The sequence below is a fragment of the Artibeus jamaicensis genome, unplaced genomic scaffold, assembly GCF_021234435.1.
Source record: "Artibeus jamaicensis isolate MK-2021 breed Jamaican fruit bat unplaced genomic scaffold, CSHL_Jam_final contig_519, whole genome shotgun sequence".
NCBI lineage: Eukaryota > Metazoa > Chordata > Mammalia > Chiroptera > Phyllostomidae > Artibeus > Artibeus jamaicensis.
Window position 1 is genome coordinate 56820840 of NW_026521871.1, and position 280654 is coordinate 57101493.

A 280654-nucleotide genomic window follows, 5' to 3' on the forward strand; every position below is an offset into this window, starting at 1 on the left:
GTGTTTTCCACCAAGAAATAATCATGAGCTCATAGTCAGTGGACGGCCAGGAGTTTGTAGAGTTTTGTCAGGCTGTTAACGTCGACAGAGCCAGGGACGAGAGGAGCCAAAATGAAGTCCCCGGAGAGAGGCAGAGAGAGGGTGAGAAAGTCACGTCCAAGGCGTGTCCGTGCGGGGTTCGGCCCCTTTAAGGAGGGCGGGCCACGTGACCCATAAGGTCACGTGACTCTTGGGACAAGATGGCTGCGCCCGCGTTGGGGTCGCTGCGTGGGCGCCGTGCTGCGCTCGTGCTGCTAGTCTTGCTGCCGCTGCTCGTGCTGCGGGGCCGGGGGGCGGTGGGCGAAGAAGCCGGCACAGGCTCATGCGGCTGCGGCGCCCCCCAGCGGCCCAGGCCCCCCAGCAGCTCGGCGGTCGCGCACCGGTACTCGCGGGAGGCGAACGCCCCGAGCCCGAATTCCAGCCCGGGCCCCGGACAACGGCCGCAAGCGCCCGCCAAGGTGCGCTCTCTGTCCCGGGAGGCGGTGTGGGGGGTGGGGTGCCCCGCGGTGCTGCAGGGCCGGCCTGGTCTGGGCCAGGAGTTGGTAGGAAGGCAGGTCACGGTGACAGCCACACCCCAGGGCGCGCACCAGCTGATCCGGTCCGAGGATGAGTCCTGCCTCCCCGGGCCCCCTGGGTCTGGGGCGCGGCGTCCTTCCGAGCACTGGGAAGTTTGCCTGCAGGACAGTTGTGGCCCATTCTTGCCGCTTACCTTCCACTCCTCCCCCTTCACCCTATCCTGTTAATGCATTCTCAGACTTTCAAGTCAAGTGGGTGGGGATTTAAACCAACGCTCCGGGTCTCTCACTTCCGCAGGCTTATCGGGAGCCTCTTCCGGAAGACTGCGCTTCTGGACGGCAAGCACGTGTCAGCGTCGTCCTGTGGGCCCTGGCGCTGTAGCACAGGGGCAGGGTTCTGTGGGTGGCAGGTGCTTTCTCACTGCTCCTGATGGGTGACTTGCGCAGGGCCCGCACGTGTTAAGTGCTAGGAGACAGAAGTAACATTAACAACGATTACTTCCTTCCTCCCATCTGCCAGGTACTTGCGCAAGGGCAGGGTTGTGGAGGCAGGTTCAGGGACTGGGAACAGACCCTCTGACTCCCGAGGAAGGGCGCCTTCCTGTGTTTACCCAGGGTCACACCCTTTCTCCGTTTTCCATCCCACTGTTCTTTCCTCTGGGCTCATTTGGACCGATTTGCAGGCCTTACGTAACCGTCTCCCCATCCTGCTACAGCGGCACGGGCTTAGCCTGAGCTAACAGTAACTCAAGGCGCTTGTCTGTCAGTGTCTCTTCCCAGCCAGGCAGTTGAAGGCACTGGGGTCAGGACCATATTTGTGTCTCAGGTATAGAGTGTTAGAAGGCTGGTAGCTTTCTCCTTGTTCTCCATCGTGTATATTTATTGGCCTTTTAAGTTTTTCTTCCCCTTTCTCAGAGGATGACGTGCTTTGTTAGTGTTTAGCTTTTGAGTGGTGGGGAGCCCTGGCTTCTGCCAAGTGTGTGGCTATATATAATTGACTTCAGTTCCTCTCTCACTTGCATGCTACGTCATAACCAATTTCTCCCACGTGAGGAAGAAGCCCTGCGTCTGTTTATCTGCCTTGCAACTAACAGCACGGCTGTCTTATTTGCAGGTGCACATTGGTTTGTCTTGAAATTTCACTTACAGCCTCTGGCCAATACTGAACATTGCTCTCATTGAAGTGCTCCATCTTCCTGTCCGTTCTGCACTTACATGATACACAGCTTTCATCTCTCTAGGGTGGTCTCCTGTCCCGGCAGGGTGTTGCGTGGGTCTACTTTGGCTACTTCTTGCATTCACTTTCTATGCTCTGCAGGTATCCCAAGCTGTTAACGTACTAGAAGTTGCCCATAACACAGTGCGCAAACCTTGAAGGACGTGTGACCTAAGGACTGTACCTGAAGCAGCCTCATCATCAGGACAGGGTTCCACAGGTGGCGGTGCTTTATCTCTGTTTCCCTCGGGTGCAGATATTTTAGTTCATGCGCAGATGACGTGGGTCTCATTCCGACTCTTAGCCCTTTTTTTCTAAATTCAGAAAGTGCAGCGTTATGGGCTAGGTGCTTGGTTGTCTTGATGGCCCTTTTTTCTTTTCCTTTTTTTAAAAGACTTTTTTTTAGCAGTTTTAGGTTCACAGCAAAATCGAAAGGAAGGCACAGCAATTTCCCACATACACCCTGTCCACACACACATGCTCCCCCTCGGTGAGCATCCCCCACCAGAATGGTACGTGTCACCGCTGATGAACCTACACAGACACATCGTTATCACCCGAGGCCCACAGTTGTCCGTAGGGTTCGCTCTTGGCATTTCACATTCGGTGGAGTTGGACGGTGTATCTCAGTCATTGTAGTGTCCTACAGAGTCTCTTCATTGCCCTAAAAATCTCCCGTGACCCACCTGGTTACCCCTTTCTCTTCTCCCCATTGGCGACTACGTAGATCCTTCTGTCTTTGTTGTTCTGCCTTTTCCAGGGTGTTGTGTAATGGGAATCACACAGTGTGCAGCCTTTCGCCTTGGTTTCTTTCAGTCAGTAATATGAGTTTAAAGTTCCATGTCTTGTCATACTTCGTGCGTTTCTTTGCTGAATAATATTCCATTGTATCATGTCCCGCAGCTTATTCATTTGCTCCCTGAAGGCATCTTGCTTCTAAGTTCTGCCAACTATGAGTAAAGCTGCTGCGAACACTCATGCACAGGTTTTTTGTGTGGACTTAAGTTTTCAGCTCTGCAGGTTAAATGCCAAGGAGCCTGGTTGCTGGAGCAAATGGCATGAGTGCACTTCGCTGGCGAGGAGGCTGCTAACCTGACTTGGGAAGGGGCTGAGCAGGTTGTGTTCCTAGAGCTGCCTGCGAGAGCTTCTGGCGCTCACACCTCGCTGCTCGCGCCTCGCTGCGTTTGGCGGTGTCGGCTCTCCGTGTTTGGCACCGCTAGTAGCCAGGTGTGAAGTGATGTGTCATTGTTTGAAGTTGCTCTTTTTTTTTTTTGGTTGACATATGATGGTCCTTTGCCATCTGTAAGGTGAGGTGTTTATATATTAAGGTCCTTGGCCCTTTTTAAAATCAGATCGCTTGCTTTCTTACGCTTGCATTTTAAGAGCTCTCTGTGTGTTTTGGGTAAGAGTCCTTTATCGGGTGTGTCTTCTGCAAATGTTTTTTCCCCAGTCTGTGACTTGTCTTCTCACTCTTTTGTCATTGTGTTTTGAAGAGAAGTTTTAACTTTTAATGAGGTCCAGCTGAGCAATTTCTCTCGTGGATGGTGCTTTTGATGCGTTATCTAAAAAAAATATCGCCCTACCCAACGTCTTCTAGGTTTTCTCCTGTGGTATCTTCTGGGAGTTTTGCAGTCCTGCGCTGTGTATTTAGGTCTACAAGTTAACTTTTGTGGAGGGCGGAAGGGCTGGGTCCGGGTTCACGTTTTCACGTGTGGTGTTCCACCCCAGCGGTAGTGGAGACCATCTTTGCACCATCGCATTGCCTGTTTGCCGTGGTTGTCGTCGTCGTTTTGTCAAAGACCAACTGACTCTGCTTCTGCAGGTCCATTTCCGGGCTCTCCGCTCCGTTCCCTCGACCTCTGGGCTTTCTCCGACACCACACTGTTGTGATTGCCACGGTCTTACAGCAGGTCTAGAAGCTGGGCAGCGTCCGTCCTCCGACCTTCTTACTCTTCTTCAGTGCTGTGTGGGCTCTTCTGGGTCTTCGCCTCCGTATAAACTTTATTTTTATTTTATTTTTTTAATTTATTTTTTAATTGATTATGCCATTACAGTTGTTCTATTCCCCCCTTCATTCCCCTCCACCCTACCCTCCGTCCCCACCATTACCCCCCCTTTAGTTTATGACCATGTGTCTCAAGTCCTTTAGGTTCTATATTTCCCATACTATTCTTGCCCCTCCCTTCTATTTTCTATCTACTGTCTATGCTACTTATTTTCTGTACCTTCTCCCCCCTTCTCCTCCTCCCACTCCCCTGTTGCTAACCCTCCTTGAGATCTTCATTTCTATGTTTCCACTCCTGATCTAGCTGTCCTTTTAGTTTGCTTTTGTTTTAGGTGTGGTTGTTAATAACTGTGAGTTTGCTGTCCTTTCACTGTTCATGTTTTTTATCTTCTTTTTCCTAGATAAGTCCCTTTAACATTTCATGTAATAAGGGCTTGGTGATGATGAACTCCTTGAATTTGACCTTATCTGAGAAGCACTTTATCTGTCCTTCCATTTTAAATGAAAGTTTTGCTGGATAGAGCAATCTTGGTTGTAGGTCTTTGGATTTCATGGCTTGGAATACTTCTTTCCAGCCCCTTCTTGCCTGTAAGGTCTCTTTTGAGAAATCAGCTGACAGTCTGATGGGGACTCCTTTGTAGGTGACTGTCCCCTTATCTCTTGCTGCTTCTAGGATTCTCTCCTTCATTTTAATCTTGGCTAATGTAATTATGATGTGCCGTGTAAACTTTAGAATCGGTTCATCGATGACCATACAGTAACTTTGTGGAATTTTGATTGGGGTCGTATTGAATTTATTTTTTCTTTGTTTTCTGTTTTATGACTAATTCAGCAGATGTGTATTTGGCATACGTGAAAGTGTCCTGTGTCCTGGGCATAAAGGCAATGAAAAGACCCTTGCCCTGCCCTCCAGGGCCTCTGGTGGACCTGTCCCCCCCCACCCCTCACCCCCGACCCAGCTGCCATGGAACCCGCTTTCCTGTGGTGGGGGTGCTTCAGGAGGAGGGTGTACAGGGCACCTGGAGAGGGAGGAAGCCTTCATTTCTTCCTGGACCAGCAGGAAGCACCTCAAGGAAAAGGTCACTTTGGAGCTAGGCCTTGGAGGAGCTGTGTCCTGGGGCTGGGGATGGCGGAGCAGGTCGAAGGATGCTCCGAGAAGAAGACGGGATGGGCCCAAAGCATGTGTCTGGTGTGCTCTGGCCAGCGGAGGCAAGTGTGGTATTGGGGTGTGTGTGTGTGTGTGTGAGAGAGAGAGAGAGAGAGAGAGATTTGTCACACTTTCAATGTAACACTTTTCAGGTGTGTCTTTTTTTGGTAGGTTAATTTATTTAATGAGCTTTTGGCGAGTTGAGGGACACAAGGAAACTAATAGACTGGGCTTTACTCAGGGGATTTACAGATTGCCCTCAGAGTTAGGGCCTTACCAGTTGTCTGGGAAACAGTGTAGGTATTTTCAAATGTTAATTAAGTTCCCTGTGGTTAAAAAGTATACAGTTCCCTTTGAGAAAATGATCCTAACAGTTTTCTACACAGCTTGTTTTGTGACAAGGTATCAGGATGTTTCAATCTCCATGTATTTTTCTAAACAGTTGTTCAAAGGGCATTAGGCGTGTGTGGAGTCTGTATATTTGGCCGAGCTCCATCCGACTGCCTGTTGGAGGCGTCAGTGCGGGACTGAACACCCTTTCTTGGTGAAACTGCTCCGCCAGGAGGAAGAACTGGCTTTGCCACCCGGCACATCCCGCGGCATCTGGTTGGCGTGCGACGGTACCTCAAGTCTGTGATGTGTCATTTGTGTAGCTATGTGACATCTTGTTCTGCGGGGGGCAGGGGGAGGGGGTACTTTTAGACCCATTTCCATCTCTGTGCCCTCCCTTACACTTTTAGGCATTCCGTAACAATCCTCGAATGATCTGTTACCTTTTTTAATGGAAACAGTATCAGGCACTTTTAAAAGAAACCTTTGCAAAATATTCTTTTGCTGTAGCTCACCCTCCCAAGGTTCCAGTGAGAGATTATTCCCCCTTCACGGTAGAGGCATGTGCTGTGTCCTGGGATTAGAAATCCCAGGATTTGAGGAGAGAGTAAAAGCCTTCCAGTCCACGAGGGTCTGTGCAGGCGGGGAGGAGGGAAGCCTGCGTGGGCAGGTGGGCCGCGTTCCCCACGTGGGGCCTGCTGCTCCTGTTATTCACTGGCTGTCTCCTGAGCCTCCAGTGTTTAGGTTCGGGTTTGAGGAGGGGACAGATGGACAGATGGATGGAACAGGGAGAGGAGCTACATAAGGGAGTCACAGATAAACTCTCTCTATTTCTGTGCCTAAGGCAAAAATCTCAGGAGCAAGTGCAAGGAAAGACAGAAGGACTTTCTCAGAAACCAAGGTGTCGGAGGAGGGCACCCCAGGGGCTCTGGTTGTTGGCAGTTTGGGGGTGGATCTGGCTGAAGGCAAACGCAGCTGGGGGCGGGGCTGGGGGCGGGGCCTCTCCAGCCTCCCTGGGCTCTCATCCTGCTGGCTTTGTTTTCAGGTCGTGTGGCCCCCCCCCCCCCCCCCCCCCACTGCTTAAACGTCTGGAAGGGAGAGAGGTCCCCTCCCCTGGCAGCTCCAGCAGAGGTGCTGAGACTCCCCTTGGCTGGGTTTGGGCCTGGCCCCGGCACAGCTCTGGTGAGAAGGACTCGGTGATGGGCCGGGCCTCTGTCCCGTGAGGTGGCGTGGAGCCGCCCGCCTGAGCTGAGAGCCGTAGTCGGAGACGTGGTTCCCAGGGGGCGTCAGGGGCTGTGCAAAGGAACCAGGGGAACGGGTGCCAGGTGGGGAGGAATGATAGGTGCCCACCGCACTTGGCCGGCGTGGGCGGCCCAAATATGGTTGCCGTTATTCGTGACGCCCTCTGAGCCTCTGGCCTCAGTGGCAACGGCAGACACCCAGACACCGGGGCAGCGGTGGGTGGGGTTAACTTGCTCTTAGGGAGGAAAGGACCGTCTGAATGTGGCCCTTCAGGACAGACCTGGTGCAGTCAGTTTGGCTTTGGGGCGGGTGAGAGAGTGGCCGCCTGGTGCTCTGGGCTCACCAGAAGGACGCTCTGCCCTGCGGCATAGAACCCTTTGTCCGTGTGCCCTGGGGACTGCGGCCGCTCAGAGCACCAGGCTCTCTTTTTCTGTAGCCTCCAGAATGGAAATGTGGCCTCTTCAGGGCCGGTGGCCTCTGACGGCGGATGGAGGAAGGGAGAGCGAGGCCCAGGGTCCACAGTGGGAATCGTGGCTGGCTGTGCACAAGGGAACTCGCCTCGAGGGTGGAGAGGGTGGAAACGAGGTCTCACGCAGTCTGGCTTCATCAGGGACAGTGCACAGGGCCACTTTGGGCTCGTCTGTGGGCTAGGGGACAGCCGTCTGTCCCCGGGCAGGACCTGCCTGTGTGCAGTGGGAAGCTTTCTTCCTGCTGAGCTTTCTATGAAACCTTTTGTCAGATCGTTTAAATAATAACTGTAGCCGCTGCACTGGAAGCTTCGGTGCAAAGCCTTCTGTCTGTCTGTCAGTCACTCTGCAGGGCTGTGTACAGCTCTGGCCTCCGTTCTGAGGACGCAGTGGTCCTGGGTCCCGGGTGCCTGCGGAGGTGGCGAGCGGGCGGGGTGAGCCTGGTGCAGGCTCCATGTGGGGTCTGGTGGACAGACCCCTCTGTGCAGACGGGCTCTCATGTTGGGGACGGTGCTGCAGAAGAACGGGATTTTCAGATCGTCATTTTGAATCGTTCAGATGATAAGGCCTTTGTTATGTTCACCATCTCTCTCGGTCAGTCAACAAAGAGGGTTTTTTGTTTTGTTCTGTTATGTTTTTGGTGTCTGCCGTGAACTTGTACCGCCACAGGTCTTGAGAGAGAGAGATGTGAAAACTGCATTTCTGGTTCTCGGGGCTGGGTGCCAGGGAAGGTGAAAACACATTGTTAAAGTGCCGTGTGCATGTCACTTGTTAGGACAGATGAAGGGGTTTCTCAGAGGAGCCCACATGGGGGCTTCCGTCCCAGCTGGGAGGGAGGTGCCTGTGTTCACAGACGCTGGTTGTGGAGATGCTGGGGCGCAGTGGCTTTTCTTTGGGTGTAAGGGCAAGAGGTCAGGGGCGACGACTGTGTTTGACTGCCCCAAGAGGCGGTGGGGGTGCTCAGGGCATTTAGGTGGGAAGGTATTGATAGTTTGACCACAGTGACCCTTAATCCATTGTTCCATTTGAATGGTCAGGGCACATACCTGGCTTAGAAATAAAGGCCAGTGATACAGAAGGGGGTGTGGTGTGGCGGTTTCTGCTTATCTGACACCCTTCCCCTCAAACGACAGAGCGAGAGTTGCTCTTGTGTCTTCCCAGGCCTGCGTCTGCAGACCGAGGTGGATACAAAAGTGGGTGGTCATGGCTGTGCGTCCCCCTCGCGCCCTTCACGTGCAGGGGGAGCGAGCTGTGGTCGCTGAGCACTTAGCCGTGGCGGGCTCGCTCCAGGTCAGCTTGTCAAATGCATCACTTCCTTCTCCTGTTTTCTTACGGCTGCTTGCTCTTCTGTGCTATGGATTGTGGACGGCCCGCAGTTTCCTTAACCATTCCACAATTGACGAACGTCCAGGTTACTTCTAATCTTTTCTGTTACAAACAGAGCTGCCGTAAATGCACTGGGTGCCACAGACTGGCGTTTCAGAAAGTTCAGGAGGGCTTCTGGGGGCGGGTAGATGAGTGGATGAGGGTCGATGGCTCAGGAGCAGGGAGTGGGCCGGATGGGGGGACCAGGCGACCGCAGTGTCTGGGAGCAGAGAAGGGCCGGCTGGAGGGCGGACGTCCGGGAGGTCCCGTAGGACTTGGTGCCCTCCGTCATGTTGGGACTAGGGACGGACCAGGGGACGGAGCAGCCAGGCACTGCTTCTCAGGACAAGTGATGGGACATTTGCACCCACATGTCGATGAACGTGGCTCTGTGTCCGTTGGGAAACGCAGGCGTGGCCTTGGAGGCAGCCATTGGCAAAGACGGTGGAAGCACAGAAGGGCTTTTGAAGGGGCCCAAGGAATGGCAGTCAGAGTCTTAGAGAGGAATTAATTAGGGGCAAGGACGTAACAAGGACAAGACGTGGTCCCTTAGTATTTGCTTTACATCATCTGTAGCATTGATTTAAGACTTTTCCACTCTCATCGGAGGCCCACGTTCATTCAGTGAGTTTTAAAAGAGGCTGCACGGGCGTTTCTTACTTTTGCTTTTAACCATAATCCAGAGAAGCGCGGTAACCGGCACACGCACGTGTGAGGTGGTGCCTCCCTGCCCCTGCACACGGCCGACGGCAGGACCCGGCCGTCGGGGAGTTGGCACATGTCCCCAGGCCAGTGTCCACGGCACGTTCTTGTGGGTCGTGTAGAGTTTTGACCAAAGACACCCCTTTTCTAAAGAATCTGCACTTCCTTTTGTGACTGGTCCCTCACACCCTGCGGGAGGACGTGACCCCCGGACAGGGAGTCCCGCCTGGGGCTTGCTGCCTGCTGGGTGCCGGCCGTGTGCTGGGCTGCCCGTTGGCAGGCACACTGATGGCTGCACGCCCGCGTGTCCCCTCTCACCGCAGATGGTCCTCGTTCCCGCTGGCGTGTTCACGATGGGCACAGACGACCCTCAGATCAAGCAGGACGGTGAAGGGCCCGCGCGGAGAGTCACCCTCGACGCCTTTTACATGGACGCCTATGAAGTCAGTAACACGGACTTTGAGAAGTTTGTGAACGCCACCGGCTACCTGACCGAGGTAACGGGTCAGGTCGGGGCGGGACCGGGGGGAGCCCCTGTGCACCACTTCCTGCCACGCACCTGCACGTGCTGAGTCAGCGCTTTGCCTGCAGAGCATCTGATTTAGGTCTCCCAGCACCTTGGTGCGCAGGCCGCTGTTCAGGTGGCAGACTGAGGCTCGGAGAGGTGACGTGCCCTGAGGTGCGGGGCCCCTGCCTGGCAGTGTGACCGGCCCATGTTGCTCACCATTGTTCTGCTCCGCTGTGCTGGTGCTTTGATGGGCCCAACGCCGCCGCCGTCAGAGGCAGAGATGCAGCTTCTCATTTTTTCTGCTCTGGTGACTGGTGGGCTGCCAGGGGTGGGCAGTGTTGGCCTCCTGTGACGGTCAGGGACCCACGAGCCCAGCTCTGGGAGGGGTGTCCGTTCTCCCCGGGCACAGGACGAGGGAGGCTGCGAGGTTGGGAGAGTCCCAGTGAGGGTCTGAACCACGCCTGTGCTGTCGGCTGCCACTCTCCTCTTGCCAAAGGACTTTGCCCGGCCCTCATCTGGGGAGTCCCTGGCCCTTCCCTCCCCCAAACCCAAAACATCTTTTTTTTTTTTAATGGAAAAAGTAGCTGAGAGTGAGTGCTGGGGGCAGACAGTCTTCAGATGGGGTCTTGTCGTGCTGCCTCACTCCTCGGCGCTCCCCAGTGCGTACGAAGTGGTGTCTTCCTGTGCCTGTTTGTCCGACAGCAAGCAGAGCGGTCCCTCTTCTTTCTGTTTCCTGAGGACGCCCTCAGGTCAGGTGTATCCAAAGTCTGATTAAGTCAGCAGACGGCTTCTGAGGACAGAAGCTCAGACCAGGGACCCCAGGAAGATTGGCTGCGCGGAATGCAGGACGCCCAAGGGAGCGGGTGGGAAGATCGCGTCCGGCTCTTCTGCCCGCCCTCTAACTGGGGTTTCGCGCTTCGGCTGCGAGGCAGACAGCCAGCGCCAGGACCCGGGTCTCGTCACCGGCAGAGCCAGGCACTCTGTCTCGTTGCCGCTGCCTTCGGAAGTGCGGGAAGCGGAGGCCTGCCGCCAGCCGTCAGCGCGGCGTTGATCAGGAGCATGTGCGTGCCGCTCCGGCGCACGTGGGTTTAACGTTTCGGCGCTGCAGTCCACCAGTTTCATCTTGTTCTGAGAAGGGGGCCGTCTCCGTGTTGCCATCTGCCAGAGGGCCCGGGGCACACCGAGGGCAGCAGCCCTGGTCTGGGTGGCCTGCCTCCTCTGCGGGCCACCTCACAGCATCTTTGTCCCTCTGCCTCCCTGTTCGCCAGGCTGCTCTTGCTCCCCGAGTCCCGGCCCTGCTGCTCGGGCCTCTTTCCCCGGGACACTCGAAGCTCTCTCCTCTGTGGGGCCCACATTTCCCCTCTTCTTGGGACGTCACGCTCCCTGCTGGTTCCTCGTTGTGCACAGTTGGTCCCCTCCATGTGTCATCTCAGCCCAAGTGTCCCCACTGCTCAGAGGCGTCATCTGCTGGCGCTGCCCGAGGGGCCTTTTCTCTACACTCTTTGCCTCACAAGGTCAAGTGAAGGCGTGGTTATTTTCTGTCTTTGTTTGTGTTGGTCTTTCCCCCCCATGTGAGTGCTGTAGGGACGGGGACCATGTCTGCCTAGTGCTGACCTTGTGTCCCCGTCATTGAGCCAGCACACAGTAGGACTTGAAGGGTGGCAGTGAGTGAAGGTTCAGGCAGGCGTGGGGCACCCGGGGACCCAGGAGGGGGAGCAAGGGGACAGGGAAACGGTGACCTCACCCAGGAGGAGGTGTTTGGGGTGCTTGTGAGGCCTGAAACGCAGGGGCCCAGGAGGCAGGCAGTGCCCCTCGGGGACGGGGCTGGCCCAGAGGTGGTGACCTGGAGTCGGCGCACAGGCCTTCGTTTTAGGGCCGTGAGATGGAGAGGTTGTCCCACGGGGTGGCCTCCTGGAGACAGTCGGTAGAATCACCGGTGCGGGGACCATTTTTACGTGTGGGTTCCTGGGATGGTCCCAGGCTCTAGGACTGGGGGATGGGGGCAGTGATCTGTAACAAGCGGGCCGGGGGCTGTAGGGCACAGCAGGCAGAGCAGGGCGGGGGGCATGTTTGGGGGCTGGGGTGGGGGAAGCCTGCGCATTTCAGGAGGTGAGCAGCAGAGTCAGATGTGGGGGGAGCCAGGTGGGGGCGCCCGGAGATCCAGTCTGTTTCCCATGGAGAGCCGGGGCTGAGGGCTTGAGGCAGCGATGCTGAATGAAGGTAATGGGAATGCAGGTGCCTGCCTGGGGCTTGGTGTCGGTGGGCACAGCTGACACCTTCGTGGGGCTGGGAGGGGTCAGTGGCAGCGGGCAGTGTGGTTTAACTCTTTCAGCAGGCCGTGGGCCAGGACGAGGGCAGTGGCCGGTCACAGAGTCGCGTGTGCACAGATGCTGCTACTCGGCAAAGTCCCCGTGGTGCTGGGGGGGTGTCTTTCCTTCCTTCTCAAAAGCGACTGTCGTCCTGTCGGCAGGTGCGTCGGCCAGACGCGTGGACGTGGTCCCTGTCGAGTGACCCTCCCTCCCTCCGAGGGAAGCCGGACGCCTCCCAGTTGTTTCCGCGCCCTCTGGGTGGCCAGCGGAGGGACGTGGGCGTCTCCGAGCAGGAGGAGTCCCTGCGGCCTCTGCTGGACGCTGCCCCTTTTCCTTGCAGGCCGAGAAGTTCGGCGACTCCTTCGTCTTCGAGGGCATGCTGAGCGAGCGGGTGAAGACCGGCGTCCAGCAGGCAGTAAGTGGGCGCAAGGGGTTGGGTGAAGCGCCTCAGGCGAGTGCCCCTCTCTCCCCACCCTCACTGTGGTTGTGCCCAGAAGGACACGGGGCCCGGGGTGGTGGCGGGCGTGCCAGGTCTGACTGGAGCGACCACCCCGCACACCTGAGTGGCACCCTGTGGTGCAGAGGGGGGGCCCAGCCGGGCTTTAGACAGGCCTGGGTGTGTTTTGCTCATGGCTGTGTCTAGAGTGGAGGGTTCACGTGGCCCTTTTGTAACCTCTGTCTGTAAAGTCGTGAGGTCATCAGGTGTGGGGTGGAGAGAGCCCCCTGTGTGGTCGCGAACTCCCATGAGCACAGCGTTGTCCTTCCCGTGGAGCCGAGCCCTGGACCTGGCCCTTCCCGGGCTTGCCTGCATCGCAGGGGTGAGGGGCGGTCCTGGACCCGGGGTTCAGTGCGTGTCCTCAAGGTCACCGTGGCAGCAGTGAGCCGCACCTCCACCACCTCCTGCATGGGAGCAGGCCCTGGGGTTTCTGTGGAGGCAGCTGGCAGGGCCGCGCGTGTGTGGGTTTTCCCACGTCTCCTGGGGAGGCAGAGAGATGAGGCCGGGAGGGAGAGCGGTCAGCTGGACGGCAGGTGCTCACAAGATGGGCCCAGAGTGCCGGCAAGGGCAGGGCTGGTGACAGGGGGTGACAGGGGGCAGCGGGTCAGCCACTCGAGGGCGAGGATGGCGACTCGGGCACCAAAGACGGGGACCCAGCCCCGTCCCCCTGGGCAGGGGTCTGCCCCTGGCCGGCAGCAGTGTCCCGACACTGTGTCCTGACGCACAGGCCCTTTCTCTCTGGAGAACGCTGCAGAGCGTGGGGGGGGGCAGCCAGGTGAACCCAGACCCGTTCTCCAGTCGCGTAGGGGGGAGCCTGGCCACCCCTTGTGTGCACTGCAGAGAGATGTCTGAAAGCGTGCGGGGCTCTGTTTGAACGTCACAGTTTTCGTGACCCGCTACAATCTCCTGTTACGGGTCTCTTCTGTGATCTGACACAAAGGGGTTTTTTGAAGGGCTTTGAGGTCAGATTGGCCTCGTGCCATTGGGTCAGCGGCTCAGGATGTGGTCCCTTGTTGTCAGTGGGATGGGGGGTCCAGGCTGGGGCTGTGCCCTCAGCTCTGTGTGTGAGCTTTTGGACACAGGCCTCTCACGCTCACAGGTCACTGAGAACCTCGGAGTGTGTCCCGTGCAGGGGTGGAGGCAGAGCTCGGCTGGGACGCGTGTGCCCTGGGAGCCTCGGGGGCTGGTGCGCCACCACCAGGGCGAGGATGAGCAGCTGCCGCTGACCACTGACCGCGTTGGCCCCTTGCCTCACTGCTCACAATGGAAATGCAGACCCTTGAAGTGCACTCAGAAAGGGCGGGAGCCAGTACAGTGGCGCCGCTGACGGGGGCGGGGGTGGAGCCCAGGGTCCGTTTTCTCAGCGCCCCCCAAGGTCTGATGTGCCCCGACCCTGCGTTCCAGGGTGGGGGACGCCAGAGGGCCCCGTGATGACTCACAGGGAAAGGGGGTGGGGGGGGTAGTGTGACAGCCCGCGTTGCCTAGTGAGAACGTTGCTCCCACCTCGGTGTCCCTCAGACCCCGATGAAGGCGGGGCGGAGTCTCCTTTGGGTGCTGCACGTCGGGGACACCTGGAAACACACGTCGGTCTCCTTGTCAACACGGAACACGGGCCTCCGGACGCCCCGCAGAGGCGGGCTAGCGTTCAGTAGTGCTGTTCACTTTCATGTAATTATTTTAAATGCAGTCATCTTATTGCTTTCATGTAATCAATTTAAATGTAGTTATCTTATGGTATTGCTTTCATGTAAATATTTTAAATGTTTTTTATAACTACATTATAATCATGTTATAATTATGTTAAATATGGTAATTATGGTGATGTTCTATTTATGACAGTTTACACTAGTGATGTAAATTATCCCTTGAAAAAGCCCTTTTTCTTATAAAATAAAACACAGGACGCAGCAGTCACAAAAGCGAACGCGCAGCTCGCTGAGCTGTCCCAGCTCGAACCTGCCATTTCCGTCTCCGAGGTCGGGTTAGGGCCGCGCCCCCTGCCTGGGATGCTCCGTCTTGTGTTTCCGCCCTGTCCCCAAAGTAGCTTTTTCTTTTTTAATTTTTATATGTATATATTTTTAAAGATTTTATTTATTTATCTTTAGAGGGGAAGGGAAGGAGAGAGGGAGAGAAACATCAATGTGTGGTTGCATCTCATGGGTCCCCTGCTGGGACCTGGCCTGCAACCCAGGCATGTGCCCTGACTGGGAATCGAACCGTGATCTTCTGGTTCACAGGCCCGTGCTCAATCCACTGAGCCACACCAGCCAGGGCCCCAAAGTAGCTTTTGAAGGTGATGCCTCCCCACATTTCTTCACGTATGCTATTGTCACCAGCTGCGTATCTCAAGACTTCTGTGGTTTTGTCTTGCCCGGTTAAAGGGAATCGGTGTCTTTTAGTCTCTTAACCTACAGGTTTCCCCTCCCATTGCTCCCCTCCCCCCTGTTTTCCTGCTAATGGTTTGTCCCTGGAAGGGTCCGGGGCCTTGGCCAGGGGATTCTCCAGGCTGCGCACTCTGCTGCCTGCCTGTCACCTCGAGGCTCGCCTGCTCCCTCCGCGTTCCTGCACACGGGCAGCTGGACCGGCAGGCCCGGCTAGACTTGAGCCGGAGCCCCCGGCAAACCCTGACATCGGGGCAGCTCTTGCCCCAGCAGGCTCCCAGACTCTGCCCCCCTCTTTCCGGGGTGTTACCTGTCCCTCGAACTCAGTGCCTGGATCCGTTCCCTCACTGGGGCCTTGAGAGGCTGGTCGTTAATGGCCTTTCCCGTTACTAATCGAGGAACCTCTGTACAGATGTGGTTCCCTCCACCCGCTGTTTTCTCGCCCGTGGGCGCTGTGCCTGCAGGAAGGACGGGGTCTGGCGGAAGGAAGGCCTGCCTGGGTGTGGCTGGGGGGGTGACGACACCGGTGTGACGACTTACATACAGATCTAATGTGCACAGTTCACCGAAAATGCCCTGTGCTGTGTGCGAGTGTCCTGTTGTTACAGAGTGTCATGCTTATGACTTTGTAATGAAAGGGGGCATCGTTTGTGCCGGACCCTGCAGTTTCCAGCTTTTGTGATAGTGAGTTAGTTACCTACTACTCTCCAGAAGTGACCCGTCAGATAAACATAAATAAAATCTTAAAAAATAAAGATGATTGTAGGTTTATGTGTACTCATGAGAAGTAACACAGCAACCCCGTGAACCTCCCCGCCCCCTCCAACGCTGACATCTTGTGAACTGCAGTGGTCTCCCAGCCGGAGGGTGACCGCTGAGGGCCTGCTCATCTTTGTCTGATTTCACAAGTTTTATGTGCGATTTGTATAGTCACCATATTATTCAAAAATATTGTTACAAATTTATGGGTTTAGAAATATTTCATGGACCTTTCGACGGTCAGATTTTGCTGTTTCTGGGGGAGTGCCTCTTCAGGTTCTCCTGAGTCTTTTTTCACTCTAGTTATTTATTAATGATATTCGTACACTTTTTTCCCCACAGTCTCCTGTGGCGACCGTTAGCTTGTTTTCTGTGACTGTGTGTCTGTTTCTGCTTTGTTTATTCATTTATTTTGTTCTTTCAGATTCCACATATAAATGGAATCATGGCATTTGCCTTACGCTGTCTGGCTCCCTTCACCGAGCACACTGCCCCGCAGGCAGTACCACGCTATGTTGTCCGTGGTGTTGCAAAGGGCCGGGCTGCGTATCCTTCTTGCGGCTGAGTAGTGTTGTGCCGGGCCTGTGTGTGACCCCGGCGTCTCCCTCTGGTCGTCTGTGGGCGGGAGCCTGGGCCGAGCCCCAGCCTCGGTGGCTGTAGATCACGCTGCTGTGAGCGTGAGGGTGCGCACGTGTTTGCAAATGAGTGTTTGGGTTTCTTTGGACACGTGCCCAGAAGGGGCGTCGCTGGCTCATGAGGCAGCTCTGTTTACAGCGTTCTCGGGGACCTGCACACTTTTCCGCGGGGGCTGCAGCGGTTCGCACCCCCCACGTGCTCTCCCAGCCCGTACCCTCAGCAGCACTCGCCCTTGGTGGGCTTCTGAGTGACGGACGCTCTGGGACCCGGGAGGTGGGCCTGCACTCTCGCCGCGTGTGTGCAGCTCACCGCAGAGGCAACATTTAGCACCTGGAGGAAACAGACGCCTGGGAGCCACCTGTGGGCTCCGCCCCCGCCCGCGGGGTGACACTCGTCCCGATGGTGCGTCTACCGACAGCGCAGAGGCCCGGACAGTGTTACCTGTTTTGCCTGTCTCATCCATACTTTGTTTATATGTAATTTAAACAGTTTCCTCACACGGGCGCCATTGCTCTTGCTCTGTTCGTCCCCGAGGTCCCGTGTCGCCCTCAGGTATCCTTCCTCTTTGGCCCCAGACACCTGCCTCCCCGAGTGGCCTTCACAGGGACAGTTTGGGGTAACAGCTTTTCTGTCACCACTTGGACGTGTCCTCGGCCCTTTTCTGCTCCGGTGGTCCCCCCGGATCGCTGTCCTCTCCTGCACGTTGCCTCATTTCTGCCTGGCTTCTCTCCAGGTTCGAGAACAGTCTTTCATCTTTTGACTTTGTTTCAGAAGTTTAGTTTGATGCGTTAGGCACTGTTTACTTAGAGGTGGTCCTTTCGGGGCTCGCGGAGGCTCTCGTGTCTGTAACTTTGTGCCCATGGCCGCATTTGGGGGTTTTCGGCCCTTTTTCAGGTGTCTCCTTCCACACCTGTCTCTCCTCCCTTTGGGGGCCCCCGTGCGTGGATGCCACGTTCCCCGGGAGGGCCCTAAGCCTGTGCTCACTGTGTTGAAGCCCTTTCTCCGTCCGCCCTGCCGACCGTCTCCTCTCTGTCGACGTGTCTTCAAGTTCCCCACTTTTCTCCGTCCTTTTCATTCTGCTCTTGAGCCTGGCTGGTGAATCTCACTTCAGATGGGGTGTTGCAGCTCTCATGGTTTCTTTTCGAAACCCGCTTGTGTTTCTCTGCTAGGGACTCCTGCCTTTCTGCCCACCTTCCCCTGCCACCGCGTGGTCGGTCAGGGCTCAGCCAGGCTCCCTCGCAGCCCTTCTGGTGTCCCAGGGTCCGGGTTTGGGTCCCACGTGTCCGTTCCTAGGCTCTCCCGCCTTCCTCCATGAATGTAGTGTGTTCACAGTTACTCGTCGCCTTTACCAGATCTGCTCCACAGAGGGGGTGGGCTTGCGTGTGTCATTCCTCAGTGTCCCCGGCAGAGGACCTGTCACCTCATGATCACTTCATGAGTATTTGTCCGAAAATGAAAGGATGCCGGTGGGTGTCACCTGCTACAGTGCTTGGTTTCTGAAGCTGCAGGGCTCAGACCTGACGTGACCTGCCCGTGTTGGAAAGCCAGCTCTTCCCTGGCACGAACGCACCGGCCGTCTTCGGGGTCGGGCCGGGGCAGGGTGGTGGGCGGCAGTGAGCGAGCACCTGGGGAAGGGTGGCCCAGGGCTGGCTGATGGGATCGGATAAGAGGGAGGCACGGGGACAGTGCCGTATCTCGAGTCTGCGTTTGAAAGGAGCCCTTGTCTGCCTGACTCAGGAGCTGGCGTGCGGCGAGGGCCCAGGAAGCCAGAGCACGATAACCCGGGGCAGCGAGGAGCCAGGAGGCCCGCTGGTGCCCGCCTGCTCCCAGGGAGCAAGTGGAGTCCGCACGCCGGCCCCGAGGCTCAGATCCGTGCGATCTGCCTGGGTGGCCTCGAGTTCCTTTTCACGGGCCGGGTCTTCTGAGGTCTGGCTTGGATTGAGAAATAACAGTGATTCCCACGTCCCTCCCTCCAGATGCCGGTGTGGGCATCGTGAGCCTCTGCGGGGAGTCAGAGGTAGACCGTGGAGTTGGAGTCATGCCAGGGGGTGGCCAGCTTTAGGAGAGACTCATGCAAAGACGACAGTTTGGAAGGGTGGGCCTTTCACCTAGCACGGGGCCTGCCTCTCACGGAAGAGGCAGCCGAGGCCCTGCAGGGGGCGCACCTCAGCGCCAGGGTGGAGGGCACACCTTTGCTCCCTGGGTACCTGCCCCACCACAGAGCTGTGGGAAACCTGCCAGCCAGGCGGACTCTCTCTCTACAATGGGGATCCTCCTCCGAGACCCTGTTAAAGTGCAGTTTGTCCCGAAGAGGGTCCCCAGGGTGGGAAGGGGCTGGGACAGGTGGAGACCCCAGGGACAGGGGCACCGCTCCTTTCACAAACGCTTCTCCAGGTGTGCTTCGGGCAGCAGCGGCCTGGGTGCTGCGGGGAGCTGGACACGAGTCCCGCCTCTCCCAGGGGATTGTTCTACGGTGCTCGGAGAGCCCGGGTGGGCAGGGTTGCCATCCATCTGCCACTGGCCTGAGAGTGAAGCAGAGCAGAGGAACAGGGTGCAAAGTCCTCGGGCTGCGCTGGGCTGGGGGTCTCTTGGCTCATTTATTAGTGGGGGCTGGGTGACTTCTCTGAGGAAGTGACCCTGGGCTGGAGCCTAAATGAGGGGCAGGAGCCATTGTGACCCGTGACGAGGGAGTGGGGACCCGAGGGTTTGTGGGGTCGGGGGCAGGCTGGAGGAGCAGGTGGTGGGCCAGTTCTGCAGGCCCCAGGGGTTCGAGTCTCAGTCGCGTTGTAAAGAGCCCACTCCGGCTTCTGCGCAGTTCATCATTTTGAGACAGGAGGGGCCTCGGCACAGGATGGTGGGTGGAGAGACGCTTCCCGTGGTCTGACATTTGGAAGTTCATGTGGGAGCCCAGGGGAGGAGGGGGGAGGCGAGGACGGGGGAGAGGAGTCCATTGTGCCTGCGGGCTGGGCAGGGGGTGCAGGACATGGGAGGCCCCGTACCTCTGGGAGACTCAGCAGTGGGCACATTGCCGTGTTCTGCAGACGTCGGGAAGGCGACCCAGGAGGGCTTGGATTTGTTCCCTGTCCCCTGGGAGCAGATCGGTGCCGGCCGGGCGACTGGGTGCCGTGCAGTGTGGGGACTCGGAGCTTCCTCTGTGCAGGCGGCTGTCCCTGCAAACGGGCAGGAAGCAGGTCACCCCGACCGAGGGCCGAGCCTGGGTCCGAGGCAGGAGGGCCTGTCCTCTCCAGGGCGAGGCCACGCCCCTTCCTCTGCCTCAGAGATGAGAGACAGGTGGGCTTGTTCCTGTGTGGGCCCCTCCCCGGATAGCAGGTGGGAGAGGACTGCCCCTTCTCGGGGCCTCTCTTCTGTGCTCTGTCTTCCGTTTGACCCTGTCTTGTCCGAAGCTTGGGAGCTTGTGAGGGATGGAGAAAGCACAGAGTCGATCCGACAGCACTCAGACCCTCTGTGACCTCCCCCCACTCCCCATCCTACCTGTAGACACACAGCAACTGGGAGAGTCGCAGCCGATAAGCTCGGTGACGGGCCAAGGTGTGTGCACAGGCTCGCCTCCTGTCCGGGGGGCGGGGTGGGGGCTCACACACCATCGATCGACACTGTAGGTTTTTAAAAGGACGACTTTCAGCAAGCGCTGTGGACACCGCCTCTCGGGGACACGGGGCCGTTCTGGGGGGTTCGCAGAAGCCAAGGGGTGGAAACAAAGGTGTTTGAAGATGCTCACTGAGGCGTTACCTGGACAGCCAGAGAGACCCTGAGTTGAACCCACCCTGAGAGGCTCGCTGCTGGGACAGTGCTTGGTAAATGACGGCGCAACCATATGGCCAGGTGTGTGCATGACGCCTCGAAAAGTGTCCGTTGTGAAGTCCAGATGGAACTCTGGGAAGCAGCTAATGCGATCGGTGAAAACAATGTGTAATCCGATAAAACTGGGTAAAAACGTGGGTGTTTATGGCTGAACCTGGAAGGTGAATGTGAAAATAAAAGTTGCAGGAGAATGGTGCATATAAGTCATTTACAGTTAAATTAATAAGCATTTAATGTAGTCACTGTGGCTCACTTTTATTTTTCCACTGTGAAGTCTCTTAGCTCTGTTCAGAGAAAAGACGTCGGACACCTGTGTAAAAACGTGCTCCCTGTAGGTAACTGAGAAATTAAAAACGGCCCTAGGAAGACTGCCGCATGTCCCCCGTGGTCCCACGCCCCACAGCAGACCCACGGGCGCACACGCCTGCTCACCTCTCCTGGGGGCGGTGCGCCTGTGCGCCTCTGCGAAGACGGCCTCGTAACTGGCGCTTCCCACTTCGGTGGAGGGCGACCATCTGTCTAAGTCATCACACTTTTTCTTGCACGTGATTTTCGGTGGCTGTTGTGTTCCCTCGCAGGGGCTCAGCGGGCCCCCACTGGGCACGTGCCGCCATGGCCGGTTGCTGAGAGCTGTCCAGGCGCTTTCGAGGTAGCTACACCCAGGTGCACAGCCGCCTCTTTGCCTGAAGAAGGGAAAGATGATTTTTAAACAGTGAGGTGTCCTTTTCTCGTTTCTGTTGACAATTTAAAAGCCAAAAGCCCGCATCAGCTCTGCACCTGTGGATGCGCTGTCTTCTGAGAACGTGAGAACGAGGTCACCTGGAGGGGTCCTGTGCGTGAAGCGGTCCCTCAGGCCGGCCTCGCACACCGTCCGGCACGGGCGTCGCCACAGCCGCCAGGCCCCTCGCAGCCTCTCCCAGCGCCTGTCTGACCGTCCCGCCTGCTGCCTTGGGGCTGCGCCGCATTCCAGCGAGAGCTCTTTCACTGGGAGCGGGAGCCAAGAGTATTGGGAAATTTCATATTTGCCTCGAGTTCTGTAAATATTTATACTGTATGTGAAAAGACTTGTGTTTTTCTCTCTCACCCATTCCACTGAGTAGTGCACCTGATTCGGGTGGGTTTGAAGTGAGCCGTCGGACCACCTGCCTGCCTGTTCTAACGTTGGGTGTGTTTTCACTCCGTGTTCGAGCCTCGCCGTCTGCTCTCCAGGCTCGTGCTGGGTGCCGGACAGAGGGCTTCCCTGCTCTCTGTTCTGTTTGGTTCTGTCAGTTGCTCCATCCTCCTGTTTCTTTTCAATGTCATGGGTTTGAACAGATCTGCTGTTTCTTTCTCCTTGTTCACTGGTGCCCGCTGAAAAATTCACCCGGGCTCTTTTCACAGGCGTAACTGGTGTGTGTGCGTGGCATTTCAGGAAACGTCCATCTTCTTCATCGACTTCCCTAAGCGCATTTGACGCCTCAGGGAAGGCGGTCAGGCTGTGAACCTGCCGTCTGTACCCGCGCAAGTGCGTAGTCCCGGGCACTCTGTCCTCGGCCGGCGCTGGCCTGCCTCTAGACCCGGGTAGCAGCGCACCCACCACCAACGGCGGAATAACGGCACCTTGCCCTCTTCCCCTTTTCTTGAAGCTGTCACTGCAGGGCCGACTGTGTCCCCAGGCAGGGGGGAGCTCCCCAGTCCAGCCCCTTTCTCACGGGGACAGTGCTGCTCCCCGGGATCCTATTTACATTATAATTGGCCGCTGGCTGTCTGGTGCAGCTGTTTCAACTTAAACCCAAGACAGTTGCTATGGAGATGGGCGACTAAAAATAAGTCACTACAGTCCTTCCCCCCTGATGAGCCACATTCTGGAAGTGGTTCAGTTGAACAGAGAGTGTGGGGGCGAGCAACCACACGGCCCCCAAATTTCCCTCCAGGGCGAGGCTTATCACAGAGGCCCGGCACTGGGTTGCTGCCGGGGCCCAGCACACATGCACCCGAAGACTGTTCCCGCACAGAGAAGGGGGGGGGCCCTCAGAGCCAGCAGCGTGACCTCGCTGACCCGGATCCTGTGCGACTCTCAGAGGTTGTCTCTCAGTTCCTAAACGCAGTCGGGTAGCACTTATCTTAAAGGCACAGCCAGAAGTTCAAGAACATGTTCGTAAACACGCAGTTGGCAGCGGCACGTGGAGCGGAAGGCACCTCCCGACAGATGCGCCATTGGTTTGGCCAGAAAACGTGTCTGTCCCAGGGCGTCGGGCTGGGACGAGTGACGGCCCCCCGTGGTTTCATCTGTTCTCCGTGATGGGGCGACTCCGGGTTCCTGTGTCACCTGGGGAAATGGCTCCTGACCTGCGTCTGTCCGTCGCCATGGGGACGTGTGGTGGCTCCCAGACGGGCGCTGTGTGGCGTCCTCCTGGCTGTGGGCTCAGCAAACGGGTGCCTCCTGCCTGTGTTCACCCCGCCCCCACTTCTCCCTCTCAGGGTGCTGCCCGCTTTGGGGGGCTTTACTTCACGTGCAGGAGCTTCTCACACCAGGACAGTGATGCGGGGTGACAAGCAGGCGCCGGTCTTGAGGACCCCTCGGGAGCGCCCCGTGTTCTGACCCCCTCGCCGTCAGTCTCCAGAGAAGGCTGTGCTGGCGGCTGGCCCGGGCTCCTGCTGAGGGGCATGCGGCGGATTTTCACTAATTAGAGGTCGTGTCCTCCAACGTGTCTGGGAGGATGCTGCAGTCACAGAGCCAGCGATGGCGGCTCACTCTAATGTCGCTCTGACCGCGCGCCAGGGACTGGTCCGAGTGCTAATTTGTTTACCGGGTTGGCCAAAAAGTTCATTTTTTTCTGGAAGATGGCTCTCATAGTGCTTAGCATTTTTAACTTCATTTGAAACAACTTTGTTAGTGTGTATTGTGACAGCTGTCATATCAGCATGCATTTTTAAAAAACGTTATCAAAATTGGTGACTTTTGTGCATTTTAATATGGAAGATGGAAGACAGTACGCAACATGTTCAGCGTGTTATGTGTATTTTGTTAACACTAGCGTTAGCGGCCCTGCTGGAACCGATTTTCCGTGGCTCTCCTGCTGCGGGCGAGCCCTGTGTGGTCTTTACCGAGGGCTCGCTCTGAGCTGGGTGTCAGCCCGTCGCCGCCCTGCCGTGTAAGTGCCCGGGAGGTGGGCGCGCTCCGTCCCTGTCTCCGAAATTGAGGAAACAGGTTTGGGCAGGGTGTTGGGTGGCCAAGGGTCACGCTGTGGGTGGCAGAGCCATGACTCAAATCTTTGCTTCCAAGGCCAGTTTCTGGCTGGGGACTGCTTGCTGCTGCAGGCTCACAGGGTCACGAAGCAAGGCTTCAGGCGTGGGAGCCTCTGGCTGGCACTTCAGGGCTGTTCGCTGTGGCCTCCTCCAAGGTCCGAGGTGGGAGCTGCCGTCGTCTTCGTCACCGACAGGGCTCCACGGGGCTGGACAGCGGGTCCTGGGCTGGGTGCTGACCTGGGCTCTTTTGAAAACACAACCCAGCCTTCTGCCCTGTGCTTCACCTTGGGCTCTGCCCACCTTGGTTGACCTTCAGCCCAGCACCAGTTGTCAGGCCGACTGTCCCCACATTCGCCGAGCAGTGGTGCTGCCTGGCTGCCACCTGTCGGATGTGGAGATGTGGAGGGCGGCCTCGGAGCGCTTCTCCTACCGAGTCTCGGAGACGCACCCCATTTAAACGCACGTGTACTTGGTCGCGGCAGCGCTTTGTGATGGGAGCAATACCTTCCTGTGAAGGGTTATTGATGTGTGAGCCTTTATTTCTGGTCTCCCAGCCAGGACGTCTGTCTGGTGGCAGAATTGGGGCCCCGGGTGGCACGTCAGGTGTCAGCACAACCAGCCGCTAACGTCAGCATGTTCTGCTTGCTCCGAGGTGGCAGCCGCTCCCTGGTGGTTACCCGTGAAAGGCGCCAACTGGAGACACCCCGAAGGGCCCGACTCCGCTGTCGCGCACAGGTGAGCCGCCGGTTCCTCCCCCGGGTTCCTCCCCCGGGTTTCCTTTCATCCCAGGACAGACGCTGTGCCGCCGGCTCGCCTGTAACGGGCTGAGAATGGGTGACTCTGCCCGGCGTCCGACCTTTGGTGTCTCTGCGCCGCACTGGAAGGAGGAGAAGAGGCATCTTGGGCCACGTGTTAAATACACTGCACCACGTAATCACACACACAGAATCTCATAACGTTCCAAGTAAGTTTAGGACCCTGTGTCAGGCCCCATTCACAGCCGTGCTGGGGTGCAGGTGGGACACCACGTGACTGGTGGGCAGGAAAATAGACTGGCGGGAAGTGACATGTTTGCAGAAGGGCCCGCACACCTCGTTGGCGTGGAGAGGGCTCGCCTTGGTGGGCTCCTCCCTCCCGGTCGTCCCGTTGAAGAGCCGCCTCTTATGGGTGCTCCTCCCCTGTGATGGGCCAGCAACAGGTCTCGTGACACGCTCAGTCACTGCCGCCTGTCCCAGGCTCCTCGTGTGACTGGTCAGTGAGAGACTGCCTGAGGACGAGCCGTGTGTCTGGCTGGGTGGCCTCTGGGGAAGCCTGGGCCGGGGCCTGGGGCCCAGTCCCCACCAGCCCTGCGCCGACACACTTAGAGCCGCTGCCTGCCTGCACTCCCGCGGGAGTCGTCGGCGGGGCTCAGGTGGCGGGGCTCGGGCGGCGGGGAGGTAATTAGCTGTCGCAGAGGTGGAGCGGCACTCTCGCGGGGGGGGGGGGCAGGCAGGCAGGAGGGGGACAGGAGCGGCGTGTCCCCAGCCCAGGAAGCTGCTCCGCTGACCCACTTCTTCAGGCTCCGAGCCCCTGCTTTTGCCGACGTCCCCGGCTCTGGCCTCCTTGCCGGGGAGCCGGGCGTTCGTGGAGCTCCGCTGCACCCCAGAGCCCCCTGGGCAAGTGGCGGCAGCCCTTCAGGGCCGGTGGTGCCTGCACCGTGGGATCGGACTGGGAGGCAGGACGCCACGGGGGCCCCGGGCACCTCAGGGTGGGGTTGGGCCTCTGGGCTCCGGATGAACATCGTTCTCGAATTTATCGGGAGACAAAGCTGAGAGGGGAAGGGAGACCCAGAGGGGATGCATGTTAGCCACAGAGTCCATGTCTGAGAGAGCACACGTCCTCTCAGTCCCCGAACAGGCACTCAGGAGCCTGGCCATGGTCTGGCACTGCTGGGCACTCAGAGATGCACAAGGGACCCATGGAGGGGCAGAGCCCCCTGGAGCAGAGCGGATTGGGGTCGAGGTTATCTGGTGCTGGGTAAAGGCCTGTGTCCTCTTAATCTCAAACTCTCCTAGCTTTCCCCGCCCCCCACACCCATAGAAAACAGAAAGACTTGCTTGGACTCGACTGGAGGGAGCAGAGTAGCTGCTAAAGTGTAGCACAAACACCCACAGTCAAGGCCAAGTGCCACAGGCTGGCTCTGTGGACACAGGTGCTGGGACAGCTCAGTGTGCGGAACGCTCGTTGGGGGGAGGTGCCTATGAGGGGACCAGGTGGGGGTGTGGGGTTGGGCAGAGGGGGAAGCCAAGGCTGTGTGGTGGGCCCAGGGGGTCCCAGCCATTCTCACAGGGACTCTGGGGACCCCCGGCCCATGGGATTGGCCCACAGGTGGCTGGAATGTGGTCGGTTAGCCCCTGGTGGCTCCCAGCTGGCCCACGGCTGCTGTGGGTGCCTGGAGGGGCCGACACCCCAGCAGCGGGAGCCCTGCTTCCTTCACGGGGGGCTGGGCACCTCCACGCCCACCGCCCTGTGTGGCTCTGTGGGGTGCGGGCCTGCCACCAGCTGAGGAAGTGTGTGGAGTGTGCGTCTGAAAGGGCTTGTCACCCCTTGGGGGCCTGGGGTGTCGGAATCCCGTGCTGGAGGGTGACAGGTGTGGCTCGCCTGGGGCTGGAGGTGGGGACCAGGCCCAGGCCAGCGTCGCTGAGGGAGCTGGGGTGATGGGGCGCCTGCCCAAGCTGGTCCCCGCGCCCTGACCCTGTCCCCTCACTCCGCTGTCCCCAGGCCAGACCACCCGGTGCTGCACGTCTCCTGGAACGACGCCGTGGCCTACTGCGCGTGGGCTGGGAAGCGCCTGCCCACGGAGGCCGAGTGGGAGTACAGCTGCCGGGGGGGCCTGCGCAACAGGTACTGGGGGCCCACCCCGCCCTGTGCTGACTTTTCCCTGTGGGCTTGTGCTGGAACATCGACCCGAGACGTCCGCATTACTTCCCAGCCACTGAGTCACTCAGCAAAGGACCAGTGGTCACCACGTGTCAGACGGGGTGGCCTCCTGGTGGTCCTGAGGCGCCCGCAGCAGGTCGGGCCTGGGTGTAGCGTGGCCTCCGTGGAGCTCTTTGGCCGGGCCTCGCTCTCCAGTCAGGGGTACTTCACCTCTGGGGCCATGAGGGGAAGACTGGCGTTTGGGCCACGCCGGGGAAAGGCTCCTTAAAATGGCAAAGCCTTTGTCACTGTGCTTCTGTGGCGTGACAGTGGCATGTCCCGCTGCCACGTGAGTCTGGATGAGGCCGAGTCCCCAACCTCCCGAAGCCCTGTGAACGCTGCGGCTTCCTCCCCGAGCTCTCCACACTGCGACCCTGGGGACGAGATGTGAGCTTGCTGCGCAGACGGCACAACATCCGGGTGAAAGCTTTGATTTTTACGCGTCTGTAGTTTAAAGCCACATGGCTCACTCAGGGCGAGCGAGTAGCGGGCCCGCCTCCACTCGGTCACACCCTCTTCCGTCTGGAGGCCTGGGCCTGGGGGATGGGCTGACCCCGTGTCTCCTCCCTCAGGCTGTTCCCCTGGGGCAACAAGCTGCAGCCCAAAGGCCAGCATTATGCCAACATCTGGCAGGGCGAGTTTCCTGTGACTGACACCGGCGAGGACGGCTTCCGCGGCACTGCACCCGTGAGTAGTGCGGCTTCGGGCGGTGGTGGCAGCTCCGGGGACCTGGGCGAGGAGGATGGACGGCCGCCCGGCGCCCCCCTCCCTGTGCTGCCTCCCCCTCCGCACAAGGAGAGGATGAGGGAGAAACTCCAAAGGCCCTGAATTCGCCCCTCACCCTGTTAGCGTCTGGGGTGTCTCCTCCCGTTTCTTGTTAAAGATGCCGACAGCGGCTAGTGGTCAGGGAGTGCCGGCCGGGTGCTGGGCGTGGTGCTGAGCCGTCCGCACGGATGGTCTTGTTTAGTGTGGACGCAGCTCTGGGAGGCGGGCGTTGTTGCCCCCGAGTTCCCAGTGGGCCGCTGGCAGGTGTACAGGGCGGTTCGAGTCCGAAGCCCGTGCCCTCCCCCGCCGTAGGGCCTGGCGGAGGCGCCGCACACTCCCCCTGCTGCCCCCATGTCAGACCGAGTACAGTCCTCAGAGCCCCGTCCCTCCTGGTCGTCGGCAGGGACGATGCATCCGGCTTGAGTGGTTCCTCACCTGCACACGGGCCTTCAGCGCCCACGAGAGAGCTCGCCACCTGGACGGCCTCGGTTATTCGCTGCTCGCTGTCGCGAACCAGGCCATGCCTGCTCTTTCTGCTGAACGTGGGAACCATGAATATCCGGTTTGCAGACGTTCAGTTGTGTCTCTGGTGATACTTTTAAGCTGGGTCCCCAGCAGGGAAACTAGTAAGTCAAAGACTGGAGCACTTTCTTGATGAGGCTCTTGGCTCTGCGGCCAGAGCACTTCCCAGAGTGTGTGGGCTCCCCGAGTGGGCGGGCGGGCTCCGGGCCCTTTCTCACTGCTGCTCCTTTGCCAGCAGCGCCATGCGCTCCAGAGGCAGGGTTAGGACCGTCCCTCTTGCCCCCGCGCAGTGAGCGCAGCAGGCTTGCGGTGGGGACAGCTGCTCCCGGGCTGGTACCAAGGACAATGTTCTTTCACTGATCTTCCCAGTACTTGTCACTTCTTAATATTTGTATTTTTGTTTCACACAAAAATAACTCTTCCAACATTTATTTATGAACGTGACCCAGAAACATTATTTGGAACATGACCAAATGATTCCAAAATTTCAACCGAAGCAATAAACAAGTAATAATATATGTCTTGTGTGTTTTATTATACACAAATGTATAATAAATGGAAAATGTGAAGAATGACAAGACCCTTGACCTACCGGAAATTTAAAAATATTTTGTGCTGTAGTACTTAAAGCATTGCAGCTTTATTTGGGGCAGAATTAACATAAAAAAATAAATCGCACGAGAATGCGCAGCCCTAACGAGGTGTTGAGTGCACATGCGTGTTTACTTGAAGTTCCGCGTGGAGCCGGCACAGGCCGCAGGGGCCCCTTTGTCAGGGAAGGTTGGGCCCTCAGGCCGTGCAGCAGCGGGCGGGGGTGGGGCGGTGGTGGCCCTGCTGTGCCCTTGCAGCCGCGTTCGCTCTGACACACATGGGCGCAGGTCCTCGGGACAGGACCCCCCTCTCAGACTCCGCCCGGGCAGAAGCTGGACAGCGCCCCCTGTCGCTGAGGGCAGGACTTGGCGGACCCCAGCAAGGGCGCCCCCCAGCTGCAGTTTCATCAGCTTCCTTGGTTCCCATCCGATTTTCAAACTGTCCTGGCCACGGTGGCCCCGAGACGTGGGCTCGCATTCCGAGAGGCCGCTGCTGCACAGCCATCACCACGTGGGGTCTGTGCTGCCCACTCGCCCCCGGACAGGCCTGTGTGAAGCGTTTCTCATGTTCGCTTGTTTTCTTCTGAGGCCCCTGGAAGGAAGCTTGGTTAATGCGATTAATTTGACGAGCAGCTAAAATTTGTATGCTTCTTGGTGGCACATCCCATATGGTAATTTTCGGGGACAGGGGGACACGACCAGATTTTATCTCGTTCAAGCATCCAGTTATTTGGAGGGGGACCCAGCGCACACCTTTGCGCAGATGCCACCATCTCCTCATTGTGCGATTGGCTTACTGGATGGACTGAATTGTGGGCCAGCGGCTAAGCGTGGGCCCACGGCAAGGCACTGGCCGGCTGCTGGGAGCCCCTGTGCCCAGGCTCCCCCGCCCCAGAACCAAGTCCTTCCTCCGAGACTTCTCATCCCTCATCGCCCAGGGCCTGGCTCCCTCCCTGCTCTCCCTGAACAAATTAATTTCTCTCTTCCTTCCCACGCCTTCCAGCTATTATCTTCTACTCTCTCTGATCTTCTCCAAGTCCCTGAAAGAACAGTCTGTGCCAGCGGCTTCCCCTCCTTTACTTCCGTCACCTTGGAACGCTGACCCCAATTTCAGGTCTGCTTAGATACCTGCCCAGGTAGAGGAGGGCGCACCTGCAGCCAGGAACCGCTCCTCCTGGGCCTTCTGTGACCTTCACTTTCGTTCTCGTCCCATTTGCTTTCCCTGCTTGTCCCCCTGTGCCTTTTCGAATCAATTTTTAAAAAACACTTAGGTATAGTCTCTTCTCCCTCATTAAGCTGTCTGAGGTCTGCGTCACGGCTCCTTCCTGCCTCCAGTGGATGTGTGCGGGGTTAGCGAACGCACCGCTGAGCAGGCCTGACCGTGTCCCCGGTGAGGGCTGGGAACCTGGCCAGGCAGGTGCCCCTGCAGCCCCCCCACCTCACGGGATGAGTTCCCGGAGCAGCCCCCCGGCCTCGAATCGCCCACGTTTCCCACGCTACCACCACCACGTGTGGGCCTAGAACCTGAGGCCACACAGAAAGGAATTTCAACTTACTCCTTCCTTTAGTCTTACTTCATTAGTATAGTAAAAAGATTTAGGAAAAAAAAAAAGACAACTTGATTTTTTTAAGTTAAAAAATGAAACTCTTTGAGCTTTTCATTCTAAAACGTTGAAACATTTAAGTCACTGAAAGAGAGAGACTGTCCTGCACTTACTGTTGTTCAGTCAAGGGGTTTTCGCTCCCTTCGCTTCCTCTTCTTACAGAAGCGTCGCGGCTCAGCCTGGGATGGGCGTGGCCGGCCTCCGGCCCGCCTGTCTCGGTGACGGCACCGCTTCCTGCAGAACCTGGACGCTTCGCCCGTAATTCCAGAGACGGTTTCCTTGTCAGAAGGAGTCCCCTCAGTGTGTGGATGATAATGGCCTAGGCTAAGAATTAGCATCAGGGGAGTCCAACCCTGAGGTGTCTCTGGGCCACATGTCAGATACCCCATGACACGTAATTGCAGAACTTTCATGCCGTTTAAGATTTTGTGTTGGGCCGCATTCACAGCCATCCTGGGCTGAGGGTTGGACACCCCTGGATTAGATGCTGAGTTGTGGGGCGGGCAGTGGAGAGGACAGTGTCGGCGTGGGGGTCTCTCAGTGCCGAGTGGCCTCGTGTGGCCAGGTGGCTCCGCTGCGGTGCCGAACACGCATGGGTCTAACACAGCGCTTCCGTCACGCTTTCCACGGTCTCAGTGCCGTCCACCCCATCGGACGTGGCAGTTTTTCCTGTCCTGCACGAGCAAGCCCAGTACTAAAATTCCGCGGCACACCAACAAATGTATCGTTTGCCAGTCTGACAAAAAACCCAGGTGCAGTTTTGATTCATTCACACCTCGCGGCCAGAGTTGTGTTGGCCGTTGTCCCTTTGTCATCTGACAACGTAAGGGAAGGAGGTCAGTGCCGCTGACTGAACGGTCGGGCGTTGGGCGCGGAGGCCCAGATTTAGTTTATGGTCGGCATTTCTCGGTTCCTAGTGAGTTGGCCCACCCCCCCCGCGGTACGTGGAAACTCTCCGTAGGTTCGTAATGTGCCCCGAGAGCTGAAAACGTCTCGTCTGCATTTTTGTGTTTTCACTGGGGCCAAACGCTGTTGACCTTGGGGTGAGAGTTAGCACTCAGACCTCGGGGCTGCAGCTCTGCCTGCTTCTCTGCACGACGAGGCCCCCACGGTGCTTTCCCGTGTGCTTTCAGGTCGCCTCCTTCCCCCCGAATGGCTTCGGCTTGTACGACATGGTGGGCAACGTGTGGGAGTGGACTTCGGACTGGTGGGCGGTTCACCATTCCGCCGCCGACGCCCGCAACCCGGTGAGTAGCATCCTCAGCGTGACCTGCGCCGCGGCGAGGACTTCTGTGTCCCTCGGGCATGTTTCTGTTCTGTGCTCTCGGAACTAACCTTGGACTCTCCCCAGAGGCACGCTGAGTACGTGTGTCTCAGTTCTGTCCGACAGCAGTGCGTGAAAGCGTCGGGGCGTCTTGTGCTGCCGGACCGTGACGTGGCAACGCCGAGGGGGACTCTGCCTGTGAGAACGTCTGTTCCGTCTAAATAACGGTGCAGAGCTCGTCGGTGTTTTATCAGTGTCTGGTGGGGTCTCCTGGGAGGTGTTCGTCGTGGGGCAGGTCGCCGGGGCTTTGACCGGCAGAGGTACTGCGTCAGGAGCCTGCTTTGCAGAACCGACTGAGAAGGGGCGCTTCCTGGGTGGAGGCCGAGTCACCCCGGGACGGTCTCCTGAGCGCGGCAGGGTGTCAGTTCAGTCCCGCGTGCACCTGGGGAATCTGAGACGCCACGGTGTCCGAGTTGTGCCCACTCGGTGTGGGGAATGCTGGGTGCAGCTGGTGTCCCACCCGGCTTCCAAAGCCGGGTCTCACAGTAGGACCCGCAGAAAGTGAGACACTGCGTGGCTGTGAGTGTGGGAAGCACCTCTTTGGAAAGGAACACGTCTGATGTTCCTTCGCTGTGTGAGCAGTTGGGGGGAAAATACTGTGTAAAAATCTGATCTTTAGCAAACTAGATATTCATAAGTTGGGTCGAAGAACGTGTATTTATACCAAAGCCAGCTCATCTGGGAACTGGATGTGCTCGGTTGAAACCTTCCCCTTTGAAAGAAGGCCCAGGAGAGAACGGCAGAGAAAATCGATTGCTTCGTCCCTTCTCATCGGAGGGAGGGAAACGGCTCAGAGGGACCGAGGCCTCTGTCCCACCCTGTGCCTCAGGCCGTTGTTCAGAAAGTGGGGAGCCTTCGCTCGGGGCGCCTGGCTTCCTCCTTGCTGCATAACCGTGGGCTGCGCGTGAGTAACCGGGGGCTCAGGCCTCCTTTCTGGGGAGCAGCTGAAAAACCTGAGCTCTTCCCAAGCTCGTTTCTCCTCCATTTCTCCCTCCGGCAGGGCCAGTGGAAAGAGTGGTCAAAGACCGCTCCCGTCTTCAAAACGGAAACAAGTTGTGAAAATCTGGCAGGGCGTGCGGCTGGGAGAGGCTGCTCTCGCCTGGCACCCTGTGGTTTGGCCTCGGCTGTTGGGGTCAGAAACGGAGCCCCCTCCGCCCCCCCGCAGATAAAGTGTCTGCCTGTTTGGAGGATGTGCCCGGCCCCGGCGCCGGCAGCCTGTGAATGCTGCTATTCGACCATCTGGCGTGGAGCGCGGGGCTCTCGGCTTCCTAACTGCTCGAGTTTCTTCTAGAGACTTACAGGAAAACTCACGCTGTGTTCACCGGCCCAGGCTCTCTCTTGGGTGTTGCTCTTGCTCTGTAGCTTGTCCCCGAGTGAGGCTGTCTTTGTCACCGAGGCCTCACTTCCTAATCTGACTCGGATGAAACTCGGCCTGTGGAGGACTCAGCCCCAGCTCTCTGGGAAGCCCACGCCCATCACCAGCTCTGCAGCTTCTCGTTTCTGTCTCGGCTGCCAGCAGACGGGCCATGATCACCCTCGTCTCGCCTTCTCGCTCTGCCGTGTAGCAGCCTGAACCGCCTTCCTGGAGGGCAGGCCCGACCGTCCTGCCTCCGTGTAGAAGCTCCACGGGCTTCTGGTCTGAAGCAGCAAGTGCGAACTTGAACGTGACTTCTGAAGGCCACAATTATTCAGCCCCTGCTGATCCCCCCCAACATTTAGTTACTGAATGTTCTAAAAAATCAGAAGAGTACAGAAAATAGTGTAATGGACCTGTGTACCTACTTTTTAGATTTCAGGTATCCTAACAGTTTACTGCATTTCTTTTAACCAAAGAGAAAACTAAAACCCCTTCTAGTCAACCCGGGCGTTGTCAGTTTTCCCTTTAAACTCCCCTGGCCAGCACACCTGGCCGTGGTTCACCCTCGTGCTGCGGTGGGGGCAGGGCGCAGTGAGTCGTGCCTGCAGCTTCCACCGTTGTGAGGTTTAAATTAAAGTTTCCTGCCCTCCTCACCTCCCCAGCCATTTATTTTTACCAGTTTGTTCTTAGAAGTTGCTGGTTTAGCGGGTCCGGTCTTGCCCGGAGCGTTTGCCCCGCTGACGACCTGCCTGGTCGGGCCTCGTCCGATTCTGTGCCTTCTGCTCTCCTGCCCCCGTCTCGGCGGGCCCGTCTGTTCTTCCCCTGAGGGTCTGGGAGTAACGCCGTGCTCCCCAGAGGCGAAAAACAGAGCAGTGAGCTCGTCTCCTTGTACCAGGTTATTCTGGGGGTTCTTTTTTTTTAAACATTTTTTTTATTTTATTGATTATGCCATTACAGTTGTTCTATTCCCCCCTTTCAGTCCCCTCCACCCTGCACACCCCTCCCCCACCATTCCCCTTTAGTTTATGACCACATGTCTCAAGTTCTTTAGATTCTATATTTCCCATACTATTCTTGCCCTCCCCCTGTCTATTTTCTACCTACTGTCTATGCTAATTATTTTCTGTACTTTCTCCCCCCTTCTCCTTCTCCCACTCCCCTGTTGCTAACCCTCCATGTGATCTTTAGTTCTATGGTTCTGCTCCTGATCTAGCTGTCCTTTTAGTTTGCTTTTGCTTTAGGTGTGGTTGTTAATAACTGTGAGTTTGCTGTCCTTTCACTGTTCCTATTTTTTATCTTCTTTTTCTTAGATAACTCCCTTTAACATTTCATATAATAAGGGCTTGGTGATGATGAACTCCTTGAATTTGATCTTATCTGAGAAGCACTTTATCTGCCCTTCCATTCTGAATGAAAGCTTGGCTGGATAGAGCAATCTTCGTTGTAGGTCTTTGGATTTCATGACTTGGAATACTTCTTTCCAGCCCCTTCTTGCCTGTAAGGTCTCTTTTGAGAAATCTGCTGACAGTCTGATGGGAACTCCTTTGCAGGTGACTGTCCCCTTAGCTCTTGCTGCTTCTAGGATTCTCTCTTTCATTTTAATCTTGGCTAATGTAATTATGATGTGCCTTGGTGTGTTTCTTCTTGGGTCCAGCTTCTTTGGGACTCTGAGCTTCCTGGATTTCCTGGAAGTCTATTTCCTTTGCCAGACTGGGGAAATTCTCCTTTATTATTTGTTCAAATAAGTTTTCCACTGGCGGCTGTTCCTTTCCCCCTTCTGGTACCCCTGTAATTCAGATGTTGGAGCGTTTAAAGATGTCCTGGAGGTTCCTAAGCCTCTCCTCATTTTTTTGAATTCTTGTTTCTTCATTCTTTTCTGGTTGGTCATTTTTATCCTCCTTCTGGTCCACTCCTTGGATTTGAGTCCCAGTTTCCTTCCCATTACTATTGGTTTCCTGTGCATTACCATTCATTTCAATTAGTTTAGCCTTCATATGTTCCTCTAATTTGTGACTAAAATCAACCAGTTCTGTGAGCATCCTGATCACCAGTGTTTTGAACTGTGTATCTGAAAGTTTTGCTATTTCTTCGTCACTTAGATTTATGGGCTCTGGGGCTTTGAGATCTTCTTGAGCCATTTTTGGTCTGTTCGGGCCCATTAAGTATGAGGAGTGGAGCCTTAGGGGCGGGGCGGGGCCTCCAGGGCGGGGTTGCTGGGTTGTGACACTGTATGTGGTGGCCGGGTCAGAGCCGGGAAATGGTGGCCCCCTCTCCTGCTTCCCACCAATGGGTGAGGAGCGAAGCCTGAGGTGTTCACCAGGGCAGGGTCACTCAGGTTGCTGGATTGTGATGCTGTATGTGGAGGCGGGGTCAGAGCCGGGAAATGGCGGCCGTCTCAGCTGCCTCCCGTTGCTGGGACCCGCTCAGTCCTGTCTCACTGCGCCAGCACAGTCAACCCGCTGCCCTTCACCCTCGCCCGATCCGCCAGTCGCTCACTGGGTCGTGCTCAGTAGGTCGCTCACTGGGTCCGCCCTTTGCAACCCCACACCTGGGACCTGCGCTCCTGAGTCCATCTGACTGAGTTTTCCTGTGCAACCCCGCTCTGCCAGCTGCTGGCTTCGCCCCTTACTGGTCAGGCTGAAGAATTTGTTGTTATCAGACTTCCGAAAAGTTCAATTTTCTGTGTTCTGGCTATGTTTTCTGTTGCTAATACTTTGTTGTCTCTAAACTTGGTTGTGGGAGAAGGCACGGCGTCTCCACCTGCGCCTCCATCTTGGCGGAAGTCCCCCTGGGGGTTCTTTAACACGGAGAGGTGGGCAGATTTGTACCAGGTGTCCCGTGTCCACACGCGTGATTTCCCTGTGAGCGCGTTCTTTCACTCAGGCAGCAGAACCTCCCGCTGCCTGCTGGGCTCCGGCCCCGGGCCTCCAGGGTTGGCGGCCGCACCAGCCCAGCCGCTGCTCCGCTGCCTCCCCCACCCCGGGCCACCCGGCTCCTCCGTGGGTCTCTGGGCCCCTCCCTGGTACGTGGACACCGACCATCGGATTTGGGGCTCACAGTGGTTCACTGTGACCGCATCTTAACCCAAGAGTACTAACCTGCCACGCCCCCATTTCCAAAGAAGGTCACCTTCTGAGGCTCTGGGTGGATGTGAATGTGGGAGCCCTCTCTGACCTGCTACACCCTCCCACTAATTTCCCCGTCTCTGGCTGCTCCTGCCTCGTGGTGTTTTCTGGCAAATGTAGCTTCCCTGCCAGTCCAGGCGCACAGCCCCATGGGCAGAGGACTGGGGGGGCCCTGTGCTCAGAGTCTCTGCTCCGGTGGCCTTCAGTTCATCGAAACGCACCAGAAATCGGCACTGAGGAAGGTTAAAAAGTATACTGTGTGTAAATTATACCTCAGTGAACCTGACCTAAAAATTCTTCTGAGGACACACAGCAAATCCCTTCCTGCACTCGGCAAAGGGTTTACGGGCGCACGCAGTAGGATGGCGCGCATGTAATCACGTGATTCAGAGTGGCTGCCCGCTGCGGTGGGGTGTGGGCTAGGACGCAGGGTAACTGCGGGACCAGCAGGAGAGGGGGTTGTGGGGCGAGGGTGGGGGGTGGGGTGCAGGTGTGAGGCACGGGAGGAAGCACCATGGGGTTGCTGCTGGACTAGGTGGACTCTGTCCTGCCACGGGGGCAGCTGGCACAATGGACTCATGAGCTCTCTCCCCCCCGCAGAAAGGGCCCCCCTCTGGGAAGGACCGGGTGAAGAAAGGCGGCTCCTACATGTGCCACAAGGTAAGCCAAGTCCCTGGGCTGTGTCGCCGTTCGTTCTGGCAGCAGGCTGTGGGTCCATGGCACCCAGCAGCCCCACAGCGCACTGCCTCCTTCTGGGAATTCACACCCAACCCCGTGGGAGCCGGGGAGGAAGTCTGGGCACCGGCACGGGGAGCAGAGGCACCAGAGGCAGATGCTGGGAACGACCCCTTGTCAGTCTGGCCTCGTGCGTCGAATCTGGACCCTTTGAGAGACCAGCCCCGTGAACCGGCGTGCGCCTGGCAGTGCAGCCTTGACTCCCGTGGCTGTCTGCTTCCTGCAGAGGTGGGGGGACGGCTGTGAGTGGGGTGGCCTGGTTTCTGGGGTGGAAGCCTCGGCAGGTCCTAGGCGCGGAGTGTGGGCTTTGTGAAATGTGCACGTTGGCCCTGGGGTCGTCGCCAGAGCGGGCTGTTCTCGGTTAGGTGGAGCGACTTGGAGTTTTTTCAACAACCACTTCAGGGAGTTTGGAAAGCAAACAGCACTTCTTTCCCTTTTCTTTAAATTACGTATTTTAGCATCTCCAGCACTTGACCTTCTGTCTTTCTGCCCCCATGCAAGACGCCCATGCCCCCACTCTGCAAACTGCTGTTACGGGAAGCTTCCCGGGGTAACTCGGTCAGTCCAGGCCGTGGCGGCCTTAAAGTCTTAAAACCACCCGCAAAGGCGCCAAATTAAGTTACTTACTAATCTGGTGGCGGCAGCATCGACCAACTCCGCCCGAACACAGTGGCCCTCAGACTGCATCACACGCTGGAATCATCTGGAATCTGTGAAACTCCGACACCTGGTTTCCCTCCTGCCTCCTTCCCATTTGGGCTCTCGGGAGCGTGCCCTGGGCACCAGGGTCTTTACGTGGTCAGGGCGACACCAACATGGAGCCGCATCCGGGCCCTGGCGCGTGAGGGACTCGATGGAGAGGGCGCGTATCCTCCGTGTGTCTTAGGGTTTTCTTTTTTTTTTTTTAATTTTTTTATTGATTATGCTGTTACAGTTGTTCTATTCCCTCCCTTCATTCCCCTCCACCCTGCCCCCCCATCCCCACCATTACCCCCCCTTTAGTTTATGTCCATGTGTCTCAAGTTCTTTAGATTCTGTATTTCCCATGCTATTCTTGCCCCCCATCTATTTTCTATCTACTGTCTATGCTACTTATTCTCTGTACCTTCTCCCCCCTTCTCCTCCTCCCACTCCCCTGTTGCTAACCCTCCTTGAGATCTTCATTTCTATGTTTCCACTCCTGATCTAGCTGTCCTTTTAGTTTGCTTTCGTTTTAGGTATGGTTCTTAATAACTGTGAGTTTGTTGTCCTTTCACTGTTCATGTTTCTTTAACCTCTTTTTCTTCGATAAGTCCCTTTAACATTTCATATAATAAGGGCTTGGTGATGATGAACTCCTTGAATTTGGTCTTATCTGAGAAGCACTTTATCTGTCCTTCAATCCACTTACTTAGGTGGAGCTCGGGGAGTTGAGCTCCTCGCCTTCCGCTTTACACCTGCAGTTACGAGATGTGGACCAGTTGATCTTTGAAATTCTCATTTTAATTTTAAGTTAACAACGTTGTCCCAGGCCATCTCAGTACTTTTAATTGGTTGTACGCGCATCAGTCTCTAGTCCCAGATTGCTCCTCTAATTCACACTGTTCTGCAGGAATTGTAGGAATCCGCTTGTTGAGGGCGCAGACTTCCCTGAAAACGGCATGAATCTCTTTGCACCACTGTGTCTCCAAACCTTAATTGCCACCCATGCTGTCTCTGACACATGGTACTTTTCTTAATTGAGAACCAAGTTACTCTGTACAAACTGAGGGCCGGAAGATTTTTTTTCTCAAGAAACAATGGAGAAAATGGGGCTTGTGCAAACAATTTAAGCATGAACACTAGAGTATCCCAATGCCCTGCATAGGAATGTGTCTGCTTTCGCATTTCAGATTCTTTGCTTACTTTAAGTTTGTATTTTATAGGCTTTGTAGTTTATTCCTTTAAAATATATTTTAACTTAATATTTGTTTTTATTTTAATTTTCTTATATTTTTAGAGAGGGGAAGGGAGGGAGAAAGAGAGGAAGAGAAATATCAGTGTGTGGTTGCCTCTCTCACTCCCCCTAATGGGGAACTGGCCTGTAACCCAGGTGTGTACCCTGACTGGGAATTGAACCAATGACCCTTTGGTTCACAGGTTGGCGCTCAACCACTAAGCCACACCAGCCAGGGCAAACAGTATTTGTTTTTAAGAAGTACATTTACATGGTACAGTTGGTTTTTGTATATTTATCTTGTGTCCTGAAACCTTGTTTTTTTTAATTTTAATTTTAATTTTTAAAATATATTTTATTATGCCATTACAGTTGGCATAACTGCCAACTGTATTTATAACTGCCAACAGTTATTAAAAAAATATTTTATGCCATTACAGTTGACCCATTTCCCCCCTTCATTCTCCTCCACCCTGCACACCCTCTCTCACCCACATTCCCCCCTTTAGTTCATGTTCATGCGTCACAAGTTCTTTAGCTTCTACATTTTCCATACTATTCTTGCCCTCCCCCTGTCTATTTTCTACCTACCATCTATGCTACTTATTTTCTGTACCTTCTCCCCCTGTCTTTTCCTCCTACTCCCCTGTTGCTAACCCTCCATGTGATCTTCATTTCTATGGTTCCACTCCTGATCTAGCTGTCCTCTTAGTTTGCTTTTGTTTTAGGTGTGGTTGTTAATAACTGTGAGTTTGCTGTCCTTTCACTATTCATATTTTTATCTTCTTTTTTTTTTTTTTAGATAACTCTCTTTAACATTTCATATAATAAGGGCTTGGTGATGATGAAGTCCTTGAACTTGACCTTATCTGAGAAGCACTTTATCTGTCCTTCCATTCTAAATGAAAGCTTTGCTGGATGGAGCAATCTTGGATGTAGGTCCTTGCCTTTCATGACTTGGAATACTTCTTTCCAGCCCCTTCTTGCCTGTAAGGTCTCTTTTGAAAAATCAGCTGACAGTCTGATGGGAACGCCTTTGTAGGTGACTGTCCCCTTATCTCTTGCTGCTTCTAGGATTCTCTCCTTCATTTTAATCTTGGCTAATGTAATTATGATGTGTCTTGTGTTTCTTCTTGGGTCCAACTCTGTGGGACTCTCTGAGCTTCCTGGATTTCCTGGAAGTCTATTTCCTTTGCCAGATTGGGGAAATTCTCCTTTATTATTTATTCAAATAACTTACTTGTTGCTCTTCCTCTTCCCCTTCGGGTACCCCTATAATTTGGATGTTGGAACGTTTAAAGATGTCCTGGAGGTTCCTAAGCCTCTCCTCATTCAACAAGTATTCTTGTTTCTTCATTCTTTTCTGGTTGGTCATTTTTATCCTCCTTCTGGTCCACTCCATTGATTTGAGTCCCAGTTTTCTTTCCATCACTGTTGGTTCCCTGTACATTTTCCTTCATTTCACTTAGTGTAGCCTTCATTTGTTCATCTAATTTGTGAACAAAATCAACCAGTTCTGTGAGCATCCTAATCACCAGTGCTTTGAACTGTGCATCTGATAGGTTGGCTATCTCTTGGTGGCTTAGAAGTATTGGCTCTGAGACTTTGATCCATTCTTCCATTTGAGCCTATTTTTTTTTTTTTTGGTCTTTTCACGCCTGTTACGTATGAGGGGGGGAGCTTTAGGTGTTCCCTAGGGTGAGGCAACCAGTCACTAAGTTGTGACACTATATGTGGGGGCGGGGTCAGAGAGGGAACAATGGCGCTTGCTCCGCTCTCTCTGGGATATCAGTCCCTTCCACCTCTTCCCACGAGCAAATTGGGCCCTTCTGGTGCTGGTTCCCGGGTGGGTGGGCTTCTGTACATTCTAGGGCCCTGTGGGTCTCTCCAACAAACTCTCCTGTGAGGCTGGGAGTCTCTCCTGGCCCCTCAACCCCCACAAGTGTTTTCAATCTGTGCTTTTAGGCTTTATTTCCCGTCGCTGGAGCCCTGGGTTGTGGTCTGTCTTGCTGCCCATTTTCCCCTGGTTTATCTGCACATGAATGTGTGACCATGGTCAGCAGGCCGCCTTGTGCCCCTCACTGGGTCTGCTCCTTGCCTCCCTGCGCCCGGTGTCTGCCAACCACCGCTCTTTCCTGCCCTGACCCCTCTCCGCCAGCCGCTGACTCTGCCCCTCCTCCTGGGCTGGATGCATGGTTGTCGGACTTCCGTACAGTTCAATTTCCTGTCAGTTCTGGTTGTTTTTTGCTTCTGGATTTTTGTTGTCCTTAATTTTGGTTGTGTGAGGAGGCACAGTGTGTGTCTTACCTATGCCTCCATCTTGGCCAGAAGTCCCCCTGAAACCTTGTTAAAGTCATCTATACTAATGTTTTTGTAGATTCTATTGGGCTTTGTACACAGGTGGTGAATATAGGCAATTTTGCCTCTTCCTTTTTAGTCCGGACACCTTTTATGATTTTTTCTTGCTGTGTTGTGTTGTCTAGAACCTCCTGTCCAGTGATGGATAGAAGTAGTGAGAATGTCTATTCACCTAATTTGGGGGCAGGAATCTTAGGAGGCAAACATTTGGCTTATAAATTAAATTTGATAGTAGCTGTAGTGTTTTCAAAGATGCCCTTCATGAGTGTGAGGAAATTTCTTTCTATTCCCAGTTTTTTGAATAGTTTTTATGAGAAATGGATGTGTTTTATTTGGCTGGTCGCTTTTCCTGTAGCTTTGGAGGTGTTGTTCATGTTCTTTCTCAGCCTGTTACTATGGTGAGTTACACTTGCTGGTTTAAAATTTCCAAATGTTAAACCATCCTTGCCTTCCTGGGATACAGCCACTGAGTTGCGGTGTGTTTTCCTTTGCATATGTTCTGGATTGTTTTCTAAGATGTTAGGCGTTTTTGCTTTTGTGTTCATGATGGGTCCGGGCCTGTTATTTTATTTTCTTGTCTGGTGTGGTATTAGTGTGTGGCCGGGCTCACGGGGTGAATGGGAACATATTTCCTCATCTTAAATTTTCTGGAGGGGTTTACGTAGAATTACCTTTCTTTCTTAAATACAAGGTGGGGCAAAAGTAGGTTCCCAGTTGTCAGAGAGGAAAATAACACAATAATTAATTGGTAATAGTACAGGAACAAGCCCTCTGTTCTGCACCCTCACAGCGGGAAACCTACTCTTCTGTTGGATAGAATTCCCCGAGGGAGATGACCTGGGCCTCCAGTGACAGCTCTCGGTGGCGTTTGGTTGACAGCTGCAGGGTCACGCGGAGCATTCGTTTCTTCCCGATGCACATCCAGGAGTCGGTGTCCTGCGGCAGCTGCGTTCGCTTCCGCCGAGTCGCCGAACTCATCGGCGTCTTTCCCTTTCCACTGCCTGTCCAGACCGCTCACGGTTGGTGCGGTTGTTGGTGTGGCTGGGTCTCATTTCCACGTGTTGACATTTAGTTTTTTTTTTTTTTTTTGTCTCATCTGTTTTTTCCTATCCTCGCCCCCTTTTTGACTGTGTGGGGATTAAGTATTTTTATCACTTGATTTCTCTCCTTTGGCATATAAGCTGTACCTCTTTGTTTTACAGCTTTAGTGATTTATTTCGAGTGTCGATTTAGTCAGGCTGAAGGGATGGAGAGGGGGACATTCCAGGAGGGAGGGCACTGGGAGAAGGTCCCAGCTGGATGTGAGTTACCCCCAGAGCCCCGGCCCCTCCCACTGGATCGAAGATGGGGGCCGCAGCTGCTTGATGGAGCTGCAGACCCTGGAACGAGGTCTGGGCCGGGGTCTTGGTTGCTCCCTGCTCTCTGGGACCCCTGGACCGGACCGAGCCTCTCTGAGCCTCAGTCCTCACGTCTGCCAGGTGCATGTGCAGCCGCACCTGCGGGAGGCTCTGAGCAGGGTGGACGGATGAAGCACCCGGGGAGGCGCTCCTCGGGGGTGGGGGTCAGTGAGAGCCGCCGTCTCTGTCACAGTCAGGCTCTGTCCCCTCCTTCTTGTGAATATGGATGCAACTAATGAATTCCTGGCTAGTGGGGGGGTCGTGGAAATGATTCCCAAGGCATAGGTGAAAATCATTAAAAGAAAAAATAATTTACAAAAAGGAAATAGTGTTGTAGTTCATTTAGAAAAAAATCACCTTGCTTTGAAGGTGGCTGAGGTTTGGCCTGAGGGCAGTGCCACTGTGTGACTGCGGTCAGTCTGCTGGTGACCGATGACTGGTGAGAGGCCCCCTGACATCATGGAGGCGGGGAGGCCCAGGAGGGGAAATGAGGCCACGTGGCCCCCATGCTGGGGCCAGGCTCTGGGGTGAGGCCTGAAGGGCTCTGGTTCGGCATCCAGCACTCGTCGGCCACGGGGCCCGGGCAGCCTGGGCCTCAGTCTCTCCGCCTGTGTACAAGTCAGACGCTGGCCGTGCAGTTCCCGCAGCCTGGTCCCCGGGAGAGCACCGTGAGTGCGTGCCCGGCCGTTCTTAGCACCGCTCGCCCAGTGAGCTCTCAGAAATACTTGTTGTCGTTCTCTCGATGGAATCAAGATCTTGTGTCTTTCTCTGGATCTTCGATCCAGCGGGGTTCAGTTCATCCCGCTGTGGGGGGACCGCCACCCTCCCTCTGCCCTTTACACCGGGCTCTGGAGTCAGTGGCACCGGAGACCTGTTGGCCCTGGTGGTTTTCTGTGATGATGTTTGAATGAGCTGCAGTCACTGTGCACTTTCCTTTGTCCTGGAAAGGGCCCCGTCACAGAAGCCCCGCTGTGTCCCACTTGCCTTCAGAGCCTCCAGGCGAGTAAGTCATTGTCTCAAGTGGATTGTCCCTGAGTCCAGGATGACATTCTTAGCTCAGGTATTGAGATCAGTTTCACACAGTAATTAGCCACTTTGATGAAATGTTCTTAATTAGTAAAATGACCCATATTTCAGCTGCTTGAAGATCTAACTTCGCTAATAATAACTGTTTTCGGGGCTAAATGTGGACTTGGGACAAAGGAGCAGCGAGGACGTCAAATCAGGCCGCTTCCTCCTCGAGAGCGAGTCCCTTCGCGGCCCAGCACTGTGGTTCAGTGCATTGCTGGTTGTGGAGCATTAGCTCAGGGAGCGCGTGCCGGGAAACGTGGCGCGGCACGGGGGTGGGGTGGTCCGGCCCTGGGGCCCTGGCCCTCGGCTGCCTTACCACCGGGGTCAGCGCTTCCTCTCCGTGAGGGTGAGTGCCAGGCCTGAGGGGCTGCTGAGGTCCAGCAATGGACCAGGGCTTCCTGCTGTCGCTGGTTTTAAGGTTTCCTGTTGTGCAAACTGTTTTCATCACAGTAAAAATTATAAAGTAAATAATACACGTAAAACGAAAATAAAAGGATGATTTTCTCTGCTTCATACAGAGCACTGCTGTTGATATTCTACCAGAATATCAACTTTTCTGGTAGAAAAGTTGGGGAACTTTTTTTTTTTCTTCCCAGAATGGAATTACCTGTGTGTGCCTGGGGGCTTCAGCGGACTGGGCGAAAATGCCCCTGCCGGGCGCTATGGGCCTGTCTGCTGCTGACCTTGTCCCAGCCTCGGGCAGCCGGGCCATCAGAGTCGTCACAGCCTGTGTGGTGTGACGCATGAACAGCATCTGACTTAAAACAGTGTGACATCACGGGAAAGAAGGCGTGTGTGGAGACGCGGCAGCCAGCAGGCCCCCAGCCCTCCGCCTTGTCCCCGGGGGGTCCCTAGCTTCCCGTCTGTGTAGCTTCCCGTGCAGGCAGTGGCCTCTGTCCACTCGTGCAGTCGCAGGTAGGTGCTGCCCTCCGAGCCAGGCCACTGAGGCCCGCAGGGCCGGCCAGTGCTCCCGGTCAGTGAGGAGGCAGATGGACCGGAGCGGCCAGGTGAGACTGAGTCCGGTTCTGCAAAGGTGAGCGCTCTGCTCGTGGTAGCCATGGCAGTGGCTTCTGCGGGGCTGGTGCTTTACTCATTTTGTGTGAAGATGAGGCGCAGCATTTTGATGTTAGTCCACCAGTGGCCCCCATTGCCTCTTAGGGAGCAGGTTTGGAGAGGCTGCGCCTGGTGTGGGGCAGCTGCGGGCGCCAGCACAGGGTTCTGCATGTCCTGGTGAGCTGGTCGGCCAGGCCCTGGCTGCAGTCTGGCTTCGCAGTGAGCCACGCCCGCTCTCTGCCTGGGCACTCGTTGTGCCGTGCTGCATGCCATGCTGTGCTGCACCGCGCCGGTGTCCTGTCGTTCCGCATCTGCTGCTCCTCATCTTTCCTCTGCTTTGGGCTGGTCTTTTGGTCATCACGTTAGCCCGGAATGCCCGTTCTCCTCGCCTCTGAGCAGTTCAGTTCCCGCCTCAGCACCTCCGAAGAGACGACTTCTCCACGGCAGTCCTCCGGTCTCACCTGGCCCACCTCCCTGCTGACTGCCTCCCAGGCTGCCCTGCCGGAATCCACCCCCCAGTCCCGATGCAGGGCCTCCTCCGGCTCATCCACGTGTCCTGGCGCCCAGGACAGCAGCACGCAGCGTGCGGCACGCAGCCTCGGAAACGGTGGCGGAGTGGACTGGGCTCCGGCAGCACCCGGCCGCGGCCTCGCCACCCTCTCGCCTTGCCCAGACTTTTCCACTTTCCTGCCCCTGCTGCCGTCCTCCCCCCGACACGCCTCCTCTCGTCCTCGGACGTCCTGTCACTTGATGCTGCCGCAGCGGCACCCAGGCGCTTGTTAGGGAGGCTGAGTTCTGGACCCCGCACCAGACCAGGTCTGGACCTCTGCGCGTGGGGTCCAGGAACAGCTGTTTAAACCAGCTCCCGTGGCCGCTGTCATCAGGTGGGAGTCAGAAGACCCTGCCACCCCCAGTCCTGCAAACCCGCCGTGGCCGAGCTCTGCCTTCCCAAGTCTTTCCTGGGACCCTTGCTGCTCTGCAAGGGCAGTTCCCTCACTTGAGCCAGTGGCCACCGCAGGCCCTCCCAACGCTGCGCCACTTGATGTGTCGGCTCATTGCCCCACCAGCCTGCGCCCTCCCACAGGGCAGGACCCTGCCCGGGCTTGGTGTCCTCCCTGGATGTGGTCGGGACCCCTGATTGCTTGGTGTCATGTGCCCCTCAGTCCCATGTGGCATTCTCTGCACAGGTTTGGGGCCGGGGCCTGGGATCATCCCGTGGCCGGGGTTGATTCTGCAAGTAAAGGGCTGATGCTTCCCTGCAGCCCGGGGAGTGGGCCCTGCAGGTATGCGCCTGCTGCTGCTCCTGGTGGCCCCCGGTCGCTCCCGCGGGCGCAGCAGTGCGCCCACGGTTTCAGGCATGTTCTGCCTGCCCCCTGCCCCCTGCCCGGGTGCCAGCGCTGTGCCATGCCCTCCCCCGCCGCAGGGAGGGTGGGCAAGCTGGGCGCAGTCCCTCTGAGTGCGGAAGGCAGAGCTCCACTCTGTCTGTCTCTGATGGTGGGACGGGGGCTTCAGAGAACTCCCGTGTCAGCTTTGGAGATCAGTGCCATGAACGAGATGAACGATCCACCTCTGGGAGAGAGAATAACAACTCAGGAAAACCAGCCTCTCTAGTGCCGACCTGTTTCCCCACTGACGTTCCCCCGCCTACGTCCCAGAGGTGCGCCCCGAGGCTCAGTGCAGCCGCTTCCACCGGCCGTGGGGACTCCACGGTCACGGGGTGCTCAGCAGTCACTCAGCACCCAGGACACCTGCTTCGTTGTCGTTCTCTGTCACTTTGGACTGAAGAGTCAGCCAAGCACCTTAGAGTTCCGTGAGTGGTTAGTTCTGGAAAGTGGAAGCTTGTGAAGTGTTCCAGTCAAGTCTCGTGTGGTTGGTTATTCACCTAGCCCTGTCGGGGGGCCGGGGACTCATGCGCCAGGCCCTGTTCGTGCAGGCGAGGGTACTGTCAGGCAGCATGCATCGGGGTGGGCGCCTTCCGCCCAGGAGTGGGTCCTGCCAGGGAGGCAAGCGCACCCATTAGACCCGGGTTCGAATTCTACTTCCTCTTGCAAACTGTCCTCTCGGGCAGCATTTAGCCCCCACGGCTGCAATGATCAAATGAAACAGCAGTGACTGTGCCCCGCCCCCACCCCGCCTGTGGGGTGCTCCGAGTCTGCACCCGTGGGCACTTGTCCTCGGCTCCTGTGAAGGAAGCATGCGGAACAAGTGCCCCTGGCAGCCACGCACAGGGTTATGGCCTACTGTGATTTAACCTCCAAAAGTGACGTATTGAGCAGGTTTCCCACCGCCCATCCTGCTCTCAATGGTCCTGGGCTTGATCATCACCTGTCTGCTGGATGTTAAATAACATCTTAATGGTCTGGATGTTTTCTCAGTTGCCGTTCAGCTTTATCACTTGGTTAAATGTCAGATACTATTCTAACTGTACAAGGAACTTCTCAGATCATAATGGTAGCGCATATGCAGGGAGACTGCAGGTAGCAGGTGTGTATGATGGTGTTGTTCCAACCAAGCTGCTAAAACGGGTAACAAGACCCAGGTCGAGGCAAGAGGCAAGACTCCATACTTGCTCCCACTCGAGTCTGGGGAGGCAGATGTCTTTCAGCTTCCCCTTCCTGGGCCAGGGCCTGCATGCACGCCTGCACCGCGGGGTGGCGCTCTGATCGCCCCGCAGGACTCACTCACCCCTCCAGCTGGCCAGGCCTCCGCATCCCCCCCTCCCACGGCCTGACCCTGACCGTCCTGCACCAGTCTGGAGGCTGAGAGTGCAGGACTGTGGATACTTAGGAATGTGCTTTTCAGTATTAGAACTTTTAAAATTTTTTCTGTTTGGAACGCTTCTGGGTTGTGGCCTGACCCTGTTCCCCGTCTGCAAACTCTGAGACCCTTCTCTGATGTCCTTGTAGCGAGGATTCTACGTGAGTGCGCTGCGCGCGCACAGAGAGCTCCTCCACGGTGATCTTAGCGCACATCCGGTTTTGTATTCCGCTTTTTCATTTGCCGTTGCATCACAGGAATTTCCTGCTGTTGAATGTTACGTGAATATGTGGCTTCGAGTGGCTGCTCACTAGTCCGACGGGTGGAGGCGCCGTCGGCCGTGTAACCCGTGCTCGTTCTCAGCTCGTTCTCAGCAGCACTCGGCCACGTCTTGGTCAGGCGGCCATGTCGCGTGCGTGTGGCGTCGGCCTCTGGCTGGTCCTCGCTGAACTCGGGAGTGCTACACGCGTGCTGCGTGTGCAGGGGTGCTGCTCGTGAGGGCCGCCCTGCCCGCGGGGCGGAGCACTCACCTCCCCCTCCCCCCTCCCCTCTCCCCCTGCGCAGTCCTACTGCTACAGGTACCGCTGTGCTGCCCGGAGCCAGAACACGCCGGACAGCTCCGCCTCCAACCTGGGCTTCCGCTGCGCCGCCGACCGCCTGCCCACCGCCAGCTAGGCGCCAGGAGCAGCCTTCCCGGGCCCCAGAAGTCGTGGCTGACCCGCACTCAGCTTCCTGCAGCAGGACGGTCCGCCTGTGCGCAGATTCCCACCCCAGGTGGGGCCGTGCCTGCCCACCCGCCAAAGGAACCGCCTGCGAGACCAAATCGCTCACCCGCATCAGCGCACCGGCCATGCACTGCGCTTCCAGAGCACAGTGTCCTGGTGGACTTTGAGGGGGCGGGTGGAGGGAATCACCGCGAGGCCTCGGAGGCCGCCTGCGACCCAGGCTCTGGACACAGGCGTAGACCCCAGGGTGCCATGCGTGGTGACCCATCTGTCCAGGGAGGGGACGCAAGCAGGGCCTCCGGGGCTGCCAGCTCTGTGAGCGTATCAGAGTCTGTTGTGATTTCCCAGTGAGAATTTACGACAGGCTACTTTTGAGCTATTTTTTCTCATGCGTGAACCTTGGGTTATTGTAATCATGTACAGTGAGAGATCTCTTAAGTATTTTCAGAAAAAGACGGGGTGGGAGTGGCCCTGCCGGTCTTTATAGTCACGTGCACTTTGTCTTCCCAAGGAAACACGTGTCTTTCTCGTTGTTACGGGGCTCCCACCGGTCGGTGGCTGTGGGTTCCAGTTCAGCCTGTGAACTTGCAGGGCCGTCGTGGGGTGTCTCCGCTGTGCTTTATCTTTTCACGTGAAGTGCCTTTGGTTCGGGGGGCCGTTCCCAACCCCGTCTCCCTCTCTCCCCACAGCCTCTGGTGAACGTGAGACCGAGGGAGACCTGCCAGACTCTAGGGGGCAGGGGCGAGGGGGCTGTGGATGAACTGTACCCCCGTGGCTGGCGTCTGTGAAGGGAGAGAGGGACCCGGCAGCTGGGGGCTCGGACGCTTTGAATCATGCACCCCGTGGAATAAACCAGTGTCTGCGGTCAGCCTTCGCTCTTTTGTTCCCCCCGCCCCCTTGTGTTTTCTGGTAGAGAAATGACGGGTGACGCGATGCGTTTGTTTGCTGGAAAACCTCCCTGTCCATTGGCTACGCGATAGCTTTGACAGCAAGCCATTTGTGGGAATTTTAATTCCAAAGAGCAGACTGTCCTGCCAGGGGCCTCCCTGTGCCCCAGCTCCTTTGTGCCTGAGGGCAGGAGGGGACATCAGGGGTGGTCCTGTAAACCCTTCCCTGTGTTAGAGGGGTGGCTTTCCAGCTGGGGTTCCCGTTGTCAGGGTCTCGTCCTGGTCCCCCAGGTCCCTGGAGACATGTCCACCTGTCATAGGAAAGAAACGGCCTGCCTTCGTGTTGGTCGTGGAGAAAGTCAGTCTGTGTCATTGAGCACGTGGTTGCCACCTGGCGCCTCGCCTCCCAGCGTCCCAACTCCGTCTTGGTAAACGGCTGTGCTCCCGGGCCATTTCACATTTATTAATCTGCCAGTTGGTTGATGTAGAATGTTTCCCTACAAAATTTCACCAATTGATGATTCATTCCAAGCAAAACAAACAAAAAAAGCACTTGCTTATTTGCAAAAACTAATGTCAGGAATAAGGTATTTTATCCTTCAAGCCGCCACTTGTTGAGGGGAGCTTCTGTCTCACTTGTTCCTTCCCACCTGCTTACATTTTTACAGTTTTATTTTTGCTGTGCATATTTTGGGTCCTTCTCCTGTTAATGAATGTGATGTAGCATAAATATTTTGGAGTGTGCTTTGGCTTAGTCTTTAGAGTTGCATTTTGGGCAGCAGCAGTGTCGAAGAAAAGCATGTGAGACAAAACCCCAACCAGCACCCCCGCTGGAGAGCCACATTTGCAGGTCCCCAGCCAGAGAGCGCACCCAACTACAGACCCCTGTCACCACTCCCCTGTGGAGTGCCCATATGACAAGGGACAGACCGACAGGGTGACAGTGTGGTCGTTCCAGCCTCAGTGCCATCGATGTGTTCCTGAAAGTCCTCCCCGTCTGCAAAACTGCATGTAAAAAACGGGGCCCCGAGAGAAATAGGGCAGACGCTTAAGCTTAAGGAATTTTGTAAGTGGAGCAGGGACAAAAGCAACAGTGATCCCTGTGAAACCAGTAGCTCCGTTAAGTTCCCTGTGGCACTGGTAGCTGGGGACATATGCTTTGCTGGGTTCCTGTCTTCCCTCTCCAGGGTGTAAGTCCCTGAAGGCATTTGCATCAAAAGTAAAAGTCTGAGGCTCACAGGCTTCTTCATGGACCCTTTTCAAAGAGCTGTGGGTGGAGTCTCTGCTTTGCAGCCTCTTTATCTGTGGCTCAGCTTTTTTGTTTGTTTGTTTTGTGAGGAGCTGTCCCTTCGTCCCTGCCACTGAAGCAGGGAGGGATTGGGGGTCTGTGTCAGACCTGCCTGGGTCCCGAGTCCTGCGCAGTGTGGGTTTAGTGTTGGGGTGTGCAGATGGGCTGAGTGGGAAGCGAGTCCTTTTTTCCTTTTTAAAGCCTCGTACACACGATTAGAGGGGGTGGGCCGGGGCGTGGAGGTGGCCATCAGGGTGACGTTTCCCTGTTGGAAAGCATCTACTCACAGTAGCGCCTCAAACTGTGTGTGGTTCAGCCTACAGCTCCGACTGCAGTGAGGGCCTGCACCGTTCAGCCATTTTTTCCTTTTCTTCCTCCATCCGAACTCCCCCCACCTTTTTTTCGTTTTTTTGGACAAGGCACCTGTGTTACTCCTGGGACCAACCCTTTGGGAAAATGGGACCTGGAAGGTGCTGTTTGTTTCCGTGCGTGTTGCTTGGGCCTGGTGTGCGAGGTCTCGGCTCCCCGCTCCCCTCGGCTCCCCTCGGCACCCCGCGAGGTGCACGGGAAGGCTCGGGTGTCCCTAGCCGTCCTCACAGAGAGTCCTGTGGTCAGTGCACACCAGGCAGCAGCCTTGCTCGGTGGGAGCCTTCAGTGCTGGTCCTTGCTCACCTTCTGAAGACAGACCATGGTTTTTGAGCTACACTGGTGTCGTCTGTGGGAAAACCCACAGTTGCCTCAGTGAAAGGAGTGTTCAAAACAAAACAAAACGTGGAAATACTGGTGTTTTCTGTTCTGAGACTTCAGGAGGTACATGCGAGAGGCCCGTGTGGGATTTAGTTTTTCTTTGTAAAATACTTTGCACGCATTTCTTCCTCTTCCCCTCCTTCCATCACATGCGAACCTTCCCAGTGGCCACTATTTCTCCTGGGGCACCAACCTGCTGGCAGCTCTTGGGAAGAAACGGGGGGTGAGGGGTGTCCTGGCTGCTGGGGGACGGGGACGAGAGTGGGAGGGAGGGGTGGGGGCAGGACACGGGCGTGTGTGTACGTGTGTGTGTGTACGTGTGTGTGTGTGTGATGCTCTGCTGTCCCCCTGGCTGCGGCACAGCAGTGGGCCCAGTGTTGCTGGCTGTCCCACTTCCCAGAGCGCCTGGCGTCTGCATTTCCATGTGAAGCCTTCTGAGTTTTCAGTGCAGGTGAACAGCTCCCACGTGTGAACGTGGGCACTGTGAAGGCCCCTGGAGCTGCCCCTGCAGCCAGGCTCGGCCTGGGGTGCCGCCTTCAGCCTCAGTCTGAAAAGCCGAGTCAGTTGGTGCAGCACAAAATCTCGCGTGTTTCTCTTGGAAAAAGTGACCGGTGGGGTAAGTAATGTTCCAGCGAGGAATGTCCAGTGTGGGGACGGGCAGGGGCTGCCCAGAGGCCTCGTCCTACCTGGAAATGCCCTCCCGGCCCCTTCCCTACCCCACCCCCCAACTCATTCGGCAGACTCGGGCACCTCTGCAGCACCATCATGGTTCAGGTTCATTAACAGCAGCGCTCATGGCTGAGTTGGCAGAGTGATATCAGACAACGGCGGAAGTGTCGGTTTCTGGACGACTGGTTTCATTTCTATGTTAAACTGAACTCTCTGTGATAAAAACTGCCCAGAGCAGGCCTTGGGTTTACAGAACCCGTTGGGCTGTGAGGGAAACGAGGCCGTTACGGTTTCAGATGCTTCCAGCCCCGTGGAAACGATCGGCCCCAAGAGGCCAGGCGGCACCGGCAGCAGCCAGGGCGCCCTCCATCCTCTCACTCGAGAGTGGAGGCCACTAGAGCAGGAGTCTCGTTAATTTTTTGATGAAGCAAAAGCCGTTCCCAGGGAGGGAGCACCCAGGGAGGCTGCACGGGCGCAGAGACCCCGTGACACGGGCCCTGTTCAGGGGTCGGGAAGTTCAGGGGATCAGCACCAGGGTGGGGGGAGCAAGTTCAGCTTCAGGAGGGTTGTCCTCCGCCCACAAATGGTCTCGACCCCAGAGCCACCCTGCTGAGCAGGCGGCAGCCATCAGCCCCGGTCATCTGCCCGGGCCCATCCCCCGAGGTTTTCTCCACAACAGCGCTGTCTTCTTTGCTGAGGAAATGGAAGGCTCTTTCCCACCTTGTCGGCTGGGCCTCTCATCTGAGTAACAGGAGGAGCCTGAAGGGGGGGCAGGGGTGCGGCTGGGGGTGCAGAACCAGCTCCGGACTCTGGGCGGAAGAGAGATAAGCCACCAAGAGAGATAAGTGTCCTTGTCAGGTAGCACTGATAAGAGGGTCACCTGCTTGTTTACTTTGGTCCTTGTGGGAGAAGGGCCCTGGAGGGTTGCTTTTTTGAAGTCCCCAGGTTGTTGCTGCTGCTGCAGACACTTGCCAAAAACCCCTTATTTGCTGTTCAGTGATGTGGAAGGGAGCCCTCTCGTCTGGCCAGTCACCAGGCACTGGAACCACCTGGAGCCGCTTTGATAGAGGAAGACTGCCAAAGGGCTTCACCAGCGGAGGCACAGAGTGGGAGGTCCCCACTATGGCAGCCTCTGCTGGCGTGTGGGGGTGGGGAGGTGACAGGGAGGGGACCCCGCAGGTCCCCAGCCTCTGCCCCCTTGGAAGGTAGTTGAACCATTAAGCCTGTGAGGAAGGTTAAAGTTTCACGCAGCTCTTGTCCTTCTGGTGGATTTTGTCTTCACTTGTGGTTTCGTTCCCCCCTCGTCCCAGGAAGGTCATGTGGAGACTGTTCGCACGGTGCCCAGGTGACATGTCTGTGGGGGCTGAACCAGGGCTGGCCATCTCGGTGACTTCCATTCCCTACCGCACCAGCACATCTGCGGTGTGTCGTGAGTTTGGGGTGGGGAGAGGTGGGGGGCAGAGGGGAGAAGGGGCACGAAGCGCGGTGGTGGTGAGGTGCATTCGAGGTCAAGAACACGCGGGCTCTGGGGCCAGATGGCCTCAGTCTCAGTCTCTGTCCGACCACGTGCCAGCACCGTGGTTTTGGGCCACCCACTGCCCTGCCTGCTGCTGTGGTTTTGGAAATTACATGGAAATACTTCTACGAAAGGCAGAATCGAGGCAGGCGGGTTGAGGTCGTCAGTGCAGAATGGCCTGCGTGTGAGATGCCGGCCTGGTTCATCACCCGCATTCTGAACTCCGAGAGTCGGGGCCGTTGTGAGTCTGGTCGTGCTGGCGAGGCGGCCACGGTTAGTGCTCGTGTCCTAGGCTTTTCAAAAGCTCTGCTCTGCCCCCCTCGGACCTACCCCCAATGTACATCTTCTTTCTGTGAAATGATCGTCCTCATAAAGAGGTGGAATTCTCGGGGGCCAGGTGGGGAAGGGCGGGTAGATGGGAAATACTGAATCTCAGAAGGCGCTTTATGGGCACATTTGCACCAGGCTCAGACCCTGGGGAGGACGACCGGGCGGTATGTGAAGAATGGGAAAAAGTGTCCTGCACGGGGTTCCTCAAATAGCGTCTGAGAAGCACCGGAGGGCCTCCCGGTCTCTGCCCCTGCCGCACTCCGATGCTGCAGACTCGCTGAGCGCCGGGCGCTGCCCTGCAGGCGCCATCTAGGGCAGCTCCCGAGGCAGCCTTCGTCCCCGTTCCAGAACATCCGTGGATATCCGGACCAGTGCGGAGGAGAATACCGCATTCCCTTCGGTGACTTTATCCTTATTACTGAGACCTTTTGCTGCAGGACATAGTCTCAAGCCAGAGGCTGAGTCAGAGCGACGATGGCCATGGGCTGCCACTCTGGGCAGTCTCTGCCGGAGCTGCCCTGCACCTCCAGCCTCTGAACGGTTTTTTTCCGTGAAATGGCACCTGGAATGGTTTCATGTGTGATGTCCCCCTCTAGTGGCCAGGTCGCTTTTTGCGGTTTTCGTACACGTGATACCTGGAGTTGAAGAACCTCTGTCCAGGGGCACCGCGGACTTGGGCAGGCTCCCAGAGGAGACAGCGGTCCTAAGTGCGTCAGCGCCAATCCCTGGGTTTGTCAAGAGCGGGTGGAGCCGGAGGATGTGACCTGCAGAGGGAGGGGAGGCCCGGGCACGATCCGTGTTTGTACTCCGATTATTCTCTGCATCTCCTCTGCCTTTATTAACAATTATTATTAATAACTGTCAAGCATCATCACCAAACCTGTTTTTTTAAATTGTAAGAACAATAAAATACATAAGGTAAAACTAGAAACTCCAAAATACAGGCAGACTGTCCTTAGAAGCCCTTCATTCTGGGACTTGTGTCTGCTCCCAGATCTTTGCCAGCAGGTAACGACTCTCACCAGTTGGTGTATCTTCCCAGCCCTTTTCCTGTGCGTTCGCAAACATATGTTACACACGTGTGTATTGATACACAATGCAGATTACGTATAAATGTACATAGGCACACAGCCACGGAAAAAAACGCTCTTCCCAAATCGCGGAAGGAGCTGCCCGCCAGAGCCAGCAGGTGGCGGCAGTCGCAGCGCCCTCTGGCGGCCCCGCCACAGCCGGCTGTCCCTCGGCCTCACCGCAGCCCGTGGACGCCTCTCGGGACGATGCTCATGCCCACAGCGGGGCCTGGTTTCTGTAACGGTTGCCCGGAGTCCCCTGCAGATTGCTTGGTCTGGAGGCCGGTGGGTTAACGATTGTGGTCCCACAGGAGTGTATATATTGATATATATAATGTATACATTAAAATATGCATATATACATGTGCATACTTTAGAAGCTGCGGCGGGAGCGCCTCGGTCCCAGTCCGGGCACACCTTCACTGCGGGGACCCATCCTGAAGAAACCAGGCTGCTCCCACGGTCACAGGAGACGGAGGAGCCCGGGCCCAGGCGGACAGCAAGGTGTTTCTGCGCACCAGCACCCCTGCGGGACTGGGGGGGTGGCTCCTCCGCCCACCGGAAACACACAGGGGGTCAGGCGAGAGGAGGAAGGAGAGGACTGAGGTCCCAACAGAACAAGGTAACACCTTCGGAGAAAATCCTTAATGAAGTGGACACGTGTAACTTACCCATAGAGTTCAATGTAACGGTCAGTGGTTGTGCAGTGGCTTCACCGAACTCGGGGGACACAGAGGGACACAGTGAGAACTTCCACGGAGAGAGAAAGCGCAAGGGAGTGTCACGCACAGTCTCGGAGCTGAAGGACACAGCAGCAGAACCGAGAGGCGCGTGCGCGGCAGGTTCCACGGTCCAGTGAGGCCGAAGTGGCGCCGGCGACCTGGAAGACCGGGCAGTGGGGCCTCCCACTCTGAGTGAGAACAGAATCGCGGAAGGCTAGGGCAGCTCGCGGGACCCATCGGACATCAAGGGGAATGATGTGGGCTATTTGCATTTTCATTGTTTAAAACTATTCCAGTAAACTTGTGTGTACCTGCTTACATCTTTGCCAGCTGACACAGAAATTTCCGTAGGATGAATTACTGGGCGTCTAACTCCTGTAGCGAAGCATATGGTTATTTTAATTTGTGATGGGTATCGACAGCTTTCCAAAAAGGCTGTGCCAGTTACATCCCTCCGCAGAGTGAATCGGCAGCTTTTCAATTTTTAAAAAAATGCTAAAATGAGTCTGAGAACAGCCACGGCAGCCTGGCACAGGGAGGCGCACTCCCGCCGTCTGTGGCTGGGATACAGCCCTGGGGGGGGGGGTGCCAGTGGGCCCATCCCGATGGCACGTGATAGCGGCCGCAGGAGGGATTCGCTGCTAATGAAATCAGCCTTCCGGAGTTGACTGTTTCCCTCCCCTGCCCTGCCCACAACCCACAGTGACCTGGAAGCCGCCTGTAATTACCACTTATTTTTGTCCTTGTGGGGAGGTCTGGAGCACCCCCCCCCCCCCCCCCCGAGCTAAGAATTCTGACTGTTCCTGTGTGTGGCTTGGTTGGGGATGCTTCTGACCTCACGTGCCTCTGAAGTTTAAAAATTGTAGCCCAAAGGTCAGGAGGCGAGTAAGGCTTCAATGAGGCTGGGGAGTAGGTGCCTCTCAGAGTCCCATGTCCTCCCGAGCACAGGGACCTGTCGCCGGCTGGGGGCTTCAGCCAGCTTATCTGTAAGGGCAGGGTTTGAGTGACCCGAGTTCTCTGTAGAAAGGAGGGGAGCGGGGCTGTCAGGCCCGTTGTGTCTGCAGACGTGGGTTAGCGGGGGCCGCTCCCGAGAATCCCCGTGCGTGTCGGGGCCGTTCCTTGGGGGCCGCTTCCGCTGCTGTGGGCACTATTCCCTGACTCCCTTTTGGAATGGCACCCCAGCAGCTGGGCGGGAGGTGAGACTGGAAGTAGGGGCAGGCCCCCCTGGGCAGAGGCCTGCGGCGGACCCTCACTTCACAGTCCTCAAGGACCCCTTCCCTCCGGACGGCCGTCCCCAGGGCCCCGGGTGAAGTGCCCAAAGGTGACGGCGGCCAAATAAAACTAAGGAGCAGCCCGTGCTCTGCTGCCCCTTTAGCAGCAGCAGCAGCAGCAACAGACGCTGACCGAGTCCCAGAACACCGAAGCCACAGCGGGTCTCTAGTTCTCCGTAACTCGGCCCTGACCTGAGCATCTGGCGTGTGTGGGAACTGGGCACCTGCAGCCCCTGGCTTGCAGCCTCCTGGGGGCGTGTGGCCTTTGGGTTACCCTTGGCTCGTGCTTTCTCCGGTGGGACCGTGGGCTTTGCACTGGGAGCTTGGGACTTGGGAACCTCCACGTCTCACAAAGCCAGCAGGACGCTCAGAATCAGGCTGCCTTTGTAGCCAGGGTCCCATTACCACCTACTGCAGTGTTTGTCCTCCGAGGGGCGCTGTGTACTAACGAGCGTGCTGAAGCCGCTCTGGGGAGTCCCAATGGAGTCTTCTCGGTTAGAGAAATGTGGGCGGAGCATTTGATGTTCCGGGGAGGGGCGGGGGGGAGGGGAGGGGCGGTAAGCAAGGTGTGTGTGGTCAGCCCCCAAAACAGAGGCCGCAGGCAGGGGAGACGCGAATCCGACAACGGAACTGGAAAGCGCAGGGCCTCCTGGTGCTAGGGGCTGAGTGTACTCAAGAAGATATTAATTTAACTTATTAAATAACACTACACTGTGGGGCCCAAACGAGTCTTTTAGCTTTCTAAGGGTCTCCGTAAGTAACTTGTTTTTGCAACTTGTTTCTTGCTTTGAAGAAGGAGCCAACAGACGCCCGCCCTCTAGGAGCTGGACTGGGGCTCGACGAGCCCGTTCCCGTGGGGGCCGTGGCCGGCCTGTGGGGTGTTCACGTCCCTGCCGCGGGAAGACGTGAGCTTGTGCGGAGACCCGACGTGCACCGCGAACATTCCACAGCCACGTCCTCTGGTGACTTTCGGTTGTGTGCCTGGCGGTCCCCGCCTAGAGTTTTCCGGGTGGAAGCGGTCACACCCTTCCCTGATTCCTGTCGCGCTCACTGGGAGGGACCTGCAGGGGCCGCCCCCTCACTCCCTCCTGTCCGGGGAGGGCAGGCGCGCGTCTCCCGCACTTGTCCTCCCTGACCGGCGCCCGGCGGTTCCGGGGCCCAGTACAGAGACCCGTCGAAGGGCAGGAGGGCGGAGCACACTCTGGAGCCGCAGTAACAAGGTTTTCTTAGTTTCCCGTCCTCGGGCCTTCCTCCGTCTTCGCCGTCCGTTCGGTTCAGGAATCTCCCTGAATAGTCGTAAGCGAGCTCTTCTCCGGGCCAAATGTCCCTGGCTGCAAAGAGCGCCAGCCTCGGCACCATCGAGTCCACGCGGACCGGCACCATGAGCAGGTTGGGCTCGCAGGAGTGGTTCAGGAACCGCCCCACGTTACCGATCCGCGCAGGGTCCACAAACGTCTCCATCACCGGCCCGCTGCACGCGTGCTCCCGGACAGCTATGATGTAATTCGCGTCGAGCGGAGTTTGCATCCCAATTCTTCTCCGCGCTTCCGAGGGCCCCAACACCTCGCCGGCGTACTCGCAGACGAAGCGGCCTCGCGGGACGAACTCCAGCGTGCGCAGCCCCCAGCCCTTGCGACGCGTCCTGAACACCTGCAGGCGGAGCTGCACGCCCCGCTGGACCACTCGGTTGGCGCAGCGCTCCGGGCAGGGGCACATCGCGTTGCACTCGAAGACCGGCTGCGCGCACCCGGCTGCCGAGCCCAGGACTCTGAGGCGCGCGTCCTCGTCGTAGTTCTCGGCGTGACGGAGGCAGGAGCAGGAGCCGGGGACGCAGGGGCGGTGCAGGCAGACGCACCCGGGGAAGGTGATCTCGGCGGGGTCCGTGTCCGCGCCGGGCCCAGCCACGAGCTCGGGAGTGTACTGCAAAACCGGAGACAGGTGTCAGCGCGGCGGGCGGTGTCCCTCCCGGACCCAGCAAGCAGTTTGGGGGGCGCGACTTCTTACTCCTACACCGGTAAAAACACCAAAGAACTAACAAGCACAGCAGGTTAAAATACTGTCTGAAAACATGACTCTCCGATTTAAAAATAACATTAATTTTAAGTTTTCAAATTCTGTGGTTTCACTTTAGGGATGGGGAGAACAAGAAAAACAATTTTTTTAACCAGAAACTGAAAGCTTTGTAACCCATTTTGCTTCCCTCGGATGTCGGAAACTCAGTTGTATTAGGGCTTTGGATGCAGTTAGGTGTCCACGGCTTCTGGTCTTTTACGTTTCTCTGTAACACAGGTGCATACATACGTGTAGGGGTGTGTGTGTGTGTGTGTGTGTGTGTGTGTGTGTGTGTGTACTTCTGTTGTGAGCCGCCTCAGATCCTTTTTGTAGATAAGAGAGTCAGGATGAGAAAGAAATCAATGAAAAATGGCTTTGGGAGTGTGTCTTCCATTGATTTTTTAAAAGGAATTTTTAAATTCAAAGAATGTCTAAATTCTTACATATTCTCTGATGTTTTAAAGACACTTTACAGTTGTATTCGAATCTTCACGATGCTAAAAACAGGCACTTGGCCAAGAAATTGCAGACAGAGTTCCAAAGACTGTACTTGTTGGCTAGACATTAATAGACACTTAAATTTACTGTAGAAGTAGTATACATGCAAATAAATCCGCTTAGTCGAGGAGAAAGGGAGGATATGAAAGTTTCTCGGGCTTTTAAATGCACCTGCATTTTCAGAATTTTGTGTTTATAAACTGTGACAGAGAAAGGAAAAGGTCCTGAGTCTCTGCGAAGCCTGGTCCCTGGCGACTTCCTGGAGCCGGTGGCCCTCTGTCCTCAGTGCCAGGCAGCTCACACTTGTCCCGCAGCGGCTGCCTTCCGTCCTCTGGGTGCGCTGCCCTAGGCTTCGTGTTGGAGACGTTGTGTTTCCGGCACGTTCCTTAAGCTCCCCAAACACTTCCCTGTCTGTCTCACAGGTTGTGAAGGAGTGGAGAGAACCCAAGTCCAAAGCTCACTCCAGCGCTGGCCCCCGAGTGCTCACTATGAACTGGGCAGGCTCTCTGAGAGGGGGTGAAAGGCCGGGTCTGGAGTTAAACTTCTCGGGTTCAGACATACTCAAACCAAAATCATGACTAGGAGACCGTATGGTTACACCCCACTTCCCAGCCTCCGTCATTTGCCCAGCTCCGTGGGGGCCACTGAGAGCTGGCCCAGCCCAGATTTACCCCATTCACCCACAGGCACGGCCTGTTGCCCGGTGTATGATGTGCTGGAACTTTGGAAGAAGCACTTGGAAACGTACAAAAGGGGGCATTTAAAAATCATCTTTAGTATCATCATAACATTTTTCCTGGTTTGTGTCAAAGTTTGAAATGGATCGCGTGAGAGTTGCGAACAAAGCAAAATGCTCGGTGCACAGTGATGCACTGGAAACCAGGTCCTTGAAGATCTGGGTAGAGATTTCAAGTTTTCTGTTAGAAGACATAAAGAAAATAAAAAAAACCCCAAACAAACCATGGTCACCCAAGAAACCAAAATGGAGACAGAAGACAGTGGGTCGAAGAGTAAATATGCCCCCTTGGCCCTGCCCACACGCTATTCCTCCCTTCTCTGAACTGACCTGCACTTAAGCATGAACTTCGGGATCCAAGTGGCATAGACTGCAGGGCTCTCTGGTTGTACTAGATGTGGGGGCCTTGACTTTTAAACAGATCTGTGTCTCAGGGAAAGGCATGGTCAGGGGTCTGGTTGCACAGCACTAGGCATGCAGCAGGTGACCAGGAACTACTTTTTCATTGCTTGACTGAAGCTCTCGATAACTTCTGGTCAGAGGCCTGACTTTTCTGAGTTGCATTCTGTGCTGAGACCCAGGAATACGAAGTGCGACTCCACAGCATCCTGAGCTGCAAACCTGGCCTTGGTTTTGAGTTTTAAGGAAGTGCTGTGAAAACCTTCATTCCTTTTTTGGTTGTTTGAAACACCAGCTACAAGAATCTTTGTACTTGGCCTCCAGCCCCATGAGTTTGTTTTTGCTCCAAGCAGCTATTAGGAGACTGTGTGCCAGCCAGACATCTTTTCAAGGCCAAGTTAAGATCTTAAGACGGATGTTTGAAGCTGGTTTCGGGAACCCGAAAAGTGGCTAGATCCAACTCTTAGTTCAAGCAAATCAATTCGTTTTTCTTCTACTTGGGTTTCAGTTCCCATGGCATTATGGTATGCTTGTTTCCAATCCGAACATTGGAATGTTCTTTTGCCTTCTCATGAAGTACTCAGAAGCAAACTAGACACAGTTATTTTTAACCTGAGTTTTTTAATCCATGAGTTTTTTTAACCCACAGTTATTTTAACCCATGAGTTTTTCATGCCTGAATTCTTATGTGTACATGTGCCTGTGAAGGCAGGGTTTGGGGCAAGCAAGTTGTTTTGACCTTTAGAAGACTGGTTTTTGTGCTCCATGAATATACGCAGGCAAACTAGCTGAAGGTGCTTTTAGGCTTGTTGTTTAAATGTTTCAGACATGCTTTATCTTCTTGGTGAAACTGTAAGCCCCTGGAGGAAAGGATCTTGTCTCCTTTCTCTGACTCTCACTCTGCCCAGAGCTATGCAGAACCAGGTGGCTGGAGCACTGTGGGGCTGAGTCTGTCTCCTGATTTCCATTCATGCCCATCAGCTGTAGGTATAAGAATAAATCACAAGGCTTGCGCCCCCCCCCCCCCACCATTTATAGCAGTGAAGTGCCTTCTGCTCTCTATTGCAAACTCAAGGGCAGGAACTGTGTGTCACCGGCTTATATGCTCAGCTTACCAGGTGCCTGGCCCCTTACAAGCACTCAATGAAGAAAACACATTCATCAGTGTTTCTGACCGGGCAGCCTGCAACGTTTGGCTATGAAGAAGCTTTTAGGGATCAGTGTTTAATATGGTGCCAACCAACCTTATCGTAACTGTAAGTGCCTAAGGTAGGTGGAGGAAAAACAACCATTTCTGCTACTGACATTCTGTTCTGCTCTTTGAAAACTGCTACTGAGTCTGCTGTCATTTGATCCTCAAACAACCCCAGGAAGCAGGGAGGACAGACAGGGTTCTGTACTGATAATGGATGTGACAAGGGCTACCTGTTTTTAAGTTGTTTTCCTGTTGCAGACGAAGAAACACAGGATCTGAGGAATAGCTGGGAGGCTAAGCCCTGACCCTAGCCCTCCTACCGCCAGGTCCAGGGCTATGTCCACTCCAACATCCTGGTATTTTTATCATTATTTTCTTTTTTGGCCATTCCTTATTCCTTAGGCAACATGCAGGCCGAGGTCAGAGGGGTGAGAAGGATAGAAAGGGCTCTGAGGCAGTAACAGTCATGAATGCTTACTGAGTTATCTCAGCAAACTGGGAGCAGTATTTTCGCTGCAATGAGAAAGAGGTACCATTATTCTAACTGCACGGGAGGGCTCTAAGGCTTAGCTGAGGCTAGTTAATTTTTACCCAGAACTCATAGCACGGGGTAAAATTTTTACCCAGAACTCATAGCACGGAGTCAGCTAAGTCTGACTCAAGGGGCCAGGGTTTTAACCTCAACACTTGCCTGAGGTCCCTTAATAAGACCTATGCCTCACCTTACATATGACACCTGAGACTCAGTGAGTTCTGGGGACAAAACGCGGACAGAAAGCCAGGTTCTCAGGCTCTTTCTAGGGGACCTCATGACACCCGCTTCTGCCCTTCAGGGCACCACCGCCAGTCTACAGGCAGGAAAGAGGAATACTCTCGTTAAGTTCACTGTGGAATGTTAACAGAAAAAGACCAAGACCTGTGCTTCTATGAGCTATTCCTGCCCGCAAACTGCGGTGCGACGGGGTAAAAAAGTCAAGAAGTTTGGAGAGCACCTTGCGCAAGACAGCCACAGAAGTGCGACCACATGGGGACTGCACGCACAGCACTTGCTGTAGTCTAGTCCCGCCCCCTATTTTCAAGGCCCCACCTCTACCCCAGTGGCTGCGCGCGCAGCGCCGTGGCCGTCATGCCCCTCCCCACGGAGGAGGGTGGGTCCCCGCGCACACTCGGAGGCCAAGCCCCGCCCCCTACCTGGAAAGGCTCTGGCACCGCCCCCGAGGGCCACACGCTAACTGGCACGTTCTCCAGGCCGCAGGCGATGTCCAGGGGCTCCAAGGGGGCTTCAGGCTCCTCCTCAGACGCGGCCATCCCACAAAGCTGCTCCGCCCCGGCACGGAGCGCCTGCGCCTAAAGGTGCCGGAGTCTCGCGGAGCCTGCTGGGAGTCGTGGTCCCGCAGCTCCACTGCCTCATGGGATTTGTAGTTTTCTGTCACAAGTAGCTTGTGAAGTCAAGCTCCCCCTTTGTTTTGAGCCAAATGCACAACAAATAATACCAAACCGTTAAGGTACGGACAAAGCTTTGGGGACACAAAATGAAGTGCTTGAGACTTTCCCGTGAGCCTCAGGGCGGGCTTCAGAGGCGAGGTCCGAGGGTCCCAAGGTTTGAGGTGGGCGGGGGTGGGCCGCACCCCGGGGCCCCCGAACACCCGGAACCGGCGAGGCGGTTGGGCGACGCGCGCCGGGCCTCGCGCTCCGGCGGCGGAACGGCCTGGTCGGGCCCCTCCCGGAAGGAGGCGTGCGCGCCCCGTCGCCCCGCCCGAGGCGTGTCCCGGAGACGCGGGATCGGGGGGACCGTGTGGGGCCTCCCAGAGCGCCGCCCCGGGCCGTAGCCGCTCTCCTTCCTCCTCCCCGCACCGCAGTCTCCCCGCGGTGGGCCCCGGTCGGACCCTTGCTCACCTCCGGCCACCTCAGTTACCGCCCCCGCGGCCTCGGACCCTGTCCTGGAGCATGGGGGGCCCGGCCTGCGACCCCGACAGTTCTCGGGCGCCCCGAGCTCCGTCCGGGGGCCCGGCCGCTCTCACTCCGCGCATCTCCCCTTTCTGCACCGTAAGCCGGGCAGAGACTCCTCCCGGATCCCGGGGTGCCGGAGCCTCCCCTGCAGCGCTCCTGCCCTCGCCCGCGGAGCGCGTCCAGTGGATTCTCCTAACGCTTTTCGTTTTCGGTGCTCCTTACTTAGTCTCTCCTTTACTGCTTGGACTCCTGAAATAATTTTATTTTTTGATGTCACACTGTCCCCATGCCCCCCACGTCCCCTTACTGCTGCTGTCACTAGGAACTTGGGAGGATGTGTGTGCCAAGACCAGGCTCCCGCTGCTTGAAACCCTGCGTGTCCCCGTGTGTCTCTCCTGTGTCCTCGTGAGGCCCGGGAAGATCCAGACCCGACCCATCTCTCTGGGCTTTCGCTCTGTTCACTGTTTTTCTCCACAAGCCATGTCCCTGGGCCTCCGGGCCTTTGCCTGTGCCTCGCTCATGTCTCCCTGGCCGGTGTCAGGTGTCCAGCAGCACAGTCACCCTTTGCTCCGTGATCCTATGTCACTCGGTCAGCCACTCTTCGCCATTTACTCCCAGGCAAAACCCAATGAAGTCATAAAAATGATACAGGGGAGGAGGCAGGGAGAGAGAGGGAGAGACACATTCGTTGGGGCTTAAGTCACTTTGGTACTTTGATTTGCAAGTGGTGTGATGCAGGGCCCGGGCCTTTGGCCGCTGTTTTGTGTGAGTGAGTCTGCTGATTGGAGTCCCAGGACCAGGAACTGAGAGGGCGAGACTCTTGTGGTCACCACCTGGTCCCCACCCCAGCGCTCCAGGGATTTGCACGTTTTCTTGCACGGACTTCAATGACGTAACATTTTTCAGTGCCCTGTGGCATTTTTCTCTGAATCCAGAGTGATTCACTTGGTTTTCCTGGGGGGGGGACTCTCCGCATGTCCTTCTTCATTGAGTCCCCACGTGAATCATAACAAGGCACGCCTGTTGTCCGCAGCGTCTTGGCGCGAGCTGCTGTACGGGACACCACGGGCTGGGTGGCCCCAACAAAGACACTGAGTTCTCACAGTGCTGGGCGTCAGCAGCCTGGGGTTGGGGTGACCGCGGGCCAGGGCTTGGAGGGGCCCCTCCTCCCAGTTGGCAGACAGCTGCCTCTCCTTTATCTGTTCCTGGGGAAGACAGGAGCCAGCGAGCGCTCTTCCTCTCCTGACGAGGACACTGATCCCATCTTGGGCCCCCCCATGACCTAGTGACCTTCCAAAGGCCCCAGCACCAAACGCCATGGCAGCAGGGTGTGGACAGATGAACTGCAGAGGGATGCTGTCAGCTGTAGCCAGTGGGTGTGGAGACACGCTCAGGTCAGGCTTATCCTGAGTCTGTGGGCAGTAAGACAGTGGTTTGAATCACCATGAAATGCATGTGTCTGGTGCAAAACCAGTTCTTTGGAGTAGGTTTGGAGGGAAGACAGGACATGGGGCAACACACCTGAGTTTTCAGCTCTCCTCGGCTGGCCTCTGACCTTGGGCACCGCTAGCTGACCTTCAGCGGATCACCACTGTGGGCCAGACACTGTTTAAGAACATTACATGCAGCCGTTCACTTAAATTCCACCATAAGCTGCTTGAGACCTTCCCACGCTGGCCCACCAGGGGCCGTTTGGTTTCAGCTGCTTGTGCAGACTCACAGGGCCCCTGAGAAGGCCACAGCCGGCCAGCAGGGAGGCTCCAGGTGTTCTGCGGGATGACACGCAACAGGCCCAAGGCTGCCCCCGTGGCCTCCATCCTCCCAAGGACGGCCCACATTGGAGGAGCAGAGGTGCTCACGAGGAGGTGTGGGAGCGTGCTGCCTGGGAAGTCGTTGCACACCCGTGGGAGCCGTGGGCCTGAGGGTCGTCAGCCAGCAATCGTTTTATCAGACGTGCTGAACACGGGCCCTTCTGGAGGAGAGAGCCGCCGGCACAGCACCACGGGCTGCAGCGTCATGCCGGGGCCGTGCGAGGAGGGTCGGAGGCAGTACTGGGAGCTTCGGCAGAGGGCAGCGTCGCCCCTGGGAGGGGCCGTTTGCCACGGCCTGGAGGGATGGATGGGTTTGGGGGACAAGGGGAGGGCGTTCCAGGCAGAAGCAGCAGCAGGAGGACGGGAACCAGGATGAAGTGTGCACACACACAGGAAAGCGTCATTTCAGATCGGCTGCCACTCGGGGTGGCCTCAGTTTTCAGGAATTGTACCGACGAAGGACTCCGCAGACATCGGAGAGCACGCCGTCCTCTCAGGTGAAGAGAGGTGTTTGGGTGCCGGCCGCATGCCCGGTGCCCATTGGGAAGACAGGGTGCCGACGAGCCCCCCGGGCCAGCCAGCCCCAGTACACCCAGTTCACCAGGACTGAGAGTCGTGTTTAGGAGCATCCCGGGGCGGCGAGGAGCGCCGTGCTCCGGACTAGCAGGTCACTGTGCTGCCTGCTTCCTCGGCTCGTGCTTGTCCCATCGCCTGCCCTTTGGGGAAACATTTGGAAGGATCCACTTTATTTTATTTTTCCTGCACAGTGATGCTACTCCCAGCATAAGATCTTCAGTTCATATCAGACCTTCCGTTTAATTTTTTCTATCTTGCTGGCAAAAAAAGTCTGAAAGTATTTTACACAGTGTGAGATTGCAAGTAGGAGCGGGCGTTGCAGGCGACAGAACCAGCGTGCAGAGCGAGGCAGTCGGATGTGCGTGCCCCCCAGGCCGCAGCCCCCCAGCCCCTGTTGTCTCTGGGCGCTGCTCTGCCCTGGCCAGGAGCCTGGCTGCTCGCAGGTTGTCCCGAGAGCCGTCCTGGCCACTCGGTGGAAAACACGTCTCTGTGGACATCAACGCGATGTCCGAACTGACCGCTGTAAGTAAGCATTGGACCTGAGCATTACATGGATCATTTATGTTTCTTTCGGCCTTTTCACTGGTGGAAGAGCAACTAATTTCATCAGTAATTAAGAAAAAAATTAAAGAGAAAAAGCAATACAGTAAAACTCTAACATTCCACAGGTTCAGTTACTTTTGGCTGAATGACGGGTGTGACTACATGAAGTTGCCATTTTTTAAAACAAAAATGGCCTTAAATTGTAATGTTTTTCTGCTTTTTTGCTGGCCAGAGTTTTCAGTGAAGCTCTGCACGAGTCTGTTCAGAAGCTGTTCTTTCACCAAAGTCTCCCTGGCACGAACGAGCTTCGTCTGGGCTCACGTCACAGCCAGCGAGCAGACGTCCTGTGTTTGTTAGAGTCCTGTCATCAAAGAGCCGTACGTGAAGGCGTCTTTTCGCAGAGAACAAAGCGTGGTGGTTGGTACCTTTGGGGCTTCAGGCCACCTGGTTGACCGTTTCTCCTCGGGTAACAGGCCAGCCCCACGAGGCCCATCACACGGGGTGAGCTCAGGGCCAGCCCTGTGGTGTTACGCAGCCCCCCAGTCTCGGTCGGTCGGTGCCCTTGACCCCTGGGTGCCCACCGGGCCAAGGCAGGCCAACCGAGTCTCTAGGTGAGGAGTTGAGGCCAAAGAGCAGCTCGACACCATGCATGTGACGTGGGCGCTGGGAGGCAGCTCTGTTCGGCGTAAGGATGGAGGAGCAGGGCGGGGCCGTCTTCCGGGAGCAAAGTGAGGCAGGTGACAGGGAGCGAGGGCTCCGTAGTCCTGACACCTGCCCGTGTTCGGCTCCGATCCCTCTTTGACTCACTGACGTATTTGTATTCTTGTCAGAAAAACTTCCCTTGGGTTTAGGTTAAGTCAGTGTGATTTCTGTTCTTTAGTCAAAGAATTTTGACAGGTGAAATGATGGAATTATTAGCATTATTATTATTAGAAAATGTGGGCTGGAGAACCAGCTACTGTGCAGAGTTAGTTGATGTCTACGAATTTTTGTTCCTTTTAAAAGTTGGTAAGTTGTATGTCTTTTTAAAAGTTGGTAAGCTTTTTTTACTTTTTATTTTTAGCAGCACTTTTTCTTCTAATGTGTCTCCACTAAAGAATGCTTCCTCAGGATAATAGGAAGACTCTGGCTGGTCTGGCTCGGTGAATTGAGCACTGGTCTGCACACCAAAGGGTCACTGGTTCAATTCCCAGTCAGGACACATATCTGAGTTGTGGGCCAGATCCCCAGTAGAGGGCGCACAAGAGGCACCCACACACAGATGTTTCTCTCCCTCTCTTTCTCCTCCCCTTCCCCTCTCTAAAAGTAAAATAAATAAAATTAAAAAAAACAATAGGAAAAGAAATTTACATCAAAAGTTAGTAAAAATAGGAAATTTCTTTTGGTGGAAAAATAATGCTGCAATAAAAATAAATAGTCATATTGTACATGATATGTGCCTGATATTGTGAGAAGTCCAATAGAAGTTAGCGGGACAGGAAAATGTCTTTTTAGTGGCTGAAATTTTATGTCAGTGTGTGACATGCAATCACTTTGCAACAACAAAAAATGCATGGTGATCAATTACAGTAGCTTGAGAGTCGTATTTTACAAAACTACGATCCTATATTCTTTACACTTTCCAAAAGCAGTAGGTTATGTTTTTTGTGTTTAACTGCTAATAAATATATGTTTTCAGCAGAATAAAAAAACTGGCAACTTGTTTTTACCATTGTGTTGTGGTTTAATGAAATTCACAGTCTTCCTTGTGGACGTGAGAACAGAAAGTATCAAGATACCGCCTTGTTCAGAATACTGTTAGTGGGTGCACTGGAGTGGTGACGTGAGGACCCAGGACTGAGGGTTACGGAGTGACAACTCACATGGCGTGCAGTCACCAGGGGTGTGGCCACAGGGGCAGCGGCGAAAGAAGAGAATGATGGGTTCATGTAACCTGAAATGGCACCAGCTAGGAATTAATTTCACTCACCAAAGACACAGGATCAAGTTCATTGCCAGGTGTATTCAAATACGGTTCCCAAGGCCCTGAGAGCAGACTCGCCCTGCTGGCAGCTGGGCCTTGAAAGGCACAGCCTCTCATTTCACAGATTTGCATCCTAACTTGGGAAAGGAGGTTGGCATATTCCCCGCAAGGGCACCACCGGTAACAGCGCTTGGCGATTTCACAAAGGACTGGACACTCCTTGTCCTCACTGCGAACAAGGCACGTGGGCCAGCCGCCTCCGCGGGAAGCGCTGAAAGCCAAGACGGGCGTCCTGTGAGGTGGGCACCTCAGACACCTTGTTTCAGAGAAGTCCTGTTTGAGAAGACGCCAGCCCAGTGTACAGGGGTCGACAGAACAATTTCACCGGATCCCCCAGCTATTATCTGAGACCGGAATTATTCCTAGGGGTCATGTTAAGTTTCAGCTTCTTAGAATTCCACATCCCCGCAACTTTCTAGACCCCTATCGGCATTTTCACTCTGGGAGCCCCGATTCTGGTGTTTGGGGGGAGAAAGGAAATGGAACCAAACTAGGACAGCAACAAACCCCCCACCCCCGCCCCACTGCCACCCTGCACCCAAACCGCAACAGACTAATGCGGAGAATCCTCCTGAAGGGCCCACAAGTAGCTTGGTCAGGTGTCTGGAAACATGTCGATGGTTTACACCCACGTTCGGGTGTGTCAGCCGGGGCAGACTGGGCATGAGTTGGGGGGAGGCCGTTTCTCTTTCATCGTCTCCGTGGTAACGCGTCACAGTCGGGCTGCCGGGAGGGGGCTCTCTAGGGCTGCACTGGGGGGGGGGCGCGGCTGTGGACACTGCTAGTCTCTGTCCAAGACACCCCGCCCTGGGGCCCGGGGACCCCATCATCAGAAGTTCTCCCCGCTGTGACTTCCAGGATTCCGGGGTGAAAAGGGGCAGACAGCTCTGTGCTGCCGTGTTGCTGTCCTCCCTGGTAGGGACAAACCTGCGGCAGCCAGAACGTAGGAAATAGGTGAGGGGGGCAGGAAAAAAGGCCACGGAGCGTGGACTGAGCACCCTACCTTCCCAGCCACGTCCAGAACCGTCCCTGATGACGGACGCGTTCGCAGGCGGGCTGTTCTCAACGCCATAGCCACCAGCCGCACAAATTGTTCGGAACTCGGCGAGCGCGATTGAAGAGCTCAAGTCTGAATTTTAATTAATTTAAATTAGACTTACACGGCCCTAGGTAGTTGGTGGCTACCGTATTGGACGGCACATTTTCGGACACTACACAGAGCTCTTACTCCTCAATCTTCACCGCAGCTCCTTAGAGTAGGCAACACTGTCTCCGTGACATGAGGTCGGGGAGCTGAAGTGCCCGCAAATTAAGTGCTCTTTCCACGTGTTGCACGTCTGAGTGGTAGCGTGCGGCGGGGCTCGTCTTAGCCCCGCTCGGAGACGGCCTGCCTCCAGCTGCTGCCGAGGAGGCAGAGGGTGAAATTAAAGATACAAACACCATTTCATCTTGTTTGAAAGTATAGCAACCTATGTAGTGAAGGGCACTATGCAAGGAGATTTTGTTTCTTTTTTAAGGTCTGTGTCCTTGGGCTTTGAGTAAACCATCAGTTAATTAATTAGTCGGCCTTGAAATATCTAGACCTCATCACAGGGCCTCCCTGCCCTGGAGCCTCCTGCTGAGAACCGTCCCCTTGGGCTCCCTGCCTTGTGACAGTCACCTGCCATTACTGCGAGACTGGGCTACCTATCCTCTGTCTGTCTGTCTATCTATCTGTCTATTCTGGTTTTACTATATATATATCTGAGAGAGGGGGGTGAATAATAGAAATAATTCTGCCTTCAGTGGCAGTGAAAACGCAGAGAAAGTCTACCATTTATGAGTGCCCATAGAAGCAATTTCTAGTTCTGCTCTCTTCATCCATTAGTTATTTTAATAAGTGAATGGCACCAACAAAGCCCTCTGTCCCCGGGCCCCTGGGAGAGGCACAGTGGGCACTTCCCTGACTCCAGAACCTTCCAGCTTTGGAGCGGGAGGCCAGAGGATACTTTTATGGGAGACCCAACTTCCTGGGCAGGCGCCGGAGGGGGTTTCCGGGGCTGCTCTGACCCTGCACCTTCCCCTCCCAGTTGTGTGTTACGTCGACACTCTGTGACTGAGGGGTGATGGATGGCTGAGCGCCCCACAGCCCTGAGTCCCCCCCTCAGATCCCTGTTGCAACTTTAATCTGCACACTCAAAGCTTTAACTTGCAGTGTTTTTCTTTTTTTTTAAATTAATTTTATTTAGTTATTTTTCAAGTACAGTTTTTTGTCTATTTCTCCCATCCCAGCCTCCCCTGCCCCTTGCTCCCCACCTCCCTCCCATTCCCCCCCCCCCTTAGTTCTTGTCCCTGTGTCCTTCCTATTTGTTCCTCCAAATCCCTCCCCCTTTTCCCCTTAACTTTCCTTCCTTCTCCCCTCTGGTCACTGTCCCCTTGTTCTCTATTTCAGTGTCTTTGTTTTTTTTTTTTTTTATGCTTGCTTGTTTGTTTTGTTGTTTAGCTTCCTGTTAAAGGTGAGATCATATGGTATTTGTATTTCAGCACCTGGCCTATTTCACTCAGCATAATGCTTTCCAGTTCCATCCACGTTGTTGCAAAAGGTAGTAGCTCCTTCTTTCTCTCTGCAGCATAGAATTCCATTGTGTATATGTACCACAATTTTTGGATCCATTCATTTACTGATGGGCACCTAGGTTGCTTCCAACTCTTGGCTATTGTAAATTGTGCTGCTATGAACATTGTGGTGCATAGGTTCTTTGATATTGATGTTTTAGGATTCTTAGGATATAATCCCAGCAGTGGAATTGCTGGGTCAAAAGGCAGGTCGATTTTTATTTTTCTGTAACTTGCAGTGTTTTTCAAGTGAACTATTTTTCAAGCCTGTTTGCTTTAGTAAAGTCTCAGCCCTGAAAGACTCAGTTTCATGTGGTGGGGTTTACCTGTGAGCTTGGCCTAGGGAAGCTTGAAGTCTGAGTTGCTTTTTTCTGGAGCCCAGACACTGCCAGTCGGTGACTCTGGAAACCACTTCTCACCAAAGACCAAATCTGTGTGTTTTCTCATCACCTCTCAGCAAATTGATGAAAGCTTTCCTCGCAAGTGGGCTTTTGTTTTCAAGTTAGTGCCTTACATAGAAAGTTCCGACTGCTCTCTCCGGAGCCCAAGTTTTGCAGGTGTTTTTTGCAGGGACTTTTGTCACAGTCAAGCCTGGCAGAACCTCTCCAGGTGAGACAGCCGTTTTTACTCTGCTCGGGCACTGAGTCCCGCCATCGGCTCTGGGCCCGGCTGTCACACACAGAGGGAAAATCCGAAGCATCACTGTCTTGGTTGTGACAGCTGCTGGGAAAAAGAATCATCGTATTGGACACTGTCCTCTGGAGACAGACCAGGAGGTGCATCAAACACGGCATGTCCCCCGTCTTCCAGGTGCCTACAGGTTCGTTCGCATTTCAGCTTCTGACCCTCCCACCTCGTCCCCGCTTCCTGGCCAAAGTCCCTTCCTGTCCCTCGTGGTGTCATCCACGTGTTGCTGGATCGGGTCCATGTAGACCAGGATCAAAGCAGATTCTCCAGGGTGACTTCAGTCGTGCCTCGTGGGCACACTCTTTGTTCCTGCCTGTGTGTGTCTGTAAATCAGAAATGACCACGGGCCGAATCCGTCACATCTGAGAGCTATTACCACGCCAAGAATTTATGTTTCCTCCATTCAAAAGTCTATGCTGATTAGTAACAGCTAAGGAAGGAAAAACTTACTTTCAATGACTGAATTTACCTCGGAGCCATTGGAATTTCAGACTCACCACCTGGAGCAAGTTGTAATCCGAGTCTGCCTTTGCACCGGCTGGGCTGTCCCACTGGTTCGGTGGTGTTTCCTGGCAAACAAATGAAGCTGCAGCGGATCGTCCAACATAGTTATTGGAAGCAGCCTCGTATCTGAAGGAACTCTATTCGGACGGGGATGGGGCAGGTGAGCGGGTTGAGAGCACCGCTGACCTTAAAAGGCAGGGACATCTCCTGCTTCCTTCTCCGGAAAAGTGTCTGGTATTCATAGTGATTCAGGGTTCAGCTTTGTACTTGGAGACTTAATGTAGTCTTTTCCCAAAGGTCAATATAAAAGCCCATTTTCCGCCCAGGGCCCATCAGGCGGGGGCGTGGGGTCAATGAGGGCGGGAAAGAGCGGCCTCCGCTCCTTCTTCGGTAGAAACAGCAACTGCTTATTCACCAAAAGGAACCCGAGTTATCTATTATTCACCAGGAACCTTTTCTGGAACAAAGCGAGGCATGAATTATTAATTCTGCATTACGAAATAAAGGAGCAAGAGGGAGGGCAGGAAGGCATTTGAGAGTGGGTCAGAGCAGGGGAGCCATTGGGAAGGAGACAAAGACCTGTGTGTGTGTGTGTGTGTGTGTGTGTGTGTGTGTAGAGAGTGATTTAGAGCAGGACAAGGGAATGGAGGAAAAATCTCTGGGTGACTTGCAGGTACAGGCTGACATCTGTCCCATTGTTAACCTGGGACTGTCCGTGTCACCGAATCCGACCCCTCGTTGACATCATTTTATGTGCCCTTGAACAACCGAGTGTGCACTGAGGGTCCCTGCTCGCAGGGCCTGGGATGGGGTGTGGGGGTCGGTGGTGGTGTGTGGGCAGCACACTCTCCACGCAGGCACTCGACGAAGCCTGCGGTGTGGCTTTGTCTCGTCCCCACGACAGACCGTGAGGTGGGAGCTCCCGCCACCTCTCCCCCTACAGATTGCAAGTGGAGAAAGGGGGGAGCTAAAGCTGACAGGTTTTTTTTCAGAAGTGTTCCGATGTGCTGTGTTTTCTGCCATCGCTGGGTGGGCACGCTCCCCACGGCCGATTCCAGCCTGCAAACAGTTTAGCACCCGGATAGTGGAATGGCCGGGTCTTAACTGCTCGTGGAGAGCAGGTGTGGGCCACTGCAGTAGCCATGGAAGGCGATTGTCTGCCTGGCCCCCAGATACAGTCCAGAGGGGCAACAAGACTTCCACCCGCCAACTAGAACCTGGGAGGGGCCTGGGGCATGGACGTTTAGCATGGAGGTCACTTATGGTAGCCGTTTTCCCACGATTTGAATTCACAGCGAGAGGGGGCTCTGCCGTGGGCCCCTCGCACTGCGTTTTGAGAAATGGGTGAGACTCGAGGGTGTGCGGCTGGGGGCAGAGGTGCTGGGAGGGTGGAAAAGCAGAAGCAACAGCTGTTCCTTGCTGGTGCGGTCTGATTTCTCGTCCGAGTTCGCGCTGAAGCTGCAGTACCTCGATGGCCCACCAGGCGGCGGGACAACTCCGTCCCTTCCTGCCTTTGACCGCTGATGTCGAAGTAAACATCCATCCCATTAACACAGCAACCGGGCGAGAAATGAGGAAAGAGTCTGAAAATGCTTACAGGGATTGTGATGAGCAATTATGGAGAAATGCCGGGTTTTTTTGGCTATGATAAGTTCAGACTCACGGTTATATAGCATGGAAGAGAAATTCACGCCCGAGGTATAGTTTGAGGAAGTACGGGAGTCAACGGTGGCCGAATGAATAGATGTGACAGAGACACAAAAAGTGTTCAGAGATGTTACACCTGGGGATGGGTTTTATCTGTCTGGGAGTTAAGCTCCGCGTGTGTCTGAGTTCCCCTGCGGTGAAAAACCCGAGACGGACACAGTGTGATCCATTCGCCAGGTTCAGATGGTTCCGTCTCTCGGCCACCAGGTCACCGGGCCACCGGGCCACCGGGCCACCGGGCCACCGGGCCACCCGGGGTCTGTCCGAGGCCTGTGCCAGGTCTCGCTCTGCCCAGACCTGCGGGCAGTGGCCGAAGTGCAGTCTCACCCGTGGTAGTGCAGGTGATGAGATGTGTTGTATTTCCTGGTAACTCAGTGCCTTGGAGGTAAACGTGATTTCCCATGAGAACTAGAGATGTTTGGCATTTTTCACACGGCCACCCCCGCACACATGCACTGAGCACTGTGCTGGCCGCTGTTCACCGAGGTTCCTGGGGGCCTCCAGCCAGAAGGTGTACAGCCGGGCACTGCACCCGTAGGGATGACCACACCAAAGCAAATCTGCTTTAAATCCTGTGTTCCCCAAAAGCACCGGGTGCCTTGGGGCGGTGATGGGGACTCACGGGGCACTGCGGGCTGTTTTCCGTGTTCGAGGGAAGCTCGGCCACACTTTCCACATGAGGTCACACTTTTTGCTTTGATTAGGTCAGATCTTCTGAAGCTGGGTTTCGGGGGCCACAGGGCTACAAAGCAGGTGTGCAAATGACGTGTAACAACAGCAAACGAGAGTGACAGTGTCAACCTGCTCTACGGTGTGAGACGTGGAGGGACCCGCAGCTCGGCTCACGTGCTCCCTCGGTAAGTAAATGGGGTGAAGAATGACATCAGTTTCAGTTTGTGTGAATCGTCCCCCTAACTGGCGGTGGGTAGCTGGGAGATAAATCGGTAGTGGGTTATTCAGACCCGACAGGTCTCCCACACACGCTTCCGGCCGGGGGACGCCATGGGGACAGCGGTCAGACACTGCGGGTCTGGCTCGGACAAACTGTTGGGCCACCTGCAGTGTAAATCGCTTTTAAAAATTGGTTTCAGTGGTTTTTTTCTTCTTAAAAGCTTTTATGTATCTTCCTCCATCATTTTAACTAAACGTACAAATGTAATCTATCATACACCTATTTTGAAAATCAATCACACACCCGACTTTGCTGTTTCAGCGAAGCCTCCCTCCGCCCCCACCAGACGGCCCATCAGCCACCCAGGGCGTGTCCCCAGTGTCTCTGTTAGGGACATGCCTGTGTCGGACGTGGCTGTGTGTCGGTTCCCCGCAGGCAGGTGAAAGCGAGGGAACGAGAGCCACAGCAGGCAAATTAAACGGAAGTGCTGGCAGGGAAATAGCTTTGACCTGCGAGGGACTCAGGGACCCTGGGGGAGGGGGCCTGGGTCAGACTTTCAGAACATTCGCAATGCGTGTGGGTCGACTCACAATTTCTTGAGTGTACGATGGTGAAAAAACACTGTGTGTTCTGTACCACACTCGGAATTCCAGTCTTTTCTGGGGCTGACGACAGGCAGTGCGGCTCTCCCGTGACGCCGGGTCGCCGCAGTGGGCCGGGCTCCTGGACGGCCACCGGTCACAGCAGCCAGCGTCCTACGGTGCGCTGTCCTCACACTGTGTCCTGAGCACGTTGACGGTCGGCCGGGCGGAGCCGGGTGTCCGGTGGGCGGGGTGGACTGAACACATTCAGACTGAGGATACTTTCAACCCGGTGGGTTGATCGGGAGGTCACCAGATCGATGGCAGGCCAAGGAGCGTCTGTAGACGTGAGTTTGCGGCAGGTGAAAGCCTGCATCGCAATCGTAGTGATGCGCTGTCCTTCCCCTTTTTAAAGTTTTGTGTAAAAATGCTTGATGATTTTTCTTGTATGTGCCCCGACTGGGGATTGAACCCCCAACCCTGGCGCGCTGAGACGACGCTGTAATCAACAGGGCTGCCCGGCCGGGGCCTGTGATGTGTTCTGACAGTGTTGTGATGGGTACTTTAAAATACCTTTCCTTTGTGTTATTGGCACTGATAAATCCCTTGGGAACTGAGCACTGTTCCAAACGCTTCCGTGTGTGAAACACACTCAACACTCTCCTGTGCCTTCCTCACCGACTGCATTTCCCCTTCTCGGGCCTTAGGGTTGTGACCGAACACGATCGAGCCGTTCTGTTAAGAAAGTACAAACAGTAACAGTTTTAACCGTCATTTACACTCAGCATTTTTGTTAAGAAGATAGGCCATCGTATTTTCTGTTCGACGAAGTTATTTTTCACTGCAGAAGTAAAGTTGGTTTCCACTCAGCGTCCGCAGGCCTTCCGGTCGGTCTGCCTATGGTCTCCTCGTACGGTGTGAGGGGGTAACCGCGGCTTCGGTTCTTTATTATGGGGTTTCTGCTTTGTGTCCCTGTACGGTGGGAAAACTCATGCTTATAATATTCAAAAGGAACATTAAGAAACTATCCTAATTTTATGTCGTCTTTTTATTTTGAATGTTTGTTTTGAATTTTTTATTGTAAGGTCTTGCGTTAATAAATTCCAGAAAACTGCACACTTATGATTTGCCCAAGAATTATTACCCGCTGATGACGAAGCCAAAGGCAGAGGGAGCCCTGTGGAGCCTGGCGCGGCCACGGCCTCGGGGACACGGGGCCGGTGGCGCTGTGGGCCGTGAAGAAGGCGCAGCGCCGTCTTGCCGCGCTGTTGGGGGCCACACAGCCGGACACTGCAAATGTTTTTTATCTCTCACTGGTCTGGGAGGCCCACTGGGGCTTATTTTTATGACATGCCCTGACAATTGGCTTGAATGAATGAATTCAAGTTATAATTTATGTTTTTGGTTAATCTTTCTGCCCATTCCGTTACTGTTCCAGTATTTACTCATCACTACAGAAGTACTTCGGCATCCTCACCGTTCTGGGGCGCGTTGCTTGACCGTGACCTTTTGCATTCTCAGACGTAGCCTTCATTCCTCGAACAGCTCCTGCCAAATACGAGGCCTGCAGTGGCGCCGTGGGAGGGCAGCGGTCAGTGGGACTGCGTCTGCCGGGGTTCGTGAGCGCTGGTGCGTGGGGGTAAGGGAATGGAATGCAGGGAATGGATCGCCGCAGAGCAGGAAAGTACCAGTCGCGCACGATTTGCCCTCACGGCGAGATACGGGCTGTATTGGGGAAATTCCATCCTCAGAGACCGAGATGAGCCGTTTCTGTCTCCTTACTGCCGCCCTGCACCCTCGCTGTGAAAAATTCATAACCTCCGACAGCCGCAGAGGAGAGGCAGCGCTCGCAAGTTCACACGCCAGTTCCCATCGTCGATACTTTGGGGTCCAGCTGCAGCCACTTCTTGTTCCAAGGACAACCTTTGGGAAAGCGCTCTGTCCAGCTCCTCGTCCCGGGTGTGGCTCTGGGGGTGGTGCCGGTGTGACCCCCCCCTCCCCGTTGGGGGTGGCTCTGGAAGAGGAGAGGCTCTCAGGTCCGGCTGTGTCGAGTGTACGTGGTGCTTTGGCCATGACAGAGGGTGTGATTTGGGCCACAGCCACACCCAAGAGATGGAAAGCGATGGTGTAGCGCCCTCAACTTGGCGGCCGGGGGATGGGGTGGCCCAGCTGAGGAGCTCCAGGTGCGGTGGTGGCTCCAGGGGCCATTCCGGCTGCCCTACCACGTGGTTCCACTTCTCTGCTCTGAGCAGGCAAGGCTTGGGGAAGAGAGAAAGCGCGGAAGGCGTGCGTGAATCAATTTTGATTCTACCTAATGACTGGAAATCATACAGAAACAGCAGCGTATGAACCCCGCCTTCTTCCGGGGAAGGTTTCCCCACGTAAGAACTCGAGATTCTGAATTATTAACGTTGTCTCTCACGTGTGACCCGGCACTGTTTCCGGCAAGTCTGTGACAAAGCTCCTCCCCCCGGTTCCTGTGGATGCGATTTTTCCTCTAGATAACTGCATGGATTTTACGTTTCCCGGAGTTTAGCAGTGTAACGAAATGTTAATGGGGGTTATTGACTCTGCCCTTTTCCACACTGTGATCAGCTTAGCTGTCTTTTGAAGCCCCACAGAGGCCCCTCACACGTTTTCTCTTCGCTCCAAACAAGGTGAACAAGTCCAGCGATAATGACAAATCAGGCGTGCTAAGGAAACAGAATGAAGATTGTGGGTTTTTACCAAAAGGTCAAAGCCAGATTCTAAGTACCTGCACAGTCCGCGTTCTGGCTTGGCTTTGCATCCCACCAAATTGTTCGTTCTTTGTAAGATGCATTCACGTTGCTTTTTGAAAAGGAGGAATGTTCATGAGGATAAAAAAGATCAAGACCATGTGTAAGGTGTGTGGTAAGGATCGGCCACGCCACTCTCTCCGCCCCTGCCCTGCACCCTCCAGGTAGACGGGGGCCGAGGCGAGGCTCACGCTTTACTCCAGTCGCCCCCTCTCCCCCTCGGCAGCGGTGCCTGGCCCACGGCCCAGAGCAGAGGGGTCGCTCTCCTGAAGGGCCTGTGACTTGCCAGCATTTTCTCTGCATTTTAATGTGACCTATTTTTTTAAAGTTTCCTCAGTTAACTGGATAAGATTAATTAGCTTAAAACACACACACAAATGCACGTCCTAAATGCATAGAACAAGTGAGCGTACAGCAGTCAGTCTTCCTGTTCCAAAGGCCACGGCTCCCCAGGCTTTCAGAACCTTCTGGAACAACCTCTGCAGATGGCTGAGCCCCGCCCCCCCAGGGCTGCTGCGGCTCCTCCGGGCGTCACAGTTGTCTGTCCTCTGGATGGGTCGTAATTCACCTCGTTGTCAAAGGACAGGTACATTGTTTCCATTCCCTTTGCTATTAAAAACAAGTATTTGACCTCTTAAAGGGACTAGACCTTTAAGATCTTGACATTTGGAACCGTGAATTAACAGAATAAAAGGTTAAGGGCATTTAGGCAATACCATCACGCACCTGGTTTTAATGAGCTGTTTTAGGACTTTCACGAAGTACGTCAGTGAGACGCCAATAAACTTCATCTGTCAAACGGCTGACGAATCACTCAGTGTCAAAACAAAGGCTTCACATTGTCGAGCAGGGTGGAATTGCAGCCTATTTGTGGAGAAGGTTCAGACTCTTTAAAAGCTTCCAGTCCTTTGTAGACCAGAACTTTTATCAAATGCAGTAAAAAGCAGATAAAGTGCTTCTCAGATAAGATCAAATTCAAGGAGTTCATCATCACCAAGCCCTTATTATATGAAATATTAAAGGGACTTATCTAAGAAAAAGAAGATAAAAAATAGGAACAGTGAAAGGACAGCAAACTCACAGTTATTAACAACCACACCTAAAACAAAAGCAAACTAAGAGGACAGCTAGATCAGGAGCAGAGCCATAGAAATGAAGATCACATGGAGGGTTAGCAACAGGGGAGTGGGAGGAGGAGAAGGGGGGAGAAGGTACAGAAAATAAGTAGCATAGACGGTAGATAGAAAATAGATAGGGGGGAGGGCAAGAATAGTATGGAAATATAGAATCTAAAGAACTTGTGACACATGGACATGAACTAAAGGCAGGGGAATGGTGGGGGAGGAGTGTGCAGGGTGGAGGGGAATGAAGGGGGGAATGGGACAACTGTAACGGCATAATCAATAAAATATATTTTAAAAAAAAGACATGATCAGTTCTGGCTGGTGTGGCTCACTGGACTGAGAGCTAGCCTGGGAACTGAAGGGTCGCTGGTTTGATTCCCAGTCAGGGCACAAGCCTGGGTTGTGGCCCAGGTGCCCAGTAGGGGGCGCATGGGAGGCAACCACACATTGACATTTCTCTCCCTCTCTTCCTCCCTCCCTTCTCTTCTCTAAAAATAAATAAATAAAATCTTTAAAAAAGACCCGAATTGTCGGGGAAGAGCCGACGTAGGGATTTCTGCTACGTCTGCAGTTCCTGATGTTCCTCCATCGGAGCCGCACAGCAAGGTCGGGAGCGAAGCAGGGTCTTCTCGCTCTAATGGCCTGCGTTTGCCCACATTGAACGGCTCCCGCATGTGCGAGGACATCGTCAAGGTGACCCGCTCTCCACGTGGTGGTACATGTAGCCCGGTGGAGCTGCTGCTCCAGGAGACCGCGCCTCTCCGGCCGGACCCCGAGGTCCCTCCGAGGGTCGCCCTGGCGGAGAAGGACCCGCGGGAGGGCAGGGCGGTCGTGTGGGCCGAGGTTTCCCGAGGGCGCCGAGCTCAGCGCATTCAGTTTTAAAGCTTTACTTCAAATTAAGCAAGCAATCCTGTATTTTCAAAATCCATTTTCGACTTCTCACGAGGAGTTCGTTCTAACAATTTATTGTGTAAAGTTACTGCTAACTCAGTGAAGGCGATAGACCCCAAATACACGAATTTTGAAAGGGAAGATGTGAGTGAGTGAGCTCACCGTCTTCCCTGTGTCACTAGACAGACAGGCTGGGGACTGTCTTTTGAAGGACAGGACGTTCTCCGTGAGGCAGGTGGTGCGGTGACCCGCCCTCACCGGGGGGGCCTTCCCGGAGCCCTTCCTATCGGGGCGGCTGTGCCGCCGGAGCACGGTGTCGACAACTGGGAACCGCACACGGTTCTGAGCTGGATGAGTTCATGGCGTCAGGTTGGAAACACCTGCCTATGCAGCTCACGGTGTCCGCGGGGACAGCGGAAGACACCCGCCGGCCCCTCCTGCTCCGAGGGTGGGCTCTCCGGCCAGTGCCCGGCTCTGCCGGGCGGACGTGCCCTCGGAAAGTGGCATTTAAGCCACTTTCTTTGCCTTCAGATCAATGACATTGCCAAGCAAACATTTTGGTGTGTGTTTCTCAGTCCCAGCAACCTGAAGCGCTACTACGTATGTCTGCCTTTTTAAATGTAGCCGTTCAGGTTGCTAGGACCAAAAAAACACCTGCTGTGTCTCATGTAACCCTCACTACAGTCCAGTGAGATTCTGCCGGTCACCATGCCTGACTCACAGGTGGAAACAGGCGCGGACAAATCCGGGACATTTCCGAGGGCACACAGTCGTCCCGGATGTGAGGGGTCTGAGCCCAGGCCCGTGGACCCCGGAACCTGAACCTCGAGTCTCTAAACCCGATGGCCGTAAACCAGTGTCCAAACTTGGAGGGCGAGCTATCACGGGGAGAGCAAGGGGGTGGCTTGCTCTTGGTGTTGGCATGACCTACTGGTGGCCTTCTGGTCACTATCTGCACATGGTATGGGGAGAACAGAGGCCCCGGCCGTGTCGCCGTTAGCGGTGGTGTGCTGGGGACACCCGGACCGGCTGGCATCCATGGCTCCTTCGTCAGCTGCCTGGTGTCACGCGGGCAGCCCAAGCTCGGCTGTGATTCACTGAGCCCACACACAGGTGAGCAGCGCCCCTGGGTGGTCTGGGCGAAGAGGGGGACCCCAGGGCCACCCCACATGTGCTTCCTTTTCTGTGCCGGTTTTCGGTGTGACCCACAGGCCAGTCTCCTCCCAGCTGCCCAGGGAGGGGCTGTCACACTGTGTACCAGCCCCGGTCCGTGCGGAGTCCTCCCCAGAATGAATTCAGTCACTGATGTCCAGGTTCGCGGCCCTGCTGATCGGCGTGTTCTGACAGACGGACTAGGCTGGGACTTTAACCACACGGTGCCATGTTCAGAGAAAAACGCGCCGATCAGGCCATGCTACCTCGTGCTCACAGTGATTTCTCCTTTCTCTCCCTCCCCCCTCCCGCTTCACTGAGTATAACCCACACGCTACAAAACGGACATCTCAGCGCACAGTTCAAAGGTTTCAGTGTGAGTGCTGGTGTCACTGCCACAGTGTGGCAGGTCCCCATCACTGCGGACGGGCCGGGCTGGGCCCTCTGCAGTCACTCCCTGTCCCACCTGCGGCCGCAGGCCACCCTCGACCTGCTTCCTCTCCCTAGGTCTGCCTTTCTGGACGTCGCACGGGGGACTCACATAATGCGCAGCCCGTTGCGTTGGCGTCTGTCACTGGAGCAGGTGTCAGTCAGGACTTTGTGCCTTCGACCGGGAGCGTCGTGGGTCCACTTCGTGGACGCGACGAGCCCCGTTTGTCCAGCCGCCTGTTGACGGGCAGCGAGTTGTTTCCGTTTTTTTCTGTCGTGAGCAAAGCTTCCAGGACGTTCCTGCTCACGCCTGTGGACATGAGTTTCATTTCTCTCCCCCCAGGGAGTGGGGTCACTGGGTCGCACAGTAAGTCGGTGGTCCCGTGTTGGAGAAAACACCGACTGCTTCCCGAAGGAGCTCTTGCTGGTACTGTCAGAGCAGGTACGACGCAGGCTCGGTGCGGGGCCACCCAGAGCCTCCCCAGGACCCAGCGTGCCGCTAGCCGATGTCCTCAGACGTCAGCCCTATCCAGAAACTGGCTACAGAGTCATCTTTCTCAGGGTCAGTGTCCCTGCTGGGGCAGCCGGTATCCAGGGACTGGCTGGCGAGAGGCTGTGGAGCCCTGGTGTCGGCTCCGAAGGGCGGCCAGTGTCAGCCCACGGTGGGCGGCTCGGGCTCGCACGGGAGCTGGGCTGCCGCCCAGTGTGGCCTCCACGCTCCCTGTCCACAGGGCGTGGCCTCCGCTCTCCCTGTCCACAGGGCGTGGCCTCCGCTCTCCCTGTCCACAGGGCGTGGCCTCCGCGCTCCCTGTCCCTGGGAGGGCTCGTTGGTGGGGTCCTCCCTACTCTGCCTTGTGGAGCCTGGCTCCAGGACAGAGTCAGTCTGGAAGGCTACCAACTGCCCCCTTTTCGATAGTGTAGATTCCCGTTACAAAGGTCTGATTAAGTAGATCCCTCTACCTGGCGAGAAAAAGAGTATTTTCTTGAAGCCTGAGGCCAAATTCCAGTCCCTGCTCGGAAGCCACGCCTGCTACCCCAGCTCCTACCAAGAGAGGGCGTGGGAGACCAGTTAACCCAGGGGCCCTGCGCCCAGGTGCTGGGGAGGATCAGGCAGCCCAGGAATCCGGGCACCCTGTTCTCCAGGAAGCCCTTCTGCAGCTGGCTCTTCCTCTGCTGCAGGGACCGGCGAGCTGTGTGGGCACAAATGCCCCTCGGTGTGCCCTGGAAAGGGCGGAGTCCCCAGAGGACCCTCACAGGACCTCACCCCTGAGCACAGGCCACGGCTCTCACTCTGGTTCCCGTCCTGGTGCGAGGTGCAGGGGCACTGGAACAGAGGGGGCCGCTGAGAAAGATCCAGGGTGACCGGTGACGTTGGGGGACGTTAGATGGCCGCGTTTTTCCAGCTTGGCCCGTGCGTGTGAGTGGGCACGAGGTGCGCAAGCCCGAGAGCTGGGTTCACGGGCAGCGATCTCGGGCGGGGCTGGGGTGGGGTCCAGCACCTGTGTGCTCCCTCCGGCTGTTGGAGGGCCAGGCCGTGTCTGGTCCTCCAGGGAGGCACAACCATTCATCCCCCAAGAACACACTCGGCAGAGGCCCTGGGGCCCGGGCGGCGAGGGCCAGGCCGAGGACACTGCCCGCGGTGACTCTGAGTCCGGCATCTGCGGAGTTGGGAGTCCTTCCCTGTCTCCGCCCTCCGGTCACTTCCTGTCACCCTGTCCTTCCCATTTCGGCAGGTGACTGTTCAGACTCCGCAGGGTCTGCTGTTCGCTCTCCCGACAGCTCACAGCGCCAGCGCGGTCAGAGCCGGCCGCCCAGTTCCCGTTTGTGGGTTCAGCCCGCCCTTTTTCCGTTTGCGGGGTTCAGCCCTGCTGTGCGGTGCCCAGAAGCCTCCCCCGGGGGCTCTTGTTCGAGACTAGAAACCCTGCTGAACAGCAACGGAATCAAAGAGCCCCTCCCTTCACTTTTGTGAATGTGTGAAATTATCCGGCATCATCGCTTGGCCGAACCAGGAAACAGCCTGCTGCCCAAACCCATGACGGTAATATTTATTTAATTAGCTAGTTGTTTTTATTTATTTATTTTGAATTATGGTAATTTAAAATTCCAGTCACACTTAGGGAGCGTCCCACATGCCGAGTCCTCTGTGCAAATCGAGGGCGGAGGCAGGGCCACTTGCTTTCCCGATGACCTTCTTCCTGCCACAAATTAAAATCCCCGCACCCTCCATTCCCTGTGTCCCCGTAAACACCCACCCCCATCGTGGGACAGTAGGAAGTGCGACCACACACTCGATGCTGTGCGGTGGCGCGAGTTTTCCACGGGCTCAGCGGCTGTGAGTCTGAGTGGGGTGGGCGTGCGAGGGGGGGCGGGACGGGAGGAGACCCCTTCTTCGCCGAGGCCCCTGCTGCTTTCCCCAGACCCAGGCCGCCTGGTTCCCCGCACAGTCCGGCACGTTTTGGTGACAAACTCACTGGACATGGAGGCTTCTCTATTTAAAAATTGATGTAAAATTAACATAGCCTTAGATTTGTTCCAAGTGCACCAAGGAATGACTCGACGTTTGCCTGTATTGTGACCATTTGCCTGTAAATGGTCAGCCCAGTGACTCCAGCGAATGTCTGACACCTCACGTAGTCACACAGTTCATCCCCATGACAAGAACTTTGAAAGTCCCTCTGCCAGCTGCCGGCAAACACGCAGCACAGGACTCATGGCCCAGGCCTCTTTGTCAGGGGCCCCAAGCCGTCGACTGGGCATCGCTCTCCCGATGGCCCGGCTTCCCTCCCAGCCGCGTCCGAATGACCTTTCCGAGCCTCAGTGGCTTTACACACGGGCAGGAGCGGTTAGGAATCCTGCACTCGTAGTGTTGACCCGAGGAGGAGGTGAGCAGGCAGCTGAGCGCACGGCAGCCCCTTGGAACGTGGGGTCTCTCCCTGGCCATCGGCCCTTCCTCTCCCCAAAGTTCCCTCGTCACTGCCCATTACTGAGCCCTGTTGATGACGAGGAGAGGCTTGTGTGGGGCACCCGTGTCTCCCACTGCGTCCCCAGGAGGGTGGAAATCGGATAAGGCCGACTCTGCCAACAGAGGGAGGCGTCTCCGAGGATGCAGGTGTGTCTGTGTCAGCGACTCCACGGCTCCCGAAGTTACCCCACTGGGTGACTGGCCTGTTTTGCCTTTGGGCATGAACTTTGATGGTCAAGGCGACTCCTTCACCCACTCACTTCCCTTCCCCTCCTTCTGGCCGGTGTCTGTGCCTTTCTCGGTGAGTGCTGCCCTGTTTTCCGCAGATAACGACTAATTTAAAATACGGCCCTTTTGGTAAAGTTGCTTTGTGTTTGCATGTGTCTGCTGAACACCCTTTAATTATGATTCACGACTACACTGCATTGAAATTATATTTCCGCCTGGAAGGGTTCAAGTGCGCGGCGTTGGATGCCGTGGTGAGAGCATGTGCTTCTTGTGGACGGGTTGTGCTGAGCACTCGGATTCCTGGAATGGGGTCCTGTAATTCTTCCAGGACGTAGAAAACACCTGCAAATGTCCAAATATCTAACATGCGTTGACGAGCAAAGTTGTCGACAAGTTAGGAACAGATGAGAATTTCCTCCGCCTCGTCCGGGGCCGGCGCTGAGTGCGCTTCATCCTAGAAGCCGGGACACTCTCTCTCCGTCAGCTCTGACTGGAGGCCGGGGTGTCCTTTCTCTCCATTTTCACTTAAAATGGCACCTGAGATTCCTGTCGGCGCGGAAGGCAGAGGGGGAAGCGGAAGGTAGCCCGCATAGAAGGTAAGAAGATTATCCTTGTTTACAGACAATGCGATTTGTACGTGGAGAACCTTAAAGAATCTACCGAAAAGCTACTGGAATCAAGGGGAGTTTAGCGGGGTCACAGGTAGAAGAACAACATGCCAGAAGAAGTGTTTCTGTTTATTAATAATTAATAATTCAGAATCAGAATTAGGAAAAGAATGCCATGGCCAAACTGATGGCGAAAGGAGAGAAAAGAGACCAGAACAGGGGCAATTTCTCCCTTGGTTAGTTCTGATGAAGGGCTTCACCGATTTCTTGTTTCTGGAAGCTATTTGGGGTTAAGACATGAGCTGTACTGTGTACGTTTCATAAATTACTGCATGGCTTCTGTGTGATAAAGAACGAGTGAAGGCCTGTGGAAAACAGATGGCCGGTCAGGAGGGTCAGTGGGCCGTTGCCAGCAGGACTCCAGTGGCCGAGAGAGACCGGCTGCTGTCGCCGTGGGGGGTGCGTCCATATTGTGGGTGCACTGGACTTCCCGGGACGCTCCTGACCCGCCTTCCTGGCCACGGAGGTAATTAGGCCTAACTGGGCAACGTGATAAAGGTGGCAGCAGCCTTGAGAAATCATTTCTTATGGAATAAAAAAAGAGTAAAACACTACCACGTGTGGGCATTGGGGGTAAGAACTGCACGCAGCATCCACAAAGCTTTGCTGAGCGGAACTGAGGACCCTATGGGAGTCCTGCACGAACAAAAGGATGTGTGTCATGTGACCGCACTAGCGGGAAATTTCTAGAAAAGACGCACAGAGGCGGAAAGCAAGGTGCCTGGGGCTGGAGGGGGAGCAGGGAGGACAGCGAAGGGCACCAGGGGACTTGGGGGTGACCAGGGTGTTCTGAAGGCCGAGTGTGGCGCAGGTTGCGAAGAAACCGCGCAACTTGCCTGAAGCTCATGGGCTCCTGGACACCCCGAAGGGGCGGGTTTTCTGTCCGGGGCCACGCGGGAGACTTGGGAAGTTGTTAACGCAGCAGCAGGTCTGAAGAGGAAGTTGTGGCCTATGCAGACGGAAGGCTTGGACGTTATCTTTCCTGCGGGAGTGTTTCTTGTTCCTTCCCTTTTTGGCGAGTCGGGTTTTATGTTTCTAATTCCTTGGGGATTGAACGGGCCACTCCCTCCCTGGCGGCTGCCCAGATGCTGTACAGCACCTGCTGTGTCTCTGCCGGGGTGGAGGGTGCGGCTCCGCTGGGGAGGCGCTGAGGCTGGGGTTCCCCCCCCAAGGCTTTCCCCTAATCACCCAGCTGAGTTTGCAGAAGAAAGGCAAAGCCACGGGGAGGCACATTTAATGCAGGGCTCAGCTCCCTGTTGGTCCTCGGCCGCTCTCTTCCCTTTTAGGGGCTCCTCCGTGGGCCCGGCTGCGGGAAGGAAGAGTCTCACTGTTCAGTACGCAGGCGCGGTCACTGGGGTAGAGTAATAAGAGGCCTCTCTAAGTACCAGTTGGAGTCAGGGGACAGGAAGCGTCTACTCTCAAAATGAGACCAGAGGGACCCATCTTGAAGGGCCGCTCTCACTACCCACCCGCCAGGGTGCAGCTGGATGGGACTGGGCAGGAAAGACCTGGCCCCGGAGGGGATGGGGTGGGGGGATGCCTCCCCTGCTGGGGTTACGCCCCCGTTTGTGGAGGCCATTTCCCGGGAGCAGGAGACGTGGCCCCACCCCACCCCCACCCCGGGGGACGCAGAGAAAATGCAGCTGCGTCCTGCCTGCTGCAGCTTTGGAATGCATTCCCCTCTGATCAGAGCCCCACCCCCTTCCCCACAAAGCCTGAAAGAGACACAAAGTCAGGACCCGGGAACTCGAATGGGTTGCTATTCATCGGCCTTTCTCGGTTCTCGGTTCACGGGGAGGTCGGAGGCCCGTGTTCTCGGGGCCGTGGCTCCGGAACCGGCTCCAGCGGGTCCCACGGGAGTGAACACTCGGAGGTGGGTGCAGCGTGTTGCACAAGGACGCTCGTACCTGGATTTTCTGGAGAGTGTTTTCTGCGTGTGTTTGGCACCGCTGTTCACTGCCGTGTCCGATAGGCAGTCACGTGCCTTCATGGGCGTTTCCCGGTTGCTCACATGCCTCCCGAAAGGCGCTTCCCTGTCCCCTTGGGGGGCAGTTGGAGTTTCCCGAATCAAAACACCCTCCTCCCTTCTTCTAGGGAAGAGCACCGTGCCCCCGCCTCCGCCCCAGAATCTCGGGCTCCCCCAGAGCACCCCCAGAGCCGGCCCACTCCGTCCGCCACCCTCTGACTCCAGACCCCGTCTGCCCCAGAGCACAGTCAAGGTGTCGCCTCCTCTGCCACCGCGTCTCCCGGGTCCGACTCCAAAGCCTGTTTTCCCCACAGAATGCATTTCCCCGCTGGGTCAGGCCCTGGCAGAGGGTTGGTCAACCCCGTCCTCTGTGCAGACCCTTTGTGCCCAAGCGTGGCCCCCTGGAGGGGAGAAGTCTGCCGTGGGGTCCCCGGGGAGGTTTGTTTTCCTGGTACAGGTGTCCGTCCGCCTGCTAGATATTGGGGGGGGGGGGTCCGTCGGGACCGTGAGCCACACTGAAAGTCACAGCCTAGTCTGTGTTTGTTGTGACAACACAGGCCAGGGGACAGAGTGGCCCTGTCTCCCTCCTGTTCCACTTTCTGCCTGGACTCAGCGCTGCGCAGGGACGGCCTGCAGACGGGGCGGGGGCAGGGGCAGGGGTTAATGCTGAGGGGCCCGGAGCAGAAGGCTCCCGCCTTCTCAGGGGTCTGGGGGTCTGCGAGAGGGAGAGGGGACAGCTAAGGAGTAGAGAAGTGCCGAGTCAGAGAGGAGGGAAGGCCCAGGCCAAGGCCCCTGGTCACCAGGCCTTAGGGGAGGAGCCTCTGATGAGGAGGCCTCGGGATTCAGGAGTCTGGGCAGGGCTGGCCGGGGGCGGGGCAGCCGAGTCCCTGACCGTAACTGCCTCCAGAACGGGGCGACGTGAGGGTTTTACACTCCTGGGGGTGTCATTGCTCCCCCGGTCACGTGCCCACTACTGCCGGCGGGGCTCACGGTCACAGGGCCACCGTGCGTTCCTCAGGCAGTCCCGGGCTCAAGATCTTCACGGGCCAGAGCTGCTCCCATGAGATGCTCTCCAGAGGCCGCCAGGATGTGATGGTGTCAGTGCTTCTGCTTCTGTGCCGTGTGTCCTGGCGCATGCAGCCTCCTGGGCGACCTGGAGCTGATGCAGACTCACCGCTGTCGCCCCCCCCCCCCACTCCCATCCGTCCTGGTGTTTTCATTAGCCACGCAGCTGCATTTTCTCCTCTGGAACACTGAGCTTCCAGCTGTTCCTGTCTTAATGCTGGAGTTCAGTCTGTTAAAAACACAAACTCCTGGCAAGGCTCCTTAGTTCATTCAAAAACTGCTTAAAGCTCAGAAGTACTTGTTTCTCATTAAAAAGAAAATAAGGGGCCTTGGCTGGTGCAGGTCAGTGGATTGAGTGCCTACCTGAAAAACAAAGGGTCACCGGTTCGATTCCCAGTCAGAGCACATGCCTGGGTTGTGGGCCCGGTCCCCAGTAGGGGGCGCATGAGAGGCAACCACACATTGATGTTTCTCTCCCTCTCTCCCTCCTTTCTCTTCTATCTCAAAATAAAAAGAAAAAGGGGAATAAAAAAACGTTAGTCATTCGGTTCAGGGACTTTTTAGGGTGGGGCTCAGATATCCAGAGTTATTTGGAAAGGTGAAGTCGGGGTGCCGTTCACTGGTGCTGCTGAGCAGAGCGACCACAGGAGCCCTGTTGAAGAACTCAGCCCAAAGCGAGGGGTAGGACAGCGGAGGCTGCAGAGGCTGTGACGGAAGCACACACTCTGTGTGAGACAGTGCGAGGTCGTCTCTGTTTGGGGGAGGGGTGATTTTAGGCCCGCTGGCCCAAGGACAGGAGCAGTGGGGGCGGGCTGGCACTGTCCATGGTGTTCTCCCTGTTCCCGGAGGCTCGAGGGGGCCTGGCTGCCCAGACCAGGCTGGAGAGGCCGTTTCCCATTTCCTCCCCTGCTTGACCCCCCCCACTGTCCTCTTATCTGCCTTTGCCATCACTTGCCTCGTCACATCACAACACAGGCACCCAGTCCCCTGTCCCGCCAGCAGCCTGCGGGCTGAGCGGAGGCCCTGGCAGTGGGTGCCAGGACAGCAAGGCGGGAGCTCATTCAGGTAGCGCATTGGTGTGTGTCGGGACCCTTGGGGGATGTCTTTACTGACCCCCAAGGGGACGGTCGCCCTAGTTTGAATTTTAGGCATTTTAAGATACCTATCTTTTCCAAATTTTCCTGGGATCACTTCCTGTAGACAGTCACGGGCTCTGCCCAAAGGGACCGAGTGAGCCTTGAGCTGGGCCGGTGGGCGGCTGGCTGTGGGTGATGCTCGTGGGGCCAGCCGTTTTCAACCGCTCACGGCAGGCAAGGGCTTTCAAAGCTCCGATGCCTGAGTCTGGTCCGGGGCCCGGCCTCTTTTCCCTTAGATGGCGAATAACAAAAGGACCACAGCCCACACAACAGTGCCGTCTCGTGTGAACATACCTGTTTTCTCTTTGTCAGATCGACAGCAAACACATTTGGCGCAGAATTTGAGTCGTTCGTTAGTGTGCGCGCCACGAGACAGACAAGGCTGGAAATCGCCGGTGCAGACCCACCCTGGTGGGGAGTGTCCAGCTTTCTGCCCCTCACGGTTTTGGTCTCCAGAATGGGCTGTGGTCCCTCCACCTGGAGACTGGGGACGCAAGTACAGTGTGACCCAGCTTGTCCCCATCGGAGACTAGCAGTAACGGAGAGGCGTTTTGGATTTGGATGTGCCAACGGCTAGTTTCCTCCCATTTCCCGAGTTAACAGAACTGACCGGACCGCATCACTTACATGTCTGAGCCCCTAGAAAACCAGGCCCAGGCCCGTGGCCTTGCTTCGCGGGCCACTGTGCCAGAGCGCTGGCAACCGCGCCCAGCCCAGCCTGATGGAGACAGCTAGTAATCGCTAACGTTTATGACGCCTAACGTGTTTATTTGTAGTGTTTATTCAGACCCCCCTACTGCGGCCCCTGACATACAGAACAGGGCTGTGCCCGAGCTTTATTCTAAGTGCCTCCCACGGTTGATCCCACTTAATCCTCACAAGTGCTTTTGGAGGTGAGTGTTTTTGTTAACCTCGTTTACTCGTGAAGAAAACGAGGCTCAGAGAGGCTGCCCAAGGTACCGCTGCCGAGACGCCGCTGTGCGGTGAGTGGAGTCTGACCCTCAGCAGCCTGTCTCCCGGCCACTTGCTCTGCCAGCGCCGGCAGGCGGTCTCGGAGGCCGGCGTGTGCCTGCGGTGTCCTCGTCACACAGAAGTTTTGCGGGAAACCTGCCGCCCAGAATTCTGCCCCACGTGGGGAGAGAAAACAGGGGCCTAAACGGGTTTCGTCTCAGGGCTCAAGCTCACTGCCAGCACCAGGTCAATGTGGGAGGTGCCCCCAGAAAGCACCGGGAAACAGATTGAAGATGGTTTGGGGGTGGGGAGGCCCCGAGAGAGTTCGAGACAACTACCACTGGGCACTACAGTCAGGGATGGAAGAAATGGATGCATCTACAGTTTTCGGTTAGTGCTGTTCACGTCACTTCCGCACACATAGGCTAACGGCAGAGGCTGGCCAGTAAGACACGCGTGGCCCTGGAGGTGACTTTGACTTTCACCGGTTGGGGACTGAGCAAGTTCTGTGGGCTTCAGTCTTCAGGGCACAGCTCTGCTCCTGCGTTCACTGAACACCTGTCATGCTCCAGGCACCGATGTCCTCTACCCGAGAACAGGGCCACTTAACTCCTCTGGTGGCTCAGAAGGTCTGCGGCCCGTCACCCTGCCGTACGGTCAGAACACACCAGGTGACTGCCAGGTGACTTTCAGTAGATGTCTGATTTCAGAGTAGATCTAAACCTTTCCTGGAACCAAGTAAAATTAGATGGATGTAGCACGAGAGGAGAGAGAAGTCGGGCTCCTTTGCTGTTTCAGAAACTGCTGACCTGGTGAATGTCTGACCTCAGGGGGCGGGGGAGGGACGGTCTAACTTCTCTTGTTTCCTGAACTCTCGGATTTCTACCTCCCACACAAGTTACCTTCCAGAGTGAGTGTAAGATGGAGTTTGTGTATAACACACATCACTTCTGAGAACTCAGTAAGATCGGTCTGACTCATAGGGACATGCTTATTTGTTGGCACAGAGGAGCTGGGACTGGTTAAAACACAGTAGACTTATTTATCTCCCGTCGCACCCGCTCTTGGCCATACAGTTATTAGGGAAATGGCAGCAGCGTCGCCCTCACTGCCCTCGTTGTTGAAATTGCTTTTGTGCTGAGGAACGTGCATTTGAGATTTGTGGCTTTAAGGGTGTGTGGTGATAAGTGACCGCATTGGCTATGCCCTCTTCCTCAGTATTTAACTCTTCTGGTTCAATCCCCCCTGATTACTGAAACAACCCACACAGATGCAGCCTTACTGGGAAAAAGTGAGAAGACCGACCCTCCACACTCAGACTTGACCTCCGCTTGGAGGTGTTGGTCCCAGGATCGGATCGTCTTTCCTGTGGGATCTGGGACTGTGGAGACCAGTGCCCACCTGTGTGAGCCTGTGGGGGGCGGCAGACCATCCTGACGTCTTGGAGCCCAGCAGGTAGCTTCCTCCGTGTTCGGTACACACAGGACGTGCAGCGGGTCGAGTGCATTGACGCCACCCCGTCACGAATGATGACTGCAACAGACACACCCTCGTCACTTCAAGGGGCCGTCCCTGGAGAAGTAGAATACAGGCTCTGGGATCAGGTGCATTTGGGACACCCAGGGCAAGACGTTTGCGCCTGGTACGTCCCGCGCCACTGCACCCCAGCAGAGTTGGGGAGTGCCCCCTTTTCAGTTCTCCTCACCATGAACAGCTTTGCGCATGGAGACACAATCCCAAATAAGAAGAAGCAGGTGCCATAAGCCAGCGTCGTCGGTAACCACATATCCGCAGGGACCCACGGATGTACACAAATACATGGTCTTCTCTTTCCTTATCAGTCTTCACTCTGCAGCTGTGCTCCAACTTACTATGGATGGAAACGTTTGTTACACTTTATTAGTTTATAATAGTAGCAACCGTGGCTGCAATTACGAACTAACGGCGGCGGCATTTCTCGTGGTTGCTGTTGCTTCCGTGGCCCCAGTTTTCCTCACTGGTAACGTGGAAGTGGCCCTCAGCGTGGGCCGTCCCCGTCTGGAGAAGGGAGACGTTTCTGTCTGCCGTGCCCAAGGCTCGGAACGTGGCAGACCCTCAGCAGGTTCCGACTGGCACAGGACACAGGGAGGCTTTCCCGGCACAGACGGGACTGGCGGAGGATGATGTGTCTTGCATTAAGTAACTCACCAGCATCTGTCATTGTCATTCACTTCAAAGACACAATGAAATATAAAATAAGCCCCCATCATCTCCTGCAGCTGAAAATCATTGTTCACCCATTATTGGTCATTTTGAGTGTGTATGCTGACATTGGGAACACATGAAAAACCCGTCTGTTCGTGGGAATAAGGTTCTGTGTGATGTTGGACGACCTCTTGGAAGTGGCCGTGGACTTTTCAGCGAACAGGGACCGTGTCTTTTGAAGTCTGCACGCAGCAGGGCTTCTCCAGGGAAACACAGAGGCGTGAAAGAACATGCAGACAGACTCCGGCTCCGTGCCGCCAGGGCTGGCACAGGGCGCGGCCGTCTGCCAACCAGACGCGGCCCACAGGGCTCCCTCGTGCGCGGCGTGAGCTGACCGAGCCTCGTTTTAAGTCAGAGGGAAGTTCACAGGACATTTTAGATGTGTTCTAAAAGCAGGTGGTAAAGTGTCTAGCACATTTTAAACCAGGAGATCTTTTCTGGTAAACGCCTCTCGAGGTGCAATGGGATTTAATTTATTATGATCTGAGATCACAGCACATTAAAGCGGAAGTGACCTTCAAAACCGCTGGAGAGCAAGCGTCTGGGTGCTCTCTCGCCTTTTTCTTTCATGCTTTTTTTGGGTGGGCTTTTCACTCCTTGTACGTTAGCCCACGGCATTGTGGGCCAACGCCCCATTCTTTGCTGTAATCGATGAGAGTCCCATTTCCTTTTGATATTCCCCAGTGGGTTTTGGATATTTTGACCGTATAGGCGGCCCTAGGAGAATCAGAGAGTCACATGGTCCCGACTTTCAGGGTGGACACTAATGTGATCGTGAGTCCATTTTGTCATTAACGACAGGAGTTCTCTCCGTGTGGGTCGCACCGGAGAAGTGCGCCGGTCACCTCGCTCCCTCTCACTGCGGTCGTGAGGCACGAACCACAGTAGGTCTGAACAAGCAATTGATACGTGAAGATGATTATCTGGCGAGCGTATCCTTTCCACTTCCGTCTCCGAATCATTCGCCCTCCATTTGTCTGCATTACGAATTCAGCAGGAGTGGTTAAGTCCTGGGAAAACGATGCCGTCTCTTTAAATCAATGGCTGGGGGCTGAGGCATCAGGGCGATAATTAAAGGCATCACTCACAGTCTCCGTCCAAATGAGAAGGACGTGTTTAGATTTTAATGAACTTGCTTCTGTTTTAGCTGCATTATTCCTTCGTTCTGGTCTGTGTGCGGAGGTTTCAAAACACCACTAGGTGTTAGGAGGTGTCCTCACCGCGTCCGTCAGGATCTAGAAAATGGGAGTCTCCTCGCCTCCGGTGTCTAACCCGCTTCTCGCTCGCAAGCCCCATTCCTTCCAGCGCCCGGAACAAAGCGACACTGCCCGGTGCTTCGGGCAAAGGCCCAGGGGACTGTGGCAGATGGTGTGCGGTCACACGCTGGGACCTCACGCCACGTCCCGTGTGTCCCCGAGCCCCGAGTTCAGGACATGCTCCCAGGCCGCGTCCACTGAGGAAGGGTGGCCGGAGCCCCGACCTGATTCAGTTTATCGACGTTTGAGGTCAGGTGCGTTCCTCCTCTCTAAAATCAGCTTTTCCGTCCACCCCCCTCCTGCTCCCGCTCCCTTCGATCACTCTTCTCCGCGTGCCTGCACGTGGGAACTCGGGGCGTGGTTCTCAGAGGGTGGCCGTTGACCTTCCCAGAAACGCTTTCGCGCTCAGGCCCCGGCACAGAGGTGTGGAGTCCGCCGTACGGGGCACTTGGCATTCTGGGTCTTAACGAGGCCTCCAGGGGTCCCGACGCCCACTGATGTTTGAGAACCACGGGGCCAGCACCTTGCACTCCAGACTGCAGCAAACCCCTCCAGGAAGAAGCCGGGACGGTAAGCATTTTAGGCCCGGCAGACTGTATGGTCTTCATGTCGGTGCCCGTGCTCCTCCCCGGCAGCGTGAGAGCCCCCCCAGCCGGAGGCGGGGCAGCCTCTCCTGGGGTGCAGGTAGTCGGTGAATTGTTTCTGGGCTGCTGCTTAGATAGTAACACCGCCTTTTCGGAGCGCCAGCGGCGGGCTGTGGTTTGCAGCCGTAGGAGACAGTGCGCACTTTTCGGAATTTCTCTCTCTCCCCATTGTGACGTACCGCATTCTGCCCTGAGGCTTCACGGTTATTTACTCCAACATCTAAGCTCTGCACCTGTCCAGGGCAGAGCCTCGGTGTGGCCTCGTGGTAACTGTGAGGGGCTCCTGGCGTCATCCCTGGTATGGGCCACGGCTCCCTGGCTTGAGCTCAGTCGGAATGACTTCCCCGAGTCATCCAGCCAATGTGGGGGGCGGGGGAGCTGAAATAAAATCGGTGTTCACCTGGAATCCAGGCAACTTCCCTGCTCCAGGTACCGGTCAGGGCTCCGGCCTCGAGAGTGCAGGTTCAGGGTAGGGTCCGGGGTCCTGGGCTTAATGTAAAAGGTTGTTCTTGTGCGCTCAGTTCCCTGGGAAGAGAAATCGCTTTTAGCCTGGGGACAGGGTGGGAGTGGTCGGTGCTGGAACGTAGGTCTGTCGTCACAAGAGCAATTACTCGGTGCTGCCCTCTCTAGTGTGAGTGGGACTTCAAGTCCCGGTGGCCTCGTGCTAGACAAGGGAGCAAGTAGAGAAATTTTGGGGGGTGAGCTGTGCACTCAACTGGACTCACGTCACCAGCCCATCTGTGCTGCCGGCTTCTTTGCAAGAGGAACAGTGAATGGACACCTTGTTGTCCTGGTGATACAGTCAGATGGGGGCCACGGGCAAGCGTCTTCTTACCCCAACTTCCAAGTTCCTCAGATGTAGTGCAAGGACCCGGCCAGGCCCCTCTGCCCCTCACCGGGGTTGGGAGGGTGATTTGTGACCGACAGGTCCTGAGCCCTCTCCCGGCGGGTTTAGCAGAGCAGGGTTGGCCCAGCACCCTGTTTCCGCTCACCTCTCGCCACGTGACTGGCTGTTACGGTGTTGGGTGGGGATTGCAAGCTCGTAGCGTTTTCCGTGTCTCTGGGGAAGAGGTGAGCTGGAGAAACTGGGGCAGCTGTCGGGGAGTGAGACAGGGATCCAGAGAGAATTCTAGAAATATTTCCTCTGTCTTCCCATGAATGCATCTGTAACAGGGACATTAAAGTGGGGTGTCTGGGGTTTTATTTCAGGGAGTAGGGACGGGGCAGGGGCAGGGACTGTCGGGGCCCCACCACACCCTGGCCAAGCCCCAGCGAGGGGCAGGTGGCTTCACCGGCACAGGTATGGAAGGTGCTTGTGTCGAACCGTCCCGAGCTGGTCCAGGGTGGACCCACCGCCTGCCATACCCGTTCTGGAAACGGGACGGCTCTTCCAGGCCACCTGGGAAATGGCCACGACCTGCTCCGGTCAAGCCTCTCCTTCCCTTCCTTCTCTCCCGCGTGTGGCCCAGGCCAGCCTGGGGACCGGCCCAGGTTACTTTAAGCACCCAGACTCCTCCTGTTTTTGCTCTTGCACCAGCTCGGGGCCCCTGTAGGCCTTGTGTTCACTTACCTTCACGGTTCGGAGGCTGGTCTCAGGGGCGACCTCAGCTGTGCAGACAGACCACAGACCATGAGTGCCGGCATTTAAATCATTCTTATCCCCGAACCGGGTCGGGGAACCGAGGGCACTGCTTCCCGTTAGCAGGGGTTCCAAAACCGCCTGACGGGCAGAGGAGAGTTTCGCGAGTGGCAGGTGGTAGAAGGACCCTGGGCCCCTGCTGCCCAGGGAAGGGCGGGTGTGCCCGGGTGGTCGGGGTCTGGTCCCGGGGCAGCTTTCCAGGCAGAGAGGCCTGCTGCCCCACTTGCTTTGTTCTCTTCTTAGAAATGAAGTAGAGGTTGTTGTCAGAGCGGTGCCTGCTCCAGGGCCCTTCGTTGGACAACCTCCCTGAAGTGCCCTCATTTGAAATGCGTAACGCGAGGGTTAGACACAGGCCAGCCACTCCCTGAGCCTGGGAGTCCGGGAACAAGCGGCAGGTGTGCGTCAGAGGCCTGGCGTGCGTGAGGGGTGCCGTGAGCGATCCTGGCTTTGCTGTACCTTACAATAGGAGGGGGCCCCAAACCCCGGAGTTTATGTGTTAAAACCGTGTATTTATTCTGACATGTTTAAACTGCAGTCACCTTCAAAGTGTGGCTCATTTGACCCAATACACCTATCGATATGTTTGTTTCACGGCTCAATACAGTTTTTGAACTCATCGATTTCGATGTCTTTTAGTGCTTTTGCCGTTTTATGTTTCACCTCCTCCACACCCGCAAAACATTTCCCTTTGAGGACGTTTTTCATCCGGGGAAACAGAAAAAAGTTGCTGGGGGCGAGACGGGCTGACTAGGGAGGTGGGGTATGGGGGTCACGCTCTTTTTGGTCAAAAACTGCTGAACACTCAGCTCAGTGTGAGCAGGTGCGCTTGAAAATCTCCCATCATCACACGGGCAAACGCGTCGAAAAGTCTCCAGAAAACATTCGCCGAAGCCAAACGCCGCCTCTCCCAGCAGCGCCGGCCGGTGCCCTGGTCCAGATGGGTTCCTGGAACACTCACCCAGTGGGGGAAGCTGGTGCTACGAGGGCCCGCCCTCCAGGAGATAATTCCATTTTCTTTTTGGGACCCCCCTCGTACCTTCTTTATTTATCCAATAAATAATGGAGGAGTAAGTATTCTAGGGAATTTGCCGTTTGGTCTGGGGACACAGAGATGAAAGGCACGATTCCCCTGTGAAGGAAAACCTCAGTGTCCCAAAGCCAGGCGACCGCACGGCCACACGCCGTGAACGTCAGTGTTTCCCGCATCTCCGACTTCCCAGAGGACCCGAGCGCAGGCCGCGTGATAGAGCGGCCAACCGCTCGTGGAATCAGCTTTTGGATGGGGAAGCCTAAGTGACAATGCTGTTTATTCTGCAACAGCAGGAACCCCCGGCCTGTCTCATCCGGAGAGAAAATAAGAACAGAGAAGCGGTTCCCTGAGGGCGCAAGTTCCGGGATGAGTCGCAGCGCCCCCTGCTGGAGGGAGCGGCTGTGCCCACCGAAGGGTTCCCAGACCTACTGTGTGTTAGGGCCCCCCGGGGGGGTCTGGGTTCTCTGTGCGCCTCGGAGGGACTGATGCACACGTGTCACATAGTGGTCACAAACACCGCTTACACATGTTAGTGACAAGGAGTGGGTTGGCCCAAAACTCCATCTGTTTTTCCTGTGAGATGGTTCCACTGGTGTTTACTTGTCTTTAACTTCATTTGAAATAACTCTGTTAGGTTGTATTGTGACAGCTGTCACGTCAGCATGCGTTTAAAATGAAATCAAAAGTGATGAATTTTTGTGCAGCCGTTTTAGTTTTGAAGGTGGGAGAAAAGAAGCAGCGTTCTTGGCATTTTAGGCTTTATTATTTCAAGAAAGGTAAAAACACAACTGAAACACAAAAAAAGATTTGTGCAGCGTGTGGAGAAGGTGCTGTGACGGGTCAAAAGCATCAGAATCGGTCTGGGAAGTTCCGGGTGGGAGATTCCTCCTGGACGGTGCTCCAGGGTCGGGCAGACCAGGTGAGGTTGACAGCGATCAAATCGAGACATTGACTGAGAACAGTCCACTCTCTACCACGTGGGAGGCAGCTGACATACTGGGAATAACCGAATCAATAGTTATTGATGAAAATGAAAAATGCGTCTTTTATTTTATGGAACACACCAAATGGACTTTTGGCTACCCACTAGCCGTGAAGAATATCAATAGCTGTTGAGGGTTGTGAGGATAAGTGGGAGTCCCTGCTCTTGCTGGAGCAGCCTTTAAAAACCCGTGGCTGCCCAGACCCTGGCCCAGGGGCCCGCCCAGATCTCCAGATTGTGTGGGTGCGCAGGGGTGGGGGGACGGTCCCAAGCCCCCCTGCTCACGGGCAGCCCTGTCCCAGAGGGGCCCTGTGCACTGGTCCAGGCTGACTTGGGGCCTTTCTTCCCACCCAAACACTTCCAGCCCTGAGCGCCTCCGGCTGGAATACCGTGCTCGTCCCACAGAGGCATGTGCTCTGAGGAAGCAGAGAGCCCTTGGTCACCTGCAGTGTCAACTTCCTGAGTGAGGCCACGTGTCCACGACCTCTGATGAATAGGTCAGGTTGGTGGGTTTGTCCCCCTCTGGGAAGCTGAGTTTCATCTCTGGTCACGCGCCATCTGGGCGGTGGCATGGTTGTAGGGCACGCTGTGTTTTCGGTAAGGTCTTCTTACAGGTCCTCTGAAAATTCTGGAACCACGGGCGGGTTTCACTGTGCTGTCTCTGCACCATCCTCGCAGACCTTCTGTTGGCTTGCGCCGGACTACGGTCTGCCCCGTGCTCCCCGAGGGCCACCTCCAGACACGGGGGGAGCAGGCGGCGGGCGGGGAGGTCCTCCCGCTGCCTGGAAGGCAGCACGCGCTGGCCCACAAATACCGTGAACTTGTTGAAAACATGTGGCCACTGACTTGACTAACAGTCTCCCAACACCCCCCTGGTTACGGGTTTCCTGTGCTGTACGGGAGGGCGGTGCTGTTGAAGGTCAACGTGTATGCAAACTGTCTCGGAACGGCTTATCTGAGCATAATTCAAGAAACGCAGGCTTGTTCTATTTTCTAGAGGTTTTCTTATTTTTCTCTCCCCCATTTCTAGTACATTTCTTGACCTCTTTACAGGTTACTAACAGTCTCGGAATGTTTTGTGATCATCCACAAAATGGAAACTTTTTGTTTTTGTCCTACAGAAGGAGCTCATCCCTGTTCCGAGGGGATTGCTCTACTTCCAGGGTGACTTGTGCTATTCTCTGCAGATGGGACAGTGACACTATCATGCAGGAGTGGACATGTAGGAACTAGTGTACAAACTGCAGGAGGAAGGAAAGTTTCCTCTTCATCTAAGGAGGAAACGAAGAGAAGAACAGGAGGTCCCGAAGTGCACCGGATTTTCATCCTTGGCAAATGCTCCACTCGGCTCTGAGACCCGAGACAGACCAAGCTTTACTTAGCCCTCCAAGCTGGGGCAGCAGGGAGTTACTGCAGACCGAGGAAGAGGTGGTCTTCTGACTCCTTTTAAAAAGGATGTTCGAAGACATTTCGTTGGGGGAAAAGAGAGGGAGACCCTGGGCCCTGGGAAAGCTTATGGGCGCACCAGCTGCACAGGTAGAACTCGTTCAAGTCGGGGTGCAGATTAGGGAGAAGTGGCCCGGCGTTCCTTCTTGAAGGGGAACCGGAGGACCAAGTTCGTGCCAGGTGTCCTGTGGATGTTACCGAACAAGAGGTCCGAGGGAGGGGCAATACAATATTTGGCCCACCTAGGGATGCCCAAACTGCTATACAACAGGGGCCCCTCCCAAAAACAAAATACTAAAATCTACTGGGTCCTTCTGTCCACCGCCAATTGGAAAGACATCTCTTAATGCCAGAGATTGGTGAAAAGGAAACAAAATGTTTATTTAATGCTATTCAGGCCTAATGCCACCACTAAAATATCAAAGTCCTTTAGGTATACACCTACACCCACACAGCTCTCCCTTCTCCCACTGTCCCAACTCCGGGTACCGTAAATTAGGAAAAGAGCACACGTCTGTGTTGCAGGTCGCTGGCACCATCAGCTGTGTCACTGTGCAGGATCTCGAGTTAATCCAAAGTACTGTGGTACCCTCTCATGGTCCACTGGCAAGAGTCCTTTGTACCCAGTTCCAGTCAAAGTCTCTCCTGCTTTTCAGGCCCCGCGGCCAAAGGGGGCACCCCAAAGCTGCATAGGCCTCCTCTACCAAAGCTGCAGGAGTCCGCACTCCACCAAAAGCATGTGGCTGTCTTCTTCACCTGGCTGCAGGGATCTCCATTCTGGCAAAGCTGCGTGGTTTTTCCCTTTCACCTGGGAAAGAGGGGGTCTGCACCCTGCCAAAACCACGTGGCTCCCTCTTTCACCTCACCAAAGGGGGTCTTAACTCAGACTGCATGGCTCTCTTCTACCATGGCTGCAGAGGTTCTCACTCTGCCCCAAACCGAGTGGCTCTCTCTTCACCTGGCCAAGAGGGGACCCTTACTTTGCTGAAACCGTGTGGCTCTCTCTTTCATCTGACTGCAGGGATCTTCATTCTGCCCCAAACCATGTGGCCCTCTCCTCACCTGGGCAGTTATCCCCTCATGTCCTGGAGCCAGTCTTTTCCAAGCTCTCACACAGGCGCTCTCACTCAGGAGTGCAGACCCTCGTTGCCATTCTGAGTCCAAGCCCTTCTCCCTCAGGAGTGCAGACCTTGATTACATCCTCCTGAGTCCCCCTAGTTCCATCCTCAGTCCAGAGAGCAGCCCTTAGTTACATTCTGAGTCTCTGCTCTTCTCACTCAGGAGAGCAGCCCCTAGTTCCCATCTTGAGTCCCTGCCACAACCTTCTCCCTGGCTCCAAACTTGGCCACTGCTATTTAACATATCTATGAAACCAGTTAAAGGTTATAGATATGTTAAATAATCATTCCAGAGGTTAGCTCCAAAACTGTTGCTATGCAAAACAGCTCTCAATGGCCTGGCTCCATTCGTTCCTTCCCCCTTGGGGGGGGGACGGTGAGGACATCTTATATGTCTCTCCAATATTCCTATACACTTTGAATTCTGGACACTATTCCAAATCTTTTGGGGGGCCCCCTGGCTGCACCCTGTATCATGGAGGATTAAGTCACCTGCTGCAGGTGGAAATCAGGGTGTATTCAGGTCTGGGGTCAGCATGCAGTCAGGTTATAGAGCCCAAGAACTTTTTTTTAAAAAGAGATTTTATTTATTTTTGGAGAGGGGGAAGGGAGGGAGAAAGAGAGGGAGAGAAAGAAACATCGGTGTGAGAGAGTGGTATCAGTCAGCTGCCTCTCGCACGCCTCCAAATGGGGACCAAACCTGCAAGCCAGGCAGGTGCCCAGACCAGGAATTGAACCAGTGACCTTTCAGTTTGTGGGATGACGCCCAACCAGCTGAGCCACACAGGTCAGGGCCGGAGCCGAGGGCTTTAAGTCAGGTGGAAACCGGCCGAGCAGGAGCTGGGAGGAACGAGTTTGGGGATTTTAGAGGTGGCCCAGGGCACTTGGGACTCACTGCGTTGGGTCCCTGCCGCAGACGGGTGGTCCTCTGGGGCACCCGAGTGGCTGGGAGAGAACGGCTCTTGTCCCTGAAGCACGCACACCGGATACACTCCAGGGCTCCCAGTGGCCCGAGCGCACTCGGGTCTGCCTGTGGAGTGGGCTGGGCCCGTCCCACAGTCGGCCCCTGTCACTTTCTCGGAAAAAATGGAGACCTCAGAGGTTGAAAGAGGGGATGTTTTACTTGTAAATCCCTCTTCCGTGCCTACAAATTGTTAAAACCAATTGTGCAGTTAGACTCCCCGTGCAAATATTTGTCAAATAAATGACTAGACCCGTTTCTTTGAGGGAATGGTGCTCACGTCAGTGGTGTGCAGGTAAATGAATTACAACTGGTTCTCAGAAAAGAGGTGTGCGTGCACGCACGTGTGCGCACACACACACACGCAAGCACGCAGGACCTTTTTCCATCTCACTGACCTGGCAGAGTGTGGCCGACAATGGGCGGTGGACACCACGAGGAATGGGACGCAGCTCGTGCCCCCGGAACGCTGTCCCGGCTCGACTGTCTCCGAGTCCCTGTGTCCACGGCTGCCTCGGTTGCCACAAGTGCAGTCCCACGTGAGTGGCGCTGGATGGTTTTGCTCGCTGTGATGAGCGAGGAGAAGGTGACACAATGAGGACACCTGCTTGAAGTAGACTGTCGCTCATGATGTCAGCAGTTTCTTTGCTGAACTGGATCACGACTTTTGAAGAGTCGGCAGAACAGGCCATCAGCTTTTTGTGCCGTTCACTGTGGAAGAACCGCAGACACAATCAACTTTTAAGTTTGATCTGAATCATTAATTGTTTCACTATCAACAAAACAGCGCATCAAGCCCTGATTCATAGCACCTGCCGTACAGATACTCTCGCCGTGGTCAGTTTCAAAGTACCAGAGGGAATGAGGGAAGAGGCGTTCATTAGCACACCGTGACGTTCATTAAAATCCAGCGTCCATAGCAAACACACGGAGACTGCATCCAGGACATCAGACCAGCTGGCTGCAAACCGAGAGTTCCCAGGACCCCCCTCAGGTTGGACAGAGCAACTCACAGCTCAGAAAGGGGCTCTGCTGATGGTAAGAGTCTCATTAGAGCCAAAGTAGACAGATTAGAACCGGCCAAAGGAACAGGGATGTAAGGTTGAGTCTGGCTGGGTCCCAACACGAAGCTCTTGGTTGTCTTTTCCTTGAGGTGTCCTGGACAGCACTGCTTGTCCTGGCTACGCTTTGTGACTATGCTCAAAACCCCTCAAAATTCCCCGCCAGGGAAGCTCCCCGGAGCCTGAGGCGCCCTGAATTTTTACTGAGGCCCGGTCCTCTCCTGCCCACACCTGGCCTCCAGCCTCTGGCCCCTGCTGCGGATTGAGGCTGCTCCTTTCCCGTGCTCCTGCCGAGTCTGGGGCTGCGGTGGTGCGTTGGACGCTGCCGGCCCTGATCACAGGCTCAGACTGTCCTCGGCCACAGTGCTCAGGGCCACTTGGCCAATCCCTGGGACTTCCATTTCGGCCTGTTTTTCTTGCAGGCCCCCTCCTGCTGGCGGTTCCTCATTCCCTGAGTGCCCCAGGGTCTCCCTCTGGCCTTTAGGAGACTTGGGCTTGCTCTCTAGCTTCCCGCAGAAACTCAGAATTCAGCAAATACTATGAAGTTGCAGGTGGGGCCTCTTCATCCCCAGTTTCCCAATCCACCCCTGCGCCACTGCTGAAGAATGCTGTTCATTTCCTTTCTCCGCAGTAGAGACTGGGCCCAGGCTGGATGCTCAGTTGGTGCTCAGAGTCGCAAATGCCTCCGGGGGCAACGTATCTGCCACAGTCTTTCATTCACCTGCAAATAGGTCTCTTCTGGCTGGAGTTTCAGCCCCTGGAATCCTCATTGTCTCTGTGGTTTTGTGTAGCTCCTTGTGGTCAACGTGGATTTTTATTCCTTGTTCTCTGAAGGAGCGCTGGGTTCCCCCGTCCGGCCACCTCAGCCTAGAACCGGAAATCTAGGCTGCAAACCCTGGTGGTCCCGGGACCTGTCTCCCCAACTCCGCGCCCACAGGTTTCGGCTTCTGGGAACCGGCTTGACTTTCTGACAAAGGACGCGTTCTGAATTTTACACGGCACGAGGTTTATAACTCATGCTGTTGCCTTGCATTGGTTAGACATCAAACGTGTATTTATTACAATTTGTGGTAATTAGTACAATTTATTGTAATTAGGGGTTTCATTCCCTGGGAGGGAAAGATACGATTATGTGTCATTTTCTTGTTTCTGTGGACATTGGGGGAGTCGATCGTGCTGACATGTGCACCGTTGTGAGAACTAATTAACTGCAGGCTTTCGCTCCACCTGCTCATTCCGGGGAGGCACGTGGTCTCGTTCTTCTGGTTTCGCCTCAGGTGCCGCTGTCTCTGGGGCTCTCGTGCCCACCCGTGCGGGTCTGCTCTCTCCCTCGGCCACAGACAGAGCCTGGTGCACACCTGTATTCCACAGACGGCCGTGTGCTTCACAGACGAATCAAGTATCCATCTTCATTATTTTTCTCTTGTTTAGATCAATACGAGTTCAACAGTCTATTTTATTCACTGTAGATTCGTATTCTGTACATTAATTTTTCTCCTTGGAGCATCCTGATGGACTCGTGGCCTTTCATCCATTCAACTTGTTTCAGTTAATTATTATCAGTTGCCCAGATAGACACAGCTTGGTCTGCGAGAGGCCGCTACATGCACCCCTTTGTCCCCCAGTTTTTGGAGACAGCCCTTATTGTTTTTGATACAGGGTGCAGCCAGGGGGCCCCCCAAAAAAAGATTTAGAAAGGTGTCCAGAATTCAAAGTGTATAGAAATATTGGAGAGATATATAAGATGTCCTCACCGCCCCCCCCCCCCCCCCCCCCCCCAGGGGGAAGGGATGAATGGAGCCAGGCCATTGAGAGCTGTTTTGCATAGCAACAGTTTTGCAGCTAACCTCTGGAATGGTTATTTAACATATCTATAACCTTTAACTGGTTTCATAGATATGTTAAATAGCAGTGGCCAAGTTTGGAGCAGAAGGGAGAAGGGAGAAGGAACTAGCAGGGACTCAGGATGGAACTGGGAGGACTCAAGATGGAACTAGGAGCTGCGCTCCTGAGTGAGAAGGGACTCGAGATGGTAATGAGGGGCTGCTCTCCGGAGTGAGAAGGGCTTGGACTCAGGATGTAGCTAACGGCTGCGCCCCTGAGTGGAAGGGCTGGTGTGTGGGAGCTTGGAAAAGACTGGCTCCGAGACATGAAGGGTCCCCACTTGGCCAGATGGGGAGAGAGCCACGTGGTTTCAGCAGAGTGAGGACCCCCTCTTGGTGAGGTGGAAGAGGGAGCCACGTGGTTTTGGCAGGGTGCGGACCCCCTCTTTCCCAGGTGAAAGGGAAGAACCACGCAGCTTTGCCAGAATGGAGATCCCTGCAGCCAGGTGAAGAAGAAAGCCACATGCTTTTGGTGGAGTGCGGACTCCTGCAGCTTTGGTAGAAGAGGCCCACGCGGCTTTGGGGTGCCCCCTTTGGCTGCGGGGCCGGAAAAAGCAAGAAAGACTTTGACTGGAACTGGGTACAAAGGACTCTTGCCAGTGGACCATGAGAGGGTACCACAGTACTTTGGATTAACTCAAGATCCTGCACAGTGACACAGCTGACGGTGCCAGCGGCCAGCAACACAGACGTGCGCTCTTTTCCTGATTATGGTACCCGGAGTTGGGACAGTGGGAGAAGGGAGCGCTGTGTGGGTGTAGGTGTATACATAAAGGACTTTGATATTTTAGTGGTGGCATTAGGCCTGAATAGCATTAAATAAACATTTTGTTTCCTTTTCACAAATCTCTGGCATTGAGAGATGTCTTTCCAATTGGCGGCGGACAGAAGGGCCCAGTAGATTTTAGTATTTTGTTTTCGGGAGGAGCCCCTGTTGTATAGCAGTTTTGGGCATCCCTAGGTGGGCCAAATATTGTACTGCCCCTCCCTCGGACCTCCTCTTGTTGGGTAACATTTTGGGAACAGTGGGTTCCTAGCCCTATTGTAAGTTTGTTCTTCCCTGAGACCTGGAATTAAGTATCGGTGACCTCATAGGGACGAATACCAGATATCGGAGTCTGTGTGCCCATGACCTTGAAGGTGGATAAGAGCCATTCTTGAGAGGGACAGAGCTGAAAAGAAGGTCTTTTTGTGATTATGAGTTCACATACAGCGTTTCCATTTACTTTTTGTTACTCTCTACTTGACTCACGTTACGAGCTCTGTCAGCCACGGATACTCTGCTGCCTTTGAACCCTCGCCCCTTCCACCCGCTTCGTTCAGACCTTTCTGAGAAGCGGCTGCACTGGCGCCCTTGTCTGGGTGGGCTCATCCCGTTGTTAGAGTTAGCTCAGGTGAAGCTGTAACCGGAAAAGATACTGGCGTTCAGGCTGCCTGTCCCTGCCAAACCCAACAAGCAGTGACAGCCATTGACTCTTTATGGGCACTTTATTCAAATGGCCCGTGATCTGAGAAGATGGTGGGTTCATTCCCTAACAGACCATCTTGTCTTTTCTTTCCAGGCCAGACCTTTCATAAAATTGGGGGGTGAGGGAGGGATAAACAAGGTGCGGTGTGGGCTTTGAGATTCAGAAGCCGTGACATCCCTGTCCTGGGCAGTTAGGTGTTCCCAGGGGCGGGTGGTCCTCTGCCTCTCCCTGGAACACAAAGGCCCAGATGCCTGCCAACTTGTCCTCAGACAGTGATCTTTGGCAGTGCCCCAGGAGGTGGGCTGTTTTCCCAGGAGCCAGGATGAGCCTTATCGGTAGTTTCTGAAACAAAAGCTTTAACATACACGTTACTTGCTAGACTTATAATTTTTACCTTAAGTTAAAATTTTCCAAGTCTTGAGTTCCCTGTCAAAGTCCCGTTTGTTTATTCTTTCCTTCATGTCCCTTGCCATAGGGGATACAGCGGCCAACATATTGCTCTGTGGGATATCTAAAACTCTATGGCCTCTGTTTTCCACTAGAACATTTATGGCATCATGACTTATGTTTAAGTTTTATCCATTTTGAGTTTGTTCTGGTGCATGGTGTAAGTTGCTGGTCTGGTTCCCTTTTCTGCATGTACCAGTCCAGTGTTCCCAACACCGTGTATTGAAGGGACTGTCTTTACTGTCCATTTTATGCTCCTGTGTCCCCTTCATCAAATATTAATTGACATAGAGACATGGTTTTATTTCTGGACTCCCTATTCTGTTCCATGGTCTATATGTCTGTTCTCACACCAGCACCAGGCTGTTTTGATGACCATGGCCTTGTAGTACAGTTTGATATCAGGTATTGTGATCCCTCCTACTTTGTTCTTCTTTCTCAAGATTGCTGAGGATATTTGGGGTCTTTTTTGTTCCATCTAAATTTTTGAAATGTTTGTTCTAGATCTGTGAAATGTGCCATTGGTATTTTAATAAAAACTGCATTGCATCTATAGGTTGCTTTGGGTAGTATGGACATTTTGATGATGTTAATTATTCCAATCCATGAACACAGTATATGGTTACATTTATTTGTATCTTCCTCAGTTTCTTTCTTCAGTGTTGTGTAGTTTTCTGAGCACAGGTCTCTTACCTCCTTGGTTCAATTTATTTCTAGGTTGATTGACTGTGGGGGGGTGGGGGGGTGGGTGGAGGAGGGCAAAGGGGGGAAAATTTGGACAACTGTAATGGGATAATAATAATAAAAAAGGAATGAAAGTACATTAATTTAAAAAAGAATTAGCTCAAGTGAGCATCTGCTTGTTACAGCCAAAGGTCTTAACAAACACTAGCTCACTGCCTGAGGAGAGAGATAATTGATCTGGCAGATAAGGCTAGAAGCTAAGAGTTGCTGAAGCCTGCAAAAAAAAAGTTCTAAGAATAAAATGAACAAAATTCTACGTACAGTTGTGTTTTAAAACGAGCCCAGCAGGGACTTGTAATGGTGCAACACTCCAGGAAAAAAGGAGGAAAAACGAAGCTAACAGAGGAAGTGAGAAAGCCGTCAGGAAAGGTCTTTGCAAACTTGAGTAAGCAGCACAGTCGCGGAGAAAAAAGCTGACGGCAGCAGGGAGCCTGCCACTCTGATCCGGCTGAAAATGACCCTGGATCGCTCACACAACGTCCACGGGCACGCAGACATGGCCAGACCCCGGTCAGCGACCTTTGGGGGGTCCTGGGACACAGAGGGACTGTAGACGTGGAAGAGGAGCGTCTAAAGTCCTGATTATTTTTAATCGAAAGGAGATCTATCCTCAGGATGCAGGGTGTAGGCAAGTCCGTGGAAGGTGTCATTCGGGGAACGGCTGGTTCACGCTCAGAAAAGATGGCAGGAGGCGTCAGCCTGGGTTCAATAATAATAAGTGAGCGTGACGGAAGATACGGCCTTTCCCCCCTGTTTCCTGGGGTGGGGTTCAGATGTCCGGTGCCACAGACACGGGGCACGTGCATCGCAGGGGGGCCCTTCACATTACAGGCGGTCCTTATGACTAAGACGGAGAAAGTCGGTGGGTTCAAAGCAGGCAGATCTGTAACTGGTTGAAAATTGTACCTGTGGGTGTAGGTGTACAGACTGGTAGCTCTTGGAAGGATCAGTTGAAAGAATGAAAGAAATATTTCTTTTAGAGCAGAATAAAGATAATACAGGCTGTGCAATATAATCTTGGGAATGTGAAGTACAGCACAGGGAACAGTCAACAACACCGTGACGACCGCGCGCTGCCCGGGGGGTGACTCTAGGGTATGTGAGCGTCTCAGCTCTACGCCGTACACCTGCAGCTAACACAACATTGAACGTCACCTGTAACAGAGAAAAAGCGAATACAGCCCGGTGTTTTTCCTGTCACTCCGCCCCGGCGCAGTCCTGGAGAACTCGTGGGGGTGATGGGAAACACACGATGTCTGTGCTGTGTCCACTAGAGTGACCGCCGGCCCACGGCCACACGCGACGTCCTGCACATCGAAAATGTGGTGGCTAGTACCGCCCAGGCACTGGGTTCACTTTGTTTTTAATCATTTTAAATGAAAATGGCCGAATGTCGAGAGTGGCGATTGTATTGTACAGCCCAGATTTACAGTGTCTCCAAATTTTTAATGAAACCCATGTAAAGCATATGTTTTTATTAAGATGTACTTAAAGATTCATCTCACAGGATCGTCAAGGTTTTACTGATGTGAGAGAGATAAGGCCCGAGGGAATCGGGTGACTTAATTCCCTGACTCAGAATCACGCAGTTGTCAGCGGAACCGGGACCCGAATGAAGGCCCTCGGACTGGCGGTCACTGCGGTCTTCACCGCTGCCGTGACACAGAAAACGGCCTTTTAAAGGCAGGCGAGTGTGTAGTTTGTGTGGGCTTGCAGCGGCCAGGCAACACAACACTTTCCTTCTGATTTTTAAAACAAGGTGGCAGGTCAAGATAAACGGGTTCCTCCGGTCGGTATGTGGACCCTTCACAGATAGGGCCCTACCACGGGGTCCCGAAACTCCATTTCTGGGGAGGGCGGAGAAGGCCAGCACCGTGTCTCATCAGCTTCCGGTGGGTAAGCGCACATCCTTTTAGGGAAGATTATTTTTAGGTCCCTGAACTTCAGAGTTGATTTCCGATTTTCTTCTCCACTCAATTAAAAGCCATTCAGGAGGATGGCACTGTGCCAGCCTGTGTCTAGGACCAGGAAGAGGTGACCTGCTGCTGGGTGTGCTTGTGGCAAGAAACCAAGAGGAACGGTGTTAGGACCATCAGAACCTGACAGTCACAGGGCGAGAAGCGAGGGCCGATTAACAAGATTTACAGTCGATACTTGGAGGAAGGAGAACAACACCGTGTTTCAAACACTGTTTGCCTCAAACCGGCCTCACCGTCTTCTCTCCGCAAGATGGAGGAAAATCCCTCCTAGTATCGAATCGAGCGGGTGAACACAGGCTTGCGTACTTGCTGAAGAGTGGAATTGGATCGCCTGGATGCTGTTGTTGAGAAAAGCCTGTTCGTTCTGTCTCCTCATGTGCAGGGAGGGAGGTGCTGTTTAAAGCCAAGTTGCCCTCAAGTGGGATTTGTATGTTTCAGAGAGGAAAAAAACCGGAGAAGAAATCAATGCAGTCTTTGACTCTGGGTGTTGGTGTACGTGGGTCCTGGTTTTGTATCACGGAGGAGTTGCAAACCCTCTGGTAGGCGGAGGGAGGGGAGGGGAGGTGTGGAGAGGGGGAGCCATTCTACCCCTTCTCTCAGTCCCCTTCCTCTGCCCCAAATGCACCAGAGGCCGGAAGAAGCCTCCGAGGCCGTGGATTCTGATTTTCCCTCCGTGAAGGGAGGCAGAGCTGTAAGTCGTTGAAGAGACTTTTCCTGCCAGGACCCAGCTGGGACCGGCTTGGGGTCCTTTCTCTCTACCGTGCTTCTGCCGAAGCCTAGATTCCGGCCTCCAGCCGCTGGGCCAATGCAGCAAGTTCAGTGCCCGCAGAAGAGATGGAGGGGAAGAGATGTTTCAGGGCCAAGGGTTTGCTTCCTACAGGGGGAATGGGACCCCGCACCGGACAAAACTTCCGGTTGACATCTAGCCTGTCCCCCTCATTCTGATGTTCAGCAGTGGCTGTGTGTCCTCTGCTCACCGAGGGCGACCGCGGCTCAGGCGAGTCTGGCTGTGCGCTGAAGCGGCTGTGTTGGGAAAGCCCGTTTCCGCCACACACCCGAACCCGCACCTCCTCGGAGACGCCTCGTGCCCCCCTGAGCTGACCGCGCCTCTCACCTTCTCCACTCACCTCGGCGTCCCTTTGCCACCTTCCCTTCATAGCTGTGACCTGACCTGAGTGTCACCTGTTTTTGTTCTTGTCCTTTGTGTTTCGCCCTCAACATCATCTAAGTTCCATGAAAACAAGGGTGCTCTGCCTGGTGCGGGGAGTGGGGGGCGCTCAGGGCAGCAAGTATGGGAAATCATGACCTTTTAGGCAGAGTGGCATTCAGTAAGCCTGTGATTGATGGACAGCGAGGCCAATCAGATTCTGCGGGCTAGCAGGCGCCCCCAGGGCCTCGGGAGCCGCAGGGTTCGTTGGTGAATACCTGCCGGCCGTACTGCTGGCTCTCACGGTGTTGGGCAGCGGCGTGGTGGAGGCGGCAGGAACTCCGGAGTTTGCCTTGGGCTCTCCCCAGCTGTTCCTACTCTGGCTGGTCAAGGCCCGTCACTGCCTGCTCCCCACTCCCCCTCCTTCCTCACCAGGCCCCAAACTTGGCCTCTTCTCACCCAGAGTGACTCCATACTCACTAGGGGACCTCTGTGTTGGTCACTTACAACGTCCTTAGAAAGCACAGCCAACTTCAAGCAAAATCAAGGAAGAAAATTGTACACGGGAAGGAGGAACTAGGAGGCACCGCAGGCAAACACCCGGCCACCTTCTAGTGCCTCTTCAGCAGTGCTTCTCGCCTCGTTGGCGACCATCAGCGGTTTTATCTGTCCCCAACTCCGTGTGGGCAGTGGCCAGGTGCGCCGACTGACGCTGAGGTGTCAGTGAACTGCAGCCGGCGCGTCCTCTCCGGCCACACAGACGTGGGCATGACGAGACGGTTCCTGGTCCCAGAAACGTTCCTCCCTCCAGACGCATTTCGTGTGCCTGTTGTTCTTGTTTCACTTGGAAGCTCTTTAGTGGATTGGCTCTTTGCTGGCTTGGTGTGCATCTTGATTTGTTTTATTTACTGGAATTATTGACCGAGTCTCGGGCAAGTGTGGGCTGGAGTTAATTGCAGAATAGATCTGTTCGTCTCCGATCAGAAGTGAGGAGTCACGCGTGAGGTGTGCCCACTGTGCGCTCTCCCGGGACGGCTCCTCTCGCCTTTCTCGCTCCCGTCTTGCCCGACTCTTACGTACAGTGGGTCACATTTTCTAAATTTCCACCCCAACATCGGCACCGCTCTGTGGCCTGCTGTTCCCTCAGCACCGTGAGACGCATTATCTGGGATTTCTCGAAAGTAAATTTTAATGAACGAATAACAGCCACAGCCAGTACATTTCACATTTTTTGACCGTGCCCCGCACTAAGAAATGAATTTTGCATTGTACATATGTACACTATGTTCGTGTGTGTACATAGATGTACACACACAAACACACGCACATACGTTCACCCAGAAATAAAGGTCTCACGAGGCGGTTCTTACCCTCACGAGGGGGATGTCCCCTGACATTTTCTATCCCACTGTATTCCATTTCACCCTATTTTCTTTTTACTCGGTTCATTAAAAACAAGCTGCTGGCGTTGACAAACAAAATACTTACCCTCATGACTCCCTGTGGTTTAAAAATCCACCATCCCGGTCTTTGATACGCTGTGGTTTACTCCCCTATCGTTGGGTATTTGGGTTATTTTGCTTCTTTTTTGTTTGCTTTTTTCTTTTAAGGATTTTATTTATTTATTTTCAGAGAGGGGAAGGGAGGGACCAAGAGAAGGAGAGAAATCTCAATGTGTGGTTGCCTCTCATGTGCCTCCTACCAGGGTCCTGGCCTGCATCCCAGGCATGTGCCCTGACTGGGAATCGAACCTGCAGTCTTTTGCTTCACAGGCTGGCGCTCAATCCATTGAGCTGCACCAGCCAGGGCCTCTTTTTCTTTTTGTTATCACAGAACATACGACACCGAATAGCTCATGTATTTAGTGGTCTGCTTTGGTTGAGTTATTCCCAAGAATGAAATTACTAGGTCAAAGATTTTCAAACGTATGCACTTTAATGAGGAATAATGCATTCTAACAGCAGGCTGCCTACCTGAGCTATAGGGATGCAGGGCAGTCCCGGCAGGTGGGGCGTACAGCACAGGGAGGCCTTAGTCACAGTCGTCCACTCAGCACCCTCTGGGAGCCGGGGGATGAGGAAGGACCCCGAGTCAGAGGCCCTGGGTGGCAGTTTCCACGTGGTTATGGGACACTGCACCTCAGTTCTGCGATCCTCAGGGTCGGCTGCCTCTCCGGGCTGTCTCGGGGGATGAATAAACTCGGAACGTCACTGTTTACCCCAAGCCCCTATTCTCGGGTGGACGGTTTGCAGCTCTCGCTGACTTGCCTGCGACCTCAGCACAGTCTTAGCAGCTGGCCTTGCGGGAACCCGGGCAGCCTCGCACAGAGTGGCGCAGCGTCCGGGCAGACCCTGGTTCCTGGACGGCCTTCACCCTGTCTACGGAAGCAGGGGGACCTCCACTCAGATTTCGGTGACAGCTGTGGTGCTGGCTTCTGCAGCTTGTCCCCAACGCTCCCTTTGGCCTCTCTGGGGCATTGCCCCGAAGAGCGGGCAGAGAATGCCCCCGGAGGGTAGCAGCGCAGAGAGCAAAAGGAAGCCCGGAGAGCCCCAGAGAGCCCCGCCCACCCTTTCTCAGGGGTTGGAGCGACACCGGGGCTCTTTTCTCTCCTTTCTCATATATTGTCTTTGTTCTAAAACTGTCACGGAAAAATACAGTTCACCCTGCGGGGTAGCTTTATTGTTACAATTCTAACACATGGGCCCCCTTTACCCGAAGTGAACCCTAACTTATTCCACCTCCCAGAGTCCCCGAGGGCTCCGAGGCAAGTCTGAGGTCCTCAGTGAATTCGAGAATAGGTTCTTTTGTCTCCAATCAGGGAGCCCCACTGGGGAAACAAATGAGTTTTACGGGTTCCAGTGGGGTCCGTTCCTGACTCCCCCTGGGCTGGCTGGCTTGTAGGTGAGCCAGCTTCTACTTTCCCCACCTCCCAAAAGTTACTTGTTATTTGTCAATCACTCTACTCTGTTTGCGCTGGGAAACACTTTTCAAAGAGGATGCTCTGAAGAGAACTGAACTTTTCTGTTAGTTAAATTGTTCTGACAAAAAGTGTAGTCGTAGGAGAGATTTTGGGCAGTGAAATCCTTTGTCCGACACGGTGATGGCGGATACGTGAGTTTGGTCCAAACCCCTGGAATGCGCAGCGCCCACAGCGAGCCATTGTGTGGGCTGTGGCTTCGGGGCGATCGTGACATGTGGACATAGGTTCGCCGCTTGTCGCCAGTGTTGGTCTGGGGGAGGCTGAGCACGTGAGGAACAGTGTCTGTACCTTCCTCTCGGCTTTGCCGCGGACGTAAAACTGCTCTTCACAAGGTGTTAAGAAAGGCAGCTCCAGCAGATGGGGGCTGTTACCCGAGATGAGGCCTCTGCGGCTTCCGTAGTCCCTTGGGGGCAGGTGTAGAGGTGAAGTGGCACGAGGAGGCCCTGACGCCGGGTTCAGGGCCTGGGGCACGTCCCCTTCTCATCCCCTCCCCGCCAGAAAGGAAACAGCAGCAGGGCGGCCACAGACAGGAACAGCTTGGCCTGGACTTCTTGCTGCTTCCCTCGGGACTCCTGTTCAAGTTCCCTTTCCGCGCCCGGGGACCGCGACCCTCCGAGTCAAGGTGTCTAAACTCTTTTTTCCTTCCGGCTCAGCAATGCTCTGGAGAGACTTGCCGAAGGAGGTTCACAGCAGGAGAGTCCCTGAAGTATCGCCTGTGAGAACGTGTCCAGGGCAGAGCAGACAAAGAGAGCACGGCCCGTCGAGGGACGCATTACGGCGTAACTGCTCAGAGACAGATTTCTGTACGAGAGCGTGAGCACTTGCCCAAAATGCCATTCTGAAAGCATCAAGTGACCACGTCGTGGACGTGGTAAAGAGGAGAAACAGCCAATAACTGACTCTGGCCAAGGAGCATCCGAGACCCTCCCACAGAATAGCTCATAGGCTCCCACGTGACTCCGTGCGCAGCGTGGAGAAGGCGCCCTTGGCCGTCTTTGATCAAGCAACTCATCAGACAGGGCCCGCTCACGATATCAACAGCCGGCATTTCTGCGTTGTCTGACACGCACTGGCCACCGTTCCATGCTTTCCACATGGCACAGCGTTTAATTCATTGTTCAGACAACACAGCCTTGGGTTGAGTTGGCTGAGAAATGAGAGGAGAGCGAGGAACGAGAACAGCCGAGGGGAAGAGAGGTCGGGGAGCTGCCGACGAAGTGGTGGAAGATCATCTTGTGTCCGCGCTTCACACCCCAGAGAGCGTGTGGCCCAACCGGGGTGTAACGGAGCTGGCTCAGCGGCCGAGAGGGTGGTGGGTGGTCTTTAGTCCCTGGCAGTGACACCCCCTCAAGTCACAGGAGCGTGGCAGCCTGTTGGGGACCACCCTGTGTGGTTTTGGAGATGGCAGCCCCCTGAGAGCACCCCCTGAATCCAGAGTTATCCACCCCTAGCTCCAAACAAGAAATAATGAAGTTATATAAAAATGGGTTTGGTTTTTATTTGCTTGGGGCTCACAGGGACCGACTTTATATTCATTATTTGCTAACACCATTTTCCTCTCATGCACTAGGAACCTGGGGGGGTCTTTTATCCTTTCATCTGTTCAGGAATATCAATTTGTTTTCTATCGATCTGCTCACGGGTGCCGGTGTTGCGGGCCCTCGTCACAGGCACACTGCTGGTCACATCTCGTTTGGCCTTTCATTCAAATTTCCGTGTTTCTCGTCGGTGGTGAGAACATCAGTTCTGAGCAAGCTGTCTGATGTTTCCTGGCTTTGTTCTTCAGTCTTGCGTGGTCCGCATTGCAAACAGCGCAGACATCAGGGATGCTATTGCCAATCCTGATCTTCAGAGCTTTCAAGAGGGAACTTTGGGAGACCCTGGGTCTTCCGCGGCCGAGGAGGGTTGGGCATCAAGATGCCACGCACGGGGCCCTTTCCAACTGGAAAGCAGAATCCCGTTTGTTCTGTTACCTGTTCTCTGTCACGGTCAGAATTTTAAAAGCCATTTTAAAGTTTGAGACCTAGAATTTAGGACCCACGGACAGACCACGGCCTGGACAAAATCATTTCTTCTTCCATTTGACAACTGTCGTTGAAGGAGCCAAGAAATGGTCCAGAGGCTTCTGTGTTGGGTGGATCTGTCCCAAGCTTGTGTAGACAGTGCTGTGATGCACGCAGCGCTACCCCTGACCTCGTGTTTGGAAGCCATGGCTTGTGATCGACACCCAGCCCGTGTTCGCTTCTCCTCCACGCCGTGGCCGTGCCTCCTGAAGTGTGTTCTGAGGAAGTCTCGTTCTTCACAGCTGGGTTTGCAGGGGCTGGTGCTCACGTGGTTTGGGGTCCATTTCCATCTCAGACCCTCTGCTCTGAATGCAGTTCTCTGCCCCCCCGGGCGGGTGGTGCCCAGAAGTGAGTCGGCGGCTGAAGGACCCAGGAGAGCACCTGCACCCACCCACGCACACGCTGCTGTTCTGGACACTTCACGGGGACGTGGGGTTCCACAGCCGGTGTGGGCGGCTGCTCTGTTGCTCTTCCCCGTGTGAGTGGCTGCCGGACGGGGGGTGGGGCCGTCTAGGGACTGGAGGACTGGGGCCTGTCGGACTCCCCTCGCCAAGGACAGGGCTGACTGCTTGGGACGCAGAGGACACGTGCACACAGGCCTGACGCTCCAGCAGCGTTCCACCCAGTGCGCACACTCCGAGCTGGAGGGGGCCTTGGGGAGTCACACGGTTCACCTCCCTGCGAGGACAGAGGAGGAAACGGAGGCAGATCCTGCCCGGCCGACCCGGGCTGTCGTCACTGGGTGTGGGGGAGGGGGTCCGTGCGGGCACATCCGGAGGGTCCAGTGCAAACACCCTGCAGGTCAGAGCGTTCCAGAAGGGAAGCTGGCTTTGTGTGAGAGCAGAGGGGACGGTGGCTGTGAGCCGTGGAGCCGGACTGGCAGGCCTGGGAGAGGGTGGGGACGTGGCCTCTGATAGTCCGTCCGTGAGGGGCCTCGGGCCACGTGGACGCAGCGGGCATGGCCCTGTGGGAGGAGAGGTGGTGACGGTATGATTTCGTGAGTAACAGCACTGTGTCTGTCCTTCACGGGGGCCTGAGGGTTCCTTCACAATCCCCAGAAGGTGTTTTCTTCTTTGCAAAAATTACACGCCCCCCAAACACAGTCAACCTGAAATGGGAGCATCCCGAATGACAGAACGTGTTCCGAAGTGGCCTGGGAAGGCGCGTCCTTGTGAGCGAACGTGGCTCCACATGGGGCCTCCCACGAAGCCACCGGCCGGTGTGGGAGCGACAAACCGGGCCTCCCGCTGCCCAGCCGGCAGAGTCCTTTCCCCTTTTAGGGCCGCCACGGGGCTGCTTCATCTCAGTAAGGACACGTGTTCGTCCAGGGGGCAGGGGCTGCTTTCCTGCGTCAGGAGGTTTTAAAGGGCCGTGGGCTCTGCGTCCGCTGCACCTTGTGGCGGTTTGAATTTGTATTCACAAAAAAGTTTTAGCGTAAAAAAAGAAAAGAATTCTTCTGCACAAAGGCCCCCCAAACAGAGAGCTGTGATGAATGTTTCAAGGTGCCCTCAGTCCCCATGGAGCCCCAGTCCCCTGCCCGCCGCCCCGGTGCACACGTCCCGTCCTGTGAACAGGTACGGCTTTTAGGAAAAGAGAGTCAACCTGACACATAGTGAGCAGTTACGTTCCGGCTGTTAAAGCACAGACTATGCGAGATAAAAGGCACTACTGCGTGCTCACGAATTACGTTCCAGTCATTTATTTATTCAGTCAAGAAACTCTGACGGAGCCCCTGCGCGGCCGGGCCCTGAGCTGCTGGGGGACCGCGTGCGGCACGGAAGTGCCCGTGTCTGCTGGGCTCATGGCACTTCCAGGTTAGTGGGGGGGGCGTCTCAGACCACCAGAGAGACGAATGTGTGACTGCCACCACAGTAGGTGGCCCGGGAGGACATGGGTCTGTGGGTGCATGTAACGAAGGAACAAGTCCAAGGTCGTGGCAGGGGTCAGGGAATGAGAAGACTTGGGAGCTGGAATCGAAGGGCCACCCCACGATGAAATGGGTGGGGACCTTGGAAGCTGCTAACGAAGGGCCGTGCGACCCGGGGGAAGCGCGGTGGGGACAGTGGGGACGGTGGGGACCAGGCGCCGACCAAGGCCACTGTTGCTGTCCCACCTGCGTCTGTTTGCAAGGCGCTTTCTCCTCCACGAGGCCCTTTCCCTCTCTGAAGCAGCCTCATTATCCTCTTGGAAACCATTCAGACTTACCCTCAAAATCCAAACAAACTATAAAAGACGAAGAAGGCAGAATCACCCCAACCCCACCACTCAAAGAGAGCAAATTTATATTATGGTGAACAGCCCACGAAGGCCGTGTCTAACCTCTTTTTTTTTTTGACTGCCTAGGTGCCAAAGATGGCATCATACTCGGTTCTGGCTTCTGTCTAGGTCCCAGACACCCCCGCCCCCCGCCCCGGCCACAGATCACCGACTCCCTCTTAGACACCAGGACGGCGCCTGACACGTGTTTGCCAAGCGCCTGCTGTGGCACTGCCCATGGCGCTGCCTGTGGGGCAGGGAGAGACCGCGGTGAGAGGCGTGGAAGTCACAGATACAAGCTCTGCCTCACCGCCCTGACTTCACCGCCCTGACTTTGGAGGCCGGTGCTGTCCTTGGAACAGAAGTGAATGGCGCAGTGAGGGTGGAAGATGGCGGCACTGGATGATGCTGCAAAGCGTGGAGATTTCTGTGTTGCTCCCTGGTGCGGTGCAGTCCGCCGGGTGTGGGGGTTGGGGGGGCCCAAGGGGCGGGTGCCAGTCTGCGGCCGCATCTGGAAACCCTCAGGGTGCGCCTCGCCGCCATCAGCATTCGGGGGCTGGCTGCTGAACTTTCGCAGCCTTCCGATCCCAGAGACCCTTAGTGATGTTTGTCTGGGCAAAAGGACAGGATTGTAGCTCAAATGTCAGGTGGAAAGGGTAGACAGCCGGCCTGTGAGGTTCCCAGTGGGCAGCTGCCGACGCGGTTTGAATTACAATTTGAATAACAACTCAGTTTGCAATCTCTTCATCAAAAGCGTGGCCTTGAAGCAGAGCTCCCCCCGGGCAGGCGGCCTGGGACCCAGGCCTTTTCGGTCTGGGCACAGATGTCCGCGGGGCAGGGGCCTCGGAGAGGGGCCGAGGCCCAGGGTCGGTTAGGTGTTTTCTAAATAAACTTCTTTGCTCGCTGCTGGAGGAGGAACTTTTAGACACACAGAGCCCGGCCCAGCAGCGAACCGGTCTGCTCAATTATCTGCTGGGCACTTACGTAGAAAAGGCGCTTAAATGCACATGGAGTTTGTCCGCTGAAACGGTCTGACTGCACTCAGCCTGCGTCACTGGCCCGGGCAGCCCTCCTTCCCCACCTTCCCTTTTTCTCTGGTGGCACCTTGCCCCTCCCCCTCCACACCGTCACTCACTGTGCATTTCTTTATCTGCTGTGCTGAGCTGTGACTGCCGTTTGTGGTGCCTTCTCTCTTCCCGCCTGGGGTTCTTCCGACGTGACAAGCTTCCCAGGACCAAGCCTCCGACCTGCCCCGTCAGCCTGCAAGGCTGGTCGTGCTGAGGCTCCAGGCGCAGTCTGCGAACTTCCTGGGTGTTAAAGTGCGAACTCGGTGGTTATTGTCGCTCTTGCTCCTCGGAGAGGCCAGGCTCTGATGTTACACAGCCAGGACCCAAACCGTCACCCCTGAGCTGTGACCGAGGGCGAGACACTTAGTCATTCCACACCCTGACATCCCTTACCTTCTGTGACAAGCACCAAGTGCCAGGAGCCCTCTAAAAGATAGTGACGCCTGCCACGTAAAAAAGAAGTCCCTCTCAGCTCTTCCTGTGACTGTGGTTATTGTTGTCCATCTGTGATTGCTACCCACATTGATCCTAAGGGTCACCGTCGTCACCGTGTCAAGGAGGGACATTGGAAAGACGTGGCCAGACCTGCATGTCCCCGGAAAGGTGCTGTCCGCTGGAGCCGGCGGCTGCCACTGGTCCCTTGGGACATGTGACAGGCTGCGGGTCTGGACGGAGAGGTGCCGGACACGTGGTGGCCGCCCCAGACCGGGAAGACTCACTCTTCCCGAGGAAGGCCCGTTGTGACTCAGGCAGTGAGGCAGTGTTCTCCAGGACTCGATGTCCACAACCCTTTCGTGAATAATTTTGTGCTGATTTTATGTACTGATGGTGTTTTGGACACGGCGGGTGGAACTACACCGTGATGATGTTCTGCATCTGCTTCCTTTCGGTTTTAGAAGCCTGGCCACCAGGAGGTCGGCGTTGCTCCTGGGGCCGACCCCGCGATCCCGAGGGGTGGTCCGCTCGCCGGGAGGCGGTGTGGGCGGCTGGGCGGCACGGAGCCATTTTTGAGGCCACATTCCGCCAAGTGCGCTAATGAAGCCCTTGGAGTCCCCTGCTCATCATAGTCATTAACATTTAATTTTAATGACCACGTGAGGGAACTTCAGATTTCACTTATCAGCACAAAAAAAAATTGAAGCTGGTAATTGGTTTGCGTCTGTGCTGAGCCTGATTCTCCCCGACAGCGGCTGACAGGCTCTCGTTGCGGGGGGTGGGGGGCGGTGGTGGACAACCCGAGAGAGAGTGCAGGTCTTGGGGGACCACGGAATCGCAGCTCCCCGCCAGCCGGGCGGTCTGGGACATGCACTTAAATCTGCTCAGTCTCCTGGGGACTCAGTTTCTTTATCTGAAAGAGGGAGGAGGAGCCCCGCTGAGCAGCACAGCGGCCCCTTGACACCCCCTTCCCCGCCGTGTCTCCCTTCGCTCTGCGCTCTGGGAGGACAACAAGGGGTTCCATCCGCCCATCGCTGCCTTGACCACTGGTTTCAGAGTCGGTTTGCACCCCTGGGGCACCCTCCGGGAGAGAGGTGTGTGGGTGGGCTGTTTTTGGAGGGAGGACAGACATCGGTATGGCGTGGGAACACCCACTGTGGATGCGGGCCCCACCCTGTGGCCACCCCAGGCTTGCGCAGAGGGCGCCTGATCAGAGGCAGAGGGGACAGGAGGGCTCTTGTCCACAGGCTCGACCATGCAGGCTCCTGGCAAAGAGGCTCCGAGCCCAGCCCTCCTGCCGCACAGGCTAACCTGAACCCCCAGCTACGGGTGCCCATTTCTGGAAGGGAACAGCTGCCCCTTGGTGGTGGATGCTCTGTGGTAGCCCTCGTACTTCTTCGAGTGGACTTGGACTTGCCCTCCTAGGACAGACAGAGTTCATGCCTGCCTCTGTGCTCTCCGCTGTCCTATTTCCTGCCATCACGAAGGCACCCAGCATCGGACCCAGGGCCCATTTTCTAGCTCAGACTCATGGGTCCCCTCTGTGATGTGCCACCTAGAAGTGGTTACGCACAGAATCCTGGGATGGCCGAGGAAGGCCCGTTGTGACTCGGGCAGTGAGGCCGTGTTCTCCAGGGTTGGGTGCTGTCCTTCACAGTGTGTGTGTGACCCACGGGTCACCCAAAGACGGTGGCCAGGGGGCGGTGACATCACCTGGGGCCCAGATGCCCGGGCCTGGGGACCGTTAAAGACACCAATGACCTACGATGCTTGTTGAAGATGGGAAGGGACACGTGACTCCAGGGTGACCATTGCAGTGGGGATTTGTGGCAGGGGATGGGGATTCAAGCCCTTAGGAAAGGTGGGGATTTACAGTCCAGGGGTGGGTGGGGGTCAGCGGGTAGGGGACAGCTAAGAGGGAACAGAGGGGTCTGGAGTTTGCTGGCCCCACCGACCTAACAGGTTCCTTGCTGAGGGCCAGCGGGGGAGGCCAGATGTCACCCGGGCGCTGGTGGAGGAGGAGGACCCCTCAGATATGGAGGGGGGTCAGGCACCGAGGGGGGGGCAGGGCTTACCTGACATGGCAGGGTTCTGGTTAAAAGACGCCAAGTAATCGTGGGGAGAACTTGGACCTGATGAAGTTCACGTCCCGGAGATTGTGTGGCTCAGGAAGAATGCTTCCAGGTGAGGCACTGTAATGGCTTCTGGTGGTCGGAAGCTGGCTGCCCAGGCCACCCCGCGCTCCTCGTGTGGCTGGGCCACACATGGAAAAGGGGTCACTGTACCCAGCAGGGACTGAGCCTGATCCCTGGGGGGTATCTGCCCCAGCCAGTGGGGGGTGAGGAAGACCATGTCTGGGACTGAAAGGACCCACGGTGGTGCCCTTTGCCCCATAGTCCAGGTCGGTATTGACAGCAGAAACCCAATAAAGACACCACCTCCGGGAGTTCAGCTGCTCCAGGAATGGCCATCTGGTTGCCTTAGCGGCCAAGAGCGCTGTCCAGCGGGGAGTGGGCAGGGGCCCATGCAGTGCTGAGGGCAGCATCGCACCCCTGCGCCCCCTGGTGGCGCCCCGGCACTCAGCTCAGCACCCAAGTTGGAAGAGCCAGTGAGGGACGACTTACGGGAGCTGGTGATGCCGCCCTTGACTCTGACCTCTCTCAGGGGAGCACCCATGGTCTCATGTTTTAGGGTGCAGTTGGGCAGATGACTGAACTGAGGTCACTTCATCCTTACTTGGCATTTTTTCAAAGACAAGAGGGGGTGAGGGGGTGGGTGCAGAACCGTTCTGGAGGCCTCCTCTTTCCTGTGCAGATTCACTCTTCACCCTCTTCCCTGGGCTCTGCGCCCCGGGGGGGCTCACCGGCCTGGACTGGTTGCACCAAGGCCACCCCTTGCCCTCTGGCCCCTGCTGGGTCCAATCAGTGGAGGAGGGAGGCGGCAGCCGCAGGTCAGAAGGCAGGTGGACAGTGAGTTCTGGTCACACTCGGCCCTCTGTATCTGACGGCGTCTGTGGTTACAGAGGGCTGACCGAGGGACGAGCTTTAGGGCGTGTGGTGTCTGGGGGGGACCACCGCACCTTCTTCCCTGGCTCCCTCCGGACCACGTCACAGGGGCAACTGCTTCACTCGAGGCAACCTAATGCTCTAGGCGCCCTTGTCTGGCCTCTCCCAAGTCCCTGGGCACACCTCTTGCCAGCCTCTGGTTACCCGGCATTCTTGCTGGTGACCTTGAACTCTGCTGGGACCTTGCTGGGGTGTTTTCAGGACGGCGGGTAATGAGTGCCAATCTCTCAGCCCAGTGGCTAGCTAGCACTCGGTAGACACACTCCGCATGATCATTTTTCCCTTCCAAATTCTTTTGAATTCCTATGTCACATGATCGCCTAAAGAATCAGCCCTGTTTTAGGACATAGAGGAGGTACTGCAGGTGAAAGTGCTCTGTAGAATGTGAATCTCTCTACAAAGGCAAGGTAAAGTCACGTTAGACCCCCTGAACCTCAGAAGTATCATTTGAAAACCTCGGTGCTGCCGAACAACTTGCCTCGGTCACAGGCAGCCGCATCCTCCCCGGACGAGGAGCGGGCACCAGCCCGAGCCGCCGCTTCCACGCACATCTCCTCAAATTAAGCGGCTCTGCTCTCGTCCTCGGCACCAGGCCTTCGGGCGTAGATTTCCCATTTTCATTCCCTCTCCTTTCCAGCTCAGCGAAGCACACGGAGCGAGATGAACAGACGGGGAGGTAATTGCTTCTTTGTCTCACTGCAGAAAAAAGCAAAAAAAAAAAAAACAAAAAACAACCCCCACAAAGAAAAGCACCGAGGAAAAGCGTGTGGAATGTGGAAGAGCCCCCAGAGTCTGCCCCTGGCTTCCGGGGGGGGGCGCTGTGGCACCGGAAGGGGCTTCTCTCTGGAGCTGGAGTCCCCATGGTCAGAGCTGCCAGGGGCCTTGAGGGACAGGGTGGCGCAGGCCCGGCCTTGCTTCTCCGTCTGTAGGGGACCCGAGGCCGTTTGGGCGCCTCTTTCCTTGCATCCACCCTTGCTCCCCCCATGGCAGGAGACCCAGCTCTCCGTCTAGGGTCCTGGGCTGCCTTATTGCCCTTCCAAATGGAGTCGTTTATAGCAATGGTCTGGGCAAAGAAATCGAGCATCTGCTCATTAAAACCCTGGTGGCACCGGGTCCTGCTCTGGTGGCAGCTGCTGCCGGGGCAGCGGCCAAGGGCACGGCCAAGGGCACAGCCCTGGGTGCCTCCCAATCCCTGCTTCCTCATGTGGCCGCTTCTTACCAGTTCGGTTTGCTTGTCTGTCAAATGGGGCCAATGAGTGTATCTCATTTGGATAACGAGTCATCACCAAAGGGCTTCCCTGGCCCCTCCCCCTCACGTACCAGGTTTCCCTCCAGCCCTCCCAGACCCCCTCCCATGGGGCCTCCTCCCGGCCTGGTCTCCTGTCTCCGGGGTTCGTCAGACCAGTTGTTTGCCCCCCAGCGTCTGATTTCTCCTCACCCCTGATTGTTTCTGCAAAGGCTCCCGTGTTTCATGGCCTGGTCTGCAGTTATTTAACAAGCATTTAAGGTGCACGTATTACGCACACAATTCCTTATAATGGGTGCAGGGCGAGGGTGTCGCTTAAGGGAGGCCCGGAGGAAGAGCCCCGCATGCCTGGTGGGGGCGGTCCGGGGGTTATGGCACAGACTCCGGTGACAGCTGCCTGGGTTCCGTTCTTGGCTCCCTCATCTGCCATCTGCGTGTTCTCGGGTGCTAGTTACCTCTCTGATACCCCAGCTCCGCCGGCTGGTGTCACGGAACTGGGGAGGCCACGACGGCGCCCATTCTGTAGCCTTGTCACGAAGAGGAAGCGATAAACCATGGCCCATGTCGAATGCGGGTCCTGGGCCCACCCTGCGGGGAAGGGAGGATCTCTGGGGTCTCTGTCGTTGTTCGACATTCGGACCCCTAACGCCTTGTCTGACTGCGAGGAGCCAACGTCATGGAGTCCAGCGTGAGGTTTACTGTCACCTTAGAGAGTTAACACCTGCCAGTCAGTGACAGTCACCGAACATCGAGCACCTAATGGTCTGTACCTCCCCGGCCTGGGAAGATGGCGCGGTGAGGGGGACCCACTTGTTGCTCCTGCGCCCCACCCCGCCGGCTGCCTGAGGGCTTGACTTCACCTGAAGGACGGGTTCAGGAGTGTCTGTGCCCTGGAAAGCTGTCCCCAGGGCTGTCTCTGTGGACTCACAGGCCAAAGAACGTCAGAGCTGGCCTCCAGCGAGCACTGGGCTCCAGCCCACCTCTTACCAACGGGGGCCACGAAACTGGGTGAGGGAGGGCCATGAGGGGACCAGGTGACAGTGCTGGGGAACAGGGCAGTGACGAAGCCAGGCAAGTCCCTGCTTTGACAGACAGACTTCGAGGAGACAAATGATTCCCAGGTGAACACGGCACAGGGACAAAAAGAAAAAATACATTTTACAAAGGCGGCCAGCGAGGGCTCGCTGAAGCCCAGGGTGGTTTCGCTCAGAGGGGCAGGCGGGGCAACCCCCGCAGGAAGCAGGGCCACTCCAAGGAGATCGAATTTGATCGTGAGCACAGGGGCAGGAGGCCAAGCAGAAAGGTTCCAGCAGTGGACTGAGGGAACCAGATTGATGATTGAAAAAATTGTTCTGCTGCTGTGTGAAGGGTGGGCTGTTGGGTGGTGAGCATAGAAAGAGGAGAAGCAATTAGGGACTGGCTTCAATAGTCTCAATGAGAGACAGGGATGGAATGAACCAATGCCTAATAAGCTGGAGGGGAGGGGGAGAAATGGGGCCACCTGGGGGAGTGTTCAGGGGACCGAACGGACTGGACTTTGGAGAGAGTGGGGAAAGGGGACATGTGATGGAGACTGACTTCTTGTCTTTGCCCCGAGCAATTGAAGAGATGGGGGGGGCATCCTGAGACGGAGAAACCTGGGAGAGGGGGCGCGTGGGGGCGTCAGATAAAACGTGTGAGGTGCCGGGTGACCAGCACGTGGAGTGGTCAAGCAGGCAGTTGGCTACAAAGGCCAACTCAGTCTCAAGTTCATGGCTAGTTTCTGGTCAAGAGCACTATATTTGGGCTGTGGTGACTTTGGGTACGGTGGTCCGTCTTAGCCTTTGAAACGGTAACACAAGGTCTGGCAGTGTGGACAAGCAGAGTTGACGTGGGATTATCCACTGGACTGGAGTTGGTCTTACTGAACAGTAATAATACTACGTAAACTCCCTGACATTCCTTTTGTGTCAACCGGTCCTTTGTCTCATTTTGTCCTTATGGTGCTCCTTCAGAGTAGACATTATTATCCCCAGGTATCAATCAGATACAACCGGAAGAACAGAATCTGGAGGATGGGTGGATAGATGAATAGACAGACAGACACACAGGTAGACAGATACGTAGGTAGGCAGGTAGGTAGGCAGGTAGATAGCAAGGAGCTGGTCTACACAGGTGGGGCCTGCGGGGCAGGCTCTTGGGAAGGGTAGGCGGGTGCTCATGGGTATGAGCTGAAGGCACAGACCGGACTGCTCCCGGAAGTTCTGCTCCCAGGGACCTTTGGGGGATGGAGTTTTCCACCCTGAGCTCTCCCCGCCCCAGATTCTGTAGGCTGATCTCCTTTACTTATATTAACTGTCAACCGTGCGCGTTGATTGCAGGGGTGGAATTCCCCCGCAGTCACACCCACACCGGTGCCTGAGTGCACGTGACCGAGCTGCCTGGGTAACGCGTCCGGCCCATCATCACTGTTCACGCCCCGACTCACAGGTAGGGAAACCGAGGCCTAGAGAAGAGGAAGCTGCGGCGCTCGCTGTTCAGCTTCACCTGCCTGTTAAAATACCCCCTGGGTGTGTTTGGGTCCAGAACCTCACCCAGCGTTCGCATCATATCCAGAGAAAACGCCTGGATGGGTTTACCGAGAGCGATCACCGACATCACACTGGACACACGAGCGTGAGGAAGTCATTCCCTGCGCTTCTGGGAGCCGCCTCGTGAATGATCTCCAAGGTGGGGAAGGCGTCGGTTTTTAAGGAAGTCAGCAATGGTAAAGTTTTCTCCTTTAATTCTTCACTCAGGATTGCGGAGACCCAGATTCTTAACACCCACTTTCAGCCCAGGGGCCGACCGAGCTCCTGGTTTAATCACGGGGTCGTACTCTCCAGTTTCTTCAACAGAACATGGGGGACTTGTACCTGCGCTCAGTAGCAGAACGTCACGGAGCTCAGGCCCCTGCACCGCGGTCGCAACACCAGTTGTTCTGCGACTGCACAGCCATTGTGCCGATGTGCCTCCGTCTGTTTGCTGGGGACTGCGGTCAGCGCCTCGTGACCAGTGTGGTTGGGAAGTGTCACTGGAGAGTTACTTTTCCTTCGGTGTTGGCGGGTGCCCTTAGGGGGCAGAGGCCAGCGAGGAGACAGATGCTCACTTCCTGGGCCCGAGGGTTGAGGATGTTTCTCAGCGTGGAGGCGGGAGAAGGTCAGGGACCCCAAGGAAGTGCCTGCTGACAGAGGGAGCAGGGACAGTTTCACTGTGTGCTTCCCTGAAGTCACGCTCCCAGAGGACAAAGCTGTTATGGGTTACCTCTAACCACCGAACTGACCGTGCCTCCAGGGGAAGCCCCGGAGTGACCCAAGTGGCCTCTGGGCCTGTTTCCGCCCTGAATTTCCGGGCTGGGGAAGAGTTGGTGGGCGGCGGAGGGACGCAGCTGTGCTGGGCTTGAGCCCACCCGCCGGTCACCCCGAGGGCCCGGCTGAAGGGAGCCGGCCGCCCGTGCGACAGCCAGGGAAGCATCGCCTGGAGGGAAAATGCACACAGTGGTGGTGGGTTTTTATCCTTTTAGGTAGAATTACCTTTTGTGGATAGGAAAAGTTTACAAGTTTAGAGTTGAAAGAAACACGTGGTTTGAATAGAATATGTTTTCCCTGGAGTATTCAGAACGGGCTTCGAATGCCGGCCCCGAACCCAAATTACGCAGGGGGCTGTCACTGTGGGGAAGGGAGTTAGAAGGCAGGGAGAGGGGAGGCGGGGTGGGCGGGGGCTCTGGAGGGGGCTCGGCGGGTTCTGTGTCAGTGAAGACGAGCTGGGACAGGGCGGGTGTGCGGACCATGGCCAGTCCCCGCGGGTGGCTGCCCGCTGGACAGAGGGGTCAGGGGACCACGCACCGGAGCAGAGAGGAGGTGGAGACAGGTTTCCTCGGAAAAGTGGACTTTGCTGGTCAGGAACTCAGCGGAAAGGACAGGCACCTGGTCGGGAGTCTCAGGAAGGCACTCTTCAGAGACGTGTGGTGGTGCAGGTGACGAAGTGCTGGGGCGAGACACGCAGGACGCTGCCACGCCCCTTGGGGGAGGGCCCCGGAATCTGCATTTCTGCCAGGAAGCCCAGCTGATCCCGTTGCAGGTGGAGGGCCGACCGCACCCTGAGAAACAGCTTAGGTTGGAAACCCCTGTGGGGCCCACCGGGCTTTCGGGGCTTCCCTTGGGGTGGGCCGAGCAACCGGAGGCTGCATCCCACTTGGGGAAGGAGGGCTGCAACCGCCTTGAAGTCTTTGTTCCAAAGAGGCCGCACATTTGCTGCCACGTCTGAACTCTGCCGCCGTCTGCCTGAAACCGATGTCTCGTTTACCGAGCTGCCCGCCTGCGTTTGGGGTCACAGCTGGTCTGGGGTCAGGCCACCTTACTCAGGCCTGTGTCTCCAGAACAGTCGTGGTTCCTGCGTTTCTGGGCACAACCCGTCTGTCCTGCTCGGCCTCGAAGAACGCCTGCCACCATGCAGACAGTGCCTCCCCGGCTCCGGCACTGCTGGGCAGGCAGTCGGGGGTGCGAGGTAGGGGGATGGGGAGGGAGCGGCTCAGCTGCCACCTTTGAGACCTCGAGGATCTCCCCTGCCCACTGACAATGTGTCCTTTCCTTGGTCACTTCTGCAAGACAGAAACCACTCAGCGCCGGAATCCAGCGCCAGGCAGCTACCTCGTCCTCTCTGAGCTCCAGTTTGGCCTGGGGAGGTCGCCCGGGCCACAGGTCAGGAGGACGCGGCTGAGCGGTGAAGGCTGCCCCCCAGCTGGGTGGTGGTGGGCCCCGGCGTGGACACTGGGACTCTCGGTGGTGGGGAGCTGTGGGAGGCGGACCCCTGCGTAGACACTGAGGTGCCCCAGGAGCCGAGTCCTATTCTGGATGGTGCGCGGCCGTGGCCCCACCTTGTGGTCTGAGCTCCCTTTGGTGGCAGGAGCCGACACAGGGTGCGTTTGGGGGACAGGAGTGGGCAGCTGAGCGTGAGTGCAGGACCGTCCTCCTGCCTCAAGTCCTTCTCAGGAGAAGTGCATTCTGGGGGCCTGGGGGGCCCTGCTCTCCCTTGCCTCCTGGCACTGAAGAGCGAATGCACACGCCTGTGAACTGTCCACCCCCTGCTGGGCTCGGCCTTTGCTTCTTCCTGCCGGACTCCCCCCCCCCCCCCGAAAAGGAAGAAAACACAGCAACAGGAGTGGCCTTCAGTGTGTGGGCCCAGCCTCTGTCTCGCTAACCCTCAGCTTCCCCTTGTAAACGGCGGTGATGATGGTGCCCGTCCCCTGGGGCTGTCTCGTGGTGAAGACTGACTCAGTCCCCCCACCGCCTGCGCAGTTGGAAGTGGTCGGTGCACAGCCATCGCTCCAGCTCTGCTGCTCTCTCGAGCCGCTGCCCTCCAGCCTGTGCAGGTCAGCAGCTCCCGGAGGGACCCTTGACCCTTCTTGCTAGCTGGTGTTCAATGAACCTACAGCCCCCCCTTCAGGAGGCAGCCAGGGTGACCCCCGACTAGGCTCTGAGCCGGGAGAGACGTCTCCGCTCCTGACAAGGCCCTTCGGCATCTCCTGGTCCATCACCAGGGCCAGATGGCCTGATGGGCGGCATGGACCACGGCTGCCCACCAGCCTGCTGCCGGCGGCGCAGCGCGCAGAGCTCGCAGGGGCAGGAGCTGCCTGGCTCGGCCGCTGAGACTGAAGGTCGGCCAAAGGCGCGGTGCATCGCCTCTGTCGCTCTCCAGGAGGAGCGAGAGAAAAGGGAGTTTGAGAGAAGTTGGTTTCTGCCTTGGCTCTTCACGGTGGGCGGCCAGCGAGCCTTGAGAGGGCAGAGTCAGAGCAAATGTGAGCCCACACTCTGCTCCGACAGAGGGGACACTCAGGAGCACAGGGGAAGGCACTGTCCCCGGCTGCGTGGCCACCGGCATGGAGCCAGGCCATGCTGGGGCCTCGGCGCCTCAGTTCCCATCACCGCACGGTCCCTGACGTCTGCCTCTCGGCAGCTGGAGGGAGACAGCTCCGTGGAAGCCCACCTGCCGAGTGGCTCAGCAACAAGGTTTTGAAAAGCGACGTGAAGCCACAGCCCAGGAGGAAATGCTTTCCCAGTGGCTTTCTGAGAGTCCCCGGCGGCTCAGACGCAGCCTGCGACCTTCTGTGCCTTGAGAACTGGCTCTCCAGGGGCCCGTGGGGGAAAGGGCCGGATGTTTGCTACATGTCTCGGCCCCTGCTGGGTTTTTGAAGCATGTGACGCGGGTGGGTTGTTAACCCCTCTCTTTCTACACAGAGGGAAGAATGTGCCCTCCCTCAGGTGACACAGAGGCACCGGTGCTCCCCCCACAACGGAAGAAGCCGACCCGCTTCCTGCAGTGTGAGGGTGGGTCGGACGACCTACAGTGCCATTATATCACCGGCCCTGACTGTCACCAAACGCGAACGACAGCAAGAGAGCAAGCCAGGTGGGGACAGCGTCCCAGGCCCCCGAGAAAGCTGAGTTGGGTACGTCTGGCCGGACACTGTACCCCAACCTCAGGCTCCTCAGCACCGCGTTCTGTGGATGAGCTGTGAGCCTTCCCCCAGGGGGGGTCACGGTTATACCCCACCCGCCCCCTCGGCCGTGCGACCTTGCAGATCCGTGCGGCGTCCCCACCGGGGACGGCAAGACTCCAACTGCCTGAAACCGCCGGTGAGCAGACACAGCCTCCCCGCTCCTGCGTCGGAGTCTGTTGGGGAGCAGAGGAGCCGCTGCCCGGCCTGGACTCGAGGGCGGGAGCACACGTCACTGTGTCCTTCTCCCTTCAGTGTCCTCGCGGGCTTGGCAGGGTCTGCGCGGAGCGAGAGGGCCCCTTCCGGGCCATCGCGGTCCTTCAGAAATGTGACGCAGGTCACCCACATGAGCTGGATGTGGTTCACATTTTGCAGTAGTAGCTGCCTTTCGAATGTGTGAAGAAACAAGTGAAATTAATTTTAACAATATAGCCAGTAATCTGCTTTAGTTAGGACACTCAAAATGTTATTATTTTAACATATAATCAATGCGGAGATGATCACTGAGCTATCTCACAGCACTTTTCACGCCAAGTCTTGAAAACCTGGCAAGTAGTTCACACTTCCACATATGTCGAGTGGGCCCGCCGTGTTCTGTGTGTGGCCCCGCGGCCTCTGGCCAGGCTCCTGGGGGTCTCTTATCCTGTAGACCTGCCACTGCCGTCCACACTTGGAATTGAAGTAGGGCACGTGTTCTTTCTGTTCACTCTCGAAGACCCCGCTGGAGAAGTGACCTTGTCTCTCCCGAGGGGGCCCAGCACTCTGCTTGCCTCCAGTCTGGGGACCCGGCCTGTCCCTTTGCGGCAGAGTCAGCCTTAGTGTTGACGCCATGCCCCTGCGTTGGTGCCGGTGCAAGGCTCGTCAGCCTCAGTGACTCCGTCACTCCCCAGTTAGTGTCGAGGGGGTTTCATGGCCTGGGTGGCAATGGCCCTGGTCACGGTCACAGAAGAGGCCCCACACTCACGAGGGGTTCACGCCTGACCACACTGGGTGAGGGCAGGCGGAGAGTCCCGGCTCCCCAGTCAGTAACTTGTATTTGAGGGCAGCGCCTCAGGGTCTCTGAGGACGGATGGCTTCCTGTCCTCGCTGCCTTCACCGACCCCCTCCCTCCCCCCCCAGGGCCGCCTGTGAGTGTGAGTGATGCTCGGGACCCAGGACCGGGAGTCTTGGGTGTCGGCCTGAGCCCGGCATCTCAGCAGGGGACCTCGATCAGGCTGCTTACACGTTCCAGGTCTCAGCGCATCCATCCCGGGCACGGAGCCGAGAAGGCACCCATCACACCGGGCTCTGGGAGGCCCGAGGATTCTGCAGGTGCTGATGTGCTTGTGAGCCAGGAAGCGCTCTGCGCGGGTAGGGCGGGAATGGGCGGCGGAGCCCTGGGGAGCTGCCTGCAAAGACCCCGCTCATCCTGAGACCGTTCTGAGATGCGCTAAAACCAGGGTGCCACCGTAGGTGCTCTCTCGGGAGAACCCCATTCTGGCTTCTCAAGGCAGTGAGCAGAGAAAGGCGAGGCCTCACGGGCACCCGATGGGCACCCTGGCCTTTTCTCCCCTCAGTCCACTCTGTGGTGCGTCTCCCTTCCTGGGTGTCACGGGTAGATGTTTCAGCCTGGTGCCACCGGGACGGAGGGATCAGAGAGAGCAGCGCTGCAGTGCGCTCCCAGCCCAGGGCGCCCGGGTGGGCGCCGGGGCCCCGTGCTGGAGGAACGGACGGCTCTGACTTCGGCCGCCGCTGCGAGCTTCAGGTGACCCGTGGTGGGGTGGGAACCTTATTCCTCGTTATCTTGTATTTTCCGTCTCGTAGCTGGCTCTCGGCTCAGCGCCGGCGAGCTTCGTTTTGGTCTCTCTCCCTTCCTTCCTTCGGTAGCATTTTGCATTCAGCTAGCTTACTAGTTCGGGTACCATCAGACGGTGGGGCTTGTTTAAGTGTTAGTGTAACCAGGTAAGGGGTTTGACTGCTGGGACCACACCTTGTCCTGGCCATTTTTTATTCCCCAGGACCCAGTACGGACACTTCTAGATGGCAGGTGCCCAGTGCGTGTCCACTGAATGAGTAGTGACCAGTAATAATCAGTGCTTCTGAGGTTCTACGGTATTTTGGGAGGCCGTGAGAAGCTCTCTCATTTAGCCTTCAAAGTGGCCGGACGAGGCAGGTGCTGCCCCAGCGTCAGAGGGGAGAACTCTGCGTGGCCGGGCACCGGAGGGAGGGCTGCGCCGAGGCCATTCGGGGGCGGGCACATGGTCTCCGAGAGTGGGCCCTGCTCCACCGGGCCCCAGTTGCCCACAGTGGCCACTGGCCCCTCTGAGGGGGATCCTTCTGCTTCCCTCCCTCCCTCCCTCCCTCCTCTGACTGCTGTGTCCTGGGAGCACCTGCAACACCAGGTGTTCGAGCCAGAGTCCTGGTCTTTCCCTTTCTTCCTGAGGGCTGGGGTGGGGGTGGTGGGGGCAGGGCAGCACCAGACAGGACGCAGGCCTGTGTGTCAATGGCTCTTCGCTGGAGGCCACACACATTGACAGCTGATGTGACTAAACCATGTGGTTGGACTGGTTCTAGAAGGGCCTCTGGGGAGACCGGCGGCAAAGGCCCTGGGCAGATAGGTCTGCGGTAACTGGAGGGAGAGCTTCATTTTAGGAGTTTTCCTTCCGACTTTAAGAGTTCACGACCTCTGGGCAATGCCACGCCGAGAAGCCGCGACACTTGAAAAGGGGGAACCTGGCCGGCCAGCACCAAGGGCCACCACGACCTCAGGTGGCTTCTGGTCGTAGCTGCATCATCAGTTTGGGGGTAAAAACGGTCAACTCTGCGTTCCTGGGTCTGTGGTCCCTGGCACTCGTCCATCGACGGCTTCTAGACCTTCTTCCCCTGGAGTCTCAGTTAGGGCTCCGTCTTTGAGAGAGGCCAGGCCGAATCTCCGTCCTCACCGCGCAGGACGCAGGGAGGCGGGCCCGGGGTCCGCTGTGGACTTGTCGCTGTCGTCGGGTCTGTCACTTGTCTCCCCCTGGGACATCGCGTCCATGTTCAGAGGCGTGCTCTCTTGATGTTGCGGCAGGAAGGCTTCTTCCTTTTCGCTGTTTTCCCAAATTGCTTTCTTTCCTTCCCAAAGCTGTAATAAATGTTCAATTAGTTTTTAAATGGCTTTATTTTTGTACATTTAAATATTTAATAGACTTGCAATTTATTCTGGCGTCTAGTTAAATACGCTTTGAGTATAACCTTTACCTCATCACTATACAATCTAGATCTTCCTTTTCTTTTCTTTTAAAAGAGATTTTATTTATTTACTTATTTTTAGAGGGAAGGGAAGGAGAAACTTTTATGTATGGTTGCCTCTTGTGCGCCCGTAGACTGGGGACCTGGCCCGCAACCCGGGCACGCGCTCTGACTGGGAATCAAACCAGCGACGCTTTGGTTCACAAGCCAGTGCTCAATCCATTGAGCCACAGCAGCCCGGGCTGGATCTTTCCATTATATCTACTATGTATAACGTGGAAGAGCCTCAAATATTGCTAAAATTACAATGGATCACCCACCCTCGTATCCCTTATTTTGGCAATTTGCCACTTTGTCAAAGAAAACTTACCTTGGTCTTTTTTGTGTAAAGTCAGGCCAGTTGCTCCCTAATATGTTATTTCTAAGATTTCCTTGCCACTAAAGAGTCAGAGAGCTCACCGAGATGGTCTGTAATCATGAAAGTCCTCAGGGCTGGGACTCCGTGTACCTGAGCTCATTCAGCACTTCGAATCGGGGGTTTTCCGATGTGCAGACGCAACCTTGGCCTTCTCCCTTCCTGTGGGTTCCGGTTTGAGCTACTAGCCTGAACCTGCGGAAATGTCAGCACTCAATTGCCTTTGAATGAGTATCCTGACCGGCGTTGACATTCTATCGCCCTCACTGATAAGTTTATCGGCAGCGTCCTTAATGAAGAAAAACCAACGCCATGGATACCTTCCCGAAGTTTCAGGGACGTTCCGTAGGGAATAGGTGCTCTGTGGAAGCCGTTTTATTTGCGGCGTAGCCAGCACGTGGGTTCTGCAGTCGGAGAGGGAGCCAGGGGCTCGGGAAGTCAGGGGCCTGCCCTTGGGACTGCCCTTGGGACTGCTTCCCGGCAGCCACGTTGGCCCGCGTCCCAGGTGGCTGCCGTCCTGGCGTTTCAGCTGCACTGCATCAGACGGGGTTGGCACCGTGGCTGGCTCTGCTGCGGGGACTTCTGACGATTCCTGTCACTTGTTTTCCCTCAGGCCGGGCCTTTCTTTTAACACGGTGGACCTTTGTTCTTTCTGCTTGGAGGGGTTTCAAGTTGGCAAAAGTCCCTCCGGCCCCGCCGCCTCCCGGCCCTGCCGGCAAAGGCAGGGCATCCTGGTCCCCGAGCAGCATCGGCTGGTCTTTCGGCGACAAGCTGGGGGCAAGTTGTTCCAGACGATTTGTACACTTTCGTCTTCTCCTTCCCGCCTCGTGCACCGCGAGGTTTTGTGGTGAAGTCGCTGTTCCACGCCCTGTTTGGTATCATTTCACCAGAGCACCGTGGCCTTCACGCCCACGGCCAGCACTTTTCCACGGCCATTTTCCCCAGCTCTCTCTTCCTCAGACTGGCTCTGCCCTCTGCTACCACGGGGCCTTGGACAGAGCACTCCTTCCTCCGGGGGCACTCTTCCTCCCGCTGCTTCCATCATGTGGATGGTAGCTCGCCGCCCCGTCTGCATGTTTGGTATGTGCCCTGACGGGGTCGTTAAGGGTCTTCAGTTCCCAGACATCTGTTTGCGCGGTTACTGCGTGTTCAGGCCTCTCCCCAGACCGCATGTCCCATGGGGACCCGGACTAAGTGGGTCTCGTGTGGCCCGACACCACATCCCCTGCACCGTGGGCCTGGTCTGGCCCACGTGGGGACTCAGGCCCTCAGTGGGTGGGGGCGAAGGCCCAGCGAGGTCGCTTTGGGGGCACTGCAGACTAGGACTTCCACATAATCTCTGTGTGGGGGCGCAGTCTTCTGAACTGCAGGGAGTGCATGAGTGCGTGTGCGTGTGAGCGTGTGTGAGCATGCAGGCGAACATGTGAGCATGCAGGTGAACACGTGAGCCTGCGGGTGCACATTTACGATTGTGTGTGAGTGTGTGTGTGTGTGTGAGCTTGTGTGAGCATCCAGGCGAACACGTGAGCATGCGGGTGCACACGTGAGCATGCGGGTGCACATTTACGATTGTGTGTGAGCGTGTGCGTGTGAGCTTGTGTGAGCATGCAGGTGAACACGTGAGCCTGCGGGTGCACATGTACGATTGTGTGTGAGCGTGTGTGAGTGTGTGAGTGTGAGTAGGTGGTGGCACGCCTCATTTAGGAAACTAGGCAGGCGGATCATCTCAGTGAAGTCACAGAGGCCGGGACTCTGACAAAGATCCTGGGACACTCGGACACAGTGCCACTCTCCCTCGCTGCTGCCACAGATGCGTGACCCGCTCGGGTGGCCCCGCTCGGCCCCCACCCGGGCTCCGGGGGCCGCGCGGCTCGGAGGACACGGGGGTCCCCGTGCGCAGGGCTGGGGTTCCACTGTGAGACCTCAGGTGCCCAGAGACCGGGACGCAGTCTGGGAAGGGGCTTAAACTTGCAGGGCGAACACACAAACACACTTCATACATATGCTCAACATGTAGTGGGTTTAACGTGTAAAACATATGTAAGTATATAAATACATTTATAACTTGTATTTATCAGTATAAGTGTATGCGGTATATTCAAAATATGTATATTTAGAAACATTTTTCTACATATATGTATATTATCAATATATGTTTTTTCTAAAAAAAAAGGTTTTATTTATTTATTTTTAGAGAGAAGGGAAGGAGAAAGAGAGGGAGAGAAACATCAATGTGTGGTTGCCTCTTGAGCACCCCCCACTGGGAACTTGGACATGTGCCCTGACTGGGAATTGAACCAGCGACCGTTTGGTTCACAGGCCTGTGCTCAATCCACTGAGCCACTCCAGCCAGTATATGCCTTTTTCTATACATCTAATCTGCACCTACATGGAGAAGCATTTGGAAGATGGACAGTAAAATATACCTTCTATATATAATATCTTATATAACTAAAAGTCTCTCTACCAAATAAAATGCTCTGCATATATTTAATATACATGTTATATATATTCCTTTATAAGTATCTCTATACCTATATATCTAGGTGTACAGAGAGGGGCAGTGTGGAATGCATGTAGATTTGGGATATGCATGTATGTATACATATGAAACATGTATTGCAGAGACTCATGCAGTCTGAGAGGAAGCCACCAAACATCACGGAGGGAAGGTATGTAAATGCCCGTGTCACACGTGTGTTGAACCTTCCCCCTCTGCTGGTTGTCGGGAGGTGCCATTTCTTCCTCCATAAGCATTAGCAGTAGATGAGGCAGTGTCGTGGGAACCAGAGCGAGCAGCCGGACCCTGGACCCTGACCCCGGCAAGCTCACAAGGTTACGCGGGAGCAGACACCTGGTCTTCCCTGTGTTGCTCCGACTCGGGGCAGCTCACAGCCTCCGGCAGCTGGAAGCCGGATTCTGGGAGGCAGGTTCCTATGCTTGACTTTTGGGGCTTTTAAGCTGAATCACTGGGGAAGCATCGCTCCTCCCTGCTCAGCCGGGGACCAACCCATGTGCTGCCAGCATTGGGCGCTGCCCCCAACCCCTGCAAGCAGCTGGCTCAGCGTTCCTGCTTGGGGCGGCCCCAGACCCTCCCCGGGAGTGGCCAACAGGCTGCAGTCCAAGCCCAGTGGCTGCAGCTCTGTGGCCTGGCCAGCGAAGGGCAGGGTCCCTCACTGCAGCATCAGCCGGGGAAGCTGGCAGGACGGGAGGCTGGGGTTCCAAGGCTTGCCACCACGGACCGGCCGGAGATGAGTGGCCATAGGTGACAGGTCGTGGCCAGGATTGGAGCTGTGCAGAATGGAGCTCCTGTCTTGGGAGGCCCGCCTCTCAGGGACAGTGCTGGGTGTGTGACCAGCCGGGAGCACAGCCAGGTGGCCGGGCAGAGGGCACTGAGCAGAGACGCGGTTCCCTGGTCCTCCTGCCCCTCCCTCCAGGCCTACACACCCGGAACCCAGGTTTGATGGCAGGCGTTTTGTCCCAAACCCCTTGCCGCCTGCACCAGCTCTTCATCCACTTGCATCAGGAGGGGCTGTGGGGGCTGTGGGGGCTGGTACGGTGCCTGGGGTGGGGTTCTTCTTCTCGGCGACAGCAGTTGTGCCCAAATAATCCCCCAATAAGGGCTAGATTTCCTCTAGGGCCCGGGAGGTCCTGTCCCCTCTCTGTGGGCTGGGAGGTCTAGAACTCATGCACACAAGATACAAACAGGGAAAACCCGCCCTCCTGTCCACTGTTCCTTTTGCTTTGGATTTACTCTCCTGCCGCCTTTGCCGATTACAGTCTTGCTATTCTCGCCATCCCTCCTACTCAAACATAAGTCACTCACAGCCAGTGAGCCCTTGTTGGGGGCCAGGTGGGGCTCTGCGGAGCCCGCCTGCACGCCCTCGTTCACTGGCGGGGGTGTTTTCATGCCCTTCCCGGGCTGCGCTCTTCCAGGCCGGGCAGCCGCCAGGGCAGGTGCGGCCTGTGCTCGGTAAGAGGTCAGCAAACGCCCCCGTCAAGGAGGAGCAAGTGCCGTGAAGGGTGTTCAGCAGAGTGACAAAGGGCAACTGGGGGCGGCTTTTAGACAAAGTGACTCAGCAGGCCTTTGAGCCGGCCTGGGTCTCTCAGGGGACGCATCTGCTGAGAGAGCCGTAGGTCCCTCCTGGACACCGTCTCCACCAGCACCTGAGAAAGCCACATGGCCACGCCGTCCGCTGCGTCATCTGGCGCATTCAGTTCAGCCGGGGAGGGAGGTGAGCTTCTGCTCCAGGCCCCTGCGCCCCCCTCCTGGGTCCTTCTCCGACCCACTGCCGCTGGCCTGGCCGCTTTCCCTCCATCTGTGCTTCCTGTTGTTCGTTTTCTCTCCGGTGGGAACCTGCACGGGGGCGGGGGAAGCAGACGTCTGAGACACAGAGCTCGGGTCTGGGAGAGGCCGGAGCATCCTTTACTTCCTCATCTCCCTCCTCCTCCTCCTCCTCCTCCTCCTCCTCCTCAACGGCTTGATCAAATCCTGGTTCTTTCCCGCCGACCCGGCCACACATCTCACTCTGGCATGAGTGGGCTCTGAGAGCACTCGCACCCACCCACGGCCTGGCGGGTGCCCACTTCTTCCTCCCTCGCCCTTCGCCACCCCCTTCTGATGGAGGGAGTCGCCCCCTGCCCCCTTGCTATGCCGGTGCCTCCCTGCCACCTGCCCCCTGGGCCTCCGCCTAGAGCCCCGGCTCACCTGCAGACTCCGGGAACAGCCTGCTCGGCAGTGGCCGCCACTGCCGCTCTGCGCCTGGGGTCCAGCCTCGGCTCTCTCACCCGCTCACAGAGGGGGCGAAGCTCGCTCAGCTCCTTGGGTGGGTGTGAGGATGAGTGTGAAGGCTTTGGGGGAGGGCCTGGCCCTCGGGGCGTGCTCACAGGTGTTAGCTGTGCACTTTCCCCTCACAGGCCTTTGAATCCCACGGCTTCTCAGGGCCCCACTCGAAATACACTCCCACTTCCTACCCAGGAAGTCTTTCTGACCTTCTTCCATCCAAGGGGGACCTCGCCTCCCGTGTTCTTGTTCCGCCACGAGTGCAGAATTATTCGGTTGGCCTGAGGGTGAGTTCAAGGTCCCCGAGACAGGGGGCGTGGTCTGGAGGACAGGCCTCCGCCTCTAGCGTGGAGCTGCAGCCTGTGGCTCTAGAATGGAGCCGGGGTCGCCCGCCCACGTCACTGTGGTGGTGCCGTGGGTTCTGGAGTGTTCTGCTGACTTCCCCAGGGGTCCACGAATTTCTCACCGCGCAGAGGCACTGGTGTGCAAGGGCGTGACCAGCCCCGGCTGCTGAGGCCACAGCATGGACTCTGGCTGACGCTCAGGGCCGGGCCACAGGGTCAGCGACAATAAGGACCCCCCCTCCAACCCCTTGGAATGCTGCATCTCTGAAAGGGCCCCGGGGGAGGTCCCAGCTGTGAATATCTGTCCTCCTGAAGGGAAGTTTCCCTCCGCATTTTCAGGGGCGGTGCCAGCAGCTCATCTTTTTAAACTGCGAGGAATTTCACATATATTTTGCCTCACAAATACTTGTAATTGGGGCAGAATTCAGAACAATGGGCTTCTGCCTACACCGAATGACATTAATTCTGCTGTTTCTCCCAACAAGGTTGAAAGAAAGGATTGATCACTTATTCATGCAAAACCAGCTCCCATGAATCATTTATTTGTCTTGTTCTGGTGAGTTTGCAAAGCTCATTTGTGGTCGCAGGTAAAGCCCCCGCTCGGAAGGTGATCTACCCTCCTCCCCAGAACACACGCCTTGTCGAACTCACCGGCTCCTATTGGAAATCAATAGGTAACCATGGAGATGGCCTGACAAAGGGAAACTATTTCCTTATGAACAAATCATCAGAAAGGATCAATGGCAAGGTGAAAGGGCTCTCGCAAGGCCTCCGGGGTGGATGGAGAGGAGAAAGCCCGCATTTCAGTACCAGGAAAGGGTTACCTTCAGCTGCTGGAGAACAAACACCCCCTCTGACTTCCTGAAGTCGGGGCTGGGATTTCTGGAGCTCTGTTCTTGGAAGGCCAGCGGAGAAGAAACTTACCTCTGGTGGTAAGAAGACTGTCCCAAGCACCGGAGGCCTGAATTCTTGACCTGCCAGCCTCACTTCAAGCAGCGACCTGAACTTTGAAGAGCGATTTAATCTCTCGGAGCCTCTGTTCCCTTGTGTGGAACGAGGGGCCAGGTGAGCCCCGGGTGGCAGAGATGTGGTCTGCCGCCTATCGCCCCCCGGTGCCCTTCCTTGAAAGATGCTGTTGCAGGAAAATGAAGCGACCAGACACCGAGGGTTTCTGGAGTACGAGGTTTATTTAACGTGTACGGGCCCAGAGGAGTCAGTGTCCAAATTCTGAGCCCCGAACAAAGGATTCTTGGGGTTTTTATAGTTTACAGGGTCTTCTTGTCTACGTAGCAAAGCGGGATACAGAAGCGGAATGCGGAAGTTAGTTCTAGCTATGGGGCAGAAGCAGAGGACAAAGGCCAAACTCGAAGGTCAGTTTTTAACAGCAGGGGTGTTAATCTCAGTCCTAGTAATGCACTGTTGTTTACTTATCCCAGACGGCCCCAGCATTCTCCCTAGGGCACCTGGGGCGTGGACAAATAAAGGTTAAACGGAGGTTTTTCAAAGTTTCCCATATCAATGCTACTCACCAACGTTTGGCCTTCCTTCTCCCTGAGCCTCGACAGGGCCTCAGGATCCTTATTAACACACTTCCCCCAGCAGCTGCGTCCTGTAGGTCAGAGTTGCCACATCTCAGGTGTCCATCTGCTTCTCTGTGACCTTTCAGCCTCATTTAGCTGCGACGCTGTAAGAATTTGCAGCTGACTCTGTGAGCAGCATGTCTGTTCATTGCCCTTTCAACTAGACTCGAGCTCAGAGTCCCAGTAACAACAACAACAAGACAATTAGAAATCAAATTATATTATCTATATTAAGCCAGGGGAATTGTTTGGTCTTATTAATGAGGCAAGGTATTTATTTCCATGAAAAACATTAGCCTCCAGCAAACCGATCCTAGTGGAATGGGGTTGGTGGCACTTGAAGGCTGTCCATCTTCGTTGTAGCTCGGAGTTGCAACTTTGCGAGACATTTGCAACAGCAGAATGCAGGCCATTTCCCACCAGGTGTCTCCTGGGGAGCCGGTGGTGCAGGTGGGTGGGCTGGTAGGCAGGGGGCCGCCGAGACTGGGCTGTGGGGGCTGGGAGGGAGAGTGCTCTGCCAGCCTGCTGGGCCGTGGTGTCGAATTGTCCCTCCAGGCTGTTTCAGAAGCCGCTGTCACCTGCTTTGTGGGATACACACACATTCTGGTGTCTCATGTGATCCCTTCCATCAGTGTGATGAACACACAGCAGCCATTCATGGGCTTTTTCACAGCTTTGGGCCACTGCAGGTGCAGACGAAAGGCTGGCCATCTCCAAACCTGCATGCCCCGGCGCCTCTGCAGGCCCGGAGGTCTCTGACCTCAAGCAGAGATGGACACACAGCCTTCCCCACCTCCTTGCAGGGTGGTCCTGAAAGTCAAATGAAATCGGCGCGTCCAAGAGCACTGGCAAACACGGGCTTTGCAACCACCGCCGGTCTCTGCCTGCCGTTGCTGGTGTGGACCTAGCTTTTCACTCACGTGAGGCTTGTACACAAGCCACGCAGGGAGTTTCTCTTTGAATTGTCGCTCAGCATCTGTAAGAGGGTGGTCTTGCCTGCAAGGTGCCCTGGGGCGTCCTTGGCCTGGAATGGGCGTGCGGGGGCTACCTAGGGCTGGCTGAGAGCGTTCTCTGTATGGCGACCAAGAGCTACCACCGGTATCTCACCCCTACCGGATCCTGTCCCAGTGGGTGTTTGGTGATGTCTGCCTCGTGTTCAAAGGTAGCCTAATTCACAGGTAGTAAAACCTGTCTGCATCTGCAATTTCACACAGGAAACACATCAGTATAATTTCCTACTTTTGATATAAAGGGCTAGCAACTGTAAAATGATACAAAAAATAACATGTATTTCGAATGCATAGGTTCACGGGCCTGGTGACCCCAACGGATGCAACCAGATGTCCCAGGTGCGTGCATAGCCTCGTGCCAATGGTCATCTTTTATGGGAGGGGAGGGGGGTCGCTGCCTCCCAGTGACACACAGGCACCCTGGAAATGGCATGTGTTTGGAACGATTATTAATAGCAACTCCAGGCCCGCAGCTTCTGCTATTAAATTGCCAGGAGGAGGGTGGTGTGGAGTGTTGGGTGCCCTGTATCCTTGGGATTGAGGCTTGAGTGGCAGGCAGTTTAATAATGCGTCTGCCGACATCAGGGACGGCCATCGAGACCTTTCTTTGATCCTGGAATTGAGCGGGTGGAGCAGCCCTTGAGGTCAAAGGAGAGGCAAGGTCTTCGGGCCCTTGGGTGCGTGGCGGAGTTGGACGACACCGTCATTTGTAGGGCGGGCAGTCCACGCATGTCCCGCAGACACGGGGAGGCGAGAAGCAGAGGGCGTGGGCTGTGTCCTCCTGGTTTCCCGCCTGCAGACCCCTTCCCTCTCGTTTTCCCACCTGGCCGCAGGTCCAACCCCTTCGCGGTGGGTTCCCTGCCGTGACAAGGGACGGCCAGGCGGTCGTTCTCTGTCCTTTTGTTCCAGGGACTAAACCACGACAGAAATCTCTGCCTTTTCAGAAGCCCTTTGTGAGCTCCGTCCACGCAGCAATGGTCTGAACTGGGGGACGCGCCGCAGTGCGGCTACGACTCGGTGCAGAGTGACGTCTGCGGGGCACCGTCGGGGATTTCTGTGTGTGGAAAAGTTTCCCGAGGGTTTCAGGTCTGGAAGTCGTATGAGTGAGGTGTGTCTGCCTGCTTCCCCTGCAGACGGACGCTGGGCGTGTCCTCTGTCACCCTTGGCCCCCGGCTTCCCATGGACATTGCCAATTGCCCCTTCCTGTGAGTATCAAACATACGATGACCTACAGGCCAGCTCCACAGTCTTGTTCCGGAGAGAGACACGTACGTGAACAGATAATCAAAATACTGTCTGGCAAGAGATGCGGAGACTGGAGCACGAAAGTGAGGCGTGATGACCCGTCCTGAGAGCCAGAGAAGCAGCAGCATTGGCCACGAATCAGCAGGGACAGGGGCAGGAGGGACAGGTCTTCCTGGGGTCACAGCCTGGTAACGGCAGGGGGCAGCACAATGCCCTGTGGGAGGCCTGAGGGATGCGGGGGCCTGGAAACGCTTCCCTGGACCAGGTTTGTGGGTAAACAGCGGCTGCTTCACTTCTGACGTGGACCATCTCTCACGCATTCTGCCTGCGTTCCTCCGACCTGCTGTTCACGCCCCTGCCTCTTTTCCCGGGGCTCCTTCTGTCTGGGGTGCCCTTTGGGGCTTCCCTCCCCCATGAGCCATCCTTGGCCCTCTGGCCCTTTGCTGCCTTGCCCTGCATCTGCCACCCCGCGCACTGTGCACTCTGACCTTTCCTTGCTGGACCGCGAGCCCTCCAAGTTCTGAGACTGCAGATCGCTTTCTCGTTCGTGTTTCTCTGGTGGAGCCCGATGCCCCAAAAGCAGCGTGTGCTCAGAAAACACGGGACCAACGCAGGAATGACCGCTGAAGCTCCAGGTGGAGCAACTTTTCGCAGGAGCAGCAGCTCGGTGCGCTGGAGACGCCTGGAGGTGCCTGGATGGGAACTCGGAGACCGAGACCCGGCTTCACGAGGCTTCCTGGGTGGGCCGCAGGGCCCGCCCTCCGCCTTCCTGGGCCGGTTCTGCACTTGAGTGGGTGCGGAGACACCCTCTCAGCGCCCAGCCAGCAGACGGGCAGAGGCGTCTCTGGAGATTCCTTCTGGCTCTGATAGCTGTAGTTTTAAAGCATATCTGATGAGTTGATTTTATATTTTCTCACATTTCTTCGCTTTTCTTTGAAGTGTCAGGAGTCTTTATTATTTATCTGCTTCACTGTTCCCATCAGTAATCCAGGGGGGTTCTTATTCTTAGCAGGCGGCATGAGAGAGGGGCCAAAATCCGAGTCTGTGATCCAAACAGTCACAGGCTGGGGCAGGGGGAGCCTCTTGGCAAGGTCTCCGGACGGTTCTCAAACTACCCCCCATCAGTCTTCTGCAAACGTAAGGCCTGCTGTTTCCTCTGCCCTGGCAGAGTGGCATTCTGTCCCCGAGAATTTCCTCTTCCTGCTGGATTTTAGTGAAGTGATGAACAGGCAGGCGACCAGAGTCTAGAAAGCTGACAACGAATCGTTCCATCAGCATTCATTGCTGGTCTCCTTTGCTGTTCAGAAGGGAGATGAAGAGAACCCAGGAATTCTTTCTCATCGGCTTTTTCTTACCAGGAACACGTGGCCAAGTGAGTTAGGTCAGGTAGAAAGAGATGATTCTGTAAAACAGGCAATTTCCCCGGGAGAAACTAAAACAGAGAGAGCATTTAAAACACAGCTCTCCCACGAGCACACCGGCAATCCGGCCCGGCTGCTCCGACCTGCTCCTCCCTGGGCCCGCGTTGCCGTTGCGGAGGGCGCTGCCCACGGAGCCCTGGAGGGGGGTGCACACGCACCCGAGGGTGTAGGTAGGTCCTGACTGTCAGGGTCCCCGTATCGGGGGACCCCGTGGTGATGAGAAGGAGGACGACATTTGTGGCTGCAGGGCGTTTAGGAGCTTCCCGGGACTTTGGAGGAGGTGGTGGGCTGCGAGGAGCAGGTCAGAGCCCCCAGAGGGTCGAGGGGGCAGGACGGGGACAGGCCTCGGCCTCACTGCCTTGAAGGGTGTGTGGCAGGTTAGCCTGGCGGAGACCCTGCCGGTTCCCTGAGTGGGGAGACCTGGGCTTCCCTCCTGTTCCAGAAGAGAGGAGCCAAGTCGCAGACATGAGTCTGCCCGGGGCCTGGAGCCAGGGGAGGGTTTAGCATTCTTTGTCCCTGGTGTTCTGGCGTCTTCTAGAGGTAAAGAAGGCTGCCGCTTCGGCTCGCTGGGGCGCCTCAGCAGGACCCGCCTGCCCCCTGTGATGCGGACCTCCCTGCACTTGGACCAGACCGTGGCCCAAGCTAGCAATGCCCACTGGCTCCTCTCTGCTCATCGGTGTGCCTTGACATAGCACTAGAACATTTCTCTGCTTATAAAAGTCATATATTATTATTGCAGAGAATCGGGAGATGGGAAGCGGAAGGCACGAACAGGAGACGAGAGCCTGCGCACATCCCGCCGCTCAGAACTTGAACACGGACCAGCTCACAGCTGGTGTGCAGCTTCTCCCGCTGCTCCGGGGCAGCCAAGCCTTCAGAAGTGCTGTTCCGGGGTTATTTCTAGTGGCCGTTTTACATGAAAGAAGACCCACAGTTTACATAACACATTCCCTGCTGGGCACACTCAGGTCGGGTTAAAATTTCCTGTGGACGTTTTCTGTCCAAAAGAACAACTGCACAGGCTCTTTCTCCTGCTCAGCAGACTATTCTGCCAGTAAGTAGGGGCCAGCTCAGATGACACTGAGGACGAGTTCCTGGAGACAAGGCTACTATGTCACAGTCCACGAGCATTTTCGAGACTCGGAGACCTAACTGCTCCCTGGGGCCCCCTCTCCGCACACCTGCGGGCGGCTCTGTGGGAATGACAAGGGCCACCCACCTGTTCTGGGCTCTGGGGGCCAAGACTCATGTCCACCAGGGCCTTTGACATTGAGGTAGACCCTGCGAGGGACTTCCTAAGAAGTATAAGGAATGTGGGGGGTACGAGGCCTGACGTTACAGGAACTTGAAGGAGGCGCCAGCAACGAGGCTCTGGCCAGAGAAACCTCTGGGCAGCTGAGCTGGTTAGGACAGCGGGGCTTGAACAGGGAGGGCCCACGGCGAGGGTGGGGGCAGAGGGGATGGTGCTGACCGGGATGGGGAAGCTGGGCCGACCTCGGGACCTCTGCCCAGTGCTCAGAGGTGACTTCCCCGCCCTGGGCTTGTGTCCACCCACAGCTGCCCTGGGTGATGCGCTCTCTGCAAGGCCGACGCTGGGCGCTGCGGACCTGACAGCTCTCACACCTGGTCTCACACCGGCTCTCACACCCACTGCCGCCCCTGCTGGAGGCCGGCCGTGGCAGTAAATGCCCCCCTGGAGCCAACCCTCACCCCCACCCCGTTCCTCGTGCGGAAGCTGCCTGCCGGCTCCAACGCCGTACTCTCTATGTAGCTGCTCCCCAGGCAGGTGTCCTGGGTGTCCTTTGTTGGGGCTGCGGTGTTGTGTCCGACGTAGCAGACGTCCGAGGTAGCAGACGTCCACAGAGCTCGGCCACCATGGGGGTGCACTGGCTTGTGAAAGGGCCAGCCCAGGTCTTGGGAGGGGCTGAGGCCTGAGCTCCGAGTGCCCTCTTTTCATGGCTTCATCCAGCTTCCTGCTCCTGCCAAGTCCGGCCACGTGGGTGCCCCTGGAAGCTTCTGGCATTCTTCCTTGTAAGTCCAAACATAGGAGATGCAGGACTCACTGTTGCTGATCAGTTGGAAAAGGGTCCCGGGTCGGACTCTCCCTGGACCAAATTGCCTTCCACACCCAAATACGATCCCGAATCCGAGTCTGGTGCTGGGGTAAGGGAGACAAGACGTTCTGATTGGTCATCCACTCGCCCTTGAAGTCAGAGATGAAGTCCATCCAGCCAGGCACGGGGGCGGAGCACCTAGACCACGTGTGGTGCCCGGTGAGAAACCTGGAGGGTGGTAACAGAAATGGGAAGCTATGAGCGTTTACTGTAGGGAGTCTCCGAGTCCCCCAGTATCAGGATGAGCTGTCACGTTGACCCAGCGGACTGGGTGTTTTCTCCGAGGGGCATGTTGCTGCAGCCCGGGGCCCCTGGTGGGTCACAGACTGTCCTGGGTGGGTGCGCCCACCTCGCGTGGCTGCTGGAGAGCCCCTGGAGGTGACAGAAGATCGGAGAGTCTCGTAGGTCTCTGCCGGGTGGAAGTGCTGGGTGCTCTGGACGTGCACCCGGCCCGGTGAGGGCTGAGGGTGACTTCCTGAATCACTGGACATGACCTTGTGATCAGTGGACAGTGGCCGCAGGGAGCAGAGCGTGGTGGCGTGGGACATGGGCCTCTGAGGTCAGACTGCCCCACTCTGCCTCCTCTTCTCCCTCTGTTCAGGTAGAGGGCGTGGCACGGGGGGGGGCCCAGGCGAGTCCGTTTGTCCAGATGTGTGCCGCAGGCAGGGCGAGTTTTCTCCTAGTGCACACAGAGCTCGCTCCTGCCTCTGCGTTCTGAGTCCTGGGGGCTGAGGTCTGCCCACGATCTTTCACCGTGTGCTCTGACAGCCAGTGGCCCTGGGGGTCACCTCAACACCCCTGTCCCGCCTGCACACCAGCCATGCTCGGTCCTCCCCGTGTGGTCTCTGAGATGTTTCTGTGGTCTGCCACCCCCGCCCGGCCCCTGCCCCGTGCTGTCCACCACCTGGTGAATCCCGGCACCGTCTGAGGCCCAGGCTTGGGTTGCTCATCTGTCCCCACCTGGTCCGCCCCTTTGCTTTGCTACGTGACCTCGAACACAGAAGGTTGTCCCAATTCCTCCGCCAGCGCTATTTAAAGCCCTTTCGTTCCCAGTTCAGAGCCCCTTTCATCTACCAGAATCTCCCCTGAGGCACTTCCATTCCGCCCCAGCTGCTGCGGGCGGACGTCCTCCCAAAGCCCCAGGCTGCGCCCCTGGGCTCTTCTCACTGCCTGCCTGCCGCTGCCTTGTCCCCGAGTGGCCACCCCTGTTGAGCTTCTGAAGTGCAGCTCCTCTCCCCCGGGCCTCGGCCCGGCTTCTGCAGCCCGACAGACACGCTGTTTCCTGCCACACTGACGGCCCTCTCACTGCACCGCCTGACCCTGCAAGACAAGGAACCCGGTCTGGGCACTTTTATAAACCCAGGACCCCAAAAAGCTTATTTTGTGCAATGAACGTCAGGTTGTAAACCAGAAAGTATGAAACAAACTACTGTTAATACAATCCTCTCAGTATACCTGGGCTGTTTCGGCGTTTGGGCCGTTATGAACCATGCTTTATGAGCACACATGCACAAGTTTCTGCGTGGACGTATGTTTTCAGTTCTCCTGCTTACGTGTGGAGGAGCAGAGTTGCTGGGTTCAATGGTAACTCGATGCTACCTTTCTTTCTTTTTAATTATTTTTACTGTATTTTTCCCATTACCGTTCATCCCCCGAAGCCTCTTCCCGCTCCACCCAACCCTGCTCCCCCACGTGGTCACCACACTGCGGCCAGTGTCCGCCAGGCCTTTGTCTGTTTGGTTTGATTCGTGTACTCCAACTCTCCGCCCCCCTTAGCTGTCGGCCTGCTCTCCACCTGCCAGTCTGTCTCTGTTCTGCTTGTTAGTTCGGTTTGCCCATTAGCCTCCGAATACGAGTGAGATCAGACGGCAGTGGTCTTTCTCTGACCGGCGCATCCCACTCGGCATAGTGTTCTGCAGGCCCGTCCGCGCCGTGGCAAAGGGCAAAACCCCCTTCCCTTTCATGGACAAGTAGTGTCACTCTGTGGGACTGTCCACGGCTGTCTTCTCTGCTCCTCTCCTGGGGACACCTGGGCCACTTCCACGTCTCGGCGATTGCCAGTCACGCTGCAGTGAACGCGGCGCTGGTGCGCCCTTCTGCCCCCTCGTCAACGCCTGGCCTCCTTCGTGTCTTTGACTGTGGTCATTGCAGCGAGTGTGACGTGACTTCCCATTGTGGTGTTGACCTTCATTTCTGTGACGATGGATGACCTTGAGCATCTTTCCTGTGCTTACTGGCCACTTATGTGTCTTCAACATGTCTATTCAAATCCTTTGTCTGCTTTTATTTTTTTTTGAAGATTTTAAAAAAGATTTTATTTATTTATCTTTAGAGAGGAAGGGAGTGAGAAAGAGGAGAGAAACATCAATGTGTGGTTGCCTGATGTGCGCCCCCTACTGGGGACCTGGCTTGCAACCCAGACATGTGCCCTGACTAGGAATCAAACCAGCGACCCTTTGATTTGCAGGCCAGCACTCAATCCACTGAGCCACACCAGCCAGGACCTTTGGTCTGTTTTTAAATGGCCACTTGTCCTTTTACTGTGTTATAAGAATTCTTTGTATACGTTTGGTACAAGTTCCTTATCAGATAGATGATTTGTTAATATTTTCATCACCTTTTATAGACGTTTAAATAAGTATTTATACGTGTTGGGGCGTAGATACACGTAAAGGCTTAAGTGGGTTTCTTGTGTTTTCACATGGGTTCTACTGTTTGTGTTGTTGCACAGATGTCTTCCCACGTCATCACGCACGTAAGTCTGCCTGCTTTCAACTTCTGCACAGACGTGTGTAACCGCCCCAACGCGGGCGTCGTGGTGGGTCTTGAGAGGTTTGCCGTTACAAACGGCGTGACCGTGAGCATCCCTGTGAGGGTCAGTGTGCGCGGTGCCTCTGCGGTCACCCTGAGGAGGGCGTGCCGAGTGACTGGGGGGTCTGTGCTTCACGTTCCAACACGTCCCCCCAGATGCCGGGCAGGCGCGCTGTCCAGTGCAGACCCGCGGTGCCTGGGAACACGGTCCCCCTGCCACAGGCCCACACGCAGGCGTTCCTGCCCAGCGGGTGAGCAAGAACGCCACCTAGTTGTTTTCACTGGCGTGGCATCGTTTGGGTGTCACCGTTTCCGTCACGCCCAGTCTTTGTTCAGAACAGCACCCATCTCATCCAGTTGCGTGGTTCCGTCCTTGTCCCGGGAGCCCCTCCGTGGCACGGAATTGGGGGGGGGGTCTGCAGGTCCGTTCTAGCCCTCATGCAGGCTGAGGCCAGCCTGAGAAAGACCTGGCTCTTCAAAGACTTTCCATTGAACTTGGAGCTGACCAGGCTTTTAACCACAGCCCAGAGACATTTCACTCTGCAGAGACGTGACGTTTTATTTTAACAGCTCTCAACAGTGCGTCCTTTCCGAGCGGCTTTTCAAAAGCACCTTTTGTCGGCAGAGGGCCGTGGTTAGCTGGAGTGGCCTTGCTGTGCTGCCCGTGAGCTGGGAGAGAGACCTGTGCTTGGGCACCAGGCGTGGAAAGTGGTGCAGAAACCCCCTCCAGGGGCGACCCTCCAGGGGCGACCCTCCAGGGGAAAGAAGCCGCCAGCTCTCCGAGGCCGCGATTTTCGCTCTGGGCTGCACCTTCACGGGAGGACGTTCTCAGTGCTAACGTCTAGAAGGTAAAGGGTCCCCAGACCGTTCCCACGCGGGCAGTTGTATGAAGGGAAAACCACAGGGGTTCCACATGGCGGTGGGCTCAGCCGTGAGCACGGGAACTCGGGCGCTCTCAGTGCGAGGTGTCTGGTCTGGGCCCCCGAACGCCAGGCGGCAGGCAGAATGTCCACACGCAGGGAGCTCGGCATCGGCTGTGGAACTGGGAGCCAGTCGTGGCGGCTGCAGCGGGGCCGTGACTGGTGGCGAGAGGCTCGCCGACCCAGGCCACGGGGCTGTTGGTGTCGTGGCTCCGGGATCAGCCCTCCAACGCTCAAGGAGTGAAGGGGAGGCTGGGGCTTGGGGGGGTCAGGACGCCGGAGACGAGGCTGGCACTGGGAGTGCGGGCACTTTCCTATCAAAGGGGGGTCCACGTGAGCGGCCTCACTGAGACACCCATGAGTGGACGGCTGTGTGCGGGCAGCGGCCGCCCCTTCTGCTGTCGTAGGAACTGGCTCACAGTGGGGGAGGGCAGCCAAAGGACACGCGTGGGCTCAGGCTCCCAGCTGTGAGGAGGCGGGTGGGCACGGTGCCAGCCCTGCCCCGGGTCTCCAGGGCCAGCGCCACCTGTCCCTCATCTTCACTGGGAGCGGGGAGGCCGCATTCTCCATGCCTGTGGGTCTCAGACTCGAGGTTGAGTCCGTAATTCAATGAGGAGAGATGTGAAAATGGACCCTCGTTCATTAAAAGGGTAATTACCTACTTGTCCTGTGCTGGAAGGATGAGGGCTTATGGGTTTTTCATAAAATTGTAAGTTTGCGCGGGGCTGGTGGGGTCATTCCACTCTGCCTTTAAGCAGAGTTGAACCCCCCGGGACGATGGCCGCTGCTCAGCCAGGATCTGCAGACGGCTGCTGACGGCCGCCGGTGCTCAGGCAGCCCTCAGCCCGTGGAACACGCTGCCGTGGGGAGTGTGCGGGCGTGGAGTGGAAGGCCATATCTTTCCAGTCCTCTTTCGGTAGAGAAAACAAGGTTATAAATGCCCTTCATTTTCATGAATGCAAAGAATACACACGAAGAACCTACTGTGTGCTGTGTGTGGGCGACGCAACGGCCTGAGAACAGGCAAGACAGATCCAGTTCTTGCTGGCGTTTGGCTGAAAGACACGTGATGGGTCATAGCCACACCCACATAAACAGTGATTACAAAAGCGAACGAGTTCTTCTGGGGCAATAACAAGTGCAAAGGTGTGAACAGAGCCAGCGCCGGGCGTGGGGAGAAGGCGCTCCCCACGGAGGGAGCCGCAGGAGCGCCGGGGTGGGCGGGGCTGTGGCGCTGGCGTTCGGCGAGGTCAGGGACCGAGGGCAGGCAGCCGGGCTTGGAGTTTACCCCACAAGGTCACCTGGCTGCTGTGTGGTCAGTGAGTGGGGGTGGCAGTCAGAGCGGGAAGGCAAGCTAGCAGGCCATGGGGCGGGGGTGGGGGGATGCCTGGGCAGAGTTGGTGGCAGGGGGACAGAGAGGTTTGCGGTGCATGCAGGGGCCGCATTGATGGGTTGGACACGGAGTCCAGGCTGACGTCCAGGTTCTGGCCGGGGGGCCGGTGATACGGTGGTGCCACTGAGTCGGTGGGTAACTGTCAGGACCAACAGGCCCTGGTGGGAAGGACGGGACTTGGACGTTTGTGTCTGCATATGTCACACCGGGGACACCCGTGACCCACACCAGCAGGACATCAGGCTCTACGTCTGGAGCTGAGAGAAGGTGGAGAACGGTGCTTGTGTGGCGACTGGGTGTCCCCGGTGACGATCTGTGGGGCAAGCGGGGGATGACGGAAGGACAAAGAGGGAAGGACGGGGCCCAGGTGCGACTCTGAGGGACTCCAGCTCCCGCCGCCCAGTCCTGAGAGACTCAGAGTAGTCAAGGGGCAGGGCGCCCTTGGGTCACCTTCCCGGCTCCCGAGCCCACTCCCGACGGGAGAGGGGTGGGTTCAGGTCACACTCTTTAGAAGAGTGGCGACTTCTTCGTGTGTGTGGCCGCCTGTCTCCCGTCAGTATCCAGGTCCTCGACATGCAGCCTTTGGGCTGTGAAGTCCCTGGGGTGGCCAGTGTCCTGTGACGCACCCTCACTCGGCAGTACATTCATTTCCCAGTCACTTTGGCCGTTTTGGTAACCTCCTTCACCGACCTTTCAGATTCATGACCCTGATTTGGGGGGCATTAGGTTAACACGCCCCTAGACCTCTCCCCCAAAGCTGCGGCGTTCCGATTCCTCAGGCAGCTTGGGGCGCGGTCCTGCGGCCCAGGGGAGCCCGACATGTGGTAGGACCCCCTCTCGCAGGTGTGAGCCTCTCTAATTTTGCCATGTCTATTCAACCCGGTTGTCTGGTTTCCACTGAGTGAGCCTCTGCGACCCGAGGAGAACTGATGTGTAGTTCCTCCGACCTCACTCTGTGTCCGAGTTTGGGCCAAGTCCAGGTGAACCGGGTCCTGGGCTCTGCTCAGGCCCCCGTGCAGCTCATAACCCGGCTGAACCTGGGGTTGCGGATGTATTTCCAGTTGCCACGTACTGGATGTGTTTGTAGCAAAGGGCATTTCAGAGCATTGCTGAAGGACCTCGGGGCGGTTACCTGTCGTGTATACACTGACTAATTAATGCTGTTGAGTGACTCGTGTGGAAATGATCTTTAACAAAGTCCTGTGGTAATGCTTTGATGTTACTTTTCTTTTTTAAAAAAGATTTTAAAGCAAGCAAGATTTTTTTTAGAGAGGGGAAGGGAGGGAGAAAGAGGAGAGAAACCTCAATGTGTGGTTGCCTCTTGTGTGCCCCCTACTGGGGACCTGGCCCACAACCCAGGTGTATGTCCTGACTGGGACTTGAACCAGCGACCCTTTGGTTTGCAGGCTGGCACTCAATCCCCTGAGCCACACCAGCCAGGGCTGATGCTATTTTTCTTTGTGACATAATTCTTCCTGTGGTGTTTGCTTTGGTCTCACAATGTACCTACCACCTGAACCTGCCGAGAAAGGTGGAAATCTTTTTTTAAAAGTTTATGCTGAAAAACAAAGGTCATTGTTCAGTGAAAGTGTAGATAAAATAGCCATTAGGTGTCTCGAAACAGACTCTCCCTTTTACCCTGTAAAGACTCTAGAACTGTCACTGGGCCCTCTCAGCAGAGAGAAAGTGCAATGACAGTGATGACGTCCCTCCTGTCACAGGCCAGCTGTGACACTCCTCCCACAGGTCGCTGTTTTCAGGACTCGGAACTCGAGTCACACCGGATTCGGTCGTCAGAGAAAGGGGACGTGGGGCCGGATGGTCAGCCCTCGTCCCAGGCAGGCTGGGGAGCTCGGCGGACAGCAGGGTGCCGCGCCCCACGCAGGGCATGGTGAGGAGGAGGCATGAGCCCACGAGGTGGCCATGCTCCGTGGAATGGGAAGTCACTGGTGTGATTTTGCATCCCCCCCCACATGGTTTTGCTCTGGGAAATGACGAAGGACCCGTCGGGGTGAAGGGAGGCCCGGGCCTCTGAGCCTCTGGGACGGAGGGTCCCGACTGCGGCCGAGCCGCCGCGGGGAAGGCCGTTGTTCTTTCCTCGCGTGCCTCTCCCGGACAGACAGTTTTTACAGCAGCACACCAAGGAGTTCAAGACACACGCAGGAGTCTCGTGGGAGGCCGGTCCGGGGAGCGGGCAGAGGGGTCATGTTCAGTTGAAGGCCCTTCTCATGCGTGTCAGTGGCGTTGAGGTGCTGGTGGTGGACGCCGTCAAACGAGGGTGCCTGCCGCCATGGCCGAGCCCGCATGTCGCACTGCTGGGGGCTTCTGCCCTCCGCGGCTCCCCTCGGTCAGATGCAGTCCCACCTCTGCTGAAACGCACCGAAGACTCCCCACGTCCGAGCAAACGCTGCAGTTTTATAAATCTGTCCCCTGGCCCGACACTGCGTCTCGGGCCTGGTCTGGAGCTCTGTCGCTCACCCACTCCACCCCACCACGTCATCCTTGAACCCGCCAGGCCACGTTGCTTCGTCTTGATCGCTCCCTCCCGCTGTCTCCCTGTTGCTCTGTCTCAGACTCTCCGTGGGGCCGCCACACCCCACTCTCCCCTCTGCCCCCAGCACCTGGCTCCCTCCCTCCCCTTTCCAGTCCCTTCCCAACTTCCCTTCTCGCTGGTGTCCTTCCTGCGCACCAGTGGGAAAGGCAATCCTGGCACCCCATCCCCACCCCCTCCTCGTACTTGTAGACGTCTGTCTTCCCGGTAGTACGTCTCCTTGGCTTCGTTTCCTTTGTAACGCTTCTTATTTTCTAATAGAGGTAAACTTACCTGGTTTATTCATTTCCACTCTCTTTCCCCAGGACCATCACACACTCCTGGCCGCCGAGCGGGCTTTCCCTGGTTCTGTCTCGTCACCATTGCAACCTTGAGGCCTAGAACAGGGCCTCACATGCGGTGGGCACGCCGCACCTGACGCACTGAGTGGCGGGGCCCCCACCTGCACACGGGGGACCCTGAGAAGAGCACCAGGACCCCTGGCTCCGCCAAGCTGCCCTGCACGTCCGGCCCCACCTGCCACTGAGCACGGCACTGTCCCTGCTCTTGAAGAATCTCTCCATCCCCTCCCCATCCTCGTTCTTGTCAAGGCCGCAAGGGGTTGGGAAGATGTTCTTTTTCACAAAAAATGGACCCGAAAGCCCTGCTCCAGGCTTTCCATTTGCCCCGACAAGTGTATGGACCTGAGTTCATCTTCAGTGTCCCGTGTCTGGAAGGAGCCCCTCTGAGAAGGGGGGCTTTCTGGGTTTCAGAGGGAACCACGCTCTTCGGGGGCTCTGATGTCTGGCTCTCGGAAAAGTCAGCGCCTGCAGCTCTTCCGCATGGGGGGCTCGGACCGCCCGTCCCTGGCAGAGGGGGGCCAGACGGGCTCTGCTCCATCTACCAGGGAGCCCGTCTCAGCCCGGGCGCAAAGGTGACGAGGCCACAAGATCTGCTCTGTGCTGGGGGACCAGAGTTGAGGACACGACAGGGCCCAGCTGCCTTACGCCAATTACCGTGCTTTGCAGACTTGGCATTTGGAGGGGCGGGCGGTTTGTAGGGAGGCCCTGTTCGCCCTGGATGAGCTCTGGTGGGGTGCGCAGGGTGCTGGCCACAGCCTGAGTTCAGGGGCCGCATTCCTGACCTGCAGGGCCCTGAACGGAGGGGGCGCGGCTAGAGACCCGGGGTGGCCTCAGGTTCCGGGTGGGGCTGGTGCCTGCTGTGCTGGCAGTGACAGAACACCTTTCAGGGATTGCTTTTGCATCAGATCCCAAGGCGAGGAGATTAGGTGGCTCTCTGTTGTTTAAGCTGGTTTTATCTTTCCTGATGTCTAGAAAATGAAGCATGGCAGTTCCCGTTACCGAATTTAATTTTCCTTTGAGTCGATTATCAGCGTGGTGCTGCTTCTCCGCTCTCCTGCCTGGTTCAGGGCGGCTGGGCCGTGGGCCGTGTTTCCTCAGTGGCCCTGGGCGTAGCTGTCGGGGCTGAGGGCTTCCGAGCCCCTGCTGAACGCCCGACCTGCGGGCTGTCGTGCAACGGGCGGCAGAACACATTTTGTGCCCCTTTTCTCGACCTTTCCCCAGCCTCGATCTCGTTTCCGGGCACCCTGGCGGGCCAGCACCTGGTGAATAGAAGAAAGATGTAGGAGGGAAGCCCTGTGCCGGTGTGGGGTTCGAGAAGGGAGGAGAGACTCCGGCTGGAGGAAAAGGGTGCAGTCGGGACACTTCTGCTGCCTGAATTCCGTGTCATGTAAATAACTGCTGACCCAACACCAAGGGTCAGTCATTTTCACCCTGCATGTCCCAGTGTCCCCTGGGGTAGACAGGGCTGGAATCACCTCAGGTTTGCGTTGAAGGGGACCGAAGTGCAGGGGCTTTAGGAAATTAGTCCTCTTAAGAAGAACTACGCAGAAAAGCAAGAAGAAATTTAATATAAACTGTTTTTCACGTCTATTTTGGGGAGGATTAACATTTAATGGGTAGTAATGTAATATTAAAACAAAAGTTTGCGCACGCTCCATTATTTACATTGAATTAGCAAAGCGAAATTTTAAAATAAAAAATTTAAAATTAGGCTTCTCCTTTTTTTCCCCTCCTAATTTACTTAATGTTTCTACTTTCTACTTAACTCCCTGTGGAGTGACTGAGAATCAACCAGAAAGTGTTTGATTCCTTAGACCAAAGAGTTCTTAAAGGCAGAAGAAGCCTCACCCTAATTTCCTGGATAATCCCCAGTAGTTGACAGAGTCTCACCCAGGACAGGAAACACTTGCTGAATGAACACGCACATGGACGAGTGAACAAGAACTGGGTGAGTAAGTGATTGAATCAGTGAAGGGAAGGGCCGAGGTCTATTCTGACTTCCCTACTTTGCTGGGCTGTGTGTGTGAGAAAACATGCCCCCCCCCCCCAGAGGAAAGCAACCTCTTCATCTTTATTCTCATAGACTCACATTTTGCTGTATTTTTGTTACCTAATACTTTCAGAAAGAATACCATGGCTCTGTGGATTAGCCACTGGTTTAAGACAACAGCGGTCATTCGTTATCTCTTACTATCCTGTGTCGGCGGTGCTCTGCTGGGTGGTTCTTCTGCGCCATGTGGCCTTGCCGCGGCTGCGGTGAGCTTGGTGCTCGACCAGCCTGGTTGTCAGGACAGCTCACACTCCTGGGTGGCACCGGGCGACAGCAGCTGGGGCTGCTGACTGACCCCTCCCCACGTGGTCTCTCACGTGGCTTGGGCTTCCTCTCACTTCACGGCAGGGCAGTTCCAAGAATGTTCCAAGGGCATGAGAGCAGAAGCTGTAGGGCTCCTTAGCTGGGGTCTTAGAAGTGACCGAGTTACTTCCACTGCGCTCCACTGGGCAGAGCCAGCCGCGGGGAAGCCCAGATTCCTGGGCAGAGGAAGCGGCCTTCCCCTCTCAGTGATCACAGCCGCAAAGACTTTGTAGCCTTCTTTCTGCTACAGTGAGGTGCCTTTGGGGGAAGGACCCGTCTGTGGAGTGCGTGCGTGTAAGAATTAATGGACAGATGATGAGTGAATGAATGAACAAAATATGTAGATTATGTCTGAATTCCAACCTTGGCTCCATCACTTACTCAATGTGTGATTGGGTCATTTAAGTGTGTTGAGCCTCAGTTTTCTCAACTGTGAGTTGGGGATTTTGGGGGATTCAATCAGGTCACCCATGTAAAGTACCAAGCTCAGTGATGCAGGTCCGTAGTATGAAGTCAAGAAGTTGTTAGCTGCTATTATTTCTTTTTTTTTTAATTTTATTTATCTTTAGAAGGGAAGGGAAGAAGAGAGGGAGAGAAACAGCAATGTATGGTTGCTTCTTGTGCTTCGCCTGCTGGGACCTGGCCTGCAACCCAGGCATGTGCCCTGACGGGGAATCGAACTGCAGTCTTTTGGTTTGCAGGCCTGTGCTCAATCCACTGAGCTACACCAGCCAGGGCAGCTGCTATTATTTCTATTGCTATTATCATTAGTGTTAAATGTTACTATTGTTAAAAAGTAAAAGTCAGCTGGGTTTTGTCTGGGTGGTGGAAAAGCATCATGACACCTCTCCGGAGACGCTTACTCTAACCACGTTTGGCCTGGGAACTTCCGATGCCGGTGAGATGAACCTCAGTATTACGTCACCAGACGCTGGCGGCCATCCACGCTACAGGCTTCACACAGACAGAAACTCGACATCAGAATTCTCAGTAGGTCACTGTGCTCTTTCCGATCCCCGGAGACAGGGAAAATCCTCTCAGGGCTTCGATTTTAAAGGTCGATTTAAATTGCTCAGTTGTGGTAATGGCAGTCCATTAAATATCATTTCCATTTGGAGGGAAAATGGGGTGAAAGAGCAAACATATCTGTAATTTGACAAAATCACTTCTTGTGCAGAGCTGCGAAGTGATACTGGGCCGGAGGCAAGCATTTGGGCACACGACAGACGCCCGGTTTGTTCTGCCAGTATCTTCGTCTTGCTGTGGATAAAGGCTGCCTGTTACCTGATGTCCACAGCAGAAGAGAAACAGCGGATAGAATAAAACTTTTCCTGCCCTAATCTGCCCCTACAATCCTGTCCATCTGTGTTAATGGCTGAAGCCCGAGACACCCCCCGCTCCATCTTCCCCGATCGCACCCAGTCCCCAAACGGGCCTTCGGACGCACATGCGGTGCCACCTCTCCTCTGCATTTTTCGCTTGTTGTCCTGGTCCACACTGTGTCATCTCCGGCCGAGGCTGGGAGCGCTCCTCCCTGGTGCTTCCTGCCCTTTTGGGTCCCTTCTCTGCACAGCCATCTGAAAGTTTAAAAAACTCTTTCCAGTGACTCAGCTTTATTCTTAGAACCGAGTCTGAATTTCCTCTCTGGCTCAGCTGCCCTCTGAGGCCATCTCTTTTCCACTCTCTCCCCGCCCCCCGCGTGGGCCCCCGACACAGTGGCCCTAGGTCTGTGCTTCACACGCACTCAGCTGAAGCTCACAGTCGCTGAAAGGCCTAGAAACACGCTGTATCTTTGGTCTGAAATTCTCCCCGTTCGGTTCTCTCCACAGCAGCCTCATTCTTGGCCTTAAGTCTCAGCTTGGAGAAGCTTTTCTCGACCGTGGCTGACTTCGGGAGCTCCACTGGCTCCCCACCCTTCCTTGTCATCATCTGTCACCTCCTTCACAGCTTTGTGGCACTTTCCCCGCCGAGAGATCATGTCGGTCACTTATTTTCCATTTGTCCTCTTTTTAAAACTGCCAGCGCAAGGATCTCCTGTCCTGCCTTGTTTGCTTCAGGGACCGTGGCCCGCAGCAGGCTCCTGGGCATGGCAGGCGATCAACACATATTGGCTGAATATGTACAGGCGCCTCCAGGAAGCACACGCCTGTTAGGTCAATGTCACTCATGTATTTATTTTATAAAAAGTGTTCAGTGCTGAGGATGCATGAAAGTGGCCTGGTGTTGCCGGGACTTGGATTTGTGCAGATCCCTGCTTCCGCCGACGGACTGGTCTGCCGTCCCGCCAACCGGCGTGATTGCTCCAGCGACAGCCGTGGCGGCGTGCGGGGACGACAGAAAGGCTGTCATCTTGAGGCCCAGGGATGTCGTATTTTATTGGTGTCGGATGTGGAGGGCACTTAATGAAAAACGAAATGCTCTACAGGGCTTTCACTTTTCAACATTTGCTTTCAGTGAGTCAGAGTTGAGATCAGAAAGATTTGTAGATAAACCTATCGAACTAATGATAGGAGAGAGGAGAAGGGAGCCGTCTTTGTCATTTTCTGGCTGCAAAGTGGTGTTTCATTATCCACAGATAATCTCTCAGCATATTTTGAGGCCCTGCACGAAAATAGGTTTTGATACAGTCCTTAAGTATTCAGTGTGTATGGGGGGGGGGCGTCTTTCCCAGAGGAACCAGTTCCGTCTCATCATTAACCTGTGCTCCTTAGAGCAATTTACAACGCATTTCCTGATGTGGTCGTGGTCCCTGACAGTTCAGGCCGAGGTGACGCTTGGCACGGTCAGTTGTCTTAATCTTGCCGCAGTTTGGTGGCCCAGTTAGAGCAATCCTTTTCGTAACTGAACGTTGGTTTAGTTTTCTATTTTAAATCGCACTGTGTCAGGAGGGGGTGGGCAAAATGTACTTAAAACACTGTCCTAATTTTAAATCACAAATCTCTCCAGCATATTTAGGAGGATTAAGGCTGAGTTCTCTCCACTGTTTGAGGGCATTTCCGTAACGTTCGGACCTGAAATCACTCCGCCCCACTGAGGGCCCTCGGACGCCAGGGCAGCAGTCCGCGCTCTCCCAGGCCAGCCCGTTAGCGCAGGTTCCTTGTCAGCTTCCTCCTTCAGACTGGAGAACGAGTCCCCAGGCAGCTAAAGGCGCTTGGTCCAGGCCCCATGCGCTCGTGGGCAGAGTCGGGCTTTAATGCCTGGTCCTCCTGGCCCAAAACGTTTTTGATCGTCCCACAGAACTAAATGAACCCCTCCTTCTGGCTTAGCACCGTCTTACATGCCTGGTCGTTAGGAAGATCAGGCAGGGGTGAAGGGCAGAGGGAGGGGTTCAGTGTGAGACCGTGACACTCGGGAAAATTAGTTGGGACGTTCCCAGTGTGGGACATTACTTCCTCCTCTGGGGCCCTGGAGTGGCCCCAGCATCCCACGGCAGGGGACGAGTCCATAGACCTGACCGGCCTCTTGTCACCGAGCCTCGTCTTTTAGACGCTGTGGTTGGGGCGCAGGTGGCTCAGGCTCCCGCCGTGAGGAAGAGCCGGGCTGGCGAGGACTGGCTTCCAGCCTCTGGGGAGGCCTGTCCGCTTCTGGGAGACCCGCTGTCCTGCAGCCCCAGCCGTCCCACCTGCTCTCTCTGCCTGGTGTGGTCAACTGCACGGTGATGGTGGTCAGGCAGGTGGCCAGGGGCTTAGTGACACAATATGATTTCATTTCCACAGCGGCCTGGAGGGCTGGCCTTAGAGTCCGTGTTTCTCTGTGGTCAGTCCTGGGTCTGAGAAAGGCTAAGCCCCCTGCTGGGGCAATGGGCATGCTGGGGGTCAGCCTCGGTCTACCGGACCCCAAGCTGTGGGGGCCCCTAGGAGCGGTGAGAGGTAGTGATCTCATTTGAGAGAGGGGACTGGAGAGTCCACGGATTGAGGGAGATTGTGGGGATCCCCAAACCCTTGATTCAGAGCTACCAGTGCCTCTTTCCCAAGCCTGCCCCCCACCCCGCCCCAAGAAACGACCTCATCGAATGTCCCACTGACACCAGACACTCAGATCCGAACCCGTGCTCCATTTTGACGTCCTACTGTGCAGACTGTTGCCGACTGGGACTCTCGCGAGACACAGAGGGCTTGGCAGGAGGAAGGCCTGCTGGAGTGAGGTGGCTGCAGTGACTCATAGTTTTAATGTGAACAGTTCACTGAAATGTCGTGTGCTGTGCTCGAGTGTGGAATAGCTATGTTATAGGGCTACATGCTTACGGTTTTGTAGTAAAGGGTTTTGTAAAAAAAAGGCATAGGATTTGCAACACCAGATTCTGTATTTCAGGCTCTTTACAGAAAGATGAGTAAGTGAGTTTTGAATCCGGACGCTCGTAGGTGGTTATCAAAAAGGAGGCTGGTAAGCTTCGCTGGCCTTCTCAAAAAAGTAGCCCACTTGAAAGGAGGTGGAAATTTTTCATCCCCGTATTTCATTATCGCTCCTTTTTCTTCGCATCATTTCTTGGGTCCCAGCCCTCTGTTAACATCACTGCGTGAGCCTGTTGTGTCCGGTACAGTGGCATCCGGGTCCTCCACCAGCCAGTGGGCTCTGGGGGCTCCCGGGCTGTGCTCCTTGACCTCTCAGGCTGACCCGCCCCCTTCCTCATGTTTTAGGGCTTTCCCCTCTCTGACTGTAACTCCCTGGTAACACCAGGGAAATCGGCTGTTGAAAACAAACCAGTTTGGCCTCCACAAGCCATCAGGCCAGCACGTGCTGGGAAGGGGGTTTGTAGTGGAGCCGATGTGAGATCCCTCCGGCCTCAGTTGACCGGAATCGACGAAGTGGTGACCTTGTAACAAAGGTGAAGAGCTTTGCATCAGTGGCTCTGAAGGGCAGGCAGACAGGTGACTTTGTTCTCACTTAGCGCTGTTTCCGTTGGAGCTGACAGCGGTCTGAACGGCACTGAGACAGTCGTCTACGCAGGGACCTTTCTCACGGGTAGACGCGGGAGGCGTGTTTGGGCGCAGGCAGGAAAGCTACCTTCGGCACCGAGGCTGGGGGAGGGCACAGTGACAGGTGGCGCTATCACCGCTTTTTATTTCCAGGAGTTCTGCATGGATTCTTTTGGATGTCCTGCACACATAATTAGGCCACCTGTGAGCAAAAACGGTTCTAGCTCTTCCCACCAGTTTTTAGTCCTTCTCCCACCTCGTCCTGACTTGCCTCACTGCATTAGCCAGGGCCTCCTGGACGCTGCTGGGCTGGCGAAAGGGGACGCCTCACCCCTGGTCTCTGAGTGGGAGAGTCCTGAGTCCCCACCTCCCGTGACCTCCCCGGGAGGTCGCTGTAGGTTTTCTGTGGATGCTCTTCAACCAGCTGAGGACAAACCGCTCTGTTCCTGGTTCACTGAGAGGTTTTTTTTGTTTGCTTGTTTCTAAATCATGAATGAGTATGGGATTTTGACAAATTCATTTCATGCATCTCTCGATAGAATCCTGTGTTTTTTCAGTCGATCGATGGGATAGATGATATCGGTTGATTTTCAAATGTTGAACCCCTTTTGCCTGAGTGTGTTTTTCTCCACACTGTGAAAAGATCCCTCGGAGCTGGCAGAATCGAGTGTTTGCCAAGCAAAAAGACATTCCTCCTACAGTGTCTGAAAGGCTGTCACCCAAGGTTTTAGATGCTTTTGATGACAAAAGTGTAGCTATCTGGGCTCTGACCCCTTGGGTTATTTCCGACATAGTGCACCTCATTCTATTTCTAGCCGAAACCACTGAGGGTCAGGAAAATGATTTGTAGGAGAGAGACTTGTAATTATTTTATCTACAGAGGGTCAGCCAACTAAGAGAGAAACATTATCACGCGCATTTTCTACTCTTCACCTCTGGTCTGTCTCTGTGTACTTCCTGATCTATATGTGTAAAGTATCGTATATATAAACCAGATTATATACTCAGTTTGCCAGGTTCTGTTGTTTAGACCTGTACTTCATCAACAACTTAGAGGACTCTTGGGCTGATCACGGTTTCATCTGGGGGCAGGACAGCCTCCAGTTGTCCCCTTCAGGGGTTCTGGGACTGAAGACCCAGGCACACGCCCACACTCGACGAGCGAACTTCACGGTTCACACCGAGCATGACTTTTATTCCGGCTTCTTCTCGCTTTCACACCCTGCTTCTCTTTGGTTTCCTCTTTGTTTGTTTTGTTCTAATTCTGGCCTCTTTTAGGTTTCTTTAAAACCTCTTTAAAATAAAGCGCAATGTACATATACAATCCAAGTTTGTACATTAGAATTCAGTGTCCACACTTCACATCATCATGACCTATTTAGGGAGACATGTAATACTCTCAGCTTGGAAACAGTCTTGGGCCCTGAGTGAGCAGAAAGGATGTTCGCTGCACAGCATTTGCTGTCAGCTTCAGGCCCGGGGGACTGTGAAATGGGAGAGGGGAGGGGAAGAACAGAGTTTCCTTCTCATTTTAAAAATAAATGGCAAGACTATGAATTCTGTGGTGTATTAATTTTTCCAAACATGTTAACAGTCTCCTTAAAATGGATTTTTTTCACCCTTAAGTATTTTGAAGAGGTGGACATAATATCCAGAAGCATTTCTAAGGAAAAAATTAGTTCTTGGAAATGCAGCTTCGGCTGCAGGGTCTGGGTGGGGGATGGATCCTCATTTAGGAAGAAGAGCTAAAGGCTATTCTCTGTTTCAACAAGAAGTTACCAAGAGCTGGCTTTTCCCTAAGGAGCTAATTATTTGCTGAGATTACTATGGTAGCAGATTTTACAAGAAGTTCAAGATCTCTGTAAATAGCCATAAAGAACTACAGATGCCGTTTAAATGGAACACTGAGACCATATCAAACAGTTTGTCTTTAAAAAGTGGCTGAAGGGATAAATGATTGAGTAGAAAGAATTTTTTAATTGAGAAGGTAAATGATTCTTATGAAGCAACATTAATTTTCTGGTGTGTGATTCTTTAGTTCCTTGGCCTTCTGTTAAAAAGACAAGGACATTTTATACGTTTCCAACCGGCACAGAAGGTGTATAGTCTTTCAGAAAATGACGTCATCTGTCTGGTACTAAAACTGGCAGTAATAATCACACAGAGAATATTGACACCTCCTTAAAACAGCCTCTTTGGGGCCCTTTCCTCGGCTACATATGGGCATTTTTTGTCTCCCGCCCCCCGACTGGCATCCATTCTCCCCTCTGGTGTTCGTGTCCACACAGTGGGGGTGGTCCCGAGTCCTCCTCTGATTCCAAAGGACAGGGATGCCCAGGCTGGCTCACTGGTAAAGCTCCAGGCTCTGTCGGGGGGGTGCAGGGCCCTAACCAGGGCGCGACGAGGGGCATCTGTCCTGGTGCACCTCGTGGGAGCTTCTGGAAGGAGGTGCTTTCTCTCCACCAGGGGCTGAGCTGAGGGGGTGGGAATGGGACGCCACACCGCAGGGAGAGCCCCTCAGAGAGCACGGGGGTGGGGGGTGGGGGGCAGAGCCCTAATGTGGGGATGAGGCGGAACATCAGTCCCCCAGGTGACTCAGCCCCCCTGCAGCCCAGATCTGGTGCCCGGCCACTTCTGGCTTTTCCCAAAACTAAAATCACCTTTGAAAAGGAAGAGGTTTCAGACCATTAACGAGATTCAGGAAAATACAAGGGGGCAGCTGATGGTGACTGGGAGAACCGTGTGAGGTCCCAAGGTACCCACTTGGTAGGGGACTGAGGCGTCATTGTCCTCTGTACAATGTTTCTTGTACTTTGTATCTTCTTTGACAAATGTCTCTATTTTTCACAGTCCACGGCTGCACACCTTCTGGACAGACCTTATACACTTTTATTTATACCAACATATGTACACATATGTATCGTATACGGCCATACACAGACATACCTTTTCATGCGTTACTCCTCCGATCAGGGTCTGCGGTGTGGCCCTGCCCGTACACAATCACACAAGGAGAGTCTCTTACGAACTTGAAAACCAGGCGAGTCATTGACCTAGCACCTGCTGACCGCTGGGGTCAGGACCGTCAGGCTGCGCCTGTTATCGGGAACACGTTCTATTTCTGGCTTTTAAAAAAGTATCTGGCGACGTGATAGGGGCGACAGAATGTGCTGATCTGGGTATTTGTCACGCAGATATTTTCTGTGCTGAACTTTTTATTCTCAGAGTTTTTCAGGTCATTCTAATATTAACACCAGAAGTATTTGGGGCTGAAAAGCACGGGAAGTAATATCATTTGACTTTCTTTAGCAGTGTGCTCTTGCTTAATTAGCTAGTGCCTCTCTCTCCACGCCCTGGGGAGCCCGCAGCTTCTCCACACACCTCCTCACTAGAGAGAAATCGCATGATGGACCTGCTGTCCCGAGTGTTCAAACAGGGACGTGCCAGCGGCCCGAGCGCCGCTCCGAGACGTTCGGTTTCCTTGCGGTACAAGTTGTCCTTCGGCCAGCCCCGCCTCCCAGTCTCTCACCGTGATGACTCCAAATCTGAGCAGGAACAGGCCCCTGGAAGGTCGCCCCCTTGTTACAGAGACAGCCGGCTCCCGACAAAACTTTGTGCGTGTCGGCAACGCGTCCGGAAGTGACAGTGTTTCTAGAAGAATCCTGTCTTCTGGAAGCTCCAGTGACTTTTTTTTCCTGCCCACCGTTCTGGTCCTCTCCACGTGCCCTTTGGGTTTCTTACCAGTACTGTTGGGGACATGAGAGAAACCCAGCGTTCTTCTGGAAATAGGGTGTGTGTTGTGTCTCTCTCTGAAATACAGTGGACAAAAGGTTCTCCAACCCCGAAGGGCCTGCTGGACAGAGCTGGAATTCTACAAGTCTAGCACAGTTATATGTCTTGGCTACAAAATGACCCCTTGCTAATCACCATTCATTAATAATGTTAAACATGAAAAGTAAGAAGAGACACTTTCGAAATCAGGGCCGCTAAATTGGCATTATAAATTACTAATTCTTATGACCCTGGGGTTATGAGTGATGCTTGGTTCAGGTTGATCCAGCGCGGCATTCTTCCATGGACTCCACGTGAGGGTTGCCCTCAGCCAGGACAGCTGCCCCTCTGCAGAGGAAGCCTCCGCTGCATCCGCGCTGGCGTCACACACAGCGGGCGAGGGCCGCGTGGGGCCTTACCCACTCCCCGAATTTCATAGCGGAAGCACCGGCCAAAGGTAGTTGCCTAGGCTAAAGCAGTGACGGAGGTGGGACGGACTCACAGATCTGCTCACGATCATTTATTTACCTTCTAACGTAGGTGCTTTGGGGGAATCACCTTCTTTAATGTTTTCAAGTTGAAAGGTCTTAAACTTTAGGTTTAAAAGGCTTAATGTGTTAAACCTAGGCACTTTAAATAAAACGTTAAATCTCCCTTATTTAATGTTTTAGTGGCACATGGAAAATCATGGTGTTTAATTCAAAGCTACAAGAGATCAGTGTGTGACTCAGCGTAGATGCCAACCGGGCCAAGTGCTGCTTTTCCTTGTAATGCCTAAAGCTCAGATGTCCAAAAAGGAACTAGTCTGGCTCTTTTCGCTTTTCTTCCCTGTATCTGAGAAAGTCCGTCATTTTCCTTCGGTCTGTGAGAGCTGCCAGCTATTTTAATGATGTTATTCGGCGCAAAATAATGAGGAACTAGGGGGCAGACCCTAGAAAGGGTGAGTTGTAACACAGGGATGGAAGAAGGATGATTTAAAGGAGTCTTTACTAGGGCTGTTCGTTTGTTTGTTTATAGGGTGGATACTCCTGATGCAATAAGCATTTTACTTTTTAATTTGTTAATTCAGTGTAATGTTTATAGTCACTTTGAACTGTCTGTGAGTACCTGTGCACACGTGTATCTTGGGTGGCATGTAACTGCGGTAAGCAAAACAACATTGTATTGAAAAGGTTCAGATTAATATTAAAAAATGAACCTGCTCATTTCACCACCCTCCAGACCAGGAAAAAAACACGTCACCGGCAGAGCCTGAACACGCTCCCCAGCACAAGTGCACGTCTGCGCCCAGAGCTTGCGCCCGGTGTTGCCTGCTTTCAACCTTCTTGTGAATGGACTCACGCTGGGCGCCCTTTAGGGAGAGGCTCAGGTCACGTGTGTCTGTGCAGCATGTCCACGGTGCCACCTGTGCTGGTGGCTTGTCCGCTCTCATGATTGCGTGGTAGGTAGGTCGCTGCGTGAGAGCCCCTCTGGCCACCTCTCTGCTCTGTCGCTGATGGACACTTGGGTTGCTCGGCTGCATAAGTTTTTCCGCTGTGACCTGCACCCACACGCTCTTCGGTGCATAAATGTGCGGGTCTCCGTAGGCACCTCTTGCAGCTCTGCAATGTGGCTCGTTGACGGCTCCCACATAAATGGCGGATATGGGGGCCTGCGGGTGTGAATGTGAAGGAGTTGGTCCCGTGGCGCTGGGGGCTGGACCTCCGAGATGAAGGCGTCAGCAGGACAGGGGACGGGGCGGCCAGGGCCACCTGTTCCATGCCCCTCCCAGCTCCCGCCGCTTCGCTGGCAGCCTGTGGCATCCTTGGCTCACAGGCACATCCCTCTGATCTCCGGGTTTGGCTGTGCCAGCAATGCGCACAGCGATGGTCTTGGTTCCGGCTGCTGTAACAAAAATACCCCAGATGGGGGGGGCAGGGGGTGGGCTCCAGCAGCTGGTGTTCGTTTCTCACCGTCTGGAGGCTGGAAGGCCGAGATCCAAGTGCTGCCGGAGCCAGTTTCCGTTGAAGACACTCCCCTTTATTCCTCCATCGGCTCCGTGAGAAATCACTTTCCTCCTCTGTCCTGGGGGGGAAGCTGCCCTCAGACTTCCGGCGACTCACCCAAGTTGCGTAAACAGAAAGCGTGGCGCGTGCATTCAAACCAAGACCGCGTTCACTTGAGAGGCCAGGTCCTCACCCCCGTGCGGCGTCCAGACCCAGTCCTGCCGCTGCAGTGGACACAGCCAGCCAGGCAAACGGGGGCTGATAACACAGGGGCGAGCAAAGGGCTCAGGCACTGCGGGGACACACTCGTCCTTCCCTGGGGCTGACTCTGGGTGGACATGGAGAACCTTGACGAACCTGAATGTCACCCGTTCTCGTCTAAATGTGTCTCTGTCACAGAATTCGCAACGTCATGGTGATAAAGTACCAGAAATTTTACCAGACTTCTGCTACTGAGAAAATGCCGAGCCTGTGCCATCATTTATATTAAGGGGCTAAATGGACTATTTTAAAGATTCTGATTTTGTGAATGGCTGGTGTGATTAAGAAAAGACTTTGAAGAAAATATGCGAATGTTATCTTTATTAATCGCGTGCATATTTTAAAAATAACTGAAAAGAGATTTTTGGGAGCACCTTGCAGGAGGCCGTGACACCGGAGAGGCCCCAACCAGCCAGGAGGAAACAAATGAAGGGGGGCATTTTTAACGACCCGGGGTGCGGGCCAGGTGAAATGCCATCGGGAAGTTTGGAGTTAAACGCCCTCCGCAGGCCGGCTCGGTCGGTGCCTGAGACAAGGAGCTGTTCACTTGAAAGCAAACATGACTTCTGTGAAACGCCGCCTTTTGTTAATCAGACAACTTCCAGCCTTCAGACGTGAATCATTAGCTGAGGACTTGTTGCTAAGGACGGATGTTCTCGATCTCCGGGCCGATGGGGAAAAAGCAGAGGCATCTCACCTCTGTCTCGGTTCAGATGCCCCAGTCGCCTCCGTGGGGCAGCGCCGTGCAGAGGCTCATGGAAAACGGAACCACGTGGAAGACAGGGTGGAAGCATTTCAGTTGCAGACAATTATAAAAAAATGAAAAGCATTAAAAAATAGCCAGTTATTGCAATGGTGACGGGAGGCTGAGAGGTCCCTGGTTCCTGTAAGTGGGGAGCGTGATGTGTGCCGGTGACCACGTGGTGGCCGACGGCGGGGCAAGCTGTGACCGAGGGTTCTCGGAACGACCTTGGCAGAGACGCTCAGTCTCTAAGGGAAATTTTGTGACATCAGTAAACATTCAAATACTTGGATTTGTAGTTTGCTGCTCCTGAGCGGCCTGGCTCTCATTTGATCCGTGGGCCTTTGCTGACGGTGACTTCCGTATTTATTACATCGCCTAGAGAGGGACATTTTTCCCCAGCCTGGGCCTGCTGTTCATGTGCAGTTTCTGTCGCTGATGAAGAGGGCTCGACCTGGCCACCCTGACTGTGGGGTGGGTCTCCTGGGAACCGTTGCAGTCATCTCTCTGGGGCTCTGACGTCACTGTCCACTGCATGTGTGGTGGAGAAAGGGACCCCGTCCCGCTTGGTGCTGCAGCCAGGCTCCGCTCTCCCAGCTCCTCCGAGGCCTGGACTCATGGGAGACAGAGGGTCTGAACGTGGGGAAGGGCAGTAGGTTGGAGACGAGCTCCTGCAGCCGTCGAGAGACACAGCACCCAGAGGGGGTAGCCAGTGGCCAGCGAGAAACAGAGGGAGGAGGCTGTGACAAGGACAAATGGCTCTGACTCGCTGTGAAGTGTGAACCGCCTTGTGTGAAGACAGCCAACACTGTGTCCCTACCCTCGTGATGGCCTCCCCAGCTTGAGAGCCTCTCCAGACAGATGCCAGTGACCAGGCTCCACTCTCCCTCCTAACTGGCGTCTCCCCTTCCCCCTCCCATCCCTGCACCCGACCCCCTGCACTCAGTTCCCCAGGAGGCTTTGCCGGAGCCCCATTCTCCCGCGTCCTCCCCTTCGAGTCCCAGGGGGACAGGTGGCCTGGTGCCTGTCCCACAGCTTCCCTGTACCCTCGGGCCCTGCCCCAGCACCCGCCTGGCCCAGGCCTCTGCCTCCGCTGATGTCCCCTCCCTCCCTCCCTCCCTCCCAGGTCGTGTCCCGGCACCTACTCCTTGCCTCCATGGGGTGGTATTTTTCTTCTTTTCTGTGTGAGGGAGCTCTGACCGTGCTCCATTTTAGTAAAAATGGTGGCCTGTTTGCACGCCTTGGTGGCATTTCATGCTGGTCTCCGGTCAAGGAGGGAGAGAAGCCACCCCAAAGGAAGGGGAGGCACTGGGCCCGCAGGTCAGGGGTGTGGGTGGCGGCCAGTGTACACGGCTGACGGCCTTCCCTGCGCTCAGCGCTTGTTACGTGGTACTGGCCACGGCCATTAGAGCCGCCCTTGTCCCCTGATGTGGGTGCGCAGTCTGAGACCCAGCCACATAACATTTATGACAGTATATGGTTACAGTTGTCCCCTGCGATGGTTAGTCACCATTGGTAATCTCTTACTGCGTCTAACGGAATGTTCATCATCGGTCTGTATCAATAGGCAGTTTTTGGCATCCATTGGGGGCCTTGGAACATACCCTCCGTGGATAAGGGGGGGCGTGGCGTTTGCAGCAAGCAGTGTGAGAGAACGCACCTGAGGAAGCCTTAGGGTTCTTTAGCCTCCCCCTTTTCCCATCCAGAGTGTGCCCTCCTCCCTCACCGGCCACATCGGGCTCTGGGCTGGCCGGCTGGGTGTGGGGGCCTGGATCATCTCGCCTGGGCCCCTGGGTGCTGCCAGCCACCCAGCGACCCCGGGCAGCAGAGGAAGAGGAAGGTGTGGCTGTGGCCGGCCCCACGCCACTTCTGCTGGAGTGACCACGGGAGTGGCCGTCATTAAGTGCCTCTTAACGGCTCCCTTCAACGTGCGACTGAAATTTACCTCGTCCCAGCGTTCTCTGAGCAGCCATGACTATATTTCATGTCGTGATTTCTATAAATTCAAAGTGCCATTTTTCCCCCGGCCCAAGAATTCTAATGAACCAATTATTCAAACCAAAGGTAATCAGGTGCGTTTGTCTCTTCCTTTGGCAAGTGCGCGTCGCTGGGCCTGCCGAGCCACACGGCGCCGCCGCCCGATTGGCTGAGCGGGGCTGAGCGATGGGGCCGTCAGGGTTTATTGCTCATTTGGCTGTTCAGCCTCGACAGGACGCGACAGCAGTGCCTCACAGGATGATATTTAATGTCTGGTCTTGGCTTCGAACTTCAGTCTTCCCAAGTGTTGGCAACACACGCCTGAGCTCTTCGTCTGCACTATGTCCTCGCCGCTCAGCGGATGCCCTTCCACGGAGGACAATCGGCAGGTGCAGTGGTGGGGTCTGGCTGTCTCTCTGTCCCCATTTCACCCGAGCGCGGTGACTCACCTACGGTGTGAGCTTGCTTGCGCGTTCCAAGTGACCAGCTCTGGCTGTGGCATTGAAAACCCAGGAGACACAGGTGAGACAGCGCCCTCGCGGTGCTTCCTCGGGTCAGGGTGGGAACTCTGGCCCAAGTCCAAGACCTGCTGGCGCTGGCCAGAGCGGCAGGTTGTGGGAAAAGTAGGGATTCGTTTATCTTTGGAAGAAACAAAAGGCATTGCGTGTAAGACCAAGTGTCAAGTGCCCCGGATCGCGTCTGAGTCCCGGCCTCGCTGCTCACCGCTTGGGTGGCCTTCGGTGGGTCGCTGTCACTCTCGGAGCCTCCGTTTCCCGCTCTGTGACGGGAGGCTGGTCCTGCCCAGAGTGTCCGGTGGGAAGGATGAGAGTTCTTTCCCCCAGAGTCGCTGTGAGGAGCTGGGTAAAGTGGCCGCCCCCGGCCGGTGCGCCTGCGCTCACCGGTTGGCTGCTCCCATTGTTTCTTTAGGTGACCAGGTGAGAGAGAGGGGAGAGGGGTGCAGGACAATGAGGTGAGTGCCGTCTGCTGAGTTAGGGCGGTGGCCCTGGGTCTGTACTTATTCTCCTGCCAATCCTTTCACCTGCCTTGTGGGAATCTGGAGATAAATGTAGGTCACAGGGACCCGGGGCATTTGCAGACGCCGCACTAGACTTCACCGTAGACACGGTTTATGCCCCTCAGGACGGTGCTCATGACACCGTCCTTGGAAAAGCAGACGCGGACCCCGTGCCTGTGCAGCCCCCGAGCTGTGACCAGTCGGACTCGTTCACGCAGGACTGGGCCTGCGTCTCGTACAGCTGCCGAACGCCTTCGCCTCAGTGTCTTTGTGATGTAAATTAGAGCCCGAAGGTCTTGACATTGAAAGGCCGCCATAAAAATAGTCGAGAAGGCAGATTGAGTGATTTTTTTTTGTCTACAGTAACGTGACCAACATCTGTGAGAGAAACAACAGGCTTTCAAAACCTAGAAATGCACTGGATGGTGTAAGTTCAAGTTCATCTTTTTGTTTATAATTAAGTCCTTCTCCTTTCAGACGCATTTTCGTTTCATCTCATCTTCCGACGTTCTCCCTACACCTCTCCTCCACCAGGTGACCCCAGGCTCCGTTCGAGTTGCCATCTGCTGCTCCTGGTTGACTGGACGTGGTGTCCTCCCAGGTCCCGCAGGTTGCAGCCCCACCCCCACGTGACAGCATTAGAGGGTGGGGCTCCGGAGGTCGGCGAGGTCAGGAGTGTGGTGGGGTTCACGCCCTTGGACGAGTCACAAGAGAGCGTGCTGCCAAATCTCTGATTTCCACGGAAAGGACGCAGTGAGAGGCCAGCAGTCGCAACCTGGGGAGGGACCCTCAGCAGAGCCCACTGAGCTGCACCCTGATTGTGAACTTCGAGCCTCCAAGTGCTGTGGTTTGTAAGCCACACAGTCGCCTAAGTGGAGATGCCTCATTTGCACCCGGGTTTTCTCATTTAACGCCGGGACAGGCAGGAGGGAGGTATCCGCAGTGAAGTATTCAGCGGGAAACCCTGAGTACCCGCGGGCTTTTCTGCACTTGCTCAGCTTCCCACCGGGAGCGGATTCCTCCTTTAGAGTCGCTTTCTGAAGCTCCTCTGGAGTTCGCTTGCTGCACGATTTCCCTGTCTCGCCAAGATTTCCGTCACCTGCATTTGCTTACCTGCAGGTATTTCCTCTTTTTATTGTTGCTAACCAACTTTTATACCTTCCTCTTCTACTTTCAATATTACCCATTCGATAGAGACCACTTTTAGAGAGAAAACAAAGGCTTTCCTGGAATCGACTTTGTACGTAAGGTTCCGGTAGAGATTCTTCCGGGGCCGAGCAGCCCAGCTGATGAACAAGTGGCCAGGTGTCGCAGGACGGACTCACGTGGTGTGGCTCTGCCGCCACCCAGCCCTCCCGGACGGTTGTCGAGGGGTCAGGCACGGGAATCCCAGATGGAACTGCGAGAATTCTACTTCCTACCCTGCTTTTCTTTGTCCTGCGTTTCTTGCCTGTGACCGATGTTTCATGCTATGTGTACTCCTGTCCCTGCAGTTTGGGACGGTGGTGCCGAGTCCAACAATGTCCCCCCGCTGAGGGACGGAGTCAACTCCTGGCCATCGATGGCGTCGTCAGCCACGGCTGCTGAATGAATGAGAAAAATTAAAACCCCTTTTCAGCGGTCCAGGGACACTCCCTGTTGTGATTCGACTTCCCGTGATGGATGGCCATCGCCACCCTTTATCTGAACACCTTTGATGTAGAAAACCACCTGCCGCAGAACACTGCTCAGGACCGATCACCGGTGTCACGGAGAAAAGCATGCACGCAGGTTCGAGGGGCGGCCCTGCAGACTGGGCCGGGTGTCAGGTGATCCCTGTTGGAGTCCTGGATGTGACCTGGGGCGCAACGTTGGACCCGGGGAAGCCTTGCTCCCTTAACCCGTGAAAACCAGGCCACCGTCTTGCCCCCCTCAGTGAATGGATGAATAACGTGAATGACAGGAAATTCTGCAATCTGTAAGGCACGTTGTGAATCTGTTGGATAGGACAATGAACTTAGTTTTTTTTTGTATGATTTTGTTTTTATTAAATTTTTCTCTAAAAACTGTAATCTTGACCAAACTGCCCTTAAAGACCCCAGTCTGGGCTATAGTGACCTGGGTTTGTCAGGGGGCGCTGGATCTAAGGGGCGTTCCTTAGGAAACACGACACTTCCCAACAAAAGTCAAGAAGATTTTCCTCTAGAAAAGCAAGTTTCATTCTGTGCCGGATGATGGCCCAGAATTGTACGTCTGCTCCCATGATGCGGTCATTCAATCGTGATCCCTCACTACAGACAAGTCAGTCCACACTCAGCGCTCCAAACGACAAATGCCTGCCATCTCACCTTTGTGCTGGGTCGGATCGGTGTTGCTGGGCGTCAACGTCGGCTGAACATCTCAGGGACCGCAGTCAGATGTCCGCTGGTGTGACTGTCATCTGAGTGACAGCACTGAGTGGGGCTGTTGGCAGGAAGCCCCCAGTCCTTGCAGGCGTTTTCCCGAGGCCTCAGCCTTTCACACACGGGCCTCTCCGGAGGGTTGTTTGTGCATTTTCACAAAAGGGCCTTGGCCCCCTGCCTACCCCCCCCCCCGCAGAGGGAAGGCTCCAGAGAGAGAGGCAGGAGGAGGAGGTGACCATGCATGGTATGACCTCGCCTCTGAGACCACACGCCACTGGGTTGCCAGCTACCGTACCAAATACCCAGCTCAGTTAGAATTTCAGATAAACAGCAAATACGTTTTTTAGCATACTTATATTTCATGCAACACTTGGGGTATACTTACACTAAAAATATTCACCATTTATCTCAAATTTAAGTGGGCATCCTTTATATTCTCCCCAATTCACGGTATCTTTATTTAGAAAACATACTGAATCAAAGAGGCTAAAGCCATTGACTCCTTTGCTGTGTGTTTCTGTCCTTCACCTGAAACAGATCAGCAGATCCGTCCCACCCAGTCTGTGGATGAGCAGACCGGGTCACTTGTCGCTCGAAAGAACAATTTAAGTCACGGTCTGGGCCTCTCGCCCCTGCTCCTTTTTTGCGCCACCTGCGTCAGGTGGTAGGTCACGCCCCGCCCCTTTTCCTGCTCGGACCTCGGTCAGTAGCCATCTGTCTGTAGACCACCTTCTGCCGCTGTCCCCTGCCAGTCACCTGTGTGCCGCCAGCGGGTGGGGCAGCGCCTGAACCCCCACCCGCCCTCACCGTCGCGTGTGCGGCCCGGCACGGACTTCTGAGTCCCAGAAGGAAGGAAAAGTTTTCCTCTGGGAATCATTTTGTTTGTTTGAGTTTTTACTAAAGAGGATCATGTCTCTCACTAGCCACCCACACGGCCCAGAGCCTCCGGAAGACTGAGCAGGGGGGAAAATAGACCCTGGGGCTCGATTTCACCGTCGCTAAGCTCCCCAGACCCCGACTGGGGGACCCCGGAATGAAGACCGTTTGCTTTCCTGTTGTTTTCTTCTTTAGAAAGGAGAGATAGTTTTGGGGGTCAGTGACTTGGTGAAAGCAAGTCTCTGGTTGGGGTTTTCTTTTCTTTTTTTAAAAGATTTATTTATTTTTAGAGAGAGGGGAAGGGAAGGAGAAAGAGGGAGAGAAACATCAATGTGTGGTTGCCTCTTGTGCACCCCACTGGGGACCTGGCCCGCAACCCAGGCCTGTGCCCTGACTGGGAATCAAACCGGCGACCCTTTGGTTTGCAGGCCGGCACTCAATCCACTGAGCTACAGCAGCCAGGGCTGGTTGGGGGTTTCTAACATTGCAGAGTAGTTTCCTCACCGAGTGAAAGAATGTACAGAAAGATTTCAGGGCATTCAGTGGGGAAAAGCCAGCAGGAATGAGTAATTATAGGTATCAACAAAGAAAAAAGCCATTAAAATTTTTAATTTCTTTTATGTGTGTGTGTGAATAAATATACAGTTTTCATCGTGGGTGACATAAAGACAATATCATAATTACTTTTCTTATATAATTCAGAATTACAATTTTAACAATACATTGGAAATTTACAGTAATTCATATTTTAGCATGATAATGATTGCATGTGTTTGGTAAATACATTTTACCTCTGACAATAACAAGAAAGATTATATGAAAGCTGTTAAACAATGCGAAAACATATTTAACTTTCACTTAAATATCTGGGCTGTTTCATTTATACCTGTTTTCAGAATGATTGGTTATCACCTCAATTTCTGAGGGACTTCAAGAAGAGAGCCATGTTTTGAAAGTCTCAGACAACCGTTTCCGCCTTTTTCAGTCGAACACACCCCGTGTTATTTGCTGGATCTGACCCCCCACTTCCTTCTTTCTGTTTGTTGGAATGTCCTTGCCGAGCGCCCCAGCGCCACTGGCTCAGAGCAGCAAGCGTTTACTTTCGGCTCAGGCGTGCGGGCCTGGCCAGGCTTGGCTGAGTGCGGGTCTGCTCCATCAGCTTTTCATCCTCCAGACGAGCCGCTGCCCACTCAGGATACCTGCTTCCCACACAGAAAGGCAGGCGTGAGGGAGAACTCACCAGCCGTGCAAGCACATTTGAGGCCGTTGCTCCGCTCAGGTCTGCTGGCGTCCCGTTGGCCAAAACAAGTCACATGGCCAAGTGCAGAGTCAAAGGGCAGAGCCCCCTCTGGCTCTGGCGGCCCAGAGTTTCCGCAGTGGGTGCGGGCTCCTCCGCCTCCTCTGTCACTCACTTCCGGGTCTTGACTGAATCGTCCTTCAGTGTCACCTCCCCCATATTGTCACTTAGAGCTGGCGTCACCCCCTTCCTGTCAAGGTTGACACTGATGACCAGTGCACCCCCATGGGCTGCCCCTCCGCCCCACCGGCCCTGGGGTCAGCCTGCGTCCGGGAGTCTGCAGTTCCACCGCCATCCGGGGCGGGAGCCAGCGTGACCATCGCCTGTGCCCCTCAGACGCGCTGCCGGAGAGACCGTTGCTGGGGTGGGGGAGCCCGAGACTGAGACGTTCTCATTTCCTGCGAGGACAGTGAGAACCTCATGGGACATTGGTCATAATTCACCTCGATGGTGTTCCATGATTATCGGCTTCCTCTGGCAGGTTCCTTAGCGTTCTTGCTCACTAACAAGAATTAGAATTTGGAGTCTGGAAGCGAATGAAAAATTTACAAATAGAGCTGAGTTCACTGATAGACTTGTTTCATGAGAAGTTTCTGTTTTTCCTTTGCTTCCTCTCCCTCATCTTTCATCCATGGACTGTTGCTTGGAAACTATTATATTTTATTGATTCTGAGGTGGCTATCCCCCGGACTGTCCTCCCTCCGAGGTCAGGGTTGTCTCAGGGTCATGTAGTCCGACAATGAACTGGCAGACCTCTCTCCTTCCCACAGGCACCCCGGTTCACTCTGCCGACGGCCTCCCCGAGGCAGGGCCGACGGGGGTGTCCCGTCCCTCGCTGAGCCCTCCCAGCCCCCCGCCGGTCACACCGTCACCTGCCGCCCTGTGCCACCTCAGATGTGTACTCTTATCGCAGTTAACACTCAACAGCACGTCACCGTTGGCAACAGGCTTCTACAAACAGCTGGTTTAATCCCGGCCCCACAACCTGGCAAATGCACATTCTTTAAATGTTGTGTGTGTAAGGATTTAAACACTGTTAAGGTACCTTCTTAAAAGCTTGCTTAAAAAGGCCTTAGCAAACCAAAGGGACACCCAGGGGGGTTCAGGAGCAGGGACTGCAGTGCTTCATTAGGCCCAGGAACTGCAGGCTGGGGCAGACGGTGATGCTAATCGTGTCCGTCTACAGGACCACCGTCCCCTTGACTACGGAAAAGCGAACTATCGCAGTGCTTGAACCTTCACTCTGGGACCTAAAGCTGCATTGCCAACTAACTAAGGAGCATTCCATGCAGACCAAGTGGAGTTTTAAGACAAGGCACAGTCATAATTTATAAAGTGGACCACTGGGGTTGGTAAGTATGACATATTCCCTTGGCCAACAGCTCTCCTGGAGAGCTTTGATTTTATAGGAATGACCCCAGAATTCGGGACAGTGACATGCTCGGGTTAAGTGTACTGTTTTGTGATTCTAGTGATTCACAGCAGAGAATCCCCGACAGAGGGCCTGCGAGTGAACAGGAGAATTCCAGTCGGGTCGGCATTGCTTTTAAACAATTGTGCTCCTCTCACGTATGAACTAACCTAGAAAGGTCTTAGAGCCGCAGGATCCTGGGGTCCTGGGGATAGCAGGCCCCCAGGAGCCCGAAGAGCTCCCCCCACCCCCCTGTGGAAGCATGAGCTCCCTGCCAGCTGCCGTCATCTCGCTTCACGTTTCCGTCGCCGCGTGGCTGCTTTTGTACCGGTTTGTCCTGCCTTGTACGTCTTCACCGGTGTCTGACTCAGAGTCGTCAGTTCTGGAAATGCCTCCTTCTGACTCCTGGGGTGAAAGGGGGCCAGTTCTTTCCCAACAGGCTGGAAAACATTGGGACACTGGGCGTCCCCCCCGAAGGACCCTGCTTTGTGCACCTGGTGAATCGTGTTTCAGCCCAGATGACTGCCTTGTAGTCCGGGATCTCAACGGTGAATGCAGCACCTGCCGGCTGGTGAAAGGGTCAGTAACCGAGATGAGGAAATGGAGTCCTCCTTCTAACCCGTTCTGGCTTCTCCTCCTCCCCCGCCCAGGGCTCCACGGGCCTTTACAGATACCTTGTAGCCTGAAACAGCCCCAAATTCTCTAGCTTATAGAATACCAACACTTCATGGGAGTCCATTGTCGAATAGTTTAATTTTTAAGACATAACAGCATGCTTGTCCATGGGCTGATGAGAGACTGAGAACCCAAGGTCGCCCCTTCTGGCTCCCGCACGAACAGAGAAGTGTTGCTCTGGGGGCGATTAGATGCCTCCTGGCGCACGCAGCCGACCGGCAGCAGAAGTGAGGCCGGGACCCTGGTCTCCTCTCTCCCAGCTCAGCCTCCCCTGAAATCTTTCAGTTCGTATTGGCCGCTTCTTGCCAATAAGACCAATGCCTGTGAAACTCTTTTCTTGGAAAAAATAGCAAAATCCTGACTCGGCTGTAAAAGAGATTTCTTTTTAAGACAAGGCTGCAAAAATGACCTTGGAGGGCATTTTCCATATTTATGATTAGCGGGTGCAGTACCCTCTCGCTGAAGGAAAGGGGGCCCCAGGGTGGAGCCGGGATGGGGGAACCGGCCTGGCCACTACCAGCACAATTACAGGCCCATGCTCCGAAATGGACAGAGAAGTCGCAATAGCAAGCGCCAGCCTCCGAGCTCCGGGCAGCACAGAAATGTCCATTCCAAGCATCTGGGCCATTTTCTGGGTGAAATATAATCAAAACCAGACAAAGAGTGCCTTCTGCCACTACAGTAAATGGCATTTTCTACACAGCCAGGTGCCACCGACCCTGGAGAATTAGCCAGTGTCTTTCTGTTCTGTGCACCGCAGCCTCACCGTCTCTGTAACGAAGTCATAAAACCTAATCACAGATGCTAACTAGCCTACCTCACAGGATAAACGTGAATTTAGTAAATGACCCGACCAAGAGACTGTCGCGGTTTTGAGTGAAATCTTTGAGCTCCGTTGGGACATTCTCTGAATGAGAGCAGCTTTTCCTCGCATTTCTTTAGACGATTTTATTTAAGTTCATTCCAGGCTTTAAGTTCTATGTAATAAACAGAGGAAGACAAGAGAGTTTGTTGCCTGGAGTGAGAAAAAGCTTCGGGTCACTGTTGTTTAACCAATTCTGCTGCTGGGTAACTGAGGGAGAGGAATTAGCAGAGGTACCAGAGAGTAAGCTTTCAGCCCTGGCTGGTGTGGCTCAGTGGCTTGAGCTCAGGCTGTGAACCAAAGGGTCGCAGGTTTGATTCCCAGTCAGGGCACATGCCTGGGTTGCAGGCCAGGTCCCTAGTGGAGGGCGTGTGAGAGGCAACCACACTGATGTTTCTTTCCCTTTCTTTCTCCCTACCTTCCCCTCTCTCTAAATAAATAAATAAATATAATCTTAAAAAAAAAAAAAAAGAGTGTGCTTTCAGCAACACCCAAACCCCAGCCTTGGCTCTGCCCACGGTGCCACTGTAGATGGAGCCACCCTGGCGAAGCAGAACAGGCGCCGGCCACACCCTGCCGCCTTCGACACAGGCAGGTGCGATCGCTTTAGCTCCCTGTCTCCGCGAAGATGGTGATGAGGAAACCCTTACTGCCTCTCAGACACCCACGTTTCTCAATCCCAAGTCCCTCGTTTTCCAGTTCTCAGAACGAAGCGTTTTGGTGTGGGCGGAGCCAAGTATCCGTGGTAAAAAGATCCTCACAACTCCGCCCTCCTTGAGTTCATAAGCCCCCTGCCCCGGGACCACGGCAGTTTTCTCACAGTCCCTCCATTTTCTCCCGGGAGGAGGAAGGCCGTGCCTTTAACAGTCATTTATCCATTCCAGACGTCCTGATACTAAATAAAGCCGCCATTGCTGACCTAGGCGCTACCTGGGGTGTCCAGCCTGTGGCCCGAGGACGGCTGTAAATGCGGCTCAACGCAAAATCATAAATTTACTTAAAATATTATGAGAATTTTTTGTGATTATGTGTAGGGGACCATTCTGCGTGGCGTGGGCCCAGCTCCCAGTGGCAAACACTTATTGCAAAGTAACTTCCTAAAATCCATGCTAAACCTTCCAAGGACCAGTGTGACGGGTTCAACCCCTCTTGCCTGCTCATTTGCAAATCTCCCTCTTCTATGACGTGATCGATTACCAGCAGCCTCTCCTTTGTTTTCTGTAAAAGGTAACCACCTAACGCAACCTGTGCGTAGTTAATGGGGACCATCCTGTGATGTGCCCAGTAAGACAATAAAAGCTCATTGGAGCAAGGGCTGAGACTCTGGCTCCCCTGGAGAGAGAAGCCGCTGGCCCTTTTCTTCCACAGGACTCAGTAGTTTGTGTGAATTTCTTTTGTTTCAGCTACAAGGCTGTGGACCCCATGGGGGTCCTTGACAGCTGGTGCCCCAACAGGGACCCAGGAGCCATCGCTGTGGACGACATACCAACTTGGCTGGAGTGCACGCATCAGCCCAGGTAAGGCCGGTGACCCCGAGCGCTTTTTGGGAAGGTCGTAGGATGTGTTGGATGTTAGAGGAAGCGGCTTTCTCTTAGGTCGCCCTGTCTTGTGACTGCTTTGCAACTGTACCTTCTTTAATAAGTTAGGAGCCTTGCTCTCTCTCCCAAGTATTTGTCGCAACCTCGCGGGCACGGGTTGAGCAGTTAAAAGCAGCAAGGGTGCTCGCCGCTGGAACCCACCTGTGACAGGATTAGCTGGTACGTGGACCAGATTAGAGCACTAGGGTTCTGCCAGCCACAAGTAAGCGCCCACACAATGAGAGGCACACTGTAAAAACACTCACGAGCCCATCCCCGCGACAGCTGGCGCCCGTCCGTGACAATTACGTGTCGTGGTGTATTTAATGGGTGGCCTGCAGATGCCCGAAGTTTGGACGCCCTGCTCAACGAAGATGCTCTGAGGGTCCCGGGACCACCCTGGTTCCAGGGCACAGTCACAGAGCCCCGATGCCCTGGCTCTCCGGGGCCAGCCTGTCCCCAAGGTGTTTGAAGAAGCAAAGGTTTGAGTCTCGGTTCTCTCACTGGTTCGGCCGCGGGGCCGAGTGAGCACCGTTCCCCCACCCCTGCCGGGCCCTTTCTGCTCCAAAGCGGGAGCCCCCTGTGACGCCTTCACCCGAGGTGGCAGCGGCTTCCCACCGCCGAGTTAAAATACGACTCTTCCTGGACCGACGACTTAAAAAGCTGGGTCAACTCACAACAGGCTCGTGCGGCACCTTGGTGGGTGCACCTCTTCGTTCGTTGACAGGGCGTGTAGCTAAGATCCCAAGGAAAATTCTCTCCCCAGGTCTGAAGTGTTCTTCAGGAACCGGCTACTAGAGTCTTAGTCCAGCATTGACTCCCGACTTAAAATTTCTGTGTTCCAGTTTTCCCCTCTGGGGACAGGGCCAGAGATGTTGTAGGGCTGGGGGAGCCACCGCCAGGTGCGGACCCCACACCGCCCGTGCGCTCTGCGGGCCCGGGGGCCCTGGGGGCCCTGGGGGCCGCGGGCTCGAGCCCTTTTAGCTCTGCTGCCCCGCACACTCTGTCACCAAATTGAATGGTTTCTCCGTGTTTTCTTTTAATAATCCCTGAGGTCACGCTTTGAGGCTTTGAGAATGAGGTCTGCTACCGGTGCAAGTGAGGGTGTATGTTCAATCTAAGAACTTCTGAAATTGCCTGAAGCTGTAATCAGAGCAAACCGCCAAGTGCCAGAGTATTTCTGTCTGTGATGGAAGCAGCCGGAGAAAGGCAAGAGTCTCTCTCTAGTCCGTTCTCACCACGTCTAACATGGATTTCAGGGCAAATGTCAGCTCCGTACCAGGGCCTCTTCCGGCAGAGGCTTTGAGTCACAGTGAATTTAACAGGCTTCAGGCTACTGAGTGACCGACTGTCTTTATAATGGCTCCCTCTCCTCTTTGTATAAAGAAGTGAAAAATGAAAATCACACATTCGAAAGCCCGCGGTTACTTTACCTCTCACCCACTGGGAGACACAGTGCTTCAAGAAAAATGTCCTCACTTGGTTTCCTTAGACGCAGATCGTGAAAAGAAATTTGAGTGAAAGCACTGTGTTTGGGGGGTGACCTCAGGGACCGCCCCCCAGGCACCAGGATGCGCGACCAGGAAGGACCTGGGGGAGGGGTTGCGGCAGAGCGAGTGGCCACCGAGGGAAAATGGGGACTCTGGGAGCCGGCATAGGGCACAGGCCTCCCAGACGCCTCAGGGTGGGGTCGGGGAGAGAACCCCTATTTCCACAGCAGCTCCACCTGCCGCCAGATGTGGGTTCAGAGCTGCTGCTCAGAAGCGTGTTCAGCAAACACACTAGCAACCGGCCCTTGGTGACATCACGTCGTCGCAAGTTGATTTTCTCATGGGCCACGTGGGGATGCATCTTGCTTCCCGAGACTGTGGTCAGAGAGGAGTCCAGCAGGCACCGGGCGGGTGTCCTTTGCTGCTGATGCAGGTAACGCGTGCTCCGTTCCCCTCTCCCCCACCTCGAAGCGTGACATCTTACGAAGGAGGTGAGACCCACATGCAGATAAACGCCGAGGACAGGGCGCGGTGGCTGCTGCTGGGGGGCCGTCTTCTCCGACGGCACCCGGGTTAGCAGCAAGGCTTTGCAGTTCTGGCCATGGTCCTGCTGCTTGCCAGCGGCGGGACCTTATTAGACAAGTGACGTGGCATCGCTGCTTACAGGAGGCTCCGTCAGCCCCAGACCCGGTGCCACCGCTGTCTCGCTCAGCTTCCTGCTTCTGCTCCATCCTTCACGCTCCTCTTCCCACGGTCCCACCTCACCGACCTGTGAGGGGTCAGACCCCTCGCCTGGAGACCCTGCTCCGGAATCAGATCTGCCCAGCTGCCCATGTGTTCTCCCAACTGCCCCAAGCCGTCTGTCGGCCTGGGCGCCCATCGCCCTCTCTGTCTCCGCCCCGAGCGGGCTCGCCTCCTGACAGCAGGAAGGCCTTTGACCTAAGAGAACCCGGGCTCCCTCTCAGGGGCCCACGCATTGCTGGGCTCACAGCGAGTGCTGGACAGGGACGTGCTGGTGAGACAGGCACCGAGTCTCAGGTCGCCAGCGGCAGGTGGTTCCGTCCTGCCCAGGGGGCCACGCGCAGCAGCCGGAGGTGCGGCCACGAGACCGACCTCCGCTGGCTGACAAGGTCGCAGCCTGTTGGTCAGTAGGGCTGTGGCTCTGTGATCTAAACACTGCCACCTCTCACAGTTTTAGACTTTTGCCCTGGCCGAGACGTCCGTGTTTTAAGAATTGAGTTTAGAAGGGGGAGGCGGCTGGTCGCAGGGTCACCGCCCGGCTCCCCTGCCTGAGGGGACCTTGTTCCCCGGAGGGGAGAGCGGTGACCGCTGTGTTCCGAAGCCACAGCATCCATCTTCGCCACGTCCCCAGGTGTGCAGATCACTGAGTCGAGTGTCGGGCGTCTGGAACACAGTGCTAGGTGTCACTCTGAGCGGCTGGAATTTGCATTCCAGTAGCTGTGCGACCTTCGACACAGCATTTTACATGTCTCGGTCTCAAAGCGCGCTGGGCACGTTATGGACCTGCACCGACGGGCCGTTCGTCATCGGTTCCAGAACCCTCCGCAGGGTTCCCCAGTGCCCTCGGGCAGGCAAGTGACCGAGTCCTGGTGGATGTGGTCCATGGTGACTCTCGCCTCGCACCGAATCCCCCCGATGCCACTGTGACAAGCCTCACCGCAGCGACTTCTGACACAGGGTTGCTTGCTGGCTGGGCAGGCACTGCTGTCCTCCAGGAGGAAAGAGCCGGGGAAGCACTCGGCACAGTATTCAGCGGGTGCTGCCATTCGCTTGCTGTCTCACAGAGGAAGTTTTATAAGCTTAGGTAAACAGACTTCGTGTCAAGGACAATTTTCATGGTGTCACAAATCAGCCCTTCTGCTGAGTTTGGTTTATTTCCACATAAAACAGGGTTGAGTTGGTTTCCTTCCCAAACCTCCAGGCTCTCGTGAACTCGGAGTGAACGGTCTGGCGGCAGCAGCTCCCACAGCCCCAGCCCGGTCACTCTGCTCTGCGGTGTCCCAGCGGCCTCTGCCCTTCCCGTTTGTAAACGGGGGTAATGGGGCCAGACCATCGTTTGCTTCTCCAGAGCACCAGGGGCTGAAAAGACCGGCTGGCCGCACACTGCTGTATGTGCTGTGCTGGGCGAAGCCCCAGGGGCCGCGCTGAGGGCCTGAGTCCTCCGTTCCGCACCCCGTGGTGGGAAGCGTGTGGCAGACGGACGTGCAGGGAGGGGCAGCAGCGGATCGTTACCCTCCCCTCCCACCCCAGCAGGTCTTATCTCTGCACATCTGTTCTCCTCGGAGCACTTCTCCGAAGGTTATCACTAGTTGCCCCCAGAACCTGAGTTCGGGGAGGGCAGGAACGAGAGAGCCCCCGCCTGTGGGTGACTGACTTTCCCTGCTGTACAGCTTTAAGAGATGAGGTGGTTTGCGTATTAAGTCTCCACCAGTGGCTGTGAGGATTTGAGTCACCTGTCCCTCCACGTTCTTCACTCTGGTGCCCAAACCATCGACTGGAGCAAAGCCTGGGAGGGGGCAGGGACGGAGGAGGCCTCGGTTCTCGCGCAGCCGATGACGCTAGGAGTCACCTTTGTCCCGAAGGCTGTCACGCCTTCTTTCACTTTTTGTGTGAATTCTAGGGAGTCTTTTTAAAAAAAATTTTGACATGTATTTCGGATCCTTGTTCAGCAGCCATTCATCCCCTTGTCTCCTGCAGGAAGGCGTGTCGATTCTATGATTCTCATTGTTCACCCTCTTTCCTGGCTCCCGACGCTCAGAGAGCAGAACGAGCAAGGCCTTGGCGGGACCCCCCCCCCCCCCCGCACGCGGTCCCTCGTGACTCCAGAGTCAGGACCGTGGTCGCACGTGCGGATTCGGGGATTAAACGCCACATTCTGCCTCTCGGGTGACCGTGGGCACGCTGCCGCACCGGTTGACGCCTCCTGTTCTCCAAAACGAGAAGTGGAGCCGGCCTCAGGGGGTGGTTTTGGAGGTTAGACGGAATTAGGCAGAGAAGGCGCTCGCCATGGTGCCTAGAACAGGCCAGGCTCCGTGAAGTGTTTGTTTTCCCCGCCTCCCTGCCGACCGGCCACGGAGCTGGTTCCTGCTGCGGGGGCCCCGGGTTCGCCTTTGCACTCGCCCGGCTTTTCCTCACGCTCTTCCCTCTCTCACCAGTTCAGACGTCTCTCACTTTCTGAAGCCCCGTCGCAAGGGACCTCCCCTCTAGATGCTTCCGGAAGCCATTCCCGCTCTCCTCTCCAGCGCTGAGAGGCCTTGATCACCCACCGAGGGCCAGGCGGCAGCACTTGAGTCAAGGGTGCTCCTCTGCCTCCCACTTGGGCGGCTGAGACCCGAGGTCGGCATCTTCCTTTCCGTGCACCTCGGGGACGAGGCAGGAACCCCTGAGCAATGACAGTGACCCCCAGGAGCAATAACCCCCCGAGCAGGCCGCTGGTCCCTAACGGGGAAAATTGACGACCTCCATCCTGTCTACACACAGTAAAATTAATATTTGAAGAGATTTTTAAAGTGTTAAGATGATAGGGAACTTTATTTGTGGCATTCAAACTTTGCCTGAAAGTAAGTAATATTCTCACTGGCCCTGACAGATGCGTCTTGGTTGGGTGGATGTTGTCCCAAAGAGTGACAGGTCGCAGGTTCCCTTCCTGGACCTGGTTTCACCCTAAACTGAAAGTCCTCAGAAGTGCGTCTGTGAGGTTCCAGGAGCCTTTGAGCGTGGAGCCTGAGGGCTTCAGGGACACGCAGGCGGGCTTTCGGGGCTGCGAGTGGAAGCTGGTTTGGGGGTTCTGTGTGGGGGCCGCTCTCCGCAGGCTGGTTTTCTTCCCCACGGCCACCGCCGGTCCCTTCAAGGCCCAGGTTAAAAATGACCGCATGGGAAGCAGAGAGCTTCGGGATTTGAAAAAATTCCGAGGGGTGATTTCTATCTTTGCCATACTGTTCTTTTATGAGATGGCAGAAAAAAAGATGAAGTCCCCTTCATTTGGAAAAAAAAAACTGTCTTTTTTCAAGAAGAGTCAACATGGGCTCAACAGGGGAGGCCTGTGGTTCTTCTTGGCCCCGTCGGTCCAGGCGAGGTGCGGGGCTCAGGGCAGACCGGGACTTCCCAGACACGTCACGGGGCCGAAAGGACGCCTCTCGCGGTTGAACAGTAGGTGGACAGGGATGGTCCGTCCTCGACAGCCTGGTGACGCAAGGCAGGAAAACTGGGGTGAGCTCCCGCCTCAGCCGCTCTACCCGCACTGCTCGGGAGACCTCAGCCAAGCTGATGGCCCCTGGTCCCCAAGGTCCCCGTTTGTGCGCATGCAAAAGAGGGGCATGGGACTAGGTGGCCTGTAATGGCGTCTCCGACGTCCACGCATCCGCAAGCCTGTCGGGAGACCCTCAGCAGAGGCAGCGCTTGGTTGTCACGCAGAGCGCACTCTGTGTGTGGCCCCGTGCGCTGCACCGGGGTCCTGGAGACCCTGGCTGGCTGTCTGCACCGTCCAAGCTGCGCCCAACGCAGGGCAGCCGGGGCCAAGCTGTGACGTGGCCACCAGAGGCCTCCTCCTCCGTGCCCGCGCCGTGGGGAACAGGGGCGCCGCGGGTCGGTTTTCAGGCCCCTGGGGCTCAATGCAGAAGAGGAAATGTCCCAGAGGAGGGCGCTGTCACAGCACTGCCTGATTCCGAGGACAGGGGGCTGCACCGACTTCAGCACCACGCTCCCCGAGGAGATGCAGCGATGTGGGAAGATGCTTATTTTTTGCACGAAGGGAAAGAAACCCAGCGCACACCACCATGCACACCAGGACTCTGGTCCTACGCTCCCAGAGATGCACGCTTTTATGAGCATACACGTGTGTATGCACACGTGTAGATGTGCCACGGAGGGAAAAGACTGGACAGACACCAAAATCGCCTGTGGTCATTTGGAGTTGGGGAATTACACAATCCTTTGCCTTCATAGATCCTCCAGAATCTCCGGTGAGCAGACGTCACGGCGACAGTCATTTCAGATGAGTGGCCGACGGGACCCATCTCACGATGGGGGAGCACCCGCCTGGTTAGAGTGAGTCTGGGCGAAATCCGGCCACTGGAAGTGCTCAGTGTTCTAACAGGAGGGACACGAACGCCGGGGCATGTGCTCAGTTAGCACCCACAGTGTGCTTTCCTCATGGGGGAAGTGCTCTGGGAGGCGGTGCCCATCGGCCACCCCTCCCGGCCGTCCTGGGGGCTGGCACATGACCACACCAGTGGGCCTCCGTCTCCTCGCCTGTGGACTGGGAAGCATGTTCCCCGCTGGATCCGGATGGTCTGGGGATGAATTAAACCTCCCGATTCTCAGGGTCTGCGGCCCAAAATGGTACCCTCCATGTCCCACGGTACCGTGCTGTGGACTGTCATGCTCCCTCTGTCAGTGCCGTGGAGTCTCCGCCTTCTCCCAGAACCCACTTGGTTCTGTGAACTTGCGCCGGCCGGCCTGGACCAGCGGGTATGAAAATGCTGAAGGCTCCTGCCCTCTGCCCACTCTCACCGTCAGTCCCTGACCTGGGGCACAGCCAGAAGCCAGGATCAGGGTCCCTGGGGCAGGCGGGCCGCAGGGGGGGGGCACGTCCAGGCCAGATGGGACCAGTCCGGCAGGGACTCCGATTCCAACACCTTCCCTCCATCTAACCCCTTACGAAGAAATGTGAAATGAGCCCCCGGTGAGTGGGGGGTGAGAGGGAGGGAACGGAGGTGGAAACAGTGCTTTCAGTTGCGGTTAGAACGTGCCACAAGGAGCTAGCGCCCCCTCTCCGTGAACAGAAAGGCGCAAAGTGTGGTCTTCCTGGCGACATGGTCGGGGCACCAAATGGTGTTTCCCCACCGGCTAGAAGCAGGCAGGAAGGCAGGAAAACGCAGCAGACCCTGGATACAGGGCTCGGACGCAGCCGCCCGGCAAAGGGTGGGGGGTGCTGCCTCCGCAAATGAACGCATAGCTGAGTAATGAGTAAGCAGCTATCAAACCACGTGAGAGAATGCAACGGACGTTACACTGTTTGAGGAACTGAAATTCCTGTGAAATGGATACTGCGAAATTAGGAAAACTGGCAATCAAACACTGCATCTGTTTTTATTTTCACGTATCCATGTACTTTGTCTCAGATTCAATGGGCACATTTGGGAAGGCCTGCGTTAAGACCCTGCTCCCCAAATGACCCCGTCACGTCAGGATGCAGGTCTCGTATACCTTCGTTACCCGCCCTGACATTAGATGGTGGCCTGCACTCACCGCTGTCCTGGGAGGCGCGGGGCCCCCGTGGCCAGGCAGGTCTTGCCCCCGTGTCCAGCTCCTCACGTTAAATGAAGTGCACGGGAGGAAGGGCTCGGCTCGGGAGCAAAGCACCAGGCCGTTTTGCTTTCTCTCAACTGAAAGAGCAAACCAACTAGCTCGGGCGAGGAAACAGAAGCTAAAATAGTTTACTGCAGGGGAATAAGTTAAAAGAGGTATTTCCTCCCCACACTGGCCTGGGAAAAGGCAGTTGGCACCGACCCTTGGATCTCCTGGGGCCCGCCCTGTACCCCCAGCAGACAGATGGTCGCCTTCCTTCGTTTTCCCCTCACCTTTGAGTGACGATTGTCTGCCAGGGCCACGGCAGTGACTCTGGGTCTGAAGGGTGCCCCCTCCCCGGCCCTGGCCCGACGCTCTGGGGTCAGTCGCCTGGCACCTCTCGCAGAGTAGCAGCCCGTTGTCCGGCCGCCCACTGCTCTCTGTAGATTCGTGGAGGCGAGAACCCCCATGGGAGCCCCAGAGTCGGGCCAGGCGTCTCCCATCCTCCGTGTGCCCTCAGGGCGTTTCCCAGCAGCAGCCCCAGGGGACCGTTTGGCTGACCCTCCGGTCGCCCTGGTGCTGATGCTGACCAGCACGCAGGGGCCAGCCCAGGTCGCTGCGAGTGGGCGCCCGTGTGACCCTGGAGGCCGCGGGGCGCAGCCTGGGCGGAGGGCAGAGGCCCCGGCAGGCAGGCCGGTCTGATGGGCCGGTCCCCGCCTCGCCCCCGCCCAGGGTTCCCTCCCAGCCAAGGAGCACTGCCTGTGAAAAGGGATGCTCCGCGCGTGGTCTTCCTGCTGCCAGCCACTTGCTTCGGCATCTGAAGTCCACTTTCCTTTAGACACGGGAAGGAAAGGGCCACCTTTGGTGGCCGTTCTGAGTGACTCCCGAGACGAGGAAGTTAGTACAGAAAGAACCCCTCGCCCGCCCTCGCCCACCCTTTCTCCCCCTCCCCCTGCGGCTGGGCTGGCCCCTCTGGCCCCTGCCCCTCTCCGAGCTGTTGTCCCAGCTGTGGTGGCAGTCCCGGCGGCAGGACTGCCCGCTGCACTGTGCACGGCTCTGCTTCTCCCTCGCGGTTCAGAGGGGCGCTCTCCCCTGGGGCGACACCTCTACACCCACTCCTGCCCCTGGCCTCCCACCCCCAGAACCGGCCTCCGGACTACACCTGCCTCCTCTGAATCTCACACACACCTTCCCAGGAAATGTGATCCTGCAAAAGTGTGCCCGTCTGTCCTTCGGGCGGAAAATGCCAGCGGTACAGGAACTCCTGTGTTCTACTCATCACTCTCCTGTCCAGACCCGCGTGGGCTGACGTGGGCCTGAGCAGGCAGACAGCCATTAAAAAGGAAGTGACAGGTAACACGTTAGGGACTCGCCCTAATGCCGTGTTTTCGACTTTGATGGAGAGTGTGGCTGAGGCTCCTGAGAAGTCAGATTTTATCAGAGCCCATGCAGAACGGGAGGGCAGCCTCTCTCTCCCCACCTCTCTCTTTTCTTGCTGTGAGGACACGGTGATATCCTTTTTTTTTTTCTTCACATGGACTTTTCCCTGTGTTAGGTCTGGTCAGTAATATTTGAAATTTAGCAGTCCTCTTCATTAAAATATCTTCATTAACAGAAATAGTTCTCCCCCTACAAAAAGAATTCGCAACGTTTTTGCGCCTCATTTTTCATGTTTCGCTGGTCTAGGTCAGTGGTCTACTTTGGGGGTGTGAAAACCACGGCCCCCACCCCCAGTGAGAGAAAGAAAGCATTGCGTCATTGCAAAGGTCTAGAAAACCAGAAGAAAACTAATTTATTATAGTGCTGCCTTCATTATACGCCGCATGTGGGTGAGTTAAACACAACAAAATTATTGTCTTTTCTTTTAAAAGTGTCTACTAAAGGTAAAAAGAAGACAGTAACAATTAACATGTAGTTTGTTACATTAAAAAATTTGATATACATATTTCTATTGCCTGTTAGCTTGGTCTAAGCCTCTTTAACTATTACAAAAAGAAAAGAGAGAAAAAAGTTGTTGTTCAAAGGCAAACATCTAATTCAGTTGGTACAACATTACGGAACAGTCAACTAACGTCATTCAAAGGAGGCGGCGAGTCGAGCCTCCGCTTCTGGGGTTCAAAGTCTGGAGGCCGATCACTCTGAAGGTTCAGCGCCGCGTCCCACCTGTAGGTCGGCCGCTGGGGGGGACACGGTGCTCTCTGCCGGCGGCTGCAGAGGAAGGGGTGCCGCTTCCCGGTAAAAGCACAGGCGACCCGACCTGTCATTCATCATTTTATTGAGCACTGCAGTCAGAATAGCATTGCTGAGTTTAGCACAAAAACTAAGACAAAAGAATAATATCATAATAATGATAATAACGATAAGAAAACCCAACACACCCTGGAAGCCCAGGGGCGCTGCCAGCTGTGTCAAACTCTTGCGATACGCTCTACTAAAAAAAAAAAAAAAATCTAAAGATCCACCCATCCTCTCCACACTGCCGCCGGCGAGCAGAGTCAGGATACAAAAGTCTTCCACTCGTCACTTTTGCAGAATAAAGCAAAAACGTCTTTGTGCTCCTTGCTACCAGAAGCAAAGCGCCCCCCGAGTCACCACATGTAGTAGCTTCTGGACGTGTCCACCTGGGGTGGCTTGGTCTCTGCAGAGCCCTCTTTGTCCTTCTCGTTGTCGCCGTCCCAGAGGTTAATGAGCGGTGGGTACAGTTCGTTCAGCGGGATGGAAGAGGTCTTTTGCATGTACTTCTTTAATGAATGGTGGTAGTTTTTCCTCTTCAACCTTTTGGCGACGTACACGGCCACAGACGCGAGGCTGACGATGGCGAACAGGCACCCCATCACGGCCGCCAGGGCGGTGCTGGTCTCCTGATCGGAAATGGCCAGGGCGAAGGCAGCGCTCTTGGTGGTGACGTTCACACATGACTTCTGAGTCTGCTGGTGGATGTTGGACACGGTGAGGCACACTTCATAATCCGTGGAAGGCTGCAGGTGGGTCAGGTTGTACTCGTGGACGTCCACGGGGACCCGGGCCGTGTACGTGATGTGTGGGTTGTCGATCTTCATGGTGGCGGACGACCATTTCAGGTTAGACGTCATGACATTGGAGTCGACCTTCCAGGACACTAAAATGGAGTGAGATTCTGTCTGCTTGACGTATATCTTCAGCACCTGGGTGCCATCCAGGAGGGTCCCGTTGACCTTAATTGTCACCACCCGAGTGTCTGCCCCTTCGACATTCTGGGCGACACAGGTGTACCTTCCCGAATCTTCCGTTCGTACGTCAGGTATCTCCAAGGTGCCTTCGCCGCTCAGCTTGTACCTGTCCAAAAGCGTTTCCACGGTTATCTTGCTTCCCAGGGGACTGACCCAGTAAATGTCGGGCTCCGGCTCGGCCATGGCCCGGCAGTCCAGCAGGACCGTCGTGCCGACCTGCACATTCATGTAGCTGGGGAGCGCGTCGTGGGCGATCATGGGGGGGCACTGCTCCCCGGCGTCCTGGACGAGGACCTCCTTCACCTGCTGGCCCCGGTACTCGGGCGGCAGGGCGCAGCACATGGACAGGGGCTCCATGAAGCGGATGCTGGTCTTGTTGGAGTTGACCCAGCGGATGACGCAGTCGCACCGCAGCGGGTTGCTGTGCATGCTGATCTCGCGCAGGTTGGGCAGGGACTCCACCGTCTTCTGGTAGACCGCGTTCAGGGCGTTGTTGTTGAGCATCAAGCTCTCCAGGGCGGGGACGCTGCGGAACGCCAGGCGGTGGATGTAGGACAGCTTGGGGTTGTTGGTGGCCTCCAGCTTGGTGAGCTCGGGCAGGTTGTCGAGCGCGTAGCGGTCCACGGACACCAGCTCGCCCATGTTGTTGAGCCCCAGCTCTTTCAGCCGCAGCATGTTCCTGAAGTCCCCTTCCTGGATCTTGCGGATGGGGTTTTTGTTCAGGTCTAAGAACTTCAGGTTGGGGACTTTCTGCAGCGCGAGCTGGGGGACCCTGGCCAATTTGTTGTCATAGAAAGACAGGCTCTCCAGACTGTCTAGGCCCACCAGGGCGTTGCCGGGAATCTCGGTGAGATACATTCCCGCCAGAACCAGGCTCCTCAGGTTGGAGAGGGGTTTGAAGTTCATGTCCAGAATCCCAATCACCGGGTTCTCCCCGATCATGAGGATTTCCAGGTTGGGCGTCGAGTCGAACCAGCGGCTGTCGATCACTCTCAGCTTGTTGGAGTTCAGGTGCAGCCTCAGCAGGTTTCTCAGGCCGGCGAAAGCCTTGGCGGAGATGGCGCTGATCTGGTTGTGGTTGACGTAGAGCTCCTGCAGGCCGCCGAGGCCCCGCAGGCAGTAGTCCGTCATCTCCGAGATCTGGTTCTCCTCCAGGTGCAGCGTGGTGAGCTGGCTCAGGTTGGCCAGCCCCACCTCCCGGATGCTGGTGAAGTTGTTCTGCGAGAAGTCCAGCTCCGTCAGGTTGGACAGCTGCTGCAGCTCGTCCGCCGTCTTGGCGATGCTGTTGCTCTGCAGGAGCAGCACCTGCGTGTCGCTGGAGAGGTTGCCGGGGATCCGCGTCAGCCGCAGGTCGTTGCAGTCCACGGTGGTGGCTTCCCGGTACGTGGACTGTGGGGTGAACCAGGGCCTGATTTCGCACACGCAGAGCTGCGGGCACTCACTGCTTTGCAGGGAAGATCCGGAGAAGGAAGTCATCAGCAGGCCCAGCACCAGGCGGGAGGCTGCGCCAACCGACCTCATCCTGGCCATGCCGGCCCGCCGAGCCGGCTCAGCCCGCGCACGTTTTACCGAAAGGTGGACGCTCGAGAGCGACGTCTGGGAGAGCCCGCGGGGAAGGTAAACATTCAAGCAGAGTCTCAGTGGCGACGTGGAAAATTCCAGAATCCGAAGAGATGGTCTTCTGGAGTTTGCAAAAGGCGGGGAGTACTCGGGCGTCTTTCAGCTGTGTTCCTCGGTCCCCGGCATGCCCACGGCTGGGCGGCACGGGGGTCCCAGTCTGCCGTGTGCCTGCAAATTAGACGGGGACAGATGTTACGTCTATTCCTGAGACTTCGACATCACAGCCCTTCTCCGGTCCCCTGAAAAGGCACAGTCCCTTGCAAATCAAGTAGCGGGATGTTCAGGAGCTTTGGAACCACAGGGCATCCACTGTATTCCACTCACACCCGAAACTAGTTTCCACGTTTACTGGTAAATTGGGGCTGCTCATATGACTGGGTAACACACACACACACGGCTTAATAGGGACACTCAGGAACACCCACAGATGTCAGTTTTTAAAAACAAAAGTCACTGTAGAAACTACAGATATTACGGTACCAAAAAAAATTAGAAGGTCAAAGCCAACCACGATAGGCAGTGTGTTAGAGACTTGCAGGCTGGTTCCCCTAAGTTACATTTTAATGACGTCATCTGGTCCCTACCATTCTTTCCAAACGGAACATCCTGCAGACACACTGGCTTCAAAAGCCGGTGTCTTTCCAGCTTCACTATTATTTTTTTAAAGATTTTATTTATTTATCTTTAGAGGGGAAGGAGAGAGGGAGAGAAATATCAATGTATGGTTGCCTTTCGTGCATCCTCTGCTGGGACCTGGCCTGTAATGCAGGCATGTGCCCTGATTGGGAATCGAACCGTGGTTGTTTGGTTTGCAGGCCCGCACTCAATCCACTGAGCTACACCAGCCAGGGCTTTAGCTTGACTATTCTGATGCAGAAAATTAATTCACTACAACCGGAAAAGGACAAAACTGACTTCTCTTGTATTCTAACAGCCACGTCAGATTATGACTGAATAACACGGTAAAAGGACTCTGTTCTACCGCAACTGCTGGTCTTCACTAGAAACCCAAACGTGCAGAGTCCTGGCTGGGCGTGGCTCAGTGGACGGAGCGTCGTCCCCCAAATCCACAAGGTCACCGGTTTGACTCCTCAACTCAGGGTATGTGTCTGGGTTGGGGGTCAGGCCCCGCGCTGGGGGCGCTTGAGAGGCAACCACGCATTGATGTTCTCTCCCTCTCTTTTTCCCCCTGTGGCGGACCCTGGCCAGCAGAGTCCGCCTGTTGTGGCTGACTATTAGAATGAATGCACAGGTGACAACAATCCCGTGGGAAAAAAGGGAACAGGCACGACCACTCTCTCACGGGGAGAGTGCCTATGGTGCCTCGGCCACTCCCTCCAGAGGGGAGCGCCCCGACCCTTGCCTAGACAGGCTTTTACTGTTTTCCTGGGGTCTTACATCAGAGAAAGATTTATTATCTATCACATAGAATATTATTGTCTACATTCTAGGTACAATCAAGGAAATGAAAATAGCATGCAGAGGGGGATGGCGATGAGCTGATTAGCTCTGTCCTTGGGAGAGCTCACACAGGCTTTGGAAGTTACCTTGAAGACAGACAACACACATTTGTTGTTTTAGACCGGGGTGATGGAGTTTTAGCAAGAGCAAGCCATAACAGTCTGTGTGCATTTTCTAGGCCTGATTCCCCCAGGGAAACTCGGTTTGAAGGTCTGGCTCTTGCTCACCACTTCGCTTCTGTAGGTTTCCCACACAGAGCTGAGTCACACTTGCCAGACCAAAACAAACCGGACTAAAAGTTCGGTCCACCAGACTAAAACAACCCAGGTTTGTGTCTGGGTTGAGGGTCAGGTCCCCTGCTGGGGGTGCTTGAGAGGCAAGCACACATTGATGTTTCCCCCCTCTTTCTCCCTCCCTCCCCCTCTCTAAAAACAAATAAACAAAATCTAAAAAAGTAAACAAGCACATGTGTACGTAAACATCACGTGGACAGCTTCCTCCAGCCTGTGGCACTGTCACTGTCCGCTGGGTGACTGCAGACCTGGGACACAGGGAACGCAGTCTGTGACAGCTGAAGGCTGAGCCTCTCCAGCTCCCACGCAGGGCGGGTCCCACGCTGCCGAGGGGACGGGAAGCTGCGTGGAGCTCTCGGCGGGGCGTGAGTGAGCGACCTCCGTCTCACAGGCGCAGCTACTCGGTGGCTGTGGGACGACACGTGCCGGGGGGTGGGGGCTGGAGCCTGGTCCCTCACGAGTGGGGTTTCATTTGGCCTGTGGAGGACGGAGGGCTGCCGCTCAGCTGATGGCAGAGACGACATGGGTGGGTCACGGCTCTGCCTTTCTCGGGTCCCAGAGTGGGCGCTGCTGTCCGCAGACGCGGCCAGTCACCAGCAGCACTTCGGGTCGCCCGACATTTGTCTTTCCATAGTAAACCTCAGTGTGGAGTGCCGCGGGGACGTTGGTGACTAGCGTCCTCTTTGCCCCCCAAGCTTCCTGCAAGGATTCGTGACACGAGCCTGTGACGCGTTTACAGCCGGTTGCTGGGCGCAGGGCGAGCTGGCGTCCATCTCAGCTGCTGCCGTCTCGTCCTTCTCTGTAGGACAGAGTTGCCCCTGCGAGTGCCCCAGAGGTGGAGGGCCACAAGGAGCCCGTCCTCAACGCCCGTGATGGTCGTGCTTCGGCAGGGGGAAGGGTCCTAGGTGTGTTCTCTTTCACAGAACACGCGAGTCAAAGGACTGCTCTAACGTGGCAGCCTCTCCGCGAGCCTCGAGGTGCAGGCCCGGCGGCACGGAGCAGAGGCGACCCTGCCCTCCTCGGGCGGGGACGCGGGCGTCCTCCTCCCCCACCGGGCCGACACAGCCGACCCTCCGCACTTCGGCAGGGCGTTCCGTCAGAGGAGACCCCGCTCAGGGCGTAACTGCTCCGAACGTCACTGTCGGCCCCGCGCACGTCCGTCACTCTGTTTCCAGCTAAATGGCCCCGACTCGGGCACAGGGGCCGAGGTCGGTGTGCGGCGAGGCAGACGCCGCCACGTGACGCCCCCTCATCTTCGTTCAGAACAGAAACCCAGACGACTAAAGCTCCTTTTCGCAACTCGGGCGTGGAATTCCAATGAATTCTCATGGTGTGATTTTTTAAAATTTAAGGACATATAGCAAGGAGTGAAACATATATTAGTTGAACTCCCCAAAGAATTTGTTACTATTGAAAAAATGTTTTTTAAGGGGTTACACTTTGAATACTGGCGCGAGTAGCGCCTCCATTTCAGTTTAAGTGAGATGATCTGAGGCAATTGTACTGCGATGCCCAAATTTCTCTCCGACACACACACCCGTTCAAACAAGTAGACAGGCAGAAAAACACACCACCTGACACACGAGCACAGGTCTCAGACACCGTGTCGGACACGGGGACGACATCGTCCTCTTCCTGACCCGCGCTCCGCTCCGCAGGGAGCGCGGAAGATGTTCCCACTGGGTCCCACTCTGAACTCCACTTAGCACATGTCCTCAGCCCAGTGTCCGAATGTGACGTCACACATACGACAGAGCTCTGAAGAATTCTTAAACCATTCTGTGCATCGAGAACACGAGGCGTGTGTCCGGAGCTTCTCACCAAGTGTTTAAAAGGAAGCCCGTTGTCACACAAAGAAAACTGGAGACCAATGTCTCTAATGCAGAAAAAGCATCTGAGAAGATTTGACACCCTTTTTGTGATAAAAACACTCAACAGACTAGGAATAAAAAGAAACTGCCTCAATGTAACAGAAACCATATACGAGAAACTGACAGGTAAGCTTGTTTACTGGAGGAAGAGCGGAAGGTTACCTGTTAAGATCAGGAACTCTGGACAGACGCCGGCTCTAGCCACTTCTGTTTAACTCAGTACTGGGAGTCCTAGCCAGAGCAATTAAATAAGGAAAATAAATGACATCAGATTGGAAAGGAAAAAGTTAAACTGCCTGTTTGTAGATGATGTGATCTCATTTGTAGAAAACACTAAAGCTGCCCCTCAAAAAACCCCCTCCTCAAACGGTTAAAACAAATCGATGATCTCAGCACAGTCCCAGGATATAAAACAAACACACAAAAATCAGTTGTGTTTCTGTATTCTAACAATGACCAATCCAAAAAGGCAGTTAAGAAGACAATCCAATTTATAACAGCATCGAGAAGAATAAAATATTTAAGACAAAACTTATTAACCAGGGAGGCAGAAGACTTCACATTGAAAACTTCAAACCTCTCTGGAAGAAATAAATTTACAAATCAACGGCAAGACACCCATGTTCGTGGATCAGAAAACTCAGTGTCACTAAAACGCCACAGCACAAAAGGGACCTAGAGAGTCAGTGCGATCCCTGTTAAAACCTCGATGCAAATTTTGTAGAAACAGGAAAATCTTAAATTCCTATGGAATCTCAAGGGACCCCAAATACCCAAAGCTGTCTGGAAAAAGAGCGACGTTCAAGACCCCCCACAGCAGGACACACACAAGGCGCCAGTGACGACCGTGATGCCTGAAGGCAGACGTGCGGTGCGGCCCAGGGGCGGAGGGCGCGGCGGCGGACTCTTCCGCACAAGACCCAACGGTCTCGGGGGACAGGGCCCAACCTGCCTGGCGGGGAGAGGACACTGTCTTCAGCAGGTGGCGCTGGGTTTCACGTGCAAACGAATGAAGTGAGACTCACCTGGCACTGTCCATAAAAGTTAACTAAACGGAGGAAAGTCCTAAACGTGAGACTTGACACCGAGAGACTCCGAGAAGAGAACGGGGAAGCTTCAGAACGCTGGCTCTGTCCTGACTTCTTGGAAACGAGGCCCAAAGCGCAGGCGACAAAAGCAAATGTCCACAAAGGGGACTCATGAGATGGGAAGAGTCTGCGAATCGGAGGAAACAACGCACCGGATGAACACACAGCCCGCGGGCGGGGAGAAGCACTGGACAGTCACGTGTCTGGTAACGTGCAAGAAAGCCCCACAGCTCTGAAACGGCAACTCGATAAAAACCTGAATAATCCAGTCGAAATGGGTACAGGGTGCGCCTACAGGACTCTCTAAAGAAGACACCAGTGACCAGGAAGTACGGAAAGGGATGTTCATATCACAAGTCACGAGAGAGACTCCACAGTCCGAAGAACGGACAACCAGGGGCGTCGGTGGAGACGCAGAGAAACCAGGGCCCTCGGGCACTGTCCGCGCGAACGCCACACGGTGTGTTCAGTGTGCGTCCTGGCACCGACGTTCCTTGTAAAACCAGCGATGCCACTTCTGGGTGCGCATCCAGAAGGGTTCAAGCAGGGTCTCACAGAGGTATTTGCCCACCTGTGTGCATTTGCAGCATCGGTCACAATAGCCAAGAGACGGAGGGAGGCAGCCCCCAGGTCCACCCACGGATGAATGGCTGAAGGAAGATGGCAGAGACACACACAAAACGGAATATTATGCAGCCTGAAAAAAGGAAGGAAACCCATCAGAGCTACCGAATGGATGAACCTCGAGGACACTGTACGGCGAGAGAAGCCAGTCGAGGCTCATTACAAGAAGACAAATACTGTACGACCCCGCTCACGGGAAATGTGGAAAGCAGTCAAAAGTCGCAGAACCGAGAGGGAGAATGGCAGTTACCGAGGGCTGCGGGAGCCAGAGGGGCGTTAGTGCCTAACAGGTGCAGAATCTATCTTTGCGAGGACTCAGAGACCTGTGGCACGCCACGTGGACATGCCGAACACCAGGAACAGCCCGCTGGAAAACGGAAGCTGGTAGATTTAACGTTCTTCAGTCATAATCAATGAAAGTAAATCATGCTTCGGTCCAGCCTTGATCACGCACATGCAAAGGAGCTTCCATTCTGCAACAAATAAACAATGGCGGGCGCAGGTTTTTGAAAGAAAGTAGCATTGTCTTTTCCTAGGGCGGACTGGACTCGGACGGGTGAGTGGGAGGAGGACAGATCCTGAGAGCTGCTAGAATGATATTCCACAGGCAAGTCTGGCGGCTTAAAGAAACAGCCCCATAAATGACAAGCTTTTAAGGCTCAGGATGGGCAAGGGACACATTGCCAAGAGGCTGACAAATTATTATATTGTGAGATCTGAGGCTTTTCCCCCGCAACAAGACACTTTTGGGACACTCTGCTCTGAACATAAAATTCTACAGGAAACAGGCTGCATGGCCATTCCCGTCTGTGAACTTGGCACTGACCCCCTCGTTTCCCTCAGTAATCAGGTCAGATGGGAAGTTACTTCAACACCAATCACGTTCTTTGCTAGGACTGCCAGCTGGGATCTTTATGCCTTAAGTACTTACGGAGCTGGGAGAAAGAAAGAAGCCATCGCGACGGTGTGGCGGTCACGTAAACGCCAGTCACAGCAGGATCCAGACAGTACTCTGCTTGGAGACAGAATTCTGCCTTGCGGGGTCGGGGGATCTGAATTCAGACCCTGACTTCTTCACTTACTGGATGTGTCACCTCGTACAAACTAGGTAAATTCCGTGTCTTGGTTTGCACAGCTGAAATGAAGGCTAATCCTGCAGACTTCGTGGGTAAAGATGGAGATGATGTAATTAAGTGACCCTGTGCAAGGTTTCAGCCCGGGGACCCGGGAGAGAGTCCAGCACCAGCGAGCACTCTAAGGCGTGTTGAGATCTCTGGAAGCTCATCAAGTTCACCATTAAATTTCATCCTCACCTTGCAGGACTGCTGGGAGGTAATGAGTAAGCAAATCTCTTGGGCATGACAGGTGTTTGGAAAAAGCCATCGTTTTCATTGTTTACCATTTCCGTGATATTTTCAACCAGTATTATTGCAATTAACAGTGTTAAAAATTCAGAGACTGAATATTGCTCCGTGGATAAATTAAAACACTGCTGACAATCGCATTATGAAAAACAAACGTCCAACCTGGACATCATCATCAGCAAATTAACAATATTGCGACCACAGCACTAAACCAACATTTGACACTCCAAACATTCCGAAAAATACCTTTCGGGGACCGGTGCTTTTATGTGCTTTCTTCAGTGGTCAAATTCACACCATGTACATAATGCTTAGAGCAATAAAATGGTTTAGCTTAATGGGACCCCCAATAGACCCAGGGCTAATGTAGCATTTGAAGTTGTTTATGTTCTTTTGAAAATGGCTTAAATAATGGGGAAACAGGGTTTTTGTTCCAGTCAGCTTTTCTTCTAGTTAAAAATGCCTTGTCTGAACGTTAATTCTCCCTCTAGACACACCGGCGGGGGGTGGGGGGGCACAGCCAGGTGGAGCAGAGCCCCCCTCGGGACTGGGCTCCCGGTGCCGGCTTCTGCTGCCGGTGCAAACGGCTGATGGCGTGACTCGGGTCGGCGAGCTGTTTGGCACTGGAGTTCGGTGCAGACTTGAGCGTGGTTTTGGAGAGACGGCCTTGGCTTCAAACTTGGGTCTGTGACCTTGAGCGAGGTATCAGGGCTTCCTTTCTGAGGCTCAGTCCCCTTGTTTTAGAAAATGGAGATCATAAAACCTGCTCTGCCAGGGCGGTGAGGACTGGAATGAGACGTTAAATGCGCAGCTTTGGCAGAGGGCCTGGCACCGGGCCCAGTCAGTGTCGGCGGCCGCTGTTCCCAGGCTGGGAGCCTCCCACGGGACCCGGGCCTCTTCTCGGCCGTGAGGGTGACCGGGAGGAGTGGGCGGTGGACATGGGTCACGTGTCTTCTGTGGTGTCAGCAGCTGCAGGCTTTGGAAGGGCCTGGCCGGAGGCCTCCTGGTGACCTAGGTGGCCGGCGTAGGTGGGACCGGAGAGGCTGCAGCACGCTGTCCAGGGAGGGCTTACGCGTTGGATCCTTCGGGAAGGAGAGCAAGTCTCCCAAAGGCATCCTGAGTGCTGACTCTGCACGGACCGTTTTTAAAGACGTTGGTTTCTCGGACATTTGTCTGCCCCCGGCCCTTTCTGGGTCTTTCATTTTATTCTCCAGCTGTTCTCCACAATGATGTTGTTCCCTGTTCACAGGTCACCCCAAGCGGAACACGCCGTGTGGAGTCTCAGTGAGGCTCACAGGGGGAGGGCGCGTCTGGGAGAAGAGTCTCCTGGACATATCGGGGCCCGGACAGGGTGGGGCTGGAGCGAGGAACCGCCAGAGAGCCCGGTGGTCCATCGGCGAGTGTGGCCGAGAGGCTAAGCCGCAGAGTGAGGACGCCAGGCAAGGGATTCTCGGGTTACGGTTCACCACAAACTTCCTCGCTGACCTTGAGCAAGTCTAGAAACTCTGTGTCCTATTTTAGTTACTTTAAAGGAAGCGGGTTGAGAGGAAAGGCACTCGAAGCCCCCCAGGCCAGAAGGGACCTCAGGGAGTCATCTTACCAACCCGCTTCCAAGGCTGGAGAAGGAAATTTCTAGCCCTTTTCAGCGGAGGCAGGGGGGGTGCACAGCAGGGGCGGGGATTCATCTTCTCTACCCCTTTTGTTGTTAATTGTTAGGGAGGCACCGAGTTTGGTGATGCCAAGGACCTCCAACCCAGTGCCTTCGGGGGCTGGGTGGGTGAGGCCTGCTGAGTCTGACACCGCCATGTAAGGAGCTGGCGTGCGCGGCGGGCCGGGCCCACCCCACCAAAAAAAACATCCAGCTGTGCCTGCCAAACAGAACCTGTCCATCTTCCAAGGCTTCTGTCAGCTTGTGGCCAGTGTGCAACAACTGAACCCCAGGAGAGCCCCCGATAATGCTTATCAGCTCCTGGGAGTGTTTGGTAACTAGGTGATTAGAGAGCAATTTTAAAATATTTCGGCAAATACTCTGCATGCAGAAACCTGTGATTAGAAACTTGGTGTATTTCGGCGCACGTCTTTGCTCTACAGAAACTTCTGCAGCGCTTTTTAAAACAGCATCCCATTCACAAAGTTCAGTCTGCATTCCCTTCTCTTGGAAGACCAACTCAAGACAGAACCTTAGAGGTTCCCTAGGTTAGCGGCCCCCAGGCTTTTAGGCACCAGGGACCAGTTCTTCCCTGGATGGAGGGGTAGGGGGCGTAGGGTGTGAGGGGCAGGAGGCGGAGCTCAGGCGAGCGTCCCTCGAGGCCTGGTCCCAACAGGCCCCGGACAGCTGCAGGCCCACCCAGGGGTTGGGGACCCCTGCCCTAGATGATCTGAGATGCCCCGTTAATTGGCAGAAGAACACGATAAAACCCCACGGCGCTGAGCCCGAATTCAGCATTTCCTAATGTGACCACTTTACATTTCTACGTTGATCATCCTTTCCTCAGTTTTGTGTTCTTCTTGCATTTGTAACTATTATTGGTATTAATTAACAAAGATCCCCCCACCCTGCCTTCCTCCCTGTTTTGGGCCAGGGCACATCCGCACACCATGGGGGCGGGCCCAGCCGGCATGTGGGGACAGGCCTAAGGGCGCGGCTGGTCCCCCAGCCTGGCATAAAGCTGGGTCACCATTCACTCTGTGTCTGAGAAGAACTGGGCCCGGGAGCAGGAAGGCCAAGCGTGGGACACAGGGTGGGACTGGACTGGGTGGGCCGAACATTTACAGAGACAGAAAAATGACAGTCCGAAAGCCCAGGCAGAGCCGGCTGGCGTGACCCCACGTCCAAGCCGCTGGAGCGGAGGGGAAGGGTGCGGTGCGGCGTCCTGGGAAGCACAGTCTCCTCCTCGCTCTGACCAGGCTCTGGCTGGTCATCCTCGCTCCAGTCCCACGCTCCAAATGTGGAACTCCTCCCAGCACCCTGCCCAGCCCCACTGGCCGGAGGGTCAGTTGAAATTCACATGCTTGGTCCCTGGACCGGGTCTGCATCTCTCTGAAGGACACCGGCCTGTGGCGTCCTGCTGACCACTCAGCACCTGTTGGAAGCATGGGGGCACGCCATTCCATCTGGGGAGAGTGCAGCAGCTTGTTAATGCCCTGCACCTTGACCTTTGTGGGGCAGTCAAGGGTAGGGTGGACAGCGTGGTCAGTCACGCAGTGGCCGACGGGTTGCAAACAATAAGTCAGGTCAGCTGAATGATGCCCATTGATTTTGGCAGCGAATCGATCGTAATGGCTGATCCAGCCCACGAAAGCACGGCCAAATCGCAAGTTTAATTTGTAAAATGTACACATTATACTTCTCTTAATTTACAGATTTTCCTACCTTGGGGCTGACACAGACCTTGCACTTTTCAAAGCCATACTGTTAGTTTTAAAAAGCGAGCGAAGCTTGAGGTTCAGCCCGTCCCGGCTCCCCATCCACCCCACTGCTTGTGAGGGAGGCAGGGCCTGCTTCCCGGCTCCTGTGCTGCAGACTCCGAGGAGGTCTGCATCCAGTCTAAATGCAAAAGAGGCCCAATTAACGGGCGCTTGATTTAATTAGATCCAAGTAATGGAATCGAACAAATACTCATCGGGGGATGACTGTGTGCCAGGGCCAGAAAGGCCTGGCCCTGCCTTCGGAGCTGCCAATCGGTGGGGGAGACTGGGGCACGCAGGCACCGTCAGAGTGGGTCCGTGCCGCAGGGGGCAGGTGCGTGGGGCCTGGGGTGGGGGACACGGGTGCCCCTGCACATGCAGGACAATGCTCTGCGAAGACAGGCGTGCCCCTGCTGGCACTCTCCACCAGGGGCGCTGCTGAGTATGGCAAGTGTGGGATGGAGACAGCATTGAACATTTTTTATTTCTATTTATTTCCACTGCACTTAAATAGGCAGATGGGGCCGGCAGCTGCCATGTTGGCCAGCACAGCCCTGTGTCCCCACACTTAGCTGGTCTGGAACCTGGGCAGTCTTTAAGAAGGCAGGCATTTCGTGCCTTACGGAGATTTTGATTGGGTGGGTCGGGGTGAGTGTGATTATAGGAAGCCCCACAGGGGCAGCCATGTGGGCCCAGTGTACGGGCTGCAGCCTGGGGCGCCCCAGCCGCGCTCTGCCCAGCCACCACGCACAGGCTCAGAGGGCCTGGCAGGCACCTCGCCCAGGGCCTGTGGGCCGCAAGGATGTGGCCTGGCTTTGCTCTAAGTCACTTCATCTCCTTCCACTGCCCACCTGTCCTGGGGCCCTCGGAGGCGACCCAAAACCAAGCTGGTAACTGGGGTCCAGGGTCGTTTGCTCACCCTCAGGGTTAGTGACTGCTGGTGGCGACGACCAGGTGTGACGTCACAGGACACAGTGTAGGTGGGCTCCCACTTACGGGGCCTGCGACCCTGGGGGACAAAGCCCACCTGGAACAGGTGTACGGGCAACGGAGTAACATGCAAACATGGGAAAGCCATGTGTGCTTAAGAATGTTCCTAATTTGAATCCAGAAGGAAAGTCATAAAGAAAGAGTTCTTCGGTCCGGAAAGTCGGGAAGCAGCAAACAGAAGTTCCCGTCAGAACAGGGCCGTGTTCAGACCCGGGATCACGGTGCTCCCCTGGGTACCGCTGTTCTCCTCATGGGGGTCCACTGTGAAAGCAATAGCCGGTGGCGGACAGTCACATAGAAAACAGCCTGAGCCGATCGCGAGCGTGAAGCCGGTACCCAGCGCTGTGGCTCTCAGCACGGTCCCTGAGGCCCCTGAGGAACGAAGGGGCAGTGGCGGCAGGGAGGCTGCTGTGCAGAGCCTGGCGGGGCACAGAGTGGACGCTTGGGGCGGCTGGCCGAATGGCTGAGCCTTTCCAGGTGACAGTGCGCCTCCTCGGGTGGGACACTGGCAGAAGATAAGAGGTCAAAGTGACCCTCAAACCGGCAAGGCCGAGCCACACTACTGTGGCCCAGGTGGAGGTGGCTCTGGGGGGCGATGCAGGAAATCCCCCCATTTCCCACGGGGAGAACGGACGGTGAGGAAGCACGGACCCCGGGAAGGCAGCTGCTCGGAGTCGGGGGCAACCTCAGGCTTTGGGGCCAGTGGGCCGAGTTCGGTCAGCTCTGCATGCTCACCGCTGTCCAGGGCTGGTCCTCCTCTGAGAGCCGGGGGAGGGGCAGCCTTTCCTCCCGAGGCTGTTCAAAGGCGGGAGGAGCTGACGGATACGGATAGGAAATGCCTGGGCCACTTCCTCCGAGTCCGTGATCTGGGACAGAGCCTTCCTCTGGGTTGAAGGGGAAGACCTGCTGCCCCCAACACATGCTGACACCCAGCCCCCTGGACCTCAGCCTGTGACCTCCTTCTGGAAATGGGGCAGCTGCAGATGCCATCGGGTGGAGTGGGGCCCTCCGGGGGTGGGGGGCCCCATGCAGTACGAGGAGTGTCCTCGTGAGAGTGAGCACGGCGTGAAGACAAGACAGAGAGCAGAAGGCGGTGTGTCCCGTGAAGGGACCCCCGCTGGGGCAGCAGGGACCCCCGCCGACACACAGCAGCAGACGGGAGGGACCCCTCTGGCGCGGCCCTGCTGGCACCACCCCAGCCTGTTCGCAGACAGACTTGCAGCCTGACGGTCTGACAAGCAATCCCCTCCCGCCGCCGTCTAAGCCCCGGCTCCTTGCTAGGGTGGCCCAGCGACGCTGCCCCAGCGCTGCACGGGCATCAGGTGCCTTCCTAGCTATCTCGGGGTGAGTGCGGATTTCACTAAATAATACTGCAGGTGCTGGCGTGCCCTGCCCTCCAGCCCCGCCCTGCACACCCTGCATGCAAGGACGGGGCACCAAGGAGCCTGTTAGCTGCCACTGGCTGGAAATCCTGTTAGAGAGAGAGACCCATTTCTTAATTTTAAAAGAGGCTCGTGCACTTGATCTTTGTGGCTTCTTCCAGGACCTAGCAGGCAAGACTAATAATTATTCATGAACTGTAGCTCTATAACCCAACCATTTTTCCTCAGATACCTTCAAAGTCACACACCAGCTACAGTGTGAAGAATTCTTAAACCCACGGCCTATCAAATCCCCTTTAAACCTGAGATTCTATGCAGGCAAAGAAAGTGGGACCAGAAAGAAATAAAAAAAAAATCACTTATAGGATCAAGAAAAGGTTTTTTTTTTCTTTCTTTACAAGAACTACTTGCATAGCTGAACGTCCCTGAAGGGGAAGGCTGACAGGAGTCCATCCGGGATGCGACAGGGACCGCCAGCTGGGCGGTGTCACTCCTCCTGCGGGGTTCCAGCGAGTGACGCCACCCCACAGTAAATTAATTTTGGTCCTTTCACAAGTTATTTCAATTCTTCTCTCATAATATGAAATAATGGTGTTCTAATTACCACCACAATTAAATGTGTAATACACGTGAAATCCTTAGTTTGGCGGCCTTAATATGCCTACCAGGCCTGGTTTCATTACTTCTGTTCAAGACCTTCGCAGGGCACGGCTCCGGACTTCCGTGGTGGACGTGGGTTTGCCTCACCACGCGGCTGCCACGGTGGTCCGTCCAAACTGCAGACGGACCACAGAAAAGAGGGTCCCCTCGGAGCTGCTGGCACCAACACCTTCCAGTTGGGGACGCTCACCGGTCCAGCAATTCCGCCAGACCTATCAGGTCGGCGTGGCTCCCAGACCAAGTTCGAGTTTACTGTCACAGTGAAAAGAATGTCTCGTCGAGGAAATGGCGAACATTTACTTTTACATCCGTTTCAGACTACTTACTGCAGTTTTCTTTCCTCAAAGAGAGTTCCGGGCCGCTTTTGTTGCATTTTTTAATCTAGTAGTAATCCGTATGAACTCTCGGATATTTTAACGAAAATTTTACTTGAGAAACTGAACACCCAGTGTCTTTCAAGGAGGGAGGCAGTAGCTTGTGCCCTGATCCAGTGGCGTTTCCCCAGGATTGGCCGGTCGGAGGCCTAAGTGTTGGCATTCAAACTGGGGAAACGTCAAGCATGTAGCTCTTGCCCATAAAAACGTTTCTTTAAAACGTGTAGACCGGGATGTGGGAATGTACATATCTTTAGCATAAAAGTTCTGCTGCTACCCGAGGTTAAAGGCGGCCGCGTTCGGGTGAACGACAGTATTCGCCCTTCGACTTGATTGGCCTTAAGCACCTTGTACGCCTGCCGCATGCCATCTCCTTTCGGGAAGCAAAATAAAGCCATCTGTGCCTGCTCCTCAAATGAACTTGGCTTCAAGTTCTTTTCCTAAATGATTTTTATACGACTGTCTGTCCTAATGAGGATTTAAGGAACTTGATTTTTCTTCAGCGTTGGGACAATGAACGTGGTAAAAGTAAGCCTGGCCGCTCCACCCTTGCCCCCTGGAAGGCCTGGGCCCTGCGTCTCCCAAGGAAGAGCGTGGCGATGGCCAGAGGACAGGGCGGGGGGTGGGACACAGAGCACGTGGGACACAAGTGTGGCAGGCACTTCGCCTGCATTCTCCCAGCACCTGACGGAGGCCGACGGGGCTGCTGCCGTCCTACAAAGGGCTCAAGAGGTGACGTGACCGGCCAGAAGTCTCACGGTGCTTGGGTGGACGAGCCGAGACTGAGACCAGGTTTGGTGCATGGGGAGCTCAGGGGCCCGCCCCTGACACCGCCTGCCCGCATCCACTTCCCTGGCCCCGGTGAAGAGGGAGTGCGTGGCGGCCGTCCACGGCCTACAGGCCGGCGGGCTCGAAGACGAGGGGCCCTGGGGCGACCCAGGAGATGGGGCTCGGGGATCTGCTGATTCAACTCTCTGGATTGCTGACAGTCTCCTAGAAAGTGTCAGTTTCGTACCATTATACAATGGAATACTATGCAGCACAAAGAAAGGAGCTCCTACCCTTCACAACAGCCTGGATGGAACTGGAGAGCATTGTGCTAAGTGAAATAAGCCAGGCGGTGAAAGACAAATGCCATAGGCTCTCACCTATAAGCGGAACCTAACCAACAAAAACAAACAAGCAAACCAAATATAACCAGAGACATTGAAATGAAGAACAAACTCACAGTAACCAGAGGGAAAGGTGAGGATAATGGGGGAAAGAAGGGGAAGGTCAAGTCAAGGAACATGTATGAAGGACCCACGGACAGAGCCAACGGGACTAAGGATGGAGGGTGGGGGCGGGGGAAAGTGGCGGTGGGAAAGTGGAGACAACTGCACTTGAACCACAATAAAAATAAAAAAGTTTCAGTTTCAGTCCGACCTTTCACACACATGTCTTGCCTTTGATAGTGGTGATTGTTATTATTATTATTGTTTTTGAAGATATATTTCTTCCAGACCCTGATAAAGGACTCATACTGGAAATCTCCCCCCCCAATCTGAAGTCTTAGTTATTAACTTATTCCAATTTCCTTCTTTCTCCTAAAAGTGGACTCCAGATGGCGGGACATTTTGTTCATTAGGGTTGCTGGTCATCCGGTTTTTAAACTGTTGTGGTAAATTGACATCGTTCCTTGTCGTAGACCCCCCAGGAGCCCGCGCGTTCCCCTCTGTTAGCTTGCCTTGCAGCCTCAGGGCCCTGCGGGCGGAGGGCGCCGGTTGGGGCGACCTGTACCCCTCACCTGCACCGGAGCCCAGGAGTGAGCTGGACCTTACTTACAGTTCAGCCGCCGGGCCAAGGAACAGCACGCGTCACACATCACGGTGCTCCCGCCCCTCCTGCACTCACAGGCTGCCTTCAATTAAAAGTGGGGATAACTTTAATTGAATCTCCATATTGTCCTTCATAACCATTAAAGCAGGAAACAGCCCTGCGCTATTACCCAATCATCTTTATTGCTTCGCCTTCCAGTTTCCAACAGAAATTGCAGCTCCTTTTTGAACTTTACATATAGGAATCATCTCTTTAATGAAGCGAAATTAAACTTGTCTCTTCGAAAGGCCGTGTAAAAAGGTCATTCCTCAGTAAGGTACATCTGAGAAGAGATTCCACTGCGGCCTCAGCGACCCGGAGCTAACGCGCCCCTGCCCGGCGTTCTGCCAAGTTTTATGTTGGAGAGCACACAGTTCGAAGCTGCGGTGGTCTCCCGGCTGTGACGGAGGGGAAGCGTGTCTGAGTGGGGGTTTATTATTGCTTCCAGGTTCCCTTTCAGTGAGGGTAACGAGGGCATACTTTGAAAACTAGGCCAGCGAACGAGAATTATTTTCTGGAAAAATGAAGCAACTTGAAGCCATGAGCTTCGGCAACTTGGCATAAACATGGACAGGTTGCTTGTTTTCATGTCAGGGGTCTTTAATCTAAAAAATCTGACCCTGTTAGCCTTCGAGAGAAAAGTCTGCATTCGGAAGGGTTACCAGCAACGTGGGGCTGGTGATTCTGTGCCGTTCTGAAAGCCCGCGAGCGACAGAGGTGGACTGGATGGTGTGCTCACCGAGCGGCGGTTCTGTGTGGGGCCCCGGGGAAGGGGGTGGGCGGGCAGGGCGGGGGGGTGCTACTTGCAAGGCAGTGAGGTCCTGAGTCAACCGTGCGCATTTCTTCCCAAATCCAAGTTCAGAGACAGTTTAGTGGCTTAAAATTGGTTCTGGCGGGTGTATTTACACCACAGGAATCGGCAAAACCCACACAGCAGGGCTCATCTTTTTGGAGAGCCCAGCACATGGTCTGTGCAAAGGCCCCGGGGCAGCAGAGGGGACTAGGCACACAGGATCCCGTGTGAGACTGACGGTCTGCCAACACAGGAACAGAAAGACAGAAGGTGGGGCGGTGCCTCGCCAGGGAGGGCCCTGAGTGCTCCGCCAAGGAGTTTCCTCTCCTTTACTATGCTTGACAGACACTGAACAGAAATCAGGTGCTACATTCTTAAGGGTGTGTATAAAGAACATTTTTAAAAGGAATGATTCACAAGCCCTGGGCAAGGTTGAGGCAAACTCACATGGGTGAACAGACGCCTGTGCTGGCTGCTGCGGGATGCAGAAGCCGACCAGAAACCAGGCGGGAAGGACCCACTGACACAGACTGCACGTGTCAGATTCCGGAACACGAAGCAAACTGGGGAAGGACGAGGCTCAGGGGGGTGTGTGTGTGGGGGAACGCCCAGCACGATCCCATAGCCAGTGGGGACACTAATGGTCTTCATAGAAGAAACTGGGGCCGTTTCTTTAATGTAGTAACACTGAGACAAACTGGAGAGGGGGCGCAGGGGGTACGGGGGCCCCACTAACAAGCCCGTGCAATGAGCTAAATCAGAGGTGACGGAGGCCAGCACTGGGCTTGTGCTGATGGGAGCAGAGAGGAAGGGCTGTGCTTTAGGAGGCGACAGAGGGCGACAAGGAGGGAGGGACCTGATGGGTACTGCAGCCGACGCAGTACCATGTGGGGACCGGGTAGGGGGAAGACTGTGGAATGACACCAGGGTGTGAACCTGCACGGCTTTGGTGACAGTGGCCGCCCCCACAAGATGGGCGAAGCAGGAGCTCATTCTGAGGGGCGATGTTTTCCACCCGTGTGGTTGCAGGGTGGGAAGACGGAGAGGTCGGAGAGCTCGTCCCTCTGGTCCCCACCTGGGGGCGCTGCAGGCCCTCTTGCACAGCTGGAGCTTGGCATGGACCCCAGGAACCACAGCCTCCTCTGACCCTTCCGTGCTGCTGGGATTTTTAGGGTGCAAACACCCAGCGCACATTTGGAGATGGAAGACCCGAGTTTGGGAGTGAGGTTGCTACTGGAGAGAAACTTGGATGTTTTTCTCACGAAGGTCGAGTACAGAAGCCGTAAGGTCCTGAGAGAAGGCAGGGGAGCACCTCAGGGGCTGCGGGACCCCGAGCTGCCCGGTGACGGTGCGCACCAGGAAGGGGAAGGAGCACTCCGCATCTCGCTGAAAAATTAGGGCCCATCTCCCCCGTCTCCTTTGATAGCTGGTGACAGTGTGTGAATTTAGTTCCACGTCAATACAAAGATGCAGCCGAGACAGATTATCGGAGGGGCACAGCGCTGAGATCCTGTCTGCGTGACAAGCCCCCATCTCTGAGAGCAGGCAACCAGCGCTCTTCAGGGCTGACCAATCAATGACAACTAGGTTCTACGGTCATTAGCGCCCTAATCAAATCACTCGCCATCTAAATCTCTCGGAGGATCGGGAGCACTCAACGTCAGTCACCTCCCTCACGGGACACCAGCCAGATGTGGCTACGTGCGGATTACAGACAGAGATGGTGGGCAGGGATGACCGCCTACCCATGCGGCACTTACACGCCAAACAACAGCGGCTCTCCAGGGCACCCCCAGTTCACATCTGTGGGCCCACAGGCGGTGGGCCATCAGTGCGCCTCTGTCTGATTCAGGGGTTCACCTGCAATAAAAGGAAAGTGTACTGCGGGGTGGGGAGACGCTAGAGAGTGGAAAACTAGACACTACTGGGTGTCGCTTTCACCTCTGTTATGTCCTCGACCACGGGTCCGGGGAGTTCAGCAGTATACCCAACATCACGTGGAAATGAAGGGGAGACGCGGTCCCCGTGTGCCCTTTAGGAGCTGACCCAGGCCCTGGCCTGCCACTGGGCCCCCGAGACCCCCAAGCCCTTGTTCACGCAGTTTCTCCTCTGGGAGTTCGCCCCTCTGCTGCCTCCCTGCCTCTGGGAGCAGAGTCCACACGCCCCGCCCCGCCTGCTCAGCGCACAGACTCGCGGTGCGGACCTCATTCGGAGCTGCCTTCTCGGAACCCCAAGTGTGCTTTGGAGGAAGGGGCAACAGAGGCCCGCCGTCAGTGACCCCCTGTCCTAATCTCGGCCGCACGGCCTTCTCCCGGTCCCTCAGATCCTTCCTCCTGCCCCTGCGCCCGGAGATCGCCCTGGCCCGCAGACGAGGGCTGGCGTGTCTCCTCACAGCATCAGCTCGCCTTTCCCCGGACGGGACGCAGACGTATCTTCACACTTCCTTGTGGGGTCGTTGTCTCTCTTGCTCCCAGCTGCGCCCCTCACCCCTGGGAACCGGTCTGCACAGATGCGGTGCAGTCCCTCTCTACCCAGGGACTGGGGCCCACGACCCCTGTGTGTGGGTCGAGCCTTGCATCCGGGGCTCCCCCACGGGTCCTCCCGGCAGCCCCGCGGGCTCAGGCCGCCCCTGCACTCCGCACGTGGGAGAGCTCGGGGCCAAGTCACCTGTGTCTTGATGGAGACCGCGCAGCTCATGGGGGCCAGGGTTGCAATCCAAACCCAGACCTGTGCCGCCCGAGCCCCTGCACTTTGTTTTGTTGGGCATTTGCACAGACGACCATTCAATAATTGTCTCTCTGGCCTCTATTCATTCTGTCCCCCAGGGAGGCTGGCAGCTCATCCGGGGCGGAGGTGGCGCCTGGTGCCGGTCCTTCACCCCCACACCACCCCTCCGACAGCACCTAATAGTCGGTGCATGTTTAATGAATCCTTTTCAACTAACGGTGTTCCCTTGGCATTTATATCATAAAAGCACCCCTCAATAATAACCTCTCTGAAACAAGGTACTGGCATGTCTGCGAGGGACACAGGTTTATGACCTCATTTCTGCCACACCGATGGGAAGGAATTCTGCAAAAGTTATTCGGAAGCAGCAACGGGGCGAATGAAATGGACACGCAACAGGGAAGGCCCTCTCAGCCCCACATGTTTGCCGAGTGCATTTTCCGAGTGCCGGGGGGTCTTCTGGGAGCCTGGGGGCCCAGGCTGGGTAAGCCACCTTCAGTCCCTCCAGGAGCTGCGCGGCGTCTGCAGAATGGCCGTGCTGTGCGTAAATGACCCTAAACTAGGAAAACACACGCTCCTCTTAGACCTGAGGACCAGGTGGCAGGGAGGCGGGGAAATGGAGTGGGGAGACTAGGTTGGCCCAGAGGAGAAGTCTGCCGAAGGCCGGGCCTCACACAGGGGGCAGCCGGAGACAGGGCGCGAGTTCCTTCTCTCCGTGTCCCCCTCCTTCAAAGGGGGGCGATGCTCACCTGCAGGCGCTGCTCTCTGCCCCTCGGAGTGCGCTTAGCAAATGCTACTTATTGGCCTCCAAGGGTGGCCAGAGGTGACTGACTAGTTGGCTCTCCCCAGAATATCAATGTCTCCAGTTTCCTGCAGATGCCGCCACCCACCAATCAGGGTGGCCTGATGAGGAGGACCAAACAGGACCGTGAATGTGAAGTTCCCTGTAAATAATTATTCCAGCTCCCAAAGAATTCACAGACCATGGCATTCTCCACTCTCCTCCTTTTGTGTACAGGAAAATCTAGCTGAAATGGGGAGGAAGGCGCAGGGCAGGGGTCCCCACCCCAGGCTGGGGACCAGGGCCGAGCAGCAGGCCTGGGAACCAGCTTCGTTCTTTGTCACCTGAGCTCCACCTCCTCCCTGCCTCCTTTGTCCCCCGGCAAAATTGTCTACCATGGAACATGTCCCCGGTGCCAAAATCGTTGGGGACCCCTGGTACAGATGCTAAGTCCCAGCCACCTGCGCCTGTGGCAGTCCACTAGGGGTCTCCGTACAGGTCCCCCAGTCCGGCTTGCCCAGGGATGCTCGTCCTCTTGCTTCCTGTCCGGCCCAGCTCCCTCCTGCTTTCGCTGCCGGACTCGCCGACTCGGTCCCAACCAGCGGCCTTGCTGTTCGGCGAAGCAGCAAGACGGCGCTGTTATGAAGATGCTGATGCTAAGAATCGGCAGCGACAAGGGCAGCAGCGGGACCTGTCGAGCCCTTCTCGAGGCCGCGTGCCCAGCACATTCGTCACGGCACAGCGGGTGCAGACAGTGGGGCGAGTGCTGCCGGGGCTCCTGACAGCACCCCAACTCGGCTCCTCTCTGGGGACTGGGGGGTCTGAACCGAACCGCTTCTCTCTGGTTAGAAAGCGTGAGTCTGCGAACCCCAGCTTAGGGGTGTTACGGTGTTTTCAGAGAGAGGAAAGGGAGTGGACACAGGACAGAACCTGGACTGGGAAAGGCTGGTCCCTTCCGAGTGCGTCGGCTGACTCCAGGGTCCTTGTTTGCCCAGGCGAGTCGAACGCTCTCTTGAGGTCTCCCTCAAGGGCGAGCACCTCGGTGTGAACGACCGACTTGCACACACATCTGGTCTGAATCTCGTCTCTTAAAATCTCTCCCCGCCTGGGAACGAGCGTCCTGCGACGCCGGGCCCCGTGGCAGTCGGAGATGCCAGGTTTCCGTGTGAAATGCTCCCTCTGCTCACCGCCGCTGTTTCCCAAGTGCTGCCCACAGTCTGGCCACCGCGCCAGGGGGTCACGTGCAGGATCCCACTGGACGGGCCCAGGGCTTCTAGAAGGTTCTGTTACCTCCCCCGCCCCCCTGGACAGAGCAGGCTGCCGAGGCTCGCGGTGCGGGACCTGATTCTCCCCTCCTGCCCAGGGGTCCGGTCCCCACCCTGCCCCGGCTGCCCACCTGGCCGGTCCGCCACCCCACGTCGGGAGGACCACGTCGCTGGAAGCCATCGTAAGCGCTTTCATTGTAGCTGGCAGTTCTGAGTTCTCGCAGAGCCTTTCAGGACCCTGCAGAAGGTTCAGCCACCTCATCTCTGCAAATATCTAAGACAGTCACTGTTTCATAAGCCATGTTTTTGCTTCGGCCTTCCCTCTGTGTTGTCAAAAGATGCTTTTAAAATTTTCAGAAACCACCCAAATTCCGACAATGATGCTACAACTCACCACGCAGTGTGATGGCATCGTCTTGGAGGATGAAACCATGAAGTGTGCACGCTCGTCTATGAAAATTGTTTATCTTAAATGCAACTTTAAAAAGTCTGTTAATAATTCCAGTATAATGTTAAAGGACAATTCAGTGAGGACTGGTTAACGTAAAACACTAAGCTTCAAAATTTAAAATAACAACAAAAAACCCATCCCGTGTTGTTCGATGTAGCCGTAATTTTTCGCAGAATGACAGAATTCAGGGAGCTGGATGGCCTTGGGGGGCTGTCCAGCCCAGTCCTTTGGTTTTATGGCCGTGATTAAAAAGGCAGGAGCGGAGCCCAGGCCCCTGACGCCGCAGGTGCCGAGTCAGAAAGGCCCAGGTGCACAGCCGTGCCTGCCACCTGGCGGCTCAGAGTCGCATCTGTCACTCACGGTCACAGGGCCAGGGCTGAGGGGTGCCCTGTTCGATGAGGGCTCTCCCCTGGGCGGCTGTCTATTCCCTCATTCATTCATTCATTCATCCGTTCTTTCCTTCGTTCATTCGCCAAGTACTGATGGAGATACCCGGGCTGTGTGGCCCTGGACAAGTAGCTTTGTCACTTCGTGTCCTAGTTTCCCATGGGGGAACATGGTGTCAGAGTTGCTGCAGGGATTCTGTGAGTTTGTGTGTGAGAGGGGGTAGGACAGTCCCCAGCACGGTGACGCCTCCTGGCATCGTTACCTTCCTCCCACTGCTGCTGCTGCTGCCGCCACGCCCTGTATCAGGGAACGTGGGAGGGGGGCCGGGGGGCGTGGCCTGGGAGCCCTGGGCGAGGTTTTCCTCCTGTGAGGGAAGCAGCTCACTGGCACTGAGTGAGTCTCCCACCCACTGCCTGTCTGGAGGGTGAAGCCGCCGGCAACTGCCCCACTGGGCTCCCCTTCCTGCCCCAGGAGGCGCGTCCCACCAGCACGGCCCTTGCCGTTGGTGTTTTTCCTCCAGGTGGCTCTGAAGAGACCCAGGTGTCCCCCCTGGCCTCCCAGGTGGGACAGGGCTCTGTGAGTTCGGGCGGAGGCTGGCCGGGATCCCAGAGCCGGGCTGTCCCCTAGGACACAGCAAAGCTGACTCGCCGGTCCTCTGGGGCGCAACCTTCCACGTCATCTTCCTTGTACACAAACACAATTGGCTGGAGGCGCCGTGCAGAAACCCAGGTGGGGGCCCGCCAGCGTTCGTCAGTCGCACGGCCGGCCAGTGTGCGTCCGTCTGTGTCCTGGGCTCGCTCAGGACCGGGCTGATGCCCTGGGGGGCTCTCCTGGAAACCGTGGAATCAAGGACCAAGGATGGACCTCAAGCTGGCACGTAGCCTTTCTGTCCTCCTCCCTCAAGGAGACAGAACTCTGTCCAGAGAGTGACAGGCGCCGTGTCTGCCAGACCTGGAGCAAGGGCTCGCTCCGAGACCCGTTGTGACGTGCAGGTCCCACTGTCGGACCCGAGAAGATAAACCTCCCTATGAACTCAGTGTCTCCTCATCACGTGCTCATGTGTGTGCACACGTGGACATTGGTCGTCATTCTCTGGGCGGAGAGTCCGAGAAAGAAGTCCAACGCGACCGGAGAGCCACCCCGTCTCTTCCGGACAGGACACCACGGCTGCTTCCGCCTGCTCTGGGGCCTCTGCGTCTGGCGTCACCCCACCCCTGTCCTGGGAGCCTTTCTGTCACTTCTAAGGTCAGCTTCAGAGAAGATGCCAGAGAGAAAGTCTGATTAAGGCTGGCCAGCCTGGGAAGCCGGTCTGCGTCTCCCTGCAGGGCACACGTCACGCGCTGCGTCCCAGGCCCGCGTTCCCTTTGGTCACCCAGGGCTGAGTCTCTGTCCCCTTGCTGCCTGCCTGACCGCCCTGTCCCGGCGCGGCCTGGGGCGCGTGGGGCTGGCACGGGTCCGAGGGCAGCAGGCAGCCTGAGGTGTGCGGCTGCTCCGGTCTCTCCCCGGGCGTGTGACCTCCCACAGCACAAATGTCACTTGTGCTGGGAGGAGGGAACTTGTGACCGCTCCTTTCACCGCCAAACCTCGAAATGGGCTGGGTGACATGTCCAAGGTCGCGCGGAACCTCTCTGTGGCTCTGACTGCCTCACTACGGACAAAAGGGAGCAGGGACGACGGAGCCTGGGGACTCGGGAAGTTACCGGTCAAGGGGATACATGTTTAAGGAGCCCGCACACTGAGGTTCCAGTGCAGGGCTTGACTTTCGCTTGGCAGCCCAGCCCCTTCTCGCGGCCTGGCCGCCCCGTTTCTCTGGGTCCCTCCTCGAACAGCCCACCATGGGCAGCGAGGTGACCTCCAGAGTCGTGTCCTGCCAAGCACCTGTGTCCGGGCGACAGCCAGTCTCTGAATTAACCGGGATGCTCCTCACAGCCTCTGTGGGCAGCCAGACTCTGCAGCAGGCTGCCCTGGACTTCCGCCATCACAGCTCCCTTGCTGCACCCAGGCCCGTCTCCTTCCCCTCACCCCTCCTGGCCTTGAACTCACCGAGGACAGAGCCGGGGACCGCAGGCCCAGGGCTCCCCCACCGAGGCACTGCCGTCACGGGAGCCGGGTGGTTCCCCAGTGCCTGTCGGGGGGGCCCCAGCGAACCCCTGCTTGTACCCACCCCCAGGCCGCTGTCTTGCCCCACCCTTGATGGTGGCCCTCACTGACAACAATGTCTCCCAATGTTGCCGAATTCCCCGGGGGTGGGGCAGAGTCAGCCCCGGCCACACCCCTCCGTGTCCGAATTAGTGGCGTGGCTCTCGCATGTGGGGCTCAGGGAGTGTTTGTGGGCACCACACGGCTGGTGGGAACCGGATGTGCGCGGTGCGCTGAACGGACAAACTGCGGGAAACCGGAGCTGACCGCCCGGGGCTCCAGTCCTGCCCGGACGGCTGCCACGCAGCCAGTGCTCCGTGTGTGTGTCCCCCCAATTCTTTCCTCCGAGAGGGTCCAGGTGAGGTGATAGGAGAGTGTCCTGTTACAGGGGAGACTTTAAAAAAGAAATCGAACGAGAGCCTCTTGGCTGCGGGACAGGGCGCCAGAGGAAGCACCTTCCCGAGAAGGACTCGGAGGCGGCGCACCCGGACCTTTGCTGGTCCATCCCCTCGTGGGACCCTCGGGGGCGAAACCCCAGTTCTGTGCCATGGGGATGCTGGAAACATCCGCCGGCGTGCCTGGGTCCCGCACACACACAGCGGGCAGGCCAGGCCCCAGCAGGGCTGCCGGGCACCCGGGAGCTCACCCACTGGCCGCCGGTGTCCGGGCTGGGAGACGAGCACGTGCCCGGGCCTCCCATGCAGCACGGCCCTTGGTGACAGGGATGACGGCACATGCACACGAAGATGCCGTGGCTGGTGAGCTGACCCTGTGGGTTCACGGCCACGTTCACAGCCATGCTCATGTCTCCAGAGGGGAAATTACAGGTAGGAAACCAGTGAAACCACCTCTCCTTGCTGAGCTCCTAAATGTCCCTGAACAGAGTGTCTGTGTGTCCCTTGCCTCACCGAGCAAACACACGTGTGACCCCCCTCCCCGCCGTCTCGGTGCCACACCCCGTTCTTCCCACACGGACCCCGAGGGACTGTGCCCGTCACCACCCCCAGGCGACTGTGAAGGGGAGGGGCACAGAGTCTGAGGTGCATGTTCTGGGACAGCCCCTCTTGGAAACCTGTGTGTGCAGAGGCTTGGAGGGCCCCTTCTGGGCGCCGCTGGGGGACGCCCCTCCTCCTGTGACTTCGAAGGGTGGGGGAGGGGACCCAGAGAAAGACTCCGATTGATTCATGTCGTTTCCAAACTTTAACTTAGTTGCCCTTAACAAACTTAGTTGCCCCCTTAACTAGTTGTCCTCTACTGTCGGGTCTACAAAGTATCTGCCACAAAAACCTTTCACACAGAAAGACAGGGAGTCACATGGACATTGACCATGTAACCATGGTAACCCACAAATGCCACCAATGTGTTTGTTTCATTCACAAATGAGGGGACAGCTGTGGAGTCCGCTTGTCTGCCAGTGTCAGAATCAACGGGAGCGAGGACGGCCCGGGTCAGAAAGTTCCACCTCCCCTGTCTTCCTCAGAGCTTTCAAGTGCCGTCCCGACTGCTGCGTGACAAGGACTGACCAAGCAGCCCCGGTGAGCCCTCGGGGTTCAGAACCAGTGTCCTCGGTCTAGGCGGGCTGCCCCGGTTGGAGGCGCCAGGGGTCCCACGGGCATCACCCCTAGTTGGGGCCCAGTCTCTGTGCCTCTCAGGGGTGACTGTAGGGGTTTTAAGGGAGAGGGATCCGTTCAAGTTCACCGTGTTGGTTGGCTGTGGTCTGGGAGGCACGGCTCCCGCACACTCGGAGCAGCCTCACCGACCCTGGTAGCCAGTTCTTCCTGCCCACGCCACCAACCCTGTCGCTTTAGGACAGTGCTCCAAGATGGCCTCGCCGTGATTAGGGGACACCTTGCTCACCCACCCGACGACGGATGAACGCGCTGATAACTGCCTACCTTTGGCAGCCCATTCAAAAATACTCAGAGTGGAAAGCAGAACACGTAAGCCGGTGTCCTGTTCCTTTCCAAAAACTCTGTTGAAACCAGAGTTCGAGGTTCTACCGCCGTAAAGTCTGGAGCTATGCTCTGTGTGATGACAGCGAACCGTTTGTTATGTGTTTGTCTATGTTTGGGGACTCGGGGGACATGCCCTGTCCTGACATCACATCAGGTGAAGGGCCATGTGCCGAAATGAGAACATTCACAGAGCAGCCCGTGTTCAAGGAGGCTCGGAGAACCAGTGGTCCCTCGGCCGCCGAAAAGCTGAATTTCACGGACAGGTTCACTTCTGTCTCTGTTCTACGCTTTGAGCCAAAAAAAAAAAAGGAAAAGAAAGACAATACATGTTTTCCTGAATTCATCTATATAATTATACTTTCATCTTGAATAAAATATTAATCAAAGCTCTGTTCATGAGTTGAAGATACTTCCATTGTTCCCAGAAACCAAAATATCTTTCTAAAACGGAATAGGCTTTATCTCCAGATTGGCTTAGCCCAAAATAGATGTTCAGCATAATAATTCATAATTTCGAAAATTAAATACAATATTTGAGCAAACCTTGCACTAGGGCTCCGGGGGATCATTCGGAGAATTGTCATTTCGTAGCTTAAAAATAAATGATAAAAACATTACGAAAATGTAGTCAAAAGCCGCACCCAGGCCCCATAATGTATCATATTTTATTTACAGCTGATGGCTTATTTATGGTGAGATACGAGCCCACGGTTCTGTTTATTTATAGTCACACCCAGCCGGTGTGGGAGGCAGCGATGTCAATCCTGTAGGGCAGGTTTCCTTTCGTCCCGACTGGGCATGTGATGTCACGGCTGTGGAATGCGTGGCGGTACCCCCAGCTGTTCAGGTCAAGGACCTCCCAAGGCGCCGCCAGAGAGGGACCCATAGGGGCTGTCCCCTCGTTCTGGGGGGACCCCAGACACTGCCCAGAACTACCCGTGTCACTGTTTGGAACCAGAGTCTTTGGCAGGAGCAGGTCTCAGACTTTGGTCAGAGGGGTGAGCCGTGGCGAACACGCCCTTGACCACTGGTCTTCACCAAGCACTGAGTACCACCCTCCCTTCCACGAGCCTCACAGAAAGAAGACTGCACACTGGGCCGGTCCAGGCCAGAGAGAAGTTCTCACAAACTGGTTATGTTAAAAAGTCATAAGGTGGGTCTAAAAAAATCTCTAGGTGACAACTTGACAATACAGTGGCGTTTAACCTAGTTCTGAGACATGGACCGTGTTATACGGCGGTTCTTCACATCGCGACGATGCCGGCACCTGGGCCTGCGTCACGTAGGAGTGGATTGTGACCGTGGGCTGGATTCTGGCTTCTCAATACTGCCGACCGGAAGGTAACCGTGGCCTTCACGCTTTCTTACTTAAATGTGACTCGACTGGTGTTTCTCCTCCTGGGAAACTGTCGCCTTGTGTGTAGAAGTCACCGCCGCGGCGGAGAGGTCTGGGGGAAACCTGGAGCAGAGCGGAGGGGCCTCTGCGGCCCGCCCGCCCCACAGACACTGAGCCCTCCAAACAGTGTGGTCCTTTTTGGGGTTGTATTTTAATGTCCCTTTCAGTGAGTATGTAGGATCCAGGGGCGAACACTGTTCCGTGAGTAGGTTCTCTCTCCCTTCAGTGGGGCTGGAGACGGACAGAAGGGGAGGCCCCTGGGTGGGGCTCCCAGGAGGCCCGCACGCACCCTGCCACCTGTCCCGAGGCCCCACGACGCCGGGGGTGGGGTGAGTGGCGCCGCCATCTGCTCGCTGAGGTCCCACGGGGCAGAAATCTCCCTGCTTGGGGTCCATTCCACAGCAGCCTGCCTGGTCACTGTCTACCTCTCTGGCGCCAAGGAAGCCCGTGGGAAGCTGGTCTGCAGGCCCACAGCTTTGCGGCCTGAACCACCCCAGTAACGCTGACCGCCCGCTGGGCAGCGGGCCGTCTAGTGCGAGTTCGCGTCGCTCAGCTGCGGCTCTCTCCCCACTGCTGTCGGCCTCGGAGGACGGGCGGCACATGGAGCAGGACGGGAAATTAGTAAAAGGGAAAAAAAACCTAAAAGTTGAGGGGTTGGTTCAGAAATCATCTGGAACCGTCCGAAGAGGGTGGAAGTTGCCACCTGCCTCGCGTTCCTCAGCGGCTCTGTGCTGCCAGGGGCAGGGTGGGCCCACGGCTCTCGGGGACCGGGCTCCCCAGTGAAGGTGTCCCGAGCCTGGCGTCCCAGCCAGAGTCGCTCACACTGTGTCTCTATCCCCTTCTCTGAAGGTCTGTTGTGGACAGCAGCCTCTACGTTCCCTCCTGTGAATGGACGGGCCCCACATCTGCCGGGAGTCGCTCACGTCTGCCTGCAAATCGGAGGCTGGGGGACACACAGGGCCCTGGAGCCAGCTCCCCACTGTCACCCAAGACTGATCCTGACCTGGGCACCTTCCTGAACTTTCCACTCCCCCAGTCCTCGCTCTGGAAAAGGGAGTCAGGAACAGATCCAAGTCAGGTTCGAGGTTTAGACGGTTGTGTCCTACCAAAGCGCATGGCAAGACAACACCCACGTCTCTCAGAAAAGCCTGCAGGCAAAACCCCAAGTCAGCAAGACCTGCTCCCGCCGGAGTCCCACTTCTCCTTTGTAGTCCGGGTCTGGGAATGGAAACGCTAGTGTGGCCTGAGGTTTAGGGAAGGGCCGTTCCCCTGGACTCCTGGCCTTTGCCTGCGCCCTTCCAGCCCCTCACAGGCAAACCACTCCCGTGCCCCAAACCACTCCGCGCCCCACCCGGTCCTTCCTTCACTCCTCCCTCTGGGCCGGGTCCTGCGCTTGGCTGGGGTCCGGCTGCAGCGGTGCACCGGGCAGGAAGGCAAGGTACCCTCTCTGGGGCTGGTGGGGGCCGCGTCCCCCTTTCTGCCGCGCGCCCAGGCCGGCTCCCTCCCCACGTTCCTGGGACCTGGTTTCGCACCGGTCCCAGGTGCGAGCGCCCCTTCCGCTCCCCTGGATCTTCCCTGCGGGTCAGGCGGGGACTCCCAGGGCCGGAGGCGCGAGTGCCCAATCCCTCCCCACGCAGCACAAAAGGGGAAGACTGGCAAACTTTTCTCTCTCCCCACCGGGCCGGCTGCGCGGGGAACCCCGCACGGCTTGCTCCGGGCGCGGACCGAGGCTTCCCGGCATTTCATCATCACAGGCAGCCGCCGGAGCTCGGCACCCGTGGGGCGAGGGCCGGCCCCCACTCCGAGCGCCCACGGCGGAGTAGACCGTGAGGACGCTGGGACTCCAACACACTCGAGCTCCGCGAATTACGCCCCTTGTCCTTTTCTTTACCCACAAGGCCACGGCCAACACATCGTCCCTTCTCTCCCCACGGCCTTGCCTTCCCTTCCCTCCTCCTGGTCCTCTCTCCCACCCCCCGCGGGGCCCCTTTCCGCGCTCTGCTCCGCTGGGCCACCTTCCCAGTCCGCCTCCCTGCAGGCAGCCCTGCGCCCCCGGTCCCGGGCGACACCTCCCCCGCGTCCAGCTCTCCTCCGTTCGCTGCCTCTGGCCCATTTCTGCCTGGCCTCCCTTGAGAACTGGGACTCTCCCCACGCCCGTGGGGTGTGGGGGTGGGAAAGGGGTTACTAGATTCCGGTTTCCCCGACTTCGTCATCTTCCCCAGCTCGGGAGCCGCGCCCCCTAGTCGCCCGTAGGCCCGCGATTTCACCGCGCGGTTCTCCAGACCCTCTTGGGCTCGTCAGGCGGCCAAGTTCGCCCCGACTTGCCCTCGCCGCAGCCCACACCTCCCGCCGCTGCCCGGCCGGGCGAGGGCACTTACCCGAGGTGCGGCTGGCGGGGTGTGGGGTGCGCACGGAGCAGCACCAGCGGCGCCAGGAGGAACCAGAGGAGGTCGGGCTGAGCGGCGCCTCCCTCCCGGCCCGCAGCGCGCCCGGCTCCTGCGGGGCCCCAGCAGAGCCCCAGGACAGGAGGCGAGGCAGCCACGCGAGCAACAGCTGCCGCCGGCCTGGGCTGGATCCAGCGCCCAGGGACCGGGCAGAGGCAGGCAGGTTCGGCAAAGATGGTAGGAGAAGTGGGGCGCAGAGGGCGGGGCGGCGTGCAGCCAGATCGGGAGGAAGGGCCCGGGGTGCCGAGGGATGCCGCCGCCCGGGCTGAGGCCGCCGGCCCCTATCCAGGCGCGGTCGCACGGCCTCGCTGGCTCCGCGCTCGCGGCCGCCGGCACCCTCGGTGCGCCCCGCTTTGTGCTCGGCGCAGCCGGCGTGCACCTGGTGTAAGCAAAGACGGTCAGCTGACGGGCGCGCGCCGATTGGCTGCTCCGCCGTCTCCCCCACCCGGAGCCCCCGCGGCCCCCGCCCCCGCCCGGCTCCGCCGCGTGCTGGGCACCATCTGGGGCCGGCCCAACAAAGGCGCAGCGCGGGGCTCCGTGGCCCGTGCGCCGCCCCGGCAGGGAGCAGCGGGCCGCCGCTTTTTGTCTGGGGCACGACGGGCTGCGGCTGGGCCAGGAGGCAAAGCGCTCCGCCGTTTCCCGGCAAAGGGCAAACAGGCGAAAAAAGGGCCTGTGCCAGGGGGCCCGCGAGGCACAGTGGGGCCAGCCCTCTGCGCTACGTGCCACCTCCGCCTCCTTTCAAAAGGCACGGTGACTCCCGGGGCTGCGTGTACATGCCTGGGCGCGACCCGCGTGGCCGTGGAACTGGCCCGCGCCCTTGCCGCCCGAAGGGGTATTCCATGGATGGCGAAGCTCTCAGATGCGTTTTCTGAAACTTTGTAATTACAGCCTCTGATTTGTTAGGTGTGAAAGTTGTGTTTGGATAAGCGGAGGGTGGAGACTGCAGTCTGTTTGGAGTGGGCGGGTGTGGAGAGCAGAGGATGGGGATGGGCCCACGGAAACAGCCTCCAAGGGGCTGGTGGAGGGAGAGCCAGGCTCCGGAGGAGCCCTGGGCGCTGTCACTGCGGACTCTTTCCAGCCGCTGCGTCGTTGACCTCTAAGCACTGAACAGCTTCGGACAGGAGAGTGCGGGGACATCTCTTCACCATGCCCCAGCTCAGAACTTCTGGGAGATTTGGACGGGTGCACATTACACAGTCCTCTTTGAGTTCCTCCAAGACAGTGGGAATTTAACCCAACCAAACAATGGCCTTACAGTTGGATCCCTGTGGCATTTTCTGGTGTCTTTCGTAGGTGGCTGATAAACATCGGATGTTCCTGTGTGTTTGTCTGGTTGATGCCATCCTGAAACTGTCGGAGAGACCCCAGGGCAGGGGTGTCCACCCCGGGGCCCAGATTGGCTATGAATGTGGCCTAACTCGAAATCGTGAATTTACTTAAAACATGATGAATTTGCGTGTGTGTGTGTGTGATTACATGTCACACTATATTTAATGTGTGGCCCACAGATGCCACCAGCTGGGCACCCCTCCTAGAGGAAGAAGATACCGTGCTTCAGGCTGCGGGGGGCCAAAGAGGAGGACCCCTCCCAGAAGGCCCTTTGCAACGAGGGGGCGGGTGCTGCCCAGGAATAAGGTGAAAGGGCTTCCCGAGCCAGTGGAGGCCAGACCCTCCCCAGAGTCCCACTGTGGTCTGTCCCCTTCTCCGTGCTGATCACATGGGTTTGGAGTTTGTCGGTGAGAAGGTAGACCCCGTGGCAGAAATCCTGACCTTGAAAGACCGGGAAAAGATGGATCACAGGTTTCTCAGGGTGTCTCCTGTGGGCCTTCCAGCCTGTCTTTCTGGGAGTGGGGTGTCGACTGTGCGCCGGGTCCGTGGTGGGGATGGGTGGGCAGCTGGAGCAGGTAATGGGGGTGGGGAGCTACTCTTCGGAGCAGGTGAGCTCTGTAAAGTCTCCAGGTTTGGGAAGACACTTCATGGAAACGGGATGAGGCCCAGCGAAGAAGCAGCAGCCAGGTCAGCCTGGCCCGCCGTGCTAGCTGGTCTCCCCTCCAATGAGTCTCTGAGCTTTGAAACCGGGCAGGTCATTCTACACTGTAAGTCTGTTTCCTTGGCTGTAAAGTAGGGTTAATAACAGTAGCTGTTCTGAGGGGTTGTGCTGCTTAAAGAGAGAAAGCATGTAAAATACTTAGTGCAATTTTTATTTCTGTTTTTTTTGTTGTTGTTATTGTTAGCCAGGTGGGGGAGGCAAGGGAGGGGAAGGCCCAGGCATAGAAACGCAGAGCAGAAGGGACCCGCCCCCTCGGGCACACATGGCTGTCGACCCCCTACCGTGCACCCACAGCGGTCTCTCACCTGCACTCGGGTCCCTCTGTGTTCACGCACTTACGGCCCCCAGGCGCTCCGGTTCTTTAGAACATGGCACTAGCTGGCTCATGCACAGTCCCACCACCTTGATTCACTGTGCGTTAATGGACTCTAGCCCTTAGTCACTGTGGTGTGTTGCCCTGCGGTCAGATGGGACAGAACTGTGGTCACACCCTGGCCAGATGCAGTGTGGTGCTTGGCGTGTAGGAAGCACTTGACAAATGCAAGCACTTGGCCTTATTAGCCAGGTAGAAAAGGCTGAGGCGAGACGACATCAGGTCAGACAGGGGGGCGGATGAGTTCACAGAACGGGCAGATGACGTCATACCTGACAGGCAGCGGCAGCGCCAGTGGGCGGCACAGGCGGTCCCCCCACCGCCCCTTTATTGAAAAGCCAGCCTACCTCTTCTTTACACTGACTTCTCTCCTTCCCAAGGTGAGGGTGAGAATGGAAGGCCTGCCTGTTTCCTGCCATCGCCGCGTTTCTCTGGCTCTGGATAGAGGAACCTGTCACTAGAAAGAGGGTCAAGGGCAGAGACGGGCGTGGTCAGAGGTGGGCGGGGCTTGGCGGGAGGGGCGGAGCTGTGCCCTGGAAGGGTTGCTATGGGTCACAGGTGGATGCCCGCAGGCTGGGGCTTTAGGAAGGAGTCTGAAATTCGATCCAGTTTTTGGAAACAGGAGGAGCTGCCAAATGGTTCATTGGTCCCCACTTTTAGGGACTGCTATGTTATACCTCTGCAAAGGCGTTTCTTGATCATTCTATCCACCGTCGCTTTCAGAAGCACTTTGTCACTGGGGCGAATGAAGGGGAAACAGCCAGTCTGCCGTCCAGGAAACTCAGCCAGACTCTCTGGTGTCTGTTTTAGAATCCTCCAGTCTGTCCGAGTCACTCCCAGCAAGCCCACCAGGCCGGTGCTGTGGTCCTGACTGCATTCGTCGGGAATGGCTTCATGTTCACCGTCGTTTATTTCCATCCCTGTGGAAGATGGTGGGGGCTTCGCAGGAGAGTGGAAGCGGGTAGGAGGGCCCGAGGGGCCCCAGGAAAGCGGGGTGCCCTGACGACAAGGGAGGATCGCTCCCTGGAGCCAGCCACGTGGGGACACTACGGTCCCTCCCGGCTCCTCACTGCCTCCACCCCCTTGAGGTTCTTCAGCTTCAGTCTGAAGCAACATTATAGCTGGTGTTCGCCTACTTGTACTGTCTGTGCGGTGAATGAAGGGGAAAAAAGAAAAAGGAATATAGGGTCTCGTGTTAGAATAGTGTTTAAAGGAACATCTGCACTTTGAGAACAGAATTATAATATTGCCATTTAAAACCACATTTTAAAGAACTAAAACATATGTCTCTCTCTAATGGAAATATTAACAGGGTGCCGGCAGTGAGTGTGCTGTGCAGACTTGGAATTAATGGCACAGTTTCAAAGCACCCGCCGCCGAGCTCTGAGGGGAGGATGAGGCTGCGGTCCATCTGTGGGCTCACACTGCCCGTGTCTTTCTGAGCATGTTTCACAAGTGAGTGTGTTTGCTCCATCGTTCGTCCATCCGTCCTGTTCTTCTAGTTCTGTGCTGCGTTCAAACTCGTTCCAGCACAAAAAAGCCTTTGGCGGAGGATTCTGTAATTAACCTGATTTCAGCGTTTACCAATGTCCAGTCATTTGGCATGAAAGTCGGGAGACCCACCACCCCGTGCGCCTGGGACTCTGGGTTTCAGTGCTGAGAGCCTCGGGTCTCAGGCAGCCGCGCAGCCCCCGGGCCCGGCAGGGCCTGCTGCTCCAAGTGGCGGGTGCAGGGAGAGGGCAGTGGTGCCCATGTGCCTGTCACTAAGTGACAGCCTGCACCCACCAAAGGTGTCCTCGTGCCTGGCTCGGAATCCTGTTTCCCCCTCACAGAACTGAACTGCTGCAGAGCCTTTGACACCATCAGGCCCACCTCCTTTTTTACGGATAAGGAGACTAAGCCCGAGAGAGGGGCCCTGCCAGTCTGTTGAGAAAGCCCTCACTAGAGAGCTAGAATCCACAGTCGTCCGCCCCTATCCACGGGGGACACGTTTCAGGATGAACCCCCCTCCCCCCAGTAGATGCCTGGAACCGCGGGTGGTATTGAACCCTAGACATGCTCTGCATTTTCCTGTGCACACGTACACATGAGAAGGTTCGCTTTATAAATTAGGCACAGTAAATGGTTAGCAACGGTAACTAGTGATACAATAGAACAGTTATAACGACACACGGTGATCAGAGTTATGTGGATGTGGTATATGGTCAGTCTCTCTCTCTTTCTCTCTCAGTCAGTATCTTATTGTACCGGACTCGCTTTTTCACTTAAAGGAAGCCCTTCATGACGTTTCTCTGGAACGTCTGACTTGCCCGTGACACTGGGCTTGCGCTTGGGGACCATTGTGAAGTAAACTCGGGGCAACTTGAAAACGTAAGCGCAGGGGCTGGAGGTTCATCCGATTGCCGGGGAGGCTGCGGAATGACTGACCGGTCACCAGGGCCCACAGAGCGGAGAGCGGGGACTGGGGACGAAGGGCTGAGTCGGTCACGGCCCGGGCGGGCACAGTGGGACCGGTGGCGTGAGGTTTCATCACGCCCAGCTGAGTGGCAGTCCGCTAAGAGTTACAAAGTGTTTATTTCTGGAGCTTCCCATGTAATGTTTTTGGTGGGTCGGAGGCACCGGAAGCTGTGGAAATGGAGACCAGGGGGAGTGGGGGGCCAGGCCCTCGCTGAGCACCCGGCATGTACTCGATGGCTCAGCAAACATCTTTCCAATGCATACATTGAATCAATCAATACATGAGCATCTTTATGTATTTCAATACATCAGATATCATGAGCATTTTATTCACAGCATTAAAAAAGTCTTTGAAACTATAATGCTTCATGGCTGTATAATTCCATCCCTCTTCTGCTGGCAAGAAATAAGGCCTTTATCAAATGTTTTCTATAATATTATAGTAAGTGCAGTTATCAGAAATGCCCATTTCAGTTATTAACTACATAAACTACAGATACATAGATACATAAGCTACAATTTGCATTATCAGTGTAACATATCCAGTTATTGCTATCGTCATTATGATTTATTTGTGCCAGCCAGGTGGTCCTAAACAATAGAAAGTTATTTAGGGTATTTTTTGCTTTTAGGTTGTAAGGATTTTAGCTGACGCGGGAACTTGCTCTGCGCCAGGCCCTGTAGTTAGGCGTGGCCCCGATGCTGAGAGGGGCCACGTGGTATCGTGATTAGGCTGGGGCCCTTGATTTGTACCGCCTGGGGGGGCAGGGCCCCTCAACCCAGCCGCGTGAATTTGAACAGGCTGTGTGAGCTCTCTGTGTTTGTGATCTTGGGTGTGTGAGGGTCGAAGATGCGTGTGCACCCAGCACAGGGCAAGCGCTCACTCCGGCGTATTAGGTTACATAACGCTAGTTGCTGAAACAAGTAAACTGAGGAGCCCCAGGGGCTGAATTACACAAGTTCATTTCCCACGCAGGGAACAGAGCGTGTTCCTGGCTGGGTGACCGCCCTGCGGTCATGCAGGGCCCAGTCTGCCTCCACCTTTTGGTTTTTCCTCCTCTGCCTCCCCAGACCCCTTTGCACTCACACAGAGGATGCGAACAGAGGAAGACAGAAGGGCCACATGGAAAACTGTATGAACCAGGCTAAGATATGGCTCCCCTCACCTCCGCCTGCGTTCCCCCGGGAAGAACTCAGAGACGCAGCCGCGCCCCACAGCGAGGGGAGATGGGCGTGCAGAGCAGGCGTGTGCCTGGGAGGTGCAGGGAGAAGTCTCGCAACTAGGGGTCTACGGGGTCCGGCAGAAGTGACGCCTGCGGGAGTGGGGTCGGTGGGGTAATAATATCGGTGCAATAATTCATAGTTCTAACGTGAACGCTCCCCCCAGAATGTCGTATGCTGCGCTTGAGGGTGATATTGTTATGTTACGGAAGGACATGCTTGTGATTTCGTCATAAAAGATTTTGTAATAAAAAGGGGCGTTATTTGTGCTGGCCCCCGTATTTCAGAAATGTGGCAGCTGTGTTGGAAGTGCATCGGCTGTCACGGTCCTTAGCCCTGGCGATGGGTCTGATGGGGGGGGAGGGGAAAGGCTGCACCAGGGACCTGCCACAGGAAAGCATCCTCAGAGCCCACCGTCCACGAACGGCCCCGAGGGAGGGCTTTCCAGTCTCGGTGCCTCTGCAAACTGTTCTTAGGTGATCGTTAAGCTGCTTCCCGTCCCCCCTCCCCCCTCCCCCCCGCCCCCTCGTGGAGTCCCCAGAGACCTGGAGCAGGGGAGGGGCGGACTCTCAGCCGCCCCATCAAAAGAAGGACCAGGGTCTGCTTCTTTCTCTTTCAGCAACATCCCTTTTCCTTCACAAACCATGAAACCTTAAGGAAGTTCCTCCTAAGAGAAAGCCTAGAGACTCTGTCCTGGAATGCAGCGCCCATTGTTGTAAACTTAACGTCCACATTCACTCACAGTGCCAGGCGCCCGCGGGCTGTAAAGAGAATAGACAGGCGGGGCGGACACCACGGGTTCACACACACTCGACAGGGTTGCCCCCCATTTCCTCTGACGCTGTCCTCTGTCAAGTTCGTCTCCCTTTTGCCTGTACTTCACCTTCTTTGTTTCTACTGAGACACTCACACTTTCCGTCTCTGAGCATGTTGACAGCCTCTTCTGAGTATGATGTGGCCTGTGTTCCATTGTCATGGACACCAGACGAATCACCTGTCGGGTCCTTATTCTCTTAACTGTGAGTCAAGCTGCACCCTTGAGTCTGTCTGCGTCCCTGCCCAAACCCTGCGCCGAGCACGGCCATCTGAGTGTTTGGGTTCCATGACTCTGGGAGAAGGAGTGTGTGATATGCAGCTGGTGACTTTGGCCAGTCGCTCGGGAAGGGCTGTACTGCAATTCAGTTAAGTCCACGGGGCCTGAGGGCCTTCCATTTCACAGACGAGCGAGCGCAGGTCTCAAGAATGCTCACTGGGCCCTCACACAAGGTTTTGATGCTGGTGACGGGAGCCCTTGGTCTGCCTCTGGTTCTTCTGATTTTGAGTGTGCCCTTCACTGGGGCCCGGTCCCCCAGAAGTGTGTGACACCCTCCGCGTCTGCTGCGTTGCTCCGAGAAGTCGCTGTGTCAATCCCGTGATGATCCGAGAGATTACTGCAAACACATCCTGAATAATCTCTGTCACCGCCTTGCACCGAGTGCAGAAAGATGACATCTCTGCCCGTGCCTGAGTGCTTCGGTGGCCTGGTAAAGCCAAGCCGTGCAGCCCGAAGTCTGAAAGGAGTTTGGGATCAGGAGGCAGGAAGAAGATTCTTAGGGGCTGAGCAATCGTGCGGGGTGTGGTTTGCCATGGACGGCTAGGTATTGGTCAGTTCTTCAAACATCACTCAGGGAATGAGCTGATGGAGAGAGCACTGGTCCTCAACTCAGCAGCATCACTGAGAGATTCCCTTCTCTGAACCCCAAGTTCTTCATGAATAACATGAGGCAGCTGATAGGATCTGTGGTTCTCACAGATGCTCCCTCCAGGAATTCTTTGGTTGAATTAAATCATAAGGAGGTTCTGCATCAGGACAGGCCAACTTGCCGGGGTCCTCGGGTGCTGCACCGAATCTGTTCTAGGTGGTATAGGTGGGAAGCGATGTACATGGGTGCTGGTTAGCCTGCAGGGTGCCAGGAGGGGCTGGAGAGCGGGGCGTGGAGGTGGCCCAGACAGGATTGAAGGAGCTAGAGATCACGCCCCCCGCCCCTGCCGCCACCAGGTGCCTGTTCTATAGGCCGAAACATCCTTACCGCTGCCCATCACCTGATGCCTGGCGCACCCTGGACTGGCCTTCAGAGACTCTGTCAGCACCCCCTGTGATGCTGCCATTGTCCTTGACCAAAGACCTGAGTCCCCAGGTTGTGGCTGGCTGTCCCTTGCACCTGCGTGTTGCTTGGTGGGAGGGACCCAGGCCGCAGGCAGGAGAGGAAGCCAGGTGGGAGGGTGTTGGTCGGTGCAGGGAGGGCCAGCTCCCAAAAGCTGCTATCCGTGCCCCTGGAAGGTGGCCCCCTGGAGCACCCATCACTGTTCCTTGGCAATGACAGGGCCCTGCTGTCTGGTCACTCGCTAAAGTGACCCCCAAGGCTCTGTAGACCAAAGTTAGAAAGCCACCAAACTAGACGTAGGTTCTCTCTTGTGCTGAAACTCCTGGATTCCATGCATTCGGGAGGTTAAGTAGACCCTTTCCCAGAAGGGTCTAATGGAGCCTTTGCAGAAACGCGTCTCTCAGTTGTGTTTGCGAACGCAGTTGTCCGAAGACGGCTCCCCGTGTGCGGCCCGGGCTCGGACCTAGGGACTGCGACCAGGAAGCTCCGGAACCGGAAAGAGGGAGCAGGCACACTTACGTCACCTCCAGTTGTGCGGAGAGGTCCCCACAGTCCTGTGCTTTCTTACCTCCATCAATCACCCAAAGTAATGATTCCGGCTGTCATCAAGATGCCCCGGAGACATCGGAACCAGCGATGTCCTCAGTGTGCCGTGCCTGTCAACTGCGTGACAGTGTGGGGTGTGCCGTGCAGTGGGGCTGGCGCTCTGGTTCTGGATTCCGCCCCATTAGGAGTGTGGGTCCCCTTACCTGTAAGACAGGAATGGTGACAGGAGCTGCACTGTGTCGTTGGGGATCTCGAACTGTTAGCACATTGCCGGGGGACGTGGGAAATGTTGTCTAGGACAGTCACTGGGGCGCTGACCTTGGCCTTTGGTCCTCTGTCTGGGCTTGGCAGTCAAGCAGAGACTTCAGGAACTGCCGCTGGGGAGAGAAGCGGCCACCGCGGTGGAACTTCTAGAGAAGATAGGGGTGATATTCATGGGTGTGTGTCTGTGCTGCCACCAGGAGACGAGACGACTGCCCGTCTTCCTCAAAGCCTCCTTTGCCTCTGTGAGTTCGCCTCGCTCTTTACAGTGGATGGGCTCAGTGAACATGGGCAGGCGCTGACCGTGCCCAAAGCCCAGTGGCCATGGCCCAGGAGCCTGGACAAGTGCCGACTCTGGTTTGGGGATTATTTGTGCAGCTGCTGCTGGATTCTGGGCGCTGGTCCGGCTCCGAGCTTCAGCCAGGCTTTGGAGAAGCGGGTGCAGGCTGTGGGGGGGACACCGGGGAATGATCTAAGAGAGCAGTTACTGGGGTTGACTGGGTCTCCATGTGTGCGGGAACGCCACGGGTGGGGTGACGTTCCAGTCTGCCTGGGACTGAGGGCTTTCCCACGGTGCAGTACTTCGGTTCTAAAACCAGGTCAAACCAGGACCGGGGAGAATCGCGTAAATAGAGCTGTCCCTTCCGAGGCCGGAAGGACGCTCCTGCATTCGCGCCCAGAGGTGGCGGGACCCCACTCCCAGCATTTGGTTGCAGGGTAGGAGCAGGGGGGAGGGTCCCAGAGACGGCTCATCGTTGCTGAGGGCTGCTGTGACCTCCGGCGGTACTAAAAGAGTTGTGTTTTCACAGAATACGAGCAGGTGTCTTCAGAGGAGATTATTCATAGATTCAGCTGTAAATGCACGACACCTGCGGTGTGAAAGGCACTGGGGAGTGAGATGCAAGTGTGAGGAGTGAGCACGTGGAGTCCCTGTAAACCCTCGTCCTCGAGGGACCTGGGCCTCCCAGTTTGGCCCCCGGTGCCACCAGACTCTCGCTGCAGCGGTCATCCGCCCCGGTGTCTGCAGGAGGCTGGCTGGTAGGTGGGGCAGCTGGCCTGGTGGGGACCGGACCGAACTGCAGGGACCTGCCCGTCACAGTGGGCAGCTGCTACTCAGTCCGTGGCTCCAGAATCGGACGTGAGATATTTCATTTGAAAACCCTGTCGAGATGGCTGGTCTGAGCGTTGAAAACCTTTGCAGACTCTGCCGTGGCCACCAGTTCCCTCCTGCTCTCAGCTTCCAGCTTGTCACTTCCACTCTCGTCAGTCGGGCGCCCACCCGCGGGCACGTGTTTGCCCGTATTCAGGGCGGGGGTTGACTCAGACCTCAGGGAAGTGACCAGCAGGCCAGGACTCGAAACACGAACGATTCTGGGTCCTCGGTGGCATCCGTAACTGAGCATGCACGAGTGACGTGCGTGTTTGTAAATGACGTTGGCGGAGGGGGTTGGTTCTCCACTCCCGGGGGACAGTTTTGGTTCCTTCAGCTGCCCGCCACCTGGGAGCATCGCACCTGTCCACTGGGACGGGGAAGGGGAGAAAGGCTCCAGTCGGTCGCTGCTTGTTAATTCCAGGGCAGCCGCAGCTACGTCCCTGGAGGTTCCTCAGTATGGGTCCAGGTGACTCAGTTCTCCGGTGGCACTTGGAACGCTGTCCAGAGCCTCCTGTCCGGGACAAAGCAGGTGGCCCCCTCTGTGTCCTGGGGGCGTGTGCCATGCTCAGCCACTGGGCCGGGGGTCCCGAGCCCCTGCCTGAACTGCCTGGGTGGAACCCACAGTCCTCATGGGTGACGGTGAAACTCTGAGTCTTTACCTGCTGCCTGTTTTAGGCCAAATAGAGACGCGGCCCCACGGCCCCAGGCTCGGGGTCTTGCCCCTTAACAAGGAGGCGAGAGGCCATGTCTCCTCCCTTCTGAATCACGCACCGTATTGGCGGTGCCAGATCTGGGCACAGCGACCCCTCGATCCATTCTCGGGGAGCAGGGAGAGCTGACGACATGCCAGTCAGCTCAGGAAGTGGAGTGGCGGCAGCCGTTTTCAGGGAGGGGAGGTCGCTGGCCAGCGTAGAGACTCGAAGGCTGGGCGGTGAACTTGTTCGGACACGCCGTTCCTAGACCCCAGACTGGGACAGCGCGGCCCCCAGCTCGGGCAGCCTCCTGGCCAGGCTGCGCCCCTCGCCAGAGCCGCAGAGCCGCTGTCCACACGCTTGGGCGCCGGGGGCGACGAGGAACACACTCCACGGGGTGAGCGGCCGAGGCTCTACCAGCCGTGGAGTCTTTGCTGTTACCTTCTTAATGGCAAAAAATTCTGATTTTTTACATAATAGAGAGAGGACGAAGGGACGTTGCACAATGATTTATGGGTGACAAGCTGTTTCATTTTCAACATTTATACGTTCTTCCAACCAGGAGCTGCCGTTGCCGTGCCCTGTTTACCCGAGTCCGTGTGGCGTTCAGTTTCCCAAGGTGGCCCGTGGGCGAGCTGTCTGGGCCCTTCACGAAACCCGACCTGGCCCCACCCGGCGGCCTCCTGGCTCGGCGTTGGCCCCCGCCCCTGCACCCTGCAGGACCTGAGGCTGACAGCGACCACCGCTCCGGCCCGGGAACCGGCTGGCGGGAGTCGGGGTCCGCACCCCACCCTCCCTTTCTCCCAGCAGCCCCAGTGCCCACTGTGAACACCCACGAGCAGGTGCAGGTCTCAGGACACTTATGTTTGTATTTACTGAGACCCAGGGCCCAGGTTGTCTGAGTCCAGGTGTGTCTGGCAAAACCATTCAACCCGGGGGGTCGATGGGAAAAGACAGGGCACAAACCTGGGTTCCCATTACACTTACAATGGAGCAAAAATACGGTTGACACTCGTGTCTTCAGTCCAGCAAATGGACGTAACTAGGCAGAAACTCCTCTCTTCCTTGTGGAGGTGCAGTGGTTGGGTCTGGGGTCTCACTTTCTGATCTTGATTGAGGTTTTGGAAAGAACCGCCCAGGGGCCTGGGCTCCTGGAACGTTTAGGCGAGTCATTGCGATCCGATCTCATCAAGGCACCGCGTCAAAATGGGCGCAGCCCGACTCAGACCCGGCCCTCCCCGTGGTCCAGCCTCGGTCAGAGTGGCCTGAGAAGAAAGAGCCCCTCCACCCAACGTCACCGGGACGACCGCATCTTCCCTGGACCCCCCTGAGTAATGTTGCAGCTGGTAGAGTCCGAAGTCCCATCCGTTTTTATGAAAACCGTCTTTCCCTAGTTCCCTCAAGGCGGCGCCCCTCAGCTGGCATTTCCTTCTGTAGCTGAACAGATTGTCTCCTCGGACCCTGTCCCTTCTCCTTCCCCCACGTGTCTGCCCTCCCACGAGCCAGTCATTACCTTGGACTTTTAATTCAGCCCCTCCCTGCGGTGGCCTTGCTCTGGGTCCCCATCACAAAACCCAGGGACCCAGGTATCAGTGACGAGGTCCCCATCAGAGAACTCGGGGAGGACCGGCCGGAAAAGTCCCCTGCTCATCCTTCCTTCTGTCACGGGCACAAATACCAGGGCATTTTTACAGCGTCCAGCCTGGGCGCAAGCTCAGCGTTGGGTGAGTACGACCGCATGCTACTCAGCGTCACCTTTGACGTAAGAGTTGATGACTTCTGCTTTAAGCAGCTTCCCAGTGCCCGCGTCGTCCCCGACCCCGGATGCACACGCACGGCCCCCAAACCCCCGCCCTTTTCCTCCCGTGTATCCTCCCCGATCCCTGGCACCAGGGAGTGTCAGGCTTGTGAAGCTGGGGCTCAGCGGCCCCCGAATCTCGCATCCTCGCTGCTCGTTCAAAACGTGCCTCTTGTGCCCCCCCTCCTTCTGAGGCTTGCAATTCTCTAGCCGGCCATGTTGATCCAGAATCTGCGCTTTTCTTTTAAAACCTTGCACAGTGGTTTTGTGAACCCTTCCGCTTCTGGAAATGCGGATCAAATCCACCCCCCTCCCCGCCTGCCTCCTGTGCCTGAAATCCCCCTCAGTGTTGGCCTGGGGACCGTGGGTGACGGCAAAGGAGGCTCAGGGGCGCCGTGTGCCCCTGATTAGTTGTTCGGTGCTGAATGAATGACGGGTGTCGCCGACCCACATGTGCCGTTCGATACATGCAACGGCCTTGGGAGCAAGGTGAGGGCGTTATGCGCACTGTGCCCCCAGCTCCTGCCTCGGTGACAAGCCGGTCACCTGCCTCTCCTCTGAGCTTCCGCCACCTCTGTCCCCTCCCTCCTTCCTTCTGATCTTCCTCATCCAATCGGGAGCTCCTGGGGTAGGACAGGTTCAGGTGTGCGTTCTGGGGCTGGACTCTGCGGTCGGAAGCCCAGCCCCGCACGCCCTGGCCACACTGCTCCGGGCCGGCTAAGCTCGCCTCGCAGTTTCCTCGCCTGTAAGACGGAGATTTAACCCGGCACCTCCTCCTCGGCTCAGGTGAGGACGAACACGCGGATGCACGGCAAGTTCATGTGACAGACCCTGGAAGGGAGTGGTGCTCAGTGGGAGCTGCCCGTTCTGACCTCATTGGCCACGTTTAACTGTCCTTCACCTGCCTGTCTCAACTCCCCGGCGAGGAGCCTGCTGAAGGAGGTGGTTTCCTCTCCTTCGTTTTGTATCCCAGCGTCTGCTGTGAGGCCTCTTGGTGAGAATGAATGTCCGGGAACTGGGCCTTCTCGCCGTAAGTCCCGTCTGTGAGAAGATTCGGAGTCAGGCCCACTGAGCCCTCCAGCCCACACTCCGACTTCCCTGAGCTGCAGACCCCTCCTAGGACACCATGTCCGGTGTCAGCTCGGAGTGACCTGCACCGTTTAGTTCCACCACGTGGCTCTGTCGTTTCCCGGCCCCCGGGTTTCACTCCGGCCGGCCCGCTGCTTTTGCATCGAGGACTTGGCGTCGGGCCCTCACTGTCCCTGGGGCCTCATCTGCTCCCCCGTGGCCCTGACACGGCCCACAGACGCCACGGTGTGGCAGTGGGGCCGCAGTGTGGGGCGAGGGATGTGTCGGTGACGACAAAGATGCCTCCGGAAGAGGCGGGCAGGCTTGGGTGGCGGAGCTCACCGCCGGTGCGGGTTCACCGCGTCCAGGCCTGTGTTCAGGATCCTTCGTTCGCCAGACCCGAAGTCTCGGGGGTCAGACTCTAGCTACATGACGGTCGAATTGTGTCTCCAAAGGAGGGAGGCTGGAATCCTGACCCCTAGAACAGGTGTCACAGTCACGTTCACCGGGGGCCACATCAGCCTCCTAATTGCCTTCAAAGGGCCGAATGTAATTTCAGCTCCTTAACCGTTGAGCAGTAGTTACATTTGTACAGTCCTGAAGTTACATCCGGCCCTTTGACGGCCACTGTGAGCCTGCTGTGGCCCCTGGTGAACCTGAGTGTGACACCCCTGCCCTCAGAATGTGGTCTCGTTGGAGTGTAACTACAGCCGGACGGGTAGACTTCCCGGAGGTGCGGCAGAAACGAACCCTTCGCCCTTGAACAGGGGAACGTTCCGTGAGGAAGTTAGGGTCCCAGGAGGACCAGAAAGCTTTTAGTTGTACTTGTTTGGAAAGGTGGGGAAACCCGGTTCGCATTTACTATTCATGAGCTGCGGCTTCAGAGGGTCAGGTGGCCACGCCATGCTTGCTTTTAAGGACCCGCAGATGAGGCCAGATTCATTACTTTTTAATGCAGGGAGGATGATGGCGACCTTGGCCGTGCAGTCCACAAGCCGGCCGTCCCTCTCACCCTCAGACCCTGTTAGCATCGCTTGTTCGGGAGCGAGTCAGCGACTTGCCAGCTCATGAGCCTCGCGCCGGACAAGGACGGGGTACCCGTCAGAGACAGGCGCCGAGGGTGGCGTTGCCTGCACGATTCACGGGGACACGTTTTCAGGTCCAGGCGATTCCGTGGCGTCCACGTCGGGGCGCGAGGGGAGTGCTGAGTGTCCCTGGGCAGCTCACGTGTACGTGACGAGGCTGCAGTTCAGCTCTGCGCCCACGTCTCTCTCTCGACAAGCGGGCAGCTCCCGTGACTGTCACGCAGTTTCACGCAGCCTCTGAGTACAAAGAGAAAGACGTGAAGTGTCCCTCAAGGAGGCCCCTTCACTCTCCGTTTAATTCCGAGAGAAAGTGTTTCTTCTGGGGAAAACACTTTGTGTCACTGTCCCGTAGTGACACAACTGGCGATCCAGTCCTGTCCTCAGAAAGCGGCCGTCCCCTGTCCTTCGTGTGTGTCCAGCTGTCATGCACCCATCCTGGCCTCAGGTTCCAGGGGCGCTGTCAGCTCTGCAGGGATGACAAGCCCCTGCTGTGAAGGAAGTGGTTTCCCGGTGCCTGGGGTGAAGTGTCTGGGCCCAGGTTACTGCCGCACACAGTAGTGGTTTTTTTAGTATTTGGTTATATTTTTGCAGATTAGCATTTTCCCCAAAGAATTTACCAAACATGGCTGGACCATCACAGTATTATTCTCTCCTCCTGACGCCTGTCTTCCGTGGCTCCTGGTGTTCTCTGTCCCTGTCCCCAACGGCACCGAAGGGTCGTCTCCATTCATTCGTCCGTCCAGCTCCGGACCGTGTGGCGTGCACACCAAGGCTCGCTGGCATGTTCGTGCTACACACCAGCTAAGGATGTGTTTCCCATTTTTAAGTGGTTGGAAAAACAAACAGCAAAAGAAGACTTATTTTGTGACATGTGACAATGACGTAAGATTCAAATATCAGTGTTCAGATAAAGTTTTATTAGAACACCGCCCCACTCAGCTGGTCGGTACTCCCTGTGGCAGGTCAGGGCCTGTCCCAGCCCCCGGAGGTCAGCCGCTCCCTGTCCCCAGCACTGTTGGGGACCTCTCGCTCCTGTTGCTACACATCTGCTCAGCTTTGCTCTTCCACCCCTTTTGTGTGGTGCTCCAGGGGGTCCCAGACTTGCTCCTTCCGAGACAGCTCTGCGGCCATGGCGTGTCCCCTCACCCCACCCCCGACTCCTGCTCTTCTGACAGCGCGGCCTCTGTCTGCGTGGGTCGGGGCTGCTGCAGGAACAGGCCACCACCCAGGGGGGTGGGCGTGACCAACACTGACTTGTCAGGGCTCCAGGGGCAGGAAGTCCAAGGTCAAGATGCTGGCCGAGTCTGTGTCTGATGAGGGCCCGGTTCACGGACGGCTGTCTTTTCTCTGTGTGGCGGGAGGGACAGGGGAGATCTGGGGGCTCTCCTTCTGAGCTCATTCCTGAGACTGTACCCTCACGACTGCAGTGCCCCCGAAAGGCCCCTGCTCCGTGTACCATTTCACTGGGGGGCTGCGTTTGGGGGCTGCGCGCGTTCAGTCCCCAGCAGCATCCCGAGGATGGTCCGGTCTGAAAGGGCCGCTGGGACAACGAAGATGTGTCCTGGAATTTTACGTAAAAGGAACAGCCCTCGGCTCAGCCTCCCTCGCCTCCGCCTCCTGCGGGAACCTGCCCGCACACCTGTGAAACCTTCTCCGACTGGCTGCGGCCCAGCTTGCTGCCTGCAGACCGGCTGGGCCGCCGCCTCCGTCAGCTGTCGTCCTGCCGTCTCTCCCAGAATCATGTGTTTCACAGATTTGTTTTACACACACACACACACACACACACACACACACACACACACACACACACACACACACTCTGCATCTTTATCTGAGGCACTGATTCACATGTCCGTTCAAGTCGGACCTCCCAGAGAGCCGCGTGGCTCTGTCCTGGAGATTCCCGCCCCACTCAGGAGTGGCCTGTCCGGCCGCACCCATGGGAAGCGGTGCGGGTCCCCGAGACAACCGGCGATCACAGGAGATGGGGCAGGGGCTTTGCTGGCGTGGGCAGGGCTGCACCCTAGCGGGTCCTGTGCCCACCAGGCCGCCTGGGGTCGAGAGAGAAAGTTTTGGAGTCAGACTGGGTTCGAACGCGGAGTGCTTTTTGGGGGTCAGTGTGGTGGGGCCCCCGAACTGGGGCTGGCCTTGCCAAAACTGCTCCCCCCCAGACGGCACCTTCAATTTCCGTCGGTAGTGGAATTGTGAAGGAAGGAGTGCAATGATGTCAGAATGACTTATTCTCAGTAAATTCATAATGGCACCTGGGGAAGAAGAAATTTGTTTCGAACATTCACATACCACGCTTTGATCCCTGGTCCCGGTCGTTTGCCTGGGTTCGGTGTTGGACGCCCCGATGTGTCCCTGTGTGTCTGGCTCCTTCGGCCAGGCCCCCGCACTCTCGGGGGCGACCCCCAGACTGTGACGCACCACGGCGGCCGTTCCCAGCCCCTGCCCTGTCGTCTGCCCGAGCTCACGGACACGCACAGATGGAGCGAGCAGGTGCTTCTGCTTCCTCTCTTTCCTGTGAGGCTTCTCTTCCGCCGGGAGAGTTGGTTTGGGGTCAGGAGCTCAGGCTCCAGGGTGGAAACATCCAGGTATCGGTGCTGCATCCGCTCCTTCCCCGGCCCGAGACCTCCGACGGGCTGGCTGGCCGGCCTCTCTCAGCACCAGTTCATTCCTGTGTAAACGGGGTTCTTCCTGCCCACGTTTCCCAGGGGTCCCTCCTGGTTGCTGAAGGTCACATCACAAGCATCCACGGCGTCCACGCAGGAACCCTCAGAAGGGCGTGTGGGTGGGGAAGCCGCCTGGGACCATTCAGCTCCTGGGGTTCACCAGGCAATAAGGGTGTGGCCTGTGAGCTCTGCAGGGACTTGGCCGAGGGAGGGGCCCGCAGCGAGGGCCGGTGGGGTCGATTTCGTGGATGAAGCCACAGTAAAAGGGAGAAGACAGGTGGGGAGGGGCTGCTCTCGGAAATGCTTTTTATTCTTATTTCATTTCGTGGACGCTCTAGCTCTCCCCAAGGTCAATGTCGGTGCACCACCCTGCCTGCTGTTCTTTGGCACACCCACCGGGGGTTCTAACTTCCACTTGGATTTCACGCACGGCCAAGACGGTGCCAGTTGTTGGAGAGCTCACCGCTCTGCGGCGGCGTGTCCTTCCAGATGGAGTGACACGACGGTCAACCGCAAGGACTCCTGATGACGGGCAGAGCGACCTAAAACCGCAGCCTCGAAGGCAAAAGACTCAGACAACTGCTGCCGCTGAGTGTTGTGTCTTCGTGTTGACTGCGGGTCAGGAGGGCAGCGGGGTGCACGTGGCCGCCGGCGTCAGGTGAGCTCGCTCTGCTCGGGGCGGCGGTGACAGGCGCGGACGTGGTCAGGAGCTGGACACCGGACCCCACGCTCCTGCCACACCTCGGGTACCTCTGCGTTTTCAGCCCTAAAACAGAGACTTTGTTCGGTGGAACGCTGGGTGGAGTAGCGAGCTGGAACTAGGCGCCGCGCCCCCTCGAGCCATCCACGCCCACACTCGGCATCCGCGTGGTCGCCCAGGAACCCGCAGGCGGGTTGTTGAAAGGGAGGAGGGTGGAGGCTGCAGTGAGGAGGAGGAGCGTGAGGCTTCCAAAGACATGGATCATAGCGGGGGGCCTTGGCTGCTGTAAACTCTTGAGCAATGGTTTCTCTAAATGAAGGCTGTCCCTTCATGTCTTTTTACTCCTGAGTTAAAAAATGTTGCAAAATTGCCCCGAGTGGTGTGGCTGAGTCAGTTTGGCACGGTCCCGCAAAGCGAAAGGTCGCCGGTTCAATTCCTGGTCAGGGCGCCTGCCTGGGTTGCGGGTTCGGTCCTTGACTGAGGTGTGTGCAAGAGGCGACTGACCGATGTTTCTCCCTCACAGCAGTGTGTCTCTCCCTCTCCTTCTCCCTCCCTTCCCCTCTCTGTAAAAAAACAATAAATAAATAAAATCTTTAAAAAATAGTTGCAAGATTAAAGGAAAAAATCACAGAGTTCTGAATGATCTGTCTGAACCTCAGAGACAACCTGCCATGTGACTCAGGTTTGTGGTTTTATCATTTAAGATTTGTTTACTCATCACTGAAATGTCATTAAACCTGGCAAAGATGCACAAACATCAAAATGTATGCACTGCCTTGCCTAAGCTATACATTCATTTTAATTATTAACGGTGCAGAGCATCATTATACAATAAAATAAAGCATGTTGAAAATCGTTAAAATGAATAACCTGAGATAAATATATTCATTGAGAACTTTTGGCCAAAAAAAGTTTATTCCTGTCGTGTATAATAGATGCTCCTCTCCCAGAACTTCTGTGAGTCTTTTGTGTCGGGTGGACGTGGGTTTGGGAGCCGACCCCCAGACCACGCGGCGAGGGAGACGTCACGCGTGGAAGTGAAGACCGCAGCACAGGCTCGCAGCATCGGGTCGCTGGGCAGGACACTCACCCCCTGCTGCAGGGGGGCAGCGAGCCCATGACCATCATCCATGCACTCAATTCCGTAGCAGAGCTGAGAGCTATTTCCTCATCTCTATCTGTGTTTTCTTTTTAAAGCCGCCCGGCAATCCGTTCTTGCCCCCTGTCTTTTTTTTCCTTCTCTCCATCCTGACCTGTGTTGGGATCAGAACAGGTGCAGGTAGGAGACGGTAGAAAACAGTAACAGGAAGGTGTGGTCCACTAACTAGGTGCATTGGCGGGTACGGATGGACACTGAGCACTGGGGTCGTGGGCAGGGAAGGCTCTGGGTTTGGGAGAAAGCGGGACTAAGCGAAGCACCAGGAGACACTGGCCAGTCAGGACCACGCCTTTGGCAGGAAGCCGAGGTAGATGCCTCCGCAGAGTTTCTCCGTCTTGTGCTTTATTTGGGTAACTCAAAGACATCCGTTCACCTGCTGCGTGCTGAGAAAGTTGGCAGCTTATGCAGAGTGGCCGCCGTGGGGCACTGGAAACGGACCGATGAGGAGCCCTCAGACTGGGCTGGTGCGCTGCCCGCCTGGCCCCCGGGCTGCCAGTGAGCCCCGTGCTGAAGCCCAGGCTCGGCCGGCTCCCTGGCGGGGGGCCGCTGTGAATCCACGGAAACACGGACAGACTCAACTTTCCTCGGGGCCGCCATGTTTGTCACCTGCGCATTTCTCTGTCCCTCGCTCCGCCCTGTTTCCCTCTCCCGTGCAACCCGAGTTGACCCTTGTCTGTGAAGCCCCCTTTTCCACCGGCGAGGAGGAGCCGGCGATGAAGCGGCGCACAGCACGCTCATGTCACTCCACCCATGAAAAGTGCGAACACCCCTGGGTGTCACGGAGACTCATCTCTTGAACCTTCTGAGCGTTTGGACTGGGAGCGTCCTGCTTGCCCTGCCTCCTGGTTGGCAGGGGCAGCGTGTTCCCTTTCGTGACCTTCTCCCTTCAACTCGGCATCAGAGGGAAAGGCCTCGGATTGCCACCTAGAAGTTCGGTTCTTCCCCACGTGCACCGGGCTCCTTGGGCCTTCGCCCTGGCCACCTCGTGATGACACTTTCCTGAAGTGGCGGTGTGGTTTCTAAAACGAGGTCACGTCCCTCCCAGTCTAGCCAGGACGGGGCCTTGGAATCCCGGAGCTCACGGTGGATTTAGGGTTCATACCCTGGGTGCGTGCTGACCACCCAGGCCCTTGTCTAGGATACACGGGGCCCTTTCTTCTCTTGTGGCTGTTCTGACAGCTGGAAGGGACTGCCCGCCCTACGGGGTTGAGTGGAGTTCTTGCCGATTCGGGATGGCGGTGCAGGTGAGGCCCGGGGCGGAGTCCCGACCTGGCTGTCCCTTCTTTAGAGACTTCTTCCAGGTGAAAGAAGAGACTCACTTTGGTCCCAAGCACACTTACTTCCTGGCTGGGACAGCTGGGTGGCCACAGGTGTGTGGTCACAGACCTGGACCTACTGCCACTCCCTTCCCCTCCTCTCTGAGCTTGAGCATCACGCCGCCCCTGGGAGTGTCCTGGACAAAGAGAGCAGTTCCTGGTCTGAACGGAGAACCAGGCAGGGCCATGCGTGCCCCCCTCCTGGGGCCTCTGAGGTGGGGCTTCATCACCAGAGGGGTTCAGCCGGCCTTGGTGTTTGCGCCGGGTGCCTTTGCGGAGGCTGGGGCTGTGCCGTGGCCGCAGGGGAAGATAAGAGGCGGCTGCAGGCCCCGCATCTGTGGCCGGCAGACCAGCCACGGCACTCCCTGCCAGGAGTTCCTGGGGATCGTCCTGGTGCCAGGGATTTTTCCACTGCTTTGTCCCCATTTGGACAGAGGACATGGCGCGACCCGAACAAGGGATCTTATTTCCGAGAACACCTGTCAGTTCATGGATCGAATGTAAAAGACACTCCAGGCAGCTCCTTCTGTCCCAAAACACCACGTCTCTGTTCTCTTCCCTCTGCGTTCCTGGCGTGCCCCCGGCCCTGGCCGCTTGCCAAACAGCTCATCTTCTCTTTGCGGCACCGTTGTTTTCCTGCGAAGCCTTAACAAGGCTTCTCCGTCCCTGCCTCTTGTGTTTCTGAGCAGGGCGCGTGAAGGCCAGAAACATCAATGCCCCCGTCAGCTTCAGCAGGTCAGCAGAGTGCTCTGCACACTGGCAATCGCGGAGGAGCCCAGTCTGAAGTTTATTTTGACATTTGCAGTGGGAGGCAGCCAGCCGGACGCACGTCAACCCACCCGGGCCCCGTCCCCGGGGCCGCTCTCTGTCGTGGCCGGTGTCCCGTGTGAACGTGGACAGAGAGAGTCCGGCCCTCACGCCTGCGTGGATCGGACTCAGTCACTGAACGACTAGCGTTGCTTTTCGGTGGGTTAGTTTTCCTTCTTCCCACCTGAACAGCTGTCCGTGGTCTTGTTATTTTACAGATGAAACGATTCGGTGGGCCCACCTGTAACATGGCAGGCGCCATTTATGACCCTGAGGGGCGCCGCCTGCAATAATCGGGCTGTTCCACCCAGAGGGAAATGTCCAGAGGTCAGTCTAGAACATTCTGTGATGGACAAGCAAACTGACCTCCAGGGATGAAGAGACTTGCCTGAGCTCACTCAGCTAAGAAGGCCTTGAACTTGGTCTTTCTGCCTCCGTTACCCATGTCCTTTTCTGTCTCCCGATGAAACACCGGGTCTGGCCTCCACGACCAGGGCCACGGTCTCTGTCCCGGTTCCTCGTTTCTCTGGCCTCCCCACGTCCCCAGACCTGCCTGAGCTTCGGCTCTCAGTGTCCCCACCAAAGATGGGCCCTTGTTTGTGGAGGGGGTGGGAGTGACCAGAGCCCTTGAACTCCATGGTGTCTGAGATTCGGCAAACCCACCTTTCCTCCACAGAGCACGTGTGGAGAGCCGTGGGCACGTTTCCGTGGACATGCTTCTGTGTGCTCTGGACGCCATGCGTGTTTGTTTTGTAAAGATGATTGGCTACCTCATGAACACGGAACGCTTCCATTCGGCACATGTCTCGCTGCAAGCTTTGTCCTTGTGGAAGCTCAAGCCCAGTTTGATGAAGTGCCCTTCAGAAGCATTGCTTTCATTTAGCACGTGACACCACTGGTTTCTTCTGACTTCTTTGCTGCTATTTGCAGGGGGTTTGCTGGCTCTTTCCCTTTTGCTTAACATCTAGTTGCTCTGTGTCAGGGTGACTTATCCCCGGGTGACATCACCATTCTAGAGTCTGCAGCCGAGAAGTGGAACCACATGGTCCCTGAAGTTATAAAATAGGCTCCATCTCTGCTTCAAGCCTGGTAGTGTCAAACTTCACCTTGGACAATGGCTTCTGTAAGAATGCAGTGACTTAGGGTCTCCGTGCTGCTCACTTCAGCACCTCAAGTTCACGGTGGAAATAGCACTGGACATGCACTCAGGTCAGGGAGAGCAGTGGATTTGGCTGGGTGGGGACAGTGACAAACTGGACGTGAAAGCCCCATTCCAGGGATAGTTGTTACTCAATCGCTATTCATTTTTGTCACGTCAAAGCCTGCTTTGTCCATCGGCCACTATTTCAAGAGAACCTGAAGATATACATTTCTACATCTACATTTACATGGAAAATTCTTCTATTGAAAAATGCTATCAACTGAGATTCTTCTACTTTTGTTAAAAAATTATGTCCCCACCTGTAGTTCTGGTGGCTGAATCAGCCCGTGGGGAGTGTCTTTGAACAGTTGTGTCTGTGTACCCCTGAGTCACTCACTGTCACGGGACAGACCAGCGCCCTGAAGGGCATGAGAGAAGCTCCCCCAACACGTTTACGAAGAGTCGGGGCGCAGGAGCTACAAATACAGGCTCCAGATTCATCCCGGCCCCGTGCGCGGCGTGAGCTCGAGAAAACGACCTCACCTTTGCGAGACTTTTCCTACTGATCATAAGATTCTCTGATTTCCTGGGACTTATTTGGCAGAGGGGAAAACAAACTTCTATCCGTAGTTTATAATGTGTTCAATTTAGTAAATGTATACAGGCAGTAGTCGAATGGAACGCCTAGCATTGATCACAGATGCAATTCATTAACCTCTTATAGAAAGTGCAAATTACGATGGAAATTTGATGGGATTCTCCAGCATAGACAAAACAGCTGTCCTTATAGTGTTTGCTAAACTTGCTTCAGTAGTTACACTGAAACCACCCACCGCTCTCAACGCTCTGATTTATTTCTTTATTGTTTCTGGAATTAGTCTTAAATACCTTCATACACTTACATCAATATGTGTTGAACTTAATGTATACATTTTAGTAGAATTTAGATTGATGCCTTCCCAGAATTGCGGAACCTCCCCTAGTTTCCCCCAAATCCCCTCCCCAAACAGAACAACCCCGGTCCCTTCCCAGACCACCCCGGGTGAAGGGCCGGGGCTTCACACCGCCGATTTCCGATCAGTGAGCAGGACACAGGTTAACCCCGAGGTGACTTGGACCACAGCCGTGGGCCGTGTGGCGAGGTCCCTTACAAACCTGTATGTGCTGAGTCGGTGGCACAGTTTCATCTCATTTCTTCCCCAGGTGCAGACGCCTGCAGCTTGCGTTGTCCTCAGAACCAGGCGTGGCCAGCGTTGTACCGTCAGTCTGTCCTCCAAGTGCGATTAGGCACTCATCTGCGCCTCGTCAGTGCCTTACTGGGTTGGGTCATCTAACTGTCCGAGGACACTGGGCCGAGCGGTCGTCTCCAAACGCTGTCAAACCCTCTTTCTAGTCGGTCACTGAGGGTGACCGCGGATCGAGCCTCCTTCACCTGGTCACTCCCTGTGACCATAATCAGTCTGTCCAGTTTGGGGATTTAGCTCCAAAGTTCCTTGGAAATACTTGGTCAACTCACAATTCCTTTATCTTCCCCCCTCTACTCCAACAGAGGCAGGCACCTACGAGCAGATGTGCAGAAGAATAAATAGAAAAAACACACCCACATGTCTCTCCTTTTTAATCCTTATAACCAGTTAAAAACCAAAGCTGCACCCATATTTACAGCCACTCTTTTTGCACCAGGACCACCTGCCTGTTCCCTTCCTGTTAACTTTCCCCGTTTGTTATCTTGTTATCAAGAGAGAACCGGTGCACTGAACTTGCTTCCTTGGGCCGTAATCATGTTTCATTCTCGATGCCCGAGTCGCCCTCACCTGGTCAGTACGAGTCTACTTACAGGAACCCGCTGGCCATCAGCCCCACCTGCTCAGGGCCCCATTGTTCTGCAGCACAGAACCCGTCAGCCCTGGACCCTGATGGGACGGGGCCCGGGCAGGGCACTTGCTACCCCCCAAGAACACGGACTCCCTTTCAGGAGAAGCGTGTTGGAGACAAACGTCATTGGCCCCGGCGTCACACAGGGACAGGTGACAGGGTCGCGGGGCTGCTGACGCTGTTGTGCCAGGTCATTTTTAGAGGCAAAAAAAGGTAAAAGTGGATTCTTTTGGGAAACTGAGTTCATATTAATTTTCCCAATTTAGCTGTCAGGTCGCCCAGCCCTCCCTTAACTGTAGTTTTCTTAGTCATCTCTGTCGTTCTGAAAAGTGCACCCCCACCGTCCTGTAAGGGCGCGGCCTCTGGGACAGTCCCCATGTCTGTGCTGCAGCCTGCGGCCCGTCCGGCTGCTCCGCCTCCTGGGAAACAATGAGACACGTGCACACAGGGCAGCAAAAGGAGGTTACGGCCGTGAGTTTGCAACGCACCGGGCTTGTGTTACTGGTTATTGGTCGTTGGGCTGTCTATTTTCACCGCAACTGTCCACCCGCTGTAGCCCACCCCTGTGAACATCCGCCCCCGTTCCTGGTGCAGGGCCTCTACCTCCCTGGGCATTTCCTGGGTGAGGGGAGGGTCTCTGTTCTACTCAGGTGACTCTGGGTGGGCTCCTGGGTGGGGCTGGTCACCGGAAAGGCCAACCCAAGATGAGACGCTGGGGACTTTCGGCCTCCCCTCTCCATTCTGCGGACACGGAGCCCCTTCTCCCAAGGCAGGCTCCCTGAAAATTGCCACAGTGTGGGGTTCAAAGAGCAGGGCGGTGGGTGAGCACTTCCAAGTACAGCAGGGTGGGTCCCCCCACTCCACAGGCACGAAGCTCCTGCGCTTGGGACCCTCCTAGACCTCGCCCTGTTCCTCCATGTCCTTTAAAAGACCCTTTGTGATGAAGCAGCCACAGTGAATAAACTGTTTTTCTTGGGTCCCATGAGCCGCTCCGGAAAATGCCTGAACCCCAGGGACGGGTCGTGGGGCCTCACACTCGTGATCAAGTCAGAAGTGTGAGCAACCTGCCCCCACGTGGGCGGCGTCTGAGGCGGGGGACTCAGTGGGGGTAAGGGTTGCTTGGTGCGGAGAACCCACGCCCTCCCCCGCAGAATGGCTGGTGGCAGGCACCCGCCGGGGTGTCAGGCAGGGTCCAGAAGTAGCCCCCTCGGTGTGAGGCACGGAGGCCACCTCGGCAAAGAAAGGCCAAGGTGATTGAATTTGCACACTCACTTTCCACGCACGCCGCCTCTTGCTTAGGAAGTGGAATTGCTGGGTAAGCCGCCAAAAATGTACCAGGGGCACAGGGAAAAATGTCTTCCCCAGAAACAAACGCCTGCTGGCTCTGCCGTGGCGCTAATCCTGTGAGTGGCATTCTGCTGCTCTTTCAGGTGTCTTTGTGTTAGCATCGACGCGGTCCAGCTGGGCGTGAGTCGGTGCCGATCCGTCTCCGTGCACGGAGGAGCCTGCAGCTCCGCCCGGGTGGGGCGGGTGGCCGGACGCCGGAAGGGAAAGCGGGTCCAGGGGCAGGAGACGGTGTGTCTGGAGCCACCGCGGCCACGAGCACGGGCCGCTCTCTCTGTAGCCGTGTCTGAACCCCAGAAACGCCCGCGGATGACAAGGTGTCCTGTCACAGGGGGACTCTCCTCTCACACTCTCGGCCACGCTGATTCTGAGAGAGGCCTCGCCTTCTCTGTGAGCCAGAAATGGGGGCGGTCGGGACACAGAAGCGTGGCCGGCGTTGACCGGCTCTGAGCCGTCCGGAGGGGGCGCCGGCCCTGGGGGTCAGGCCCTCCCTGGAACCTCCGCTGCCTCACCCTTGGCTGTGCGACCTCAGGCCAGCGGCGCCCCTTCCGGGGCCTCTGGGTCCGCCCCTGCACACAGGGGTAGAAAACACGTCCCCAGTGAGGTCGCGGCGTGAACCAGAGTTCAGGAGATAAGGTTTCTCCGGGTGCCCCACGCACTGCAGGTGTGAGCACGCGTGTTTCACTGGGGAGAAGCTGGGTGCGAGACACACGGCTCTGCTAACGTAGAGGCACCTAATACATTTGCTGACTGCAAAGTAGCAAGTTGTCACCGGCGAAGAAGTGTCGTATTTACAAGGTGACTCCCTACCTCTGGGCGGAGAGGGAGGGCAGCGCTATCAGCAGGAGGTGGGGCCTGAACAGGCGTGGAAGACCCGCTGTGGGTTAAGGAAGAACCCCAGACGTCTCCGGACGTGGCGACTAGAGCCACCGGCTTGTGACCAAGGGTCCCTGAGAAGAGCAGAGAGAGGAGAGCCCGGCGAAGCCCTCCAGAGCCGAATTCTGGAGGGTCTTCCATGTCTGGCTGGCCTCTCAGGCCGCCTGGTCAGCAGTCGGGACCGTGATCGGGCTGCGGATCTAGTTCGAGCCCTCAGCCTCCTGGAGGAGGTTCTGCCAGTTCTGCTCCCCGGGTGGGGGGCGGGGGAGGGTGAGCGTGGGGAGGGGTGGCTGCTTTATGTAATGACAGAGCGAGATTTGCTTAGATTCTGTTTTCAAATAATTCCTTCTGTGGCCCTTGAAGGTGATTCTGAGGACTATTTTTCCTTTCCTTGACAAAGGCCAAATTTCTGGCCGAAGTTGGAGCCCGGTGAGCCGGCTCGCTGAGCCCGCCCTCCCCTTCCCTCCTCCTTGGGGACAGGCCTCTCGGCGTTTCCCAGACCTTTCCGTGGGTGGAGCTCCTGGTGCCGCCCAGGCTGCCGCCCTGGGTCTGGAAGCTTCCACAGCCCCGGCGCACAGAGGCCGGCTCCAGCCTGAGCCCCGCAGAGGAGGCTCTGGGGAGAAGTGGGGTGGGTGGGAGGGGGAAGGGAGAGTGCCGGGAGGGAGTGAAGAAGGAAAATCCCCCTGAAAAACGACAAGCAAGTCACAAGCCCGCCTGCTGGGACCCTTCCCGGCTGAGTTTTTTTTTTGTGACTGGGGTGTGGAGTGAGGCCAGTAGGGAAGATTTATCTCGCAAAACAACAGAATGTGTTTGAGAAGCAGGATGTTTGAGGAGGCCAGTGGGGAATTGCTAATGGACCATATATTCTTGGCCGCATTTCCCAGCCATCGACTCGGGGTGATGTCATTTGAAAGGCTTGGGGGGCTTCAAGCAGATGTGCAGGAACGTGGCGGCCTGGGTAGTGGGGCGGCGTCGGTGGCTGGCAGCTACATATGGACAAAACCAAGTCACAGGGCCATTCTGTTCTCTATCGAACGCGTTCGTTCCATCAGAGAAAAAAGCCTTTATGTCTAGAAGGAAAAAGTGAGCCCACAAGCACAAGTAATAAACAACGCTAATCTATTATTTAAAGGCGTTAACAAGTTCTCCTGTGTAGATGTGGCTTTGAATTGGGAAAAGGGGGGGAGGGGCAGAGAACAGCACCAGAGACCAGAGAGCAGAGGGACCTTCGAAACGCCTGGGGCGTGTTTCTGCCGTCCCCGGGGGAGGGAGGGGAGCTGATTTGGAGGCTGGGGTCTGGTGGAGCTATAAACAGGAGAAAGTCCCCGGTGGCAGATTTTATCTTCCTGTAAACTTCTCCACAATGGCAGCATCCGTGGTAGAGTAGCCAAAGCCATTATTTGGCTACTTAAATTTAAACTGAGTTAAAATTATGTACAATGTAAAGCTCCGTGAGCAGAATCACAGAGCATCCGTCCTTTCTCAACCTTCACCTGCTGTCTGCAAGGTTCACCCAGGTCGCAGCCTGTGTCAGAAGGTGCTTCCTGGTTAAGTGGGAGAAGGTTCCGTGGCGTCGTTGGCATATCTCACTTTGTTCCCCAGTCATCCGTGGCTAGGCAGTTTCAACTTCTGAGGGAACATTCCTAACCGCCTTTCAGGCAGGACAGAGACAAGAACGAGAAATGTTCGGTGACTTCTGGTGGCTCACGGCGGACCAGAGGCCGCCTCCCCACGTCCGCGGTCTGCAGTCTGTGCTCTGTTTCACCTGCCCCGGCATCGTCAGAGACATGGGAGTTCTTTATATTGCATTTTAGAGACTTTATCTGTTCGTAGAAGTAATCTAGAAGGAGCGTTTACTAACCTTTTTAAAATTGATCAGGTTTTTAACCTTTAAGGTTTATTTACTTGCTGGGAGAAAGGCATTTTTTCAAAGCTATTTTCTCATAATATGAATAGATGGCAATATTCAAATGAAAAAGTGGATTTATTTTCCCTGAGCACATGGTTCTTTGGTAAAATACGAGATGTAAAAATCAGCTCACACTGGAAACATCCTTATGTCCTTTAGAGGTGGAGAGAAATATTAGCAGCCTGGGCTGCTTGTCGGGGAAGCAAGCCCAGACGGACAGAGCTCTGTCCGAAGCTCTCTGTCCCAGGCCCTGCTCTGGGACCATGTACACTGGACATCCTGACCTCACCTCACCCCCTCGGAAGCCCTCCGGGCCAGTGTTCCCCGTACCCCACCGTGCAAAGTGGGGGTGAGGTTCACAAAGAGGCTGGGTAACTGGATGGGTCGGAATGTGCTTCCATAAAGCTGTGTTGTGGCCCTAACCATTAGTGTCTCTGAGTAGGGACTTTACAGAGTTAAGTTACAATGAGGTCCCTGGGGTGGGCCCTAATCCAGTGTGATTGGTGTCCTTGGACAGAGGGGACGTTTGGACACAGATCAAGATGCAGAAAAGAAGGGGCCACGTGAGTGGAGCAAGGCTTCTACAAGCCACAGAAAACCAAGGGTTGCTGGTGGATCACGGAAGCTATTAGAGGCCAGGAAAGCTTTCTCCCTGGAGCCGGCTGGGAGCCGGGCTTTGCTGACACCTCGATTTCAGAGGCGGGTCTCCAGAACTGCCGGACGATTGGATTCCATTGCTGCGGTTTAGAGGCCCCGGTGTTTGGAACATTGTTACAGCCGCCCTGGGAGGCGGACACAGTAACTTTCCAAGGTCAGCAGGACAGGCGATGGGGGAGCTGACAGCGAGGCAGAGGCACCTGCTGAGAGAGGGTTCAGCTAAATGTCTCCTGCTGTTGCTGTGGGTGGCACCTGCTGAGAGAGGGTTCAGCTAAATGTCTCCTGCTGTTGCTGTGGGTGGGTGAGCAGCAACAGTTAACGTTGCTACCCTCAGTGCTAAAATGTAGACTTTTGTTTCCTTTCACCAGAGCCTGTGCTATTCGTCCTGTCCTCGCCTGGGCTGCAGGGGCTCACTGTTCACAGGTTCCAAAACCTGTCCTCTCACTCCAACCGCACGTGAAGTCAGTCACCAGTGCCGGAGCAGCTTGTCACTGCATCGTCCCCACTTAAGAAAATATGTCCTCAGCCATCCTCACGAGACATCTGAGACTTTGTCAGAGAGCATGTGGGAAGTGATCACTAAATTTAGACTTCCCACAGAGTGCCACCCCCAAACCTGACGCCCTACATCCTGAGCGGGGGGCGGGAGCAGGCTGCAGAGCCCTGCATCCAGGCGGGACTCACCCAGACAGAAATATTAGTGCCCCGAGCTCTGCACCGGTGTCGGGCTCCTGAACACACGCCCGTGGAAACATAATTCAGCTTCTTCCTTCCCCAGACCTGAGATAATTGGTTCCGCAGAGACATGCAGACGGCGCTCCCGGCACTCGCGGCGACGCACAGCGCTTCCTGGGCCTCGGAGGGTCAGCTCCCTTTGAAGTCACAACACTGTGTGGGGAGGGCCGGTGGGGCGGGCAGAGAATCATTTCGGGTTCCTCCTCATAATCACAAGGGGTCGTGATTATTTTTTAAGGTGAGGCAGGTTTAGCAGAACCAACCCAAATCTGCCGTCCTCTCCCTGCTCTGCACCCTGGCCAAGGTCTGCCAAGGTCCTCACGCTGATGACTGCACTGGGCTTCAGCGGGAGACAAAGCCACTGTTTTCTTAGTTTCATGAATCAGCCCCACCCCCACCTGTGGGGGCTGGGCAGGAACAGTGAGGGCAGAGCTGCCCTGTGGCCAGAGCCACAGGCAGGACGTCGGGGATGTGGTTTCTAACTTAGGTTCTGTGGCCGGCTGGCTTTCACGCCCCGGAAAGTCACGAGGTTCCCATGACCTTGGCTGGGTCACGAGCAACACGCAGCTCAGAGCCGCGGCCCGAAACTGCGGCAGGGGGCTGTGGTGGCTGGGTCAGTTCGGTGGCCATCCCAGGCGAGGGGCCCTGTTGTGGAGCCAGGGGCTCTGTTGTGGAGCCCGGGCTCCGGGCTGCGATTGTCTGATGCACCGGGTCTTCCAGTGGCGGGAGGGCAGAGTGATGGCCGATCTGACAGCGGGCAGCGGACCACCCTCCTCTCTGTCCCGGCCTGGTGTCTTAGCTTTGGAGTCAAAGGAATTCCCCAAACCTGCCTTACATTCCAGTCACACTAAGTGACTCTGGCTGTCACTGGTGGGGGGGGGAAGAGTCAGGGCCCAGCAGTGACAGCCACCAGCCCCGATGGCCTCGGGCCTGGGCTCTGTCTCTGGCAGCTGCCCGAGCCACCCTGGAGTCCCTTCCCCTGGTCCCCTCTGCCTGAGTGGCACATTTTGTTGTTTTGGTCCCTCTCGTTGTGGCACTTGGTGATGGTCCGATTGGTCTGCCCCCTCGAGTGTCCCCTGGGGTGACATAATCGAGGGCGCGGTGTGTGGCCCTGGTCAGTGTGTGGGCCACAGCCTGTGAGGGCCGGGCGAGCAGAGGGCTCGCCCACCTGACCCCGTCCGGACAGTGAGAGCCGCTGCTTCTGCGTCCCGCAGACCCCTTCCAGGTGGTCTCACAGCCTCAGCCATGCCCCCTCCTGGACTTCCTGGGAGCACCTGGGCTTCTGGCCTCCAACCCCTGTCCCGGCGACCCTTCTGGGGTGACTCAGTCTAGGCCGGAGGGGGGCCGGGGAGCCGGGTTTCTGTTCTTACATCACGTCGCTGTCAGCCAGGTGCCGACGCGGGAATGGGGGCCTGCAGCGAAAGCAGCTCGCGTGCGCGGAGCCGTCTCGAAGCAAGTCGGACGCTGTACGCAGTGTTACTGTTTCCGTTCTTGTGTCGGGAAACTAGGGCTCAGAGAGGTGGAGACCAGGCTGGGGCAGCGCACGCCCACCGGTCCAGGGCCGCGCTGGGCTTCGGAGCTGGACTCTGCCCCGGGCTACCTGCCTCCCTCCTCCTCCTCTGCCGGCAGATGGTTTAGAAAGAATCTGGTTTCTTTTTAAAAAGTAATACCAAAAAATGTAGGGATTGAAATCCTGGGCCATAGGTGTTGCTAGGTATCTAATCCAGGGGTACGACCCATCACTGGGGACCCCGGTGTGGGGTATCAGGTGCCGCGGCGCTGAGCTGCCCCAGGCTGCAGCCTGCTCACCCCTCCCCGCACATGGGACCCACGGGCTGCTGGGGACTGTGGGGTCCTGGCATCTGGGGGGAGAGCAGCCGTTGGGACCGCAGACTCAGAGGGGCGAGACCTTTTCTGCCCGCCCAGCCCCGCTGGATTGGGGCGGGGGCAGGGCTCCCCAGCCTTCCCTTACCAGGTCACCAGGACAGTTCCTCCCGGTGATTACTCCAGTCTCCGCGTCAGCCTTTTGTCTGTCCCAGGTCACAGGACCACCTTTCCCGCAGGAAGCCAGAGAAGCTGCCCCCTGAACTGGGGAAGCAGTCTCAGTGCCAGTGGCTGCCGGCCAGCACTGGGTACCTGTACATCCAGGGACCCTTCCACTCCCCCCTCCTGTGACCCCAAAACCCAAACGACGACCATGTGCCAATTGTTGTACCCGGAAACCTGGACCCCAGCTTCTGTCCCGTGGGGCCCTCACTGTGTGACTTTGGGCAGGTGGCATTCTATCTCGGGGCACCTGGCTCGCTGGCCGGTGGGGGTCCTGCCCCGGCCTGGTGGGCTGTGGGCACTGAAGCCCACGCTGCCTCCTCTGTGGGAACCGCCGCCCGAGGGGGCGGCTCCGTGGGTCCCGCTCCAGGACCTGACCCGGCGCTGCCACCGAGGCCGGGCCGTCAGGGAGCCGAGTCTCCCTCGAGTTCTCTGTGTCACCCTTTCCTGCCCGCGTTGCAGGCGGGTGCCCCGCATTCTGGACATCTCCACCCTGCACCCCTTGAGCCTACTGCTTAGAAAGAGCCAGGGCTTGGTTCTCCCGAAGCCCGCTGCCAGCTGGGCCCTCGGGGCTTCTTCCTGGGTCACTGTGGTGTCCCGTGGTTCAGGAAGAGGGGCCGGTGGGGATGCCCTGTGAATTCTCCTCCGTGTCACATGGCAGGTTCGGGGTCAGATGGAAGGGTTCAGTCTCCAGGTGTGTGAGGTTGGGCACGCCCTGGCCTTGCTGGGGGCTGGCGTTTCCCCTTTGTGACATGGGAATGGTGAAAGTCCCCCCCTTTTGGGGGTGGCGAGACGGGGTGCAGGTGTCCTTGGGAAGCATCGCCCCTCAGCGTACTTCCCACAGGGCGGTGCCTGCATCCTATCAGTCACAGCAGCGGTCGAGTGGTCTGAAACCTCTGGTGGACGGTGAGCTTGGTCACTCCTCTCTCAGGGGCATTTGCTGACACAGCCCTGGTCACCTGTTGAAGGACTTTCGGACGAAAGCGAGCACTGCAGGGCTCCCTGACCTCCCTGGAGAGTGTGCCCCCCCAGGCAGCCGCCAGCCCCGACCGTCTCCACCCCCTGTGCCACGTGGAGAGACCGGGCAGCCAGACCAGAGGCTCCCTGTGGGGTCCCAGGGTGGTCGGTCGTCAGTGTGGGGGGCCCGCAGTTGGCCAGGCAGCCTAGGGCAGCGTCCCGGGAGTGTGAGCCGTCACCACCAGCGAGCTTCTGACCCGACACCCCCACTCCAGGGAGGTCACCAAGCTGCGCCCAGGGCCTGGGCTTTGCTCCAAGGAAGCTTTTGGTGAGCAGAAGAAGCAAACCTGAGAAAGGCGGGGGGACCGGGATGTAGACAGAAAGGCCACCTTGGGGACTCCAGCGGGTGGCTCTCAGGACCCCGCCGAGCAGCTCCGCGACCTCAGCTGCTGAGGACCCTGTCTCTTCTGGCCCCTCCCTTGTGCTCTGTGGCTTCCGCAGCGGAAGCCCCTCCACCCAGAGAAGCACGGCTTCCTCTGTGCGATTTGGGGGACCTTCCTCAGCATGTGGTCCAATCCCCGTCCCGTGTCTGAGTCCCACGGGGTCGGCCAGCAGGTCCCCAGTCTCCGCTGGACCACGTCCAGCCCCAGAACGTGCCCCTGGGCCTGCCCATCTTCTTTCAAGAATCTTAGGAATTTCTTCCACAGTGAAGTGTTCTTCCAGAAGCTTCTATCTTTTGTGTCTAGAACCTCTTTAGACTGTTTAGCAGAGACACCTCCGCGTTTTCCAAAGTTCAGTCGCTCACTAGACTGCGCATCACCCCTGATGTCACCAACGTCATATGTTCCTTTCCACGGACTCGTTGTTTTAAACTTAAAAACTTTAATTTTGTCTTAAGCAAAATGACCTGTGACCCAAGTGTCTGAAGGGTGAGCACAGTCTTCTGCCGTAGACGTTGAAATGCCACCTGGACCCGGCGAACCCACCGGTGTGCCCTCCGGGGCGGCCCCCGCGCAGGCCTCTGAGTCACAAGGCTTGTCTCACTCAATGGTGCGAGCTGCCCTGGGGGGCGGGGCGGCCTCATAGCTGCTTCTCGGTGAACACTTCACAGTGACCCCCTGCGCTGGGCGATGCTCCTACTGGTCGTGTGGACAAAAATGTGGAAGCTCCGGGAAAACACCCAAATCACACCATGAACGAACAGAAGGGTTAGGGCTTGAATTCACGTCCTCTGGTTTCCAAGGTCAAGCTTGGCCTGCAGGGCCACTGGACGTCCTATTGGGCCCAGAACAAAGGCGCCGCAGTGGCCGGTGCCTTTGCTCTGTCGTCCCAGCTGGGGGGGAGGGGACGGAGTCCCTGTCTCCAGCCAGCCCCCAGCTGACGAGCACAGCTGTCCCCTCCTCGGCCAGGGTCTCCGTGGCCCCACACGGGCCCTGCAGCGGGCAGACACAAGTGCGGAGGGTGCGTCTCAGCCAAGATTCCTTTCTCGTGAGCAGCGTCTGGGTCTGTAATCGCGCCCCAGACATGCCAGACGCAGGGAACAGATGTCAGGTGTGGGCTGGGGCGGGGGAATGAGCCGAGAACAGTTTCCCTCCGCCTCCCGCGTCCCATCCTCGCGGCCTTCACGGCTACCTGACCGTGAGCTGTGCACCGGGTGCAGGGCACGCTGCAGGGGAGGGAGCCCGGAACAGCCGACGGCCCCCTTAGGGATGAGGAAAAGCCCCTGGAGCCACCAGGGGTCTCAGGCCCCTTCCTCCTGTCCCTCTGGGAGGCCGCAGCTCTGAGGGGCAGGGTCCCCGACGGCCCTCAGGAATATCGGTCCACAGAACATTGATGGAACGTCATTGATGCACGAAACAGGTGTTGTGAGCAGCTGTCTCAGGAAACAGTTCGAACGGCAGCGTGATGACGCTGTCCAACCCAGCGATCTTCGTATCTGACGCCGTCGGGGAGAGCGAGACTGACATCGCCGGGAAGGTTTCCGGGGGCTTCCGGTTGCGTGGAGGCGAACCCGCTGCCACAGGCGTCTGGGCCTTCGGTGGCCTCCGCTACGCTCCTGCCCCGCGTGGTCCTGGAGCGTGTGTGCGGGCACCTGGTCCCGCAGCCCGGCCCCGCGCTCCCGCCGCAGGCCTGGGTGCACCTGTCCTTCATGCTCTCCCTTGTGCTGTGCTCACCTCTTGCCTGGCGCCTCCTTAGTGCGCTCACTAAATTCCTCCACCCACTCTACGTCTTTTGCGTTTGCAGGAGAAACGTGATTTTTTTTCCTCTTTAAAAAATAATTACCTTTTGTGCCCAGAACTCCGTTTTGTTTTGAGTCTGATGAGTTTGACTTCTTCCCACACCGGGGCTCCTGGCCTGGGGCCCCAGCTTCCCTTCCGCCCTGACTCTGCACCCTGAGGCCCGAGTCCTGCTGGAACCAGGGTGCTGGGGCTCAGGACGTCCTCGCCCGCACGTCGGTGGGTGGGCCAGTGAGCCCCCCGGGAGCAGACCACTCCGCCTGGGTTCTCTCCTGGGCCTCTCAGACTCACTCTTTCTGTTCCCAACTCCACTCCGGCGTCATTTTCTCCTTGTCCCGGCAGCCGTCCTCCAACCCTCACAAAATCCTTGCTGTCCCCTAGGCCCACCCCCTCCTCCCGCAGCCACCCGGGTGACTCCAGCCTGGGTCACTTTGTCCCCGCGCAGAAGATGCCCGACAGTCCGTGTCACTCCCATGCTCTCCCCATTGTCCTTAAAATCCGAACAAACTCCAGAAGGAAGAGCATAATTCTTTCTGGTTTTTGCTGGAAGAGCCGCATGGTCAGTCCTGGCGTGTGGGTGTGTTTCACCGGCTCAGCCACACTGGCAGCAGTGACATTGTCTGTGCACACGCATGTGCACAGATGATTTAAGAGAAGACTCGACAAGGCAGCCGGGTGCACGAGGAGGCCGGCAGAGCTGAGGTGGCGCGGACATCACCCAGAAGCTACGTTCGGCCTGGCCCCACACCTGTGCCTCCGAGTGGTCCCCGCCTGTGAGGCCCCCGGCACTTCCTGGGTGTCTCTGCGTACGGGAAGTCCTCTGAGACCAGCGGCTCTGGGCACCGGCTGCTCGAGACTAAGCCACTGGAAAAAGGGTGCGCAGGTGTCGGAGAGGGACCCAGGGCGGCGGCGAGCTGGGTGGAGCACCAGCGAGGCCCAGGACCCGGCCTCAGGAGACATTTCTAGAAATCGGGGTCAGAGGTGCACAGCGTGAAGTCAGCCATTGCGGCTGCCGATGGAGCGCCCAGGCGGCCCCCGCCACGTCACCCCCCAGCTCCGGGCCCTGCTCCAGGCACCTCGTGTCGGGGGGGCTGTTGGGCTTCTCCCTTTCAGGGAGCGGTGATGATTTCAAGGAGCACCAAGAGTCCTGGTAAAAGCAGTGCCCTGGTGCGTTCATGTCACAGAAATGGCCTCCCCCACCCTCCCTTATTCCTGCTGGGCACTGGACACCCTGCCTACCCTGCCGTGGACTTCAAATATTCCATCAAGAACGGGCCTGCCCTGGCCCGTGTGGCTCAGTGGGTCATCATCCCACAGAGCAGAATGTTGCCCTTTCGATTCCCGGTCAGGGCGTGTGTCTGGGTTGTGTGTTTGGCCCCTGGTCCGGCTCCTGGGAGAGGCAGCCAGTCGATGTTTCTCTTCCTTTCTCTCTCCCTCCCCTCTGTCTAAAAATAAAAACAAATAAAATCTTTTAAAAAACGGTCCCAGGACCTGGTCACTGAGGTGTCCCCGAAAGCCCAGGCCCCCCGCGTCCTCCCCGGACCTGCGGCCCAGAAGCCCCGGCACCGCGGGCCCCGTGAGCACCGCCTGGTTGAGAAACTGCGTCTCCACATTCATCCCGTCTGCCGGCCCTGCAGTCCCTACGGCAGATCCCGGCCTTGGTTCCGAGCCACCGAACCCTTCCCTGAAGTGACATTTCTCCCGGGACCTCGTTTCCCGCAGCAGCACGGAGCAGAGCCGGGGCCCCCGATTGGAGATGAGCCCCGGGTTTGGGTGCTGCTCCCTGTTCTCCGAGGCTCCTGCTCCACGTCCCCAGAGCCACAGGGCTTTCTGGAAACAGCTGGAAAACCAATGGTCTAAAAAGTACGTTCCAAAGCTGCTTTTCTCCATCCCTGCGGTGCTCGGTGAACAATGGCCCCCAGAAGTTCTCCCCGCGGCCCCTGACCTGGTGACTGCGGCCTCCCTTGGAAAAGGACCTTTGTGGGCGTGGCTCAGGTAAGGGCTCTGGGGCCAGGACGTGCCCCCGGATGGCTCTGCTGGTCTGAGTGGTGTCCTGTGTGTCCTTACAAGGCGGCGGGGGGGGGGTGTTGTTTCTGACAGAAGAGGAGACACAGTGGCACAGAGGAGGACGGGGCGAGGACACCGCAAAGCCAGCGACGCTAGGGCGGTGCCAGGAGCAGGGAGGGGCAGCCCCGTCTCCATAGCCTCCAGCGAGAGGGTGCCCCCCCCCCAGACAGGGATGGGGCAGGGGGCGTGTGGCTTCCAGCACTGGGAGAGAATACGTTTCTGTTGTTCTGGGCCATCGAGCTAGCAACAACTCGTTAGAGTGGCCACAGGACACTGAGCCACCACGCCACGCCATGACAAAGACGTTTCAAGGGTGTAAAGAGTTTCTGCAGCTGCTCTGTGAAGACGGTGATTTACTGCCCTCCGTGATAAGTCCCTGGAGAAGCAGCAGATTGGGGTCAGAAAGCATCTTGCCTCTTCCCTCGGGGGCACTCAGGGGCCCCCATCATCTCGGCCAGTTTGATGCCCGTGGGTCCCTCCGCTGACCCCAGCTTTGGGGACACTCGTGGGAGTGAGCGATTCACACAGCGTCAGAGGACCGGCCGCTTTCCATCCTGCTCCTGCGCTCTCGACCCCAATCCACTCCCGTCAGCTCTGTCCCGGTGACGGGGCCGCAACGGTGGGGAAAGGACCCTGCCTGTGTGGTCAGCGACGGTGACCTTCTCAGCTGGTGGAAATGACCTACCACCGAAGCTGCATCTCGGTCCTTAGGGACAGGCTGAGCGGCAGGGTGGCCCTGAGCTGTCAGTCTAAATGAACAGGAGCCACCAAATATCTGAAGTCTTGACAATTCCTTGCGTTTGTGCAATGCCTCACAGTTTGCAAAAGGTGGTATTTGTTCTCTCTCACGTCAGCTCGGCAAGTAGCTGAAACAGCCCCTGCCACTCACATACTGAAGCCCTGACCTCCGGTGCCCCCAGATTCGGCCTCAGTTAGAACAGAGTCCCCGCAGATGTAACGCATGAAGACAGAGTCACACCGCAGTGGGCTGAGCCCCTGGTCCCACAGGACTGGTGTCCTGGTAATGAGAGGAAGGGGGCAGAACCAAACACAGAGAACTGGTGGTTGTCTGCAAGTTCGGAGCACCTGAAGCTTCCGGAAGCTAGAGGGACGTGAACCTGATCCTCCCTCGGAGCCCTGGGAGGGAGCCAGCCCTGCTGACACCTTGACCTTGGACTTCCAGCCTGCAGAAACGTGGAGATTCACCTTCCTCCTGCCACCTGGGCTGTGGCCCTGGGTGGTGGCAGCCCAGCAAACTCATATCCATGCAGTTTGGGAAGTGACTTCCTATCAAGAGGCCATGGCCAAGCTCACAGGTGAGTGGACCGAGGGCACAGCCTGGATTTCCTGATTCCTAGTGCAGGGGTGTGACAATGTCACTGTTCATCCGGTGTAGGTGGCAGAGCTGGGTCAGAGTACACGGGCCACCACTCACAGTGGACGCGTCTCAGGAGCAAGAGTGGAGTGGAACCGTCCTCCTCCAGAGCCGACACGGTGGGTCAGCCTCTCCCCAAACACCGTCAGGAACTCTGGGTCTCTGTAGGTGGCCAGGTGTGGGGTTGGCAGGTGTGCATTGAGCCCAGCCCACGGCGTCTGGCTGCACTTGGCATGAGGGGCAGAAGTGGTGGTTAGTGCAGGAGGAAGCCAAGTAACGGCCACGCCCGTGAGTGGCCGCCGTTCTGCAAGTGTGAGGAGTCTTCCCTCCCAGCACCTCACGCTTTGTGGGTGACAGCGTGAGGCCAAAGGACGGGAAGCACTGTGTTCCGAGGCAGGGAGTGTCCCCTTTGCAAAGACAGCCCTCAAAGCAGGGGCTGGAGCACCATGTAACGCAACACTTACCATGACCGTGGGAGAGAAACCTTGCTCTTCACAGCCCCGAGTAGAAGGCTGTGCACAGCAAGGGATAGTAACCTGGCCAAGGTCACACAGCTGACGCAGACAGATGACTGAGCGCCTTCCAGTTAATGGCAAGACGCGCACTTTTAACCATCAGGCTGTGTGTGTGCATTAGTGAGTGTCTCATGCAGTAAGAGAAAACAAATCTTCACTGTCTCTGGGTAAATTCCCCCTTGGCCTGAAGGACCCAGCACCCACTCGGACTGAGTGAAGGGTGCGGTTTCTGGCGGTCGGACCGCAGGGGCATCGGGAGGCGGTGACGGCGTCACCGGCTGTCCCCCCTGCGAGGGGGTGAGACAGGATTAAGAAAGGGCGTCTTGGCAGAGCCCCTTCAGACAGGCTGGCGTCCTGGGCTTGGACGTGACTTTGTACAGCCCTGTCCCCGGCTGAGGGAGACGCTGCGCATCAGGCTGTTTCACTGTGGTGAGGTCAAGCCACACCTCTTAAGGGACTCGCAGGGAAATGACCGGCCAACAACAGCCAGGAGACAGATGCTGCTTGGAAAGCAGAAGCCGATGCGTCTTAAAGTCAGACCCCACGGCCCCTTGTGCGGGGGCTTGTTAGCGACTCTGAGGCTTCCTGACCGGCTGGCATCTCCGGGGGTGGTGGCAGGAATGGCTGGAGTGCCGGGTCCGTTGGGGGTGAGTCCGTGAATTGGGCCCACACACGCACCCCAGTAGCTGTTAGTGCGCGTCCCCCAGGGGTAGACGGCGCGGAGCCTGAGTTTCCAATGTGAGGGGCTCGCAGCCCCCCGGCTGTTACGGGAGGTGTTAGGGAAGAGCACTGCTCCGTCGCCGCGTCACCGGGTCACCGCTGCACTCAGCGGCAGCCCCGGACAGGCCGCTCTCCACAGGCAGACCTCACTTCAATCTGAGAGCCTGGAGCTGGGACCCAGCCCCCAGACTTGGGAGATGGAGGGTCTGCCGGGGGCGTTATTTCTGTCCTGAGCACAAGACGAGTGGGCGTGGTGTGTGCTGGGACCGAGGAAACAAACAACTCACTTTTAAATGCTTTTGCAATGAATGTAACAAAACTGCCTAAAAAGCCAGACTAGTTGAAATAAGTGCAATTATTTTCCCCAAACGAGCCGTCTTTAAAAGAGAAGCAATCTGGAATGGCAGCTAGAGAAAGCTGTGTGTGTGCCTGTGTATCTGCGTGTGCACACATGTGCGTGGATGCGTGCATACATGTAAGAGTATTGCCTGTGTGCGCACACGCGTGTGCTGTGGTTGTTGTCGGGGCCTGTCTTCAAAGTCTGCAATTACCTGGCAGTGCTGGCTTAAGTTCTTCACAGGTTTTTCTCTGAAGCGCATTTCAGGGGGAGGAGCCGAGAATCCCATCTAGCCCAGGGGTGTCAAACTCATGTTCGCTGGGGGCCACGGCAGCCTCACGGTGGCCCTCAAAGGGCCGAAATCATTTGAGGACTGTATAAATGTAGCCACTCCTTAACTGTGAAGGAGCTGAAATGACATTAGGCCCTTTGAAGCCCACTTCGAGGCTGCGGTGGCCCCTGGTGCACATGAGTCTGACCCCCCTGGTCCAGCCCACCCTGTGCCATTCGGGGGGCCTTTGCGTGCTGCATGCAGGGCTCCTATGATGAAAACCATCATTCCCTGCATCCCTAGAGGTGTCTGTGAGGAGCCTGGCTGTCTATTCCTGGCTCGGTGGGGAGGCGTTTTATTTATTTATTTAATATAGTCATAAAATCCACTTGTTCCCATTTCGCCTCAGGAGGCACTGGTATCATTTTAAAATATCCAGAATTAATAGCCGCTGAAAAACCCCTCAGAAACCCAACATTGTTGTGTGTCTTTGCGTCCTTCGAAAAGGCAGGAGGGAAGGAAAAAGAGACAGAAAATGGAGAGCAGACCCACTACCCGGCCTGTGCGGTCCCCCTTCCCGCGTGTCTTACATGTCCCGTGTTGTGAGGTCATGTCTTTGGGACACTGAGGCTGGTCATAAAATATTTGTCGTTCTTTGAAGCTGTTGCAAGAATAAACCTACACGTTGGTTAGTGGTGACCCTAACATTAACTATTATTTATACATCGTGTTTCAGAGATGACAAGACAAATGTCACAGCATCCCACGCCCGCAGCAGCTGTGGGGTCCGTCAGATGAAATGTGACTGGAGATTGGGGTGGGAGGGGCGGGGAGGGGCCGTCCCATGCAATGACTGCTGTTCATTTTCTGGGTTCATTGATGGCTCTGGTACTTCTGTGCTTGACTTTGAAGGCCGAGAATTGGAGACATGAGTACTAGCCACGAGCCCGTTCCTTGGAAAAGTAGATGCACAATCAACCCGAAGTCCGCCTGCAGTTTCAGGTTCACGGACGCATCGCGGGCCAGCCGAGGGCCTGCTGGAGAGAACCTGGCCCCTCAGTATGAAGTGGGCCACACGGAGAAGACCTTGGAGAGCCCGCAGGTTGGGGTCTCACGCTCGTACTCGCTCCTGGGTGCCTAACGCCTGGCACTTTGCAGGGCGGGGGGGGGGTGGTGGCAGGTGGTTAATACACACGTATCTAACGCACGGTGACAGTGAGACTGAGTTTCTGCAAGGTGGCTTTCAACCCATCGTCACAGCCTCCTGGCCCGTTCAGCGCTCGGTGAGGTCTGGTTCGGGTTTTGAGGAACATTATTAGCAGAGACGCACTTCACGTGGGTCTGTTTCCCCTGCTTGCAGAAGACAGCTGGCCCTCGTGTCTGGGGGCAGCTTTGTGAACCTGAACAAATCTCGTCTTTGCTGAAGCGGAGGTGTGAATTTCATGCCTTCCCTCCCAAGCCCTCCGGACGGTTGGAAGAAGAATCGGTGTCATGTAGGGATAGATTGTCTGCAATGAGGGTCTGGTCCTTTCCAAACCCTGCTCACTTCCCCGGGGGAGGGGACAGGGGTAAGGCTTCACTGTGTTGGTCGGAGTTAGAGCAACGCGACAAGCGTCATTCAGAGCTCGCCGACCCGGGTGCGGCCTGCCACGCAGGTGGTGGTCAGGGTGACACATCAGATTTTCTCAGGCAGAACTAGAAAAAACTAAGGCAGGACGGCCACTTGGCTGCCTGGCCCCACACAGCGCCCGCCGCACCCCTGCTTCTTCCTGGTCTCCCCTGCCATTGGCGTGGCCGCCCGGCAAAGCCCATTCTCTCTGCTGCGTGATCACGCCCTCCGACGCCGTGGTTCACAACTCGTGTGACGGAAGTGCAGAAACAGGGCTGTTGAGTCAGCCAGCGCTGCGGCGAGATGGGTGAGGGCAGGCTGCTGGGAGAGCTGCTGAGTCCACCGTGGGCGCCGCCACGCCGACCGCGGGGGGGGGGGGGCGTGGGAACCCCACAGAGGCCGCAGACAGCCGGCTGCACACGCAGCGGTCTCTCAGTCCCCACTGTGCTTTGTGGCAGGCAGACCCACAGGACGGGGATGCCGGTGATGTGCTGTCCCAGCCCCTCGGGCGGAAGGGGCAGTGCCAGCTGTGCTCACGGCAGGACCGGGTCACAGTCTCCCGCAGCGACCAGCCTCCTGTCCGAAGCTCCGGACAGAGGGAGAGGCAGAGAGAGGGAGGGGGAGGAAGGAAGGAAGGAAAGAAAGAAAGAAAGAAAGAGAAAGAAAGAAAGAAAGAAAGAAAGAAAGAAAGAAAGAAAGAAAGAAAGAAAGAAAGAAAGAGAAAGAGAGAAAGAGAGAAAGAGAGAAAGAGAGAAAAAGAAAGAACTTCATTTTGCTCAGGCCTATCCTTCTGCTGCGTCTGGAGTGGCTGAACCCCGTGACTTGGAGAAGTCTCCTTTCAATGCCAAGGTGTTTTGAGTCTAGGAATCAGTCACATTTCTGAGACATAGAAAGTAAATTGAGTCACTCTTTTCTCGTTTGCCCTGTTCCTAACAGGCCCTCGGAAAGGCCTAGTCAGACACTCTGAATTCACCGTCCCGGGGGGATGGAGAGAGAGGGTGAGAACTCAGCGGGCCGATTTGGCGCTGGGAGGCTCCGGTTTGCTGTGTTATCACATCATCGTTAAGGCAACTTGAAAACCCAAGGCCAGGCGGCAGCTGCCTCAGCAGCACAAGCCAGGGGACACCGACCGGCAGGCCCGGCCATGGGCCATCTGCTAAAGGCTAAACCACCCTTCTCAGAAGAACGCTGTCATTTGTCCCCGACATCCTGGGTCACTTGAGTGCCCACCTCTGCCATTCTTTGTCTGCTTTCTTTCTAGGCCGAGGGCGTCAGCCTGTGCTGTTGGTATCTACGGTCAAATACCTCATGACATTTAAGCTTAAGCAGCAAGATATTCTTGAGAACAACTGTGGTTCAATATTTTCTAATAATAATCTGCTCCCTAAATAACCGTAGAGAGCAGCAGCTGATGGCTCATGGGAAATGTGGGGGACGCTGAGTTCTCTCCGTAGAGAACCGCGGGGCTGGCGGAGAGCATTCTTTGTTCCTGTAAATCCATCGGGGTCGTCGTTTTTCCCACTGATGATGGGAGGAGGTGGACGGAAGCCTAGTAAAAGGTTCCAGGTTCCTGCAGACACATTCCGACGCCTCCTCCCCCTACTCTGTCCCTTTTCCCCGCTTCTGACCTCACATGCGTGTGCTCACTTTCCTGAGACGTAGGTTGGAAGAGATGCTGGCGCCCCTGGGTGGCAAGTCAGCCGGGAGAAGGGACCGGGGCCCAGCTGAGCTCTGCAGCGGATCCAAATGCAGGGAGGCGAAGCTGTTCCCCTCGCACGCCCTTCCCCTCCTCTTCACCTACCAGGGTGTGCTTGGCGTTGGGTGAGGGCTTAGTTCTTAACATCAGAGGCACCATTTTGCATGCTTGTGAAATTTTCCTTGTAGCTTTCATCGGATCCTTGAAGGGGTGAATTTTTCCCTAAAGGCAAAAGCCCACACACGTGATGGGCTGGCTCTTCCCCCGGGACACGGAGTGGCGCTTAGGGCCGCCCCAGGGAAGCGCGGAATCCGTGACACCGCTTGCCCTCTGTGGTCTGAGGCCCCGGGGGTACGTGGGCTAAAAAAACCCAAAATTCGCCCTCTGGCACGTGTTCTCTCGGGACAGCTGTCCCCGTGGCTCCAGATTACTGCGCTCCTTTTGTCCTGGCCATCCGACACTCGGTGGGGACTGTGAAGCGCTTCGTTGGGGTCTGCCATGGAGCTGGAAACGAGGCTGGCCAATCCTGACCTACGCTGCCTCCGCAGCCCTCACCGGCCCTCTCCGTGTGTCGGGTGCCGTGCCGAGGGGCATCCTGTCTAATCTGCCTAATAACCCTTCGAGGTGGGCACTGCTGTCACCCCGTGTCCGCCATTGCTGTCACCGATGAGGAAACCAGGGCACAGAGGGGACAACTGCTGTCACACAGGTGCTGAGTGAGGGAACCCACACCCGACCTGGAGCCTGAGCGCCACCTCCCGGCCAGCTCCTGCCCACTGGGGGCATCCCTCACGGGGTGGTGACGGAGAGGGGCACTGGGGTGGCATTCTGGGAACCTGGCTCTCAGCGTCCCCTTGCCGTCAACTTCCGGAGGAGTGTTAGGACAGCTATTCAGTGTTTCAGCACAATGCCTTCTGTAAAATGAAAAACTATCATCTAAAAACGCCATCCGTGTATCACTGAAGTTAAATGATAGATGACAAGGGCTTTGATGAAGGAAATGATACAGATGATGATGATGCACGTGGGGATTCGGACCGAAGGCCTGGGTGTGGAAAGGGCCCAGTTTCCTCTGTGGAAGGAGCCCCGTGTCCGCATTGTCCTGAGTGCGTTCCCACCATCCAGACGTGACTCCGGTTTTCCCCGTCCCTCCCTCTCCCGGCCCCCTTCCTCTCTCCTTCCCCCTCCCCCTCTGCAGCTTCCCCCTCCTTCTGTCCCTCCCCGCCCCCCAGTCTGGATCACAAAGACAGCACTGTGGGGGGAGGGGCCGAAGGGGCACAGTGCGCGACAACAAGGAGGCCAAGGAAGTTTGAACAGACTCGGTCTCTTCCCGCAGCTGCCATCCGGGCAGCAGGCTTCCTGCCATCCTGCCAGGCCGAACCTGCCAAGCGCCTCATTCCTGCTGTGCCTGGGCCTCGGCCACAGACCGCGGTCTATGGCGTTTCCAAAGGCCGTCCCTCAGCTGTGCGGCAGGCAATAAATATCTCTTTCTGCAGCGGGGAGGCCGGCCCGTGAAACCCATCCGTTCATCCTTCGGAGCCTCCCGCGGCTGCTGCTGCTTTGCCCAAATTGCGTCATCACTCTTGGAGATAGAATCCGGGGATGCTGGCCAGGGCCCTGCGTGCCCGAGTCTGGGGTGCTCAGATATTCTCCAGTTCTAAGGAGGAGCAACAGGAACTTGTGGCCAGAGGGCTAATTAGCAAGACGGTAAGGAAGACATTTTTCTTTCCTGGAGACTGTGGCCAGCCCCACGGACAGCAGTTAAATTACTTAGTCCCCCTTATTAAGGACAGAGACGCAGGGTCTTAGGGTTAAAAACATTGGACTTACTTTCTCAACATTAAAGAATAGAAGTGGTATTGCTGCATGCAGCTAATTTAATGCGACCAATCCACCGAATGGTAGTGATAATGTCGAGTATCACTGTTTGTCCATACGTCATCTGTGGGCCAGATGACTCACGGAACTTCTCCCGGCACCGTCTCACGGCTGTCCGACGTGGCCTTGCGGGAGACACAGTCTTGCTGACTCCTGGAAACCGGGGCGGCAGAGCGGAGGGACGTTGGCCGCAGGTTGTTGTTCTTCATACTGTACGTCTTAAATGTGCGAGCTGAAAAATAGACGCTCTCACCCGCCGTTGGTAGGAATGTAAATGTTGGGGCAGTTTTGCCATATGGACCAAGATTACATACAAGCATGACGTGGAGAGCCTAGCTATGCGTGTGCATGCGTATACACGGATGCGTGTGTGCACAGGCACACTCGTGTGTTTTAGGACAACAGTGGCGGGAGGGCACACATGGTCCCCGAGAAGGAATGGCACTGGAGGCTCATGAGACAAAAACAGCCTTCATCTGTAACTTTATGCTCAGCTGAACTTCTGATTTCTTGGTTTTTTTTTTGCTCAGGTTACATATTACCTTTCTTTTATACAAAGCCAGCGTAAAATGAAACAAAAGTGAGAGAGGCCTTTGACTCAGCAATTCTTTTTTTAGTGGTTTAGCCTCAGGGAACATTTAGGCAATTGTACAAATTGTATAAAGAAAGATACTCACTGCGGCGTCGGCGTCGTTAGGAACACCCAAGTACCTACTCGGAGACGTTCCATCCGCGCAACAGAAGGCTGCACAGCGGTCTTCAGAGTGAAGGGGGAGATAGTGGTGTGCGCACTGACATCCACTGCCTCCCCCCCCTCCCCCAGGAGCACCCTGCAGCCGACCGAGTGGGGGTTGCCCCTTGCTGCCGGGATGCTGTGGGCCATGACACCCCCTCAGAGGGTGTTAGAAAGGACTCCGGGCGGATGGGGCCTGTGTCCGGGGGTCTCCGGGACAGTTCCAGGAGGCAGGATTTTGCTGTGGGTCAGATGCCGCTGGGCAGCGGAGCAGGTTCACGAATGAATGTCTTAGTCAATCTTTTCTAGAAGGAACGCATCCTTCCTAGAGCAAAACTAGCATCGTCCTCAGTCAGGAAGCACCAGTCAGCGGCATTAGTTGGGAAAGCGGGGGTCTTGTCGCTTTCGCAATGTCAGGGACACTGTTCACGTTCGTCTGTGCTCAGGCAGGACTGCAGGCCGTCAGCTCTGGTCTCGGTCCGTCATGTTCCTGCAGCGGCCTCGTCCGAGGCTGCTGCCCCTGAGACTGTTTGTGTCCCACAGGCGACACCGCCTGCCAGCTGTTGGGCGTCAGCGGCTGCCCTGCCCTTTCTCAGGGTGCTCAGCAGGAGCCTCAGAGCAAGTTACAGAACAGTCTCTAGGGTGCGACCCCGGCACGGAAGTTTGTCCACACGCAGAGACGCAGCTGGAAGTATATACAATCTTTGGCGTCGACAAAGACTCCATGGAAGAGGCTCAGCATGCGGGAGACGTTTTACTCTCTACTTCCTGCTTTGCAAAATTAAAAAAAAAAATGAGCATGCGTTACTATGACAATACAGATAACAATCGAAATATTTCTGAATTGAAAATAAACCCTGGGACGTCAGTGCGAGCAAGTGTGCGTGCGCTCCTCTCTCCCCGGGGCCCACGTGGTGAACCCCGCTCTCCCCCACGCTGGCTGTCCCCCTGCGGGAGCCTGGAGAGAGGCCATGTCGCTGATTTGTTCCGCACGCGGCCGCCACCGTGTGGGCTGCCCCTGGGCCGCGGAGGAATAGGGACCGGCAGGCGGCCGGATGTCAATGAGCGAGACTATCTCTGACCCTCCGGCCTGACTTGCACGCCTGCGTGAGCCGCTATGAGCACACACAGTGGGGGTGTCCAGCCCGGGGCCCCAACTTAACTTCTGACAGCACCCTACTTCTAAGCATCCTGGCTTGGACAGGGGATGACAAGGTAGCCCTAGGAAAGTCTTCCCAAAGGAAAGAAGCCTGGGCTGAGTGACACAAAGGCCAGTGGGCGGGGGAGTACTCGGTAGAGGCACCAAGAGCGGGTGCTGCTGAGCTCAGGAGGAAGTCGGGCAACGGGGTCAGAGGTGAAGCGGGAGCCCCCGCTGGCGTGGCTCAGTTGGTTAGGGGGTCATCCCATAGGCTCCGTTCCCGGTCAGGGCACACGCCTGGGTTGTGGGTTGGGTTCCCGGTCAGGGCGTGTGAGAGGCAACCCATCAATATTTCTCTCTCGCATCGGTGTCACCCCGTACACCACACTCACACAGGCATTGCTTCTGCCGGACCCTGCGTGTGACGGAGAGCTGAGGGGGCAGGTCAGGAGGATGGAGGACGAGAACCCTGACCATGGTGTTCAGAGGCGACCAAGTTCAGTCACATCATCACCTGACCCTCGGCTCCCGCCCCCAGACGGCAGTCCCCCGGAAGACGCTGTGATTCCTCATGACATCTGCTGTCCCAAGCCCTGGCCGGGACGGACCCCTCCTCACATCGCTGTCCCCAGCCCACAAGTGACCTCTGGGCCGTGTTGGGGATTCTCTGAGCCGTCCTGCTTATTCGGAGACCACACGCTGTGGAGATGCTCTTGCCAGTGGCGAGGCCCCCACTCTCCCTGTCGCTCCTGTGCCGGGCCACACGAGCACCTGGCTGGCAGAGTTGGGGGTGACGGGAAGCCTGGGGGACCCTCTGCATCACCAACCCTGGATGGACCTACACACGTCTCGTGAGAGTGAAATGAGATCAGTCGGGGGAAAGGAAGGACGTTTGACCAGCACCGAGGGCCGGGAGGCCGATAACATGCACCTGCCCATCTGGGGCGGCCGTGCGGGGAACCTGGTGTGTTCACATCTGCTGCTCCTCCTGGAAAGACGGTGGGAGAAGGAAGGGGCGGGGCGAACCCCTCACGTGGGCCCTGCCTGGGAGCCTCTCATGTGCTAATAGGCTGAGTGGGTGGAATGAAATTGCTCTTAAATCAGTAAAAAAACTTAGCATTCAGTTACCTTAAAAATGGGCTTAATTTGAAGAGTTTTGTTTAACGTGTTGTGGGCCAAACCTCATTTTCCTCTGTTCAGCTTCCTTCTCCTCGTGCAGGGCAGGGGCTTCTGTGCATGAAGAAAGGGATGAACGCAGTGTTGGGAGGGACAGAGATGCGGGTCCTCGGCGTTTGCAGAGCGCGATTTAATTTCCTAAGAGCATTCTTTTTATGGAGAAAACTGGTAAGAGTGTCAGCCTGCCCCAGCCCCGGGAGGACCCAGGAGGGGCTCACAGCATTTTGCAAATGCTCCACTCTCTCCCAAGAGGAAAAAAGAGAAAACATTCCCATGCACCCAGCCCAGAGAGACGATCCCAGAACTCTAGCTTCTGAAAGGAATTGCTCCAGACAGCTCCCAGTGCACCCTGCCAGGCTCCTTGGTGGCCCCTTGATGGGCTCTGATTGGCCCAGGGGCGGGGCGGGACTCGGAAGTCACACAGGCCTCCCAGCGGATGCCGACACCACTGTTCAGCAAGACCTGTCGTGCTGTCAGAGGATTGAATCACATTGTGTGCGAGGGGTCGGCGCTACCTGGGGGTGAGCAGTGGGCACGTGGCCACTGCTGGTATTTTCATCTGCAGGGTGCGGTCGGAGCTCAGGGCCTCACGCAGATCCTCGCCAGCTTCCACACTGCGCCAGAGGCCCCCCCTCCCAGGGCAGGTAGAGAGAGAGAAGCAGGTTAGGGGACGGAGGCGTGGCGTGGAAGGGGAGGCTGGGAGCTTTCCCTGGAGTCGGCAGCCACCCCTGTGGAACAGCGGTGCTTGGGCCTCGTGGGGTGACGCTGGGGAAAGGCTGGCTGAGTCGGGCTGCCCTGGGTGCTCACTCGCTCCCCTGCCTGCCCGCTGGCCCGCCCGCCCGGGGGGAGCATTACCCCTCGCCCTGCTGTTATCTCCGCAGGCCCGATCAGACAATTGCAGTCATTTGCTTTTTGCCAGGCACACCTGGATGCTCAGTCCACAGCCTGTTCCGTGTGTGCTGGGACTCAGAATAGGAAGGACTTGCAATCAGCCTTGAGCTGCGTGCAGAAAAATGGGTCCTTTCTTAGGCTTGGGAGCACCACGGGGTGGCCACGGCAGGCTCCATCTGCCACGGGGCCTGCCGTGTTCTGATCATTGCCAGAGACACACGGGGAGATGTGTGGTTTCCTCAGTTATAGAAGCTGCCAAATGGTAGAGCGTGACCTCACCACACCGGCCATCTGCTTCCTAATGGCTTCGCCCAGCCCACAGGGGACGCCATAACCCCAAGGTCGGGGTTATGTGTGGGGGCGACTTTCCTTGCAAGTCCCCCCATGTGCCAAGGGGTCACCCTCCACCCTCCACCCCCCACCATGCAGGCTGGGAGCGGGGGACGCCATGGGGTTGTGTGGAGTTATGCGGTGGACATAACTGCTGTGGACCACTCTGCCTGGTTCTAGGAATTGTAACTCGACCCCCTGTGGCTAAGGACCTCTGGAGTGCCAGCCGCAGGAGGCAAAGCTTGCCTCTGGTAGCAAACGCTGCCTCAGTTTCCTCTCCCTGCCCCCAAAGCTTGGTCAGAAGTCAATGATGGGTAAGACCCCTCAGAGGAGGGGCAACCTAGGCCAGACTCGATCACCTGGGAGGCCTTCATGGAAGGACTGGGGGGCTGCAACAAAGAGCAATGTACTCTCGCCCCCCGGCTTTGGCATAGCCGAGTCCCCATGTTCTCTGGGAGAAGCGCTTCCTGGCTCTAACCCCCTTAAGCCTGAATACCTGATGGGGAGGGGCGCAGCTCCTTGCCTGGCTAGAGCGTGTCCTGGGGAAAAATCTGGCATCACAAAGACTTCCTGATAAACCAGTAAAATCTGCTCTGCTAAGAGTGCTTTCACTCATATGTTAAGGGTTCGAGCAGGAAACCCTAAAACTCTGTTCCTGATAGACTGTGACTCGAACTAAGCCCTCAGATTTCTTTGAAATGTTATCCACTGTTTGATCCTTGCCGCCCTGTGTTCCTGTGTATTAGAACCCAATAAAAGGCCCTGGAGGAGGGGGGGGCCTCAATGCCTTTTTCCCCTGAGGGACTGGCCACTGCTCACGGCCTTTTTCCTGCTCACGGCATCTCCCCGTGTGTCTCTGGCAATGATCAGAACACCGGTCTCCGCAGGCCCGTTCCGAGCGGAGAGGAGTTCACGGGTATAAGGGGTCACCCTACCCCCCACCATGCAGGCTGGGAGTGGGGGACACTGTGTCTGCGGAGTTTAGAAAGAATACTGAAACCGCCGCAAAGTTGGGAGGTTTCTACTCCTGTCACTCGCCTGCCACCCAACCACAAGGGCCCTGGAGCAGCCGTCCCTCCCCCAGCCCCGGCCGCACCTTGGGGACAGAATTAGAACAGCCCGGGGCCCAGAGTGCTCCCGGGGCCTGGTCTCCTGCTGGTATCTTTCCTTGGAGTTGCAGTTCCCGTGACCTGCTCAGAGCACCCTGCCGCCCACCCGACGCGGCTCAGCACCTGAGACAGCCCGGTCACGCCCCCTTGCCCCTGCCATTCCAGCACTGCCTCCCCAATCTCTACCCACGAAACCCTCTCTCTCCACGCGCCAGGGACCAGCTGATTGTCCCCCCGCCCCATTATGAGGCATATGCATAGAACGGCTCCTTTCTTGCACCTCTTCAAACCAAAGCCCCCAGTGCCTCACAACTTTTGCCGAAGGAAACCTGGTCCGAATTCCTCCTCCAGAGTCCGGGCTCCGGCCGGGGCCCCTCCTGGCAGCTCTGATCTTTTCTCTAACAGTCCCCTCTCCTGCTTTCCCCCAGTTACTTCAATTCCTTCTCTCTCCCTCTGGGCTCAAACCGCCTTGCGACGGAGGCTGAGTCCAGCCGACCCTGGGTTTGTCTGGCTGTTCACACCCAGTGAATATTCATTCACACAGGCTTATTGGATGAGTGGATTCCAGGAGTGAATTGGATGGTGTGAAGTTCAAAGCCAGTCTTTCTTACGGGAGACAATTGTGCGGGCCGCCCTGACCGTCATGCAGCGGAAATGCCGGGCAGTTCGCCGCCGTCTGTGTCACGGGGCTCCTTCCAGAGCTGCCGAATGGGCCACCGTGGCAGAGCTGACTGGCTCCGTATTCACCATGTGAAAACTCGGTCACGGATGGACACTCCCGTGTCATCCCCGAGCGCCTGCTGCCAGGACAGCCAGCGCACACCAGAGACCGCACCGGCGGACCAGCCTCGCCCCGGCCCTGCCCCCAGAGCTCGTGGTCAACCCGGAGAGAGAAAGATGCGGCACCGGAGCCTGGGCCGCAGGTGTGCGCGGGTGCACAGGCTTGGGGACAGTGGCTGAAGAAATGCCCACGCTTCTGTGGGCAAGGCTGAGGGCCATTCCACATCCTTCAGAAAGGGGGGAGGCGGGCGCCGGGCGGGCTCTGTTCACCCGCAGCTCTGCTCTCCACCCGGCCCCTGCTGGGGCCTCGGGGTGACCTTGGGGTGACCTTGGCGGGCCACGCTCTCAGCTGCTCTCAGCTGCTCACCGAGTTCCCCAAGCAGACGGCAAAGGGCCTGGCAAGAGGCGGGGAGCCCGATGGGGTATGTGCTCCTGGTTCCTGCCCTTGTGCCGAACGTTGCAGCTCCTGCCCTTCAGGCGGCATCCGCACTCAGTGCCCGTGGCTTTGACCACATTCTTGGGGCCAGAAGAGGCGGCGATTCTCACTGGGGGGCCTCACCAGCCCTGATGGTGCATCTGCCCCACCTCTGCCCTGCTCTTGTGAAGTTTCGTCCCTCCTGTCAGCTCTCTGCAAGGACCTGGTGTGGCCGGTCACCTGTCTCTAGCCAGGACTCTGACCGGCGACACCAGGCAGGAGGCTGGTGCAGCCCTGTGGGTCCAGGCACGCCCGTTAAACCCCGGGGGACCAGGTGGACACAGAGCCTCTGCCTGTGAGGGGCTTCCAGTCGAGCAAGGCAGACACGCATTCAAGACGGCCACGGAGACTGGGCGTTAGAAGGGCCCCCGGGAACGGGGTGGGGACAGCGAGGGCCACGTACGGAGGGGATGAGCCCAGCCAAAACCGGCCGTGGACATGCTGCCGTAAACATGTGGTTCGGGCGGTCAGAACCAGAAGAGGCCACCGTGGTTTCCCTGGACCCGGGCCTTGACTTCACAGGGTGGGAGTGGCAGGGTCCGTCCAGCGAATGTCCCTGTGCCCACCGAGAGCAGGCCGCGGTCCTCGCTCCCTCCCCTCCACTGCGGACGCTGCCCGGTCCGCCCTCCACCTGCGTCCTTCCGGCCTGTGTCTGGGCTTCTTCCTCCCGAACCATTTTTCATCCCCAGGTACTTGAGAATTTGGAGCAAGGAGAGTGAACGTATGGATTTCCATATTCTCATTGTCACAGTTGGAGGGAAAGGTGACGAGGCCTGAGACATATGGAGGTGACGTGTGCGCCGGAGGGCAGACTGGCGGCGCCGTTCGGTGCAGCCTGGGTGCCAGCAGGCTTTGAAGTGTGGCCAGGCCTCTTCCCTGAGCCAATAGACATCCCGCGTGGAGCGGGCTCGCCCTCCTCCCCCCGGCGCCGCGGCAGAGAGCCCGGGGCTGGGCACTGTCCCCCGGCAGCGTTGGCGATCGGAGAAGCAGCCTGTTCGCTCATCTGAAATGACCTGGGCTGTTACGACTCAATTTGTTGGGAGCTGAAAGACAGTGCTGTTCATATCAGTGGCTGGATGACTTGGAGCCAGTGTGACAGTCGGGGTTCCAGTGGCCACAGCTTCCACTTACCAAGTCGTGACCGTGTGGCAGACTGTCCTTTGGGTATCGGGGGTGAGGACTCATTTAACCCTATGAGGCAGACACTAGTAGGATTCTTAAGAATTCGAATATTATTGTCGTTGTTCCCACTGTACAGCGGATGGAGGCACACAGAGGGGCGGTGGCTGGGCCAAGTCACGCACCTTGGAAGTGGCAGAGCCAGCTGCAGCCGAGGGGCCCGGTCCCGGGGCCCGCCCTGCACAGAGAGTTTACTCGGATCGGCGTCCGAGCCCAGTGTGCTCTTCAGCTGGCTTGTCTCTGCCTTCCTGTCCCTTTCCAGAGTCCCCCTGTGACCAGGGACGAGGGGAGGGCCCTGGACCTGCCTCGGCTTTGCGGCTCCGTGTCTGACTCCACGTCTCTTCCCCAGTCACTGGGATCCTGCTGAATTTCTCGGTCCCTGTTTGGGCCTTAGTTTCGAAGACTGTGTTCCTGGTCTGCACAGTCCCCGCCCCCATCCTCGTGCCTGCTGCATTGGACACCAACCCGGCCCCCCATCTTTGGTGCACCCAGCCCCTCCCCGCCCCTCATCTCTCTCCGGAGGGAGCCCCGGCACCCGCAGAAGGCCAGGCAGCCAACCTCTAGGTTCTCTGCGCCCAGCTTCCTGACGTCACTGCCGCATCTTTCGGTCAAAGCCCAGGGGAGAAGCAAGCAACTGTTTCTGTCGTTCTTGTTAGAAAGTGTGGGCCCGTTGTACAGCCAGGGCTTGAAGCATCTACACTGGCTCTGAGAGCTGGGCCTGTCCAACCCTGCAGCTGCCTGAGCGAGAGCACACGGATGAGAGGCAGAGGCAGGCTCACCGCGGTTCCCGTGAGGACTGATGCAGTAATTCATAGATAACAACATGCGGCTGAACTCCGCGTTTCGCGTGCTCACGACTGCAAGCCTCCTTCGGCCCGCCCCGCATGCATTTATTTAAACAGTCGATGTGGTCACGGCTCTCACGTATGTGCCACCCCAGGCTCCCAGGCCTCGGGCATCTGCCGCTCCTCCCAGCTCACCTGCCCTGGGGGCAGCACCTCCGGCCACTGCCCTGCACGTGCCCAGGGGACATCTGCTCAGCTCGGCATCTGTCACCCTCTGGAGTCTTCCCTGACTGCCCAGGTAGGACCAAGATTTTCCTCGTCTCTGTCCCCCCTCTGCGATGACAGACTTCTACCGTGTCACCGGCAGCAGCCCACTCAGAGGCAAGCCGAGCCCGGGTCCCCACCAGGCTCCGAGGGACTGAGCCCGCTGCCCATTCATCTGTGACCCTGGCAGGACCTTCCGAATAAGCGACAGGTGCCCGTAGCTTTGGCAGAGGCTACTCCTGCAGAGACCCAGACGGAGCCGCAGCTCCAAACGCATCACTGAATGCGTCACCAAGTGCATTTATGTGCGTGTCTCCTCCTCTCCGACTAGAAGCTTTTCCACAGACGAGACCACATCTCACGCGTCTTCACTCCCCACATGACCTGAGGCCCGGACGCGCCCACGAGTGCTTGTCCCGGAGAAGCAGCGGCTCACGTCACCTTCCAGCGGCGTCACACGCTCTCCACGGTGCCGCAGGTCTTCACAGTGTCCGCAATCAGTCATCGCTGTCCTACTGGAATTTTTAATGTAGCAGAATTCCTTAAAGATTTCCAAACCCAGGACCCCGAAGCTACCCTGGTCTCTTACCAGGTTGACCGGAATGTGCCTTCCTTTTGTCAGACCAGGTGAGAGGGAGGGTCTCGTACCTTCTCCGTTGCGCTGAACCAGGATAAAGCCTGAGTCTCTTCTCCTTGGTCTCGAACGCATCCTAAGTCTCTTCTGAAAGTCATCTGCACAGGCTGGTGATGCTGATATCGATGGGGGGAAATTGCTAGTAAATCAACGACTCCCTTTTCGCTTTACTTAAATGTCCTTTCAAAAAATGAATTCGACTCAGAATAACTCAAATTAGTTTATCCTCAAGGAACAACGGTCTTTAAACACGTTCAACCTGAGAAAGTGCCGGCTCCGGCGGCTGCACCTGGCTTTGTTAATGTTTTCAGGAAGCTGACAACTCTTGAAACAATATGATTAATACAATCATTTATTCCAGTTTTTGCCTGGAATCGGTAAGCAGGACGTCTGTCACCAGCGAGCGGTCCCCTCCCTTGTTTCATTTTCCTTCACGCCAGGCACCTCCCGTGGTCTCAGCAGAAGGGGAACTCACGGAGCCTGGGGGATTGTGACGATGTCGCGTGGCTGTGAGCGAAGGTCCCGGAAGGACTGATGGGGAACCACAGTGACCCAGGATAAAGGAAGACACTCGGGCAGACCAGGAACAACGTCTCAGGAATATCTGTGGCTTAAAATGTGACAATATCCTGTCTATTATCCCTGCTCCACGCCCGAATCAGAGATACTACACCGGTCAGAGCATGAGAAAGCTGAGCTTACAAGAGGGTTAGTGAACAATTTATATCAGAAACGTGGCGGTCACGAGATGTTATTTTTAATAAATCGCTCTAATAATTACACGTCATCGAGCTTTGCGTATCCTGTTTTTCATCGAAATACATGGCGAGTCAAACATAGAAAAACGTGATAGGCCTCCTCTGGCTTAGGACCTGATCAGGAAGGACGTGAGTGTTGATACGGGACTTCTCGCCCAAGACGGAAAATAGGAAGAGACTCATCCCTTTTGTCTCACAGATCCAAAGAGGGAGGCTGGTGTCGTGGACAGGTAACCAATCAGATTTCGTAAATCAGCCGTTCGAGGCTGTGGTGGTCGTGTTTACTGACCCAGTTTTGACTGATCTTCACACGGCTCCTCACCAGTAAGACCTTTACCCTTCCCGTGACGGATGCCCAGGAGAGAATTAGAAGCCATATTGAATATATATTTCCCCTTTAAATATTAAAATGTGTATCTTAGAGGGAACTGCAAAAATCTTCACGAAAGGACTAACATAGAAATGGGACGTCGTGATGGATTCCAATAACTCAAACCAACCGCCTTGCAGGGAAAACATATACCCGAGACACTGGGTTTCCCCGAGAAGAATGGATTGTCTGGACTCCCAGATGGTGAAGCCCGAACCACCGAGAACAATACATCCCCAAAGTTTAGGGTCTGCTCGGGGCTCCAAAAGAGAAGCAATGGGGATAAGAATGTTCTTCGAAAGAGCTGCAGTCTGCCTGCTCGCAAAGTTCCGGAAGAGTCTGATGCGTGCGTGCGTGCGAGAGGCCACCTCCACACTCCTCTTCACCCCTGAGCAAACCCGGGGTCACTCCGGGCTCCACCTTGACGTCAGACGGAGTCTCAGAGAGAAAGTCCACCGAGCTCCCCAAGGTTCTCAGGTTGGGAAGGAGAGCTCTCCGGCCAGAGGGACGCTGTTTCCCGACCCGTACAGCCAGACGGCATTTTGAAGTTCTTACCTGAGTCCCGTCCAGTGGCCTTGTCCGTTGCGCATTCTCTTGGAGGCACGGCCCTTCCTTCTTTAATCACAAGCGTTCTGCACCCCTGACGAGGGGCAGACAGGGCGGGCAAACAGAGAAACCACTGTGGGTACCACACACTAAAGCTCTAGGTCCCCAGAACCAGGGATGAGTCTGCCCAGGTGTAGCCCCGGAGGGTTCCGGGCTCGAAAGGCGAGTGGTCAGCAGGACTTGAGCTGGGCTCCAGAGTGCCCCCCGCAGACTCAGCCGTAGGTGGGGGCCGCGACACCGTGAGCCGGGCTCTCCGGGGAGCTGAAGTTGAAGGAAACTTCTGATCAAGTCTCACGTCACATCCTTGAGGCAGCCTCTGCCAAAGGGGCCCATGTACGGAGACTCAACCCCGAGTGGCGTTCCCTTGTATCAACCTTGAGCCCAGTTGCTGGAAGCCTTCTAGGAGGCTCTGCTCGGCTGGAAATTGTAACACTTTCCATAACATACGGGAGGTTTGCCAGTCGGGCTCGTGGGGGGCCCGGAGTGAGCAGCGGGTAGACATCCTGTTAGAAACCATGGGGGGGATTTAAAACCACCAGGTAGGCAAAGCGGCCAAATGTTACAAGAGAGAAATATACGAGGATGAATGTGAAGTCTGGCGTTGAGAGTTCAAGAATGACAACAGTAAAACTGTGCAGATAAGGAACTGGCAAGGTCTGCCTGCGGAAAACATGCTTCTGTGAGCAAGACCTGGGCTCTGAGCTCACCCCACGCACAAGTGAGGCATTTTCACCGGAAACGGTGCTGTGTCGTTGGGCCGTATTCAAGGGCATGGGGCTGGACCCACTGGGTTTTGCACGGTCGAACTATCCCTGGCGGAGGGTGTGCTCTCAATTCCGGTTTGCTCCTTCTGGGTCGGACGATAATAAATAAATGGGGGAGGGTGTTAAGGGTGTGTGGCTAAGATTTTATATTCAGCAAAGAAGCCCGAGTTTCTCTCCCATGCTAGACCCTGCCGTAGAGAGGAGGACTAGATGGAGAAGGAGTGGCACACGGTGGAGCTTCTAGAAATGGGGATGATTAAAGCCGGAGGCGACCCGGGGGGTCCCCGAGTGGAACAAGGACGTGCCAATGCTGTGTGGCTCTGGGGGGATCAGGCAGAAGTGTCAGGGGTGTGGATCTCCTGGCAGCCTCTGTGCCCACATGGGGCCGTGGCCTCCGGTGGCAGACCCACAGGGGCACCCGGCAGGGTGGGAACAGCCCAGCGCCCGCATGTCACATCCCTCAGTCGGTGGCACAAAATGGTTGTGAGGATTTTCTTCTGCCTCCCGGGAGAACGTGAGAGATAGTTCTAGAATCCCAGAGAACAGGTACTCTCACCCATTTCTATTCTCTGTTCCCACCAGAGTTTGGCGTGTGGTTGGTGGTCCTCAAATGTCAAATAAATAAATAGAGTCTTGCATC

The 280654-nt window shown here is 56.2% G+C and overlaps 3 protein-coding genes across 13 annotated transcripts; 1 reads left to right on the forward strand and 2 right to left on the reverse strand.

The window, feature by feature from the left end:
- Window positions 1-227: 227 nt before the first annotated feature.
- Window positions 228-155480, forward strand: SUMF1 (sulfatase modifying factor 1). Of its 10 annotated transcripts, none has more exons than XM_053669168.1 (9): window positions 228-497; window positions 9352-9525; window positions 12186-12260; window positions 23820-23902; window positions 25928-26050; window positions 26698-26812; window positions 30740-30853; window positions 36013-36072; window positions 153800-155480. In XM_053669168.1, the coding sequence occupies exons 1-9, from the start codon at window positions 240-242 to the stop codon at window positions 153866-153868; spliced, it is 1071 nt and encodes a 356-aa protein (XP_053525143.1). In that variant the 5' UTR covers window positions 228-239; the 3' UTR covers window positions 153869-155480. The 10 variants fall into 10 exon arrangements, with proteins under 10 accessions (XP_053525143.1, XP_036984378.2, XP_053525141.1 ...); XM_037128483.2 differs by lacking the exon at window positions 153800-155480 and adding an exon at window positions 47263-48291; XM_053669166.1 differs by lacking the exon at window positions 153800-155480 and adding an exon at window positions 43485-43720.
- LOC119036677 (histone-lysine N-methyltransferase SETMAR) lies at window positions 56711-62517 on the reverse strand. The gene is made up of 2 exons (XM_037128563.2): window positions 61995-62517; window positions 56711-57843 (listed from the first exon to the last, which is right to left on the reverse strand). Exons 1-2 carry the CDS (start codon window positions 62109-62111, stop codon window positions 56971-56973), a joined length of 990 nt encoding a protein of 329 aa, XP_036984458.2. The 5' UTR covers window positions 62112-62517; the 3' UTR covers window positions 56711-56970.
- Window positions 155481-189524: 34044 nt separating the features above from the next.
- Window positions 189525-222612, reverse strand: LRRN1 (leucine rich repeat neuronal 1). 2 transcript variants are annotated; one of them, XM_053668948.1, is made up of 3 exons: window positions 222207-222612; window positions 196350-196418; window positions 189525-192730 (listed from the first exon to the last, which is right to left on the reverse strand). In XM_053668948.1, exon 3 carries the CDS (start codon window positions 192470-192472, stop codon window positions 190322-190324), a length of 2151 nt encoding a protein of 716 aa, XP_053524923.1. In that variant the 5' UTR covers window positions 192473-192730; window positions 196350-196418; window positions 222207-222612; the 3' UTR covers window positions 189525-190321. The 2 variants fall into 2 exon arrangements, with proteins under 2 accessions (XP_053524923.1, XP_036984579.2); XM_037128684.2 differs by lacking the exon at window positions 196350-196418.
- Window positions 222613-280654: the final 58042 nt, after the last annotated feature.

Bases quoted from the DNA above. Each gene is read 5' to 3' on its own strand.
- SUMF1 (XM_053669163.1), top strand. From the start codon at position 240: ATGGCTGCGCCCGCGTTGGGGTCGCTGCGTGGGCGCCGTGCTGCGCTC. The intron at 30,854-36,012 runs GTGAGTAGCATC...TCCCCCCCGCAG, and splicing joins CCGCCGACGCCCGCAACCCG to AAAGGGCCCCCCTCTGGGAA. The intron at 36,073-41,237 runs GTAAGCCAAGTC...TCTGTTGGATAG, and splicing joins GCTCCTACATGTGCCACAAG to AATTCCCCGAGGGAGATGAC.
- LOC119036677 (XM_037128563.2), bottom strand. From the start codon at position 62,111: ATGGCCGCGTCTGAGGAGGAGCCTGAAGCCCCCTTGGAGCCCCTGGAC. The intron at 57,844-61,994 runs GTAGGGGGCGGG...CCGGTTTTGCAG, and splicing joins CGGTGCCAGAGCCTTTCCAG to TACACTCCCGAGCTCGTGGC.
- LRRN1 (XM_037128684.2), bottom strand. From the start codon at position 192,472: ATGGCCAGGATGAGGTCGGTTGGCGCAGCCTCCCGCCTGGTGCTGGGC.